At 30.0% G+C, this 241108-nt stretch overlaps 19 protein-coding genes across 31 annotated transcripts; 7 read left to right on the top strand and 12 right to left on the bottom strand.

Annotated features, from left to right (window-relative positions):
• The first annotated feature begins 3661 nt into the window (after positions 1-3661).
• On the top strand, positions 3662-106510 carry LOC116777802 (calcium/calmodulin-dependent protein kinase kinase 1). Of its 4 annotated transcripts, none has more exons than XM_061526261.1 (12): positions 3662-3833; positions 50223-50293; positions 92808-92885; positions 94208-94388; positions 95119-95172; positions 98159-98329; positions 99187-99334; positions 99477-99667; positions 100651-100866; positions 101875-102042; positions 103124-103332; positions 103518-106510. In XM_061526261.1, exons 1-12 carry the CDS (start codon positions 3801-3803, stop codon positions 103681-103683), a joined length of 1686 nt encoding a protein of 561 aa, XP_061382245.1. In that variant the 5' UTR covers positions 3662-3800; the 3' UTR covers positions 103684-106510. The 4 variants fall into 4 exon arrangements, with proteins under 4 accessions (XP_061382245.1, XP_032527414.2, XP_061382246.1 ...); XM_032671523.2 differs by having other exon boundaries at positions 94205-94388; XM_061526262.1 differs by lacking the exons at positions 3662-3833; positions 50223-50293 and adding an exon at positions 61692-61906.
• A 1592-nt stretch (positions 106511-108102) lies between these two features.
• LOC116777642 (myb-like protein AA) lies at positions 108103-111168 on the bottom strand. Of its 2 annotated transcripts, none has more exons than XM_061526579.1 (2): positions 111029-111168; positions 108103-109889 (listed from the first exon to the last, which is right to left on the bottom strand). In XM_061526579.1, exon 2 carries the CDS (start codon positions 109872-109874, stop codon positions 108156-108158), a length of 1719 nt encoding a protein of 572 aa, XP_061382563.1. In that variant the 5' UTR covers positions 109875-109889; positions 111029-111168; the 3' UTR covers positions 108103-108155. The 2 variants fall into 2 exon arrangements, with proteins under 2 accessions (XP_061382563.1, XP_032527195.2); XM_032671304.2 differs by lacking the exon at positions 111029-111168 and adding an exon at positions 110494-110535.
• Positions 111169-113772: 2604 nt separating this feature from the next.
• LOC133319957 (uncharacterized) lies at positions 113773-115549 on the bottom strand. The gene is made up of 2 exons (XM_061526340.1): positions 115484-115549; positions 113773-114907 (listed from the first exon to the last, which is right to left on the bottom strand). The coding sequence occupies exons 1-2, from the start codon at positions 115499-115501 to the stop codon at positions 113990-113992; spliced, it is 936 nt and encodes a 311-aa protein (XP_061382324.1). The 5' UTR covers positions 115502-115549; the 3' UTR covers positions 113773-113989.
• A 1769-nt stretch (positions 115550-117318) lies between these two features.
• LOC116777990 (phenoloxidase subunit 1-like) lies at positions 117319-123798 on the bottom strand. Its single transcript, XM_032671825.2, has 13 exons — positions 123314-123798; positions 122848-123040; positions 122528-122630; positions 122088-122208; positions 121259-121464; positions 120881-121009; positions 120630-120753; positions 120315-120479; positions 119797-119925; positions 119325-119503; positions 118784-118929; positions 118212-118447; positions 117319-118031 (listed from the first exon to the last, which is right to left on the bottom strand). Exons 1-13 carry the CDS (start codon positions 123422-123424, stop codon positions 117822-117824), a joined length of 2052 nt encoding a protein of 683 aa, XP_032527716.2. The 5' UTR covers positions 123425-123798; the 3' UTR covers positions 117319-117821.
• Positions 123799-126782: 2984 nt separating this feature from the next.
• LOC116777880 (dynein light chain 2, cytoplasmic) lies at positions 126783-128598 on the bottom strand. The gene is made up of 3 exons (XM_032671654.2): positions 128440-128598; positions 127442-127565; positions 126783-127129 (listed from the first exon to the last, which is right to left on the bottom strand). Exons 2-3 carry the CDS (start codon positions 127547-127549, stop codon positions 126968-126970), a joined length of 270 nt encoding a protein of 89 aa, XP_032527545.1. The 5' UTR covers positions 127550-127565; positions 128440-128598; the 3' UTR covers positions 126783-126967.
• A 295-nt stretch (positions 128599-128893) lies between these two features.
• LOC116777192 (serine/arginine-rich splicing factor 1B) lies at positions 128894-133988 on the top strand. Its single transcript, XM_032670594.2, has 5 exons — positions 128894-129223; positions 130412-130625; positions 130714-130928; positions 131350-131492; positions 132880-133988. The coding sequence occupies exons 1-4, from the start codon at positions 129045-129047 to the stop codon at positions 131489-131491; spliced, it is 750 nt and encodes a 249-aa protein (XP_032526485.1). The 5' UTR covers positions 128894-129044; the 3' UTR covers position 131492; positions 132880-133988.
• On the bottom strand, positions 133984-137722 carry LOC116777191 (2-methoxy-6-polyprenyl-1,4-benzoquinol methylase, mitochondrial). Its single transcript, XM_032670593.2, has 7 exons — positions 137458-137722; positions 137201-137350; positions 136638-136764; positions 134785-134920; positions 134440-134528; positions 134233-134344; positions 133984-134152 (listed from the first exon to the last, which is right to left on the bottom strand). Exons 1-7 carry the CDS (start codon positions 137624-137626, stop codon positions 134051-134053), a joined length of 885 nt encoding a protein of 294 aa, XP_032526484.2. The 5' UTR covers positions 137627-137722; the 3' UTR covers positions 133984-134050.
• Positions 137723-138003: 281 nt separating this feature from the next.
• LOC116777193 (protein GUCD1) lies at positions 138004-140160 on the top strand. Of its 2 annotated transcripts, XM_061526627.1 has the most exons (5): positions 138004-138066; positions 138168-138366; positions 138845-138929; positions 139037-139224; positions 139587-140160. In XM_061526627.1, exons 2-5 carry the CDS (start codon positions 138173-138175, stop codon positions 139786-139788), a joined length of 669 nt encoding a protein of 222 aa, XP_061382611.1. In that variant the 5' UTR covers positions 138004-138066; positions 138168-138172; the 3' UTR covers positions 139789-140160. The 2 variants fall into 2 exon arrangements, with proteins under 2 accessions (XP_061382611.1, XP_032526486.2); XM_032670595.2 differs by having other exon boundaries at positions 138024-138366; positions 139587-140159.
• Positions 140161-141319: 1159 nt separating this feature from the next.
• Positions 141320-145696, top strand: LOC116778091 (poxin-like). 5 transcript variants are annotated; one of them, XM_061526265.1, is made up of 5 exons: positions 141320-141429; positions 143678-143827; positions 144098-144211; positions 144406-144597; positions 145267-145696. In XM_061526265.1, the coding sequence occupies exons 2-5, from the start codon at positions 143684-143686 to the stop codon at positions 145540-145542; spliced, it is 726 nt and encodes a 241-aa protein (XP_061382249.1). In that variant the 5' UTR covers positions 141320-141429; positions 143678-143683; the 3' UTR covers positions 145543-145696. The 5 variants fall into 5 exon arrangements, with proteins under 5 accessions (XP_061382249.1, XP_032527853.1, XP_032527852.1 ...); XM_032671962.2 differs by lacking the exon at positions 141320-141429 and adding an exon at positions 141462-141540; XM_032671961.2 differs by lacking the exon at positions 141320-141429 and adding an exon at positions 142241-142333.
• LOC116777832 (peroxisome assembly protein 12) lies at positions 145690-152790 on the bottom strand. Of its 2 annotated transcripts, none has more exons than XM_032671578.2 (7): positions 152574-152790; positions 152333-152441; positions 151855-152057; positions 151428-151657; positions 150841-150991; positions 148920-148999; positions 145690-148101 (listed from the first exon to the last, which is right to left on the bottom strand). In XM_032671578.2, the coding sequence occupies exons 1-7, from the start codon at positions 152691-152693 to the stop codon at positions 147987-147989; spliced, it is 1008 nt and encodes a 335-aa protein (XP_032527469.2). In that variant the 5' UTR covers positions 152694-152790; the 3' UTR covers positions 145690-147986. The 2 variants fall into 2 exon arrangements, with proteins under 2 accessions (XP_032527469.2, XP_061382247.1); XM_061526263.1 differs by having other exon boundaries at positions 150841-150988.
• An 845-nt stretch (positions 152791-153635) lies between these two features.
• On the bottom strand, positions 153636-174129 carry LOC116777401 (uncharacterized). The gene is made up of 11 exons (XM_032670930.2): positions 173832-174129; positions 168510-168572; positions 166606-166772; positions 166356-166476; positions 166156-166277; positions 165547-165782; positions 158174-158306; positions 157055-157210; positions 156075-156246; positions 155390-155476; positions 153636-155010 (listed from the first exon to the last, which is right to left on the bottom strand). The coding sequence occupies exons 1-11, from the start codon at positions 174003-174005 to the stop codon at positions 154918-154920; spliced, it is 1524 nt and encodes a 507-aa protein (XP_032526821.2). The 5' UTR covers positions 174006-174129; the 3' UTR covers positions 153636-154917.
• A 2187-nt stretch (positions 174130-176316) lies between these two features.
• LOC116777848 (nose resistant to fluoxetine protein 6-like) lies at positions 176317-183350 on the bottom strand. Its single transcript, XM_032671597.2, has 12 exons — positions 183265-183350; positions 180771-180907; positions 179897-180203; positions 179665-179776; positions 179459-179546; positions 179214-179389; positions 178784-178966; positions 178010-178189; positions 177697-177847; positions 177172-177349; positions 176817-176959; positions 176317-176577 (listed from the first exon to the last, which is right to left on the bottom strand). Exons 1-12 carry the CDS (start codon positions 183326-183328, stop codon positions 176470-176472), a joined length of 1827 nt encoding a protein of 608 aa, XP_032527488.1. The 5' UTR covers positions 183329-183350; the 3' UTR covers positions 176317-176469.
• Positions 183351-186993: 3643 nt separating this feature from the next.
• On the top strand, positions 186994-188348 carry LOC133319973 (uncharacterized). The gene is made up of 2 exons (XM_061526425.1): positions 186994-187677; positions 188236-188348. Exons 1-2 carry the CDS (start codon positions 187317-187319, stop codon positions 188283-188285), a joined length of 411 nt encoding a protein of 136 aa, XP_061382409.1. The 5' UTR covers positions 186994-187316; the 3' UTR covers positions 188286-188348.
• A 1459-nt stretch (positions 188349-189807) lies between these two features.
• On the bottom strand, positions 189808-201254 carry LOC116777849 (O-acyltransferase like protein-like). Its single transcript, XM_032671599.2, has 12 exons — positions 201120-201254; positions 195496-195635; positions 194722-195016; positions 193684-193795; positions 192460-192547; positions 192173-192339; positions 191778-191963; positions 191515-191694; positions 191114-191264; positions 190792-190969; positions 190466-190608; positions 189808-190324 (listed from the first exon to the last, which is right to left on the bottom strand). Exons 1-12 carry the CDS (start codon positions 201178-201180, stop codon positions 190217-190219), a joined length of 1809 nt encoding a protein of 602 aa, XP_032527490.1. The 5' UTR covers positions 201181-201254; the 3' UTR covers positions 189808-190216.
• Positions 201255-214611: 13357 nt separating this feature from the next.
• LOC116777944 (nose resistant to fluoxetine protein 6-like) lies at positions 214612-223115 on the top strand. Its single transcript, XM_032671760.2, has 12 exons — positions 214612-214886; positions 215831-215967; positions 216708-216814; positions 216908-217113; positions 218510-218703; positions 218789-218952; positions 219239-219424; positions 219557-219733; positions 219915-220059; positions 221778-221961; positions 222212-222351; positions 222667-223115. The coding sequence occupies exons 1-12, from the start codon at positions 214673-214675 to the stop codon at positions 222862-222864; spliced, it is 2052 nt and encodes a 683-aa protein (XP_032527651.2). The 5' UTR covers positions 214612-214672; the 3' UTR covers positions 222865-223115.
• LOC116777945 (small nuclear ribonucleoprotein Sm D3) lies at positions 223110-224426 on the bottom strand. Of its 2 annotated transcripts, none has more exons than XM_032671762.2 (2): positions 223946-224426; positions 223110-223493 (listed from the first exon to the last, which is right to left on the bottom strand). In XM_032671762.2, exons 1-2 carry the CDS (start codon positions 224253-224255, stop codon positions 223414-223416), a joined length of 390 nt encoding a protein of 129 aa, XP_032527653.1. In that variant the 5' UTR covers positions 224256-224426; the 3' UTR covers positions 223110-223413. The 2 variants fall into 2 exon arrangements, with proteins under 2 accessions (XP_032527653.1, XP_032527652.1); XM_032671761.2 differs by having other exon boundaries at positions 223110-223496; positions 223946-224422.
• Positions 224427-225372: 946 nt separating this feature from the next.
• LOC116777796 (zinc finger protein 668-like) lies at positions 225373-228713 on the top strand. Its single transcript, XM_032671516.2, has 6 exons — positions 225373-225641; positions 225717-226064; positions 226589-226753; positions 227035-227300; positions 227597-227695; positions 228419-228713. Exons 1-6 carry the CDS (start codon positions 225486-225488, stop codon positions 228600-228602), a joined length of 1218 nt encoding a protein of 405 aa, XP_032527407.1. The 5' UTR covers positions 225373-225485; the 3' UTR covers positions 228603-228713.
• A 45-nt stretch (positions 228714-228758) lies between these two features.
• Positions 228759-231521, bottom strand: LOC116778011 (alpha-ketoglutarate-dependent dioxygenase alkB homolog 7, mitochondrial). 2 transcript variants are annotated; one of them, XM_032671852.2, is made up of 5 exons: positions 231312-231521; positions 230319-230512; positions 229675-229845; positions 229217-229341; positions 228759-229128 (listed from the first exon to the last, which is right to left on the bottom strand). In XM_032671852.2, exons 1-5 carry the CDS (start codon positions 231424-231426, stop codon positions 228993-228995), a joined length of 741 nt encoding a protein of 246 aa, XP_032527743.1. In that variant the 5' UTR covers positions 231427-231521; the 3' UTR covers positions 228759-228992. The 2 variants fall into 2 exon arrangements, with proteins under 2 accessions (XP_032527743.1, XP_061382345.1); XM_061526361.1 differs by having other exon boundaries at positions 230319-230506.
• A 2021-nt stretch (positions 231522-233542) lies between these two features.
• Positions 233543-235757, bottom strand: LOC133319995 (piggyBac transposable element-derived protein 2-like). Its single transcript, XM_061526479.1, has 2 exons — positions 235572-235757; positions 233543-235231 (listed from the first exon to the last, which is right to left on the bottom strand). Exons 1-2 carry the CDS (start codon positions 235605-235607, stop codon positions 233561-233563), a joined length of 1707 nt encoding a protein of 568 aa, XP_061382463.1. The 5' UTR covers positions 235608-235757; the 3' UTR covers positions 233543-233560.
• Positions 235758-241108: the final 5351 nt, after the last annotated feature.

Genomic DNA, 241108 nt, shown 5'->3' with positions numbered 1-241108 from the left:
TTCTAAAAAGCAGAAGATTCATCGTGCCCCTTAGCTGAGGAATGGGGGCTCATGCAACTAGTCCGTTGAGTGAAACCCTTTCGCCAATAGCAACTGTTACTAAGAGCGTTGTGGGCGCTGATGATCCATTATTAGACGTCCACCAGCTACTGCTTGATATTCAGACAGTTGCATCATATTGTCTCTTTGCTCCCATCGTTGACTCCTGCGGATGTGGAGTGCGAGAGGATCACTATCCCGTTCTGAGAGATTTCTGTTAAGTTTTGTAGTGGTCCTCCAAAAATTTAAAATTAAATGCTTGAGGCGATAACACAGGTATTTTTCATAATCCTAATAAAAGTAATCATATTTAACTTCGTCACTTTTTTATAATGTTTTAATTTGCAAGGTTGTTTGCTTACAATTAAATCTTTCGTCTATTTTTTTAACCATTTATAGGACTTTTTTACATGTTAAATGTCTTGCTTGAGTTTCCTTTTCTTTTTGTCATATCTCTTTAATATTTGTTAATAAAAAAACAATATTCACTGGCAAATTGAGTATTCACAAATTCGGCTGTATCAAACCAAGGAGACCTGTTCCCGTTAATTTGAACATTGGAATTCTTTATGTGCGAATAACCAGTAATTCTTAATTACGAATGGTGTTCATTCAGAAATATAAATAATTGTTTTTTGTTTATAAACGCTGTAAGTGTTACTATTTTCAACACTTGATATATAACTGGGTGTTTTAGTATTTCACAAAATATTTCTGGGTTCAATGGTTTATTTTCGGTATAGTTAAGGATATTGACATCTTCAGTGGGTTATTAATAAAAAATATTCTTTATAACTGTCACATACATATTTTGATATAAATAATAATATAAGTTTAGCCGTAATGTAAACTTGGTAAGCCTTGCTGGTGTCAGAGTTACCAACATAGATTCCTGTTACTGCTGTAGGAGCAGGACTAGGTTTTAGGTCCGAAAGAGTTTATGTGGATGTTATAACAAACATATTTTTGTGCAAATACACATTGCAGATATAATTTAAGTCTTACGAAATATTTGAAATTTATATCTTAACAAGGTCCACAAAAGGATTACGATGGTGTGTATCTATCTATAAGGAAAAAACCCAAAGGCATCATTTTCTTACAATATATTACACAAAAATTATGGGTTTTTACAAATCTTTTAGCAACAATACAGTAACTTATCTTATCCAATTTAATTTAAAGAATAACATGTACACTTCATCGGAATTTTAATTTCCCTTTAAACATAATATCATTATAATGAATCTCTTAGATTGATATCAGGGATTTATTAAGCAAAGGCAGAATGCGTGACGGGCCATGTGCCCGTCCCGGTTGGCTAAAAAAGTCACAGGGTCAAACATGCAACCTTACAGACTTGAACTTAGGTATTGATTGTGTGTTTTTTTGAGAGTTTAAAGCCAACCTCCATTAAAAAAGGTCTTTACGTGTCTGTCTGAACGAGATGTACATGAATATTGTATATACTGATATCCTTTATTGAATAGACAAATTACACATTATAAATCAGCCTTGTGAAGCCGTTGCTCTTTGCAAGGACTGATGTCCTTGACACTTTAAGGTAGTATAATGTACACCGCAAATACTGTCTATAACGAACTTGTTTTTTATAGACTAATTACAATTGTCTATTGAACGATTTATACATAACTTCATTTATCATTACCACTTATAATAACAGTAAAATAGTAGTAGGAGTTACAGTAAACTTTAAACAGTTTTGAGTACTTTATGTTCAAATAAACGCCGAAAACTGTAAACTTGGTGAACAAAGATAATTTGGAGTAAAATATGTTTTGTAAACAGTAAGGATACTCCTTCAGTCCGCCTAATTTTACACCATCTTTTCTTGGCTCCAGTATCGGAATGCAGACCTTTATTTATTCATATTTATCAAAGTAAAAATAATGTAAGGAATATTCTACAACATCTGATATCAAGAGTTTTATTCAAAAAATACACATATCCGTGTAACCTACACACAAATGGTGACAAGCGTCGTTTAAACTTTCGGTGTCCTCACGCTATACGCTTATACGTTATTGATAATTTATATTTACAAAAATTAAAAAACGTCGCTTTTCTATATCAGTAATAAATAAATAAATCATTTTACTTAATTTTGAACTTAATCTCAATATTCATCATTCATGTTGTTTTTAAAGTTACAGACACGTAGGTTTCATATAAAATAAAATTATAAGCACAAAAAAATTAATCATAATGAATTAATAATGATTATCTCTATTTATTATTCCTGAATTTTAAAATAAGGTTCATGTAAAAAAATAAATATATTTTACTATTCTTAAGCACTATATCAGACAATCTGACTCACAAATGGCCATGACCGCTTGGGCATTGCTCTCTTAACATTGTTTTATTCCCAATAACTAAAAGTTACAATCTTCAAAGTCAATTTTTTATAAGTATGGGGAACATTAATTTCTAGAAAACCAATTCTGAACGTTAGGTTAGGTCTCTGAAATTCTCCATTGGTCTTTTTATTTTGATATACGGTTTGCGATAAAAAAAAAATCTGAAATTTTGGTAAAATGTCATGAAGGAGGGAGTCGAAAATAAAACATATTTTTAACAGATATCCGAAATAACTTAAATATTATACTAAACTGTCTAGAATTTTTTTGAAGTGTGTTTTGGTCTTCGTAAATAGAAAATAATACACAAATCGCTGTTTTGTTAGCGATTGATTCTTTTCTTTTTTTATTACAGTATGTTATTTTTATACTGAGGAACGGCGACTAGTAGTTTTTACAATATCTATTGTTGTATGCATTAGGATAAATTGTTTGCAATTAGTAATTTCGAATAAAACTATGATCTCAATTTTACTAAAGTTATTAAGTAATCTAATGACAAAAATTTTTTGCATTTTCATTGACAAAGAAAACAGATCAATATTAAATAACTAAGCTGAGACAGAGCTTTTATCGTCGTATAGATTAAAGCCTTCCTAAAATTTTTATCAACTAAAACTTAAACTTTTCATTTCAGTTAATTTATTAAAAAAGAAAATATTTTATATAACTGTTACTTAATAACTAAAAAAAAATTAATCATATTTTTTTCATAATCGCTTAAACTTTTAAGATATACAAAGATTTTTATTGAATTATATTTCTTTAATTTGTTAAATAAAAGAAATGGAATAATAAAATAAAGGTTTTAACCTCTATGAATGACGATATTTTTACTGCAAAGCCTGAAGTTTTAAAAATGCTTCATACGACTAAGACTTATAATGATATTTCATTTACAAGGCCAGAGTAAGTTTAGTAGTAAAACCCAACTTACTGTAGATCGTGGTGCATTGTATGTCAGCATAATTTTTAAACTGATGACAGCTGGCGGTCTAGACATCACGAGATTATTTGAATCGTTGGTTAACAGTAACACTCTTTAAATATTTCGTGCACGGTTAATATTTTGCTAATATAGATTTAAAGCTTTTGGTTCGATCAAATATATAAAAATCTATAAAGTCGTTATTGTCAAACGTGTCTGGGATAACAGATTAATTTATCAATATGGTTATAAATTTGAAAACACATAACCTGGAACTTAACGTGATCACCATAGCAACGTGGCGGCGCGCGCATCCAGTCTGTTCCACACTCCAGGACGGACAAGTCGTGTTTTGAATCCGATATAAACAATTATCGTAAACATATCGAACTCCTAACTGAACACTGCTGTGATATGATCCGTCGCTCATCGCTGAGTATCTGGTGTGTGGAATGGCAGAGAACGTTAAGTGTGGAAGCGGCAGGGTAAGTCTCTAAGCCATTAAGTTCCATCTTAAGTGTTTGAGATTTACGTAAATGCCTGTAATGTTTGTAAATGTTGGATTATTTTCAGCTTCATAACATCTGTAATAGATTCTAAAAATAAATGCACACGAAATACGCATTCATTAACATCTTTGGCAAGTTCTCTAAAGTTTTAAACACTTTCGAAACTATTATTTTTACACAGTTATACAAAATTAATATATTAATAGAAAAACACATTTGTTCATTTTCTTTTGTATAACTATAACAGATTTTCTATAGTATTTAATATTTAAAAAGTCTAAATAATACCGACGAGTATGCAAAACTTTGTTGTTTAATTATTTAATTTTATTTTTACTTTAAATTTATTAAAAGAAAATATATTTATCAGATACACATGCTTTATATAGACTATGATTCACTTATATTATAAAAAAACATGTCTAAAAGATCAGTGAGACTGAGACTAAATTTGAAAATTTTTAAAAGATTCTCTTAATTTAAATAAGTACTAGAACCCCACCTAGCGTAAAGACAGCAGATTTAGTAATTGTTTCATATTTTCAATAATTTTCTTGGTGATTTCATTGAAAACTTCGAAAAGGTGGGGTGGGAAATATTTAATATAATAAAAATCTCTTTAATATCATAAAATTAGAAACGAAGTTGAAACTGGATTCTCTTCTGACGAAGAAGTCATCTTAAACGACATTAAAAACAGAATATACGTACTTATTATACGTTTTTAGGGAAAATCATAGAATTATGTAAAAAAAATAAACTCGGTTTTATTGTACAAGAACATTTTGTATAGTACAAATTCATTCAATCCTCGAACGTTAACGTGAGCTCAATGAAAATAATGTTTTTTTTTTCAGAGAAAAAATGAAGCCATTTATTTCAGATAGCAATAAATTTACTCATCCATCCGATTTTTTCTATAGTTAAATATAATAAAGTTCATTGATTATCCAAATTCTAAAATTCTGTTGGCCTACGCCGATTCTATGTTCGACTTCATATTTTCTATCAAAAGTAAAACGTTTAGAGGTAAACATGAAATTGTAATATAAATTCAAATTTAATTGATAGTACAAATTAAAAAATAGGACCCAAGATACAAAAAACCCAAAATAAAGTGGTCTCTCCTTCCAGATACGAGGAGAACAAAATACCTATTTGGCTCGAAAACTACAAGAACCTTATATTCTTGGGGATGAATATTTTTCTCAAGAGAAAATGTAAAAATAGCAATAATTAATTTATAGAAATGTCAAATTAAACTTCCTTCCATTCAGACAAGCAATTTCACGTGATATAAAGTAATTACCGTCGCCCATAGACATTTGAAACACAAAGGGTGTAGTAAATGTCCTGCTGGTCTTGTTGTATAATTAATAAAAATACCCTGCCACACTTCTCGAGAAAATATGTTTAGAATCATCTCTGAAAAATCTTCTCATAAGTGAACTTCTTTTTTGCATATCCGTTGTTCGGAATTCGCAACTCATGTATTTAAGATATCGAAGAAATTTTTACTGCGATAATTGTGAAGATAAAAATTTCTTTGGAGACTTAGATTGAAAGACTAATTTACACTTTGATAGATAAATACTATGGTACTATGATACCTACTTATTACTGAATAAATTTAAATAACCCAATCTTCCGGTTTAAATAATTTGATGTTGGGTTAGATTGTATTCTCTCATCAAATGATTTGTATTTAAATATAAAAGGTAACAAAAATTATCCAGCGCCCTAGATGCCCCGATTAAAATTTTATCACCTTCACTTTACATGAATACATAATATACAAATTATTAAATTTAATTTCATGGACGTCATGGCGTGTTACATTATTTTAAATTCGCATGTCACTTTAGTGTAAACTGACGGTTGGCAGCTGTTTATAATTTTCTTATTATTATATAAATTTTGGTGCAGATGCAATATTTACAAGTAAAACATAGAAATATTTTACGCAAAATAATCATATTTAGACCGTCATTCACTTTTACATAACAAAACATGCTATGACATTAATAAAGACATATTTTTAGTAAAAAGTAAGAAAGTAAACAATATAATAAAATAGAGTACGAAACCATTATAAGAAAAACATAGCAGGTTTGATTGGTCTCGAGATATTGGTTATGGCTTCGTTAGTTGTACAATTTGCAGACAGCCTATATATTTTACGTCAGCAAAATTTTATTCAAATCTGTCCTTCTCTCAATATAAATACTTTTAGATAGTTATCTGTCAATATAAATAAAATAGTTTTTAATCAATAGATATTAAGTACAAACTTCGTTTTACAACTCTATATACTACTATAACGAGACGATTCTTCTGTCCTTCAAAAATAACAACCATTGATATAATCTCAGCAGCTGATGTTTCGAAGTAATTCTTGTTTCAATAATTGGTGTAGTTAAAATACAAACCTTGAGTATGCCGTAATATGCAGACAATATTTTGTGCACCAAAAATATATATTATAGTTAACTTTATTGTTAGTGTATACAAGCGTTAAAGAACCATATACATCCGCCATTAACATGTTTTATCGCCTCAACGGCAATTTGATAACGGGCTATGTTGTGTGGGATCGAAACCTTATCAATCAATCAATCGCTGACAAAGTATTGATAAGGATTGATTATCGTATGCCTATATATATAATATATGGGTAGGTTTTTAAATTACTGTCTAATTATTCTTATATTACATATACTCATAGCAAATTTGTTTAAGTTTAGAAATGTAGAAAAAATAATTGTGTGTAATAGTATCGTGTCTACGAGATTGTTTTTAGCTCAAAAATATCAGTTTAGTATCAATTGATATATTACCTTATAGTAATATATCAATAATTCTTTTAAATTAGACAATTAAATTCTGGAATTTATTAATTTTATTGTATTAAAACAAAGAGAAAAAAGGACATATGGTGATGTATAATGTGATTTATCTGTTGGATTTTCGATTGTATAGATTTTCTTTGTGTAAGCATATTTTGTCATGAACGCTCCTTTGTTATGCAGAATCTTTCAACGTTGATTGTAAAATTTATTTTAAAATGTTTTAATCCAATAATCATTTTTTTTTACTTACCCTGTTTTTTTTAAAGCTTAATTTACTTCGGATGCGTATGCTTTGCGTATACTATTACTGTAGTAATGTGTATATTTTTTTTACCAATTAATAAGATAATTCTTATAATAATAATTTACTAGCTCAGAATGCATACAAAACAGAAAAAAATAAAAAAAGAGCTCAAAAGGAAACAAACCAAGACATTACAAGAATTTAAAATTTTAAGATGATATGCACAGCTGACATATGAAACATATATATATATTGTACATGCATACACATATTTGTACGTATATAAAAATAAGTAACGACATGGAATATAAATTGAAAACATTTAATGATATATTCATAATGAAGAAGCAGAAGGGGGAAAGTTACGACAAATAAAACTAAGGAGAAACGAAATGGGATTGAAGTTGGTTTTTAAAATGGGAATCGATTAATCCCGACGGATAGAAAAGGGGAGTGTAAAGGTGACAGAGAGTTTAAGCATTCTTGCGAAAGTGAATTTGCAACCACATGAACTTTTGGCGTAAAAGACACACATAGCCATATTTGCGTAAGGCAAATATAAAACTTTTATAGACATTTTGCATACGTTCAAGTTTAGTCAGCCGCTCTTCCGTAAATTCTAGAAAGCATGAGTCAGCGTAATGAAGTATAAACAAGAATTTGCAAGCACAATTTTAGTGGTTGTTGGTTAAAAATGGTGAAGTCTTTGAGAGAAATAGGCTAAGACAATTTTTTTCCCATATGTTATCAATATGCGGACTCCAAGATGGATAAAAGTGAGAATAATGGCTAGTTTTTTGAACCGGCTCATGTATTGAACTTGAACTTCGTCAATCTCTAAAAGTGGTAATTTGAAGCGATCGATAGTCAATCTAAGGTTTTCGTTCACACATTCTGCAAGTCCATGTAGCAACAGAAGTTCACAAGTACTTTTCATTTTACAGTCATCGCTCAGTTTACTAAGAAGTGTCACTTATTTTTGCAATTGCAATTTCTAGTGGGGGGATTAATTATTTTGGAGGTTTTGTTCAAACTCCAAAATATTTAATCCCCCCACTAATCTAAGTATTAAATTTTTTGGGATTTCATTTATAGATTTCTACATTGATTACATATTATTATTAAAACGTCTAATCAGCTGTATAACTGAACGTGAATGCTTCCAGGATGACTTATGCTGGTGGATGAAATGCTAGAAACAAGAATTCTTGTCATTCGTAATTAATATTTAACTAAAAGATTTAAAATAAATTTTGAATAATGTATCACTTCTTTCACTTACCCGCAGAAAATACCCACGGTCGTTCAATGAATCAATCAAAACATTCAAACAATTAGTTCAAGTAGTATTTGGTTAAGCACGAGGAAATATGAGTAGGGGATTAGACACAAAATAAGACTATGATTATTGATAATATAATTATATATAAGTAAGTATTTGGTTGATTTGGACAAAGAAAATGTTTTAAGAACATTCCACTCAGATTAAGCGACGAGAAGCGATAAAAGCATGTATCATCTTATCCCAGCCCTTTTAAGGACTTCAAAAAGGATCGGAATCGTTGGCGCGGCTGAATATTATCCCTTTCTAAAGAATTTCATTATAATTACCATTTTTATAAGAAAGAAATCGCTTAGCTCTAAAATGATGTCCAATCAAAAATATTTTCTTTTTTAACTTGCGGATAATGAGATACTAAAAATAAGTAATGAAAAACAAAATTGCAATTTGTAACGGAAAAATACACCGTCGAAAGGTATTGATGAAACTTAACATATGAAAACGTCGATTTTCGTTTTTCCAAATCAAATTGGAACAAAAACATTTTTATCCTTCTAAAATAAAAAGTCACTTCTTTAAGCACAAATTGTTTGTAAAAGGATTTGTCTTTCCTAACTTTATTTAGCAGGAATGTTTTGGTTATATTTTTTCTTTATTCCTGACGCATTTTTATTATTTTTTATTTCATGTGTTGCTTATTAAAGAATAACTTAAGAATTGCTTTATAATCATAAATAATGTTAACCTTAATTGTTCGTTAGCTAAAACAAGAAAAAAAAAACAGTCAATCATATCACTCAACGTATATATTCAAAAACCAATCTATATTTTTAGAAAATGAAAATAATAGAAGATTTATCATATTTTATTTCAATTAAGCTTAAGAGAATTCAAAGAGTTTTGTCACCGTGTCATAAAATTATTTATAAGTTAATGCCTTTAAAATTATGAAATATTTAGGGTCACAGTCTGTGGGCCAGTGTGGCATTTCCTTGCTTACTCTACATAACTGATTTTTCTTGTGTACTCAATAAATATTTTCAAACACGTGCAAGAAAATAATTTGTTATTCTTTAAGTAATAGAGTTGATCTAATAAACACTATGTCTATAGAGCCGGGTTAATTGTCTCGTACTTAATTCAATTGAAACTAAAAACTCAATTCTGGGGACACATTGGCAAACAGGAATACTTTATAGTAATCACCAACAACAAAATAATGAGCGAAAATATAAATAAAAATGCTTTGCCAAACACAACGATAGATTAAAACGGTAAAAGAATTTTTTATGTCGATTCAAGGTCTTATATCGAGCAAGGCACTTCAGAAAAACGGAATTAAATTATTATGAAGTATGACGTATAAGAATTGTCACAATTAAATTACAGCCACTGGAGTCGTGTCGAAAATGCTTGCACCCATTTCTGTTTTGGTGTAATAAGTAAGCGTCACCAAATATGAAGTCAAAAATGGAACACCGTTGACAACTTGTTACGATCGTGTATATTTTTAATAAGATGAATTTAGTATTTTATATAATTTTGTTCAAAATTTAATTCAGTCTGTGATATAACCTTGCTAAACGGTTACAATCCATAGCTATGGTATAAACCAATTATACTGGGAGTCGCTTTTTTTATAACGTAACCGGGAAAGCGCTAACGATTGGACGTAAAGTGATTAATGAAAATAAAATATGTTGGTAGGTCAACTGTGCAATGGCCTTAAATTACCAAAAAAGTTTTTAATATTTTTAATATTTTTAAAATATACTTTTTATATTGACAGTTCGTATGGCATGACTTTTTATAAATCATTAGATATCGCCAAACAATAGATACTAATTATAGAATGTGGATAAAAATAGAATATAGATGGCACTAAATTTAGTTAGTGGCAATAAATTGGGTATTTTATAAAACGATTCAATTAAAATATGAAAATGCTTTTTTTAGAAAAAAAAATATTATGTGAGTAAAAATATTAATAGATTTTTATTCTGAGTTTAGATAGAGATCGTCCGAAAGACACTGGCAAAATTCTCTGAAGTAACATGGTCACTGAATTTTTAAATTTCACAACATCATCTATATTACTATTTTAGTCGTGTTTAAATCTGTGTAATATTTGTCTTTACATGTAAAATATTATATAGTTGTGAGAAAAACATTCCGTGATATAGATTTCTACTATAATAATAACAAATTATATATAAATGTCATATTTTAATCGACAAAGCAAATATTTTGTTTATTGTTTTCGCTTATAGTTAGATTCGCCTGTGTGTAGATTCATTTTTAACGTCCCTCATAACCTAATTGTCGTGGGATCGATAGGCGAGTCTTAATTATTTGCTGACGATATGACTACAATTATTTTGCTAATTTTTAATATCTTTTACTTAACTTTTTCAGATAATCATATTTTCTCGTTCAAATTAAATCCAGACTTAATGATAACAGAACTTTGGATAAATTGTAGACTAAAAGAATATTTTCTTCCTTAGCTGAAGAATTTTAAAAGAGATCATTTAAACTTAAAATTTTGCAAATCAGATATAAAGCTAAATCTCTTTAATAAAATTTTCTTAGTTGTATGAAATCTTAAGTAATTTTATTACATTGGTACAAGTTTGAAGACTGAACAGTAAAAAGAAATGAATTATTTATTTAACGGTTGTTCAATCTTATGCTAATTGGACAATATTTATATTATAATATTATTATGTTTAAAATTATATGGAATATGGAAAAGAACATTTTTTTAACGTGAAATATTCATGTCAAACATAAATACTGAAGAGTGTCATCCCAAGAGCAAGTATTATATAAAATTCTAGAAAATCGAAACGGCATACAAAAATTAAACTTATTTACAAATTTTTACTTTAATATAATGATGAATTTGCAAAGCTTATTTACTGTATGAAATTATTTGACCTAACAGTATTTGGCTGGGGCTTTGTGCGTTTGAGTTTACTTCATAGTTCACTGCATAACGTGTGGTAATAGTAGAGATCCTCTTCCATTCCAATTCAAACTAATAAGATATATTGAGGGTAATTAATGCAGTTTCAATCTAACTCGAAAGCTCTAGCGGTGTTTGTCAAAGCAAAGGTAATATTGCCGTGTACACAAGGACCGGTAAAATAATCTGGCTAAGTATTTTACACTATCACTAGTGTGACTAAATTACCTCTTAGTAAAGGTGCGGGGTATTGTATTACTAACCAGTTAAGTGGTTTATTGCCATTTTCTACTGTAAATATTTCCTTAACGAAAATATAATTTATTACAGCTTCTACCTCAAACATATGTTTTCGTATCCACGACAAAGATGTCCTATTTATCGTCTGTCCGTGATCACGGTTGCTGCAAACCAACCGAAATGTCGGGAGTATGTAGAGTAAAATAATAAAAAACGCTTACATCCGTGAATATTAATGTCATATAAAAATGGCAGTATTAACAGAAGTGTTTAAATATACAATTTTATAAAACTAATAAAAAATGAAGAAAGAATTTTTTTTTAAAACACATCAAAGCCTTGATAAAAAAAATTTAATGGATTGGAAATAAGTTTTGACTTCAACAACAGGCCACTGAATATAAATTGTTAAACTCTGTCAATGTTTACATTTCTTTTGCAACAATAAATTACAAGCTATCGAATTAGTTTCCGCAATAAGAAAATTGACTTTATAGTACGTTCTTCATCTATGAATTTTATTTTTTATGAAAAATTTTTTCAAATGGATACCGAATATAAAATTATGGTTTTGGTGTGTTTTCAGTACTTATGTTAAATTACACAGTTTTAATTTAATTTATATGGCTTATAAAGCTTCTTTGTATTTTGCATTTCAGTAAATTCGACTATCCACTGATTTTGAATGTATAATTTTAAAATCTCTATTTCATATACATTGTTTAAGACAGGACCTTAGATATATTTTCCTCTAAATCTTCCATTTTGTTTACACTAGAGACAAACAATTACAAGATCTTTTTTTGGGTAACTGGCTACGTTATGTGTGGAAATCGGCAAAAAAAATGAATTTGTTAAAGAACTACCGACCTGGTATTCATTATTCACCATGTCCAGGAGCTATTTATTTTGCAAATGGTCCTAACACTATTATTTGAAGAAGAAATGTAACATTTCAGACGTGTTGATTGAGTTGGAACGGTTGCAACTTCTAATTTTATTAATATAACTTATAAAAAAATTATCTACATCTTTATATTAACTGCAATCAAATATTGGAATACACACCGTATTTTAAATATTTATCTTGTGTCAAGCTAGAAAAAGAGGTATTGGAATACTTCGAAGAGTTGATAGTTTGTTTTTGTTGTTTTTAAAATTTTAATCTGTTTAAACAAAACAGTAATTTTTCAGAAATTGTAATGTTGCGATAAAAACTCTCTAATCATTTCTTCATATATGTAATTCATATTTTAATTTGTTAGGTCTAACGCTCTAGATGGTTGCCTTAGTGGGAAAGCTTACCAAAACAAAGTTCCTAGTTATTGTAAGGTGCCTTTTATCATAGAAGGCAGATCCTCTCATTGAAGAAGTAGCAGATACACACTACTTCTTAGAGAAAACGCACAATCCGGCAGAAGTAAGATGGCGTCCTCTCAACCAACACCGTCTCAGACAAAGTATGTAGTCACCTAGATCTAAAACAAGTTGGTGACTGTTCTTAAAAGAGGTCGAAATGCTAAGAACACATCGCTTGAGGTAAATTCATGAAGGGGGCGGCTCTAAAGAAGTCAACGAATACTTTTACACCCCGATAATCTAAAATCAGCTCCCTATGTACCGCTACAGTGCATGTTGAACTGTAGCCAGACGTGGCAGCAACCGTGGTCCTGAAAACAGCGGGGCGGACTGTCAATTTGGAGTCAATCGGCATTAGGTACCAGGGAAATGTGGACGCGCAGATTAGCCGCTGGAGATAGACCAGTGGAGCTGTGGAAGACCTTAGCAATGAACGGAGTTCTTGTCCCACCAAGATCGCAATTATTAGGGGAGCTGAAATAACAACTCAGCCACAGCAACTAAGTGATTCTTAGCCATAGCCAAATTGGGCAATTGCACCGCAAAGATATACGTAAAAATTGGATCTGGCGGCATGCTTTTTTTTATGTGAAAGGTGGCAAGCAGAGGGCGTAGTTGGTGGGCACAACATCTCTATTGCGGATGCTTTGCCGACCTTGGTTCTATAGGAAGAGGGATGAGTGGGGATAAGGAAATGACAGGAAAGGGTGGAAATGGGAAAGGGCAACCTGCTCTTTCACACATCGGACAAAACGCAGCCATTTAAGACTACTTCACGACGATCTTCTGTGGAAGGATGATACTTCCTCGGTTGAGCCAGCCTATATTCGATCTGTAGTTACTTGACCACAGCTAGGCTCTACCACCTATGAAATCCTATGTTAATGGTGTTTTGACAATTAACATAGTCAGGTGCCGCCTGACAAGAGATAAGGCTGTCTTAGGTACGGACGATTCCTTATTCGTCAAAGCTAGACCAAGATGAAAACCCAGTTCCTGTTTTACTGTACACGATTGAATTGGATCCTGGACAGAACGAACTTCGGAACTCATTTCTCCCTTCTCACTCTTTCAAAGAACAGATGGATGGGGTATTAGCCCGCTAACTAGCTGAGCCCAAGCCTACGTGGGAGGTTAGGGTAAACTCTGCTACCTGACAGAGGCCACTGCTATGAGGGTGCTGCAAGTCACCCTCATAGCAACTTTGTGTATTTATGGGTCGAACACCAGAGATATTCCTATTCCTTTTTTACGACGATAAGATAACCTCTGACTTTTATTAGGTATTTTTCCAACACGGTCGGCTAATCCCACAAATGAATGGAAACGAAGGGATCTTCAATAGACAGAGGGGTAGGTATAAAGCATTTTATCCAGGCATTTAAAATTTAGAAAGGGTGGCATAATTATACTAAGTCATAACTAGATTCCAACGAAAAGTTACATTAGAATATTTTTTTTGTGACAGTTTCCATCTTATTCAGTTTTAAGTTAAAATATATATTTTAATGTGTGAATACGAATGTACAGTACGTAAAAGATTAATATCACTCGTCGGTGACAAAGATATTAATTAGAAAGAAATTACGTTGCTAGAATTCAATTAATTACTTGAAATGGAATTATGCAATTCTAGTAAGGTGTCCTACAAAATACTATTATTAAAACGTGGACTCCGATGTTGTTTTGCACGTCGATTCCTACAATGGTTGAAACAGAACCGTAGTTATTGGTTTGTAGTTGTTAGTATTTGTACATCTTATTACTTAAGAAAGTCAAAACCACATTCTCTGCTATAATTTACAGATAATATTACCTTATTTTAAAGTTTATTCAGTATTAGTATTCATTATTCTATGAAGAACTTAAAAAAGTATGTATATTTACTTCGTTATTTAAATGCACGTACGTATATTTTATTTCTTAACTAGTATTGTTTTTTAGTTTCTTTTGACGTCTTCAAAAATTTTAAAACACAACGTCAGAATAATTAGTTTGACAAGTCATCCCAACTTTATTCATTCCTATTATAGTTTTCAAATTAGATATAAGTTTTGATTTTATTATAAAAATTAATGTATAATACAAATAATAAGTGACTTTATAATATATGTAAATAAAAACATAATGTTCACAATGCTTTAAAATTTTTGCTTAAATTATATAAGTCTCAAGCTCACCCGTAAAGTTTAGGCTTAACTGCTACTAAAATAATGAACAGGGTTCCAAAGTAATAAATAATGAGAATCCTAATTAAATAAACTTGGTATTAAGTTTTTTTAAACGTTATAGTTTATGATGAATATTAAAAAGTATTGTTTCTCACCATTTAAAAAACTTCGTAGTAAAATTCTAACCTGATAAACTATTTTAACACGCTTTATTTACTAGTCGACGAGACGGTTTATAAAGGTCGCGCTAAGCCGTTTAGTTTTGTATTGTTTCATAAGCTAAAAGAGCACTTTAAGCGAATAGGGTGTTCAAACGTACTTTTTTTAATAGTTTCTAAAAATGTTTCCGGGAAATTCGAGTTAAACAATTTTTTCTAGTTGTTTTCGCAATTGACAACACAATATGTCGACAATTTAGCAGAATGGCTAGTATTTTACTTTCAATATTTTATATCATGAATGATACTGAGGACAACGAAAATATTTGTTTGCAAAATCATTTATTAGAATATTCTGACTTCGTATGTTTATTTGGGACGAGTACAATTTCAGAGATAGCGGTTGGGTTCAGTAAAAGTTTTGTAATATGACGATAATAAAATGTAGTTTTGGCCACCACACTTTACTATTCCATTATCTTCTTGCTATCTTGGAAACATCACAAAAAATTACATTTGAATTCAACATAAATAGTGTAAGCTAACATTTTGTTACAAACTTGTCAATCAAAGTAAATCATTGTAAATTTATATCATAGAAAAAGCTGTTTTTAAGATTTCTATTGCAGATTAGTTATTTTCATAAAAATTAGCATTGCCGTCAAAATAATTAAACTTCTTATTTATAATACTCTAAATTCTTAGGCTTAGGAGATAATCCGATATAAGAAAAGCTTACTAATATAATCATAAGGCAGAGCGAGATCAAGTCGAATATAAGAAGATAATCCTCAATACTATTAACTTGTTTTTGTTGACATAATATGGGAGCATCGTGAAAAAACTAGATAGATCATACAATATAAGCAATCTGCTTCATGCTATTCAATTTTATGTGAATGATGCAAAATGTAACGATTGTTTGAAACAAATCCTTTGAGAAAATCCTTTGACATGTAATCTTAAAGTCAAGTTTATTTCAGCTTAAGCAAAATACTTTTCATATATTCAGAGAATTCTCATTCTCGGCGAAACAATAGTTTCCTTGGAAAAATAGGAGAGGAAATAAAAGTAATATTCCTTACAGTAACTAAAATGAGAGAATAATAAATAACCAACAAATAAACTCAGAAAGTTGTTAGACGTGTTGATAACGCTAGTGAATTTCGAGTCGTGAGTCTTAATTAGCTTAAATAAAACTGGTAATGCTATCCCATTTACGGAATGGCAACGGGAGGGCTTTACCGTAACCACAGAAATTCTATTACCCTTTTAATTACTTTTACAAACCAACAATTCCACTGACCCACTAATATTAAAATAGTAAAAGTGAGCAATTAACATCATGATTATGTAATATATATAATATTATTATTGAAGAGAATTGAAATAATTTGTTAAAATTAAACTTTTATTCAACGTTCTGATTAACATCACCAGAAACAAATAAATAAAATATAAATATAATGGAATAAATATAAATATTTAGGCCGTATTTACCAGTCAGTGGCTCCAGGATAACGACAATTTTTTAGACGTCTGTTATAGTAAAAATTACATAATTAAAACTTGAAGCCTCCATTTACAACTAGATGATTACTCTGATGTTAAAATAACGATAACCCTCCATATCTTTTGTGGTATGAAAATTCTTATGGTTCACCAGCCAGGCGTTCGTCCTGCGGAGTCAGCAACGTGAAACGTTATATGATAATTTATCGATACAACGGTGTTGCCCAGGCGAAAAATTTAAGTAACCACTTAAGATAGCGTTGTATTAATATAAAAAGTAGATTTAGCTCGTGGTAATATGCTGAAATATTATACCACTATACCTAGTGCTAAAACTTAAATATAAATTTAAAAAAAAATGTAAAAGAGGTTTACTCTATTTAATTTTCAAAAAATATAACAAGTTATTTTATAATTTCTGTATTTACATTAATATTATTGTTTGTATTTTTTTTGTTTAAATTAGTGTTACGTCCCTGCACGGTCTCTACAAATTAAACGAGACGTCGGAGATAATGTGAAATAATAAAATAGCTAAAGTAAATCAACAAAGTTACAATAGTTTTACATAAATAAAATTTTACGTCTAAAAGTTTTTATACTTAAATTAGGAGGAGCTAAAGTTATAAGAATTTTGGGAGTTTTATTTGTAACTCTCTTTTTAGAAAAGAACTGTCGTAATGCAAATTCAAATACAATAACTAGATTAGTTTGAGCTACGATGCCGAAGACAGACGACCTACCCAGTCACTCACACATCCACACACGGACAGACTTCAATGTTAAATTTATTTTAACATCCTTAGTTTTGCTGGAAAGGGGAGGAAAAGTAGTAACGAATTATACATGATACAAATCTATAAACTATCCTTTTAAATGATGATTTTATATTATTGAATAGATGATTCTAAAACTCTAACGAACTTTAAACACGATGTATAAAAATGAAACAATATTTTAAGCGGATTTCATGCTAAGAAGATTTAGTAGTCACTTAAGTTAGAAGTATTTTAATATTAATTTATTAAAATACTACCTTATACACAGTATTCTAACAAAAAATGTTCTGAGGCTTGTAAAGTTTAAGCGTTTATTTAAAAAGCACTTATATAACATACTGTGTTTTATATTTGTAAACTTTCGTCATTAATTTAATTTTCTTAAAGGCAGTTTTACAGTTTAATATTATACTGGCGACTAATTTGATTGATGCACCATAATGCGAAGTAACTTTAGCTCTTCTACCTAACTACAAAGTTGTTTGTAAGGTAACTATGACGTTGTTTTCTACTATTATATAATATTTAAGATTGTTGTCGTTAATTAAATAATTTAATAAGCTTGATACGTTACAAATTTCAGTCAACGTAATACGATAAAATAAGTTATAATGTATTATATATAGGACCTTTTAAAATAAGTCGAACGTTTTGTTTAAATTAATGATTATTCAGAATTATCACATTAAATGTGAACCTTATCACTGAAATTTATGATTTTTAAGTGATTTTATATATTAACAGATGGTTATATTTTAAGTTAAAATTTTATAAGGAATATGTCTTGTATTCTAATGGAAAATGTGATGACGATTATACCTTGGTGCTTTAACTCTACAAAACGTTTTTTAGGTTTTTCAAAATTTTGTAACCTAAACGTAATTTAGTTATACAAACTAAACACTCCTTTAAACAATTTCGAGAATTTTTTTTTTCACTTATGATTTTTATGTAATAATGATAACAAATTATAATTATAAGTTATTAGTCTTTTTGATTTACATGCCTTAGGATTTGCAAAACTCAAATTAATACGTAATGATGTCCCCAGATATTGAACATAAAAACGAGATAAGAGAATTCAAGGACATGATATCTGATAAGCGATTACTTATATGTTATGATGCTGTGCTAGATTTACATTTTTAATTTCATCAAATATGACTATAAGGTATAGATTAAGATGGATCAATTTTAGTTGTTTTAATGTACACTTTACCTTTATGCAACTTCTCATATTTATATTCTTTAACACACGCAATACACAAAAAGGTATTCATATTTATACTTGTAACAAGGACATACATAAAAATACATAAAGATTTAAGAAAATTTATACATTACAGGGATTTCGACTTTTTTATTCCTAATCAGTATTTCAACAAACCAATCGTATAAATTAAAATCTAAAAGGTTATAAATAGAAGTGGAAGATATGACATTTTAATTAATTTCCCAGAAATTAGAGGGTTCTATAAATAGAGACGTCATTTAAAGTTTTAATGAGATGACAATATGTTCAAGTTGGGCTCAAAGACAGAAGGTGCCCCAGAATATAAAGACCCATCAAGCTTGGCGTTGGTTCACAGGCGGTCTTGTGAAATTACGGTTTATTTTTTTAAGCTGGGTTGGGATTCATAACATTAAACCCGAACCATTTCAAAATGTTATCAGAGTGCTTATTATGTAAGGAGATTAATTTTATAGAATATGTTTTAATATTAATAACGTATAAAATAACAAACGCTGTCATTAAACAATAAAAAAGACAAATAAAACTTTTGGAATATAACAATTAGTTATTAAGGAGACAAACAAATCCAAAGGATGATTGCAGAATTTTTATGATATTTGTACAGTTATTCAACTTCTTCATCGTAATATTAGTTCGATGACACTATAAATATCCGAATTAATAATTAAATATTTAGCTCAGTCCGTAATTGTAAAACCAGTTTAAGATTATTTTTCAATAATGACTCAAGCACACTTATAAATATAATAAGTCTTGAACTTATATGACAAATAATTGAGGCTGTGTAACTACTCGTTCCTAAGACTTCGTGAACTTGCCGCAAATCGTCTGACTAGTAGTTACAAATTGAAAACAACATGCGTTCAACGAAAGTGATTGAATTGCTGTCTGGAGAAAATGTAATCTTGAGTTCAATTTAGCCTCGAGAAGATCTAAAGGAATTCTTGATTTATAACCTTGTTGTAGTTACTGGTGTACTCGTAAAGGGCTGGCTGAGATGGAAATATTACTTTTTATTCAGATGGAGTTTTCGCACACCTTCCAAGTCGAGTTAATAACTTTCAGCAATATTTTTTTTATAAAAGAGAAATAGTAATTTAAAAATCCTTCTTTGACCATAAAATGAATTAGGAGGATGGTAACAAGTTTGAATATTTATCCGACTATTAATTATAATATGTAGTTGTCTTTATATATGTCATCCTATGGGAAATAATGTTTACTGACGCATGACAATGATCGATTATTGACTAAAGTCAATAAACGCGAATATTCTACAGGTGGCACAAGGTATATACATAAGACATACACACATGATGAAAAAATCTAATGTCTGTATCAGTGTGAAATACCAATGAGTGAGTACCAATTTTATATAATGTTAGAAAGAGATCTTGTTATCTGTAATTTTCATTGAATATTTATAATTAAGTGTGGAGTTTGCTTAAGTTAAGTTTTTTTATGGGGATTTCAAAAAATATTACATAACATAGATCCGGTTATAACACTGCAGTAAAAAAAAAATTAAGATAATATCCAACCACGAAAATGTTGAATGACAAATTACAATATCAATCTGCCACACTGGAAACAAACACGAAAGGCCCTCAGGTGATATTATAGTAACATTTCAAGTTAGGATCCAAAGATCCAAGCAACAAATGATAACTTTAGAACATAAATCACTAATAATAATTTATCATAAATTTACGAAAGTGACTTTACCCCTAAACTAAAACTAGCTCTAATAGGATCATGATTATGAAAAAAACATATTATCAAACATATACCCAATTTTAACAACACCAATATTTTCAAAGACCTTTTTTCGCTGCTTAAAAAAAAATGTCGAATTTTATAATTTTAGACTATACACCAACTGGTATCATCAATTTAACGTTATTCTCTGGAGTATTAAAAACCCTTTTGAAGTTTACAAATAATGTTGCAATTTAAAATACTTATCGAATTTGATAGGTTTATTGGGAAGTACCATGACTTTCAGAAGTCACGTGCATGATTTCATATTTTTTTAGTTAAAAAATATTTTGTCAACACTAAACTATTGTACTAGAATTAAAAAATATTTGATATTTAGTGAGGAACATTGTGAATTGACAGATTATTCAGTGATAAAGCTAAGAATATCCTGTGCCTTCCTCTAGCGTCTAATATAAGCACATTAAATTCAGACTTGCATTATATGCTAAGAGATTGATGTATGAAACAAATTTATTTAAAATATTGTTAGAGAAGTAGAGGAATAAATAAATAACAATGTTATGTGGAGAGATGTATGTTTATCCGTCGTGTTAGTTCAAAAACATACTTTTATCATAGCTTTCATAACATTTGGTAGAATTCAAATAAAATTTAATAAATAAGGCTCTTTAAAGGCTTAGGATATTGACAGATTATTTTGTAATTATTTATTAAATAGTAGGAAAAAATATATTTATTTATTCATATGAAATTAGGATTTTTTTTTTTCGACAATAATAAAATAAATAATGTAAGAAATATAGAATCATGAGAGGAGGTACCGAAATATTAACAGGCAGTTTTGTTAAAATAATTCAATCAAAGGTTTTTTTTTTTAACAATTTTGCATCATTGAACATAACACTTAGAAGTTTTTCGTTGGCTGGTTATCAGCATAAAATTAATACCGAGGCGTATATCAAAACTTTTGTTATTTAATTTCCATTCGTAGAATTAGCATCAGAGCGGTATCCGCACTCAACGAACATAATACCCGGGGGTAAATACCTTTCAGAATGACATCGATGACCTACCTTTATACCCATTTCAGAATACATGCATGTTAAATGCTTATTATATTTTAGCTTGTTCAACAGAAATATATAATTATTTTGAACTTTATTAGTAAATAATGTCTCTGCATAAATAAAATGATCGAAATTAAACTAACCTGAAAGTAAATTAAATTGAAGAGATCAATTTTCAGATTGTACAGAAATAATAAACACTTGTAAGACAAGTTAACTATTTGTAAAGAGTTACTTACGAGTGAGTATATTTGTAAATTTAGTTAAACAAATCAATATATAAGAGAGGATAAAGTATAAAGTGTTGTATATAGTAGCAAGGCAAGAGGCTTTTACCCGAACGGGATCCATGCATTTATTAACTACAAACAAGTAATAATTAGATAAATAAGATTTAAACTAAGTACAAAATAGAAACTAACTTAGTTATTAATTTAGAGTTATTTAATATGTACTATGCATGGAATTAAATTAATTAAAGCTTTAATAATAATATAGTAGCAAAAGTCTGCTTAATTTTGTTAAATATAATATAAAAACACAAATTACAAACTGTAAAACAAATTACAAACACATTAGACAAATGATTAAAATTCCTAGTTTCATACTTCTATCAAGAGAAGTACAATAAAGTGCTAAAGCGAATACTATTATATTGAATTATTTATGAGAAAACAATTAATATTTTTTTTAGTATTAATTTACATACAATTAAAGATCTTATGTTAGATGATATTTCTGAAGATAGAAGGAATGGTTTACCTAGCAAATAAAATAAGGGACGTCTGATAAGGTAAGAGTCCTACAAAATTATGTATATATCGGCGCAAGCAGCTTCAATGACGGATGTAACATGGAAATAGCTGGCATCAATTACTATAACAACTTAATGGTCGTCGTTACTATTGTTAAAAGTAAAACGAAATCAAAGAGAATAGAACTTACTATGTTTGAATTCTGGTATAAATATGACGTCTGGACGCACGACAGGGGACTGCAGAGTTCAGCGAGTGCGGATCATAAAGAATGTGATTATGAAGAACCTTGGAGAAATACAAGAACATTTAGAAGAACTGAAGTTTCATTTTAAAATATCTGGAACGTACTGAAACAAGTGACATTAGTGACGTCAGCGAGGCTGGCGTCCTGTCTTTTCAAATAATGAATTTGTAATAAAATCCGATATATATATATTTAATTTGAAAACGTTAGTGTGACTGCGTGAGTATGAGTATGTAAGTGTGTGTGCATGCGTACGTGAGCGTGTATTTGTTTTTGTCCGTCTCTCATAAAATACCCAAAATAGTTTGTATCTTTTTTATTTCATCGTTGAAATCACAAATGATTTACATTCACACCGCAAGTAGTAAATGCTTTATAACTATACTAACTATAACTAATTTATCTACTAAAAAAATTAATATATTAGTCTCTGTTCACGGGACATTGTCCTGCACGACAGTCTGCGCTATTTATTATCATTACCAGTAATCTGTCGTACGTTGCTTACTTTACACAATTGGAAGTCTCTTGTGTAAAAAAGCAAACAGAAACACACATGTCGTGTTATATGTTAGACAAAAGTATGTAATGATGTTTGAATTGGCTTTTGGAACAAAATCGAAAAACCTTGGTATTGTAACAAGTATAGTTTCGTATGCAGTGCCTTAAGTACCTGAATCCTTTTCTAGAGGTATTACAAACAAGTATTCAACTTACTTGTGAATTTATTCACGTGTTCAAATTTGGTTACGGGTATTTAATTATCATAATCATAAAATTGTATCCGATAATCGTCAGTTAACATATAACAATATGATTTTAAAAATCACTCCTACGAACTTGATTATTTGTTTTGATTTTTTTTTTATTTTGTCAGCTTTTATTTTTAACTATATTTTAGTTCATAAAAGTTTTTTTCTTAACTACACTCTAAATAGCTTGATATTAATACTTAAAAAAAACTGTTTTAAATAATTCAAGACGATGAACTTTACTTGGAACGAACATCGAAGTGATGGAAAGAGAAAATTATAAAATTCTCAAGAACATAATAAAATCAAATGTCAACTAGGAGAATAGCGTTATACATTTTTGGAGACAGTGAAGAGGCATTAGACTTAAAAAAATAATAATATTAAGTCGACTAACGATATCAAATGAGAAGTACTTTAAGAACTTCGGATCTAAAGAAACAAAATTTTTCCTCCCTTCCTTTATATCATCTGCTTTTTTAATGTCAACAAATCATCGGTATTAAAAAGCCTTAATAGAAATGAAGGGACCTTTAAGAGAGACATTACAAAAACAGTCGCAAAATATATTTTAATTAAAATGGATATTCATAATAAAAAGTACCCTTGGTAAGCTTTATTGCTGCTTATTCAATTTGTCTAGCAAAAAAAGGTGATGAATACAAAATTCAAAACCATTAAATGAATCAATAAAACTTCAATTCATATTCCGTGCAACAGAAATTTCTTTATACTTTTATATACTTACTCTCTAATTGATATCTGTCTGGCTTCATCAGATGACTCCTTATAAATTCTCATTGCATTATACCTTCGTAAAGTGAAGGCATAAATAAGAAAAAAATCCTATAGAGCGTTTCATTAATTTGTTACTTAAATATTATAAAATTTCTTTTGAGCGACAGCTACATATATAGTTATGCTTATGAACCTCCCGTTTCCTTTATGATTTTTTTTTTTGTTTAGGAATTGGGAATTAATTAAAAATTCAATATTGACTGTAAAAAATCTTAACGCAGTTGATCTCTTGTTGTTATTTGAAATCAATGTGAAAAAACTTTGTTTTCAAAAGGCGAAGCATTTGTTAAAAACTTTTATTCCTGAGGCTTTCAGAAAAAAAATTGTGCTAATTGGACAAAAAAGTTTATATAAATTCAAAATCGGTTCATAAGGTATATATAATTTACAAATTTCAATATAAAAATTCAATTTAAAATCTTCTATTCTTAGGTTAAATATTCGTATTACTTATATTGTCTGCTTAAAGTGAATTTGGTATACTTATTTGTTACTTATTTCTTTTAATTTATGCATTCCATTTGTTATGCTAATACTAGTGTTCTTTCATAATTCATTACTTAGTTCGTAAGCCAGTACATAGGTACATAATATTCGATAGTTAGTTTGATAATAAGTAGTACCGATTAATATATTTTTTCTATTAATGTTGTTCTTTTGTCATTTCTTTAATTAATATATTTTATAATTATTGTGTGTACTTAGTCATTTGATATTGTAGTAAGCCTAGAAGTTGTTGAAGCATTTAGTTGGCAGCTACTTCAAAATTATAAAATAACTATTTAATATTATTTTCTATTTAGCTAAATGAAAATACGTATTACTTTGTACGAAGTAAATTTATTTTATGCTTTTTAGTTCACTGCTTGAAGTCGTCTTTGTTTTGTTAAAATTTATTTTAGAATTTTCTAGCTTTAGTACTAAATGGTATATTGTGTTAACATTTATTATCGTCTCTTTTTGGTTAGATATTAGGGTATACCCAAGCAATTAACTTTTCAGGCGACCTTGAATGAATGTCTTGAAAGATGAAAGGTCCCTGTCCAGACTCAATGTGGTTACGACACCTATTCACTTAAGAACATTTAGGTACTTACAGGTTACATTAATCACTTTCATGTATATACATAGTTTCAATTATAATTTTATTAAATTATCTTAATCTTTAAAATTGAACCGTATTAGTATGGTAACGATTTATTACTAATATTTCTTTTGCATTTTGTGAAATCTGAATAATGGTATTTTTATACGGATAAATTTCAAAGTTTTCACAACCTTTAAAAATATATATAACATCATAAAAATATAGCAACAGGAGCAGCGAAAGTAATGTCTTTTATCAACGAACACCGCCGAGTCGACCGCGTTGTATGCATTATTTTTTTTTAAATTTATGTTAAACGTGGCAAACAACCAGACGGCCTCCTTGGTGGGCAGTAGCTACCGTCACCCATGGATATCTGCAACATTCTTGTTGCGGATGCGTTTCCAACCTTGGATTTTTAGGAAAAGGGAAGGGTGAGAATAAGGGAATGTCAGGAAAAGGTGGGAATAGAGAAAGAGCAACAGGCTCTCTCACTTATCGGACGAACTGCAGCCATTAAAGGCTACGTCACGCCGATCTTCTGTGAGATGGTGTTACCTCCCCGGTCGATTCAGCCCATGTTGGATCTGTAGTTATAAGATCTACATAATTATCATATGACGTTCACATAGTACGGGTACATTATTTCGGTTTGGGAATTGTTAATACCCTGAATAACATCTATGCCACTTCAAATCCGACTGATATTGCTATCCTGACTTAGGCGTAAGTGTCGGTTATGAGTTTGAGAAATGTAATTATTTTAGAACTTTTGCCGTTACCTGATTCTACATAACTTAACTAAAAAAAATATGTGATGGCGCGCCGATTTTGAATAAGTTTCATGATAAATTATTGCCTTAATTATAATTCATTTTGTCAACATTATTTCAATTTTATCACCAGGGACCTGTACTTATAACACTGAAAAGTGTAATAAGTAATTCAGTTGATTCGTTTCATAAAAATTATGAGCGAGTAGTCCCAAATAGGGAAGTTAGTGTCATTGAGACTGAGGACGACGGTCTTTCTATTGACAGCCGTCAAACGAAGTGCACCAATTGGCTCGTAATCCATTTTCCTGTAATTATTTGAGTGTAGTTTTAAATACAGTTGTAAAGAAATCGAGTAATAAGATATTGGACAATACAAGTATGCTTTTATTTCTGAGTTTCGATCGTTACAACGCCCATGCTGGATATAAACAGCCAAGACCGCCATGAGGCACTCCCTGGCGCTCTATATATGTATATTTTAACAAAATATTCATATCAATAAGGTGGTATGACAATTTGCACATTTATTACATATTGAGAAATCTCAGAATGAAGTTAACTGCCTTGCATCGGTATGAGTGTAAAACCTTTAATAAAACTATTTATTTTAATTCGATAAAAATAAAAACCTTGGGCTATGACTTTGTTGGTCTTAAGTTTAATTAATTTATTTATTATTTATTTTAATTTATTTCTTATTTCACTTATACGAATATAATTTCAAAGATTTTTCTGTTTAAAGCGTGTTTGAAAATTAACGCCACTGATGATAGACGACAGAAAACCGATCAAGTAGTCTGGTGTATAACATAATGACTAAACGTCACTAGGTTTGATAAACACATATAATCTTTGTTACACCGGAAGGTTCTATACCTATATAAAACTGTAAATATGTATAACTGTAAATATATATAAAACTGTAGATAAAGTAGTTAAAAAAGTTAAACATCAAATCATTATTGTAAGCTCATTCCATTAACCATCAGTTAACAAAGTCGCAAAATAGACGACTTAAAATTAAACAATGCTCTAACTTCGCTCATACATTGATTCCTAAAGAAGTGGGTTATTTAAATCAATAATTCTTAGCTTAAGCATCTACTCTAACACATCATGTTCTAGTTTACTTGTTTACCATAAAGTTAAAGTCAGTGTAATGAAATTTCAAGCAATATATCTGCATATATTTTTTATCAAATCTATTAAATACTACTATCCATTGTATCAGGTCCATAATGAAACGTTTACGAATAAAAAAACTTACGTTGAACCGACTATTTAGTACTTTCACGTGCTCAAAGAAACAAATTACGCAATATTTATAATGTTAGGAAAAATCTAAATAAAAAATACTATTTATAACTAGTTCTAAAACAAATAAATGAGTATTTATCAAATTCTTAGCGGGCTTAGTGTTAAGACGGGACTTTAATAGAATAAAAAAAAATAGATCCCGTCAGTACCTACTCTAACGCAGTATGCTTATATAAAAGTTTTTTCCCGTTCCGTTTTAAGTTGCAGAATCTAAAGTTTTTAAAAATAAATTTAAAAATGTAAAATTGTGTATTTCATTGTATATTAAATTTGTTTTCGAGAAGTTAAAGAATGTACTCATATATGAATGAATATTGTTGATCCAACCTAAACTCAGCGTTCCGTACCAACTGACTTTCTTTACGGTATTTGTAACTTTTAATTACTAAAGTTTATGGAAATAAAGTTAGGTAAAGTAATACTTATCCTTTTATTAGTATTTCTTTTTACTTATATTTCCCCCGCGTCTATGCTTTCGCATTTGAAATTTCTTACAAGCTCTTCTATTTTTAAGATTTAGGTCCATAAGTATTGTGGAACTTCATTAAGCGGCCATTATACGAATATTTATAGTTTATTTTTTTATAATATTAATTATAATATACTAAGAATTAGTATTAAGTACTGTTACTACAGTCGGTAATATCAAATGCCTACAACAGAGAAATGACATATTTGATTATTTATTCTAATAATACAAAAATATTACACAGAAAATAAAATTTCTTATAACCTAACTTCTCTCTATGAAAAACGTTTCTATAACACTATACCAGCTATGAGATAAATGAGTATTTATAGGACAAAGAAAATATATTTTTTTTACTTCTAAAATATACTTAACGTAAATATTTTTTTATAACTTGCAATATTTTAACAGTACACAACTTGCAACAAATTTTTCGGCAGCTAGCTTCAAATAACTCTTTTGAAATTTTATACATTAATGACAAAATATAAATAATTTGTTGTTTTCTTTAAAAAAAATAATGGCTGCATCGTTTTTTACCAATAACATGGAACTAATAAAAAACTTGAAAGCATATTTTGCAGAGCAATTTTTCTTCTTTTCAGACTCTTGGACTCAGATATATGAATGGCACTTTGTCGCTTCTGTACAGTCATGTTTTCGAACTTACGCTGTATAAACTTATAATTGCCTGTTTTGTAACTAAACTGTTTCACTAAAAATGTTTGTTTTGTATGTGAATTCTTTAATTTCTTTTCATATGCAAGATATCTAAGATAATTTTTTCGCTTAGTTACAGAGTTAGGAATAGTTACAGATGGGAAAATATAACATTTTCTCAACTGTTTAACAATTTCAAGAAAAATCTGTCAAAATTCACTCTATTGCGAATTTCAATGTAAGGTTATAATCAAGGCAATAGTCAATCATTGATTCAAAGTTATTAAATAGTTGATTAAAAATAATATTCTAGTCGATAATATGATTTTATGTTATTAAGTAATAAAACACTCAAAATACTTATATAAAAAAAAAATGAACACAAAAAAAAAAACATATAAATTGAATTAGCTAAGTTATAAAAGTTTTATAACGTTAAAAAAATTATTAAAAATTAGTTTTTTCTTTTTATTTCTCTTATTTTCAAAACGATTTTTATTTTCATGAAAATAAATATCTCACAAGAAAATACGAGGACAAGATAAAAATGACAAAAGTTACAAACACACATATTCTCCGGCACCGACCCCATAATCCCCTAATCCCGTCAATCATGGGTTTCATCTCCAAGTGTTATTGGTTTACTGTCTGACTCAATATTATATTAAGAAGATAAAAATATAACATTGTGAATTTTTTTCAAAGGTCTCAACGATAAATATTTTTAATGATTCCAACTCATTATATTCGTTTTCAATTTGACAATCCTGAGGATATTTTTTTTTTCCAATACTTCGTTTAACAAGATTTTCAATTAAGTATTTATAATTACTTAAATAAACTAAATTATTATGTGTAACTATAATGTTGTAAATATTAAATAAGATTTCTTAAAAATAATCATACATACCTTATTTCAAGTTTGGGGGATGCTGAAACCGTCTAGCATTTTTCATGTAAAAACCGTTTTAAAATTATTAGCTGTAAACATTTGTCTGCTAAAATAACAAAAACTGTATTAAACAGGCACAAATATCTGCAACACTCTGTAGCTGTTATGGATTTAGCTGTTATATTGTAGTGCACGAGTTTTTTGATTATAACTGTAATTAAGGAACGGATTTAATTTTTACGAACTGATAATGTTATATTAAAGGTAGTTTTTATTGAAAAAGACATATTTACCACACTGATAAATGGGGGGGTCATTGTTCTCTTACTAACATTGTGGCCCAGATGTGAAGAAACAAAGGTGAACAATAAGTCAGTTGAGACAAAGGTCTCGGGGCGCAACTCGACAGTGGTATTGTATAATATAATTTAACTATTTAATATCTGCTTTGTTACCTTTTTAAAGGGCAGAAAAATAGAGTAACTTATTATAATAAAACAGCTGATATTATCTGTTTTTTTAATTTAGGAATCATATTTCATCATCCATGTTAATATTTATATAAGTAAATAGCAACAAACGAATTATTATTATTATTAACACGATATGAACAAAATAATGTATAGGTTGATATTAAGAACAGGAGTTCAACGAGGAATTGAAATTCTAGCCAAACAAAAAAAAAAAACAGATTGCCTTAAAACATTGGATTCCTTAATTTATGGACACTGTAATAAAACAATTAGTACAGTGCTAAGATTTCAAGATTTGATATTATTGCTCAAGTACTATCAAATAACTTAATTAAAGTCTTCGTTGAAGAGAAGGGCTCTTAAATAAAATATTTGCTTAAGTTTTTTCTAAAATAGATGAATTAAATTTGTTCTAATCTAGGGCACAGTTTTACGATGTAAAGAATACGTTCTTTATCAACATGACAATTATTAAGAACTTGTTCCTCCCACCGTTTTTCAAGTTGATACCGTTAAGGTAAAATCACACAAAATAAATAAACATAGGCCCACAGTTTTTCTGAAATATTACCTTCATTACTATGAAGTTCTTAAGAATCCGTCTTGTGGTTTTTGCACTTTGTAAAAGTGCTTTTTTCCTCTTTGTATATGTGTCGTAATATTTATATGAAAATGTCATTTATAAATAGAATAATCTGTAGTATCAGAAACTTGGAAACCGTCTATACAACTTGTCTTGGACTTTACGGCTCTCTTAGCAATAACCTTAATCCCACCCTTTGTACCTATTGTGCACAATAAAGTATTAAAATAAAATATACTTTTACAACCCAAGCTTCTTCTTTGCTTATAAATAAAATAGTAATAATCATATAAAACACCTTACTAAAAAACTTTTTTTATAATAGTTATTATTCATACAAGATTCTTTTTCTTTTAATGTACCTAATTTTTTTTTAATATAAAAACTTTAAGATAGACTAATGTTAAGCTTATAGTGTTTATAGATTTCGATAAATCAGACTGAGTCTCTACAATACACTTTAGAATGTGAAGCAAAAATTTACAGACGATATTTGTAAAGCGAAGTTTCATCACGAAGTGCTTTTACTTCCATTCCTGCCGGTGACACAAATACGATGAATTCGATAAAAAAATATACTTGATGTACTGAATTTTCAGAGGAATCGTTATATATCATGTTCTGAATTACAATCTAGTAGAAAATTTATGTTTAGTTTTATAAGAATGACAATTAATTAATAGGATATATTAGCACACATATGTATTGTTAAATGAGATAAATGTGATTCGTGAAATGGATTCTCTTATTAAAAAAAATATAAATTTAAATTAATTAAATTGAAAAATATTCTCTGTGAACATCTGTTTTGTAAATAAGGTATATTCGATTATTCCAATTAAATGATATTAGTCTTATAAAACGTTGATTAAAAAAACAATACTTCTTAAAAGTAATTATATATTTGAATGCTTAGATTTAATATATCAAAATATTTTAAAAACTATCTTATCATAACTGATACCGTGACTTATTAGTACTAAAACGAAAATTGTATCAAAAATTGTTGACATGAAATGTCGTCTTTATGTTGTTTCGCTTAATATTAATCTGTGACAGAACCATTAAGACCTGGCCTAAAATTATTTACCTTAAAAACTTTTTAATATACATATTATATTAGTCATTTTGTTGAATGTGAAAAATACGACTTTTATAGCATCCAAATAATAGAATACTTCTCTCCAAGAGTGATAACTTATATATAAGATAATTTTGATTGATATTCAGCCAAGTTTCACAAAAAAATTGCATTCGAAAAACCAATTTGTCTGTTTGTGACATTTATGAAAAAACTTTCGTTAATATAGCCTAAAGTATCCAAACCCTGATAACGAAGGTATCCAAATTAATGTTCCAAAGTTTTATTTCGTAATTTTTTCATATTTATTAACTGATTTTATAAAATTATGTACATAAAGAGATTTGTTTTGTCTAATAAATTGTGTCCTTGATTTATTCTATTTATTTCTTTGTTTTCGTTTAGAGTCGTGTTCGAATTATGACAAAATTCTTGTCCCTTTACTACCTGAAATCAAAAATGAATATTTTAAATATGTTATTAGTTCCTAATAAATGATACACTTTCTAATGAATGTAATATTTTATAATTTTTCAAAACTACATCTTTGGATAATACTTTATCTAATATTAAAAAAATATTTTTTCATTTGTAGCCAAAAATTCTTCCTAGTTTAAAATATTTATTACGTATAAAATTCAGTAAAATCATTGATACTTTTTCTATGAAGTTACATTTTGTATAGGTATGCGGATGTAATTCATCATGCTATTCATAACAAAACGAAAACTTCGTTTTAGTCGTTTTCAAGAGGTTTATAACCCACTAGCAAAGATATAGTCACTCATAGAAATATTTGAAAATATCATCGATTAAATTATTACTTTTATTGATTGCAAGGGGAGCATTTTAACATTTTTTCACATCAAAAATGAACCAAAACACTTTTATACTTTTGTAATAACTAATACTAAAATTCAAGCTATCGGGCTTGAAAAACAATGACACATTCAAGGTTATCAGTATAGTTTAGGATAAAAACGACTCCTCTAAACAAGATACTAACTTAAAAGTTAATATTACTTATCTTATTAAGTTTGTAGTTTTTCTTTTTATAGCATTTCCCTCTTTCTCTATAATTTGGTCGCGGCGCGGCGTGGTTTGTAATATTAGATTACTACTTAACTTCCTTCTTACAATATAAATAAAAAAAAATTCTCTCCGACGTAGTTGGCAAGTACGGAAGACAGAAAAAGATATATAAAGGTAGATAAATTATTCCATTATTTTATTTTTTCTTTTAAAAGTGGACTATATGAGATCTGTATTTTAAATTCGATTTCAAAGAATTTATAAGGCAAAAATTGTGTTCTCAGAATATAAAATTTTTAATGGGGCATACGGCAACAATGGAAAGTCTTACGATCTATAATTTTTAGCTATGAACCAGTTTCTATGCAAATTCACATGACGATATTGTTGTTTAAAAAATAAATAAACCCTAGGTTTTACAAGCTGGTTGTTCTATAAGTACACTTTTAAAATATGTGCATAAGTATAATATTAATCTATACAATTGAATTAAATATGATCGTTGTAATTTTTATAAGCAAAACCTTTTCACCATGTTGGTGAAAAGTTTTTAATATTTTATGAAGCTCTTCAAAGACTTCATAGTCAGTGGTCGTCAGGGGCTCAATCCGTTTATCAGCTATCTGCAGCTTCGAGAAGTTACTCTCTGTAATATTCGAAATATCTCAAAGGAGATTAACAAATATGGACCGCGTAACGTACAAAGATACAAACAGAAAATGTACATAAGGTTATTATTATAAATTGTTATTAGCTGAAATGCTGATATATAAATACAGTATCGACACTCATGTAATTTCATGACATTTTATTTGTATGCAATATAATATTTAAATATTTTTGATAGCTGGATACATTTTGGGTGATAAATTGTGACGTAATAATAATAATGCATAATTCATCATCAATACCTTTGATTTATTTCGAAAAATAATTATTGCTTTATGATAATAATGTAACGATGTGGTTATTACCGCGGACGACTATTATTATTTTTTTATAAATAAATATCGGCTTATTTTTTTTTGAGACGGATAATATCATCTACTAATATCCCGAGGCACTTCTTTAATGTCTGAACTTTTGTAAAAAAAATATGCAACAAATATGAAGAAATCATTTTTATTTAGAAGATGAGATATAAAAAGTTTCAATTTTATTTTCTCTTGGCTAAGAGAGTAAATATTTTTAATGTTAATATTTATTAAGGTAATATAATCAGTATTTTAATTATCATATCTGTAATGTATATATATATATGTGGAGTTATAAAATAGCAATTTAAGTTATTCTGCGTACTTTAGTATTTAAGTTTCACTTTGATGTTTACTGTAAGGGTTAGAGTATCTTAAATCATAGGATTAGAGCTTTGAGCATTTTGAGCAAACTGTGTACAGATGTGGGCTGAAATGTGCACGATATTTTGTGAATCGTTAAATAAGAAGAATAGTTAAAAGATAATATTGCGTGGGAATGGATTGTGTATTGATCGTATAATTAAGTCAGTACGAGCGGGGTGAGACCCAGGTAGAAAAATAAGGTAGTTGTACTTAGAGTTAAGTTGATGTAAGGCGGATCATCTCTTAAGACGCCGATGAATATACAAACATCTATATTATAATCATTGACCTGTGACTTCACAAACAAGATATACAACGTCCTATATCTTACAAGTATCAATCCAACGTCTTACCGATACTACTTATACATGGAGTTAAACAGTTAACAGTTACGTATTTTATGAATTGTGACGTCACTGGAATTGCAATTGTAAATTATGAAAACGTTTAGGGTAAGGGTTTATCAATTTAAACGTAATAAACAAGATTCAGTCGTAATAAACATTGCAGGCCTTTGATTTATATTACCCTTAAGTAAACTGTCAAATAATTTTACTTTCCGTAACTATTGCACGCAATTAGTGAGGAGTCTTAGAATACTAAATGCTAAAAACAGCATTAAGAAAATAAATAATATTGCATTGTGGACTCAGCTGTGATGAATTATACCCAAGAAAAAAAATACTTGTGAAGATAAAATGTATCTTATATTAATTAACTTGATCTGATTAATTTGTAATTAACATTTATTTAGATTAGTTAAATATGAGTATTTTAATCCAGCGACATGTTTATATACTACATAGTTTGTGTGACATGTTTATACATTAAACTTTGTTACTGAATTTTAAAAGCAAATATATTTCCATCATTTAGAGGCACTTGTTCTTAATTTGATTTCCATTTATTATAAAACGTTGCGATTTATGTAACCATACGAAATGTTACCATCCGAAAATAGACCGCCTTCTTCTTAGATCACTTGCTCTCAAAAATAAAGACATACTTCACGACACTTACATTATTTTTCTGAGCAGAACTCTTAAAAGTACAAAGCTAAACCGAGTCAATATTGATCTCAAAAATTATAAGGCCACAATATTATTGTTGTTTTGATTTATTTGTTGAAAACTTAAAAAGAATAATGAGAAAAAAAAATTACAAGATTAATAGGAAACGAAAAACCGATATCATAATAATCCCCGTCTTGAAGATTCTTCCTGACTGGGAAGTCCGCGAAGTATTTCCAGATCAAGTTTCCCTTGCAATTAATCATTACATTATATATGCAATAGTCAATAGAATTTATTGAAACCAATAATCACATAAAATTAAAGTTTTCGTATTTAATTGTTCATATTTAAGTTTAGTTTAGTATAGTTGCGACAAACTTGTACTGACGACAAACGACAAAGTTCTATTTACAAACAAGGAAAACAATTTAGCGAAGGTTTATATTAAACAGAATGATCCAGTAACAGTTACATTGTCATTTGTTTGTTTTGTTCTTTTGTTTTATAATTTCTTGACTAGAGCACAACATTTGTTGCCGGATGTTTTATCTTGGTTTTCTTTTCGTCTTCAGCATTTTGTTCCACAATTAGATTAAATGCAATTCTTATAATAAGTTCTCCAACATAAACAACGAAATAAATTGCTTATTTTTTTTCATTTCTATTCTTAGTTTTTTTCATTTGTATTCTTAGTTTTATTTTCATGCGTTACCTAAGTACATTTTTCATTCATGTTAATATTCAGTTTAGAAACAATTAGTAAAACATTGACGTTTAATTTTTTTGTCCATACTGTTGTTAATTTATACTCAAAGTAATAAGAAATGCGACTTATTTCATTCATAGTTACTATCCTGAATACATATTTTTTGTTTGTTAATTAATATTTTAAAATAATTATCTTAAACAAAATAGCTCTAGCACTATATTCTTCCAGAAGTCCGTATATTTGGTGGTGTCATGTGTAATTTAAAAAACCTAAATCTATAAAACTCATTTTAAAAATTAAATACTAATAATAAAATTCTATTGAAATACCTTTATTTTAATATCAAAATCATTTCTAAACTAAAATGCATTTTTTTTTATTAAACTTGACTTGACTAGACAATGAAACAGCAAACAGCATGACTCCTTCAACTGAATAAATTTTCAAATGTCGTTCAAATTCAAAAGTGTTCAAGAGATTTACTCGAAAAATAAAATAGAATTTGGCACCCTTACTGTTAGACGTCACATAAATGTACGATTCATTTTTTCAGTTTTTTATGAAGCATTTCAGATTCAAACCAAAAATTATTTGTAGACTAGTCGATATAACTTTGCAATGCTCATACTCGAGTAACACAAAAAATTATAATTTTCAACTTTCATTTATACTTTTTCAAGTAGCAGCTTTCCAATGAGCAATACATGTTAAATTTTTATTTTGTGGCGCCATATCTATATTAATTTCTCTTAAGTAATTTTGAGAATTTTTTTTGAAGTAAATGAATCTCTCATCTCTGTTGGATAAAGTTTAATATATAGGCAAAGATGGTAGACATTAACATTGCTATCAGTTAAGCGAAACACCACTCTCATTCATCTTTTTAGAGCATTTATATGTATAATCAAAGTGTTTTATCGGTTGATAAAAGAGATAACAAATACGCTGCGTCTGCTGTAAGTGATTAATGATACTAATCGTAAATATTTTGTTGAATTATCAGCTCATTTATTTTATAATACACCTAATGCTTTTACCAATTATTATCTAGCCTCCTTTATGAATATATTTCATTGTTCTGAATAATAAAAATATTAATGTCTGGGAATGGTGTAACAGAAATATTAATATTTATAGAAATGGAAAAATAATCTAAATTAACAAGGTTTGTATTCCAAGTCGCACGAATAAAGTGCTTTGATTTGTTAGACAGCGGTCAACAAAGTTAAAATTAAGGCGTCAGGTTACTTATATAGTTCAATATTTAAAATTGTTTTCAGCCTAAATAATAACCCAACTGCGGTATTTACTGCATAAATGATATAAAATTAGAAATTTTGCAGAAGTCATATCAATGAATACCAACAAAGGTATGTTAAGTATATATATATGTTTGTCTTGATTTATATTGAATATATAAAAACGTACAAATATAAGTCACATAAAAAAGACCAAATGAAATCTAATAATTTAAATTTAAAATAAAACAATAGTACTCGAATTATATCTCACGTTTTTATAATAACTCTAAAGTACTGACGCAGTGATAGATAAAACACAATTTTTACGAATAAAGCTTGAACACATAAAACCGTAATCCTGTGGAGGCACTTTGCTAATACGATTTGCTAATACTATCACTTCTGGTTAAAACATGGTACTATTCTAGATGCCTAATAGCCCGACTAGTGCGAAGATAACTCTATTAATGATAATTGGATATGAATCCATGTCGAGTAAAACGAGTAGAGCGCATTTTTAAACAAATTAGTGTAGATTACTGTTTTTAATTTTAATATTGATACATATTCAGTGATTATTTATCTAGTTTTACGATAATATATATTATAATGTTGATATATCAGTAATAAGCCCATAGTGTATAATCTATGTGCAGATAAAACAAAAAATATAGACCATAGCCGATTATAAGTTATGCGGAAGTAAAAAAATATATATATATTTCTTTAGTAATATCAAAATCATGATTTATCCAAGTTGTATGTAGATACGACATTTGTTTAGGTTGTATTTGCAATAAATCACAAAAAGGCTGTTGCCAATGATGATTTTAATAAACATATGTAAAAAGCAAAAATTAATTATTTGATAGCATTTTTGTAAAAAAACCAAATCATATTACATATTTTACATAACGGGACTCTTCTCTTCTGTATCAATATATCTAGCAAATTTACTAAATAATTTTAGGTTGTGTAAAGAATTTGGAGTAAAAAATGTCTTCTACAGAAGATAACTGTCATATTGATTTTATGTTTCCATATAGTATATATTTTATGCACATCATTCTGATCTATTCAACATTTCTTGTTAATAATAAAACGTATTTGAAAATTAAGAATCAAGAACAACACCTTGAACCTTATTACTCTCAGGCTAAATGTTTTAGCCCAAACATTGTTCAGAAGCTAACAAAGTTTACTCAGGAAGGGGCTCTCGGATAGAATGGATAGACTTTCTTTAATTTATAAATAGAAAAGAAACTGAGGAATATTTTTGTTTCTTATTTCGTTTTAAATTTAAGCTAAGCTTCCATATTTAAATTCTCTGTTCTGAGTTTGTAAGGTGACAACTTAAATTCACAATTTTTTTTGCTGTCTTGAAAAAATTATTAAATATTGTTCACTTCCACCATAATTATACCATAATAATTTATCTTAATTACGAATTCTTTGTCTTGACTTTTATTGGAATTTAATTTACTTCAATTAAACAAAAAGGATTTCTGTGACATTTTGAACCAAATTATATGAGGCACAGAACGAGAACGTCAAAGGACGTTAAACTTTTTTTATTTTTGTAAAAGATTAGTTTTTAATGAACATATAGATAAGTTATGAAATACATTTCTAATAGAAACATTAAGTCATAACTTCAAAAGTTTTAATTTATCATTCTTGTTAAATAAAAAAGTCAAAAGATGTTACATCGTTCATAAAAACCAATTAGTTCCGTCACTAACATGAAATGTAAGTCAAATAACCGCAATTTAATCCGTCCATGTGAAATTAACTCAGCAAAGCCCGAGCGAACTTTTTCAATTACATTCCATCATTTCCAATACGTATTTGCAACGTCGTCTGTGTTGTAGTTGTTATAGGAGTTATTGAAAAACTGATGATCGTTTATTTTCATCTAAACGTAGCAGAAAACTGATATTATTAGAATTTTCCCCTTGCATGTGCAACGAATCACAGATTTGTATTATTTTTACATATACGATTTAAAAAAAAATATTTAGGTTACATACTTAATTATATTACGTAATAATCAGTACATGAAAATTCTCGAAATAAATTCAAATTAAATACAATAATTTTTATTCACTAAATTAAACTAAAGATAAAATTATTTTTATCAAGCCATTACAAGAATACAGAGGAATATTTGACTTAATTTTTAAAATGTGTCAAGCAATTCTCTTTCGTCCCAGTGACATTACCATGACATTGACATCTGTTAGGATTAACAAATATTTACATTATGAATTTAGGTTTTTTACCTACAAGGTAAATACTTCTTCTATTAAATACATATATATATATATATATATTAAAAATTTTATATTTGGAACCTATAAAAACCGAGAAACAGTAGTTATACTGGAAAACATTGTGAGATGTAGAGAGGACGGCCATCCAAATTGAAACATTTCTATTAACGCATCAGTGATTTTAAAAAAAACCTATGTCTACTGAAATTTTAAAGTCCTTTTACGATATCTGATTCTGTAGTAATCTTATATACTGAATAGGGTATTTGGGATTCGTCATGAAAAATCCTATTCAGAAATAAGGCCCATCAAAACTGGCGTACCTTAAGGAAGCGTATTAGGTCCAATTCGGTACATATTATACACGTGTGGTAACCGAGCCTACGAAAACAATGCAATTGCAACCTTTGCTGACGATACTGCCACAATGGTATAGGTGACAATCACAGAAAGTACATAACAAAGTCCTACTATATAAACAGGTATTGATGCCCGTATGGTCTTATGGTATCCAGCTATGGAGCTGTACCAGTAAAGGAAATCGCCAGGTTATACAACGATCCCAAACTAAAGTACTCAGGGATATTAGCAATGCACCCTGGTGTAATCGTAACTGTGATCTACATCGAGACCTGAACTGGGACGTCGTAGATAAAGTCATACATAAATATGCCAAAGTCTATGAAAAGAGACCATCACGGGAATGTCGAGGCAATCCAGTTCCTTGATATCACTAATACGGTAAGAAGACTGAAACTAAATATCTAACTATCAAATAAATGCAGTGGTAAGTTACCCACACTAAGACCACATGAATAAAGTGTCTTCGCCTTAACAAAGACTAAGACGTGTAACTGGACACATTCTTAGAATATATGTTAATGTAGTTTTTAAGTTATTTATCTATTGTTCAATAGGCTAGGCTAGGTATATATATGTATATATTATAAAATATAAATGTAAAAAAAATAATATAAAGACAAGTACTTATCTGAACTGGTGGTAATAATAAGATGTTACCATTACTTGATATGGATTTATTTGTGTACTTAACGTACTTAGAATATAGTGGTTTTGTAAGATAGAATCAATCCCCTTACCTCTATATTAGTCAAACACCGTTAAGCCAGATCAGAAACGATACATAGAGACTCGGTAAGATATTGTTCTTTCCTTGACAGCAAGCATTCTCAGGGAGCTTTATAGTGAACATTAACAGTGTTGCCATGTAATTATTTAAGTTTAAATAAATGCCACATTTATAACCAATTTGATAAAGACTAATAAACTCATTGATGTATTAACAATATCTAGCCCATGAACAACATGAAGAGTTTACTAAATTATCAGAAATAAAAACCAAGATTTCAGATTTTTCCTATGAGAAAAAATAACATATCAAAATACTTTCCTTACTCATATATGAACACTTAAACTACCGAGTATGTGCTTCGTAGTTGAAGTGGTTAAGTGTGACTTTACTTAGAGGTCTTTTAGAAAAAACTGATGTTGCAATTTTGAAAATGTTTTTAACAGTTTCAAAATTTTTTAGAAGAACTTTTAGTGTTTAATATAAAAGCTTCTAGAGGAGATTTTCCTGGTTAAGTATCATATCTATTTGATTAACAATTCAATATTGAAATCTGTTATAATAATTTTAGAAAATCTATTAAATTTGAGTCTATCTTCGTGACTTGATTTTAGTAAAAAAATTGTTTTACTGTGGTTTCACATGGATTTCGTTAATGTCTGTCAACTTAAATATTTTTCTTTTTTAATAAAATTAGTACCATAATTATTATTCACTTCGACTTTTTTAAAATACTCGTCTTTGCCTTAATATAAAGACTTAAAGACATTCCCTCCGGAGTGAACTCTTCTTAAATAGTTTTCTGAAAAGTTTTGTATTCGCAAAGTGTTTATTGACAGGGTAAATAGTATTGAGAAGTTACCAAATAAACTTTTATTAGGAATAAAAGTTGCAAAAACATTAAAAGGTGTTAGAAAATTATTATACTCTGTAGCAACATAAAAGCTTAACATAATACTTGAAAAAAATATGACATAATAACACAAAGAAAAAAAAATCTTCAACCCTTAAATTGATTTAATAAAATAATAGATATATTCTTTCTCAAAACGAATTACCTTTAAATATTTTTTATGCGTAATATTAAAAGGTGCTATTTCATACATAGTCAATTAAAAGGTAACTTTATCAGTTAAAACATCCAATTTGATTAGACTCGAAATGAATTGGTAACAATGTTTGTGAAGTTGGAGTAACAAAAACTTCAAAGCGAAGTCTGAACAATCTCCGGCTGAATTTAATTAATGTAGCGAGTGTGGTCAGAGACGCACGCGGCGTGAAAAAAAGTTGTCTTATTTTCATCTGTTTTAATGAGTTTAGTTTTTATAGTCCCGTTTTGGATTAACTTAATCCTTTAATAACATTAAATACGAGTAGAGACAAATTTCTTTCTTCGCCAATATTTTTTTTTTTAAAAGGGAAATAAAAAACACATTTCATAATTAAAACTTAAAAGGAACGACGGTTTGTTGGAAATTGAAAATTATAAATGCAAATTCAAAAAAGCAGTTGCAGAAATTGTAAATCTTTACGAAACGGAAACCAACGACTTGCTAGATATAGTTAAAAGACTGTATGCTCAGTGTTATTTTCACAATTTAGAACTGCATAAAGTAATATCATAGCCAACGATTAAATACTTTGTTAATAAAATCAAAATTCCTCATTGTCTTCCCCATTATAAATATTTTATGAGTTATATATCCCCATTATAAATATTTTATGAGTTATATATATAATCTGCTATAATATAAACATATCAAGTGAAGTTAAATCTGCAGAGGCAAAACCATAACTATGCTAAGTATTTACATTATTCCAAAATCACTCATCCCTAATTGGGTCTCGCTAGTCGCTAGGGTCACGGCCATTTGAACTGGCTTCGCCAGCGAGCTTCCGTTAAAAAATTTATTTCAATGCTGACATAATTCTTAAATTTGGTTTAATGTTGAAGTAATATAATTAAAAAGAAATAAAACTTTATAATATAAAAAATATTATGTAATATCATTGTTTATTCATCTCTAAGTGTAAATTGTTATAATTTTAGTAATTACCAAATCAAGTCACCACCGGAATTCATCCAACCAAGGCTGAATTGTTTTTGAAACCATTGTTTTGTTGAAACCATTGTTTTTAAATTAATAAATTAAGGAAGTTTTTATTTAGATCCTTCTATTCCGTCCTGTTAGCCTTCGATAACAAATGCATAAAAAGTCAAGAGAGAGAATTTAGTTGAAAATATATTTATGTATGGCCATGATATTGTTCTATAAAATATTTTATTAAACTTTTGTGAACGTTGATATGAATATAGTTTTGTGAAGCAGAAAGTCATCGTCAAGTATTTTATTATAAGTTTATAAGTACAGAATAAACAACAACACGGAACTTGACAAACTTTAATGCTTTTAATCCGTTTTATAAACGGGATCGCGTATTTCCTACAAAACAATGTCCTTTAAAAATTTTCTTTTTAGAAAATGACTTTTCTTCCACTAGACTGGAAAACTAATTATGATATTGATGGATTCAATTCTGGCGAGCTTAACCAGTCTTGTCTATGAAATATGATCATTTATATGCTGTTATTAATATGATAAATCTGACGCTATTGATATAGAATAATAATTCATCCAAGTGCAATTAGAAGAACAACTCAAACATCCATTTTTAATTGATATTTATTATAACTAGCATTTAATGTACTGTTTTGTTTAATGAAGAAAATCTTTTTGTTACATAGAAATAATAATACCCATTAATTTAATATTCTTCGGTAATACAAAGCCAGATATTATTTATTTATATCTTATCACAGACAATCGAGCCTCCAGGTCCCTCGGCACAGTACGAGTTCATGTTTAATTCATGATCCTACGTCGTAGCTCGCAACCCGAGCTCTTTGAGGTTTCTAATATACAAAAATATGTTATTCAGATGTCGTTAACTGTTTAATTGATTTACTTAAGTATTAATATTTTCTATAATGAATCTTATAGGATCATCAATAAATAGTTGTATAGTAATTTTATTATAAGTGTATTTTTAAATATTTGTATTTTTGTTTTTCGTCAATGACTACTATGAGAATTATACTATAAGAAACCTATAAAATAAAATTCTCTAAAAGAGAGGTTTATAAAGAAATTTTACGTTTTAAATTATTAAAACATTATTCCTAAACCTTAATGTCCTAAAAGTAGTCCTCTGTTAACTTTTGAAAAATATTCAATAACAGCGACGGTGTTTATTTAATTACATATTATTATATTAAAAAATCTATTAGTGTTGATGGTTCTATAAATTTTTAAACAAATAAAATAAGATCTGTTTTATTATTTTTATCTAGGGCTCCTATCTCAAAACCCAAAGATCAAACGATTTCGTTATCCCCTAATATTGCTATTAAGATGCGATAGAATTATGTTTTCAAATGATATTGATTTAATTTATAAAGTTTTCGTTTTATTTGATGTTAACATTTAAAATTTTAAATATTAACATCGAATATAACACAGACTTAAGAAAACTAATTTAATAAAAATACTTTCAAGTGCTGCACAAATAAATTATTTTGAAAGGTATGATTTAAAAAAATAATAGAAAGGGACTTCGTTTTAAAATCTGTTTCCAATAAAAACAAACAAAATTATTACCAAAATTGTGAGAAACGTTATCTTAAATGTGCAAAATATGCTTTTGAAAGTGCAAAATTTGAATCAGTTGTCTTATATCACTAATTAATAGTTTTAAGAGTATATTATTACTAATCCTCCTGTAATGTTAATGTAATATAATGTGTAACAAATTGAAATATATATTTTTAATGACCCTTAGAACGATAACTCTCTATTTATTTTATTTTTATGGTGATTTATTACAACGCTAGTACGCTTTCTAAGCCATTGAACTTAATGACATTAAACATTCTTCAGGCTTTAAAGATTAAAACCTTGAATAGTAAATTAAAAATAAGGTGGGATTTCCGCGATTTCTGTGAATATCTAAAATTAAGGAAACCGAAACATTTCATTTTCCAGGTTGTGCAGTATTCAGTGAGGATTTGTTTTTTAATACATTCTAACGAAAAAAAAATCGGTTTTTTACCAAATAACTGACGAAATTCAGAACACACTTAAACCTTATTCTGATAACGTGCAATTAAAGGTAACGTTAGGAAGAATCTTCTGATAAGAGAATACTATATAATAATAATAATGAAATTCTATTATCAGATCTTATATTTTCGACATGGTATGTTCATAGTTAAAGTATTTTCCAATAAAGAAACAAACTCTTTGCCAGGCGCACAATTAATTGATGCATCGGACAATAATTTGTCAACCTCCATTGTAAATCTTTTCTCCGAACTGAAGTCTTAGAGATGGAAGAATTATAATGAAAAAATATTGTTGCTATTTTTAGTTGCCTTAAAAGTCAAATAACACTGATAGTAGGAAAGTCATCTAAGAGGTGAATATTATATCTCCAGTAACATGCCCAACCCGTTTTAACTCGACTGCTTTGTTACCGTTTTTCCTGTGATGTTCGAATAAACAAATACTCTCGCCCACCTAGGTGCAATAATATTAAAAGTCCAAGACACTTTTATAAGAATGAGATGGTAATTACGAAACGTTGCTGCTTTCTATGTATCTTATATCCCTTATAATCGTTCCAACTCTAATACCTACAATTATATTGCAGATGTAGTTGTAGTAGCTAAAAAGTTTTTATTTAAGACTTCTATCTAGGAGACTATTTTGTTTTTCATGCATAACACTAACATTTATTTTATTCTTCGCCATATATATATATATATATATATATATATATTTATATGAAAGGTGGCAAATGAGCAGACGACCTACTTGATGGGCAGTAGTAACCGTCGCCGATGGAGTTGAGGAAAAGGGAGGGGTGGGAATAAGGAAATGGCAGGAAAGGGTGGGAATAAGGAAAGGGTAACCGGCTCTCTCACTCATCGGACGAAACGCAGCCACTAAAGGCTACTTAAAGCCGATCTTCTGTGAGAGGGTGGTACTTTCCCGGTCGAGCTAGCCCATATTCGAGCTGTAGTAACATGACCACAGGCTCTACCACCTCATAAAATAACTATATTCTATGTCTATTAATAACTATAACTTTCTATGTCTATAAATAACTATTTTGTCTGAAAGATATTCCCTTTGATATAGATAATTTTTCGAACGAATGCATACCTCGCTTATCATTGAATAAAATGCTTATATTTAAAAGTCAAACGAGCATATCATTGCTTAGTAAGCGCAACGTATAAAAGAATGAAAACTTGTCTTTATAACACATGTTTAACAAAACTACAATGAGTTATAACTTTCGTCGTGACAAACATTAACAAAAAATGTCGTATAAAATTAAATGAAACAAGTAATCTGAGATCTTAACCGCATTATCGTGGCAAACAACATCGTCTGTAAACTGTTCCCTCGACTATAGTTCTTCATTAACCTTGACCCAACAACTGACTGTAGTGTCTGTTGTGTTCCAAGAAAGTCGTAGCTCATTTTATATTTAGATAAACATTAGCTGATGAATGTTACATATTAAAAGTATTGAAATAAATTGATCGATCAGAAAACCGGTTAAATATATACTACTGAAATTCTAATTCTGTATTGCTTATAAAAGTTTTATAATTGTTGTTGTATTTTACAGTTGTCCCTTTTTATTGTATTCTTTCTTTTCTTACTATTTACCTTAGTAAGAATTTTCTTTAAATATTTATGTTTTTTAATTAGAAAAAAGGGGGATAAGGATGTATGAATCAACTTGGACAATACTTTCTCAGATTTTTCAAAATATACCGAAGAATAATTACTTTATTTTTGTTCATATATCAAAACAGACATAAAAGTTTGTTTAAATTTTTCTTTAATTATAGGTAGCGGTTGGTAGGAAATACATAATTATACTAAGAAACTTTTGCATTCTTTGTACTAGATATAAATTTTCTTCTTCATAAATTTTATGTAATGGGTGTTGTGTGCTTCTCTTTTTATTTTCGAAGTTAATATATTTAATATACCCTTCAACAAATTTTAATTGTGGTTTTATACAGACTCTAAAATGATGTGGTTTAATACAAACCAGCTTACAATTTAATTTATTTTAAAATTTTTCACAGTGTATATTTATAATAAAACAAGTTTATACCTTCCTTTTCACAGACTGATATGCCGAATAAGTTGAACTAAAGCAAATTAACTCCAAAGTTACAATAACGACTATTTTTGATTTCGTGTCAGATAAGATTTATGTATTTTTTTATACATAATATCTCTCCATTTCATTAATTTATTCTTTCATTACTTTCATTTTCTTCTTTTTATTTATCTCCGTATTTAAAGAGCCATTCTAATTACTATAATTATTAAAAACTATTTTTTTAATGGCAATTATAAACGATTTCAATCGGTTCCGTTTTTGATTCGATCAAGTTAAAGTTAAAATATTTATGAAGGTTTTAATTAAACAACATTAACATAAACCGTCAAATGAAATAAAAAATTTAAATATGATTTTCGTGTACCGTGTTCATTTAAATGAAACTATGATTTACGGATATGCTAATTGAGATACGGATATGCTACTATATTGCTTTATGTTTGGCCCGAAACTTCGGTTATTTTACAGGAAAATACAGTGAGCACATTTCGTTTACCCAGAGCAGTACGAAATAAAAATGAAGAAATCGTTGTCAGTAGATGACTAATAACAAGACTAATTGACAGATACTTTCTTTCTCTCTGCCCGTATCCTGCTTACTATAAAATACACAAAAAGTTGGGTTGAATTTACATTAAAATAATAAATAAATATAGTGTGTTTGAAAATCTAGTTTCTTTTAGATTTAAATACAATAATAAAGTAATAAGTACAGGTTTGGAATTTTTTTTATTGATCAGATACTAAGCGACTCTATTCTGATTTCATAGAAATGATTCCTTATTTCAGATCTATATTGTACTTTCAAAGTGGTTCTTCAAGTAAATAATATTCTAAAAGTCTATGATATTAAGTTTCATATCTATAAAGACAATTTTAAAGGCCTTATATATCTCTGATTTCAGAAGCAATAAACCGCTCGGCAATGTACAGATTTTAAACAGCAAATTATAAATTAATAATTATAATTAATCATTATGAATGGTTGATATTTTTTATTTCAAATTATATGTGGATCAGAGATCGATGGAACTTTTTAAACCATCCTTTTATCTATCTTACCTAAATCAAATTCCTCCTTCCTCTTCCACAATATTTTTGAATTTTAACGCCTCATATCGGGTAGATTGTGTTCCCATATAACACTTTATAGTAATAAAAATAGTAAAAACTCTTGTCGGGCTCCTAATGGAAAGGTGATTTTCCGAATAACAGATACCAAAAGAAACTAATAGGCTATTTTATAAAAAATGTAGCATTTTTATTTATATATTTCGTTTCATTTCTGTGTATTTTTGGATTAAATTTTGCACTAGAAGAACTTCAATTCTAATATAAGTCCTGTCCACGAATATGTGTTAAAGGGCCTCACCTACCGCTATTAAATAAACAAAAAAATTTTACGTATAGAAAGAAAGTTATTTCTGAGTCAGTCATCCTGAATAATTGTATGTGGTCAGGGACAAGGTCTCTTGACCTCGCCTCGCCTCTTCCACTTTTAAGGTCAGAGCTATATTTCCGTATTAACCTTTAACTCCAAAGTTGTTTCAAGCTGATTTATTATATTATATATAATTACCATAAAATAAATGTCATTGACTGAGTTCTAATTTCAATACACATATACTAATTTTATAATTATCAGTACAATATTTAAATTTTAAACCTACAGACATATCTTCGCACTATGATCAGCATTAGAAAAGATTACAAAATGGAACAAAAATTTTCTACATTATTGCTATATTTAAAAAACTCTACAAAAGATTACAACCTCAGCCCTTTTAACGAGAGGTCACATCCTACTTTAAATTCTGAATAATTATTTGTTAAAACCACCGGCAACTTTTCCTTTTATGATGCAGATGAATCACTTACCGTAGTTGAAGCGTTAGTTTGTTTGCCTCCTCTGTATAAAAAAATCCTCCGCATAGCTTAGTTCCTAACTGTTGTACAGCGGCTTTAAATATGCTACGTTTGCAAAAAAATATTTATCAGCAACTCCTATAAAAGACAAATACTACAAAATAGGGAAAAGCGTGCTGAGTTATATAAGAAGCCCTATCTACAGTCTAATTAACACAGTCTAATTAAATAGTCTACAGAGCGGTGAGCGCATAAGCTCGTCTTTGGAAGCACATAAAAGTGCATCTTTCCTCAGAATTATTTGAAAAGCATGTGTAAGCTATGTTATAAACACATTAGACGATTACTACTCTTGTTTACTGCAAACAAACAATGAACATCAATTTCAGCGTTTGTATAAGAGTACTGTTAGTGAAAGCAAAATGACCTACATATTATGTTTCTTTTATATTTATTAGCTATATACTCTATAGTGAATTTATTAAAATATTACTAAGAAACTACCTGATACGACCTATCTCATTATATTATAACTAATACGAACGCTCTTAATGTACTCAATCAATTTTAGATTAAATGTTTCTTTTAACACAGATGTTATTTTTTTTTAACAATGGTATGACAATGATTTTTATGCTTAAATATACTGTCGGAATTAAAAAAAAGCTCAGTGGGTCAAATCCGAAAACCAGGATTCAATTAGCCTATTTAAAAATGAATATAGTTGTGGAAAACGAAAAAACATCATCTTTTGCTTTAGTTTGCTTTCTAGACATGATATGATAACGAATTTCTTATTCCGGGTAATGCTTAATATAATTAGAGATTTGGTACATTTGTTAAAAACTAAGAAAATTTAAACTAATATTAAGCTACAAAAATAGTCTGATATTTTATAACCAACTTCAATATATTTTGCTTTCTATAGGAATTGCATGCCACTAGAAAAAAGCGCGAATCCATGGCACTTTAAATGAAATACGTAGCAATTGTATATAATCTTTTATATATGTATAGACATTGCAGAGAATCGGTTCCTCAAGTCTAATTCCTTTCAGAAATGACTACTTTAATATATTACGGAATAGCTCATATCAAACCTTTTCGATGACGTAAAGGAATTATCAAAAGACGATGCATTCGTCAACTTGTATAAAATATTCTTTTGAAAGGAAAACCGTAAATCCATTTTTACTGGTAAAAACTACCTATATTTTAATGAATTTCCTTCGTTTAGTAACACATAACATTACTTTCTTGCATAAACGACGATTTATACTATAAACTTACATACTTTCATCGACTGTGGGTGAGTCTAATTTACAATTATTTAGCTGAAACTCAAGGTTATTTTAGATTTACAAAAATACTAAAATACTAGTAAAAATATATATTTTAATATTACTCCTACGAAAATAATTTGATAAACTTGCATATTTGCTTCTCCTAAAACCCTTTAACCCTTTCCAAAATCTAAACTAAAAGTTTCCAGAAGTTGAAGAAACCTAACTCTTCCATATTTATAAGAATAAAATTTACTAGAATTAAACACACATATAGTCCGTATTGTGAGTGTTCGGAACCGTTTTAACTGTTGGGTTGACGATGGAATAAATATATCTTATGAAATCTAATTATAAAAATTCTAAACCTTGACCTCTTTTTATTACTTTAGTGGTCCTGAATATTGTTTAATCCTATCAAAAACCATGAAACAGATTTTCTTTGTTTGACTCTAAGGAGTTACAATAAAAAAATATTAATAATGCAGCCTTAAACCATCAATGCAGGACCTTGATACTTTTAGACTTTTGGTATTTTTTGTTTTTATTTGAGTTATTTCCTTATAAATTATACATAAGCAAAATTATATCAATAAATTCTGCATAAATTTACATCAAATAACTTTACCGATCTTATATGAGTATAATTTGGCACTGTTGACTATTTTTTTATATTTTTGAGGGGTACAACTCTTCGATAGAAATCATTCATCTTAATTTTTATGAGACCCTTTTACGATTACTCATCAGTTCCTAGTACTTCAATACATTTTGTCTTTTGCTAAGTTATCTAATTTGAATTTCTTTTCTAGGTGGGTGTTCGTGAGGCTATCCTTGGGGGATCAGTTCGGAGAAGACCACCTCGACTTGCGGATATACCAAAGTAAGCTGAACCTCTATGAATCTTTTTGAGTTAATATTTAAGTCAAATCAACTAACCAGTGTCTACTGCGAGCTAGAAATAGCACTTTTTAAATATCAGTCATATATTCATAATATTTCACTTCTTCTTCATCGCAAGAATCTTTGCAGACTCGTCGTGGTCATCACGTATCAGTGATCCGTGAAACATTATGACTTTCATGGGAAGAGATAGTTGCAGTGGTTTCCCCTTACCTTTTGCACCAGCACTATTTTGGGGCTATTTTGACCCCAAGGCTTGCTGTAGCCTGTTCCAGACATTGGTGTCTAAATACTTTTAGAAAGTACATATGATTCGTAAAAGATCACATTGGTATTTGCCAGGTTTCGAACCCGCGCCCTCACGTATGAGAGGCGGGCCTTTTAACCTTCAGGCCACCACGACTATTTCACTAAACTATGATAATATTTTTATTTTAATTAACCTTTCGTATTTTTTTTCTATCCTGTTTCTAAAATCTAAAGCAATGGAATGTTTAGTTAATAACATATAATTCAACACAATACAATATGTCTCTAATATTTCGATAATTATTAAACAAATGTTGGTACGAAACGCTTGACAATAATTACATTCTCTATGTTTCTTCAGCCGAAAATAATTTAATTTATCCTTAAAATACGTAATGTGATTGTTCCTTTGTAATGTCCCAAACTTAAACGACCTTTCATAATCTTTTGAATTTCATTGAATCTTATCATTAAGTTTAATTTCATTAAATCTCAGAATAGAATAGATAGAATTTTTGGTAGCAGCTAAGTGATAATAAAGTAGCAAAAATGGATTAGAGTAAAGTTGCATCTTGGAGTTGTGGTAAATCCTTCTTTACTCTAACAAAATATAATAAATGTTCCATGTTCTTTTCATTAAATAAGGATGTCTTTTTTACTGCTTATTGCGAACTGAAGAGACCAGACAATATTTAGTTACATTTAACAATACAGTTTCATTGTCGTGCTTCGCCACGTGTCCTTTGTCTGGAGTAACTTGTTCTTCGACTTTTGTGTGTTCACAGTTGAGCCATAATGGCTGTTAAATAACAGAAAAAAGGACCAATTACACTTTTAAGGATACTTGAATTTTAATTCAAATCGCATAATTAAATATTTTTTGTACATTGAAATTAAAAACTACTTTTATAGAAAAATACATTTACGATTTAAAAACTTTAAATTTAGAGTCAAAACTATCTCAGGATAGATTTATTTTCGCAATATATGAAAGGCCTGTATTTGATGTGAATTTTCGAATGTCAAAGTGTCAGACTGAATTTTAGCGTGGCTTCATATCAGCCAAAAGGATATTGTTATTTAAGTTATAAATCCAATAATATTTCAAAATTGACTGGCATACCGTCCCGTGCCTTAAACATTAAATAGTTGGTATTTAAAATATGTTTTAAGAATATTCAACTTCTGGAAACTTATAATACTTATTTGTATTTTATTTCTAATCACATAATTTTAATTCTTGTCTATTTGCTTATTATGCATACATAATGACATAGAATTATTATTATTATAGGTCATTTCGTAAAATATCGTTATATTTATATGTTTTTTTTTACAAAATATACTCACCATAACAACTTGTATAATGAGTATACAATTATAAAACATTATACGAATAACACAACTCAATGTCAAATTGTGTTATAAAGAGGACCACGTTGACAGGAAATTGTATTTCATAGTCATTTTCTATAAGAGATGACATTAGCTTATTTTCTGTTAACTAGAACCCTTTGAAAAGTGCTCCTCTATTTTATAGTTATTATTTTAAAACTTCCCTTATAACCGTATAAGATGGTAGCGTAAGCTAATAAAGTGTCGTTACCAGCCACATAAAGAAGCGTCATAATTTCATTTCTCAGCACTCAAAGGCATCTCCTCAAGGCATCGCTTCAAGTGTTACTTTGAACAAGATTTATAAATATTTACATTACAACAATGAATGGTTCTAAAATTTCAATTATATACTTTACGTAAGCAACTAGGTCATAAAATATGGTACTGATGTAAGAGAATAAACGTAATCATTTTAACGCAACTTATCAGAACTGATCGGATTGAAGTGACTTATATTAAATAAAATGTTGTCCTTCCTCTTTACGAAAAGTCTTATGCAAGTTAGTCTGATTATCTGTTAGAAGTCCATTTAAATATCCACAACCGTGAACTACAACAAAATAAATATAATATTTTTCATATTTAAATAAAAATACATTTATACATCTTAAAATTTTGTTTCATAGGAACAGGATAAATAAAACAATTTTTTTTATTAAGATTTGAATAATACTGTATTTAAATAAAATGATAATAATAATACGTATGTAAATTAATAGACATTGTTTTTCCTAAAAGTGGTTTTGCAAGAATTTTATATTGTATTTAATAATTCTAGCACCGAAACGTTAAGATCACGATAGCAATCAACAATATAAGTTTTATTAACATAAAATATAATGACCTATTAAATAAACTTTAACATTGAAAAATGGCAAAATAATAGTAATAATTTTATTATGGTAACGGTTTGTGGTTCAATAATGTAATGTATTCGTTTGTACTTTGCTTGTATACGGAAATTCACTAAGACGGTACTTTGTAGTTTCGAATCTACTTATCGTATACATTAAATTAGCAAGGTACATAACTTTGTTCCTACACTTCAAGAGATTTTCAATATCAACTTAATAAATACAGTACAGCGTTCAAACTAACTTGTGGTTTACATTTTCAAAGGTGAAGGTGAAATAATATATTTTATGTGTTTTATAGTCGCAATATATTTTTTATTTAAGACGAAAACATGTCTAATCTTCTCTTAAAAATAATGAAAGCATTTTTGTTCATAATGAAACAAATAGATTTTCTCGATGGTAAACAACACATTTATTAGTTAAATTGTGTGGGAAGAACTATTTGATAATCAATTAATTTTCATTTTTTTTATTACATATAATTGTTTAGTTCATTGTGAAATAAATTTAATTAATTTATTTTTTAAACAAAAATGTGTCTCCTCGGCTTGCTTTTAAAGATTCTGAAGATGTTATTGAACAGCGCTCAATATACAAAAACGATATTTGTGAAATCCGAAATCCGGAGCGAATGTATTGGTCTTGGCGAATGTATCGTGAAAAGAGTTAAGACACCGTTGGAATAATATATTTCAAATAAATCCCCTTATTTAGCGGAAGCCGAGCAAAATATTTGCATGAAAACGACTCAAATAATAATAGTAAATAAAATATAAACAATATTTAAGTCCACAGCAAGTTTGTAATGCAAAGCAGATGTTACAAACCATAAACAATCATGTTTACAATATACATATTTTTAATTATTATTCAATAGGAAGCGTCCTTAAATACTGTGTTATTTTTATATCATATATAAAGTTCTATATCCAAATGCAAAGAAATAAGATATTAAAAAATATTAATGAAATGCAGCTCTGTGAGTCTGGGACTTGCGAGATTGTCTTTGCATAGCTTAATACTGTATAAACGTTCCGCTAGCTACAGACCCGACCGCTTGAAATTTATCGGATGAAAATTTCAGAGTGAAATAGCAAGTATTTTATTTGTGTCAGTGATATTATTATTATTTTTTTTAAATAAAACAAAGGAACATTTTAGTAAATCCAGTTATATTGTTAGAATAAAAATCGATGTTCCAATCAATAGCAATCCTTTATTATTAGTGAATTAACCTGGACTGTTATAAATATATTATAATATCTTAAATTTTTATGATAATTTGACTTTCGGGAACGGAGTCATTACTGAGGATAGAGTCACAATTTTTATAGTATGTTCCATGCCCATTAAAAAAAAAATTTACGTCATTGTGTCAAACACATTAAAAAATAGTATAAAAAGAATAACATTTAAAAACTGCAGTTGAATTGTAAAACAGTTAGAAATTTAAACGCTCAACAAATATATTTATAAATTCGTCTTACAAGTTTAGTACCCACTTTTAGTCCATTCAAATCAAAATGCTTTTTCCTTTTGAATACTCAATAAATTGCCAACTATTTAATTTTATTAAATATTTATATGTTTAATCTCATCGTGTTTATATTCTTCTGTCAGTATTCTTGTAATAAGTATAAAAAAATATGTATGTAAATTAGTAGTAGGGGTGTAAAAGCTCGCTTTTATATATATGATATTCGGTAAGAAGACAATCTATACCTAGAACTGTGTATTTTGTTATGCAAAACTATTATATGAAAAGAAAATAAGTTAAGTCACTTTTTTATTAGTATATTTACTTTATTTAATTTATTATACGAACAATAATTATTTTAGTGTTAGGCATAATCAAAATTTTATTCAGGGCTTAAGAAAAATAAAAAAACAAATTGCATAATAAAACTCACGTTAAATTTCAAAGCGTTTGAATAGGAGAAACATTTTTTAAGTTTTAAGCTATGCGAAGCACAAACTCGCGGGATCTAAAGCACACAAAGCATTTTATACGTAGAATGTTTGAAAGACACTATAACTTATATAAGTGCATGAATATAAACCTTCCTTACAGGAGTTCAAAATTTTGTTTAAGTACAGGTAACTCGAAGCAGCTATGACAAAGTAGGAACTTGTGGGCTTGTTAAGGATACAATGGAGTACTTTGAATTTAATAAATACTTTATGACTTCCACCCAACACTCGAGACTATTCTCATAGGCTAAGAGTGTCGTATATAAACTTTTAAAATATAGTGTGAAACCATTACTTAGCTTATTTTTAACGGCATAGTCTTTATATATAGTTATAATAAAATAGCGGGCATTCTTTAAAGAAAGGTTAAAAATAATAAATATTACAAATCTCATCTTATTTCAGGATAAGGCTTCTTTATTTAGGGGGTCTGTTATTATTATGAAAACTATCCGCTAGATTCCTTTTCTACAAAACAAACCAGCGTTTAAATAATAATATAAAAATTCAAAAAAATCTGTTGTCCAGAATAACTGAATAACGGATCAATGCACAGTCTAAAACTGATTCTTGTGTGTCTAAGAAATACACCAAAAATGAATATTCTGGAAATCTATCACTCAGGGGGTGAAAAATTTAGAAATGTTTGTATGGTATAACTTTCCTTTGACCAAACTATTTAAAGACAGTTTTAAATTTATATCTGGAAGCAAAGCTACGAGGCAGTAAAGAACACATAATTCAAAAAGTACAGTTTCCGTAAGTAAAGTTCTAGGTTAGATTGTGTAGGTAGCGTGAGTAGACTTGAGTCGATTTTGCATCTTCCAGTGCCAGTGTGAGTGGCTTGCACCCAAATAAGCACACAGAATAGCCCGTTGATTCTAGCATCCGAAGAAAAAACAAAAAACTAATGTTTATATTACGATTTATTTTTTTTGTTAAAATATTCAGGTCACTTTCACCAAATTATAACCCGAACTTGGTGTTCAAAGAAAATTAAAAAAAAAAATCTTATTTTCATGTTTACTTGACCTTTTGATCTCTACTCCTCCATTACAAAGATTTTTATAATTCGAGAGTATTTATAAGAAAAGCTAGTAAATAAAATTTTTGCTTTAATATATATTACATCAATAGGATCTAAAATATTTTTCCATGATATTAACAGAATAATTTACACGCTGATTTCTCCTTAGCACCTCTCCATGACAAAAATATTATAAAAACTTATTAAACAGTAGGAGTCTCTATATATTTTTTGTTTATGTGTATACCTTTACAATAAACATCCGGTATTAATTATTATATGTAATAATGTTTTATTGACAACGGAAAAGATATTATAAATGAATATGTAAATTAAAATCTCACTATCTACTTAGATTTTATTATAATTTTTACTATATACTTTTTTGCCAGTTCTTTTAACGTCCACTTGCATGTATCATATAAAATAACATATTAATATACATCAAAATTAATCGTTATAGTTTACTATTTATTTGAATTTCATATTATATGTTATATCTTGTTTAAACATTGTCTTATCTTTGACCAGTTGTGTTGCAAGGTTATAGTATTTGCAAACATTCTAGCCAAATGTTCGTAGTTATGTGTGAATAAACACAATTATATCAGGTCGTGTAATAAATCACGGTGCTACGTAAATCCTCGGTAAACATTTAATCCACCATAATTTCAATTTCATATATTCCTATCGAGAGCAATATGTTCAATAAAACTATGAACTACATTTCTACATACATATCTAAATGATGATGAATGTGTATGTCATCATTTGGGCCTATTACATTTATATCTGCCTTCCATTGATTTGCAAGGTTGCATAGCGATTATGATGAGGCTTGCAAAACTGATATTATGTGAATGCAACAACAAAACCTTTCATTTTAAACTCTGTTGCCTATTACATGGGGTGACATTTATCTAAAATTAATGTCATAAGCCACCCCACCGTCTTTTATATTCCAATGATTCTAGATACAGTATCATTTAATCAAAACTTATAGTTTAGTTGTAAAATATATTGCTAGTGTTTCCATTAACATCATATTTATTCACTCTATAAATCTAAATGTAAATAGCCGTGTCAAGTGAACGTGAAGTCTTAACTCATTACACGTGAATGTCACTCTATATTTTATTAAGTTCCCGTCGTCTGCCCACGTATGTAAGATTAATGTATATGAAACGGTTGTCTTTATTTGTGTACTGTAAGAAAATTAGTATAGACCACGACTGACCAAGACGAATAGTAGCAAATAATACTATTCAATACTTTATTAGCTGTTTGCTAGTACTTTTCACGTAATGATATGATTTGATGGCTTCTTTGAACAAAGCCTATGGATTTTTCCTACACCATAGTTACATAAAATATGTATGAACCCAACCCAAATCCAATTATGCAATTATTTTGCATAATTAAACAACAATCAGCATCCATATTCAAGTAACGTGGCTGGTAATCTTGCAACTATTTCTAACGATTATTTCTCATACAAAAATATGATTGAGATTATTTTTTCCCATCTATTTCTATTCTCTTTGTTTTGTTGTATAATTTTAAATAAAATCAAAATGTTGCACTTGAAGATAATGCAGTGAAGTTCACTGATAATATATATACGGTGCAACCGTAATTGAATTAATGTCTTTAATTATATAAAGAAATGAACTCAAATCTGAGTGTCGGTTGCAACGATATTTTGTAAGTCTATCCACGACTGTCGTGTCGATAAAGTACTCTAGTTATTTAACTCGCAATGCAACCACATAAACAATTCTACTTCGCACATCTTTATGTTAGACTGTGCTTAAAATTTAACAAAAGGGTAATATTAACATTTTCATCACAAATCCAAAAAATACTCAGTGATTTTATATGAGAAGTATAAATTAGGCTTGAACGGTTAAAATACTCGTATGTTATAAATATCCCATATCAACTGATCTTCACTAGTGACGGAACAAGATAATTGATCGCTCTTATTCGAAATTCGAAAAGCTTTTTCATATGGAAAATTAAGTTTCCACTGAGTCGTTTACACTTCGATTATCCTTGTAATCATTAATTATTGAAAACATTATACATATTAACATTTAATAAACGACTTAATCTGCCAGTAATGAAATTTGAAAGTGTTGGGGAAACAAAGAGCCATAAGTAAAAACTGAAACTTTCTATAAATGTCATATCTCTATACAACCATACTTGATACTCACTTTAAAAATAATCCATAAAATTAAATACCAAAGTGATCAATAAACCATCAAGGCTTTTTTATTACAGCTTTGAGTGCCCATATCAAAACAACTATTTCTATAGAGGACATAAAAATGTACAGTGACCTATTAGAGTCAAATAACTTTTTCATTTATTTGAATGTGTGTGGGTTGTGTAAGTTTATCTTGTTATGCTCAAACAAAATTGTAATTTTTGACGCACTAACTTCCATGTAATATATTTTTAAATATAATAAAATATTCTGACTCTTTACACATTCCTCGCGTCTATATGCCAAAGAAAGTTTCGTTAAAAGCTACATTTATTTCGTATTTCTAAGTTGAGTTTTCTTACAGGTTTCTACAAGAAACTAAATCAATTTCTTTATGAATTTTAACTAACACGTGACAAAGTTTCACGAAAAAACATTATAACCTATAAATTTAGGTATTGTAGGTAATTTAGTTTGGTCTCCAGAGGGTGCGGTGTTGCCAAACATTTTGACGTTTGAAGATAAATATGACCTGAGAAATCGATTTCCACGTCTAAATATGTCAAGAACTTAGTAGGTGAGCTTAGGATCATTATAGTCTGCAAAAACTATGAGCCTTTGATATGCATATTTTTTTTTATTTTTAGAGCCAGTTTGCCAGTTACTTGTTGAATTACAGGACCTGCTTACAAAATAAAGGTTTAATATTTAAAAAGACACTTTTATAATTATAAATCCAATCCAAACTTAGTACTACAAGAAAAACAGTTTAAAATTTAAATTATTATTAGATTATCATATAAAATACATTAATAAATATAAGGTTAAGGATAATGAAACTAACTTACACGTTTCCTTTCTTTAATATTTGCTTATAAATTATGAATATCACATCGTTGAACTTGATAAGTGGTTTGAAACCATTCTTCCGTAAAAATAACCACGGGTGACCTTCATTGACCTTGGCAGCGAGCAATACTTTTTTAGTAGTACATCACTTTTTTAACCTTCTCCGATTAGAAAAGTAACCCAAAAGTAATACCTTGACATAATTTAGGAACTGATCAGCTGGGCTATGAGTATTTCAATTTATCTAATAAATTTTTATATTAAAACGTGTATAATTATTATTTTTGGACTACGATTATATCAAAGGACTGGATTCATAAATGTTACTATTTTTGTATATAATTTAATGGTTCACGTCACTTAGTTACAATTTATTTTATACAACGTCATGATGAAATGCTTTTTGAAATAGTAATTTTAATAATTATTTAATAATATCTTTGTTAAAAAATAACACAAATTACTCCACAAAAACAGAGATAAGTAAAGCAAAATATAATTTATACGGCAGTTTACTTATTCTTTGTTTAATATATTCATATAAATACTAACACCTCTGATAGTATTTCCACCAGTACCTAATATAATGTGAAACACTGTTATTCTGAATAATTGAATTAGTAATGGATAAACATTATCGTTTTGATATAATTAGGCCATTATTATCGTTTGCGGTTAGTACTAATGACTTTATAAGTTTGATTCGAAAATTAAAAATATTGATAATTATTAAAAGTTAAAACAATCAACCTTAGCACATTTATTTAAATATAAATTAAATATATGCATGTACATATATATTTATCTACACTAACACTTGCACTTTCAACCGTTTGTTATAAATAACATAACAAAGGTGTCCCCTACTTGGAAGGATGAGGTTTTATTATAAATAATTTTATATATATGTGAACATATTATATATGTAAATATATATCTAATATAAGGATTGTTAAGTTCTATTTAAACTCCTGATATCTGCATATCACGTAATTAGTTTAACTTAGCAACGTTAGATGTTTTTCATCTTAGATATGATTTTATCAATTCACCTCTACAGTCAGCCGGGCTCAAGTAGAGTATGAAAGAGTGGCTATGGTAGACCATACTAATTTCATACAGTCTTGGAATACAACGATCTCCTTCTGTTTTTATATGTGAAGGTAAACTCGAACGTACTCTAATTTCGGTACGTCATTGAGTCCAAAGCTAAAGCTGCAAGGAAAATTACGAAAAAATTATGGCAGCACTTCATCAAAATTCATCTGTCTATATAACACAGGTATGATTGTGTGAGGAAAAGTTCTGTCACATTTAGGCAAGCGCTGCTAAATTTTACCTTACTTCTTAGGGAACCATCAAAAATGTACAAAAAGTTTTATTGGTGACCACAATTTAACGTCTATTATTTGACAACCAGAGGCTTTTTGAACCGTCATCTTTTCGCCGTAGACCTTCCTCTCTCCCTCGCATCTGAGAGTAGTGATCCGCTTTCTTCTGCCATGAGCACACAAGAATAGAAAAATTAGGTTGCAACTCTGTTCAGTTTTTGCATATCTTTAATGCTAAGCAGTTACAGGGATAGTAAATTCACCACTTTCGGCTTCGTTTCTACCTACCAACAAGTAGAATGACAGTCTGCCACTACCCAGTAGTAATTTAAGAAAAAAAAACACAAATTATCAAATATGAATACGCATTTTGCGTATAATGACTCATATTGATAGAAAACGTGAAAACTGGATTTATGATCTGTTCGTCTAATTAAATTTTTTTTTTGACTTAGTTAATAATTTCATAAATAATTATATTTAAAAAAAGAGGTCATATAATACCACGTGTGTATATGTGTGAATGTGGGTGGGTGTGTGTGCGTGTGGGTGCGTGCGTCTGGATTCACCTATTCTACTTAATTTAAATTATGTTTCGTAAAGGATAGGTAGCTGCATAAGATTTCTAAGTGAAGGCAGATTTATCGAATGTACATATTTTGTTCCTTACAGTTGAACGAACGAACATGGTGCATAAATAAATAAATGATTAAAATTTACGATTCTAAAATCTTATTTAATACATCTCACATAATCCATGTTTCCTCTAAGACCGATTCTTAGTTGTTAAATTAGACATTCAAAATCCAAACATAAAGTATATTTTTTTTTTCATAAACTAGGATTCATAAGTACCAAATGTATGTGTATATATATTAATGAATTCTGAACTTATAATTTTTTTTTTTAATAATAAAGAAATGGTAATAGCTTGGACTAAAAAATCAAAAAGAGAGAAAATAGAATATAAGAAGGGCATAGTTATTTAAAATATGCATTATTTTATTTATTTCATTAATCATATCAATCATACGACCGGTAATACGAGTTATCAACAAGTTTCTTCCAAAAGTTCTCTTACTTGACTTTCATTCACGGGCCCTCTTTGTAAACAGAACTTTATTACATTAACATAAGAGTTACATGTAACTCGGTATGTACGTGGCATAGGCAACTGGTTCGTCATAGACTAAACAATAATAATGTAGAGCATACACTTTTATTTGCATACAAAAGAGGAATTTAAAAAATTCTACATTTTTAATTTTATTGATTTATTGCTGGCTACGAAAATGCTCATAAAACATTTTATTCAGGATAATTTATGTGTAACAATATTTTTCCGTATAAGAATACACAGAGTATCAAACACGAATAAACGATTTAATTTTATACTTAAATTGTATCTTAAACAATATGGCACGTCTGCTCGACATTACGTATTCTATAAGCTCGCACGGGCGGCGCGCGGCAGTCGTTAACACAACGGCATAGTGTCTTGACCATAACTGATATTTAGACATTTATTCTTCTATAAAACAAAAACTTTAACATAAAGCCAATTAAAAAGTTTGATTCTAAAAAAGTTTTCATATCAACGGTGCTGTATATATATATTTAAAAAGATTATGTGACTTAAGTGAGTGATTGTTATGAATAACGTGAATGAACACGCGAAAATGGCGGGAAATAGTGACAAGTAAGTAGTTATTGTAATAATTAAGAAAATTTGAAAACAGACCCTATTTGATTTATTTTATTATAATTTATTAGAAATGTAATCAATAAACCATTGCGCTAAAAAATTGCTCTAATAGGAAAACACTATCAAAATCAATGATATTAAATTGGTTTTTTTCTTTTAAGTATACCTAGTATTTTGTTTTCTACAAAATTTTTTGTAAAATTTATCGGAACAAAAGAATAAAGTTGTAATATCATAGAGTCAAAATTGTGTTAAATGGTGTCTGAGATCTTTATCGTAATCGTAAATGAACAAATTTAAATCTAGAATGAACCCAAGACCTTTGCCATCCTGTTACAGTGTCTCGTCAATTGTGCTAGGATAATAATCTTAAACTTTTCAAAATTCAATACCATATATTAAAATGTATATGTATGTATTCTGAACTATATACAGATATAGATATATACTTAGGAACATAATAATATACTTTACATAAACCATTTTAACAAAAATTACACTGGATTTCGTCAGTCAGCAACAATACAATGGATCGATAAACGATATTTTCTAAAAAAAACTTTTTTAATACTGGATAAATTAAATATGTAATATTACAGAAAACGTCGCTCAATACGTCGAAGACAATATTACAGAACCATTATAATGTAATCAACACCTCGTAATTCTTTGTTATCTCAATATAATATAAATAGTATAAAAACGTGACTTTCGCTATTAATAATTTATAAACTTAGTTATTATCTTCATATTTTTTATATTTTATTTTCAGCGATTTCGCTGACGTGGGCTTTTTTAAGACCTGCGTTAATCCAATTTTTTGTAGAAGTTGATAGTTATTTTATGTTTTAAGCACTCACTTGTAGACTGCAAATCTGGTCATAAATTTTATATTCCGATCGACCACATTATTTCTCTTTCAAACATATTTGTGACAGAATAAACTAAATTAACATCCTCGTCAAGTTAAAAACAGAGCAACGACCGCATTTGTTGCCGTTCTTTTCTGTCTAAACTCATCATTTCGAACAGATGGTAGCCTTATTTTGCTGTACCGTAATAATATTATGTACGGACAATTTATAATTGCTTCTTTGAAACATCTATAAATCCTTCAATCCTTTTTTGATGTTTGATCTAAAACTATTCATGAAATAAACCAACTATGTTTTTTTTAAATTTCGATTTCATTCTCTCCACAAACAAACTTAAGCATTCAAAGTAGTTTTATTAAGAATTAATTAGAGAACTGTAAAATCCAATGTGGTCTTCTTCTAACGGAGTAAAGACAAACTTTCCTAACTCTAAACCAGCTCTATTCACTTAGAACTACTCACCTTGTAATCCATTTGAATGTTACATCATGACAATGTAAGTCTGAACTCTAACATGCTCGGTTAATTAAATGAAAACACATCTAAAATACTCTCTAATCTAACGACGACCGCTTAAATGATAAATGTATTCCTTGTATAGTGTTTTTTTTTCTATATATTATGATAATATTGTTAAATTTTCAAGTTATATCAAACATTAAACAAATTGTGTTCATAATAAGTAACTCGTTTTATTACATCTTAATTTGATATTGTATATATTAAAATTTACATGTTTACTAAATGTGACGTATACAAGTCAATTATGAGAAATATAATTACAAAGTTTTTGTCTATCTGTTTTTTAAACTTAATTGTAGAGAGGCAAGAAGGAGTTTTACATGACTTTCACAGATTGCTAAAGGTTTTGGAAAACACTGAAACTATTTGTAATTTTATTTCAGCAAAAAAAAAGTGAATATATATTTACATATTACAGCTATTATTGTTATATACTGTATATATTTAAAGAAATTTGAATACTATAAACCTTAAACTTCTGATATTGAAAATATATCTTTATTTTTTAAATGTTCTATGCTTGTAAAACAAATATAGATATGTATATTCCAAATTTTTTACAATGTTATTTCAAAAATTTGATGCAAAAAATGTATTTTATTCTAAAATCTGACCTTTGAGTTTAAAACTCTCATCGTAAAAAAATTTAAAACTATTCACTGTCCACGTGAAATTGTAACAAAAATTAAACTGAAACCAACATTCCTTTGTGCAACAAATAAACTACAGTTGTAATGAAACTAATACTACTGTGAGCATCATCAAAGCAGATGTTATTATCCAAATATCCATGACCTCATTATCATTAGCCGTTTATATAATTTTAAATCAGTGAAACAAAAACTATTGTTTTCGTCTGTTTTAGGTCAGCTTAACCGAATTCGGGTTTTCCAGAGGGTGCTTGACCAATTTTGAGCACCCCTAGCCTTATGTTTCATATGTTTTTAACTATGTTATTTAAGTGAAAATATTTTTTCTAAGTTTAAAATGGTATTTTTATTTTTTATAAAAAAAGTCGAATTCATGCCTCTGAATGTTCTCATCATTGTGAATATATTATTATATGCAAATAAAACAATGGTCGTACGAATTCTCACATAGGATCGAGTTTTGGCAAAACCACGTAAAAACATTTGGTTATTGCGAGACGAGAACTAAAATTATTAAATTTAGTCACGTTACTAACATAAGTTTAAAAGTTATACTTGCCACTGTTACACTGCATGTGTCACTGAGACTTGATAAAGTCATATGCTTCTGTGAGAGTTAATGACATTGTCTTTGTATAAAAACAAATGTGGGTATGACTTTTATTTTGCCAAATATTAACCCTGTAAATCTTTATGAAATTTAACATCGTCCGTATCCTATCTTTTATTCAATAAAAACAATCCCGAAGGATATAAAAAAGAAAGTCAACCTCTAATGTTGGACCAAACCAAATGAATTTTTATTTTTTCAGTCTATCCTTGACGTAAAGATGAAAGGTTCACGAATTCTTTTCGGATCTTAATAAACAAAGGCAGTTAAATAACCTGTACTATTTAAATATATACTAATTTTACAATTTCTTTAAATTAATTAGAAAATTAACGCGTCGGATTATACTTGTATGATTATAAGTATCTTTTGTAATTATACTAGTTTAGTTAGACTAAATTTAAAAATAACAACAAACAAGCAACTAGATATTTATATTATGTTTATTAACTGGTCATATTTTCCTAATATAAATCGAATTTTAAGTCATCCAGAAAGTACATATAGTAACAACTTTCTTTATCTATATTATATTTACATGAGTTTTCGTTTCAAACGTATAGACTTTTATAGTATTTTAAGAAAATAAAATATTTACCACACAAACTCAAACTTGTTAGACCCTCTATCACAAAATTATTTAATTTAATCAAATAAATAAACAATCTTATAAATATCTTCGATCTGCTTAGAATTAATATAATGTTTCTGGTAAGTAAATTTTTATTAAAATTTGGTGTTAAAATTTGCACACCGAATGTTTTATTTATTACAACGTTTTAATTATTATGTCAACATGATATATAAAGCGAAAACTGAAATACATTTTCAATAACGGACGTAATGTCCGTAACGTAATCCAAAATTAGTAAATGTATCATTAATTTAATTAAACATGTATTTCATCTGATTCTATATGTAAGTGTACCAGATATAAAGGGAAATAATTGGGATCCTGATTAATTATTAGGATTAAAAAAATTATAAAGCAAATACATATTGACTGATACAAAACATTGAAATAGAGAAAGTAGTTACTACTAAGTAAGAACTTTTCATTTATTAAATAATACTTTTATTAAGGAAAGTAGTCTTAATTTAAAAACAAATGATACGAAAATGAGTCTTCTATTCACAATATTGATGCATTAAATTAATTATTTTGTCTTATATTTAACATAAATGAATGCCGTCACTTCCAACAAACTCCGATAACCCTATGAACTTAAGACACAGATATAGTTGAAAATAAAATATTCTCTGTTCACAAATAACATAAGCAATAACTATCGTAGAGGTTAAATACTTTGATGAATTCTTGAATTTGGTTCTTGCATCACTGAATGTTATTAAAGTTATGTTTAGATTTAGAAAGTACCCAGTTGATAAACAAGCATTGATTAAATGCAAAAATCTTCTTGACAGTCGCGAGATGAACATCAAACATATAAATTAATATAAATGAAAGTAAAAGACTATAGTTTAAAATTAAAATTATTTTAAATAAGATATATCAGAAAAAGGGCTAATTATTTTAATGATTTAGAAAGCAAACAAGCAATAAACAAAATAAGATTGGTTTATAAATATTAAAAAAACAAATTAAAAATAAAACTTTAAATTACATGGAGCAGAAATAAATTAAAATGAAATGATAAGTAGTGGAATAATTTCCTAATAATCAACTGTAATGTTAGATAAATAATTTAAAGTTAAATCAAAAAGAAAAGTTAACAAAAATGTGAGTGTGAATATTAATTTAAAAAATGTGATTACTTACTTTATTTAAAATTATACCTCTTATGATATTTTTTTGCCTTGGATAAATCCCCTGGATTAGGAGCTATTCTGATTAAGCTCCTAATTTTCCTTGTAAGTTACTTCCTTTCGTAAGAATTTGCTGAGATCTGGCCTTATTAAAGAAGAAGTGTCGATGTTTTATACTTAATTACATTTTCATTTTGTTTTTTTTTTATTTAACAATCATAATTTAATTGGAAAATTTCCGCCTTAATTTTTTAATATCCAATAGATTCAATACAACCACAATACTACGCAGTATCATAATTTTATAATAGCACATCTGTTTCAATATTTTGGTATTTAAAATTTTGCAGTTCAATACAAACAAATTCATACATTCAGAGGCAGTAAAATCTATTTTTTATTTTGGGAGAGATAAAATTTATCGGAAAATTTACATAAAATAATGCAGCAAGAAATATAAACGACATATAGACGAGTTTCATTTAGGATCGCTTCATTTAACATAAACTAATTTTACTTTCATTTTGGTTAATTGCTAAATAAGAAAACATTTATCCTATGGCAAGCTTTATAATAATGCAAAGATAGCTACAACACTATTGTAATCTGATAGTACAGAATGTGTACAAAGCTGTTGAGATGCGTTATAACAGTTACTTTTTTGTCTCACTATCGGCCTTTTAGTCGAGCGTTTTTACTGACTGACAAAGATTAATGACTATAGCAGATGATTAAGTGATATTGAAGTAATTATGATATTGCAAATAAATAAATATATAAATATATGTACGTTTTTATTCTTTCCTATACTTATATTTTCGTCAGAAAAGAATATATTTCAGAAACTTATTATTAATATAATATTCAAAAAATATATAAATCTCAAACCATACATAACACTGCTTCATGATGGGTTTTTGTGTTAAGACTTTCAATTTTATGCAAATAATATACCTTTTATTCTAGAGGATATTTATCTAGTCGCAATAGTTCTATACAATACCAAATATGGTAGTGTTACCACAGATAATACAATCGTATAATTATGTTGAACAACAACAATAAATCTACTTACACAGTACAGTCTATTAAAGTGTACTGGGGTATCAGATGTGTCAGACTACCGCAGAAAATGAAGACAGAGTATCATGCTTTTCCTACTTTGTCGAAATGATAAAGGTAATAAAAAATCATTTTATCACGTTCTTTTAAAACCATCGGTACCATTTTGATGTACAACATTGTTTGTGAGATCACACAAAATTCTGACTGACAACAAATTAAAATTTCGAGGCACTACATACTTCCATTAATTAAATGTTTGAAACACGTTCCTTTATTAATTTTTCCAAGTAACATATGTATTCGTAATTTTTTACCAAGCCGCTTCAAAAATGTTAAATTTCATAATATAACCTCTGTGAAATTATCCAAAATCAAACGCACTATTGCGGCTTCTTTCCCCGTAATATTTTTGGATTACATCTAATCCTTGATTGGCTTATTTCAACTTTATTTTATACTCTCTAGACTATATTCTTATTCAATGTCACAAAAATGGTAAAAATAAAACACTGTATATTAATTTTTAATTGATTTTCTTGTCTTGATCGATACGTTTCGGTGTAATTCCTTGATATTTTTTTATTAAACTATAGACAATATTAAATTCTTGGAAATTCGTAAATTGGACGAAATAGAAGACATTTTATATAAGAGTTGAGTCAAGTAATTTAATAATTTTTTTAATAGAAACCAAAATCATTTCATGTTGACATTAATTTTGAAAAATTAACAGATGATTTTTTTTAACTATAGAAATATCCATACAAGCGTCTTTCTTTCTCAGTATCGGTTTAATTTGATTTTTCGATTTTTACTTACTAGAGCTTTACTTCAATTATCACGAAGTATTCCTTGATTTTATATGTATCATAAAGATAACATCAGAAATCGAATTATCAAAACCTTTACAAAAGGTCTAAATACAAATATCAAAAAGATTATTACATCGAACAGACAAAAGAAATGTTATGCGATTAATAAAAAAAATAGTAAATGTTTTAGAGACAACTTAGACTAATATTGCAAACAAAGGCCAATATTTGTTTTATTACTCGCCGATGCAGTATTTATTTATATTGATTAGATACAGCTTATAAAATTCCCAAATTATGTCCATTCTGAACATTTTACTGATATCCTTTTATACGATACAGTCTGTTCATGAATGAAATCTAATGCATCACTATAAAAATACGCTTACATTTCTCTCTAAATCGTTCCGTTCAACGAAAAGCCATAAAGTCTAACCTTGTTTTTATATATAAAACAAAATAGAAATCTGCGTGCAATATTCTGTTGTTCAAACTATTTGATATTCGATTGCTATTACATGCATGAATTGATGTCCTAGTATTTCATGCATTATAATTTTATTAACAAACGTATTTTTTATTGAAAATGCAGCCTTCACTTATACCAAATTGTTTTGAATTTAAATTTATAGGTATTTGAAAAAGAATGAAGTATGGAACGAATTAAATAATAAAAATACGAAAATTTTATTGTTAAACAGTTTCCAGTGCAGGATTATGAATAATTTATATTCACGATTTATAACTTTACACCTTTTGTTTTTTAAAAGCATTACGTTTAATGAATGCTCTTTATTTTTATACATAGCACCTTTTCACACGCCTCTTTCAATCAAATAGGTAATAAATAGTGTCTATTCATTTTATTATTTAAATGATTCTAGAATAATGTGAAAATATATTTACATTCACTGCGAATACTTTAATTTTACAAGCAGTCTGAATATTGAGTGACATTTAAAATAACATTTATATAAAAATTAACATTAAATATTGTATACGGACTTCAAAGCCGACTCTCTTGTAAAATAAATTCACATATCCTTTCATAACGTCTCTTTGAAATTAAAATAATTTTTACGGATATTCCAGTTAAGATTTAAATACGTATATGTTTTTATAAGTAACTCAAATATTTTAAGATACACATTCAACATTTGTCATACACGTTATATAAACAGATGGGAAACGTGTTATGGAAATAACTGATGTCACGTATCGTCATTCCTCACTTAAATAAGTCATGATGCGTCTCAATGTTATCGATGTATCGAAGTAAATTTTATAACATTGTTGCTTTTTCGTATAACATGTTAAATTCAGACGCATTAAACATTTGAAAGATATATAGGTACATTATTCTACATGAGAGATTTTTACCTTTTGCATATATAAAAATACGAATATGTAATGAAGATATAATAGTATTCAAGAATGTATCATACGTAAATGATAATTATTATTTGCTTAATAGTGATATAATCTCACTTACTGAAAATCGTATTCTTTGTGAGAATCGCTCAAAAAAAGGTTCAGTTAAAAAACACAAATAAAAAGGGACCAGAGTAATATAATTTTAGAGATGCTACTTTGTTTTTACTGATCAATCCTGTAGTTAAGGGAACAAAGTCAAAATATTTCTAATAAGTTGAGTTTGTTGGCGATAAATAGTTCGAAGAAAAAAATTTTTTTTTCCATAAATTTATTTATTTCAACTAAGACTATCAAGTCCACAGTTCTTTATAATTTTACATGAAGATCAACCCTCGAGAATATCGTAGACTTAGGACAAACAAAGTCGAATTGAAAATTGTAATTTACCGAAATAATTTTATCTGTTTAAAAGAGTAACGATATGAATAAAGTTTTAAACTTTTATATAATCTTCAAGTCCGCTCAACTCTCGTAGCTTCTAGATTACGAGCGGGAAAGTCACTTGACATAATATAAATGTTAATTACAGTTTGAATAACTTAAAACTAAATAATATAGAAAAACTGAATTCAATTATAAATGTATATTTAGTATAAGTTTCATTGATAACAAAAATATATATGTCTAAGTAAATAAAATCAATGTTAGCTATAACAATAATGTGAAGAAAACTCATTGTGAACCTTAATATATTATTATTCTATTCCATGTATTAGGAATGAATCTTTTAATTGACTTGTACAAAGTTATAGTCGATTATTAGATACAAATAAGACTGCTCATGTCTTAAGTGTTTGATTAAAATACCGCTGTACTACACAGCCAGCTTTAATTTCTAGTATAAACATTACATTAATTTATTTTTTTTCATCTCTTCTGCAATGCGAATTATTTTATCAATAAGTTATGATATTTACTTCAAAATTAGTTGATTTTATTATAATTTTGGCTTAGTGCAGTGCAATGTACAATGAATCAATGAGTATGTAAAAAAAAATTCTACGTTTTCTATTTCAGCAAGGATAGAGATTTTTTTCCTTTTAATTCTCATAATAGACGGATACCCAAAAATCATGATAATGTATTCCAGTACAAGCTTAATTTGAAAAGCATTGTTTTTAAATTATATAAAGGGATTTATTTCATGTGTACATATTCATGTCCATTATTTTCTCAAAAACCTCTGATCTGATTTTGATAGACTTAAAGCTTATACAAAATACTTTAGACTCTAAAAAGGATTTAGGAAAAATATATTAAACTCTTCCATTAACAATTTCCTATTCGATGTTTGGTCAAATAAAAGATTGCTTTCAAATATTAATCCACTCTCATTGCAACAGTAAAATATTTAGTTTATCGCCTTTATTATCTTGAATTTTCTTCTGCGCTGCCACTCCGCTGTATTTCCCTAACCTGTACGCTTATGCAATTTTTTTGTTGACACCTTTAAGCGAAGTGTTGCTGTTTTCCATGCTGGTGCGACGCGAATTGCTGATGCGTTCAATTATTGATGCGTTTATTTTTATTTTTTATATTTATCTCACTGTTTCTTAAGTTTTTGTGAACGTATTATAAACAAAACAGTTATAATGCAAACATATATATTTTTTTGAAATACGTACTCCTCACAAATATATTTATATTATATATGCATACAGAATTTGTGATTGGAATTGGAAAAAATAAAAATTGAATTCGTGTCAACGGAACTATATAAAAAATAAAACTTTTGCAGCTGTACTCCATGTTCTGAATAGATTCATCAGACGGAGACAACTTCATTGAGGCACCTGCGTCTGAAAGTCCTGAATATCTGATACTAGGCTTTTGCTGCTCCCTTTTGATTGGTTATTTCTACGGTAACTTTTATCATACTTATTGATGTAGTGTACTGTGATATCACCCTTTTTTGCGACACTGTGACTAAAGAGGTTTCAATATAGTTTTAAGACAACGTGTTTGGTTTTAAAAACCTTAATACATTGCATTTATTGTTCAACTTTAAAATGTTTTTAATTTTTGTTCACCTTCAACAGATCTACTTTATGTAACTGTGTCTAAGAACTTCAAGGAGTTCTCAATAAATATGCAGATCACGCAACAATCTAACCAAATAAACAGAAATAGCATTCAGTGGACTCGTACCTGCTGGCAAGATATTATCACGAATAACTAACAACAACAATTTAAAATAAAATGACATTTGCCAAAACACTAAATCAAAATAAACAATAGACATTAATTTGAATAAAATTTCATTTTTTTTTTAATAAAACTCGAAGAAAGCATAAAAACTTTAAACTATGACAGCAAGGGGAAATATAAATTACTTTACCTAAACTCTACTGACTATTTATTTTAAAAAAAAATCAAATTCGTTTAGTTTTACTTTCAGACTTTTTTTCTTAAATCATCAAATAGCTGCACTTCAATTTTTCACTTCCTCTTCCACAATTTCATGACACGATGGCGTGTTCTCATAAGTTAAAATTTATCGCGACCAGTTAATAACAGTATTATTCCGTTCTAAAGCCTGGCGGCTACATTATTCCGCCAACGAAAATCACTACTGTGACTCTACAATCTATTAATTAGAATACTTACAAATTCTGTCATATAATCTTGCTGAGCAATCGAATACACTCTCAAAGTTTATTTACCATGGCTAACTTTCCTTATTGCTACTTTTTGGCATCCGACGAAGAAACATTTTGAGTTTCTCATAGATAGCAGATACAGACTTGAGTAGTCCTGCCACGCAATTGTTATCTTTGATCTAGGCTACTACTTTAATTTTAATTTTTGAAAACAATGGTACGAACTTAAATTAGGCTTTTCCCAAATATTAACTATATACGTTACGGGTATATCGAGAGTCAGAAACGTGAAGCGTCGGGTACTCCAATTAGTCAAATTAAGGTTAATAATATATGTAGTTCGTGAATATTCAAACTTCTATGAGAACTGAATTATTGTTGAACGTATTTTTGCTTATGGAACTAAATGTATAATTTAATTTAACCTGGAACGAATCGGCGGATAAGGCGGTCTTGCGAGAATAAAGTTGAATTCTTTGTTTAAATAACTTGTTCCCTATAGAGAAATTACAATATATAGTTTAACAACTACTTTATTGAGTACAAAAGGCAGCGCGGGAAAGTTTTATAATTTAATTCAAATTATCGGTTATATGTCGAACCTTGTGTAGATTGAATACAAATAAACAACATTATTTATTCATTAACATTATTTGTCTCAACTCTTAAGGTTATCAATTCATACTGATATACAAAAATCCTATTAATTTTTTAGCAGTAATCTTTTAAAATTATAACAGCTATTACACAGAGAAGCTATGAGCAAATCTTAGCAAAAAATCAAATTATGAATTTATAATAAATTTGAGGTTCTCATAACTAAGCCATGTTTTGGTAGTAACACACCATTATTCACTTCGTAACTGAATAGTCCAATAAATAAACTAGTTAATTGATCTCCCTCATCACTTTACCCGCTCAGCATCACATACTCCTGTCTCACGATCACATTTGTTTTGATCACGATCACATTTGTTTTGATTACATTTTAATGTAGCATTAAAGCCATAATTTAAAGTTTTCCAAATCAAGATTTCTGACATCTGATTAAATCTACATCCTTTTACAGTGATTAAAAATTATGAATAAAATAAATATTTTACCAGAACTTCCATCACACCAACTATAATACAAAATATAGCAGACCGTGACCCTGTTTTCCCTCGAGAAATTCTCAATGTACGTTGTAAGATAACAACTGTATCCAAGTCTAATTCATAATACCATGTATACTGGAACGAGCATAGGTAATAAGCATGCTAAATCGCAATAACATGCTGACATTACCAACATTTTTTTATATTAATAACTCTATAAAACCATTTAAAAATATTAAGTAGAAAATGAAACTCCTTAATATGAGTTGAATATTTGATGGGTAAGGAATTGAGACTTACTTTCTTTCATTTTTTATTAAGACCTTATTGGATTTTGAAGAAAAAGAGGCAATTTAAGCTTAACATTCAAATTTAATTTCTTTACCCAGTAGGGGTTTCCAAATTTAGTAAATAAAATAATGTAAAGTCAATTTATACAAAATGGTACACAGCCTTGACACAAGCCAAGAATTAAAAATATAATAAAGGCTAATTTCGTTTATTTCATATTCTATAGAATGCTAACATAGCTCTAAAGGACCTACGCCATTGCATAACAAAGGGAGAATAAAATATTTAAGAAATTAAAAACAAACATCAAAGTGTACTTGTACAAAGCAACCGCGTCTGAATATTTTCATGAGAGTAAAGTTTTTATGCTATTGTTGAGTGATCCATAAAGATTTACTATTTTATTCATGAGTGGGCCCATGTGTAAACCACGGACGGCTTTCATACCTATGTACATCTGAGCCGCCTTCAAAATTCATATTTCGTTTCATCAACTAATTACACGATGATTTTTTTTTCGATAACGAGCAGGATAGCTAAATATATATATATGGAAATATTTATGTAATCCAAATTCTTACCCTTCTAAAGTATACCAAAGGGTAAAGTTCTCACTTCTACTGACTTTTGAGCTATGTTTTTGTATGTTACCTGTTTATTTTTATAAACCTGTTTTATTTTTATGAACTTGTGTGGTTCTTTTTAATCGTAGTTTTTATCAAGTAATTAATCATAATGGTGGAAAATTTATAAATTCTATTAAAATCGAATAAAAATATATTATAAAGCTATCATATATTATAGCAAATTAAGTTATTTTAAATTGATTCTAAATCTCAACTGTCTTCAGATAAAAATCGCTATTCTTTTCACACTTATCATATTACTTATAAGTTATATAGGAATGATTATTACATCAATCGTGTAGTGGTAATTATATGGTGTTAATATAATATTTTATCGTCAATAATAATTTGCTTTCTGACCCGTAGATTTAATTATTAATTCTAGTGATGTCTAACACGTAAATAGTGTGTTCCAAGATGTAGATCTGCCAACCAAGCAACCGTTCTACTTTGGTTCTGTGAGTTATTAACTTAAATAGAACTTGTTAATTTTTCTGGCTGACTGAACTGTACGTAATAGTTCAATTAAATTATTTATAAATAACGTATTTAACATTATATGTTATTGAGAAATAATTTTTTGGTATGTTTTTGATTCGATTCAAATATATAAATATTATAATCATTCAAGACAGAACTGGTTGTGGAACTTCTATTGTTTTACATTACAATGTTTAGATAAAATAACCTTTAAAGAAATTTATTTTTTTCAATACAAATCGCTCAAAATTATAACAAACACGTGAATGTAAAGTGAATAACATTTTCCTCTTATTTCGCTCTTCTCCTTTTATAATATACATTTATGCAAAATTAAAAATTGCTTTATTTTAATCCCACTGTCATGTTAACGTCTGGGTTGAGAACGACGTAGGTTTCATTTTGTGTTAAAAACATAATTACTTTTATTATATTAAAATCTCATTCATTATTTTTTTTGTATGTTATGAAAACGAGTTGTTAATATAAAATGGTTATTTACAAGTAATTCTAATTGATGTCGGAAGAGCATTTTACAATACATTTTTTATTTATAATGACATATTGACTATAGAGTTTGAAATATCTTATTAACCAGTCTGAACGTTTTTTAGATAAGGCATCGGATATATACAACATATATGCGTATAAATATAAATATATTAAGATGTCTCAGACTATAAAAGCAATTTTTTACCAATTGAGACACTCGCAACCTCTTATTTTATGCCAAAGATATAATGAATACTACTGACATCTGATAGCAATAAACCGTGCCGACTTCATGTAAAACTTTAAATACAAAAGTTTGTATGGAAACCATAGAGGAACATTTTAAATAATATTTATTTTTAAATAAAACAATGTTACTTAGATTATTGTGTTTTATTTATTATGCATTATACATATTAATTATTTAGGGGACAGTACCTATGAAGTGCTCTTCTCCGCAACGTAAAAAATATTGTTTTTGTTCCTCGTCAAATGTGATTAAGCCATAAAATTCTTGAATCAACTTAACATCTCTTTCAGACGTATCATTATCTCATTTCAGTGACTGCAGCTTTATTTTAGCTTGTTAAATCGATGCAAAAAGAAGGTGGGCAGTAGGACACTCTGACACATTTTGAATCGCATGAAAAAGAATCTCTTGTTCTTTGAAACTAAATCATATATAGAAAAGGTAGACACTTTGTCCACCACAAATGCTGGCAAATTTTCTGTATAGTCGCTTTTCATAGTTTTATCGATCATATCGTATGCCTTCACAGCTTTCAAAAAGCAACAGTCCTGGTAGGGCGATTTTACTGCTAAAGTGTCGCCATAAATAGACAGACGTTTAATAGAGCTGTTCCGTCCTTATTTAATATTTTGAATTGAAAACTAAATAAGTATATTTTTAATGAATAAATAGCTATCGCCATCTTTTTCGTGCTATTTTCGCTTTTTTGCACAAATTTTTTCGATGGAGGACTAGCTTATAGGAATTTTTTTGTCCGTGTTATGGCCGAGTACTTCAATAGCTTCTTTAATAATAGAGACAGAATCGTAGCGCAATGGCATGTGCAATATCCAACCTTTTTCTTTGTATTTGTAACAAACTTTTGTTAACACTACTCAAACATATCCAGAGTTTTCTTTGCAACTTTTTCGCAAAATTTCTTTAACCTTAGCGTAGAGTTTTGTAGTCTTTTCCCAAAAAAATATGTACTCACGAATAGAAAGATTTGCAGTTTCATTGAAACTTAAATAGAATTTGAAAATATTATAACAGAAAACAGCCAGCACTAATCTATTAGAGGGAAGTTAAGAACCTGTTACTTGATGTTTTACATCTCGGACGAAAAATATTTCCTTTTTAGAATCGCGTAAATCCACAGATATGTTGACAGAGTAAACATATTGCGTGCACTAATAAAAACAGAGACGATATTAACAGTCATTTTGCACGCGTCCTATTATATAAGTTCTGATGCACATATGTATGAATGATGTGTGCATTACTCACACTAAATTCGAGGGTATCATTTTAAAAATAAAACCTTAATTTTTCTTGGACATATATATATACATATATGTATATTGTATATAGTATAAATGTGTATGTATCTTTTATAGGAACTGAGAACATTAGCATAAAGATTTATTTATTGTTCATTTTTGTTTTTACGCTGTAAAAATATATATCTAGGGGATTATATTAAAATATTTAGTGCATCAACATAAACCTTAGGAGTGATATAAGAGCTGAGGTAAATTTTACGTAGTGAACATAAATACTAGTATACTAATATTAAATACTCAAAGCAAATAGACGTCTGAAATTAAAAATTCAAATATAATATTTAACAATGAAATAGCACAGACATTACTTCCGTCTCTGCTTACATTTAATTGGAAGGTGGATGTAATTATACAGTTTATGATTCACACAAAAGCAATTATACAAATGCTTACTCATAAGAACAAGTCTTTGTAATTTGATATTAAAACAGACATTTGATTATTACACTTAGTTGTAAGATTTTCCTTATTGTTACCTCTTAACACATGTAAAACAACCCGCAAGATGATCGAACATAAGAAAAAAATTAAATGTATGGTTAGGTATATCCAAAAAAATATATTTCTTATTTATATTTTAAATACTTATTATAGCTATTAATTATAAAAATAAATAATAGAAAAAATTTAAACTTTAATGAATAATTAGAAAAATTTACAATATATTAAATTAATTTCGCTAATGAAGATTGCACATCGACATTTAACATTAAAACTGTCAAGTTAATAGTACCACTTCATGCGCGATCTTACACTCTCACGGTAGTTTGGACAGGGTATTGAAACCTGTGATCTCTATAGATCATGATCCTACTGCTCGAACAAAGGATTTGTGGTTCATCAAATCAAAGGAAACGGTTCACTTAGTGCATTGTATCTTTACACATTAAAGGCCACCTGTAATGACGGAAATGTTACCTATTTCTATATGTAAACGTAACTGCTTTTATTGATCTAAAGGTTTCATACTTGAAACGTGCTTTACAATATGACAATCTATATAGTCCTGATTTGTCCAAACGGAAATCGATTTTTCCAATTTAATATTTTTATGGCCATCTGTTTAACAATTGCTTGCTTATAAATATTAAATACATGTTTTTATATAACATGTAACAATAAATAAATGTATTAATAGTAAATTATGCTCTTTTGTTTACTTAATTTGTTTTTGTGCCATTCTTCAAGGAAATACTTTACTGGACAGTTTATTTGGACCGATAACAAAGTCCCATTATTTAATGATATATGTATGTACTTCTATGAAACAAAACATTCCTCAAGAATTTTTTTCTAAAACAAGACTCTTTAGCATCTGCAGTCATCTTTCAACGGTGCTTACAATATTCAAGAAGTCTACTTATGTATCTATACAACGAGATAAAACACGAACGGGTTGAAAGATAGCCACTGAAGATATCTCAATTGCATCAGAATTAAATTACGTTTTCTTAGAAAGATCCTATTCCTTTATTTTTTCATAAAATAGGTACAGTAGAAAATAAGCGAATAAAAGCTTTAAAATTTAAATGTGATTTAAATGTGGACAGTAGACACATTTAAATAATAACGTGTGCGTGCATCCAAATCCACTCAAAATATTTCTCAATAATACGTCTCTGAAGACGCCTTCAGAAATTATTCTAAAGTTTTGTTTAACTATCATAACTTCTAAAATTCCTTCACGGTTTGTATAAATATTTCGAAACTTCTATACTGAAATTTCGAAGGAAACCTTTTAAATTCCTACACAAGGTATCCCTAAAATGCTGATTTTTAAATAAATATTAATTAAATTAAATTATTCAAACATTGTTTATGCATCTATAAGCACATATTCTTGTAGAATATCTGGGTTACAATTTGGTCGCCTAAAAAAATTCAGCTCATGGTAAATATTTTTTTAATCTTGTCGTATGAAAATATCTCTTCACTTTATATTAATTTTTTAATGTTGATATATTGATATGAATTACTTTTTCAGTATTCATCGTATGTGTATATTAGTAACAAAAAGATCCAAAAACTTATGCATTTGCTTTTCCCCTTAGCTAAAATGAGTTGTCAATGCAGGTGAGTGTTTCACCTATTGCACAACATGGCCCAACAACCACTATTAATATTTTAAAAAAGACATCTTTTCTTGTCAGCTAAACACAAAAGTTAGATTTCCACCTCTGGTGAAATTTTATGCATATTTTACAAAAAAAGCAACTATCGTAAAAAGGGAATACGTTCCACCGTTTTAATAGAATTAATTTGCTTATTTGGCTAACACGAAGAAACATTTTTATATGGACATATAACAACATTGTCATCCAAAGATCGGACAAATATTTGTTATTTCAAGTGCAGATAGCCTCAATATTAACGAGAACTATTGTAAAGAAACACGAGAGTAACAGTTTTGTTAAGCAACCTTCGTAGTGAATCAATTGATTTTGTAACTCGCCAACTTTGGTACAGATACTCACTCAACTGGATAATTCTTTGATAGAAAGCTTAATTGATCTGAATTTTAAGAAACTTATTTTGTAAGTTTAATGGATTTTTTTTAAAGAAAGTAGTCAAAATTGGAATGCATGTATATAAAAATTAACTATCTGTTTTCTTACAAACAAAAAATTTTCGTTTTAAAAATATATTATGGTATGAGTACTACTATGAGTATCTATTTTTTATTATTATATATCATATAAGGGGTTACCTTGTTGTAAATTATTTTCCTATATACATATGTACACTTTATCATTACGTAAACTATAAAAATACATGTAAACACAACTGGATCACGAAGCAATCTACATCTACTGAAAAAATCGATCCTTCATAATGTTCTTAATTATGAAAAAACCCGTTTTTGAAATCAGTATGTGGACCAAAAAATACACATACACTTTTTCAAGTCCATTGTAAGTTTGTTAATTTCAAGTTCAAGGCTATTTTCATATTCACAACAAAGCAAGTTAAAAGCTAGTAATGAAAACGAATGGCTATGCACAATCTCATTTCTGAACCAAATTATACATCGCTTATTCATTGTTCTATCTATTATCTTGTTTTATTTTATGCACTTATGAATTGTTTAATAGATTGAATCAATAAAATTAAGCGTCTTCCCTTTATGAAGTTGCAGCACCTATAGTTCAGTAAAGTTCACTATTATTCTATCAACATAGGACGTATAAGAGGTTTATAAGATATTAAAAATAAGACTTTCATCTAATACTAATAATACTTCAATAACCTATATGATATTCAATGAATAATATTTCGAAATCAGTTCGAAGAAAACGAGATATGATTTTTCAAGATGTGAGCATACTCAAAATACAATATTGTATGATAAGTCGTAGACTAAATGCTATATAAATTCTTATTGTATTACTGTTTTTACATAGTTAAGAAATCATGTAACGAAAATTATATCGAAAAATATAAATTGATTTTAAATGAAACTTTCATTTTAAATGGAAAATAATTTTCAAGCTATTGTTAAATAATTAAATCTACATATCGCCTTAACTTGCGACCTTGAACGAATAAACTTAGTTTTTCTTGACCAGTTTTATTCAATTCTTAACTTTTTTTACTCGTATTAAAACTTGCTTTGGTGAAACATTTTATTCATGACTTTAATTAATGAGCACCCTTCTCCAGTCAAGCTAAAAAAATATTCGGCGTATTTAATTATGGGTACATGGTTAAATCTGCAATAGTCCGGGGGATAAATTCAAAAACAGGGTCTTCGACAAACTCGCTGAGGATATTAAAAAATATCACTGTATTAACAAGTTATACACCAGATTATTCTCATTTTCTGACACTATTGTAACGCCTTCCTCTTGCAATTACTAGTATTGTGCGTGCTATAATTTTTTTTCCGAAATCATGTAACTTAGGATCTTACCAAACATGTTATAAAAAAAATCTAGACAACAAAGTGCGAGCTTACGCGTTTTCAATTGACATCATACAAAAGCCTTAGTAAGCTTTCAAGCTATAGCATATCCCCGAACAGGTGGTCTAGCTTTCTGACTTTCTGAGTGTCTGACTGTGATTGTGAAGACTGTGTCAATGTTAGTCATCGCATAGGTTCCTCGGAGGTCTGTTCACTACTTAACTCTATTTTTGTTGAACATTTAAGTTTTGCTGTCGCCAGGTATTTTTTGTTACGCGGATATGATCACAGCTGTGGTACTCCCCAACTAATACTAATACCTAGCTCTCGTGCCATCGAAATTCAAATAAATTTGGAAAGAGACTAATGTTAGTTCGTGCTAATTTTGTTTGTGTGAATTTGATCAATCAGAAAATGGGCCTCTGCCAATATTGACAAATTTAACACTACCAAAACACAATTGTCTATTTTCAGCTTGATTACATTTACTAGGAAATTAAATCAGCCAAGTTTTAGAAAACTTCTTTCACCCTGATCCCAACTTCTAAAAATGTATAGTCTGTCAGTTATAGGTTATCCTCGGCAAGAAAACTGGGTACCTTTGCAAAATACGTGCAGATTTTTACTCCGCGGCTCCTTTTTTGATTCTAGAAACCACTTGTCCATTATGGCTAAATTCCCGTTTTTAGGTGACAAGATCGACTTGCTTTTTCATGTGCAAAGCAACAAATTGGACAATTTCCATCAAGCAATTAAAGAAACAATGTAAGCACAATATTAAATATAATTTTTTTTTTTCCTTAATCTTAATTTACAAATCATATTTCTCAGTCATCAAATAATTTTCCGCGATCTCAACCCAGGTAAGATTAGTGAGTTTTAAAAACTCCATTACTATTTTACTCAGGAAAAAATTCTCGTAGTTTTAAAGTATCTAAGTACATTTGTAAATAGCAAAATTAAATAAAGAAACAATAGTTATTTTCCTTTGTTTTTCTTTACTATCCATCGAAAGCCAGACAGCTCTAAAACAACAAACATGTCCAGACTAAACATTTAAATTGGAATAATTTATTTTTAAAACCTGGCTCACTTATCTTTTTCTGTCTGTGAAGAAAATTTTATAATTCATAATAATTTTTAACTTTAAACATTCAAAATTTTCTAAGCCGCAATTATAGAAAATCTTATCAGAAATGTTTTGAATACATTGGAAGTTTTATATAGCCGCCTACAAATATATTGTAATTGAAAGTTCACTCAAACTCATGTTCCGGAATCAGCCAATACGGAAAACGGTATGTGTTTTAGAAAGTTTAAAGGTTATTTGTCTCCTCGCCATATTAACTCCTCCAATATATTGTTTGGCACCTCACAGATGTTATCATGACATACATTAAAACGGTTTTACAAAGGTTTTAAGGCCTTTTGGTTCCTACTAAAATTATAAACGCTATTTTACGTCCGGTTTTTACCAAATTACCAGTTTCCATTACACAATTTCCAACATCCCTTGAACATACACGTTTTTGCTTTGATCATACAGGTTTTGACTTTAAAATTCAAGCAAAGGAACTCTCCCCTTTATAAACTTAGGACGTTTATCATTAGTGAATCATTTTATAACAAGCCCGTTAGCCTATCTATTCATTACATCATGCCAAATAAGACCTAAATGGAATATGTGTAAAATTTTATCCATGAGTAACCATTATAAACGATGGAAGATTATTACGCATTGACCAATATTTGAAGTTCCCCGTTACGGCAGTACTTTAATAATTCACAGCCATTAATCTATAAAATCTTTTAATGTTTAAGTCGTGTTTGTAAATTCCTTATCTTGTAAAAACAATCCTGAAACTAGAACATTGAAATTATATCCTGGATTCTACATTTTATTCCTTTTCCTTCTTCCGAGCCATATAAAAACTTGTCAAAAGCAAAAAAAAACATGTAACTAATAACACTTCAGTAACCGATACAATATTATTTTTATTACTGAGAAAATATTAAAACTAGTACGGCTATTTGTAATAATTAAAATCAATTTCAATGTACGTCCTTCAGTTTAAACAATTATGTTTCCAATGAAAATATGTTTCATCTCTAAATTACTGAAATGCGAGGTATTTTATCAATTCAAGAAATAAATTTAATTTAAAGAGTATATTGTATATACTAAAAGCCCAATTTTGTACAAGCATTTTCATTTAGCCGATGAATAGACAATACAAAATTTGTTTTATATTAAATAATAATCATACTAATATTACTATTCAAAACGTATTCATCATGTAGCTAATGCGTTTCAAAATTTATTACAAACAGTTTTATAAGACTTATTTTCACAATGCACAATTGTAGTACTCTACATCTATGTCGTATTTTAGAATAATTCCAATTTCCACTATTTCAAAGATAATTTGCTAAGTTAGATACGATCTCATCTTAAGAAGCGAATCCAACTAACGTCTACTCCCCACGGCCGTTACGTATGTCGCTTATTACAAACAAAATTTAATTTATTTGGGTTAGGTATTCACAGGTGTTATTGAAAAAACGAAATATAAAACTCAAAGACAGAAATGGTATACAAAATGTATCATATGAGTCTACATTTGGGCAGAATAAGAGCAAAACAGATTAGGTTTTTTTATTTTAAATAATAAACGTATTATTTCAATTATTATTTCCACTCTCTATTTTTTTTTTTATAAAATGCATTATTTTAGGCATTTATGTAGCATCATTTAATATTACGCCTGTGCAAGTATTTTTGTTCACAAAACAAAAATCTGTCAACTTTTTTAAAAATGTTAATTTTATTTGGTCGAAGGCAAAAGGTATTTCTTTTGCGAGAATTTATCTCAAAAGGATTTAATATCCTCAAAATTAGAAACTAAATCTAATATTCCTTGTTCTAAACAAAAATTGCAAAATTTTCACAGATCGAGTATTTCAACAATGAAAATATCCAAAAATGTTTTATAATTAATATATTTACATAACACTGACAAACACAAAGCAAACGGGACTGGACCTCATTCTTTAGCTTATTATATTTATTATTCAGTATATTTATTCGAAAATTGTCTGATATATAATATTTAGATATGTATAATAATAAATAAATAAATAATCCGTATCTTAACATACCAATTATTCATAGCTTGCAAGTAAGGTCAAACAAGTTTCAAGGTGAGAATTTGGTAATAAATTTTTCGATTATTTAAATTTCTTATAAGTTATTCCGTTGATATAATATCATTACATTGTTGGTGACACGTGTAATGTGATATTCCGTTTACAACCAAATAATTTTGATACTCGGAATACTAATATTAGTTTGTCATAACAATTTAATATAATTGTAGATACATATATCGATATCGATCATATAGGTGATATTTTCTAGACAACAAAGTAACCTTTAATTAATCACTTTCATGTTTTCTTGTCTAAAATATACCTTCATCATTAAACTATAAGTAAATTTAAAAAGTTTTCAATGACTAACATAATTAAATTTTACTCGTGCAAGAAATATATAACACATGATAAAACCAATATAGTTTTCTTCCTTACTGTTTTGTTAGTCTTGTAATATTCACAGTACCTAATTTTAACTAATCGTATCTGTGGAGACCAACTTTGTTAGTCTCTGGTGACGTCCTAACAGTATACTTGGCAGTATTAACATTATATTAGTAACTTAATAATAGTATTTTGTATAAATTATTCATGATGAGAATATATTTTCAGTTATATTAAAAGGCTCTTTCGCGGTAACTAAATTTACAACGTAAGTTGAACGTCAAAGATTGCCGGACGAAGACATTAAAAATTTAAATGACAAAAGGAAGATAAAAAGTTAAACAATTTCTTCAGAATAGTTTTGAATCCAAAAAAAAAGTTCATTAATTAAGGCATTCGAGATAGAATTATTATCAACGGTATAAAGTTATAGTTATTACATCTACATTAAAACTTCAAATACTGAAAAAGGCTAAAAATTTGAAACTAGTTTTATGGTTCTTAAAATTATTATAACTCCTCGTCATAAAAACTTAATCCATATATTTTCGCTTAGTCGCATGTTATATAATCGAATAGTTAAAAATATAATAATATAAGTACACTTAAAGAAAACAGGATTAATCTTAATGTGGTTTTTAAAATCTTATCTTTAATATAAATAACACACATTTGTTTATTTCAATCATTGTATGATTTTCTTTATGCTGGCGATTATAAGACAACCTGTACGACAATTTCCACCCACTGAATAGTGACGAATAATGTAGAAGTACTTATATAGTTAAGCTTAGTATGAAGAAAAGGAATATTATATTAAACAATTATGCACAAAATTTCGCTTTCCTGCGATGTGTCCCACGCCTTCTCCTTCATGCTCCTCGTGGGCGTATTATTTTCGAATTGTATTTTACGATACAAATTTAAATAAGCTATTTTTGATTAGTTTCTTAAAACTTACACTTACACTCTACAATATCAAAATCTTTAAAAACAGAAAGTAATTATGTATATTAATTAATTATTATTTGTAATAATACAAAAAACACAATCATTTGGAAAATAAATAAATAAAAACACTTATTTATTTTTTCATTATGTCTAGTTTTTATTAATATATATATACACATAACACTATAAACTTAGCTACTAGGCAGAATCCACATTAAATAGTTGGAATAGCTGGAACTCTAGTGTATTATTTTATTTCTTGGTACGGCATTAATATCAATTACCTCTACGTACAACTGTTATGAAATCCTGTAAGCGTAATAATTAATTTGAAACACGATTAAAAACTAACGTTATAATGAAAACCCGCAAAAACTCATACTTTATCAATCAAATTTCGTGCAATCACTAGAAATGAAATTCAATTAGGTACTGTCAATTTGAAAGCTGAAATCAAGTATTTTTTGAGGTTTCACAATTTTCATACTATGAATAGAGATGACCACGTACGCAGACCATGCCTTTTAATTAAAACACTTTTATGCTATTATTATATTATTTGTAGCGTTTTATTAAAATTTCTCAATTAATTTTTCAATGAAAGTTATTTTAAAATAAAATATATTTCTTAACCAGGCAAACATTTTATTTACAAGTTTTTAAAGCTATGTTTTTATTAAGAGAGTTTTACTTCTTACAAACGACAGTTTTAGTTAAATTTTTACCGCTTCCAAGTCTAGTTTTAACATTTCCTTTAATAATAATTTTTCCATTAATAATATTTTAATTATAGAATTTTATTTCTGTTTTATATAAGAAAACATATTTTCTATTATAAAATAATATCGCACCAAATAGAATTTTAACATTGACTCTTAACGTATCTTCTGTAGAGGAATCTGATAGTGTGTAAAATAATGAGTATATTTAGTTATTATAAAACAAATCGCTGCATTACTTTTGATGGAAACCAAACAGGTAAACCGTTTGTACGTATGCCATGTAAAATTTTTCCAAATTTAAGTATACGTATATAAAATCCATTATAATTTTTCTCCTCTGCATTAAGGTTACCTTGAGAGATCGCTATTAGCGATAAGGCCGCCTTTTGCACTTAATGCAAGTGCCTTTTTCTGTGTGCAACTATATTCGTCTTTATTGTTTCAGCTGAGATGTACATTTTATTACATTTAAGAGGTGTAAATAAAAAAATTGTCTTATTTTTATAAATTTAAAAATTTATAAAAACTTAAACATAATATATTCTCAAACCACAATTTAAGTACTCCTACATAACAAGAGACCCATTGTGGTTATTCTCGACTCTATTTTTAAAAATTATATCTTTAAAATTAAAAAAAAAACATTTAAAATTGGTGGTGAAATTTTCAAATTATCCTGTTAAATTGAAAAACATAAATTATTATTTAAAAGGTAATAATTAATATAATCATATATAATTTTCTCAATAAAAAAATAAAATATTATCAATCAATCATCATTAATACATATTATAAAACAAAGTACCTCGCCGCGTCTGTCTGTCTATTCGCGATAAACGGAAAAACTATTACACCAATTATCAAACAGTTATCACCACTCGATAGTGTGATTCTCGAGAAAGGTTTTAGTATTTAGCATAATTTGTTAAGTTGTTGTATTTACTTGTGTGTAAATTAAAGATATTTGTTGAAGATGTCGGGAAAACATAAGCCGTCTGAGAGCTTTTAACGAAAACGCTGCTTTTAACGAAAAGTCTTTTAGATATAACGAAATAGTATATGGTGCAATCGTGTATCTTATATAGGTCTACAGCAAAGTTCGCGGTGGCATATGTCTATACCTTAAGGATAACACACTATATCCATTTTACAACTTTTAAAAATTTGCATTCCTAAAGCGTTTATTGGAAAGCCATTTACATAAATACGGTATTAAGTCTTATCAAAACAAATTACTTCGTTTTTAAGCCTACATCAGTATCTGTAAATTACTTTTTAAATCATTTAAATCGGGCGTACCATTTGTAAGTTATCATAATATAAGTTTAATAATTCTCAAAATTAAATAGGCTATTTTATATTTTTTGTAAAGAGCCCGTGCGAAGCAGGGGCTGGCACCTACTATACTTATAAAATATATTCAACTTTGTATTATTATTAGAAAAAATATAGTGGTATATCAACAATTTTATTAAAATGTTTCATAATATGAAAAACTATGTTGAGTATGAAGGTGTTTCTATGTATGTTAAAATAATTAGGACCAATGCTTCAGTTTATATTACTGTTACCCCATGCCTTATTAAGTGAATGTAATTAATATTTCATTAAGATTCACATTAGTATAATATTGCAGCTTTTAGATTAACGTAGCATTTAATAATATAATTAAATTTTTTTCATAATAGTGAATAGAAGATTTGAAATCATCATTATATTTCGTATGTATGATACTACTAAAATCGGAACTGAATAAACTATTTCAAAATTAAGTTTTAATTTATATTTTATTTAAAACTAGCTGTCCCTCCGACTTCGTTATAAAATGATGTTTTTTAATAAAAACCCGTATAAGTTCCATTAAAATCGTCCATCAGTTTCAGAAATTAACTGGAGCAAACAAATGGACAGAGAAAATTTCACAAAATCCTATATGTCTATCAAATCAACCGCTCCGAAATCCAATCAATCGTTTCACACTTTCCTAAACCTATTGTATGTAATTTTAACATCATGATCTGTAACTACTAGTGCTTTGTATGTTCTTTGTACAATAAATTTGTCCAAAGAGCAGATGAGCCTGGTAAAAATTATTTAAATGTTAAGGATCTGATAAAAATAAGTTATAATCCCTATTAAACATTGCGTTAATCCAAAAAAACTCTACTAAGATGTTAATTAAACTTATTTTTATTTTTAATGATGGAAATTCAAAGACAGCGACTTTTTTAATACCTTGAATGTGGATGCAGTTGTGAGTAAATGAAAATGCCAGTTCCTTGTATGTAGCAACTATTATATATTCATTAATAAATAATATCAGCTTGATATAATATAAATGACTTCATTGTATTATATCAATACAGATTTTGTTTCAGAATCAAAAAATTTATTGGAAACATATAAAATTTGTTGTATTATATGATTTTAACACAATATTCTTTCATATTGAAGCACATTTCACTCTCCGTCATTTCAGACATTGATAATTTCCTTTTTATATTTCTGACTGTTTACATTCATAGCATATTAATCTCGGCGAATGTGTTATAAGTCACACGGTTTATTTATATTTTTTCTCCTTTATATTAATACCATACTTACATAGATACGTTTATGTTTCGATAATTACTATACTTTGACTACAAAATAAAGGTTACAATGGTGGTGAACGGAATGTGTAGCCAATGCTTGTTTTTGAAGAATGTGATTATTTCAATATATATCCATTTATATAGACCTGTGTACATATAGGTTTTTATTAATGTGTTTTTTGGTAGGTTTTACATCGTCCATTAAAATTACCTATTCCATTTACAGGTATAGTACTAAAATTCGGATGTGAATAAATAATTTTTCACTTATAGTAAAGAAAATGTTACACTAATCCAACTAAATCTCGTTACACGAGGATGAAAGCAGGCAGTGTAGCATACGGAAAAGTAATTTCCCTCACGTGGCCAATAAATTAATATTTACTTAGCTCGTGAATCTAGATTTAATTAATGAAATTACAGCCTGTTAATCTTGATATTACTTTTAAATTTGTTGTGTTGAAAAAATGTGTTAAATGAATGAACGTATCAAATCTTTTTTATTCCCCCATATACCTATTTACGTACCCCATAGATATGTCAATATTCATGATGGACATACGAAAAATAGAATGCAAAAATTGTCAAAATATTACTGTATTTGATTTTCCTTTTTCGCAGAACAATTCAGGAATAATAGTGTAATGTCGAACGTCGATTTTTACATTTTGACGGCGTGGAATCTATTATCCTCTTTTGGCATGTTTTTAAAACATATATCAGAATTTTTGTTTTTCTGTTAGATGATATTTATATACACGTGTTACGATATTTGTATGTATAGCAAAAAACATACCATAAAGTTACTTGAAGTAATGACAGATATTTTTTTTATAATGTAATTTTATTAAATAGACAATATATTTTCTCAAAAATTAATCTTACCACTCTTTGTACACAACGTAAAGTTTTTTAGTTCCATTTTATTAACAGATAGTTTTATTCTTTCTACAGTTAACAATAAAAGATTGTTTCCTCTTTAAGTATTTGTTACTTAATATTTCCAACCAAGCTTAAAATGTATAAGGGGGTACTTTCTACTATGTCCAAGATTTACGTTTCAGATAACAAAACGTTAAATAGCTTTAGAGCCAGACTTTGGTTAATGTGAGTCATGTAGAGTTCACCGCCTGTAAACGACATCTAAGTATCAACATCAAATTGTAACAAAACACGAAAACAAATTTGATGAACTTTTGAACTAAAGGATTTTCATGCAAAAAATAACTAGGAATTTTTAGAAGCACACAAAAAACAAATTGAGAACGTTGAATAATAACAACTTTTAAAATAAATATTACTAGACAATATTCAAAAATAAAATCAGGTACTACAGACCTATAATAACAGCCAAATAATAATAAAAAAAACATAATGATTTTATTTTACAAAAACATTTTAGTCTAAAATTATATCTAAAGACAACAACACCTCTCAAACTTTTATCATTCGTTTTTGTTTCGTGTTTAAAACGTAATTAGCAGTTTAAAAAAGAATAATTAAAAAAAAACAATACACACCCACATATCCACTCAAATCTTTCAGAACATTACCTAATTAATTAAATAATGGCGGCTCCGTAGTCTCAAAATACAAAGGAGCGCATAAGAGGGTGCTTTGAACACGCTTACATGCTTAGATACATTAGCGTATCAGTTTTTGTTGCCCTTACAAGATATAGCTTTTTTACTGTTACTTGTACTGTTATTTTTATTCTATTGTTAAATATTTTTATGTCACAAAACTAATACCATTCATCTGTATACAACATTATCAAATTAAAATATTGAAAACAGATGATTAAACATCTTAATTACACAAAATAATCAGAAAAAAAAACAAGAAAATAAGGTTTTTAAAAATAAATTATTTTCAAATATTCATCCCTTTTATAGCTTTATTTAGAAACAACAATTTCCGCTATAACTTAATTAGTGTTTAGAATGCATTGTTTACAGTTACTTAATTAACTACGAGAATAAACAACATCAAGTCTTCAATGAATGATCTGATAATGGGCTGGTTGAAAATGTCGGGCAGCTGTTATGAAAGGAAATAAGTAAAATATATGTATGAGAGAATAGTCGAAGCACGTAGTGAATAGATACGGAAACCGTAATAATATAACACAAAGTATATCGGAATGAAATACATTTTGAAGAATGTTATACAAACGAATGACGAATCCACGTGGAAGATATTACAGTTTATATAGATATGTCACTTATATGATACGAACAGTAGAAATAAAAGCGTCACTTAACAAAGACGTATTATAGACGACATATACTGAATAAACAGAAATACGATCCAAGTGTGAGTTCATTTTTAAAGCTTTTGATAGAATCACAAATAATATACAAATTCATCCATACATATATATAGTTAGTAACGAAAATCAGTTTCCGGTTGAGAAAATAGAAGTTATATAACGTGAGTGATATGGTTATGTAAATGAAAAGGCTGAATTAAATATATTTCCATCCGACAAGAACTTTAAACAGAAGATTTTTTTTTTAAACCGATTTTACTGTTATAAAATCCTTTCGACATTTTCACAATATTTCCCCATTGTTATAGCATTTCACAATTACGATTTTAACAAAAATATTTCATATTTGTATCCTTGTATTTCATTTATACAGGAGGATAAAGCGTTTAAATAAACAAAAATATCTGTGTAAAATAAAATTTAAACATGCTTAAGCACGAGGTTTCATATATTAGTGCCATTGAAATAGGACCAACAGATTAAACAAATTAATCGTAAAATTTCAATAAATTTCAACATCAAACTCCATATTAAAGTAAAAATTCCGATGTAAGATAATATTAAAACAGTGATTTTCCTTCATTATAAAAAATATATTCTATACATTTTCTTTCATTCCTAAGTAGACGTCTTATAAATAGTGATAAGTTACCACAAAGTTTTACTTCTCTAAGTTTGGTGTAGTGGTTTTTTTGAAATGAAAACAATTGTTTTACAAAAGAAAGCTATTATTTATGATAAAAAAACAAAGTTGAAGTGTGTAACAAAAGTTATATAAAGGTTATATCTATTTCAAGCCACGTTTATTTTTATACGGTTACAACAGTTAGACACAAAGAAAAAACGATAAGCGCTCAAAATCATCATAAAATAATACAAAAAAAATATAAAAATAGCATATTATATGTTACTTTATTATGATCATTAAGTATTAGATATGAAAGACAAAATTTTTCTTAATTCTATTTATGTATGACAATTACCTTAATATCTCTTCTGAAAGTCAGATTAACGTCCTGGTATTGAATAAATTGCTGTGTTCAGGGAACATTTTATTTTTTACTTGAAATTCTAAGTTTTTCTTTAATGCTCATTATGTATTAGGTTAAAAATATAAAATAGAATTTTGCTTTTCACCTCGGGTCTAATTAAAATAATATTAGAAATGATTAATTTGTATAAATTTAAGGAGCTTATTGAAGGAAAAAAAGATATGAATACTTAGAAGTTATAACTGTAAGCTTTTAAAACGTGACTGAAATATATTTTCGTTTACGACGAAATACTCGAGTTTGAAATTGTTTGTTACTTTTTAGTCCGTTTTATGGGTTTAGGTCCGAGATTTAAATTTGTAATATACATATTTTAAGTCTTTTGACTTTGTTGATAATGAAACTCATTTCCTAATGTGACCGTTATTACCTAATACTGTTTTATTGTATAAAAAACACTGTATTTTATAAAACACAAACACTAAATTGTAACAACTAACCATTTTTTTTTAATTTTATATAAATATTGTTGATATAAAACCGCGTTGCCTTATCATAAATATATTTTACTGGATCAATACATTTTAAAGTTGAAACAAATAAATATGCCAAAACTAGGAATTTACTACAAGTTTTAAAATCCAATGTCTGTTAGTGTCGGGTTTCTAGAAAGTAACTCGAGTCCCTCCTGAGACGAATAGGATATATTTATAGTATTTGAACTAACTATAACCTATTAAATAATGCATGAGAATCAATTTTAAGAAATCGTAGAAAGCTTCTATGTGGTTCACAATCAAGTACTTTGAGTGTATACATTAAAAGAAATTATAACATGAAAAAAAATATTACTAAACAATCCCTAATGAAAATTTGAAGTCAATACTAACATATACAATTCAAATGAGATAATTGTCGTCTACCCCCATGACTGAAAGTTTTTTAAACATTACTTGTGAGTATAATCATTAATTTTCTTTAACTTGAGGTAATGAATAGGTTAAAATTTAAGTTATCTATTTCTTTGTTGCAGACATTCCGCTGTCGACGTAGTGGGAGAAGCGAATAAGGGTCGTGACGTCACAAAATGGCAGCAAACTGACGACGACAGGTGACATAATGAGTTGTCTTACATTTTCGCGTTTATAGCTAATTAGATTTTGTGTGCAAAGGATAATTATTTTACAAATTCAATTTTGTTTTTTAATGCAACACCAATAAGTCAGTTAAAGTATGGGCATAAAAATAATATTTGAATACAATGTTCTAGTTATAGTGTTGTTGGATATTGGTGGTTATTTAGTGGATAGTGTTTCGATGACAAAAAACGTACCTATTTAAAAAAAATCATATAAATTTGATATATACATAGAAGTCAAAACGACAGAGAGTCACGAAAAACGTAAAAAAATTCAAATAATTAAATTTCGGTACTCTGTTTTTGGTTAGATTTTCTAGATTCGAAGTTCACGTTTGAAAAGTCAAAAGTTATTAGTTGTAAACGAGAAAAATAAACAAACATTTATTGCAAAACAATTTTTAAAAATACTATCTAGATTTTTAACTTTCACTTTAATGATCTTTAGTTAAAGCTTGTTAACCTATCTCGTCGAGGAATTAACAAGGATGCGTCTCGATTTGTCTAGCCACATTGTGGTTCTCTTGCCACAATGTAGCTCTCGAGTTTACATATCAATTAAGTTCTCGCAATTCCTTCGTGGTTAAGCGTGGGTGTTACTCGAGTCGTTAAATTGCTTGTCTTATTTCCGATAATTTACTCGTACGAAATTTTAAAGAATCTACTATCAAAGATATAAATATATTGCCTGAATTATATTACCATTTGAAATTAATCTTAAGAAGTGATTATTAGAAATTGTCGAGATAGACAGAGAAATAGAATAAAATAGAAATAAAAATTAAACGTGTGAATTATATAAACCAACCATTTAAATGTTATAACTGAATAAAATTATTTATTATATTCGTATTTGAACACTCGTATTTTAAACGTCCATAAAATATAATTCGAATTTAGTAAATGAAAGGAATTTTTTAAAAATATTTTCCTTTGAATAAGCTTTAAATTTTCTAAACTTTCTTCAACATCTTTTTTTCGATAGACAAACGTGGATTTCAAGAATCGTAAATATTTGTATAGTATTTTACAAAAAAATAAAACTGTTATCTTCGTATATATAAAATAATTAATACAATGTATTTTTCAAACTATCATACGTTTGTATAGTGTCCTTTAATGCCATTCAATTTATAATTACCTACAATCACAAGAAATCAATCAAGGAACACAATTACATACAATCGTAGGGAACTCATCTAAAACTACTGGATTAAATTAATATTTTGTTTATATGAAGTTACTAATCAAATACCATAAAATAATTTTTTTGTTAACATGTAAATTATCAGCAGACCACAAGTCTATACGGACCGGTCCTCATTGCTGCGTTCCCACGCTGCCAAGTCCACTGAATGCACACAGGGTTCTCCCCGGACAAGGAGGGTCCCACGCGAGTCCAGAAGGGTGTCTCTTGCCCATGTATCCGGTTACGTGCAGCTCAATCAGTACAGACTTCTGGAGCCTATAGGACAGGTAATAACTAACTCAGGTATTTGCCTAAATATTTACTATAACACAAGTCAATTAGCACATCAGAATAATTTAAAAGGCTACATGTAGGGAATAGTAAGCAAAAAAATTGTTTCAATATAAATAAACCTTGTACTACAATTCACGATAAAATCAAACATATTTAATTCTCTATACAATCTCAAAGAAACTCCTCTTGTTATAGTTGGAGCATACTTGATTGTTGCATTTTGAGACTCCATTATTCTATGCACACTTCAAAGCTAGAAAACAATCGTCTGCCGTCAAACTGTTACTATTTAAATTTGAACAAACAAACTATTATATATAAAAGTCTAAAATCTATAATAAAAAATGGTCTTTTCTTCTTAAACTGTTGTACCATAATTTATATAAATCTTATCTTGTACTAAATTTGCATATTTTTAGAACCTTATCGTATGAACTGTAGTAAATTAATGAATAGGTTAAGTCGTAATTTCTTATAATGCGAATGCGAATATAGTAAAAATTCGATACATCAATATATTATATATATTTTAGATTGGTATATATATGCGTATTAATTTGAGCGGTAACACTGTTTATGATTATAACGCTAAGCCATATTATTAGAAAATCTCTTAAACAATTTAAAGTTAGACCAGCTTGGTTTCGCAACAGACATGGTTTAGTTCATAGTCCAATTTTGGGACTATAAATAGATTGTTACTCCAGCTCGTTGTTTTTTCAGGGTTCGTACGGCATCGTCAAGTTAGCTTACAGCGAAGAAGACGACAGACATTACGTGAGTATGCATTTCTAAAAACATATTGCCACTTAAAAAGAACTAAACTAAACTTGTATCACATTTCAATGCCACATATGCAGGGAACGGTAAACGAATCGAGATAAAAAATGATGCGGTCTGTTGTTATTCACATAATAATTAATATGAGCATTGACAAAATTGAAGGCAATATAAGTTTTGATTTTTAATCAACTTTCACATTATACTTGATACGGTTTCAACTCAAGAACGGCTGTACTGATTTAATATAAATTTATGTGAAGTTAGTTTAGAATCAGGACACGGACAAGGAAACTTTTCGTTGGGTTCGACTAAACAAGAAAAAACAATGAACTTAATAACATTCAAAATCTGCTTATTTACTGCCCCTTAGGCGATTCTTCTACACATTTCTAATTCAGAAGTTGCTGCTGACGAAGTCGCGAACACAAACTAGTTTCAAATATGTATCTTAATTTTTAGAAATAGCTTTGCAATAAATAAAAAATAAATGCAAATAATTACATGAAAAAAAAATTGTTTAATATATATATATATATATATATATATATATATGTATGTATGTGTAGAACTGTGTACATATACACAGTTCTAGTGGCTTTGATATAAAGGGACTAGAAGCTACAGTTTGCCAACAACAGAAAGGCATGTTGCAACATGTTAACACAACAACGAACTGAACAAGCAAAATGTGTTATTATTTACAAAACGTACTGTACTAGATAGCAAGGGCGAATTCATTTATATGTTAATAAAAAAATAAAATAATGTTATTAATAAGTAAACTTTTAAATTTAAAAGGCAAAAAGATATTATTTTCCGGAGTTCCAAATAAGCTACATAAATTTGAGCGAATAATTTTTTTTAATTTCTTGACTTTGGTGTTAAAGATAAGTCTGTACTTGCAAAAAATCTTATTTCAGGATATATCATTGAATGTTATCAGAGCCTTTTAAATTATCATTCTGCAATCAAAGAGACAAAGTATGATTATATCTTGTATTATATGTATATTTTAACACTTCTACGCATAGAAGAGAAGAAAAGTATTATAGCAAAATAAATATATAAGCTGACGACGGCTTCTTCTGTAATAGAATAAAATAGTAAGGTAAAATTTTTATAAACGGAGAGCATGAATCCTAAAGAATTTAGTTTAAAACGTCACAAAGGGAACTAGAATATAATACGATCAGGGAACACGAGCGAGAATAGTGACTCTCTCATGTTCTCTGATATAGCTAGTGGGCTATTCAGCTAGAAAAAGGGGTCATTGAATATGACACTGTTATTGGGTTGTCCGTTATTATATTTTTCTGGTAAATTAAATTAAATAATGTGTTATAAAAAGTAAAGACTTGAATATTGTAGAACAGCAAAATGTTTTTATAATTTGTAAAAAAATTGAAGATATCACGAAAGTTTTATTCCAGAAAGTTCGTAAAAAGTTTAATTAAACATTGTCTGCTGTTGGATATCTAATGGCTATCCAGAAGTAAGTTAATAATAGGCAGTGAATAATTTATATCTAAATTAGAGACAAATACAATTTTCTTTGTCGTTTCAACTTATTGCAGTTAAAAATTCATACAAGTAACAAGCAAGTCTTTAATCTGAATTTCTTCGTGTCAAACTTTTCTTGTGTCAGTTTATAGTTATATAGTCAGTTGACTACTGTAAAGATATATATTTTTTTAATTTATAGTTCTTTAAAGTTCTCTTTAATTCATCGACACTTATACTGTTTAGTTTCTTAAAAAAATATATATTAATTTTATGATCTTCAAAACTTTCGTTTAAGCCATGTTGACGGAAAGAAGCAAATTGCTAAAGCAATTAAGACGCAACATCCCAAGTTTATGTTTCGAACCCTACTCGTGTTGCAGAAATCTTTTATTATTTTATTTGTACATTATTTTCGTGAATTTATTATATAACAAAATACAAAACTTTTAAAACCAGGTTTTAATTATACAAGATTCCGGTTCAGCCGTTACATGTCATAATAACACAACTGACGTCTCCGTTAATTTATACAACATTTAATTGAAAAATAATTATAGCTACTCGGAGTATTAATAATACGGACAGTTAAAATTCATTGAGGTCGACTGAATATACCAGAAATGAAAGTGAATCTACATATTGCATTCAACGAGTTCGGCCCTCGTCTTCGTAATAGCCGGTATAACCATTAATACTGGTGATTTTTTTTAAATTAATAAATAGATTGAAATTGAACGTTTCTTTAATGGAGCTGGTTGCATTGTATAAGTGCAAAGCGCATTCAAATCGATTAAGCCATTTGTGATTCAATAGATAAAAATGCCGACAAGACATTTAATTCATGATATTAGACAAATTTTCCTAAGTCATGTTTAAAAACTAAAAAAAATTTCGTATCCATTGCATAAAAGGCAATACATCATACAGATGTATTGGCTTTTATCTTACTGCATGCCTTCTACAGTATACGAATAAATGTGAAGCAAAGTTCAAGAGTACTAAATAAACAAAACATTTCTATAAACTTTATTTGATTCATTCAACCTTTTACCTAATCTCTGAATTTTTAATAATTACCTGAATAATGAAAGCTGCTCTAATATGTAAAGTGATATTTGATTAAAAGGGATATTTATGCAAATTTCTGACTTCGGAATGATAAATAGCGACTAGTCAAATTTTAGTTAGTTTATGATTTATATTTTTCGCTGAAGTGATATTTACCGACTCGACTTGAATTTCATTTCAATATTATATTCATTTCCAATAAATTTTGTATAAATATTAGTGGTTATATAGCACAGTAATATGAAATTACATAAAGGCCTTACCGAAATATGAACACAACTACCATTACTTTTAGATATAAATATATATATATATATATATATTGAAAATTTTATAGAATAAAATGTTTTTATTTTAAAAAATGTTAAGGATTAAATTACTTTAGATTAATTTGCATACAACTTTATAGGCTATGAAAATCCTGAGCAAAAGAAAGCTGATGCGTCGCGCCGGTCTGTTTGGACGCACGCCTCCCCGTCGCCCTGGACCAGGACCACCTCCGGATCCTCTACAGAGGATTTACAGGGAAATAGCCGTTCTCAAGAAGCTGGATCATCCGAATGTCGTGAAACTGGTTGAGGTGAACTTCTTAACCTCCGAGTGTAAATCACACAATAGATTCAGATATATTTCAATACTATGGCAATATAATTTATGAGTAATAAGACGATTGGTTAGAGAAAAGCTAAGCAGAAAGATAAATACAAGATATAGAGAATAGCACCGGAGTTTTATGAAATTGATACATTATTATTTCTCTATCACAAGTATGAACTATTCTACAATCTTCACTATTTATATACCTTTAACTTATAAAAATAAAAGTAACTTTAAAAACTATAAGTAAGTAAGTAGTGATTAAATTATTATTAACAGGAATTCAGTCCAAAATACGAGTATTTGCTTGGCGTTCGTTTTGTTTATCCAGCTTAAAGTCTCATTGAATTATTCTATTGATATTAGGGATGTTAATAACATTTTAATCAATCAATCGGAAAGGTGCAATACCTCGTCGTTAGCTCTTAATTAATAACTTTGAACTTTGTACTACTAATTGATACATCGCATGACGTATGCCATTTATCAACGGACGCCATTGGGTTCCTTTTCAAGAATGATTTACGAATATGTGAGCTATCCAGTGGGAAAACTAATTGCCATGCGAGAGACAGAGACTATTTGTATTTTCTGTTATGTGATATGTATCTGTTTGATCCATTGCATGTGGATTATGTATATAGTTTCCAACATAAAGTGAAAAGGAAAAGTGTAAATTTTGTTATACTCACAATCATTTAGACTTTACCAACTGATTAAAATTTTAATTCATGCTAAAATAATAAATAAAAATCTTAATACAAATAGATAGGTATTGATAAAATAGATTTTTTTCATAATATAAAAAGATATGTCTATATCGAAGAAAAATTGTTTTAGGTGTTAGATGATCCAGCAGAAGACCAGTTATACCTGGTTTTCCAACTGCTAGAAGGAGGTCCCGTCATAGACATACCTACAGACAATCCACACAGCGAAGAACTTGCGAGGAAGTATTTTAGAGATATCGTGCTTGGAGTAGAGTACCGTAAGTATATTTCTTTACTTCATAATTATTATAAGATTAACTTTTAAATAATACGTTTTAAAATTATCAGTCAATGTTTTTTCATAATACAATGCTATGCATTTCCAGCGCATTTTAATTAAACCCATGAAATTGCCCCCAGTGCACTTCCAGCGGATCGCTCATCGCGATCTGAAGCCAGCGAACCTTCTGCTTGGTGACGGTCGAGTGCAAGTTGCGGACCTGGGCGCCTGCGGAGAATTGGAGGGCGCAGGCCGATTGTCCGGAGCTGTAGGCACTCCGGCCTTCCGAGCACCCGAAACCACTGACGGCGCTGACAAATATGTTGGAGAGGTAGTATATGATCTGAACCAATATATTAAGAATAATGAAAATCAAAACAAGTAACTTGTTACTTATTATCGTATTGCTGACGACATAAACGAATACATTCAGTCGACAGAGATATCAAGTAACATTGTTTGATGAGACATTCACGGAGCTTTTATCGCCCATAAAATTATATGTATAAACAAGAAATAGTGGTAAATATAAACTAACAAATTCTAGGTTTGAAAAAATCTATTTAATAAAATGTTTTATACATTACATTTTTATATAAAATCACTTGCAACAACAAACCGCAACAAGAGCGATTAAATTCATACTTTAAATGATATAAATGACGTATACACAACCATAAATCCTGGGCTAAATTGCATATATATACGATCACTATCTGTAACCCAATTACCTAAATCGTCAATAAATATTGAAATTAATAAACATTCGTATAATGAAATTGGACATACGATTAAATTGCATAAAAATATCGCCTTAAATAACAACAGAGATAAACTTTAGAGAGAAAGTATGCAATACATTTTATGCTTGAAGTGATTACTATAACAGAGTATTAGTTCAAACCAAATATTGAATCTGTTATTTTTGAAAAAAAAAACACTTTGTTTAAAAGGTTGAAATATAAATTGGCTGAACAATGATTTTTGAAGTAAGACTTTTTTACGCACGCTTGGCTCGGGGAGTTATCTAAAGAATGCGAGACACGTGTTACAAGAAGTGTGTTATGTATTTTATATGACAGAAGGGGCTGGAGAGAGAAGCTAGTACATATTTTCTTTCTCTTTGTCTGTCAAATTCACATACTATTGAAAAAACATAAAAATATTAATTCATCAATGAAATATCATTATATATTTTTAATACACATAAAGATGGAGCAGAAAAAGTTTATTTCCGGTCGAGTGGTCTGAAGCAGATTCGTATTTCATTTTTTACATACTGACATATTTCCTTATTGTGTTACTTATATCTAGGCAGCAGATATTTGGTCTCTGGGAGTGACTTTGTATGCGATGGTGACTGGTCGGGTCCCATGGGTGGCGGCTACATCCAGCGAGCTCCAGCGAGGAGTTCTCATCGAGCCTTTGACTTTTCCCGCCAGGCCGCAACTATCTCAGCCACTGAAAAGATTGCTCACCAAAATGCTGGAAAAGAACCCCGCAACAAGGTTGACTATGAAAGAAATAAAGGTTAGTTAAAATATAAATTTATCAAGATATCTTTATAAAACCTTTACACATTTCAGCTACTATGATACCTCGAACCAGAAAGATGCTTACCATAGATAAATTTATATTATTCAGAGACTCTCTTTTACAATGTTCTAGTTTTTAATATTAACTTAAGCGGTATCTAAAGTCAGAAATGTTTAAACTCTAAACTTGTATACAGTTAGCTAGATACCTTATTAGATTTATCTATTATATCAGTAAATAGGTAATATTCTAAATATTTTTAAATGCATTTATTTAGCGATTACGTTTATAATAGTCTATTTAGCCCAAGTTTCTGTGTGCGAATATTTGTGAATGAAAAACTATTAACTTGGACTAGATATACAGAACTTCAGTTTGTAACGGTGTACTCAAAGTTTAATATCCAGAGTAGTTAGTTACCAGAGTCAACAAAACGGATAGACCGCGGACACTTCCAGTATTTACAGAGCTTTGAAGGTTGCGGTGTTTGTTTAAATTGCTAATAGAAACGCACAGAATGTTTTAACTCTGCAAAAATTGTTTCTAGCAATGTTTTAGGAAGATTACACAAAATAAGAACAACTGGTATTCATAACAGTGGTTTTGTACAATATTTGTGTATAATGAGATCTAAGGTTTTCGCGAGTTTTATTCATTTAAACATTTGTGTATTTTCAAATAAAACAGATTCAAATTATTTTATGTTTTGTTGTTTATTTTGTCATTATTTGGGTTAACATTAAAAATTAAAAAAAATTCTCAATTCATAGTTGGATTACTGTTAAACTTGAAGAAAGTAAGCACATCTGATATTTTATTCTGTAACATAACTGAAAAAAAAATTAGCGTTTGATAATCTATATCCCTAATGTATGTATTTCGAAACTGTGAAAGAACTGTGTCAATAATAAATATGTGATTTCCTTTTGAAGAACATAATTTGTCAAGTTTTCAAATATTTAGACCTATTTGCATACGTCATATTATTCAAATATTCTCTAGGAACACGAGTGGGTAACAGCTGGTGGAAAGGAGCCTCTGCCCTCGGAGGAGGAGAATTGCCGTTTGGTAGAAGTAACGGATGAAGACGTGGCACGTGTTGTCACCTCCATCCCCAACTTATCAACCCTCATACTCATAAAGACCATGCTAAAGAAGCACAGCTTCCAGGTCAGTTGCCTTCTGAACTAATAATTGTAGGCTCCCGTTTTACTTCGACTTCGGTATACCGAGTTTGGTAATACCCCAATTGGGGTATACCCCAATAGTCTTATATAATTCATTGATTTTGTTTTATACAGATTTCATAGAAAAAAAGGAACATATTTGTAATCTTAGTTTAATTTGATGCCTAAGTAGAATTATCAATCAATTTGAAAGAGCCCTTGATCGAAACAGTTAACTGAGTTAATTTGATTAAAATAATTACAGTAATAAAATATTTGTTTAAAATACAGCAAAGATTTAATATTTTTTTTTAATAATTATCGAGTATAATAGTATAAGTAACAAGTTAGTTATAATCCACAAAACTTTGTTTTTATCACCCACGATATACATGTAAATGTGAAACATTTGGGTAGGGATATATACATGTCAATTTAGAATTAGCAATTTATTTTAAGAAGTAGTGTCCTCAACTATAAAGGTACATAAAATTTACTTTCGTCACATTCGATTCATTACCTCATAACAGAGTTATAACCGGACAATGTCAAAGGTGTTTTTTTTTTATTTTATAAATAAAAATAATGATTTAATGTTTACAAAACAAAGAATCCAAATATTTGAATATCAGCAGTAAATATCTTTTGTCTCATAAAAAGGTAATGATAAATTAAATTTGTAAATGAAATGTTTAAATAAGTACAATAAGCTGTCGTTATTTATCCCATATATATGATCAAGTAAAGCATTTAGACATATCTACCCTGTCCTTACCAGTCATAGTTAAAATTAAATCAACTTAATACGTAATATAATATCTATTTAGTTGAATTTTATTAGCACTTTTTAACAATATTTATAACTTAATTCTGTAAGAGACAAAATTCTTAGTTACAAGTACTAATCGGTAGCTCTTAAAACCAAAACCCAGATATGGGATTGACATTCGAAGTAGTGAACAAAATTCCCCTTAGAGTCGTACCTAAATAGCCCCATATTTAACAGTTGTAAGTCAACTTATTTAATTATAAATAAGTTTATCCATTACTAATCGTACTTTTTTACAAATGAATAAAATTTTCAGAACCCATTCTTACGAAGTCGTGAAGGCAGCACTCGCCGTGAGTCGAGTGACGCGGGGGAGCCCCAAAAACGAGATGACTGTGGCGCTGCGAGGGACCCAGCAACTGAAGGATCCCCATTGGGCGCTGATGTGGGTTACGGCCGGGGCAGGAAAGGCTTCGCCCGTGCCGGTAGATCTTTGTCAGCTCCAGGAAACTACCTTACCGATAAGTATGTACATTTTTGATCCTGAAGTGATCTCAATTAAGAGTAAAATTTTATTGAGCTCATTATAGGTACTTACAAATTATCATCATGGGCTTTTTGGTTTTTATTTGGCCAATATACCTAATTTTATGTTCAATCATCAAAAGATGTGTAATTTTTATATTAATTAAATGTAATTGTTTGTATAGACAACCATCATTTGACGTGGCCCTCGAAGCAGTTGAAGAGTTTAAAGAGCAAACTGCGACATCACCGAACAAACCAGCTCCAGAGGTTAAATCAGAGAGCAAAGAAAATAAAGTGATTGGAAGTGAAAGTGCAAGCACAAATCAAAAGCAAACTAAAGCAAGATGAGAATCGCTTGAGCACCTCGGCCGGCTCCCAGAAACGTCGGACGACCAGACGGAAGGCCAGTCTACACGGTCGGACATCAGTCTGCCAAGCAAATTGGACAAGAGTCGGTTTACTTGAGATATTATAGGTCGACATGTATGAAATCCCTTTTTGACATATTTGAATATAAGTAATATCTTGCTAAAACCTTTAAAAAATATATTTTTAAAATAATATCAATTTCAATTCTGCTTCAATTTTCAGCTTTATTTTTATAAATATAATACTTGAAATGAATAGTTAATAGAGATGTGACTTAATGTGAAAGTCCAATTAGAAGATTGGTATAGAATTTGATACAGGCATTTATAAAGAAGTGATTTCTTAAATTTTAATCGTCCTCGTCGGTTGGACTGTGGTTAGTGATTTACTTTTAACGTAGAAGAGATGGCCGCACAGTTTTTAGAAAATATGTACCCACTTTACACTGTCTAAAATATTTATAAATTATTCAAACAAATATTAACTGTTATTATATAATATATGCATATTCTATTGTCACTTTTGCTGTAATATATTGTCTCTGTCGCAAATTTTTCATTAAAATTTTAGAAATAATTTTAATTGAATTAAACTTAAATCTTTAAATGTCATTAAATAGATTAATTATATTTAATAACACACTATTCAAATGAAAATTTTTAATGTAACAAAAAAAAATCATAAAAATATTATTGAAATTTTTTTCGAGTATCTTAGATTTAATATCTTAAAAAAATATTATTATATAACGTTAGTGTATCTAGATCTTAATATTTTTATAACTTCTCTCTTATAAAATGCACTTTGACTTTTTACCTAAATTCCTTTAATTATTATTAATACACATAAGATTAGATAGGTATATAAATATATTTATGTAATTTGAAAAATCTTTTATGATATTTAACATTAGGATAATATATGTCATTATTTTATATAAACATAAAATTAAAAGGCTCAAAGCACAGTTTTATCTTGATATTACGTAAATATTATACTTCAAATTTTTTTATGCTATATTTAGTTGTAAGATGGTAGATAGAGTTTTTATTAATTCCCTTTTGGAAAACAGCACATGTCCCAATGTTGTTCCTGATTTTGTAACATCGAATGATATACTGCCCTATTTCATAACAAAAAAATATCGAAACGATCTAAAAAATATCGGAAAAAGAAAGAAACCTTTTCAACTTTAACAGCTTACAATTGATATTATTATTTCAATTTGAGAATTTTTAAATGATATTAATTTTAAAGGTCAAGTTATTTATTTGGGATTTCCTGTTCTATAAGCAAACCACGTATCTGAGTCGTCACCCATGGGGTAGGTAAGAGATAAAGTTGGCGTGGACGGGCGTGAGGGAGTGACACTTTCTCATACTAACACAATGAACACTTCCGGCCGCTTTATAGATGAGATTGCTCATACAAGATGAGTCGGAATATCTTTGCACACAACCTTGACTAAAAAAAAAAATAACAATGTTGTACAATAATTTGAAAAGAATTTATTAATAAAACAATTTAGTTCTTATTATTCGATCAATGATGTCTGTTATCATATTACTAAATATAAATACTTATTAACTCACATGAATAGGGCAGTTTTTTTTATATTAAAAAGTATAATATTATATATTTGTAAACAATTAAGATAAGGTTTTTAGATTCTCTTAAGTGTAATCTTGCTGTAATCTCGCGAAATGTAAATAAAGTTTAAAATGTTCATATTTCTTAAGCTTACAAACGCAATCTAGTTCATTCGACAAGGAAGGAAAATTAATAATTTATTTTCCACAGAAATTTATGGTCTGAGTACAAATGAACAGAGCAATTTTTATTTCTCGCTTTAGTATTTTAATGTTACAATATACATATAAGCACCGAACGTAGTTACTTAATATATATTAATGTTTTGAAAATGTGAATGGTCATATTAAGTAATTTCAACAAAAATATTCTCTTATTTAATACAATTCAGATAAGGCAGTTATTATGTAGTGATAATACCAAATCTGTAACACTGCTTAATCTTGGACTCGTGACAACGAAAAAATTAAGAATATAATCATGAGTCACATTTTTATAGATATTTGAAAAACTGACACTATTTCGGAACTAATAGCAGGTTCAGAAGAAGCCTAATAGAGGGCAACTGTATCCTTAATACTGTTTTACAAGAATTAATAAAAAAAAATTTTAATACCTTAATATCAAAATTAAATGTTAACTTAATATTATCTTGTATAATAGAAAGGTATTATGAACCTTGACCAATTTATCTGTAATTTAATGTAATTATATGATCCCTGTTCATTTTGTAACCTTTTCCTGCCAGCTTCCCTTGAGCTTAGGCTATAACAGGGTCTGTGTGGACTTTTCGTCATTAGATTTAGGATGTAGTAATTTTTGCGTCTGTCTTTGCAAGCGAATGGTCCAAATATATATTTGCCTTTACAAGTTGTGATAGGTGGTTAATGTAATGCTCTATTCTATATGGATCATGTAGTTTTAAATCATATGTATTTTGAAATTTGGATGCTTGTGCAGCCTGTGCTATCAGTTATCTATATTCTGTGAAGGTCAACCCTGTAGCGTTCTGTAGAAATACTCTTCCGTCCGGCTGAAGTATATTAAAAAAATAGCACAAATCTAATTGAGATACTTAATTGATTTTCGCATATGTTATTTGTCGAATGTATAACTGAAAGTAGAGCCTTCGCAGAATTAAGTATAACCTGAATTTTATTGTGAATTTAGTTAATTTAAAATTTTTAAATCAAAGTCAATAAATTTTAATCAGTAATATTCGTTTTTTTCCCTATCCCCAAATAACCAGGATTCTAACCCAGCGGGGTTGAGTACGTATAGAGTACATATTTTCGATGAAAAAAGAAATGGTCCGCCGATATCACGACATCAGTAAAAAAATTACTTAGATTGTTCGACAGGAAGAACATTATGAAACTATTTATGTTAGAAGTGAAAAAATATAATAGATGAATAAAATAGAAAAAAATCAAACCATCAACAAAATCTGATAAGGGTGTATCCGTCTTCACCTTTTATCCTTATCTGATTCCATAGAGCTTGTGATGGCCACGATAAAAAAATAATTTAGAGATAACGATAAAATAATAATTTCTTAATTAAACAGAAAAATTTTCTTTAAAAGATTCTTTTCATAATTTATACTATTTAAATTGCAAAAATGTGATATCACGTAAAAATCGGTGCAAAGAAATGAGTTTTGATAATGTGCCCGATTAATTGATAATAATAGACCTGGGAAAAATTCTATGTCTAGTTATTGGGAGAAGATACGGATTAGTTTGTCAATATGATACAGCAAAAATTATAGCTTAATTTACTAATTACTTATATATATATATATATATATATATATATATATATATATATATATAACTTTCAACTAGATAGTGCTCGACTGTAATTCCACCTGTTGGTAGTGAACGTACTTTCTCAGTAACAGTCTATCAATCTAGCCTTTGAGACCCCCCAATTAGAATTAAAAGGAAGCTCAGACAAAATCTTACTGTTCTAGTCTTTTGCTGTACGCTTAAAAAACGAGGAAGTGTAACACGTCAGGAATGCAAAAATCTACAGCGAAAAGATGAAAGGCCCGCCGTGCGTCTCGATTTCCGGTCATAAAAATGGGGAGTAGTAATTAAACCGTGAAATATCGTATATAGTTTAAAATATGAATTTATACTCGACTATCCAGAAAAATAAATGTGATACAGCAATTTATCTTTTACATTAATTAAGATGTTCTGACTTGTTATAGGAGGTTTATTTGTCTTCAAATATCTCTGTCTTGTCAAACATCTTGTCTTGCCCTCACAACTCATATACTGCAAAAGGTGACTATCATGAGGGTGAGGACTAAGCCAAGTTTTGATATACGAAATCTTGTCATGAAATTATCTTGTCTTGATGTCGTAATAAATTTAAGAGATATTTTAAAGGCCCACTAAATTAATATTTAAATGTTATTACGTATATAGGTTACATATTTCATTTGATGTAATATTTCTTGTTTATAATACAATGTACCAAAAAAATGTTCAACAGCAATCTCGAAATCAAAATTGACATGATGTGACATCCAATCAGAATTTAAAATCTGGCTTGACGGAAAAGTTTTCATTACGTTTATGGGCCTGGCAGTTTGATTAATTGCCTTAATAATTAAAGACTACAATTTTGATATAGACGTTGAATTACGGAATACGTTTTACGTAGCGCGTTTAACGTTTTTACAGAATATTTGAAGATGTGCAATAATATTGAGACTTTAGACAGAAGATGGAAAGAAAATGACTTGTGTTGAAAGTAAGAATACTTAATAAAGGAAAAAATAAAAATGATTACTGATGCAATATTCACTTTTTTAATTAGTTACTATTTCAACGCTACAAAAAACATAGTTAATTTTTCTTGTGTTTTTTTTCTTTTTTTGTAACTTCAGCCTTTTCTTTAAATACTATCAAAGGTACGTTACCATCTGACACTAAATTGGCAGGCGTTAAAGTTACTATATTATTTTGTCCGTTATTCTGATTATTTAATGGGACCAAGTTGTATTGGCTTGCAGTAGAAGGATTCTGAGAATTAAGTGGAATATAAGAAATTGGACCAGGATTTGTACGACTGTTGGATGTTCCTTGAATTTCTGATTGAGAACTTACTGGCACGTACGTTACTTGGTTACTACCCAATGGTCCATTTTGCTGAGCGACTTGAATAATTTGCGGAGTGTTTCCTGACAGATACGATACTTGAGCATCTTCAGGGTTGTTTTGAAGTGGCATTTGCATAACAGTCTGTGCATTTACGGGCACATAATTAACTTGCTCTTGTGCCGTATTTTGTGCTGACTTTTGAACCACTCCTTGGTTAATTGGTACATAATTGACTTGATTGTTATTTTGTAGATTATTCTGAGGTTGCAATTGAAAAGCTACATATTGAATTTGTCCATTTGTTTGTGCTGGCGTATTTGGACTATTTGTTGATCCATAATTGACTTGACCATTAGTAGGTAAATAATTACCTTGATTAATGGGCACTAGATTAAAACGTTTGTTTTCACCGGTTGTTTGATCAATTGGAGTCTGGACGTTGCTAACGGGAATCAAAACATTTTGCCCATTCATTGAAACCATATAATATTGTTGTGCATTATTAGGAGGCTGATATGACACTTGTTGAGTAGGATACGAATACGAAGGATTATTGGTTACATATGTTGGGTTATTGCTATTGACACCATTGTTGCCATTGCTGGGAATGGTGACAAGGGTGTAAGCAGGATTTTTAGGAATAGTATTACCATTTGGTAAATTTACGTTAGATTGATATTGAGGCTGATGATTTTGTATGTTTACGTTGTTTGTTGGATAATTCTGAACATTTTCTGAGGGCTGACTTTGAATCGAATTAGTTCCAGTATTAGACAGAAAAGGAGGTTGATTTGATGTTGACCCACTCGGACCTAAAACAGCATATATAATTTGTGGCCCTGAACTTGCATATTTATTTGGATCTTGTGGACTTACATAAAAGTTTGACTCTTTAGCAATTTTGTCCCTTGCTTGTTTCACTTTGTCAGGGAAGATTATAGCGTCCTTATCTCTATGTTTTTTGATGGATTCATCATCTGATTCTTTCTTTAGAGACTCCTTTGCTTTACCTGTTGAACTATCTGATTTTTGATCACCTTCTTTGGCTTCTGGTTCACCAACTTCCTTTATTGGCCTATTTTCATAATCCTTGTTTTGATCCCTATTTTCATTTTTAAAATCAGGTACATCCTGTGTTGATTTATCAAAGTTATAAACTGGATCACGAGCAACACCGTCTTCCCTTTCTAATGATGGAGATTCATTTGGAAGGGAATCATCAAAACCGTATCGGCCTTGGTTTAATCCAACCATTGAGTTGCCGTAATCTCCTATTCCTGGACCCCCGAAGCTTCCAAACCCTAATATACCAGGATGATTCATCGGCTTGATTTGTAAAATTCCTTGGCTAGATGTGGGATTAAACATATCAGCCAAGATTTGTTGGAAATCTTTCATGTCTGGGGGACCGCGGTGATGGTGGCGGTTCATGAAGACGTTGGCACTCACTGTGCCCAAGATCATGCACAACGTAGCAATCTGTAATATAACGTACTTATATAAATAGGTCTAAACACAAGTTAGTATAAAAATCATAAAATATTATCGTTACACACAGACTTAGGACTAAATTCACTATAAAAAGATTAAAAAATCAAAGAAGGGCTTAAAGAAGAAACATTTTAAACGTGAAAATGAACTCTTGAAATTTTAGAAATACCGTACATATTCTCCTTTTCTTAAACTTGAATTGACGGACTCACAAATAAATTTTAATTACAACAAAAACAGGCCTGTAATCCATTTTGGGATTTTGAACAGCATGTTTTTAAGTTTCAATTGAAAATAGTGCAAATAGACTGTTTGAAGAAAAAAAAATCGATGGGACGTTTTAAATTTATAAAAAATAAATGCTTGACAAAAATTATAAACTTTCTGAACTACAAAAAGTAACTCAAAATAATATAAATTAAAAAATAAACAATTTTCTTGTTAATACAATAACATAATAAGGGATGAGCCAACAGTATAAATCTAACAATTTGTTTGGAATTGTTTGTAGCTACTCTGTATACTCTTAGAAAAAAAAACTATAAATATAATAGTTATACAAGTAATATAAGTCACGAATAAAAAATCTTACCTGTGCTCGCAAGGCCATGATGATATGCTTAGTGATAAAAAATTACAGCACTCTATTATTATAAAGAAATTGGACAGTGACAAACAGGGACATCATTATTAAATAATTCTGTTGTACTTATAACCTTATCTAAAAAGTGTTAAAGCTTATAATGCTATAATGATTCCACTAGCCATTATGAGCAATTAACAAACGTACTGAACATTGGAAAAACCACACGCAACGGAATTTAACGATCTATTTTAATTGATATTTAATTATAATGTAATTAATTTTGGTAGTTCATTTTGAAGAAGTAAAAAAAAATTAGAAACTAACGATAAATCATAACTTAAAATTATGCTGCTTCCAAATATAACATCATCAAAATCTATAAAAGTATGCAAATTACATAAAAACCTTTAACATTTCTCGTTGCTAAGTAGCTAAACCATCATCTATAATAAATAATATAATCATAGATATAAGTTAACGTTAATTCACCTAAGTAAATATTCTAAAAGTAGTACAGGCAAATTAAAAAAAAAACTGTTACCGGCACGAAGCTGGCCGCAGCTCGAAGGATCAGGCGACAATATATCCATTAAATAGCCCAGTAAGACGGTGTAAGCGTATAGAGTGACACCGAGTTCCTGGAAAAGATCGCTCTCGTGCCTCAAATGACGAAAAGGCGAAGTGCGTGTGTACCACCGAGTTGTAGTGGGTATTCCGATTACCCGGGCTGGTTTATTCCACATAACCAACTTCGTATTTCCCTTAACAGAAGAGGATGTATAATACCTTTCTCAGCATAAAATGACATGATGCTCAGCTGTTATGTACTAGTTGAGTTACAGTGGTATGCAGCTATCATATATATCGGATTTTATTACAACTTCATTATTTTAAAGAGAGGACGCCAGCCTCGCTGACGTCACTAATGTCACTTGTTTCAGTACGTTCCAGATATTTTAAAATGAAACTTCAATGCTTCTAAATGTTCTTATATTTCTCGAAGGTTCTTCATAATCACATTCTTTATGATCCGCACTCGCTGAACTCTGCAGTCCGCTGTCGTGCGTCCAGACGTCATATTTTTACCAGAATTCAAACATAGTTCTATTCTCTTTGATTTCGTTTTACTTTTAACAATAGTAACGAAAACCAATAAGTTGTTATAATAATTGATGACAGCCTTGAGTTATTTTCATGTTGCATCCGTCATTGAAGCTGCTTGCGCCGATATATATGTTGTCCGATATCTGTCAATCACTAGAAGCACTTTTCTAATTCCATTTTGTTATTTATAACTTTTTAGAGTTCTCTTGTAATATTACATGCTCGTATCTAAATGAAACCACTTCCATGTTGTGACTTCTGATCAAGTTGCTGTCCTAATACAAAAAAGAATTGACACTTTATATTAGTAAGTGTGTTTAAAACTAAGGACTTATATTTTGGTAGAAAGTTATATACATTTGCATAGTTAGTGCTGAAGATGAGCTCGTAATAAAAATTTTAAACAACTCTTTAGATATTGGTGTTTAGTATTTGTTTAGATTAGTTTAGGTTTGGTATTGTTCTAATATATCACCAATGTGTAAAACGTTAAAAAAACTTTTATTATTTATTTATCAATGAAATTGAGCAAAAACCGTAGAGTTCTTACTTTTCAAAATACTAAAGTCAATAGGCAATATATTTTTCAAAATACTGAACTCGATAAGCCTTGCAAACTTCGTTTAGGAAGCAGTTCATCCTTCCTCAGCAGGGTCTAAGTTAATAAATTCAAAAATATAGATATTTATAAAGAAATAGATATTCCTTCTGGTACAATTACCTTCTAGATTTAGTTACCAACATACATGGATGATAAAAAAAAACCCTCAGCAGATCTATAACGGTATAAACGTATAGGACTTTAATGAGTTCTTCATATAGAAATAACTGGTGTAAATGAAATAACTATAGAATTTCACTTTACTTGATAACAAATATATTAAGAAACTATTAGGATTAATAATTTTCGAAAGAACTAGATTTCAAACAAATAATTAAATGCTTTTAAAAATAAACATTTTCTATTAAACAAAAAGTGTACAGTTATTTCAATTTTAAAGTTTTATTTCCTATCCTTTGAATCACTTCGAAATAAGGTCCATAGATAGATTAGATATCAGACAAGCACTGCTACGGAAACATAATACATGAGAAGATTAAAATGCTTCCGAAATAATCTGAAGAACTATTCGCCAGTTAAAAGAATATTAATGATTTATGTATCTACCTTTTAACACACCTTGCTACATGAAAATATTATCATGTGTAAAAAAGGTTTTTGAAAGATTCAATTTCAACATATCTATTAGAATGTACAACTAAAACAAGGAAACGACGAAGTGGAGGTTTGAACATATATGGACAAATCTTTGTTCAATAGAGCAGATATGTTCTAGACTCTTTGCTTCTTAAATTTAGTTTAGTAGATCATGAAAATTAAAATGAATTTAACAGAACTATTATTGTTGCTATCAACTATTCTGAACCGTCCATATTTACCATATATGCTTACTTAACTCTTATTAAGAAACTTTTAATTTATATTTTCAAAAGGATAAAGAGGCCATCAAACACGGAGTCATCATCATCAATCATCATCATCAATACTATATTACAAAACAAAGTCCCTCGCCGCGTCTGACTGTCTGTCTGTTCGCGATAAACGGAAAAACTACTGCACCGATTATCAAATTGTTTCTACACACAATTTTTGCTCAACGATGATTCTCGAGGTAGGTTTTAGTATATAATTTGTTTAGTTTTTGTATTAACTTGTTTGTACATTAACGCTATTTGTTGAAGACTTCGGGAAAACATGAGCCGTCTGACAGCTTTTAACGAAAATGCTGCCTAAAGTCTTTAAGATATAACAAAATAATATATGGTGGTATTTTGTATCTTATAGGTGTACAGAAAAGCCCGCGGTGGCATATGTCCATACCTTAAGGATAACATACTATATCTATTTTACAACTTTGAAAAATGGCATTCCTAAAGCGTTTATTGGATAGGTGTTTGCTTATATTCGGTATTAAGTCTTATCAAAATTAATTACTTCATTTCAAGCCTACATCAGTATCTGTAAATTACTTTATAAATCATTTAAATCGGGCGAACCATGTGAAAGTTACCACAATATAAGTTTAATAATTCTCAAAATGAAATAGACTATTTTATATTTTTTGTAAAGAGTCCGTACGAAGCCGGGGCTGGTACCTAGTTTTATAATAATTCGGAAAATAATTATAATAATTTTTTTTATTTATTTCAATTTAAACAGTGCTTTGGTACGTTTCATTTTCAAATATCTCTTTTTGATACTTTTAACAAGAGTAATACCAATTAAAAGCATAATTTAATGAAAATATTAAAAGGCGAAGCAGTATTAGAACAGGATTGATGTCCTGTACTTATTTTTGGTATCTAAGTTTTTCTTCTTGCATTAACTATTCCATCTCTAATTTCTGTAAGGGTTTCCAATTATTTCCAACCGCTCAGGAGTTATAGGGGCCACGTAACTGTAGGCGTTAACGGTCCGCTTGTCAAATCCTAGTCCATGCCTGCCGATCAATCTATATTGGTAATTTCGTCTGCCATAGAGACGTCTACTTGCTGGGTCTCTGGCAAAATAACCAATCTCATCTGGTCCTCTCAATTTCCTTTTATAGTCATCGTCTCCGTAATTGTTGTTGTCATAACCGTAATCATTGTTGCCATATCCGTAATTAATATTTCCATATCCATAATTATTATTGCCATATCCATTATTTTTATTGCTGTTTCCATAGTTATTATGGCCATATTCATTACTTCTAATGCCGTATCCATAATTATTATTGCCATATCCATAATTATTATTGCCATATCCATAATTATTATTGCCATATCCATAATTATAACCACCGTACCCGTAGTCACTTACACCGTATCCATTTTTGTTGATGCCATATCCGATATTATCCTGACCATATCCATAATCGTCTCCATAATTCTTGTTATTACCAGACCTGTAGTTACTATTTCCATATTCATTATTGTTTCCATAATCATAATTATTATTGCCATTTCCATAATTATTTCCATATTCGTAATTATTTCTACCGTTATTGTAGCCATACCCATAGTTATTACCATAATTTTGGGATAGCAAACCTGAACTTCTGTACCTTTCCCTTGATTTATATCCTTTGTTTTCTCCAATGCCATAGTTGCCCTTTTGCTCTGATCCGTAAATCGGATTTGAAGCAGATTCCGCTGGAATTATTTTCTTTGCATCCTTAACATCTTTTACACCCTTAACACTCTTAACATCCTTTACACCCTTAACGACCTTAGAGTCCTTTGCGTCTATGCTGAGAAACAATGAGACCAGTATCTGCAAAAAAAAATATTTTTAGTTTGTTAAAAGGAGCATTACAATAATATTTAAACAGAAAAAAAGAAATTATAGTTTCTGTTTTTTTACACAAAATTTTACTGGTTGTAACATTTCATCAATTTCATATTATTATATTTATTTTCAGTTCACATAAGAAAATCCTTATAAACAAGAGCTTTTCTATAATAATCATAACCGCAACATTTCGTAAATAAACTGTATATCTTAATCCGCAGTGTAATCTTGACACACAAACTTTTTTTAGACATACAAATGTGTTGATGTATCCAGCCACAGTATTGTCAAGTTTTATGTACCTAAGAAGTACTTATATTAAAGCTTTAATATTTTCTATGCAGAATACTTGAATATCGGCTGATTATGAATATAAATATCGAGAACAGTCGCTTCCAATCAAATTAAAACGAGTTTGAAAGACATTATATCACAAAAAATATAATCTTTGGCATTGCTTACACATTAAAATCTGAGTATTAACTCATAAACAATCCCTTTGTCGCTATGAAAATGTATAAAAATTACATATGTAATATAATTCAATATTATACATACCAAATAATGAACCTTCATTTTAAAGTAGTATGTATGAAGACCACACTAAATCTGCTCAACTCAGGTCGGGTTCACTATAAATAAGCATCTTTTGGTAATCATTTTTACGTGTCGATAATTAGTTGTGATTTTCCAATTTAAATATCGTATTAATGTAATTATTTACTAGTCTTTGTTCTGATAATGACTTAATGCGGGCACGTTTGTTTGAATCTATAGAAAACATGTCCGTCAGGCCTTCATATACAATTTTTATACGGATTAAAGTGTGAATATTTCTTAATAGAAAGACTTATTAATTTCAAAGATAGGAAATACTTAAATGAAAATTAAATAATACTTCAAGGATACGTGACTTCGAAGTTGTTAAATATGCCAATGATATAATGGAACATCAAATAATCATAATCACTGTAATTTATTAAATTTAACACAGACATGATAAGCGAATAGCTAATTTTATTATAATAACAGTATAATGTGTAATGGATGTAGAATATTAAATATACATACATTGCAAATTGTTTGACAGGCAAAACGCGCATAATATTAAATATCGAATTAAATTCAACCAAATCAATCAATTCATAAGGTCAATCATAATAATAACCAAATAAATTTATTCCAGTGAGCTTTAGAACTTTTGTATCTCACTAAATGCTACATCTCAGCCAGAAGATTTCCACCCCTACGAAAAGTTTTGTTTTTGAGATGATGCAAAATGTATACGTTTACCTCCATATCTGTTTAATAATTATTCACTTTTTAGTATTTGAAAAGGATAGATCCACGCTGATTCAAATTTCGTCAGCGAGAGTATCGAATAACGTGTGGAAAAAATATATATTTACAATTAAACGAAAGGAGATAAACATTTTGCTGCATAACAAAATGGTACAGCAGCCGGCTACAAGTTTGTTACTGTATTTCAAGTCAATATACAGTAGAAGAAAAATAATTTTCAAATATATATATATATATATATATATATATATATATATATATATATATATATATATAGGTATGTGTAAGTATTTTGAACGAATTTTTTGAAAATAAGAGAAAAAACGATCTTCAGGTACTTTCATATTGGTATGTAAATACGAAGAGAAATAAATAAATAAGAGGAAAATGTTATAAGCTACTTGTGAAAATCTGATTTATTAGTTTAACTCGACTTAGGAATAACTATAATTAGTTTCAATCCGGTGTCCATTTTCAAGTCAAGTCATAAATGTTTACTGCAAAAATTTAGTAATAGTGATTCTAGATAACCCAAATTATGTAGTGATCATAGGACTAAATCTTTCAGGGAGGCCTGCCAGCAACAGCGATCCGATCCATTCATCGTTTATTTCGAATCCGGTTCTCTTTAACCTATGAGCCGTTTCCACGAGCTGATTAACGTAGATAGTCATACTATAGCAAATCCCCATACGTATCGATATTAGGCTTCTAAGGAGTGTAATCTTGCGCGTATAACCCGAGTCATCAAACAAAGATTTCAGTTTGAGTCATAAAGCTTGCATTGTGGCTTCGGTCTTGATGTGGACAAATAACGATAGATCGATGGTCATGTTCATCTTTGCTTTTGCCTTCTTGTTTTCTGAATCCGACAACTCTGTCGTGCCGGTTACGTCTATGCCTTCAAGGATCATATAGTTTGCACTGCAAATGCCCATTAATCATAATTGTCACACCCTTTGAGTTTAGGAACATTTACTGCATAGTTTGATACAGACATTTTTAGTACTAATACTGTTAAAACACACCGATAGTCTATAATTTTGGGTCTGGGCTCATAACCTGTTAGGATTTATTAAAAAAACATAAGAAGTTTCGCAACAGACTGAACTTTTATTTTTTACTATTATAAAGAAACCACAGATAAAAACAAAACACATTATGTTGACACAAACATTCTCATAGATGGCGCCAATATATATTTTGTCACTTATATTCTATTACATTTTAACAGATATTTTATGGACCAAATGATTAATCGGGCATTATTCATAATCTCCGGGCAATATGAATAATATCCAATAAGAGCGAGCAATGTGGTTATAATCAATCAATTTATCACATTGCCCGGGCATTATTCATATTGTCTGGTCATAATGAATACTGCCCGCATTAATCATTTGGCCCATAACCGATGCACTACTTTATTTGTTCTCGCAGGTCATTGTATTTTCTGATTAAAGGATTATTATCAACTGTCAATGCATGATCTTAATTCATTTCCTGGTTGAGATGAATCGTGGGACCATATGGGATGCATTCAAATTGTATTGAAGGTACCAGTATATATATTTTCTAATGTAACACGTGTTCCTTATCGCGCGGAACGGACCCTAACGTTGTCACTGAAAAGGATGGTACAGGGTTTGGTGGCCATATTAGGAGTAAGGAAATCCTGAAGCAAGCTGGCAGGGGAAGGACGATCGAAGGGAAAGCCCATGGCACGGCGGTCTGGGTACTTGCGGTCACGGATACCACAATACGAAGCTGCATCATTACATTTACCCACTAGGTCTTGAGCTACCTGAAAATTATGAACGGTACATTAGACTTATCATCATCAAAAGTTTCACGTGAGTGTCGTTATAATTTATAAACAGCCTGGATAACAATACCATTCATTTACAGCGGAATCCGGAAATGTAAAACTCAGATTCAGTTTTAATTTCAAGTTAGAATAAACTGACTATCGAATTATACTCACTCCGTCGTTATTCCAGTTGGAGATCATACAGAATAGTACAACTGGGTACCCCCTTGTGGTTCCTTTCGGCAGTAGCAAGTGGTGCGGCCAGCCGCAGCCGCAGAAGTCGAACTCGGCCGCCTCTTCAGAACCAGGATCGCCTGGCCGAGAACCCTGAGAGCGGAAAGTACGCTCGTATGGGATGGTAACAGATGACTGAGTGCTCGAGCGACGGATGGTTGACGAACCAGATGGCACTGCAAATGGAAAACATGAAATGGAATATAACACCGTAAAGTGACAGGAAATATGATAACTCAATCAAGTGAAACATTCAGTGTTACATGGAGACACAATTATAGCATTATAGTAGATTATTAATGAATCTGAGATCGAGGTAATAATACTGCAAGAGAAACATCATCATCAATAGGATATTTAAACGTATTGCTTTAAATTCTTTGTAATAAGGTAAGAAAATAGGGTCCTGTTGTAATAAAACTGTCTTAGACATTTCAATTATTGTTACCAATATCATATGAAGAAATTGTCAACATTTTACGTGACTATTATGTCCAAGCAGCGATACTGACTGGCGTGTGTGAATTTGTCTAACTCCATCATCAGCTTCCGCTGTTCGTCGAAGGTCAGGGGAGTTCCATTTTCATCGACGACAGGCGCCATGAACAAACGCACCGTACCCATTACGCCCGCCCCACTTGTGTTATTAACCTCGATGCTGCGAAAAAAGCGGCATTAGCTTTCCGAAAAAATTTAAAATATAACTAAAAGTATCCAAAATATATACTCTATTTGGGATTTTTTGAATAATTTCTTTAGTTATACAAAATTTTGGAATTTAATTAGGTACATGTTTGTAATTTGCTGTGTCATAATCACGATCATTGGAAATGTTTACTAATTTCTTCGACGCTTATTTGTCTTCTATACTTAGAATTCATATCTTAAATATTTAGATTTACTGTAAGTTATATAACATGATCATTACGTGTACTCAAAACGAGAGAGGTAATAATTAAGTGGTAGTATCTAGAAATATTTATACAGAAACATGTTAGGATCCCTTGGGACATATATTATTTAATAATAGAACATATAATATAATTAACTCACATATAATTAAACTCGTCATGTTGTAGATGTGTGAAAGTTGCGAGAACCGAGCCACGTGGTGTAAAATCTAAACCTCGCCCTAGCTCCATTGTGCTCTGTTCCCATTGCGTTAATAGTCGGTCCGGTCCCGCGCCCGACGAAGTACTAACGGATAGCACTTGGATACCGGGAAAATCAAGCTGATAGCAAGGGATAAAAAATAAAACCATTATAAATAACAAACTTATCAGAATTTGTCCTATTAAGTATTACATGCTATGGACATAAAAGCCAACAAGTTCCTACCATCATTTGACGACGAAGGGGAAGGATATCTATCTTCATCTTCTATGGCTGCTAACACAAGAATTTCATGTGTCCATAAAAGCGTAAAGCACCTACACGACTATGTTAAGACAAATATAACCAGCATATGCATGCGGGCATGACTAATACCAAACATTAAGTGTTATGGTGGTATAAATATTGTTACCCTGTCATTGGGATATGGTGCTAGCTTGTTCTTGTAGAGCTGGAAGATGTCATCGATGTACGCGTGCCAGCGATAGAATACAGGATCACGCATAGCTGTTGCTGAGTCGCCCATCACTCCAAATTGTTCCTACCAATAATATATACTTAATGGACTAATTCTAATACGATATCCTAACATAATGAGCCACTGATTTGACACATATAGTACTAGTGAATAGTCATAAGTAGTTTTTGGCTATCAGTAGTTCTGAGCTTTAAACTCTTTGCCAAAGAATTTAAATTATGAAATTCGCTTATAATAGTGTTTAATATCCTCAGAACTCTGCTTAACCTACTGTACTAGAAAAAAATATAAGATGGAATAAGCATCTCATTCATATATTAGAATATCTCTAACAAACCCCAAATTGTGACAATCACTACACCCACTTGATAAAAGTTACCATGATTTTATTCATATTTTAATACACATTTTTACTATGCAATTCACACTTTATGGTCAACATAATTTCTTACCAGATTCCTATGGTCTGGATCATGGGAATAACTGATGAACACGTGTCCCATATTGTGAAAGTCCCCATAAAACGCTCGGTTGCGACTGATAATGGATGACTCCATCAGGTTACCAAGAACGTCAATCCCAGTGTCCTCGTCCAAAGTCATTTTACGACCGTTTGGCTGAAAATTATTGGTTTATTTCTCATATTATACGCTATAAAAAATATATTTTTTAATAATATAATTAAGCTAAACCATATTCATTACGAGACAATTTTATTTTTTACTTAACACGTTCATAAATGTGAGTTTAGAAATCGAAATATTCACTAGTAAAACGGCCATATCCTCAATGGCTTGTAGAAACCTATCCCTCCACGTCTCTAACTGGGACACATCCGCTGCGATCAAGTCCACTGGACGGTCAAGGTCACGAATTTTTGAACCAGCGAAACTGGAATGAAAATCAAACTACTATTAGAACATATGATTAATTCAACTTATTATTTGTGCGACCTGTAACGTTTTATAATTTTATTAAGGACATTAATTATAGTTATGAAAAATACTAAGCTTCTTACCGCGGCGGCCACGCTCTACTAGCGACCTGCGAATCCAGTTTGGGGAAGTATCCTTCAGTGATGGGCTCACGAAAGTCACTGTAGCGTTTTGGGCGAGATAGATCATTGCACATGCGCTCCACGCTATACCTGATGAAAAATATCGGTTTACCAAATAATAAAAAAGTTATTTTATATAAGTTAACACCCTCCCTTCGCTGAGATTAAAAAAGCGGCTCATGATCTGGAATCCACATACGAGTATCATAGTGACATATCACTATTAATTTTGAAAAAAAAATCCATGTTTCATATGAAAAAGGATTATTATATTTTTATCATATCAAGGAGGATCCATCGATATATCGCATACAGTACCATCGCCTAATAGACAGGTACCTTGCAACAATCTGCTGATGCATATAGTAGAACAGCTCCCCCCTGCGGTCCTTGTTGACAATGCTTCTGTCTGCTGCATCAAAAGGGTAAACAAGATGCCAGTGCCAGTGGTGTAGGTTCAGGCCGATATCCTCTCGGAAGTACGCCACTCGCTGTTCCGGCTCAAACTCAGCTGCGGTGTAGTTCTGTGGGATCACTACCGGCAGCTGGGACGTAAAACGGATGATTAATATAGGCAATATGTTTAATCGGAGTCATTTATTTTTAATTGTTTGTTTTCTTTCAATTTTCTTATTTTGTAAATAAACGAGTATTCATTCATTCAACAATATTGTGCTTTGATTTACTGACGCTCTAGTTAATTTATAAATTTGTAACACTATGATTTTACACCGTCAAGCTAACAATTAGGTACCTATAATTTTTACGTTTCTCACTTATGAAAGTACCTCGATATTTTTTGTACAACTAATTATACATTTAAAACTTATAAACTGGGAATATATAGATTAAACACGTCTAGGTAGACGTGTTTAATCTATATAATGAATGAGGTCATTCAAACGAGTTTTATCCCCATTTACTATTCCAATCGAGATTGAGTATGAATTGAAATAAATTAGATATTAAATAAATTTTGAATAAAATAACCGAGAAACAAAAATAGATACTAAAGTAGATAGATACATGTTGGAATGCATATACTCTCTTTTAGGCTTTGCATCAATCCGATACTTATATATATCTACGAGTATTTTATATTTGGAGTATATGGTACTGTAAGAATATAGCAATATCGAAGGAAGTATAGAATTTTAATTATACTTACTCTGTTTCCAGGCTGCACAACGGTGCTGACCTCACGGGCTTTTCTGAAGACACGCGGGTCCATGAACTTATCGGGGAAGGTCTCCGCGAAGGTTGGTATGTTCAGGCCCTTGGTATCATCCCTAAAAGAATGAACACGTCCTCTTTGAAAGAATGAATGATATATTTAGTACATGGAATTGTTATGAGTTAGACTGAATTGAATTAAATATATATCTAATTTACTAATACTCTCATAAAGTATGGTTAATTAAGAAATATGACGAAGAGAAATTAATTTAAGACATAACTGCTATTTTGTAAGTTAAATATTCCTGTTAATGGAATTATTTTGTAATCGGACAGTTATCATTCAAAAAGCCGCTTCATTAGGTTTTTATGAATACAATTATATATACATAGTTTATTTCTTACATATTCAATATATCGATACCAACAAACCTGTGCAATATGGCGACTGAGAGGCAGTAGTTGAACATGTAAGGATTTATTCTCATTTGACAGTACGAGCATATGGACATGAGGTCTTCAACGTTACGCATACCTAAAAAAATCAAAAAATACATTGTTATTATCCAAAAAAATACATTGTGATTATACTATATACAAAAATTGCAGTCAACAACTAACTGTGATATTACATAAACATTTGAAAATAAAGAAAATTAGTAAAAGTACGTGTATTATAAGTATTTAGCTGAGTGCGAAAACTATGTTATAAATCTGTAACGAATCTATAAATATGTCATCGTATCACTAACTCATAAAAATATCAATGAGTTTGCCAGCCATCTGCCTATGCTTAGGAACGAAGAGTGAGAACTGGTCGTTGTAAGGCAGTTCCATGGGCAAGGAGAGGTTGGGCAGTGCTATGTTTCTTACTGGAATACGTCGATTGGACTCTGAACCAAAGCGATTGGCCAAAGCCGCACTCGCAGACTTGTATTTATCGGGCTGAAACCAAATTAATATATTCATTATATACTGAACATTAAATTTCTTTTTGCTACTTTTTAAAACTCTAGGTAATATTAAAAAAAATAAGATGTTGTAATCTCTATATTATAAAACCTAACTAACGTCTATACTTAAAGTAGATCTTTTATATTGATAGCGTGTTATAAGAATAAATAAACATAAATCGAAAGAAAATTATTAAGATTGAAGTAATGTATCGTTAAAGTTATATTAATTAATTAATAGAAGGAATATAAAAAATAATCTTACGTAGTAGTTAGCAGGCAAATCGAAGGTAGCCTTTTCTTCGCCTTTCTGCATAAAGCAGGGCTCGGTGGGGCGGTCAAAGAAGAGCAGAAGGTTTTCTTTGGCGTTCGACATGGTGGTTCTATTACGGAAATCGTCTATTAAGCTGTTATTATAAAAATAGGTAGTTGTTTATCACTGAATATTATAACATTTGTAAAGTAAACCTTTGTCTTAGAACAGGTTAACAAGACTTGATAATAATTCATTAATGTTAGTAAGCTGAGAATTTGAAGGAAACGTCAAACCTCAAACCAGATATCAAATTAACTATTTACATTTTTATAAACAAAACTAGTAAAATTTCAATAGGAAACAACACTTTGTTTTTTTCTTACGAATGTAAATAATTTTATAATTTTACAGACGAGAAGCTTTGAAAAATAAAAGTTCTTATTTATAGCACCATAGTTATAACAAAATTTCCAGATAGCCGTAATTAATACGGCTGACTGTAACGTTACCAATACAACACCAAATATATAACAGGCCAAAAGTTTTGCACTCGAATTCGTGTGCAAGCTGCGGTTTACATATCATGATAAAATTTGGAAACCACTGACATAGTTAAACGTTATGCTATCTTATTATTGAACTAGAATACCTATAATTAATAACACTCTTAGTAAAAACGTAATAAAATTAACAACTATATAAATGACTTCGAGGATTACCACATTTGAGTGAAACTAAGTTTTTCGAATACTACGCGTTTTTTATTATTTTATTAAAACATAATCCTGACGTTTCGGTTCCTTTCTAGAAACCGTGATCACAGGCAGACGAGATGAGAGTGATTTGATAAAAAAGCGCAGTATCCAAAAAACTTAGTTTAATTAAAAAGAGTAGGTATACGAGGAAATCTTAGATATCAACAGTGGAATAACAATTGATACCTCTTCTATATACGATTATAAAATTTATTAAATCCATCCGTTTGTTTAAAATGTCATTATTCCTTATTCGTAAAAACATGGTAAGATTATTTCATATGATTTTTTTTTTCCAATTAGAATATATGACTTTTGCTTAATAAGATATTCATTTAACAAAAAAGAATCTGGTTGAGTGCCGATTTCTTAGAAAATTCACTGTAAATCCCTGCGTTAGAGTGCCTGTATTCTCGCACTCACCTTTCCTAAATAAAATTATTTATTTCTTTTCAGATTCGGACACGCTTTACGTGATTGTGTTGAATAAGAGATCAATAAAACAGGAAGAGGCTAAAGCCAAAAAAAATCACTTAGATTTTATTAACGGAGTAAAACAAAAAAGATTCCTAGTTCGACTATACATTTTTAGTGTTATCTTATACATTTTTAATTCATGATCTTTTATAAAATTGGCATCTTTTTAACATCCAGACGGAGGAAGGAAAGAAAATTAACAAATAATTTGACTACCCTATTGTGACGGAGTAAGCTAAAAATATTGATTCTTTATTTATACGATTTTATTTCCCCCTTGATTTTATAATACAACTTATTGATTAAAAAATATAACCTAACTTCACTATGCTTGTTTGCCAAAGTAACTATCGTGCTACTTATCACTAAAGTGCAGACAGATGATTTAATTTAATAAATATTAATTATACCAAAGATAGAACGTAAAGAATTAAATGACGCCATTGTTTTCGAAAAAAATTTAAATGTCGTACCTATAAGATCAATCGGAATTCGGAACCAATGCCTTAGTTTCTACATTTTCTGCATTAGCAAGTGCACGTTATTTGTCACATATTTTCTTCTCATTTTATACAATAAAAACTTTAATAATAACATCTGCTTGTTTCACCAAAATATCAACAAATAAGTATTGAAAAATTATTTGGATATTTAAGACGTTACTACAAATAGTGAAAAGGTGCCTTACAGCAGGTACGATTTATGATTTATATTAAATAAGTAACGCTATTACCTAAGAATTACTATCTAGTAATCAAATTAGGTTCATAAACAAACAGTTGAAAAAACAAAACCATTTGCCAAAACTAAATCAATAAGGCCCCTTTCACCTCACTTCATTATATCTCATGAATATAAATTGTTGCTAAAGGATGTAAAACCTTTGTAACAGTTTGTTGGTGTCGTGACTGCTGGCAGTTTGGATATGAATCGATGCGCAATGTTGATTGATCGTCCTTGAAGGGAGGTCAGATGCTAATCGAACAACGGCTCTAAGATTCAAGGATCTAAACCAAAACGTTGGACTTCATAAAGACCTTGAAATAAACTTGAGTAATGTAAAAGTTATCCAAAAGTCACAAATAAATTTCTTGAACAAATAACATTAAATAGTCAGTGTAAATCTATTGAATGAACAATGGAGAAAACTTGCCCGTAATTATTGAATAATTTATAAAATATATATAAAATTTAATATAAAATTTTATGTAGTCGCAATTATAGTCATGAATTATTAAAGAAAAAACATTAGCCAGCCATATAATGAACAAATAATAGAAAATAAAACTGTTTCTTAACATTATGGAAGTTTTAGGAATTGCATCAATTATATCTAAACAACAGTCTAACCCTAGATACACTCTAACCTTATCTGACAGATTTTATTTAGTTCTAGAAACTTCATCTACTTGCAAAATCCTTTGTCCACTGTTGTTTGTAAGTATATACCTATACATTAATTTTATTCTAATCTAAGGAGGTTATTTTATATTCTAGCCCTTTTTACAAATATTGATTTTGAGGTAAAACAATTGGCTATTTTAATCTCACAATTTGGATGTGAAGAGTTAATTTAATAATTTTGCTAAATAAATGTATACATTACTATCAATTTTGTATCCATAGCAACTGAATATATCTATCCCAAGCTGCCTAGACACACCAACCTAAGCCATTTTATTTAGTCCTACCCTGAATTTTGCCTTTTATAACATTCTCATTTATATTATATTAAAATATATTTGTGTAATTTGTAATTTTGTGAATAAGGCTTTTTTTTAATTCTAAGTAGCCCTTGCTTGTGCAACTCATGGGATAATAAAATAGCTGCCATGTCTAGTTTTTAATTTCATATTTACTATAACCAATAAGTTTATTGTTAAGTAATGTAAAAATTTTAAATCGGCACATACGAGTAATTATAGAAGAATGACCTATTAATTCCACTTGCATGATGTATAAATAACATCTAATATTTTTAATTATTGATAGTCCATACTGGAATGTAGGCTCACCTTAGGTTTTTTAAAAATAAAAAGAAAACATTTGGGTTTAATTTTTATTTTACACATTTAAGACAGAAGATTACATTTAATGTGCAGCTGCAAGTGCAACTAAAAAATAAATGTATAAAGTATAACAAATTTTAACCATACACATACAAATCTCTTTATATAGCCCACATAAAATATAATTGGAAACCATTAAAGTTCTCAACTATGACAGTCCCAAATAAAACAAAACCACAGTTTGTAAGAAAGTTTAATAATTATAGAAGTATGGAAAATATCTCCAGTAATGTATCAACAAAGAAAAACAATAAATTTAGATAAGTACTAACATATCATACTATGCTAGGTATAAGTCTAGGAATTAACTAAAATTTTTCAATATAAATACACTAAAAGTGATGTTAGCCAGCCTTAGACCATTAGCCGCTCTTGAACAGCAAAATGGCCACCTGGCCCAGGTAGAAGTAGATGAAGTGGCGCGTCTCGTGCGTCACATACGACCCGAAGTTTCGCCCCACAATGCAGTGCCATGTCGGGTTGTACTTCTTATCAAACTCCTTCTTGATGAATGCTGCTATATCCTGCAATCAAAAACCATAATTCCATGTCAACTGTACAAAATATTCAATTAATTTTTTTGACCAAGCATGTTCTAAGAAAAAAATAATTAATTCTTTACTTACCAAATGGTCACACTTGTAGGTACTTAAGAATTAAAAGGTTGATTGATACAATATTGGAGTTCCTGCATCTACTTATGAAAAATTACTTACATAGCTAAGAAGCTATTACAAATTGTGTCTCTTATGATTATTATAATATCGATAATATGTCCAGAAACTACATTTAATTTTGAACTGTCTTTTAGTAATATTGCAAGGAATAATAATTACCTTCTCAATATTGAATTTTTCAAGAGCCTGCGTTGCACAGTCAACAGCATCCTGTTGCATTTCTTCGCTCATGTCAGCATTCTTGATCACCGCCTTGCGGTCACACATCTTGTCAGTTTGGTAGCTATGAAAGAAAATATGTTATTGAAATGGCCCCTTTTAAATTTCCTGCCTCCCTACAAAATGTTCAACAAAAAACGAGAAACTAGAGAATGTTTTCTTTTAGCCTATTCAAACCTACGTCCTAAAACAATATAGGCTAAGTACGCAAAAGACGACAACACTCTGAAATGATTTTTAAGTCAAAGAATTTGGATTCACATTTCCGCTCATGACTTTTTTTAGCACCACATACTCGACTCGCGCCAAATAAGTCGGATTTAAGTACTAGACACTTCCGACAACCCTTACAGAGAGGTTATCATAACCACGACCAGTTAATTGATTTTCCACATTCGTAAACCGAACCATTGATTGTTTATGTTCAATAACAGGAGCTATAAATAACTTAAAAGGTCAGGCGTGAATCCATCCCCGCGCGCACTTTTACAAATTATCTTACCCACCCCGAACACAAAGCAGAAATGAATTCTAATTGTTAATATATTAGTCTTTATAAATAATTCTGATTTTACCTTGATTTACACAATTTTTGTACAGATTTCCTAGTGGTTATCTTTACTGAAGCAAATGCTTTAATACCCGTCATGAAATAAAATAAAACGACGGCTAAAAAGGCTCTACAAAAAGGACAATAAAATCCAAAAAAAAAATTACTTCCACCATTACATGGATTATCACCATAGAAACATGGAAATTTAATCAATAACTAACTTTACTAAACATTTTCGCTAATGTTATAAAAAAATTGTTAAACGACCAAAGGTTTTCACATATTTTTTAAAGTAAAACAATTATTAAAGAACTAAATAATATTTAGAATCCGCAGAATATTAAAAACTCTTCATATTTCACGAAATAATTTAAATTTTACTTACATTAACGTCGGACTATGAACAATTTCTCACGTAATGATTTTGATACCGGAGATTCTTTGCCTACTTTCTAGAGGATTCTTTCAAAGGCTTCTTTCAGTGAAAATTGCTTCGTGTCGCGCTAGGGGGCGTTCTAAATTTGAATATGTTCTAAGATCAAAAAAAAATATAAATATATTTTTAAACGAATATAACTGGTCAAAGAATATATAAAATACAATATAATTTAGATTTTTTTTTGTTACTAATAAACAGAAAAAGTAAAAGCAACAATCATGTGTTGACGAATTTGTTCATTACAATAAAAAAAAAAAAAATTATCATTTATAATTTAACTACAAAAATGAATTATTGTCTATAAAATTTGTAATAAATAGTAAATAAATAAAAATACCCAATCATAAAACTTTTTTTTAAGACACATATCCGAACGGAGAACGCTCGTCTCGCCCACATTTTACTACGTGCCCGAGTCGCCATTTTGATTTGTCAGATGTGTAATTTTCAGTAAACGCTGACGGCCCACTTTTAAAATATTCAAATAAATTCTGTTAAAGTGTTATTACCTACTATAACTTTAATTTCATTCTTTTTAAAATCTCCCAAATATGTCCGGAGGTAGCGGCGGTAGCAGGAATGAATGTAGAATATACGTTGGTAATCTGCCTCCTGATATTAGGACAAAGGACATCCAAGACCTTTTTTACAAATTTGGTAAAGTCACGTTCGTTGATTTGAAGAACAGAAAAGGACCACCGTTTGCATTCGTCGAATTTGAAGATCCTCGGTGGGTATCATTATACATTAATTGCTAATTATTTTACTCAACCGAACTGAAAATGACATCAATTTTATAATTATTACTTTGAAAATTTGTACATTGTTTTATGTTGAATACAAAATTAATAAGTCTCTAAATTTTTATTTGTTCGCATGAAATATTCATATTTAAAGGTAAAATTGGCTGTTTCATAGTATCAAATATATATTATTAAATGCTTCACGACCATAATGACCTAAATCTTAAATACATATTGCTTTGGCGGTTTGGGTTCATAGTTTTTTAATTTTATATTTATGATGCTAAAATTATATAAGATGCTCAACTTTTACTTCCATAATATATGATTATTTCAACTTATGCTTTCTTTATAGTTAAAAAATAATAATAATTAGTCTCTTAGATTTGACCTCATTTAAATGACTCAAGCAATTAGTTAATGGAAATCAAATTATATCAATATTACTTTTCCTTCGCTTTCATTATATATTTTTTGAGTCATCCCAAATTGTTATCAAACAAATTGATAAATTACTTTGAATTTTTGGAGAAAAGATCTGAATTTGATTATTGAAATGCTATTTTTCTTATTTTTATATAATTTTTTTTAATGACAGTATATTCTCCTTACATATAAAACAATATGAATACTTTACAATTGTATTTTACTTTTAAATTTATAAATACTTTCAAATGTTTTCATGTTATATTGATGTTGCTGGATATTTGCCAAAACTTCCAACTTGTGGCTTCTCTCTAAACATATCCTCTAATCTTTTAGTGTTATTTTCTGTGGCAATAAATGTTATCATTTTTAATAAAACTTGATTGTGTTATCAGCCAGTTGTTTAATGATAATAGTTTGATATGTAATGAGTACGGGGGAATAACTGGCATGTTTTAATCAACATTATAATTATTATATTTGTTGACATATCACACATTGATGATTTTTATTTATATATATTTAGGGTATAAAACCCTAGCTGAAAGAAAATAAACAAAAATTTTCTTACGAGACAATGTTATAAGGAAATTACCAAAGTATTAAAAATTGATGAATTTTCTGCTTATGCAACCCAACTAACAAAGGGAGCGCGTAGCGTAGTCTAGAAACGGAAGTTAGTAAGTATGTTAAAAATGGATATGTGACAGGGGTTTTTAAGTGTTTCTTATATGCTGTTTTTTTTTCAGTGATGCAGATGATGCAGTTCGAGCCCGCGATGGCTATGACTACGATGGATATAGGCTACGTGTAGAGTTCCCTCGTGGAGGCGGCGGTGGTGCGCGCGGAGGACGCTCGCAGCCTGATCGCTTTGGGCCGCGTCCAGCAGCACGAGGCCCGCCCGCACGTCGCTCCGAGTATAGAGTGCTCGTCACAGGACTGCCGCCATCGGGCTCCTGGCAGGTGCGATGACACTCAATTGAATACAGGCTATTCTTAAAGACCATATTTTTAAATGGTACTAATATTTTATCTCGTGTCATATTCCTAGGATCTGAAGGACCATATGCGCGAAGCGGGAGACGTGTGCTTCGCGGACACTTTCAAGGATGGCACTGGTGTGGTGGAATTCCTACGACACGAGGACATGAAGTACGCCGTCAAGAAGCTGGACGACTCGCGCTTTAGAAGCCACGAGGGAGAGGTGTCTTACATCCGGGTTAAGGAAGACTATGGCAGCGGCGGCGGCGGCGGGCTCAGGGACAGGTGGGCGATGGTTGCTTATTCGCTGGGTGCGTAAGGCATGGTGGGGGACACAAAAGTGATGTCAGCGCTCGCTGCGGACAATACAGAACTACAGGTGGCTCTTTATTATCTATGACCATAACAATAACACGTGTGTCAGTTTAATTAAATAAATAAAATAAAATAGGTCATCAAAGTTGTTGTGTAGTCGATTGCAAAAATACTAGTAGGAATAGTAATTGTAAATTTTATTTATAGTAAATTCAATAACTATTTGACATCCAATACATGTTTATTTTCTCAAAAGAGCCACCGTAAGTTGTATCGTTAGATGGCGTTGGAGTCACGCACCCAGCGAATAGCTAACACAAAGCTAGTTTGCCCTTATATTATAAATACAGAGAAGATAAAATTATCATTATATATAATTTTTTTCCTACAGATCTCCTGAGTATCAGGCCGGGTCACCTTCGTACACCCGTCGGGGCTCCCCATCATACTCTCCGGTGCGTCGCTCGTACTCGCGCTCACGTTCCCGCTCTCGTTCCCGCTCGCCTGTAACCACCCGCCCACGAAACTACTGAGGTATGAAGAAATGTGCACACTTATATACACACATACACACACATGAACATTACTAAACATGAATGAACAACTCAGCATCAAATGCACAAAGCACACTCATTGAATTTGTATTGTATTGAATTTCAAATTTTAAGATATTTAATGAAATATTATATATAATAGACACGAAACTATTCACTGCCAAAATTATTTAATTGCAAGCTTAATTTACCACACTCTGATAATTTAATTTACTTTGCGAATTGAAATTATAGATAATATTTTATGGAGAGCAAATTAAAAATTATCTATATTTTGTTTATTTAATCAACTTCCTTTAAGTTTTTTATTGTAAAAATAAATTAGATGATTCATGATTGAAATAATATGCTCAGCAACTGATAAATGTGTATTTTGTAAGGTGTTAATTCTTTAAATTCACAATCACTTTGAAAGATTTAAAGGAACAAATTTGTTGTTAAAAGACTGTCGGACATTTTAATACTTTACTTGTTAAATATGTGATATTAATGTTACATTTAATATTAACTATGGAGCAATTGTAAGCAATTTAATTGAATTTACATCTGAAAGTTTATGATTTACATTTGCATTTATTAGTTTTGGAAGAAAATTCAATTGTGCATAATAAATAGATTGTGATAAATACGAAAATTATACTCAGCGTCTTTAAATAACACAACACAATCATTTACATGTTTAAAATGATATTAAAAAACAATATATATTTTAAGGCCCAAATATCAATTAAATATATTTCACATCAATATGACAGTGATCATAATTATCCTTAACAACAGGTCCTTTTCACAGTTTCCTTGGATTTTTTATTTACATGTTGGAACTTGTTTATTTTATAAGCTGGATATTGGACACTCGGATTACACTCAATAATTTGGATAATTCAGGATTGGACAGGATTTAGGAAAATAAACAATAAGTTACTTGAGTCAGATTGCATGGAAAGGAATACAAAGGATTAAGATTCATATTTGGACACAGGAGGGACACAAAATTTACACAGTTTATTTGTTTTTATTTTCTGTTACAAAGTTAGTTCAACTGTCTTAGTGGTTTAATAGTGTTGAATAATAGTTCAAAAAATACTAATGGAGTGCTTTAATAACATGTGTTTTGCACTAGTGAAGTTCCTCAAGTAGAAACTAAAATGGAATATAGATGCTAATTAATAATTTTGGATGTTCATAACAGACGAAAAATTTAAATTAACAAATTTATATTAACGAAGACATTAAAATATAAACTATTGAGTGATGACAGTGAGGACATATATATTGAGATGTAGACCAGAGGAAGTCCAAATTAGAGCGGGTGTGGTCGGTGTTGTCCGTGTGTTTGTGTGTCACTGAACTAATGTTTTCTGCAGAACGCGGCGGCGGTGGCGGCGGCGACCCGTCGTCCCTTTGACAACAATACACAACCCTTTATATGCCTTTATGACGCGAAGATGGCAGACATGCGTGTACTATTGTCAAATGTGTCGCTTGTATACCACAACCTAACGGAGTGTATTATGATCAGTTCGCTCCCCGTACTTCGGCGATGTGAGAGTTTTGTGTGATGATGGGAATTATCGCGTCCTAGTTCTTAAGTTAGTTAAGGTGGTGTTTTTAATTAAATGTTAGTTATTCTTTTTTCTACATTGTAATGTAACGATGACCTGTAGTATGTTATGTTTATGTAAATATTTATTGGCTGATTGTCTCCGCATGTATGTCTTAGAGATCGCAGCTAAGGAATATAAATATGTTCTACTGCTTTATACATGTACAATTGTCTAGTAATAATATTTTTTATTGACATGAACATAATGTATTGAGTTATTATCTGTAACAAATATAACTTTACACTACATATCGTTTATGAGCCTCTTAGATATAGATAAGTTAATGTTCAAATCACAACCGGAGTAAAGTTGAAATGTTCATAATATTATAATAATTTAGTGAGTCTAGATTCTTAGACAGATGTCAGTCGATCGTCGTTAGCACGGGGGGTGGCCGTTGTATATACATACGAGTGTTGATAGTTATAATTAAAAGTATTTTCTTTTGTTTCATCCTCTGTGGATTGGACTCGATGGATGCTTGGCTGGAGGTGTTAGAGGATAGGATAGGACGGACGTAGCTAGAGGGCTGCGGGGACCGGACCGGATGGACGGACTTGGGACCGGACCCGGACCGGATATTGTCGGATCTCTGGGTATGATTTTGATTTTTTGCAATAACATGCACTCCCAACTACGAGCTAACCGATTACGGCCCTCGAGCTTTGCCTCGTTATATACAGTGTGGCTGAGTGTGTGTGAGATGCATGTGTGTGTGTGTGTGCGTGCCACGACTGTATCGATATGGATTGTATAAGATTTCGAAACGTCAACCCGATGTAGTGTATATGAATGTAATTTAGGTACTGGATTTGCATTCCAAAGACCAACACAGTTTGATGGACTTAATAAATTACATATGGATAATTTGATGTTGTTTTATTTAAATAATACTTACACAACTCTAAACTAAAACAAAATCCTATAACATCTAGATTTTGAACCCCGAGTGTATAGCAACAACACCGAAGCTGATGTTTTCATATGTCACTTGTCTGAAACCGGCATTCTCTATCATCGTTTTGAATTTTTCCTGAAAAGAAATATTGGTATCAATTACTGAACATTTAGATATGGATACAAAAAAAAAACAATAAAAAAGTATGCATAAACCTGATCAGGGAACTGTCGGATGCTCTCTACAAGATACTGGTAGGGTTGCCACTGTCCAGCAACTATTTGGCCCATGACTGGGATAACTTGGAAAGAATATTGGTCGTACATCCTGTAAATTATGGTTTTCCATATCAGTATTACATAATTTCAATGTAGTAAATATAATACATCAAAAGTTAATATCATAAAAGGTTTAATACTCGCCACTGTAGGGGTCCATTCGTTAGATGACTGAATTCCAAACACAGAAATCGACCTCCCGGTCGAAGCACGCGGTACGCCTCCTCAAGGACCTTTGCATTATTAAATCAATTAGAAAAGCAACGCACGAATGATTTAATAATCATGAAGATATTTTAATTCAACAGATTTGATTTTAAGATTTTATCTGAACGAAATTATACATATAAGTTGACATACAAATTAGATGAAGTTAATGTTATAAAAATAATGGTCAAGTGTATAGTTTACTTAGTCCATAAACTAAAGATGCAGTTTTATTGAGAACAGAATCTTAGTAATTTATCTCCAAATAGAGAAAATGTATACCTTTTCAATATGTGTACAGTTTCTTATACCAAAAGCGATAGTGTAGGCATTGTAACTATCGTCGGGTAAGGGAAGTTCTTCAGCATCAGCACACACCCAATCTATGTCAACCATACTGTCCTTCGTGTAACCCTGCCTGAAATATCTCATTTATAAATTACATATTTAATACAAATATTCCAAATAAAACTACTGCCTTCTGAAAGAATCGTGAAAATTTCAATAAAATAATTACACAAATGATACATTAGAAATATGAATGCTCCATATTTTTTTATAAAAATTTTAGATTATCTTTTACGACTTTTTTAAAATGAGATCTCTTAATTCTTACAAATACATGCACAATCTATTTTGCCAATGTCAAAATAGATCGGGTCGACATATGTGTCTTCAGTGGGTTGCAATCTATTTATTTAAAAGAGCACATAGAAAATTGGTTTTATTGTAAAAAATAATGGTCCTAATGGTAAATGGCATTATGAAAAAGTGATTTTGTAGAGTCAAAGCGATGATGAAAATATATATTTTTATATTTGGAATTCAGACTATAAATATTATAGTCTAAATATTTAATTGTAAATAGACATTCATGACCCCCTGCTATCTTGGTTCCGATCGTACTTATCTGATCGAGTACAGAGAGTTACACTCGGTGGTTACAAATCTCACGAGTTTATTGCGACCTCTGGTGTTCCACAGGGATCACACCTAGGCCCAACATTATTTATCATCTTTATCAATGACATTGCACACTGTATCAAGAACAGCAAATGTTCTATCTTTGCTGACGATTTAAAGATTCACCGCTCTATAACATCCATGAATGATTGCAAATTGCTCCAAGACGATCTAAACTCCATACAAAAATGGTGTGATTTGAATGGAATGGAACTAAATGTCGATAAGTGCCAGTTTATTAGGTTTACGCGAAACAAAAACATAATAAGACATCACTATAGCTTACAGGGCAAACCACTCGGGGAAGTTTCGTTTGTTCGTGATTTAGGTGTTATGATCGACGCCAAACTTAAATTTAACACTCACATAAATCATATTGCCACGAAGGCCTGGAAAAACTTCGGTTTTGTCAGACGTAACTGCAATGATTTTAAGAGACCGGCAACTATCATAACTTTGTACAATTCGTTTATACGTAGCGCTTTGGAATATGCGGTTGTAGTATGGAATCCGCATTATAAGATTTACATTGAAAGGTTGGAACGCATACAACACAAATTTACAAAATTACTAGCTAGTAGAAGTAACAGTTGCCCTTATAAGGCCGACTATGAATCACGTTTAAAATATTTTGGACTGAGCACTCTAGAAAAACGCCGCGAAATTGCCTCTCTAATTACTCTCTATAAATTATTGAATAACCACTTGGATGCAACAGACCTACTACAAGATATTAACATAGCAGTGCCACGTACTGCACCTAGAAAACCTCTAAAAAAAATTTTCTCCTCTCGAACTTCCAAAACAAATATAGGTAAATACTCTCCACTCAACCACCTCATAAACTTATATAATAAAGTCAACAGCGATGGCATTGACATTTTTCACAACTCACTACCTCTTTTTCGCAAAAAATTAACGCTGGGAGCTTTATTGTGATTGTGGTATCTTTAACTTTGACACCAAATGATACATATCTGGTTAAAATTCATTGATTTTTGCTTAATATGATAACATTTATAAATTGAAATTTGCAAAATAGTCTATGTTTCTATGGTCAATGCCGATTAAAAGTGAAAAATGCAAGCTTATTTTTGTATACACTAATAAACTGAAATTTTTTATCATTGTGTTGTCTGCAGTGATAAGCTATATTAAATATTATCAAGTACCTCTCGGCCCTTAGCTTCCCGACATCCAGCATAGACTGGTTTATGTCACTCACTGTGACACTACTGCGAACATCATTTGGACCCGCTCGATTCTTTAAATAGTTAATATATCTGAATGCTATGTCACCTGAAATATGAAGTTTATTAATAAAATTAATAATGCACCGATTCACATGTCTTGAATGAATTATATTCACACAGAAATTTACAGTAAATACCTGATAGTGCAATATCTAACATCAAAAGTACAGACCTCTTTTTAAAAGTTAGGAATTAAATCTTATATAAAACCCACACCAAATAACAGTTAATTTATATGATAATAGACACAGAAACATATCTTCCACATCCTAACTTGACTTACCTACCTTAAAATTCATCAAACTAAACATTACATGGAAATCTCTTACATATAAAAAACTTTGTCTAAACTATAAAAAAGAAATTATTGATAAAAGTAAATTCATTTTCAACCTTTCTTTTAACCCTTATTTTACTTTTAATATATTTTAATATCTTTTGTTTAATAGGAAGAAAAACTAAAATAATTTTATGTGTCTTACCTGTTCCTCCAGCCATGTCTAATAACTTAGTGCCCGGAGTCGGAGCCAACATCATCATAAACATGTCCTTCCAAAGTCGGTGGACACCAAAGGACATTACATCATTCATAAGATCATATTTGTCTGCTACTGTTTCAAACACCTTATGCACTGAAACAATGTTATAAAAAATTTAAAGTACTCATACAATTAAGATTATTTTAACAATAACAAAATAGTACAACTTAAAAGTTGACTATTTTACGATAAGATAATACCTTTCTTGGTTTTTTCATCTTCATCTACTGTTTCGAAACCAAAATGGGTTTTCTTCTTTTCACGTTCAGTTTGAGTATCTGTTTGGGAGCTGTAATACTTCACTTTACAAAGGCCGTTTCTTGTTTTTGAAGTAGAGATTAAACGGAACAAAGATCTTCTTAGTGCCATCTTCCAATACTACTTCTTAGTCAGGTTGTACTTAATGTTAATAATAAATTTCAACTTTCGTGCAGACGAATCTTTACTAATGACATACCGATATGACATTTGACATTTTCAGACTTTTTTCTATGCTGTGGCTTCATTCACATTGGGAATGTGGAATATTTTGCCAATGTCAACAAGATTAAAATTATATTTTCTATAAAGTGAAATAAAATTTTATTGTATAGCATAAAAAACTAAAAGGAAAAATGTTTGATTTATTAAAAATCCTCGTCAAAGTATTTCTACTTAAATGAAGATAAAACATTGAAAAAGTAATGTTTATCCACGAGGCAATCATGGTGATAACCATGCGATTGATATTACTATTGACAAATTATGATAATGATAAGAACTGATATTTAGCGTTAAGTATAAGAAAAGTCAATTTATATTTAGAAGTGGTATGTGAGCATAAAGTTATGAGAACAAATATGATATAACGTGTTGTTGAAAACATACTGCATTTTAAGTTTAAAATTATGCTTTTAACATTTTCATGTAGAAAAGATGGTAAAGTTCGTAAAATGCAACATTCCCCATATCAAACAAAGATTCGACTGGGATTGCGGCATAGCCTGCGTTTTGATGTTGTTGTCAGAAAAGCAGAGAAATTATTTTAGTAAACATTTTCTGGAAATATGTCAACAAGAGGGATTTGGTACTAATACTTGGACAATTGATATATCGTATTTATTGAAACGGTAAGAAGTATTCAATCTAAATTAGACTACAATACATTTTGGTGGTCTACCTTCTAAAGTCCCCCTGTCTACCGGTAACTATTCTCACCAACCCAGGGAAACTTTTGGTTATAAGTTATAATCCTCTATAGTGTCGTATGGCCATATCCTATTCTTAGTTGGAGTCGTGTTAGCATCTTGCACAACATCTTGATGGTTGGCTTGCATTGCATTGTCCAACTCTTGGTCCTGGCTATGTGTATTTTTACTTAGTTGCAAGTTTATCCGGGTCGGACACTGATAACCCCTTAAATAAATAAGAAAAATAAATAAGAAAAATTAATTAAATTTAAATAATTTAAATTTTAAACGTCGTTGCTTGTATGTTAAAGCTAAGTGTAGGTAATGAAATTGTATTAGAACGTCTTTAAGAAAGGTAAATTATACAGCTTCATTGTTTTTTTTTTGAACCACACAAATCTCAACCAACTGACTTTAGGTTTGAAGTCAATCATCGCTTATATACTACCAGACGTGCTCCTAATTGTAAAGCTGGTAGCAGTGGAAAGAAGCTTACTGTCAATGTAAGTCATTAGTTGTATAAACATAAACAGTACTTTTATAACACGATAAACAAATGCAAAAATAAATTACTCATTACCAAATATCACTAACATCTTCAAAACAACAGGATGCGGATCGCATCAAAAATAGATTTGCCAAGGCAGTCGCTAATAACATTATCATCATTGACGGCGCTCTCTCTACAAAGGCATTGATAGAACACGTAGCTACTACTGGACCAGCTCTGGTGCTTATAGACGAAGCCTTATTGTCCTGTGACTTGTGTAAACATAACAAGCTGTCTTCAGAAATTAGGTAGGTAATTTTTCCTTTGCTACTCTGTCTATTCAATAGATGAACCTTCATTAAATAAAATAATTTTAAAGAAGATCCCTTAAAAATCTAACAAGGTACTTTAACCCAAACGACTGAAATAAAACTTCTCTTTCTTCAACTTAACGTATGAGGTAAAGATAGAAAGGAAACTTGTATCATTAACTCTCTCTTTCGACCCTACAATAATGTATGAAAGTAACTCTCTATCGTTCACTTTACCCGATCATATGATTCGTAAGGCCCACGAGTGTGAAAAGAGGTTTGAACTATTATTACTTTTATGCACCCATGAAAGTTAACGAAGATATGAAGTCTTTAGCCAGTAATTGATTTCCTTATAGGCGTGTCTTCGGTGGCCGATATCGCGGGCACTACGTGTTGGTGGTGGAGGTGGTGGGTTTTCGTCGGGGAGACTACAAGTTGCTGTATCGTGATCCAGCTCGATCGGCATCTGTCTGCGCCACAACACCGCGAAGATTGAATGCTGCTAGATTGGTACCCTATACAGATTGCGATGTTATCCTTATTGATAATAAGTATTAATACCTGTTGTGATAATTAAAGTATATACATAATTTCAAATTGTTTAAATGTAAGTTATTGTACCATTTAATAAAATACCCAATTTCCATTACTTTCTAAGAGTAAACTGGTTCGCTATAGATGGTATAATATTAATTGCTTGGAATACATATACGAGTATACTTAAACTGCAGTAAGGAACTGTATGCACATCACTGATAATTTTTATGAATTAATTTTATCACAGAAAATATAATAAAAGCAGATTTATGCAGTCTTATCACTACTCAAATAAGTAAGAAAAAGATATTTACATATTTTGGTGTGAAATCACTCGTACACCTGACATATATTTCTAAAAGGAAACTTCGATACACTTTACCGTTGGACTAACAAATGTTTATCTTACAGTTAATTTATTTACCAAAATAATATTTTAGACTATAATGAAAAATAAAATCGCATTGACTAACAACTGCACAAATTCCAAAGTCATGACAAATTGTTAAAAGGAACACACAATACACATCAAGTTGGTAAGAAGTGATAACCATAATTTTAACAGTGTTAATAAAAAATTATAAATATTATAGTGTTTATTCTTTCCCCTGTGGTTAGCATGAATCTGTTTTACTTGTTTGTGGGATGAAAGGCACAAAATTATTTATTACAAAATTATTACAAAATTATAAACAAAATAGACAAAATTGGCATAATCCAAGTTCTTTTTCTTATAGCAGCGTTCTTATAAATTATATACCTATAATGTGCAGGATGAGTGACACATAATAATGAATGCTTCCTTTTGTTTAAATATCAAGATGATTTATGGGTCATTTCCTGTGATTCCAAATTCAAATAGTCTATATTCTCTAATGTTTTAGCGTAATTTAGATGTAAATGTAATAAATATCATTTTGCTTGAATTGCAGTTATATCTTGTTAATGTTTCTATGTTTTGTAAAGATTTATGTTGCTTTATAGTCTAATATAATACTCATGCTCCTTTGTTTTTGTGAAATATATGACTTAACGCATATGAGAAATACCAGAATTGAAGGAGAGAACGTACAATTCTTCAATGTAGCCAATGACCGTCACTGATGGCCGTCACTGATGGACGACAAATATATGGCATCAAAAATCTTCATCGAAAACATGCATTCAAAATTTATTAACTTATTAGAAATAAGTAAATAATAAACAAAATAAAAAAAAATGTAAAGAAAAAGCAATATAATTAATTTATTGGAAATAAGTCTAATAATCAGGGGTTAACGCATTCACTAAACCCTGCTGCGGAAGTCCATGGGCGCCTGTAACTATTTACATCAGATAGGCCGTCTGTTCGTTTGCCCCCTTTAGCGTCAATATATATATATATATATATCAAATTTTTATAAAAATAAGATTTCTTTAATTTTTCCAGAAGAAAAATAATTTTATAATATATACACTATGTATGACTTCTTTTACTTCACGTTGAATATTTGTTGTCTATGGTTGGGAAGTTCCCGTTTTGTTAAACAAATCGTGTTTTTTTGCGATATATGCTGTAATTACCAAATAATAAGGTAAAAGTTATTTCGCATGTCTTTTAGTACCAAAAGGAGAATTGAATCATAGTTAATTGATGTAGATAAGGTCATTAAGTGTTGAATTGTAAGTGAAAAGGTATTCTATCTAATTTTAAGTATCGTATTACGCACACATTGTGTCTACGTTTATTTGTAAATATTGAAAGATTGGAGATCCTTCAAGTAAAAATATCAAGTATGCCTAAAATACTATTATTAACGTTATATTCTCTATAACAACGCCCTCATTGGTTTCTATAAAGCTAGGACAAGGTTACTTACATTTCTTGTTTGTACATATAATATTTAGAATATTTATTATAAGTCTTAAAGTCTTTCTTGAGACTATTGTTAGCCTGCCATAACTAGTAAGCTAAAGTAATAGTATACTGTGATATATTCTTTGACCAAGCTGTGTTAAAAAATTATGAGCAAGTTTATATGACTGTTACAGTGTATTACAATCAATTGACCTCCTGCATACCAGAGATACTTTTGTCAAGATTATTTGTGCAATTTTAGTATATATCGTATTAATTAAGAAATCGCACTATAATAAGTGTTAGCTATATATATTTATATTTCTAACATCCAAAAAGGACATATGTTTTAGGGTATTTTTCTTTAAAATTTTACCAAAATATCGTTTAAAAAGGTAGCTATGTAGATATTAATTAAGTTTTTTTTAATGCAATGCTTTTTTTTACTTTTTCTCTTATTGATTCTGAAATGAAACTGTTTCGTAAACTTTCGGCTTTAAAAATAGGATTTATTAATATCACAACAACCTACGTATTACTCTAACTTTAAAGGGAGTAATAGTTATTACATTAAAATTAGTTTAAATACATTTTTAACCAGAGAAAGTTTATAGAATGTATGCATTGATAAAATTAACAGATAAGCGTTATCAAAGACAAAAGACGTACGAAATCTTCAAGCTTATATGCTAGCAATATTCCGTCAGGTGTGGAGTAATCTATACGTTGGTAATTATTTTCATATAGATAAAGTGTAAATATTTTAATGATTTAAAATTGGATTTTTTATAAAGTAGTTACTTATTCTTGTTACAAGATTTGCTACGGTATGTATGATTCGTTTTCCATGAAAATAAATAAAATTTTGGTGTCGTTTTATAATATCAAATAAACTGTTTTGTCTAAAATGTGTGATACAAATACCAAAATAATTATTTTTCTTATTTTTGTCTGCCTGTGACTTTGTTCCGGTAATCTTTGCAACGGCTCGACTTTTTAGACGAAACTTTAAGTGGCAGATAGATGGTGCAATAGAAACTTTTAAAATATTACCCTCATTTAAATAATAACTTCCACGTCGACGAGGGCGCTGGTATAATGTTGTGGATGATTTCTTATATATATATATAATAAAGTTTAGAGGTTATATCTAGGAGTACTATTCTTAAGTAGTATATATATTTAATTTTAAGGGCGTTTTATTGGTATTATTTGTTAGTTTACTCAAAAGCAACACCGTAGTTAATATAAATGATTTATAAGTTAAGGGCACATATTATTCAAATCAGTACTAATTCATTATTCTTAACTCTCTTTCGTAAATTTTATCTCACTATCGCTCAAAACGTCAATTATATTCTGATTTTGATGTAGATATGCACGCTGAAATAATTTGTTATCTAATTTAAAATGTCGTCAGTTTCTTGTTCAGTGAGGGCATAAAAAGTTAATAGAAAAGGTTTTTACTAACTAAAAGTTATGTACTTCATAATAATTGTAAAATCTGTACAGCTATTTATGTAAGTTATACTTTAATACATAAATAATTTTATCTCAAAAATTATCAATTTTTCTTTTTACCTTATCATGAATAATTGTGAGTACATATTGATTTTTTCTTAAAAACATTAAATGGAAACGGAAGGATTGTGACAAGACCTAAGACCAATGACAAGAATTGCAACCTTTTTGTCTATTTATTGAAATAAGAATTTTGTGATATGCATTTTGTCTGGAATGTTTATAACAATTTGTGTCTACTTTAATAAGTCGTAATCTGGTTATCACATTAATTTCAAGTAACTAACCGAATGCTGAATTTTGAGATCGTAGTATTTGTTTTAAGTCCAGCTAAAGGTGCATTATACGAAACGTAGACACTTATAATAACTGAATAAATTGCAGCTGTCTTCTGTTTTACGAGTATTACATTTTATGGTTCATATCATTTTATAGTACCATTAGAACAAATTTAAAATGCACAACATCTTCTTCGACGCTTCTAGTCTGGTATAATTCTTTTAAACAGATCGAAAGAAGTAATAACTATAGTAACAAATATATTGTAAACAGCACACCATGATGAAAAGCACAGCATTGAATGAAAAGTACTACGGACTAGTGGAGAACGTAACTATTCCAGCGAGTCTACACGAATACAATGGTAAACCATATTCAAAGGTGGGAAATGCAATGCCTATACACTGTGCTACGCAGGAGGAAGTAAGTCATAATACATTTTCGTGCAAAAAGACTTCTACTGATAATGAATTCATTATTGTTATTAATGAGCTCGTTGTTATCATCTTTAAGTATTTATAATATTCTTTAAAAATATATTTTGGAACAGATAACGAGAATGCTTGATTAGCAAAACATCTCCTATGGAAGGAATTAATTGACTCTTTATTTTTATATAGTTAAATTGATTTTTGTTGTGCAAGTTATACGTTAAGTAATGGTTACTAATCAGAGTTTGGTGGGTGTGTTTAGAAAGAGTTGTTATCCAGGACGACGCACCATTACTGCGACCTGTTCACAGACAAGCTGTTCGCGCCACTGGAAGAACTTGTATTTGTCAGACTTGACGAGAACAAGGCCGAAAAGGTATTTATAGGACATTTTATTCTAAATTCTAATAATTCTTGGCTAAATTTTGCAACGAAATAAGAGACCAATAGGATACTTCCATATTTTAAATAACCACACATGAAAAAGAAATAGTAAAATTTGTTAAGTTAAGGAAGGAATAATTCTTTATACTACATGTACATATACAATACATTAGTTTTGTCTACCAGGTGTTTCTGAACCGTCATAAGCGTTTGTTTCTGACATCAAGTGACGGCGTGGTGGCCAGCTGGCGGTGTGCCCCGACCTTGGAGTCTCTGAACAAGTTTATGGCTGGCACTCCGTTGGTGGGACGTGACGGTCGGGTAGTGTCACTGTTGACGGCAAAACATGGGAACCACTATGCTGTCTCTCACTTAGAGGTGACTTAGTCCTTGTATTGTTATGGTAGTTTATCGGAACTATTTATTTATTTTAAAAATTGAAAGAGGAACTCGGCTACTGAGTTATAGAATAATATTTTTATAAATCTACTCCTTCTTCTTAGTTACTATTCTTTCAAATAATTCATACCAAGAGACTGACGAAGCATTTGTGTTGTCCTAACTCCAAATATATTAAGATCTTTAAAATTTAAATCTATGCCGAATAATCTTTAATAGTGTATTATAAACAGAGTTCTTCATCTGTTGTTTTATTAGAGTCAGATATAACCAAAGCGGTAACGATGAAAACTAGTTGGATAATTCTGTATGTATGAAAGACATTGTGTTATGTTACTTGAAGTAAGGAAATTGATGTTTCTTGGACGCTAAACCTTGTCGGAGTTGTTCTGTGGCATTCGATCGATTTTATTTGAATTCCAGGTTTAAGTATATTGAATTTAATTGGTACTGCAGCGTGAGGTAAAAATTCCGTCGGCAGTGCCACAGTACGCGGTTACCATATTAGTACATCATAGTACACTGGTACAAATAATATGCCGATCAGTAAATAGTTGTAATATATATATATATATATATATATATATATATATATATATTCAAGATCTCGTATATGTATATCAAAATAAAGTGATTCATAAAATGCAGGGCGATGGCGGCTACTTTGAAACATCCAAGCCGTGGGAGATAAAGGACATGGAAGATGGCCGACTTTATTACGGGAACAAGTCCTTTAACAGTCGCGATGAGCTGAGAGCTTACATTCAGAACCTGCCTCCTCTAGAAGTGGACTCGTCCGCTCCGCCGCAACCTATACTATTGAGAGGAAAAAATCCCAGGATCATTTTAGTTGCGGAGAACGGAAGACAAATATCACATCAATATATCTCCTCCAACTTGATCACCGACGTTGAATATTTGTAGGCTAGGGGATAAAAAGTTATGCCTTATGAAATAATGAGTATTTTGTTTTATATCACCAATAATAATCATTATTACATAGAACTGTGTATATCACGTTTATAATTGTTAATTGATATCTAATGACATATAATTATAATAAAAAAAATCTCCGTTTTATTATTGTTATTTATTAAAGTTCCATTATAAATTACATCGACATCAGAATTAACCACAATATTATAAAATATTTTCTATCCTTCACCTTATAACTTATATAACACATATATTTAGCACCTTTGGTTTATTTCAGCAATATATTATTAAAGTAACAAATACCTAATTCCCTCAGAACAATAAATAAATAAATGGAGATATTTAAAACATTCACATAAGTTTTATTATTAAATCAAAAAAGGTTGTCATTGGTTTAATATTTTTATATATTGGGAACCAACGTGGAGACTTTGACAGATGACAATCAAATTTAAAAATAGAACTAATTTAAGAACATTTTTTTAAATTAAGATAAAAACAATCTCCAACCTGATTAAACTAAATTGGATCCCTAGTCATATTTATACGTATTTCGTATTCTTGTACAAATACTAAATTTATTTGATACAATAATTAATAATAATTGGTACTTTTTATATACATACATAAATGCATTGCTTTACCATTTGTTACTTGTTACATCACAAATTTAAAAGGTTATCTAGGCTATATAACTAAAGATAAGGCCATAGCTTATAATTTTACCTAATAACATACAAGTGATGCCATCGTATTATGGACGGCATCTGAAGAGGCAAGAAGGTAGTATTCACAATAACGGTTTGAATAAACAAACCTTATGGTCCCGAGATATTATTTTAAAAATGCTTTTAAATCACAAATTATAGAATAGAGCGCTTGGAGCAGGCATATAATATCAGTCTGTTTTTAGAAGTGTCACTTAATACAATTACAGTAATTTTTAGTTAGTTGTAGCCCACCACACTGTTAATTCCTGGTCACTAAAAATCTGAACGATGATTTACCGTTTCTAAAAATCGGTTTCCTCATTTCTGAGATCAACATGAAATCGGGCACCTTTTTTGGATTCACTATAACACGCTCAGGGATAGCAAAAAAAAAAATCAAAGTATACACAAAGATATTTAACGTAAACAAGTTTTATATATTTGAAACTTTCACTTAAAAGAGTAATAAGCACATAAAAAGACCGTTTACACGCTCAGAACTTACTGCTGTTTTAAACGCTAATTACAATAATATGGGCCACGCATATGTCACCTAGCACCAAACTGATTTATCCGGTCTTATCTAATCAGGCTAAGAACAAGGTCAACCATTAAGATGGGCTTTATGGTGTACAATTAACTAGACTTATACTAATCCTTTAAAAATTCCAGATACATTTGGATTAGTCTTTACTCTTTATGTAATAAAAACGGTGATACTAGCAAGTAAGATGCAAACAAACTTGTTTAGTCGTCAACTCTTGTAATTCTAAGGACAATAACAAAACCACCACGTGACCATCGGAATAATTCTTTGTATTGGGAATTAAAATTGTCCTTAAGAATTCCAAAAAAACTAAACGATTTAGATAGAGTAAAGTAGATGATAGTCAAGTAAAAATAAAAGAGATATAAGCCATTTGGTAAGGAATGAAGCATCGGTTGGACGAGGGACCACTTTCAGGAGTTTGGGCGAGAAAAACTACGAACTTGACAGTCTATAATAGAGATTGTAGGCCGTCTTTGGGTTTTTTAAAGCTAGCGAAGGCTGGGCAGCATATATGTAATAGAACGGAATTAGTTTTTAAACTTATTGATTATTTTGTAGAAGCTACTAGAACTTCCATTTTCAGATACAGAAACTCATTTATATGGATGTAAAGAGAAAAATTGATACCAAATTGAGAAATTTTTTTTGCAGTTGTTGAAACCCATACGGTTTTTTATTGGCATGACTATTCTTATCATCCTAAGACCAGTGGGGTATTCCATCTTTTAAGCATGATAAAAATGAAAGTGGTATACATTATGTGTTGGTATGACGTTAAATTTTATTCTTTTGTTCCTGGAAGTACAATCCAGCTAAATAACAGGAAACATCAGGAATTGCTTTAAAACATAATGACAAGAGCCAGCTCTTTTTAATATGAAAGCTAAGGTATTTAACACCAAGGCGTGATGAGAACTGGCAAAAACTTTTTGGACAAAAAATCTTTTTAAAATTAAAAATTCTAAATCAGGTTTGTGGCGAAAAGCGATATTTTGGGCGTATTTTATGATTAAAATAGTAACGATTACATTTTCATGACACAATAACTGTTCTAAAAGAATCACGACTCACATGGATTGCTTCGTTGTTTTTGTCTCTACATCACCTAGCACATGTCATAATAAAATCGCTATGTTAATTATTATTGTTAATTGAAAGGTTTTATTTTGATGTCACAGGTCCAGGTACAGCCTGACCAATGAGCGCTCGCTGGCCGGAAGCCTCGTTACGGGACACGAGCCCGAGCGACGTAAATGACGGGAGATACACGTGTAGCAGAACACGTAACTGGAGCAAAGAAATGTATATTATGTCAACACTAATAATTACTTTAATTAAAAATTTAACAGAATATATGTATTGGACAATTCATCGCGAGCAGGAATCGAACCTGAAACCTCTGGAATATTACGAACATTCCACTCGCTTAACCAGTTACGCTAACTTTTTATTACTCGTGTCTGGGAATTATGCATTCCATATAAGTTTACAATCTGTTAGGAGTATACATTGCAAAGAAAATTAAAAAAAAACTATTAATAAATAATAAAAACCTAGTAACCAAAATTAAATTAATGTACTTGTCTTTTTGATAGAATAGTACCTACCTCGTAGAAGTCTTAGAATAAAATTTAGATGTAAATGTAAAAAGCAGAGAAAATATGATGAACTAGTGATAGTTATGATGTTAAACCTGTCATTATTTTATAATAATAATAGGCGTTTTTAATAGTGCGTATATTGAATACCAATGAAAGCAATATAACCGAATTATAATAGGATTTTTTATTTCTTATTTTATTAAGACCTGAAACCAAAACTGTACATATACGGCGACAACTGTCAGTAAAATTTCGCCTATTATCTGTGTAAGTAACGAATCTATATATTTTGATTTTTACCCTACAACATAATATGTTGGTATATATTTTATTTGTATTTTGAAGATGGTATACAAACTTTTAAACAGAATGTATCAAGTAGTTATTAATAAAATTAACATATTACTAAGTTAGGGGACATTATATTCAAATACAGATTATGTTAGCTTGGCTTAATATAGAACATTGTATAGAAAGATTATTTTCTAACATGTAAATACTGACCCTGACACTGGCAACACGGTGGGCACCCTCCACGATTGAAGACATATAGGGCATGCGTTCAACCATCGGTACTCGTCTCTCTGAAAAAAAAACGGATATCACTATAATACATACATAATTAAAATTTACATAAAATATGATAATGCTGGCAAACATCCACGTGCTTTTTACACTACTTTAACGTCACAATGCAATGTAATAAAAGTTATCACTAAATAAATATTTATGTACATTATGTAATTGAATAAAAATAACTTTTTTATGACAAAATGTGAATTCAAAGCCTCGTATCTCCGATTTGATTTATAATTATATTTAATATGTTCCCAAATTTTATACGCGGTTTCTTATATAGTATAGTTTAATTTAATTTTATTATATCCTTATTTTGTTTTTAATCATATTTACATAATAAAAACGAGAAATCATTTAGCAGGACTTTTAGCTTGAAAACACGATGCTACGGCGGTTTTATTTTTCATAGTTGAAAGCATTTATATAGAAGTTCAAAGAGATTTAGCCTTTATATCAAAACGGGAGACTTGAATTTAAAAGTAAATTGTTTGAACATTTTATGATTCTATTCAAATTCGAAAAAAGAACGTGTAACAGAAAAATTGTAATAAGAATTTTTTTTAAAAATCATTAAAATTTTGTAAAAACGACATTCTAAAGTATTTTGCACCTATAGATATGAAAAGTTTTCTAATGTAGATCTTGTGATTTCAAAACTAATAGGCGATGAATTAAATATTCTCCTCAAAAAGAAAATAATTTCTTCTGCCTACGACCCATGTGCGGATAATTTTTGCTCTTAGAGGTCTCTTCAAAACCTAACCTTATAATCCATACTGTGACCCCTAAGATATCAAAGAATGGGTTTATTTTCAGTCTGAATGTCAATGTCATAAAATATCAATCAGTTGTTATTATTAGCAGACAATTCCACGAAAAAGAAGTTTGGAAAATCGCATGTGTATCATATAATGACCAGGTATACCTTTTTAGGAAAATGTTAAAAACGTTCGTCAAAATCTGGATAAACGTCTCTCTAGAGATTCACAAATCAATGAAATTAAATGTCATGTCTATACACTCTGTTAGCATTTGCAGAATTTTCAGCATCTATAGAAAAGTATGTTTTGCACAGTGTACTTTTGTACTAGGATGTATATGTGTTTTTGCGTCCAAGAGCTACGTAATAACCTGGACCGCCTTTAAAATTTTTCGTGTGATTTATCTTCAGGTTGCAAATTTTGATCACATATCTTATTTTCGGCGTCTATCCTAGTCAATCCCTATTTGTCATCGCCAGAATGTGAATTAACCAAGCTGTTTGATGTCCTCACAAACTTACAGCCTTTTTATTCAGTACAATGACACCTTCATTATTTTTCTAGGGACTATCGTAAGCGTGTTGGGTGAAATCTCAGTGTCAGTGTGAAAGTAATATTATTCATATGATATATAAATACATATTTAATTCAGCCTTTAAATTTCTTTTTTAGATTAACAGTTTTTTGTCCGACCTCTTTTAAAGAGATGTTCGTTTTGTATATGTTGTCAATAAATAAATATATATAAACTATTACAAACATACAATTCAACTGAATTTTGTCAGTTTACTGATTTGGTCATGAAATTAATTTCCAAAGAACTTTGAAACACTTATTATATGTATTCAAAAATATTTTTGTAGTTTGAATGAAAGATCTTCACCTGGATTTATCTTATATGTCAAAATCAGCTGATGTAACTAAAGGATGGCCTTATTAAGACAATATTCAAATATCTATATACATAGTTTTTGATTAATTAGTGAACAAACAAATAGACATAATAACATAAACTCTCTTTGAAAATGTCTAATAATTGGGGTATTTTGATTGTGTGTATGTGTGTGTGTATGGGTGTGGCTTACCCGTGCTTGAGGTGGTGGTGGTGGAGGTAGCGCGGAACATGCTGCGGGGGCACGAGACTCCCACCACCTAAGCAGTTGTACCACGAACGCACCACGTTCCATAAGAAGTCGACATGCTGAGACACACATTCGAAAGGATAACACCGCACTGCTGTGGAAGGAAGACATATTGATACAGACACCAATTTGTAAACAAAAATCCACTTGCCCTTGCCTCTGCATACATTTTAAGAGCAATAGCAATTTCTATATAGTGAATAAGTACAAAAACATTTATTCAAGGTTAATAAGTAATAACAAAATATTATTAATTCTATGTTCTAATTATTGTTCTAATTTACTAAGATAATTAATGCATTAGGAATTAAAAAAAAATTATTATAGCATATTAAAATAAGAACAACTTTTTAAATTTATTAGTCATCATTCTTTTATATTTTATATATTGTATATAATACCAAATTATCATATCAATCACAAAAATGAGATTTCTAATAACCAAATAATATCTGCGATTAGTATAAAATCAAACTATAGCAAAAGCAATTAAACAATTCTTAACTAAAATTCAACAGCATTACACTCACCTAAATTGTCCCATCAATAAATTTCTGAACAAATCCCCCCAAGAATTATCATCTGGTTCCTCTGGGGGTGCATCTTTTAATGTTAACCCCAAAAGTTGCAGTGACAATGTAGGAGACGGGCTCTTGCCAGTCAAGTATTGGGCCAATACCACCAATTTGCTGACCTCACTCACAAAATTTGATATTGTGTATAGTCTGATGGCTGCTTTACAGGCTTGATCTCCTTTACTCTATAAATGAGTATTTTTTTTTTACTATTAATAAATAAACTATAATTAAAATTATTTTCATTGAAATTATGGAATTTGCTGAATACACTATTTTTGTAACTGTCAGATGAAAATATCAATATGAAAATAATAAAGCATGCATGTGTATATTTATATACTTCAATGGAACAAAATTTTCAAATAATAAACACAATTACCTTACCAAGGCGTCCTTCGTCCAGTTCTTCTCTCCATCCCTCCAATATTTTATCAATCTTATCCTGCATATAAGGCAGTCCCACTAGGAATAGTAATGAGGCTTGCTCAAGCTTATGCGGTAAACGGGGGCCTGAATTGAACTCATGATTTGGACTTATTGGTGACCTCACCAAGCCATAGAAGCTCTCAGAAAAAGAAGCAGCTGTAATAAACATGTTGAAACTTTATAAATAACATACCCAGTATTGCATTTAAAGATTAAAACATTGTTGAAATTGGTAATGTACTTAGTTGCTCATCTGGTTTTTTTTTAAGTACACATTGAAGAAAAATAAAACCAGAATAAATTAAAAGGTTTATATGTATATTAGAACTTTTATTTTTCTTTATATTTTGGTCTAGAATATTAATTAAATATAAACATATATATTTGAAAACAAGTTGGTATTGTGCATGTTATAAGTAGTGATACTGTACCATAATGTTTGAGATAATGGTATTGAACTATGCAGTCCAACAGTAGGTACAACTCATCATACCATCGCTCACTCCAACTAAGCTTATCAGGATATACTGCTGCTAAATACTGCAATTTGATCATATATACTTTTAATTTACATTTAAAACACACAGCCATAATGTTTATTAAAATTTGAATTCCTATAAACAAAGGGATGTTAACATATTTTTGAAATTTAGAGCAATTGGGAAATCTTACTTCAACAAGTTTTCGTAGCGCGGGCTTTACTGTAGATCCGAGGGCTTCCTGCGCAGTCACCTGAAAGACCGACGGCGTCCCCTGTAACGTGCGGGTCAAATGAGCAGCGTAAACTGCCATAGTTACACTGTATTTTTATTTGATTTGTTATATACGTCTTTAATTTTCAATAACTTATTTTCCTTAAAAAGAACACTACTTCTTATATCATCTGATAATGACAATTGTCAATGTAAAAATGAAGTTGACAGTTGACTTTTCTATGACATTCCAAATGGATGAATGTTTATTAACCGTAAAATTCATTTACTTCAAAATTATATATTTTCTAGACTGATGTTTAAATTCGATCGTCAACGTCATCAATGAGAAATCTATTTAGAGAGTGAAAAAATATATAACTTACCGGTTTTCATAGAATTAGGGAGTGACGAAATGAGTCTTATCGATTTCATTAAATTATATTAAAAATGAACATGTATCGTAATAAATTATTAAAAGATATCGTTTTTCTTTTCGTAAATAAATTTATGTTCCAACAAAATATTTTAGGCCTACTAAAATTATAAAAGCTTAAATTTGTTGGGATGTTCCTGCTCTAGCACTTAAACGCATTATATAACGGATTTGGATAAAATTCTTCAGTAAAGTGGCTTCGCATTCGAATAATACAAGCTATTATTAAACCCATTTCAGAATAATTCAAGGCATAGTAGTTGTATTGTGTATGAAATCACTTAACGCAAACTATCTGCCGGTTAGTTACCATAACAATTTTTTTTTATGAACGGATCTTGATTGTTTTTGGAAAATAGTGGTTTCTCGGAATCTCAAAGTATGACTTAACGAGGAACAGGAGAATCAAAAAAATAGTTCATATTTGTTTTTTGTCCTCCAAAAATGTTCCATACATTTTCTTAGTATTTTGTCTTCCAATAGAAAACTGCCTTCGCGACCTCCTTTTTTATTTCAATTTGTACCACAAATCTATACAATAACTTATATTAATTATATCAAACTGAAAAGATTAAGATTTTTATGTAAAAGTGTCAATAAAATCAATTGTTTATTTGAAGTCGTTTATTATCTTATATCTATATTTTACATTATATTACAAGTGTAAAACACTTCAATATCATTATTAAAAGCATTTAGAATATAGTGAAGGCAACCATTTTCTTCTATTCTAAAGTCTCTCAAAGCATTGATCATTTGGCAGCCAATATAAAAAATAAATTATTTTGAGATTGCAAGTACGTATGTGTGTTTTAAGTATTTCATGGCGCCAAATGGATTTTTTCTTATATTTTCTTAATACAAATAAGCTCGCAATATATATTGTGCAAAGCAAAAGCAAAATATAATATATTTAAATTGGTCCTAAATATTATGTTCATTTTTTTATATAAACAATAACAAATGCTAGCAACAACTGTATAAATACTGTCAATAAAATATTGTCTTTTTTGACTTATTAATTGTTTTGAAAAGAAATGGAACTTCTCATAAAATAGTAGATGTGAAAAGGCCTTATTAAGATTTATATGACTAAAATTATTTGTAATGAATGACTCAAATTCAGTTTTCGTGAATATTCAAATATTTGAGCAAAATAAATAGTGTTAGTTGAACAAATCTTTGATACAATAATATTTCATGATTTTAATTTTTAAACTTAATTTCCTTAACTACATTTAAGTTACACAAGTGTTGAGGAAATTTTAAGTATTTTTTTTTTATATGTGATTAAATATAAAACCATAAATAGAATTATGGCGATATGAAAACTTAATATTGATATAACATTTTCAGACAATTAATCTAACATGCATATATAAAATGGTTTCTAAGTATCACCAACTCGGATGTGCTCGTATAGGATTACAAAATATCACAGCTGTTTGTATGAAAAAAACAATACTACACCAAAAAAAAAAAAGATGTGACATAGAATATTTCAACTATCAATACTTTTACTGTAATATTTGTATAATAGTTGTCAACCATATATCTAGATTCTAGACTCTAGACCACCTGTAAATAAAACATAACTGTAAGTTGATAAAAGTATTATCTAAATATTTTAAATAATAGATTGAGTTCTAGAATAAAATTTACAAGAATTCTCATTAATATAAAACAATGTAAGTAAGTTTACAGCAAAGCATTTTATGTATTAATTTTTACATCGGTTGGTGTTTCAAAATAGCTCATCACTACATCAATAGGGACATTTATTTGAGTGTTGCAATTGAAAAAACGAGCTCAATTCCTTTGGTATTTAGATTCTCCGTCCGCTGAATGTTGGTGTGAAATAAAGTGCTATCTGCTATGGTACTGTTGACTATGTGGCAGCATTGTTGTATTGTGGCCGGCCTGCCAGCTCTAGTAGGTAGCGATCGGGATGTTCTATCCAGTCCGCAGCTGATATCTTGACCTGGAACACAAATGTGCACTCAAAATATTACATAAGGAATTTTCAAAGCTGTGCCATACATATTTATAATTCTATCACTTTATTGGAATAAAAAAAATAATACTTCTGCCTTGAATACAATACAATAAAGATATTTGTTAATTCTTTAGATCTTCAAAGTGTATAAATAGTCTTAATATATGACAAGTCAAAAAAGCAATTATATAATTCATCAAAAACATTGTTTTGAGGTCATAGGGTTGAGGTTTTTGACTAGATTAAATTTAAGATTAATTATCACTATTACTCATTATTATTTAATATTTATATCTTTTAATTGAACCACCCATAAGTTTTATTATTGATAAATTAGGATATATTTTCTGTATATAGCTGATACCTGTCGTTGTCTCTCAGCCTCCCGGACCTGCCACTTTTTGACCTCAAGTTGAGCTTCCCTCAGGGCCTGCTCACCACAACCCCACACCTTTATACACACAACTATTATCAATAACACAATAAATACAAAATGCATATATTTTAATCGGTCCAAATTTTGGTACTATATTTAGACATATATATCATAATCATAGGGATGCGAGGAAGATGCCGTTACTAAATATTGACATAGATGATAAATAAATGAGTGTGCAATGTGGTATCAATGTTTCTATTCAAATTTAAATGTTGGTAAAAAGTCGAATCGACGTTCCGGTGACTTTTACATGAGATATATATCACAGCATCTCAGGATGCAGTTTTATAGATGTTCACCTCACTATAAGTTTTTACTAAATCAGTTAAATTAATCATTTTTGGGTCAGTAAGTAAGTACACTATAAGACAATTGTTAAATGTCACAATTAATAAATTAAATATCATCATCATATATTTGAAAGCAGTTGATTAAAAAAATTCAAGAAATATCAACTATTCGACGATTAGATAATTAATAATTTTGAAATCTTCTTTATCGATATTAATTTAATGTCACTACGTCATATCCTTGATTCTCAATGTTACCATAAAAACAACTCTGACAGTTAAATCAAATTGAAAAGTAATCTTAGATAATTCTATCTCACCTCAACAGCGCAGAGAGTGTACGGCACTCCTTTGAACGTGAATGAATCGAAACCTTCGTTTACAGACAGCAGCGGGCGACGTGGGTCCGAGCCAGAGCGGAGACCTCGTGGGTACCCGCGAATATGAGAATTAAGGTACAACAGCTTCGGACCGCACTCCACCAAAGACAACCTGAAGATGGATGCATAGATATGTAATAGTATACTTGTGTACGTTCATCAAAAAGAGAAATTAATAGATAGAGATGGAGCAATATGATAATAGATAAAAATTCAAGGTCGCTTATCAGTTAATACCTACACTACGGGAAAGAAGGGCGTATGAGAGAAGTTTGAGGTGTTTATTATATTTTTAGCAACGCACTGGTAAAGGTTGTAAGCCCACAAAAGAATATATTAGTGCTCAGCGACACCGGCGTTATGTTTGAATAGAACAAAATGGGAATAAAACCGTTATTGACTAAACACTGTAAGTCATTGTTTAGTATTTAGGAAAGTTATCTTCTCTCATTAGCTTGGCTATACTTCCTTAAGCCAGCCACACACGTTACAGTATCCTTGCGGAGGTACTGACTTGAACAAGTATGCTATAACGTGTATTGGAAGACAGCTGCGCAAATTTCCTACATGCACAAGTTCTTGAAAAAGTTCAAAATTTCAAATTCCAACTTGTGCAATATTGCGTTTGTCTGAGTTTACATGAACGTGTATAGTAGCAGTTTGCATTTTGCGCTAGTTTCAGTATTGTTTTAGCCAAACTTTGACTACAAAAAAAACACAGTCCATATAATTCGGTGTCTTCTGAATTTTCAGTTTTTTGTCGTTAAAATAAAGCCAACTACTGTCTTTGCGTCATCCATAGCATAAGCCGTTTGTGGTCAACTTCGAAATACGTGAATTTGTGTAAGTCTGGACTCTCTCAAGTATACCGTAACGTGTGGCCGACATTGGACAGAGTTAAGTGATTTGAGTGGGCTCACGTGGGATATAGTTGCACAAGGGCTCCCTGTGGTCCACCCCAGTACTGGTGTGTGTCACGCCATTCCTGAGGAGCACACACCACTACAGTGACCCTCTCCGATTCCGAAGATTCCTCACCTGCACACTTGCCCTCTATAACTACTAGTGTTGGACCCCTGAAATGAAAATGAGATGACGTCAAAGCTAAAGTCCATTGAATAATATATTATAGTATAAATTTGTTAAGCTGACATTTAGTTATTTTTTTTTAAATTTTGTATTCATTTAGTTCATTCATTGAAGGGGCAACCGGAATATTAAAAACAAATACATACTTGCGACGCTTTAAGATGGCCGCAGCGTTAATCAAAACAAAATATTCCATTAACCATTTGTAAAAAAATTAATTAAATACATTTAATGCTTTTTCTTTTGCAAGCTGTAATGCTACCTTTTTTAATTTATATTGTTTTCCAAAGTAAATATAAATTTTGTTTAAATTATAAGGATTACTAATTATTTACTACCTAGAAGAAGAAATTGTAAATTTAAATGTTAACCGAACTAACGTCTAAATTTTATTTATCTTACATTTATATCTATTATCCTAAAAGATCCCAAAAAAAATTATGGCTATTAGGTGACAGATTAAGCAAACTACGCTTGACTTTGAAGAAAAATTATAGTCAGCGTGGCAAAAAAAGTAATGATTCGTTAAGTTTAGTTTTCAAAATCCGGTGTATTTTTATATGGTACTACTTGTCAAATTTGTGTAGAATGCGAACATGTTTGAAATATTTAGTAAGTAAAGATGTCTTAAAGATCATCTACATCCTTCTACATTCTAAAATATTGAAGAAAGTAAGTATTAGGAAACGGAAAATTGTATCAAGGGTTAGCGGTTCAAATTGTTATTTACAGTCGAAACAAATATCCTTATTGCTTATTAAAGGTTACAGGAAAAACCTAAATATTAGATACATAGAAGTATTTTTTATATTAATTATCAATTCAATGATATTTTAAAAGCTTTAATTTTAGAAGTAAGCTCAGTAAATTAAAATTAAATAATGGTCACAAAGGTTGTCTTAATGAAAAGTGTTTAATGTATGAAGTTATTTTTACATTGAGCAACACACCGGTATGCTAGCGTGTGGTGAAGGAACCTGTTGGCACCCAGTCCGTGCTCGTTGGAGGCGTACAACGGCACCCAGTGTGAGGGCAGCGCGCACACCAGACGAGCCATCCACGCAGTCGAAGCAGTTGTACCACCTGACCGTTAATATCATATAGTGAATTGCTACTGAGAACTGTATCTGCGTTTGTCTATTGGTAACTCATTAGTGGTCTCAAGTGTTAATAAATGTGGAGTAATATTTTTGTTGTTGTAAGTGTATAAATTTTCGATGTGAATTATGAAAAAACTTTGTTACTATTACTATATGTTACAGTAATGATTGATTATTTTAGAAAAAAAAATTAATTCCTTCTGATGGACAGTGTGCGTTTGTAAACGATTATTCCAAGAGAAGCGAGTCAATACTGTTATCTTAATAATTTATAAGTCCAGAATCAAGATAGAGAAGACAATAATTAGACTGACAGTGTCTTAACTATCTCTTAGACTAAACTTGACAGCTTCTTTTCACTAAGAAGTATTCGTGTTTACGCTAAGGATTGCAGTTCATCTTTTTTGTAATATCTTGAAGTTCAAGCCTCAGAAGACATTTTCTCATGAGAAGATAGCAATATATGGCGTAGAAGACTATTTATCATTCCCCTGATGAGTTATACCTTACAATAATCCCCATTATGTCTTATACTTTATCTAATCCCTAAATTATTACTGTTTAAATTACGTCCGCTTAGTTTTGCTTTTGTTTAAATCCTTTGCTTCTTTATATATCAAATTTAATTACTCATTACATTAATATTTTAATATTTTCTACAAAAGTAAATTTTTCTTTCACTGAATTTAGGCCTAAAATAATTTTTCATTGTTTTAAAATTATAAGGAAAAACACATCTGATAATAGCATTGAATAATACACAAATAACACAATAGTAATGCTCATATTTTAAGGTTGCATATTATGCAATATCAAAGATTCGCGACAATAGGAAAACTCCTCTGTAGACAAGGCACAAAAACCTAATGTCATGTCTCTTGTATCAAAGGCAAAGATTCGGTTTACGATTACAGGCTCTTTCCCGAGGACGCCAGGTCCAAACTAACAGGTATTGAATTACTTAAGAAATTACTTTATATCTGACATGTGAAGAGCTCGGTATGGTGTCTATTGAGCGTATTTTAACTGGTAATATTCACTCTAACGTGACCAAAGCTACGATTTTTGGATAGACAGTTGTTACAAATTGTACAAATGACTCAACACGGTAAAGCGAGAGCATTGTGGAGTCGTATAGAAAATAAAAAATCAAAAGAACTTGAAATCTTAATAACAAACTTTCGTAAAAACCACTTTTAGATGAAGCCTACACTAGGCCGTTGTATTGGGGCCGTTGAGTTTAAAATCACTGGAGGTTACTAACCAGGACATCAAAATATAAATAAAAATACTAAAATATAGGTTACGTTACAGCAAATGTCTTCTGAATGTTTTGTCCTATTTTGATTAAAATTTATAGGTCTAGGAAAAACATTTTTAGGTATTAGAGCAAATTAATCATAACTAGAATGGACTTTTCATATGAAATAATGCATATCAGATAATGAGGTTTACCAAATCTGACATACTAGACGAAAGGTATCCCAGGATACTTTAGACAGTCGTTAACCTGTTTTAAATTATCTACACCAAATATGACAGAAAATAATGTTATCGTTCATGGTTAGTTACTTTTATGAGTTGTTATTTGGAGAGCAGGTTAAGAAAACCTATTTGGGAAGTGACTGTCCATATAGACCTAATGCGTACCAATAATAGCTTCAGATGTCAAGTGTTAAAGTTAAATTGTATAGAATATAGATCGTTCTGTTTATTGAGAAATAATGTCATAGTTTTTCTATAATGCGTAATACGTAAATTATATTGCGATTAGTGTAAAAAAAATGAGGATAGTTAATTTAAAAGTAGCTCTAAAATTACGATATCAAGATATAAGAGAATTCGAACGAAGCAAATTTTAATTAAATTTTATAGTACTTTTTATAACAATATTATACGAATTATAATAATATTGTCTGTTAAAGTGATTTGTTTGTAAAAATAAAGTACTGTGGGCTTTTACGTTGTAAGTTTAGATTCATCCCCTTACATTCAATAACCAAGCACTGAAGTTCCAAAATAATTCTGGTATTTTTTAAAAAGTAATCATATTGATAACACTAATATACTTATAGGTTCAGAAATTTAAATTGTTGGTGAAAACAATGAATTGATTATTCAAGTGTAAGCACAAATTTTATTTTTTTTCATAGTTACGTGTCATTCTGGTAATAAGCGTTTTGTATTTTAAGATACACCTAAGTTAAGTGAGTAAACAAATAGAGAAATTGACATATGATGCTAATCTTTATCGAGCCCTCTTGCCGAGCAGAACCGAAGATATTTATTTGATAAAATATTAATTGAAACAGAATCTCGTGAAAAATATAGTTTCGTGATTTTAATTAAATTTGAATATTATTCTAGTCTTGTACGAATTAATTTATTGGCTTCCCTACTTGTTAGAGATGAGAAAAATAACATTACTAGATATCTTTAAACCTTCCTGAAATATATTTTTTAGATTTCAATAGTAATTACATGTAATAGTAATGCAATAGTAATTAATTGTAATGCGTACAGCAGGTAACGTAACAATTAATTAAACTATATTGATTGTACCAAAAAAGGGTGATAATTGATATTCGTGTATATTATTTTTTGCGTGTTAAACATTCATTTCTCTATAGTTTTGTGAAAGTTAATAATGTTTTCATTATATTTTACTTATGATCATTTTTTATACATAAGAGAAGCAAAATAACTTTTAGATTGATATTAAAAACACCACTATATATTCAGCTCTGACGTACGTATACTTTAAATGAAGTTTTAATTAATTTCGCATACAAGCAAGACAACATTCAACAAAGTTTAGGCGTAATAAATAAAATGCAGCAATAGCTCATGGACAGTATAACTTCTACAAATTGCAATATATCAGTACATCCGTCAGATAGCCTTCAGAGGAATGCAAGACATACAATTATTTGCAAAAACAACAAATAAAAGTAGTACTAATAAACAAAAACAAAATAAATAACACTGCGCTTATTTTGCCTACATAATTATATAATTTTAATACCGTTATATCTGTTGTAACAAATACTTTCTGACACTATAATGAAACAAAAATCAATGGGACGAGATTAGTGCGCGTGACAGGTCGCTAAGACAATTTGTTTTAAGTAATCGCGAAATTGTAAAACTAATAACCACATTAACAATATTTTTCGTATTTATACGATACTTTATCAATATAACTCAATATGATAATAGTGAATAGGACGCGTAGCTTATTTCTTATAACATAAATAGTAAAATAAATACAAAATACAACTGTATTTTCTACTATAAATTTAAATATTGCCATGGCGTTGCAGATTATCTAGCATAGAATATCAAACATAATAAGTACAAATATAATAAATTAATTTCTGTCAAACAAAACGCTTTACGAATAATCACTATCTGTAATACATACAATTTTTTGGTTTAAATAAGTCCCATAACTTTGACTAAATGAATGGAATATAGGATATTTGAGATGAGATCGGATGAGAACATCCCAGAATAAGAATATGATACCTCCACTTCGCCAGAGCTGTTGGCTGAGCATAGGGCAATGAGAATTCGTATCAGAAGTATTACACATAGAACTTTGTTGAAATATTAAAAACAGTATTTAATTTAAGTCTTTTTATTGTTTACATAATATAAATAAAACAAACAAGAGAAACAAACTTTTTTTTATATTTTACTTCTGTATATCATTCTCTCTGATTGTCAGAGTTAATCTTTAAAACGTGTTAATAGCTTTGAGTGCAGCTTTAAGCATTTATGATCTTGTAGTAAAACATGGAGACTACATTTTATATAAGAAATAATGTCAATCATTTCGCCAACGTTTCTTATTAAAATATGAAATCGCTTTATGGGATTTTAACAAATGATTAGGTTCAATGCATATAAAATATTCTTATTCAATTTAAAATTTATATCGCGAAAAATATGTATACACTACTTAATAGTTGTACTTCGCATAAAAGCCCATAAATAAAAAAATCAAGTTATTGAAATTGAGAGATGACGATGATCAAGTTATTTGTAATATTACTACAGTATGGTATAACCAATGACCTGTATTGTATAAAATAGATAACAATGTGAACCAGCCCTAATAATTGTAAATTTTTTTCTTAACTTAAAATTCAGCTTTCATCAAATACATTTCTAATAAGCAAAACGCACAGGCACACTCAGTACAATTCATATCAATTATTTTATTTGCATAAATAAATTCTTTGTTGATTAACTAGATTAAGATAGTTTGAAACATTAGTTTCAAAGAAATGATATGGTATCTGAGCAGAAGCGCCGTATACATTGTGTCATTTGACTTCATACAAAAACCAGAGGTAACTGCACGTAATTCATGGATAAATATTAGCTTATGTCGTATTGTGATGTCTAAGCTAAATGATAACAGAACTTCCACAAATACATTGTGTAGTTTTTGCTTAAAAGAACAACAAACATCAAAAAATCCATTCGCACCTCCATATGTTATTTAAAAGCACTATTGCCAAGGATACCCAAACAAAATAAACACGATCCCAAGTCACAGTTCGCGAAGGCACAGATCGAAAAAATATTTTGTAAAAAAAAAGTATACAAAAATCGCTCACCAACTTCCATATGGCTGTTGCGTTATAAATAGAAACTTCCATGACATAGATTGTCATTATTCGGTTTCATTTTTATTAGTGAAATATTATTTAAACAAACTATAAAATCTCGCAGTTCGCATGAAAACATATAGAGAATACATTAATATAAATTGCTCCAGCAAAAATCGGAAGTCTTTAAAAACACATGAGAATTCGCTTTTGGTTTAGACGTAAAATAATGTATTTTTTTTTTTACATTATACAATTTTAGGAAAAGATCTCGTGGGAAAAAGTCTCGTAAAATTCGCATGAGCGATGCAGTTGCCTATAAAATAACTGAACACAACGAACACTTGTTCTAGTAAATTAATAAAAATTGTGTAAACAAATGCAAAAAAGAATAACACTTAATCCGCTCTATAGTTTTACCTCATCTTTAGTTTCATCACAATCGGTTCAGCAGTTTAGACAATACGTGTCTTCATATATGTAACACCAATTTTCAATATTACTGCTGTCATTAATATAGACATATTATTGTTAGAATATTAGTAAATAGTAATGTCTATAGAACTTACTTATTATTTTATTATATATGAATAACTTCAGTCACGAAATCGCATTTAGATTTAAAAAAAATTAATTTATATGTATTCCAATAGAATTAATCATCATAATACATGGTGTTCCATTGTCAGGTTTACGCTATCAAAGAATTCACTCAGTAGTTTCGGAGGTTACGTCACGCACAAACAGAAGCGAATACCTTAAAATTATTTGTGTAGATAGACATCAATATTACAATTCGCAAAAATCACTCTTAATATAAATATTAACAACAAAAAAAAAAATACAATTTTCATGAAATAAAATCTATGTCTGCATGTCGAATTAATAGCCTTCAACGCTGTTTATTTAGTATATAAAATTCAACTGGTCTGAAGATTCACTACAACATTATAAGAAAAATGTGAAAAATGAGCAACTATAGGCAAGAGCACGATTTATTTTATCAGAACTTGTCCTAGAAAAAAATTTTTATTATGAAAAATGGATAAAATGCGAACTCAATCTCTTAGAGAATTAAAAGAAGTTTACTGCATAATTGAGAAAATTAATTATGAAAGACAGACAGAACATGATTTATATTAAAAAAAAAATCTAAATTAAAAGTTAAATTGCATCAAAATTAAATAAAGAAAAGCTTGATCGCTTGGAGCATAATTTATAATATTTGTTTCATAAATAAAAATGTAAAGAAATGTGAAAACTCATCGCTCGAAGCATAATTCATAAAAATATATAAACACGTAAACGCTCACCGCTTGAAGCACAATAATTAATAATAATAAAAGTTGTCTTATGAATAAAAAGATAATGAAATGTGAACACTCATCGCTAGGAGCAACATTTATATATTAATAAATAAATAGTTTAAGTATAGCAAAATAAAAAAAAATCTGATCAGTAATCACCTAGAACATAGTTAAATAAATATTGCAACTAAGTATGTTAATACAATTATTAGTACGAAATTCTTCATTTTTATTTACAAAAATAACGATCGCATCGGCGCATAGTGTCTGGTGTCTTTTAATAATAATTTTTTGTACTAATAAAAAGTCTAACTAAGGCGAAGTTATTAGGGCTATAATCGATACATTTTTGAACTTAAAATTTTGTTAAAGTAATTAAATTTAAATATTATTTCTATATGATTGAAGTATATGGATTGAACTGAGATATATAGTGGTGTGACTTATTGATAATATAATTCATTGTAATGACATAACTATTTCACATATTACCGAAGATAAGAAAGGTATGTCCTTGTAGTGCTTTCGTTTGTTTTTTTTTTTGTGCCATTATTATTTCGTGACAGGAATGTTGTTATGTGTATGTTATATATAATTATTGTTGTATATGCAACGATCTGTGTGATTTTTTTTTCTTTTTTTTTATATTCTTCCCTTCATTCCATTTCATCTCAGTAAAGGAGTCCAGCGTTATATTTTCTTGGCAAAGTGTTGTGTGCACTGATTTTGTTAAAATATTTTACTAATCCTTATGCATTGTTGTTTTTATTACGATCGTATGCTTTTTGTTTTCCTACCATGTTACAAGTAAAAAATAAGCTTTTATTAACATATGCTATTTTCTTTCCTTAAATATGAAGGACGATGCGATAGAACATTTTCTCCTCAACAAATTGGAGAATAATAAAATATAATACTTATTAGACAAACGTTTCGGTTCCTTCCTAACCACAGAAAATATTGATTGTTAATTAATTACAACTACAAAGAAATTAAGTCCAAAGTATTAGCGAGACAAGGGCTTGCAGACACTTAGATTTCATCGCTACCCTTTTATCATAGGAAAATAGTTCTTTTTTGTTCTGCAGTACGTTTATAAGTGTAACCAGGAAGTTAACGAAATTTTTCTATACAGTGCGTAATAACCATGAGAACATATGCCATTTTTTTTACAGAAAAAACCCAGTTGTATGATTTGGTGGTTGGGTCAGAGTGTGTTATGAGTGTTTATGTCATTTATGAGTGCATATGTAACTGTGTATATGCATTCATGCCGGTGTATTTGCCTGCGGTATACCTGGGTGAGGCGGGGGTTTGGCTGGTCTGGAGTAGAGTGGGGGTGCCGTTGCTGCCAGCAGCCAAGCGGCTGAAACCGGCAGGAGTCCACTGCCACCGGAACCAGCACCCGAGCCGCCCGCCCAGGAACCGCGTTCCAGAACCGGAGTGCCGAGCTCCAGCGAGCCGCTGCTGCTACTGCTGTTGCTGAGGGACTCAATGTCGCGGTGACGAGTCGCTAGGATGTGCACACAGTACCTATAAAAAAAGAAAGATAATACTTTAATTTAGTACCTTTGTTGATACCTTCCTCACAACCGGATGAAGCGATACGCTTCCACCCTTCTCGTGAGTATATCATAATGTCCATATCCCATACCACTCATAATTTAGAAGTCTTGCTTTGCAGCAGGAGATATTAGGTTACTACTGAAATAGTGCATTCATCATCCTCAGGTATATTTCTACCTACCATTAAGTATGATTAAGTGCTATCAGGACAGTTTAAAAAAAAAAAGTTTATGCAACATGTTTTAACAAAAAACATTAATTATAGATTCATTTTGAAGCTTAATACGAATGATATCCTTATCTTCCGTTTAAATAAATACGGGATGAGATCGATTCTCACCTGTGTATGGGGAATATAAGTCGATGACAGTGCTCCTCTAGCCAGCGTACCACGAATCCGACGCTATGGGAATCTTTATTGTTGAAACAACCCCTGATGACTGCTGAAAGCGTCTTATTTATCTGGAAGCAATCGAATTAATTGTGACACGAGATGCAAATATTGTATAATATATAAACATATATAAAACATTATCTCACCATTGGACATGCTTGTGGACCTTCGGGATAGTGGTCCATCGATAATTTGTAGCTGATGTAGAGAAGAGCGCGAAGATCGTTAGGAGTTACATTGCCTTCTTCGGGTTCGGAGCTGAACATTCTGTTTGGACGTAAATATCTTGTGAATACTACAATTCACTTTGACGTTACTATCTAACGTAGGTAAAGTTTTAAAAATTAACATATTTTCATCGGATTTGGAATCAAGAGAGAGAGGAGCTACTCTTACCTTATATACGTTTCAATGATGGCGTTGTCATCTAGCATGGCCAGTATCTTTTCGCACTGTTGTCTGAACGCAGACAGGGGAATGTGATTGTTCTTACACTTAGCTGTCCTGTGAACATAGTTGTAAAACTGACGCGCCAGTTCTGGATACATCGGAAATAGATATTTCTGAAACATTAAAACAGTTCTTATTAATAAAACATAAAAAAAAATACAGAAATTATAAATATTATTATATGCACTTTTAATTGTTCTTAAGTTGTAAGGTCTCAACAATCAATTAAACGATCGAGAGTAGGTGCGTGATTGCCACAAATTATACGCGACGATATTTACCATTGTGTGTTACCGAATACATACGTGCTATGTGATTGTGTGTTATGTATATTTATATCGTTTCTCATTCACGTTTGAATTAATAATATTTTAAAAAGCGACACTCGTTTTTTTTATTAAAGAATCAGTTTTTTTTTATTTCGGTAAAGAAAACGTTTTGCAAATACATATTTTTGTAAACTTCACAACAGTCTTTCGTTATTTTTTATTAAGATGTAACTATTTTGTGCAATTAAGTCGGGTGTGGTAGAGACTGGAATATTGTTAGACAAAACAATATTTACTAACAAATTATATGAGGTGGCAACCGGAGGTTCCAGGGAAACCTTCTCATATGTGTATATTATAATAAGAATTACATATTAAAACTTATAACCTATTCCTAATACTATATGATCGCCCCGATGTTAGGATAGCAATCCCATTCCATTGCTTGTGTGGTATCAGGGACCTTTTGGTTCACATGGCTTTGTGTTCGTTCCGCGGAGTCAGCAAAAAGTCCCTCGTAATACGATATTCTATCCGTACAACGACGTTGCCCCGGCGATGCTCATTTATTTTTTAATATGTTGCGCGTACGTAACAAACAAAGGATTTACTAACAAACTAAAAAAACAAATTACATCTAGTCAAGTTCTATGCACCGCGAAGGGCTTTTTAAAAATAGATTTTATTTAAATATAATGGTTCTTTTATTAGAGAACCAATTACTTAGACTGCCGCCTACAGATTGAGCTTAAAACTAATACAATATTAAAATGTTAACATTAATGCAACCCGAGAGGTTCTTCTCATTACCACAATGCTTGCTTATTCTAATTATTAGAAAGACGGCCACTGATGAAGGTATCGGGTATAATACTTTAGAATATTCGCCTGGGAACGACTCTAGGTGCCGAGTCAGCGGTAAGCGATGATGACTCCCTCGTTTGGACGGACGTAACTATCTAAACTTTAAAGTAAAAAAAAAATTTTTAATCCCAAACATGTTTCCTTTACACCGATATTAGTTGACTGCCTACACTTATTCTAAGTTCGCAAGATCACACTGAAAAGTTAATTGTTTTTTATTCAGAAATTTTCGTACATTTAGCGTAAGTTATTGAACGATAAACGGGAAACTCTTCATATGTAGTGTGATCATAGAGACTAAGCATAGAGATTTAATTCGTTCTTTAAACTCCATACCACAGCGAATTTTTCTTAAAATGTATATTATATATTCTATACATATCTATAAAATTTTACTACATGCATATGGACATAAACCAAAATAACATTTTTTACAATTTATGTCTGTCCGTTTGTTCCGGCTAATCTCTAAAATGGCTGGACTGATTTTAAAGGGATTTTTATTGGCAGGTAGCTGATGTAATAAGGAGTTAGTTAGGCTACTGTTTTATTCCGAACCCAAAATTAAGAGGGAAGCGCGGCGCATAAAAGATTATTCATTGTTTTTTTTTAATTTTTATGGAGTTCCGAGTAACAGTTGGTAGTTAACAAAATTAGATAATTATATAGTATTTAACAAAATTAAAGTAAATATATCGCAATTTTATAATAACTTACGGTAAAAGATTTTTCCGTAACCCCATTGACTCCATCTTCCTTCTGTGATCGGTGCGCAAGGAGCTGAAGATAAAAGAAAATTATTAAAAAAAAACATCCACATATTGCTTTCATTGAAGTTACTCATTAGGAGAATTCAGAATAAGTTTAAAAATTTATATTTTTTATAGTTAAGCTAAAGTATAATTCACAACTGGCCAGTGTTCATAAAACGAGACATTAAAGACGCATAATTTAATAGCATTAATTAGATAAATAATTATGTTTGGTAAAATGTACGAAGTTATACATTTCACGGACTTAAAGTGATGTTTTCGTGATTTAACATAAAGGAAAACGTGTTAATATCAGTTTTATAATTGTTTATTAATAATTAATTGCCATATTACGTGATAATTAATTAGCAATTATCACGCAATTTCTTTCCCCGGATAAGTTCTCGACTGCCACACCGCATTTTATTATTAAAGGTATTATTTACGATACAAGGACGACTTAATTAGACGTCGTAAATTACAATCATCGGTATTACTAGATATAAAGTACTTCATAAATGAAGACAATAAATATCAATGATACAGATTGCATAAGTTGCACACTTCTGTTTGTTTCCGTACTGACTATTTTCTGTACTAACATCACTTCGTTGTTGTTTGATGTTTTTTGTCAACTATGAATTTGTTTATTCAGAGATAAAGAACCTTTGAAATAAATTAAACTTATCCTAGGATATGATCCACTTATTTGTTTACATTATGTATTTTTATTTTTATTGACCGGACCTTTCGGATACTTACCGGAAACCGTTTTCAAGCCTCAAGGCTAGACGAGTTAAAGTGTCGGTCACTTATGTGGTCTTTTTGTTTGTTATCTACCGCCAGCGACATAAAAATGTTCTTGAGTATTCTTCTAATGCAAATGTGTACACAAGAAAATCTTAGAAGCTTTTTGTTTTTTTATATAAGAAACTGAATTGCTGTAGAGCCAGTAAAAAAGTTATGTATTGTATTAAGAAATCCATTTAAAGAAAAATGCCTGTTGTTAAGGGCGTAACTTGAAAACGGTTCACTAAATTCGACTAATTTATTTTTTGTATGTTCCTTAAGGCCCGCGGGAGGTTTATATGCTAATAAATATTAAAAATTAAAATGAGAAAAATCTAGAAAACTAAAAACTTAAATTGCCTGGACGAGTCTGTCAACACAACACTTTTTATTAAAAAAAATAATAATTGTCAAAAGGTTTAGGTAAATTATAAACGTCGATGTAAACAAAAGAAAGTGTGCTTTTTATGGAATTAACATTTTTGTTGATTAGATTACACTGTTGGAAGATAATTTAAAAATTTAAAAAAATGTACTCGAATAAATTATATAATTTTAATATAGCATGTATAAACTTTATTACTATATTAAATTTCGGACACAATTAAGTCTGTCCGTGCAACTTACACAAAATAAAAAAAAAAATTGTAGTTTTAATAAATTATTATACATTTTTCTATTTATTTATTTTTTGTTTTTTCAAAAAAACTTCCTCATTCAGATATACATATTAATGAATATACAAATATACATTTTATATACAACACCGCGTGTAACAAAGACACCCGACCAGATTATCTAAAACAAATGCAATTGCCCAAAGCAATTCGTGTTTTATGTTTAACGAAAACAAAAGAATTGAAGCTTGTAGCTACGATAAAACGATGTTGTAAATCATATTTGCTTTATATTATTGCAAACTTGACCGATTAGTAAAGTGACGGGATAATTATTATCAAATGAAAAATAATCATGATCGATATTTAAGATAAAAACTGTAAGATGACCGTGAAATATATTTTAAAATTAATTATTTTTTGAACACGCAACTTCCACATGTATTTAGGTTATTTGTTAATTTGATATATATACTTACATTATTTATCGAACAATCTCATAGTGAATGTAACAAAATATGCAATGGTATGCCATCTTTTATAAATGATAGACGGAATTTAGTGAATGAAAATAGTATGAAAAAATCACCAATTTTATTCAGTGACTATTGGATTTTAACTAAAATTATAAAAACATATGCTTCATTTTAAATTTAAATTAATAACAAATCATTGCCACTAGCATCAAGTAGTAGAAGTATATACGTAATGAGTACAGAAACCCATTTAGTTATATAGTTGTTGAAAAAAAAAACAAATAGTTCTTGTTTATCTTGGACTCTCTTCTGAAAATATCGGCATCGTTTAATGTTGACGAATATTTATAGTTTAATAAATGGAAAACGTAATATTTTACTTCCGTATTTTAAGATATTTTTTTTACCTATTGATTGATAGAACAGGACTCGGCTTATTTTTGACAGTTGCAATAACATACTTTTAAGATTTATTTATTTCAACAAAACTAATACAATCTAGTATTATTAGTATATAATATATACATATAAAATTTGGCTCCGTGTAAACTATAGACCTTTTCTACTTTGTTTACAGCGACAATTTTTAAGATGTCAGTGTAAGTTTCGAAAGTAATTATGTGAATCAAAGGAGAAAAGGCTATTGTGTAGAGAAAATGAGAATATATGAGACAAATCTGATATATCTATCATTGTTTTTTTTTCTTAATTAATTCTTTCATTTTGTTTATTTCTTAATTAAATTTTAAATACATTTATGACAATCAAATATAATTCATATTCGTCCTTTATTTTGATTATCTTTATAGCCGTACATTATCGTCAAAGCAAATTATTTGCACTTGATTTATGAGTCTCATATATTTTTTTTTCATTAAACTAGCCTTCAAAACCAGACAGTGTTCGATCATAAAATCACCTAAAGTAAGTCACCAGAGTTTTTTAATTCCACTAATACTAGACGGGTGCAAATATAATAGATATATCATATAAAAAAAAATATTTTTTGTATAATCAAAGCCTATTAAGCCTACAAAAAGAAAACAGTCGAAAGTTTCAAAATCTCTCAATGTTTGTAACAAAACAATTTAATGGAAGTCAACAACTATCTTATTTTTAGTAAACGTTTATAATTGTATCTCTCACCTTGTAATCAATTCTCAGATGCTTCTTGACTTTCCGTCTTTCTTTTATACCGACGATAGTAAAGCGTAAATATTTTACTATAACAAATCTATCCATACTCAATGTACAACGCACGTTTGCTATACGATGCCACAGCACGTTTGCTATGTGATTCACGACCAGTGATTTATCATCATGTTTTTGGATAAGATTGTCACCGACTATTTACGAGATAAGAGTTGTTATATAATGTGCAGTGAATACTTTGTAAATGGTTTTAAATTATGTGATTTCCATTTATGATATTAACTGCTTAATTGGTAAAGCAATAAAATAAATAAAGTTGTTTTGTGGAATTTTTAATAAATATTTCAATAGTCATATAATAGCTTAATGTCATTTTAAGGTATAATTTTGTTTTTATAGTCAAATGGCACAACAACACCCATCATTCAGTTTAAGATGATAGATGTTCTGGCTATTTTTGAGTTTGTTTTAACTTACACACATAATACAATTACTGCATCAGTTATTATTTTATTTAAAAAGAGGTCCTTATTATTTCATAATTTAAGAGATTTTAATTTTATTGTTTTATAAAAAAAAAAAAACACATTTATACAATTAGGTAAAATATTATCTCTGGTTTCCAAAAAGATTTAAATGGAATTAAAAGATACCCTTAAAAGGTATTTATTCAATTATAAATAAATCATATGTCAAATATTTAAACCGGATATAATTCAAAAACTGTTGCCAGAAACTTCATACGTAAAGATGTAGTAAATGTACTAAGTGCTGAAACAATTTATTATGCCAATCGACCAACAATGACATCTATATGCTATGTCATGTGACTCCACACTATAAACAACTGTTACTTTTTACGACTGACAATTTTTGTTTATTTTGATAGTCATTGTCAAAAAATTATATAAAGTTCGGTAAACAAGAACGGCATACTAAAATGCATTATAATCTATGTTTACATTGGTACAGCATGAGGTAAAATTTAATGAATAAAATGAATGCCAATTACTATAGACCGACAGTCAATAAATGCTCTTGGTGGTTTACCATTTATTTGTTAGATACAATGATTTTGTCTTGCATTTTTGGAATTATTGTCAAGATTGAGATAAATATCTTAGTAAACATTAGAGTATTGTGCAGCATCTTTGTTACCAAATGTCAAGTGATATGTTTATTTATGTTTATATGTACATAAGTATATTTTAAAGTCTCAAACTAGATAAAAATATTGATGAATAAACAACCAAAGTTCAGAAAATCTTAATAGGTATACATGGTATTAACCATGTAAAAAATAAGATAAGTTCAATATTATCCATAATTGATATTCAGCAAATTTCATTGCTCCCTATAACATTTGTAGTTCTAAATTGAACCTACTAACATATCAAAATCCATATGGTCATAGGATTAAAAACTTGGTATGTCCGAATTCATTAGCAAACCACTGTTCATCAACATTCACTTCCTCATGTAATGTTAATTTAGAAAAAATATAGAAATAGATTTGTTGATTAACGAAAATATTAAAAACTGTATTGTTTTTAATAAATAAATAATATGTATGGCATATATACAAAACAATACTTTTTTGTTTATAGTGTGCTATAAATTTTTTTTGGCTTGTCACAATAATTACAATATATTTTTAAATTCACTATGGAGGTCATAACAAAGTTAACAGATGTGGTAAGCTAAATGGCAATGATATAGCAAAACATAACCTTCCTCAAAACATATATGGCCTAACAGACATGAATAATAATTAATGTGGATATAAAATAATCAATAGTTTTCCTTAAACATTCCCAAGAAAGTAGTAAATATGGAGTCTCAAGCATGGAAACATACACACTTAAATGGTTATAAAGCAGTATCAGTAAGTGCTAACTGCAGACAAATTTGAATCTGAATTCATAAATACTGGAAAAGTGAGTCACTCCTCCAATTATCAATGTAGTGAATTTACTGTTTTTATTTACTGATTCAAAGACTAGTTCTTAGAATTGTTATAAAAATTATTATTTCAGTTTCTTTATACTAAAACTTTTTTGAAAAACTTAGCTCCTAAAATTTTCTTAAATCAAATATTTATATTTCTTATCACTTACGTTAACGACATTTGTAATCAATTTTCAAGGCCAAGCAAAGCAAATAGTATGGCGGAGCAAATTTTACGGACGACTTCTTTATTGCAGGTCCGGAATAACTTAGTTTACACAAAATATGCGAAATATACTACCTCACCTTGCCAAGTTTTTCAACGGGCACTAAAGACGTTGTCTGTTGCTCAGACTTTTCTGGCTGATCTTGCACTTCTCCGTTGGACCCCGATCTCATGCTTCGGGTTGAGCCTCTAGGAGTGCTCATGCCACTGCCGTCTTTTATATCACTCTTTCCATGTGAATTATTGTTTCCCATCGTATCTTATCGAGTCTACACAGCACAGCTGTTTAAAGACTTTACGTGGATTCTAAATAAAAAACAGCTCCTACTCGTACAATGATACAATCAGCATGCAGTCACAGATAAAATGTAATTTTTAGTTTAGCGTACACTGTCACTGTCAATTTGTGAATGTTGACAGGAAGTGACAGGAAGTTTCCTATATAATCCTGAAGTCTGAAAACTCAAAATTTCAATTCCACTTATTTATCTTACTATTTTTGACGCCTTAATATTTAATAAGAATTAATATCATGATATCAAATATATTTTTTTGTACATAATATCGTAATTTAATTCAGGTTAACTTTTTTTTGCAGTGCATAAATATTTTGACAATATTTATTTTACTAATAAATTATATGTGAAAAAATATATTTATTTTAATATTATAGTTATGAAAATAATTATCTGGTACAAACATTTTTCTTTGTATTAACTTATCAATTGAGTATTAATTAGAAGATTAAATGATAAAAGGCCTAATAACAAAAAGAAATATATCATTTGTATTTCCACTTGTTGCAGTGAATTTAATTATATCTAACCTTGGTTTGAAATTATCAATTAAAGTATGTTTGGTATTATAACATTGATATATTTTAGAACTGCATGTCTGTCTTCACAAAAATTCAATAAAATGCTGCAACATATTTCAAAAGCAAACAATATATATATGTGAAAGAAAGAACTTGAGAGCAAGGATTTCCTACGTAATTAGTAATAATAATTACATTCGGTTCTTTAATTTTTGTTAAAGTACACAATTTTACATAACCTCACTTCAGTTAGACAATATTGAATATAGCTCACTAATGCCATCAATATTATAAAATATAAAATAAAATGTATTCTTGAGAAAAGTGCAACTGTTGACTGTCATTGGAACTTCTGCATAATTTTGGTTCCAGAGTTTTTTTCATTCATGACATTGGCGAAATATGTGTCAAAGTGACAAATAAGACAACCAAAACATTGATTCTCATCCAAATATTCCTCATAAACCTTGGTTTTTCCTTTATAAAAAAGCTGACCGCTCAGTAAAATTGACAATATGTCGTTTAAGGATTGGCCATGCTAGTACTCCAGTTGCCTAAATTAGAATAATAGATCAATTATCGTGTGAATGTGGCTTGCATGAGGATTCAATTCCTCATATATTATTTTCTTGTCCAAAAATAACTTATCTCTTATACGATGTTCTTCCTAATAATGTCCCCCTACCAATTAACTCTGGGTATTATTAAAGTTTGATTTATAGTCCTTTTGTCTGGTTTGTATGTAAATTATTAAGTCTAACAACTTAAAACTTTAATAGTTCCCTTTAAAAATCAACTCAGTTCCTCACATTATTATTTACGTATTTTTTTGTTATTCTAGGTGCTAGTAAAAATATAACTAGTCTTATAAAAATGCCTTTTTACCATTCAAACAATGTCTTCATGTTGTCTGTGTACAGTATTTAAAATTACAATTTGTTCAAGAAATAAAAATGTCGACATTTGCTTATTATTCCACAATTTCAGCGTGAATTAAGCCATAGTATAAAGAAAAAACATTGAATCAATTTTGTACTACATCTACCAAAAATTCTAAATATTTTTAATGTTTCATTATAACTCTGGTTACTTTCTGAGAAAGATTTAACTCATTTAAATGATTTATTAATTCACAACTATTTTGATTCACAAACCCCTAGTACATATGTATTTTGAAGCAACAGATATAACAGAAACATTTGCAATAAAATGTTACTTATGATGTTCTTTAAACTTCTGTACTACTCAAATTCTGTACAATCAATCTCATTAAAATCTTATCAATACAAATAATAATTAACAATTGAACAAATAGTAATTTCGAAACCATAGAATTGATTTAAATTATCATTAACAATAATATTTTTTCGTTTTTTATTCTGGCAATGATGTAATAGTTTATGATTTTGTAATAATGTTACACAAAACAATCAATTTTAAATATTGTACATGTTATACATTATGCTGATGAATACAGTATTATTATACTGTATTCAGTCGACCAGATGCTATTGCTCTTAAAACTACTCATTTGTTTATTTTTTAACACATACTTTCTTGTGCTTTGAATTTTTGATAATTTAATTATTTTGATTATTTATTTCCCATTTTGAAAATGACATCCTAATAGGATATCATTGTTGTCATTATAATTATTTGTATTTTTACTTGTAAATGTGTTGTGGTAGAATTTATTTAAGTTCCTAGTTTGTTGGACTGGTTGGAATAACACAAGGATATTTTTTTCAATTTGTTTACTATATGTTTACAAATACTTAATTAAAATATCACAGTTTGTTATAAAAACTAATAACATATCAATGTTTAATATTGTAGTAATTTGTATTGTATAAATTGATATCAAAAATCTAATTGATGTAGTTGTGGTATATTAATAAATTTCATAAAAATACAGCCTGCAAGAATTTTTGCATTGGAAGTTCAACCATGAGATGTAGAGGCAATGAGAAACAATATGTGAGGAATAACGAACCCAGCCAGTGACAACCCTGAAAATATAATTGGTTAAAGCATAAAATGTTAAATAAAACTTTGCCGTATCACTTTTCTCAGTGGTAAATAAATAATTATAGCAATGATACATCATCCAGTAGAAAAAGAAATTATCAATAGTAAGATTCATAGATTAATGATACAATATTACAAGGAAATAAGAGATATTTAAGTGATTTTTTCACAAATTAATAATTGAAATGGGTGGCAAAACAAAAAAATATTTGGTACTAACAATCTCTAGTATAGAAGCCTGTGATAGGGTGGTGCGTAGTGCGATTAGCGCCAGACTTAGATCCCAGTGTGTCAGAAGTACACACAGTGACATGCGGGACAGAGGATGCCAACCACGCCATGAAAGAAACTGCCACCATATTTCTGATAAACACATTACACTGTTAGTCTTTATTTATATCATTAAGAACTTTTTAATAATCTTTTTATCATTATAATTGTTGCCTGACTATAAAAAAAATATCATAATAGCATTTTACTATTTATAATTATAAAATGTATTCTTAGGAATATTGTATAACTAGTGTAGAATAGTGTAGCTTATGCAATGCCAACATAGTCTTGTTTAAACTCACTATCTATTTTGAAGAAAAAACCAATGCTAGCCACAGTAACTAGTATTGTGAACACTGGTCGATCAAGGGCTGTGTACAGGGAAACCATAACTGGTGATGTAGCATCCTTGAGAAAGTGGCCGCTTAGGATCCATGCCAGCATGGAAGGAACCGACAGACGATAGAGAATGTGCAGAGTCTGATACAAGGTAACGAAGACATTAGGTATTAATATTTTTTGAGAAGCTAAATTGAAAAATTATTTTAAATTACTGTCAATTGATGGTATGTAAACAGTAGCCTTTAAAGGAACAAGTTCTGGATAGAATCTTTAAAACTTTTGCTCATGATGTGAAACTATTTTTATTATTAACCTTTAAGACTCGTAGTACATCCTAAAGTCTATGAAAGCCATGTATGTGAAAGAACTTTAAAATGTGATAAAAAACTTCTCATTCCAAATAAATTGTAAAAAGTAGACAAAAGTAGTGCTTAATTTTTTTTTATAAATATAAGCCATTACAATTACAAGGTTTATCTACTCACAGTGCTGTTACGGGCGTCGAACCCATTCTCCTTTAGAAGGTGATAGAGGAAAGCCAGCAACAGACCCAGCAGTGCTGCCGGTGCTGACGAGCTCGGTGCAGCGTAGTGCCGCCAGAAAGAAATGACCCCGCTATATTGAATGCGGATGTATCTAAAAGGGATAAAAATATAACAGTAAAATTAAATTAGGAGCTATACAATTTTTATGAAGTTCCTAAATAATGGATGGTTGTTCTTTTTATAAATATATGTGGAGAAGAGTGTTACTTTGAGGATAATCTGTATACATAGTGATTGAATTTCGAATACTCACTCAGGATGAGCTATGTAAACGAGTGTCTTGAGATCCAAGTAATAAGCCGCTAAAAAGTTGCCAATAACAGATATAACGAAGAGTCCTCCCAAAACAGTGATAGCTGTTCGCGGCCTCCGTGCCAGAAATAGTAGTAACAGTGATGATATTACATAGAGCTGCATATCTACTGCCAAGAACCTAAAATATGTACATATATATATATATATATATATATATATAAGATTTCTCCAAATAGGTATTGGGTTTAACTAATAAAACCTCAAGTGTGTCGTATTGAACAAACATGACCTTTGTTGGTGCAAAAAGTTGTTTATTTCTTTTAGTTATTATGAACACCTTATTTAAGGAACAAAATAGACAGATTAAAAGCATTCATTCAAATAATGTAAAATATCCTAATTTTCTTTTTAATTCAATAAAAATAATGAAACACAAGAAACAGACTGATATAAAGTTACATTGTTTTATTTTTTTGTGGAAAACAAAAATCTTTTGCGTAACTGCATATTCCAGAGAAAAATTGTTTATCAACAATGTAGACATAGAAGTTATCATCATATTAAATCGCATCGCATCGCATCATATTAAATTTATTGTTACGAATTATATTCAGAACTTTCTTTTTGAGATAAAATAAATTAAAAATACTAAAGCCAATATAGGTTCTGTGTTTTATTGGTTCACCTTAAATTACAGAATGATTATTTAAAAACTTCAAACTCATTTAAGGATCAAAATTAAAAGGACTAATATTACACTAAAACAGCTCACCAGCTTTGTATGAGGCATGAGTCATCAAACCGCAAAAAGTTATTAATGTACAGTGCATTAGTCCAGCCAGAGCGTCGACACTTCTCTCCCTCGTTTTCTGCTAACCACCACAGCGGACCGTTGCCGAAATGGAAACGCCATGTAGCTGTTATACCCAACACTACTAGATAGATTGGACTGATTCTGTGGAGTTTTTTGTTAACAGGGTCCTTATGATATTGACAGAAACCTAGATGGTTCACCACTGGTGAGTGTTATCAAACTCGTAGTCATGTAGTTGTAAGTTTAGATATGTTCAATAAAAATCTTTCAAAGACGAAAAGTTCTTGATGGAGTTTAAAGAATATGCGGTTTTAGGGGCTTCAAGTACAGATTGTTTGACAAACAGAAACACTTACTTTTATTATTTAATTTATTTTTTGTTTTTTACCTGATTATCCGATGAAGAATTATCTTGCACCAGAAACTAAAACTTAGTTTCTTTTCCTTCTCACGTTCTAGTAAGAGCAACAAGTTGTAAGCCAGTAGGAATGTTGAAAAGAGAATGAATGTTTGTACAGCCGCCGTGCCGTTGTTGAATATCGCCGATAGTGGATGGAGATTGGCCTAAGAAAAGATCTTTTGATCTCCTACTCTGAATTCTTTACATAATTGCATATTTTTAAACATACCTACCTTTTCAAAAAACGAAGGATTATAAAGATATGTCATATGATAAGCCATTATAGAATGCGCTAACACAACTGCCATTAGAGTCAACACCCTGAAAAAAAGAAATTTGTATAAACATTATGTAGAAAACATTGCTAAAGAAATTGTAATATTATAACATGGAATATATAAAACATATAGTGATGCGAAATTTAAAAAGCTGAACTAACTTCATTCCATGTATAGGGTTTAGTGCAGAGAGTCTCTGGTCTTCCTTCTGGTAAGTGGCTGTCAGCTTGTTCCAGTTTGCAAATAATGAGAATGTCATTAGATAACGGTTAGCTAAAAGAAAAAAACCTTTTATACAATATCTTATAATACATAGGTAAGGGGATGGGATAATAAATTAAGATGTACTTGTTAAACATAACGACAATTTGTAAAGAAAATTAAAAACCTTACGTTTGCTGTTCGAGTCTCGGAAGAAGTCATAGGCTGTGCCAATGATATTTGCTAATAATATTAGCGTAAGAACAGAAGCAATTATAATATCCAAAGTATGTATAGGTTTCGATATCTCCTCGGATTTACAGTACTCCAGGTGAATAAGGTCAGCCCCAAGGTCATATTTGAGTTTTGTTATATTATTAACACAATCTTTGAAGATTTGCGGATGAGACTCGCCGAGAATATGTGCACACGTGCTTTTGAGACAATAACCTCGGTGGATAACCGTGTGGTTGAATCGATGTTTCTCAGCTGATATTTCCTTTATAAAATCCATCATTTAGAAATAAAATTAAAATTAGTATAAAATTTTATTAAATGTAATGTAATGTAAAAGAAGTACTTAATATTTTCTTCACACATGTCCGTTCTTTTTGTTTACCTTGCATATATAATTTTCGTCATTTCGATATTCTAAATTAATTTTTAAATGTACTCTAGAATCAATACGTCAAAAATGTTTATGGAATTCAAGAGTATGGTAACGATTGGTTCATTAACAGAAAAATTATTTGGTAACTAACAAAAAAAAAATTGCAGGTAAATAGGCAATCTATTGTTTTTATATTCTTAAGAATAATTATATAATTTAGCGTAGTTTTTCAATGTATATAAATTACGTTTTAAATTTTTGTTTTAGTTTATTTTATGGTACATTATATAATAGGCCAATAAGGCTCTTAATATCTGATAACTGATATTCTGATAACTGAATCTCATGAATATATTATGTAAAATTATTATGGATTTACTATAAACAGTTTAAGAAGAAACTTATTAAGGTAGGTAATAGAGAAACTTTTACTGTGAATCACTATATTTTTCAAACCTGGAGCAAGCGAATCAGCTGATTGGATCGAGAGGAATGTAGGTGGAAGGAACCGAGGCAGAAGGTCCCATGTTGAGACAAGCACTGCTCGTAGTTGTCCAATTCGAACAGCTGCGGCAATTTATAATACTGCTCCTCTGAAATTATTAAGTTGTTATACGACTTTCTATGTCTATAATAATGTTCTATCAATAACGGAATGAATTTATGTGATCTACGCCCTGTCAATCCTGTTTTAGATTTTTTTATGTTAATAAGAGCATGTGGTGTTAAATCCATTAGATAATTTTTATCCTGGTTGCAGTAACAGTTGCAATACCTCCTGTGATAAAATGTTTTTTAAACTACTATTTTTAAATAAGTATCGATATATTATAAAACGGAATTTGTGTATGTACATGAATTAGTTGATTTTTGGAAATAAGTTTAAAATGACTGTATACATTTTCTACAATCGGTACAGTTTAGTTTAAAAATTTCTCGAAATCATGGAATTTTATATATTTCTATAAAATTTGCGTTCAAGGTGGAAAAATATTTCTAAATGCTTATCGACGTTAAAAACCAGATAACTAACTACCTATGACGAATCACGTAATAAAGGGAGTTAAAATTGTAAAACATAATACGTCGTCTTGTCATGTAAATGTAATTAGAATAATAAATATCAGTTTTAATCTCTTGTAATTCTTTTAATGCATTTCAGCATTTATTGAAATCATTTAATAGTAAAGTGTTTATTCGCAGAAAATCCTTGGATTTAGTACAGGCTGATTTTCCCGAGAAAAACTTGTTACTAGTAAGTAGTAAGAATGAGCTTGTTACTTAATTGCAGCAGAACTGGTTCAGATATAGTTTATAATTTATAAGCAAAGAGTATTTATTTACTAATAACGTAGTTTTTTTTATTAAATAACCATTAAAATTTTGCAATGCCAGTATGGTGTGAAGTATTTTTATTATACCTAATCATTTACCTCTTTGGATAAATTAAAGATATTTTGGTTAGATACGTTTATAACTCTATTTTGTATATTACTTATTATAAACTATATTTAGCTTATTTCTGGTATTATAATACATTTTGACATAATATTTTTCATTATTTTTGGTTTGATGTTTTGTTTTTCAGACAAAAGCTTGATCCTTTGATGATTTATTCTAAGCCCCTAAGGCTAGGTGCTGTGTCTGTTTCCATTTCACTGTACGACATTAGCCATTTACATCCTTATATTTCGTTACAAGTTTAATATTGTTTAATTTAAATATTTATTAATAATTGTATGAGAGTTAGTTACACTTGTCCGTAAGTTTCCATAGAATTGGTATTTCCCATTGGTAAGTAGGAGTTAGTGATGAAATTTTTCGTGTCTTTATGTAATGTAAACAATATCCCATTAATATCTTAGATTCTTTGTGCAAGTTTCTTTTGTCTATTTTCATATCTTTTTCATTTAATTTGTATATCTTAATCGTAGATTTAATGAATAAATCTTAGTATATTAAGACCTACTACGCGTGGGCTTAGAACAAACTGCATCGTCAATTTCAATGCTCTTCATTAACTAATTGTTAATAGGTTTAAATAATTATTTAAATATTGAAGTTATATTAAGATTTATTGTATCAAATACGCAATAAGTACTGCTTGGAATGTCGATTCTTCTAAGAAGACAACCGCAACCATTCTTTCAAGAATAAATAACATTTTTTCTGATTCTGCGAATATGTAAAGTGTGGTCTTCGAGTTTTGCAACTTGAGGAAATTACAGATGTATTGAATAATGGAACAAAGATTACATCCGTGACGTCAGACGGTTATTATGTGTACTGTAATCTCATTGTTCATTAATTAATTAATTAATTAATTATCTTCTACTACAACTACTAGTTATGTTTTAGATAATTTTTTCAAAATCTACCAAATGTGTAGTATTATGGATTTAAAATTATGTTATTAATTTTGTAACACTACTGTTTTAGTTAACACTGTGTTACAGTGGACAATTTTTTCAGAAATGATTAATTTACATTTTGAGTTTAAAAAATAAAAAGAATTCGTTTGATTTAATTACGCAGTACTTAAAATAATAAACATATAATATAAATAAAAAGATATTATGTTGTTTTTGTTTTCATGTCATTACATTCTAAGTATTTTATCTCAAATGTGCATTTTTTCCTAATTTAGATAGCCTTCTTTATATATTCACAACTGTGCTATGAGCACTTTGTATTTAAATATTGTCTTTGTATAAAATAACCAAGACATTTTTTCATGTTATATATATTAACCAATGCATTGTTCTTAGATCACGACGTATTATTCTAAAAATTTAGGAAGATACCTAGAATTTATGCATAAATTTAAATTCTATATTTAAAATAGACTATATTTAAAAAATTTAAACTAAAATGTTAGCAAAAAAAAAAAAAAAATCTTAAATGAAATCGGAAATTATAAAGGATTCCTTTGACAGGTCTAATACTTTACCGGTGAGTTCAAGAGCAACCGCCCCCACGGCCATCACTAAACATAGCACTATCATCACTATCATTCGCTAGAACACTAACGCGGCTGCGCCTGAGTTCCTTTTTATAAACTATTCAGTTGACCTTCAACGCCTTAGACAGCAACCACCCTTGCCAATCAAACCACAATAAACACTCTAGATTTGATTTCTCACAAATGATTACATATTATTTCATAAATCTTTGTCGCAAATAATAATTATTACTCGTTGTATAAGTTTAAATAACAGATCATGACAATTTTTTTGCTTTCCAGCACAAATTACTTCGTATTAAACACTGATAAATCAAATGACACACCGTAACGAGAAAAATGTTTACTAAATTATTAATAAATATTAGGTCAAGTTGTATGATCAAAAACACATGTGTATTTGTAATTTTCTTAATTTAAATATTAAGAAAGCGAACGAATATTTCAATGACAGTAGTAACATGCTTTGTAATTTTATTATATCGCCTGTTACAAGTTCAGTGACTTCTCGTTTTACAGTGTCGTCAGCGTACTAATTTTTATGTAATCATAATTAATGTTTTTAACGAGCGAATTAATATTTTTTATTTAATTTTTTTTATTAATTCTTGGTCTTGGTCTCATGTATTTATGTAGGATTCAGTATGTGGAGATTTATAAGTCATTTTTTAATTTGTAATTAATAGCTAATATCAAACGTGGAACTTTTACTGTTTGTTTAAAAATGTAAATCATCATTTTAGACACGTAAAACTTATATTAAAATGATAAATGTTTTTAAACCATTCATATTTTTTCCCATTCTTTTTTTTTCATTTAAGCCGCCAGTTTCAGCTTTTGCGACAAAGAACTTTATAAGTACTGTATCTTCCATTTAAAATTACTTATTTATTCATGTGGTTATGTTATGGCTAGCCTATTAATAATTGATACTTACAATTATCGTAGTATATATATATATATATATATATATATATATATATATATATATACTACGATAATACTTATATACTTCTTATAAATAAAATCTATTTTTTTTGCAAATCTAGTTAGAAAAGATTTTTTATTTTTCATTTATTAAGTTATAAATTAGTCTTTATAAACATAATTATAGCAGTACATATCGAAATTAATTTTTATTACATCTTAAATCCTTAAACTCTTGGTTATACCATTAGTCGAGGTCGGTGATTAACTACTCTGATTACGTAAAGAAACTATTAACTAACCATTAATTACCATATAAGTCCAACTTATAACATTGAAAACTAAAAAAAGTGGTTTTTCCAAATAGTTACGACCTTGAATGGAACGACCTTTAGCCTAATAATCAATATTTAGATTGATTGCGAAACCTAAAAATAGTAAGCTTATTTTGTGCTTCTGAATACCATCAGAGTATCGGAATAAAGTAAAGTGAAATAAATAGATTTTATTACACATAAACCTACTTTGAATTAAACTCATAAATATTCATGGAAACTGCAGCGGTAATAAATTTTCCACATTAGAATAGTAAAAGTTTTCCAAGATTTTAGGGAAGTTATAAAAAAAATAGGTTTTAATACTGTTTTTTAGTTTTTTTTTAAATAACAGGTATGTTGATTATCAACCACTTTATACGCTCAATGATCTGCACTTTATAAACTAATTGATAAAATTACCGGTTACTTCAATTTCTTATTTTCGTTATAGATATGTTTTATCTGGACATAATTATTACATTGACCACAACATACGTAGATGTCTCTACAAATTATTATATGTAGTAGGACATTATGACAAATTTACTGTAATATACCTACATTAAATATATAATAATTTATTATTATTTGTATATAATATCTTCATCGGCGCAAGAGTCTTTGCAGACTCGTCGTGGTCATCACGGATACGTGATAAGTGAACCGTATACATAATGACTTCCATGGGAAGATAGTTGCAGTGGTTTCCCCTTGCCTTCTGTACCAGCACTTTTTTGGGGCTACTAAGACTCCCAGGCTTTCTGTAGCCTGGTATATATCCTATAATATCATTTAAATTAATTTTTAACCGTTTATGTTTTGTGCCTTATTGGTCTTCTCATCTACTCTTAAATATAATTGCATTGAAATTTTCCAAGCAGTAAACACGTTATGTTGTATTGTATCAAGCAGAAAAATTTCTTAGAATTGCACAATGTAATTTATTTTATTATCAAAAATTTTATACAATATTATAGCACCATTATTATATACGCAATTTCGATAAATAATTGTGGGACTTACAACGTTTAACACATTTATTTTTACGGTCTGTCGAACTCTGTAATTAAAAATATGTATATTTAACAATACGGTTAGGTGTAAATAAGTTGTATTTTTTATGTTGCTGTTTTATTAATGAAGAGCAATTAGCTGTCGGGTTATGTCTCGTAATTACCTTGAATTTCTACTTTGTAATAAATATCATATTATGTGATCTTAAGTAGAACATATACGGATATGGGAATTGTTTTATACTCAGTAACTAGTAAAAAAATTACCCAAAAAATACATACATTAATTATCATCAGAGCACAATTTTCATATATTGTGCACAGTACGTTTATGTTACAATTCTATAGTTCAAAAAGACTATAGAAATAGTTGTGTCATATGATATTAATATTAGTATTTGTTTTAATAATATTGTATTACTTTTTAAGTAAATTCACTAATGCAATCTGAACCGATGAAAGAAAAGTTACGCTTTAAAAATGAAATGCTTTTTATAAACTAGCTGTTTGGTAGGGTTGCTATGCTTTGATGTAAACAACAAAATACAGCATATATTTTATTGAAGTTATATGTTTTATTGAAGAGGATATCCGGTTTTAAATCACGTGAACACGAAACATACAATTGACCGTGTGAAAAGCAATCCACGCCCGAATCTAGACCACACGACTTAAAGATTGAAAGCTTTCTTGCTTGTGACTGGGAACGCCCATCAAATTGAGAACTGGAATATTTTAAATTAAATGGTGTATTGGTCGGTATCATGGGAATTCGAGGAATGACGACATCTTCATCTTTAATAGGCCCCTTTAAAATCGTTGCTTTCACTATGTTGTTCATTAATTTTTTAACTGCAAGTCGTGTCACGTGTGCCCTTGCAGAGTTTTGTGTAGTTAGTGGCGTACTTAGTTATGAAAGTATCGTGAAAAATCGAGAAAAACAATCCTTGAAGTGTTTTGTATACCGTATCAAAATTTCAGCTGAATCGGTGCAGAACATTTTGAGTTTTTGAAGCACACACAAACCAACTAAGCATTTATATATATATATATATATATATATATATATATATATATATATATATATATATATATATATATATATATAATATTATTTATTATAACTAATACTTGAAAATTTGATACAATGAATAAGATAGACTGAAAGTATATTAAAAGAAACGAAATAAAATAATAGTACAGCTTAAAATACCTAAACTAGAAACTATGTCTATTTTTACTATATTGCGTTTTATTATGCCAGTTAGGAAGTCTTTTTATTTTTCATATGCCCTTATGATTCAATAGACAAGACTTCCTTATTTATATTTTTTATAATTAATGATTTTCAATAGGAATTTCAATAAGCAATAATGAAAACCAGTATCTTTAGCATAAGTGGCATCGTCATGATACAAGTTTTGACAGTTTTTCAATCATAAATCTTCTTAAATTACAGCGTCAATGTAGTTTATTGAATTAAGAATGGAGACGCTTCGTAGGTTGTGTTGCAAACTTGGACTATGCAAGTAGATTAGAAAATTTAAGATGCTGGTTAATAAAACAGCGCTAATAATAAAATATTTAAATATTAATTTATTGCTTATAATGTATATTCGTACATTCTTGGCTGGTAATTTCTGTACCTTTTTTTTTTTGATGACGCAGGGAAACTCTTTTTACGAGCCGTCTAACCGGCCTTGGTGGGGCCGGAGAGGATGTGTGAGACTCGACCTGGGCAGGTCCCTACTCACTAAAACCACTGCGAAAGCCATCGGCCGCTATGTTGGTGCACCCCGGATCTGTCAGCGACAGGGCACATCAGCGACTGGCCGGTCCTGGCAAAGACCGGACTTACTCCCTCGGAACAAAGTGGGCGATCCCGGCAATTAGGATCGCCCCAAGGACGCTGAGCTTTCACAGGAGCCGGGTTACCAGCCCGACCCCAGCCCGGAGTGCAGGGGCGCTATTGGAGGCGTTGATAGCGCCTCCGACGCACCCCCGTCCGTCGTCTGCGGAGGGAGGGTGCATCGACCGCATCCTTCCGATCCCGCTCAGATGCCTCCTTCGTGGACATGACCGTCTCATAGAAGGAGGACACCGCCAGCCAGGGCCTGTCACTCTCGAGCATCTTCTCCACGATGGTAATTTCTGTACCTAATTTTAACACAATTTTTAGAAAATCACAATGATCATAATTTATTTTTATAATAAATTTAAAGAGACATGTTTTATGTTTTATATTATTAAAATTCACATTCAATCGATTAATTAAACACTATATCATCACACTCGTACCGAATGAAAAGTGTCTTTCAATATTCACTGATTTGGATAGAAAACATTTTCTTTTTTATTGTAAAACGTATTGGTCGTTCCATTTTATCATACAATTCTAGCCAACTAAACACATCGTTAAGTTTGTATCATTGCAAAATAATATGACTACTAAGATACTTTAGAATTAACCGTATAATTATATTAACAGGCATAGGTCAGAGGCTATTGATATCTTGTATTTTTTATTACTAACCAATCATAATCGTCTCTCATAAAGGAACATGAACGTGAATAAACATGAGATAATCTATAATAAAAAAAATAAACTCGAAGTCTGTTTGTAATTTAAAATAATAGATTTTCTGTATCGCATATGTAAGTGTATAGGATATCTTCATCTAAACGGATTTTTTCTCACACAGAGAGCAGTCAGGAGTTCCGAGGTCCGAGTTCCGCGTTCAGCGTTTATTAATAAATACAACAACAAGTCTATAACAACAACGCACACTGAGGGCAGTCTGGCCGCGGCAGTCAAAGCAGAACGAAGAAATTTTTGAGACTATGTGTTTGTTACAATATAAAACAAAATATTAACAAAAATAAATGCTGTTAAGATATTCATTGTGTGTTGAAATATATATTTATTATAAATGCGTATATTTTTTTAATTAGTAACGTAAATAGAAGGAACATTCCATATTACTTCCGAGCCTCGTCATATTTACTTTTCATCTGATGTATGCATCTTTCACATCTAGCCCAGATCACAAATATTTGTAATAACAATAACAAATAATTGTATTATTAGAGCTACAAGTTCATTCTATCAAGCTCGACTTAAAATGTCACATATTAAAACCCTTTACAATTGCTGTTATTATAATAATTGCTTAAGGTTACTCATACATGGTTTATACTATTTAAATATATACTATTGAATATTATGTGTACTCAGTAATAATCGTGCCACCAAGACGAAAGGAGTTACAGTTTTGTAAAGCTGTTTATGACTTATATAGTCTTGATTTATACCTAAAATGTCCATGATATATGATATGATAGCTATTAACGGAATACAACTATAATATATTATTATTATTGATAATTTTTTTTTAAGGAATAATATATTATGTAGAGCACAGTTAAATTTTAATTTAAATTTACCACTTTGAAAATTAGCACTTTTTGATGAAAGCCAAATCTTTTATCATCTTTCATTTCAGTGGATTTTGTAAGGAATGCATTAAATTGTGTATGAAATTATCAAATTGTTTTAAAATAATAGAAGAACATTTTGAGAACTGAGTGGTAATGACCAAGAAGATTTTTAGAATGCATTCTAGAACGCAAATTAATAGTGAATGAAGTGATATGAATCATGATGTAGGAAAATAATCATAACTGGACATTTCATTTAAATATTTTCGTTTCTATTTATAATACAAACACTCTACCTTTAAATAATATTAAATGCATATTCTTATTTTTTTGCAATGATATCCGCGACATAAATTAATAATATGGTATTAAACTTGGATGGAAAAATGTTAAATAATTTTTCAAGTATGCTTTTAACTTGCTAATTGTGACTTTTCCTCTACATAATTAATTTTATGTAGTAGTGAAGAAAAAAGGAAAAAGATATGTGGATGAAGTAACCAAGAGAAGCTTTTAGAATGGTTTTGTGAACGAAAAACGAATTGCTCTCCTGTATTTTTTGTACTTACAAAGCAATGATATGGTATTCGTTTAAGTACATCTGCCTGCCTTTCTGTACTTATGTAATGTTATTTAGAAATTCATTACCACAAAACTTTGTAACTAATAAAAAACAAGGCTGGAAGTAAAATTTTTTCATCACAAATTAGTAGGAATCTGAATTTGAAAGCCGACCGACCTGGTTACAGGAATGCTTATTTGCCAAAAATCTGTCGTTTAAATTCAAGTAGCCTTTAGTTTTATATCAATGATGGCTTAAAAATAAAAACACATCATATTATAAATATCTTTATTCTCTTATAATTATAAAATTACACATTATAACGTTCTTTTACAATAAAAAGAAATGTCATAACATTTACCCCGTCCTCTGTCATTTTAAATAAAATCTTTTTATGCCGCCATATCAGTTAATTAATTATCACATCAATGTTCCTGTTTTAAAAAGCTTTGCCATACATTAATATACTGTTACTACCTTCAGAGCATACAGATATTAAACAAAATTTGCAAATTAATATCAATCAATAAAACAAATTTAACGCTTTCCATCTAGTTGCTCATAAATATTGGCAACCAAATATTACGAGAACTCAGTGTTTTTTTTTTGTCTAGGAGATTCTTCGCAGCTTATCAACTATAACTCCTAATCAGTCCACAAGTGAATTATCACAGCGTAAGATATTAGGAAAGCAGCGAATTGAACGTTCGCTGCAGGGGCGCTTCCACCAGAAGAGTAAGTGGAAGCGCAGCGCAGTACGTCCACAATATGGTCGATAACAGGTCCGCGGCCTGGGAAACGTTCGTTAGAACTTAATTATTACAAAATTAGGTGTGCTGCAACACTGATATCGTTTGCAACTAAATATAAAGCTTATGTTATTGTTTATTGCTCTTCAGTTAAAAAGTGTAAAAAAAAAAATTTATACATACAATGGTAAAAACTGATGCTTCCAAGAGCGTTCGTTTTGAAGCGACGAGTCTCATGTTTATGACCCAATGGAGCATCAACACCGACAGCGACATACGTCCTAACGCTGTCCAGCCTCGCCAACCAGTTACTCGACGGAAAATATCTAATGAAAAAATAAACTATAGTAGGACCTCCAATATACTATATAGGTCTGTTTCTTTTTATAAAATATTGTGAGGGCAAAACGTAAATATCAATCCGATATTCAACAATAGGTGAGTATTTAATATAGCATTCTTTTTAAACTAAGAATAAGCACCGAGAATTTTAATTACAAATTCCTTACTATCTACATTGTTGGCAATGCCCAGAATACATATGGCAGCAAGAAAGGCGACTGTGGGTCGTTCAGCGGCAAGGAAAGAGGAAACTGCTCCGCGAGATGTGTGACGCAACATCACGTTTCCAGCCAACAAACACAACACGATAAGAGGAATGGATAAGTGGTAGAGCGTCGTGAACCACTAAAGATCAATGGGAAAAGAATTATAATTAGAGTCGTCAATCAAGACAGTAAGGAAAAAAAGATAAAAAAGAATACTGGATATGTAAAACTAACAGATTGGTGTAAAAGATATTATTGACGCTAAATAATAAAAGTTACATACTCTCTGCTTGGCTATCTTGTATCCGTGTTCCTGCATATCGAAGTGTACACAAGCTGTGATGAGACCTATGAAACAGGATGGCAAGCTTCCCCAGGGAGAGATATAGTATTGACTAAACGATGGGATTCCGTGGAAGGTGGTGCGCACGTTCCTTATAAATAATATTTTTTATTAATAACCCATATATTTCAATCCAAGAAGCATTACAAAAAAAATATGTTTATGAAACTTCTGCAGGCTGTTGTGGAGTTGACGGTAATGGTTTTCAATTACAAATTTTTTGTTAACTTTTCATTGACAAGGTATTGTTTTTTTATTATTTCTTTAAAGTAAAAATCAACAGGCATAAAAACAGATTACATGCAGAGACATCGTAGCTTTTAAATAAAAAGTTCACTTACTCCGGTAACATGATGTATAGAAGCGATTTCCAGTCATTTATATATGCAAGTCCTGCATTTAAGAGGCAAGACAGAATAAATAAGCAGGTCAATATCTGTATTCGATTCTTCTTTTTCTGTATCATATACAGCATAAGTGCTGATGCCACAAAATACACTTGCATATCAACTGCTAAAAACCTGAATTATTAAAATTTATTAGAATTGAAAGGTTTAAAAAAATTAGAAGACTTTTGAATGCAAACCAAAATATAAAGCCTTACCATGTTTGGAGTAAGCAATGTTCGTCTTTGTATATAAAATTATGAAGGAAGAAAAAATGAGTCCAGAACTTCTTGCGGCAGATTTGGCTTTCTGCGCCGATGGTGGCGGCCCACTGCGGTCCAGAACCCGACTCTTGCCACCATGTTGCAGCGAACCCTACTACTAACATATGGATTGGAGTTATCCTGCAAAGAGAACATCCTTCTAGATCAATATCAATATAAAGGTTAAATATGATAAAAACATATATAAAAAAATATTAGTAATTGAAAAGCTTGGAAAAATGCAACCATCCTTTTCAATCAAGAAGAATCTAAAATAATAACAAAGAAAAAAGAAAGGATCTTCATAAACGAGGTGTATGTGGGTTACCTTAATTTATTTTAAAACTTACCTAGCTATTCGATGCATGATACAGGCGGGCAGCTGGGATAACCCTAGTTGCTTGTTTTTGGAGTATATTAAAAGGCTATACCCGAAAAGAAAGTTTGATAACACGATAAATATCTGAGTTATCGACGAACCGTTCTTGATTAACATTGTGATGGGGTAAGTCAGCACCTAGACGTTGAGAAATTTTATAAAGTTAGTTCCATAGGAAATGTTTAAATGATTTTATGATCGAAATTCAAAAGGTATTTTTTTTGGAAATTATTAATTATAGTTTGATTATAATATTACCTTCTCAAAAAACTCAGGATTATATAGGTAGACCTTATGTTGTATTTCAGAAGCGTGGGTCATCATCACAAGTATTAGCAGAAGAACTCTGGAGGAAAAATTTATCTAGTTGAAATAAATTATATTTTGAACAATTTAGTTTTGGATTTTGTTTTTTTTTTGATAAATTCTATTCATTTAAGTTTATCTATTCCATTAAAATGTTAGATACAATATTTGCCTTTATATTCATATATCATAGGATTATGTGAATTAAGTAACTTTTATCCTGTTGCGTTGTCTCGTGTTGTTGCTGTATCATAAATTTTAAAACTATGAATAATTAATCAATTTTATTACCACACAGACTACATATTTATTATGACTGTAACATAATTCTAATCGCCATACGTTGTAAAGAATTAAATAATTTAATAATCTTACATACTCTTCTCAAGTATCAATTTTCACTGAATGTATAACTAGTGAAATTAGCAATTAGATATGTATGGTGCAAATAAAAGAAAACCAGAATCGAATTCTTCGTGTTAACATCCGAATTGTATTGATGGAAAGCAATAACTCCCAAAATGTTGCTCATATGTATAACTTCTCCTGTATATATATTTTTTAAGTCATTTTCTATTTAAAGTTTTTTTTTTTTTGTTAATGCAAAAAATAAATTCAATAACTTCGTCTTGTTCATTATAAACCAGCCGTATAAGTCTCAAAAAAGATATGATTAGGACAATGGGTCCTGATGATTAATATGTTTCTTATTCTGCTTTCATAAATGTAACTACTAACTTGTTTATATAACTACCAAAAACTATAACTTATTTATATAGCTACCTTCACTCCAGCGGTAAAATTAATTGTAAATACTTAAATATAATAGGTATTACTTCACTTAGACACTTTATTTAAGATTTATTAAGATTAATTCTTTTTATTTCCCTGATAAGTTACTAATGATATGAATGGATATAATACTGATTTATTCAGTTAGGCCGCATATTTCAATACAACCAAGATATACTGATAACTGGTAACAACATTAATTGATAAATTTTATCATAATTCATAAAGTTTTTCATTGATCTAAAAAACGGTAAAACCCAGGACACGGTATTTTTAATATTTATAATAATTAAGCGTTAGTGTCCAGCCATATTTATATAATTGAGGATGATTTGACTACTTGGTGGACGCGGTTGACTCTTTAGTAACAAAAACTCTCTGTACCTGACACCCTGTATGGGTGCTAAAGCTGTCAATCGAGGGTCTCCATCATCATGAGTGCTTGTGAGACGTTGCCAATTCACTCGTAATGACCATGACATCAGTAACTTGCTCTCTGAAATTATTACAACTTGTCATTAGGTATGCCAATTGGTCGATAAAGAAGCATGAAAATTTAGAAAAAATATAAAAGAAGTCCTTTGTTAAAGGTAATAGATGATAAATGATATGTAGTTTTAACTGAAGATATTAACAATAATTAAAACTGGTACAATATTGTTACGAACACGGAAAATAAACATAACTAACAATTCTCAGTTGCGAGATATTAGTAACACAAGCACGCGAGTGAATAAATACAATTTACTTGCATTACTCAGATATAAAGCTCGCCACTTTTAAATGAGTACTATAATGTATACGAAATAAAAATCTTTTTAAGTGACAGGTATATGTTGGGTCGGTAGCGATGTCGCAAACATGAGGTGGTATTGCTAGTCTTCCTCGTTAAAACTCAATGGTCCAATAAATATTACTAGTGATATATATAAAGCCAAGTTATACATAGCCTGTTCCTCCAAGCTAATAATTCAAGATAATGTCTTATATATGCATTGTCTTGACATTGCAATTACATAAAGCGAATCCCCATTAAAATTATACTTTATGATAGCAACTTATTTAAATAAACAAATTGTTACAAATAATCTTGATTTCTACTTGACATTATATTAGCCAGTACAACTATAAGACATAGGAAATAGAGCCAGTTGTTGGTCTTATTAAAAGCAACATTCCATTTCGATGTGTATTAAATTAGAGACTTGTCGTAATTCAAAGCATATCACTGAACAAAGAAAACTTGGTAGTTAATAAATTAAGGCGTTAGGTGTGATTTAAAGAGTAAGACTGAAAACTCATTATTCTTTATATAAATAATCTTAGATTTGCCTTATCTCAACAAGCTAAATTTTAACGACCGTACACTTAAACTAAAAAATAAGTTAACGGTATTTAAATAAATTAAAAAAAGATTCTAACTTGCTTCTCCTCCTTTTAACAAATCGTACAGCGTGCCCATCAAGTTCAAGAATAAAATAATCCCAATCACAAGCAGAAACGCAAACTGTGGAATATCCATTTTGAAATCTACTTCTTTTTTTGTTTCACATGAATAAGTTTGTAAGGCTGCAGTGAAGCCAGGAGGCAGGACGTGTTGCTGTATGCAGCGCTCAAACCGAAGCGTGATGTTAGCTTCCGATGGGCAACGCGAAGATACACAATACCCGCGATGTAGCAGAGTGCGGTCGAAGTTTTGTGGACTGGAGGAGAATTCCTGAAATAAGAATATAAATGTTAGGGGCACGAAGAAACTTGTAATAGATGCCATTTAATTTCTGGGGTTACTCTTTTGTACAAATTTTATGTCTTAGAGAAAGGATAAAACTGAAAGCCTTCAGTTATTTCATAGAAGATTATCGAATATGTATTTCATTGATGTGTAATTACTAAATCCAGTAGTTTCATACTAAACAAAGACATTATATTTAATACGAAGTCTCAGATTAACCATTTCAACAACTTGAAGAATTTTCTAGGACTTTAGGTTGGTGGATGTGGTTGATGAAATATATTACGTCAAGTAGCTCAAAGTGTAGATTTGAATTTCGTTCTTGTATAATCTAACAAGCTTTTATTTCATATTAGATTCATACAAATAATGTTTTTTATATATAACAATTTTATATGATTGATTGTTAAAGTTGGTTTATAATTATTTTTTTTATAATATATAGTCGAACTTAGATTCAATACCTTAATGAATTCATATTTTGGGTTTTCCTGGTCTGCACTCACGCGGAAGCTGCCAAGGCAGTACTGTCCACCGCGCTGCGCCAGGCATCGCTCGTAATTATCCAAGTGAAACAGACGTGGTAGCCGTAGTTGCTCTACATCTGAATATGAAAAAGTCTTTTATTTTGTGAAGAAAAAAGCATTTGCGAGAACTCGCTATTTAATTTATTTTAGTCATAAATAGGCTTTAGTAGGTTTTTAATTGAAGTCCGCTTCTTCATTCAACTGTAGGCATTAATATATATATATATATAAATTTATCGTACCGTGTCAAATTATAATGTATAATTTTAGTTATTCCCCTTTAAGTGAAAAGTATTTCTTAATAAGAAATAATCTTCAATCCCAAATTTGGAGCAAAGTTTAAGATTGTCCTTCATCTAATTAGCAATTTCCCGAATAACAAGTTATAGACATGACTAAAGCAAGTTTCCTTTAAAGACGAATATGAAGTGATTTATTCTAATAATTGCTATTATAATTACCAAGATGTAAACAACAAATCCCTGTCCGCTAAATAGCTCCCCTTTTTATTTATTTTGTGTTCCTTTAAGTTTCTTATATTACGTTACGTACGGGCAACATATTAAAAAATAAATGAACATCGCCGGAGCAACATCGTTGTATGGATAAAATATCATATAAGGAGTGACATTTCTGACTCCGCGGAACCAACACAAAGCCCTGTGAACCAGAAGATTCCTGATACCACACGAGCAATGGATCAATGTTATCCCAACATCGGGGCAATCATGTAGTCTTAGTGAGATCTAAGATTTTCGCGAGTATTCATTTAAATGAAACTAGTATTATTCGGATTTACTACTATTGTATTGTAGTAAATCCGAATAATACTAGTTTCATTTACATGTAGTCTTAGGTATAGGATATTAGTTTTAATATGTAATTTTTATGATAATATACATAAGTAAGTTTCGTAGTTTCCCTGGAACCTCTGGTTGCCACCCTATATAATTAGCATAATGATTTGTTTATTTTACAATTGAGCAAAGATTTTGTTTATATCAATCAAGTCCTTCTGTATTCAAACATGACAAAAACCCGATCGAAATGATTCAACCAGATGTCTTTTCTGTGAATAATTTATAACAAAAAGTATGCTCGAGGATTCCATCATGTGATTTTAAACTTTATAATATATTATATGTATAATACTAAAAGTGACCATAGTCAAGTACGTTTAAGATTAATGAATTTTAGCTTATAATATCTTTGGTTATTCTTGCGCCCTCTTCGAAGTATAAACAAGTTTACAAGAATAAGCAGCGTAAAATAGAAAATATTACATATATAAATAATATAGCATATTAGATAATGGCTTATAAGTATATAGACAACAGCACATTCTCCAGAAATGGGCGAAAATGTCCGGTTCACCGTTTGAGAAGCTGTTTCTATGTGATACGTGTTACGTGCTAATAATGCCAGGAATACTCTGTGACGTTAAATATAATAAAATAAAGATTAACATAACACTATCCTACGTTTCTCATTCAATTTCTGAGTTTGTTTTATATAAATTATTATAACATATACACAAACAAAAACTCTTACATGATTTTAACATTTAAATTTATTACTTCTAATCTATTTTAAGAAACATATGAGAAGTATGTTTTAAATAGTATACATCCTTAAAAGGTTAATTGCTATGTAAATGGAAAAATATATAGCAGCAACTTGAGGTAGAGGATTTACAAGATTTTCCTGATTTAAACTTAACTCATTCATCATTTTATTATAAAATTGCCTGGAATGGATTTTTATTTATTACATTTTGCATGCATTTTTAATTAGATTTTTATATAGAGGTTGGTTATTTTAAAGTATATTCTTTATTACCATCTATTTACTATGTGTGTTATTAATAAAATTTTCTATAGAAATATCGTTACACCCTAAACAAAATATTCTAGTCTCGTTCTTATTTTATCATCACGGAATTGGAACATTTTATTTAATTTCTTATTAATTTGTAGATATTATGTAGCTTGACTATCAAGGCATATTAATTATGTGTCCTTATTATTGTTTAATTTGATGTAAGATTAAAACTAATAGTAATAAAATTAAGTTTGCAACAAACAGTTTAAATTTTAAAAATTTTGAGTATCCTTACAATAATCTGTTGAACTATAAAAATAATTATGTTCATTAACATGAAACATATCCGTATGAACCGCGAACATAGTACATTAATTAGTTTGAATTAACTGTTTTAACTATAGAATTCTTGAATAAATTATAGATGGAACGTAACTTATCACTGTGCTATTTTATTAGTAATTTGCTATAAAAATATATAGTTACAAAAAAAAAAAAACGAGATTTCCTTATACTTTTATTTTATAGATATTATTCATGATCAACAAAATATCACTTGACAAAAGATATTAAAGTGGTCTTAATTTGTTAATTCAAAGTATCCTGTTATCCTTTGGGAAAAATGAACATCGAAAAAAAAAAGTATTACCGAATTTTTCGTTAAAATATAAATAATCTCATAAATATTTATAAACAGAGCTGCATTTAAAAGCTTGTATGGGATTAAATATGTGATAATATTGCGACTGTACTATTATACGTTGGCTGTTAGCGATAAAAGGAAACTGATTCTCATTATGCAATAAATGTGTACTTACAGGGGAATGTTATTTTGTGTTTACATACATTTTTTATGATTGTTATTAAACTGTTTTATAACAATACAGGCGAGATGATTAACAACAATAGAGATGCCTAGGTCCGTACATTGAGTAAATTATAAAGGTAATAGAATTCATTGTTATGAAATAATGAATTACAACAAATAATTGTTACGTTCAGTAACAGGATACTATTTATTATTGGTTGTTCTATGTAATTTTGAATGTTACTGTTTCAGAACTATTTACAGCCATTGGATTAATAATGGAATTAAACAAAGGAGTTTTGTTAATAAATCAATTGTGTATGTACCTTTTAAAATCACTTACGGCAGTTATTGTAAATTATAAATAATTTTTAAGTCTATGGTTAACTTTTGTGGTTTCGGCAGTCAGCTGAAGTTTAATTAATATTTATTTAAATGAAACTCGCGAAAGTCTTAGATCTCATTTAATTAATATTTTTCCTACATTTCTCTTAGATTGTCGGACCTGTGTTTTGCTATTAAAGTTATAAATGAAGCAGATTCTGGGTGTGTGTGTTTATAGCTCTTTCACTCAATCTTTTCTTTCATACAACTTACATATATCATATTTTATCAGAACATAATAGTTCAGAGTTATCTGGTATATCGTTAGTATTTATAATACTACATGCGCCCACGAACGATGTTTTGTCACAATGGAACAGATTTATAACAAACATATATATTATGAGGTTAATTTAAATTAAGTTAATTCCCATGTCTTTTTGCGAAAGAACGTAATGTATTATCTTTGTACAAAGATGAATTATTATAAAATATAGGGACGATATAATTATTCAGGAAAATTTAAATATGTTTATTAAAGAAATCAATAATAAAAGTACGAACCCGGACACGTATCTTAAATGGATATGATATTTCGTGGTTAACTTGAAGCGATCTTTGATAGTTAATAGACAATGTTGTACAAATTCACAGGCATTAAGTTTATAAGATCCTAATAATAATCATTACCAAGTTATTCTACTAAGAAAAAGTCCCAGAAACGTAAAAAAATGTATGTCGTTGTTTATAAATTTTATAATTTATTCACAAGCGCGCAAATAAAATGTAACATGACATTAGTTATATTACATAATAATGATTAAGGTTGCTATAAATTAGACCGTAGGCGAAAGTAATTGTTAGCGTCTATCTATTATAAACAAAAAAGGACAATAATCTTGAACTACTAATTTGTTTGCAGTATTTCAAGGTTTTAACCATATTTTAAATTATTTCTATTGCCTTAAGAAATACCTTATATGATATGATCTTGAAGTTTCCATAAACAAAAAACAAAATAAAACTTTGACTACTTTTCCCCAAACAAAAAAAAAAGATGATAATTTACACAACTGCTTACTTTATTTTTAAATTCGCTTTTTATGAGTTATCAATGTATTATGTTTGAATTATTCATTTACGTTGTTCACATAGGTCATTTTTTTATAACCGTTTGTTTGTCGATGTTTATTTTAAAAGAGCGCATTAAAGCGTTTTTGCATACATTTTGAAACTTATTCATTTTCATACTGTAGGTACTCCGTTTCTGATACTGTTACTTCGTGTACTGTACTGTTTTTGAATTACAATAAGAACATCATATTATTGCGGTCTAAACTCACCATTTATTTATTTTTTAATTCTTAATGCACCTTGTGATATTTACGAAATGAAGATGAATTTGATTAAAAAATATATATTATACAACCTACATGCTGTAGTACTAGGCAGACTTATCTAAGAAGCTTTTGACAACATTATTTTATCAGAGGATTCAATTAAAATAATAGGTAATAGTCATTATTACCGTACGATATAAACGCTTAGCATCAATAAAGCAGAATTATTAAGCAAAAGACTGAATATCTTACTAGTTAAGTTATTATGTTTAAACATGAACTCACTTATAAAACATGTATCATATGAATAGTGAAAAAAGAAGTTAATGAATAATTTTACATTATAATTAATTATTAATAATATAGAGGAATTCAGTTTGGGAGTCTATTGAAAAAGAGGAATGCCAGTTCTAATAATTTTAAAAATAACATAATTAAAAAGATCGTACAAGCTTCATAATAATTTAAATAAAATATAAATTGGAAATCATTCAAATATGTTACAAAACACAAGAAAAAACTTTATTTCTAATGTACAAAATCAACCTTTTACTATCTCTAAAAGAAAAATGTATTCGATAGGAAAGTTCATATTTTTATCGATAGGCTTGAACGTTATTAAAATTCTGAATAACGGTAAACTTTATTTCGCAGCGGACTAAAGTTATAAATTGATATATTTTAAAATTCGCAACACAAGCGTGTTTAGCTTAATCAAAGTTAGTTTTGATAGTTAAATTCTATTTAATTGTCATATATATGACAGTTAAAATATGTATATTTAGGGACAGTATGTTATATTAATTGTATTTATTGTGAACAGCAAAATAAATGTTAGTCGTTTTAAACGAAAAACAAAAGCTTTCTATATATTTAACCAGTATCCGATATAACAATTGTTAGTTTGATTGTGAATAACAAAATTATGTAAAAAATGCAAATAAAACTTGTATAAATTAAATAAAAATATTATCACCGTCATTGGTCTTGGTTCTTTTTAACAACCTAATATAGAACATATATTTGAAATTTTTTACTTATGATAAACAACGACACTCTTCTTAAAGTAGGTAGAAACTCTTCAGGAATTGTCCAGCTCAATAATTCAAAAGATGTATCACATCACATATTAATGGGATAAATCAATAATTAAGATTGTAATTCTTGTATACAGTCGGAATCTGTTTCAATGTGGTGAAAACTGGATCATTCCTGACGTTATCCAGCTTCTTTGTGATATTTTTTTTAAATTAAAAGCTTATATTTACCAGTGAAGTCTCTGTCGGTAGCCGCGACTACTCCAAGTACTAGCATCAGCACCGGCACCATGGTCCCACACAGTCACAACCGCCTCTGGCGACTGCACACACTTAAATAAAACGCTATTGGCATTCAGAATTACAGAACGACTATTAGTAGAGATTTTTATTATTCCATTTTTTTATACGTAGATATTTTAGTATAGGCCTAAAATTTTATCAATCTATTTTTAACAGCATTTTTCCAACACACTTTAGATCATAAGCATAGGAATGGATTCTTTTCCTCAATATTATAGTTTTATTATAGAATATTGTATAACGTTGTAGGATATAATAATATGTATTTTTATATATGTATGGTATATAAATATAAATTTTCCAATTAATATTATACAAGTAGTAACTTATATAATAATAATATTAATTTTACTTTAGGACAAACGATTAAGGTACTGACTAAAAGCAGCTAGTTTTTTACAGAACTTATCAGCAAACAGCCGATGTTCAAATTATTACGAGACTTCGTATTTATGACACAACAATTATTTTCTTGAACCATCGCTTTAATAATTTTAAGCATTTGTTTGTTCTCAGAACGGACCTCACACTATCTAAGGAAATGCCAGTGGGTAAGTTGAAAATGTAATCAATATACTTATAAAAAAAATGAAAGCAATAGCAACAGTTTTTAAAAACTTTAAAGTTGTGCCCTCCATAATTTATATGCAAATTATTATCTAATGCTAAACTGATATAGAGAATCAGGTTTAAAGAGCAAAAACCAATTCCTTTTGATAGTGTTTTGGTTCATTATCTGGGGATATTCACCTTAATATATAATGAAAAGGTTTTTCAGAGATCAATCCCGAACTAAGTAATCTGTCATTATTTCTTAATAGAAGCAATCAGTCAAGTTATCGTCATTGAAAACAATTTTGTTGAGTACACATTGTCTTTACTCGAGATGTTTTTCTCACAGCTATTTGCTGGTATATTAATAATAATTAGCGTTCTTTCATATAATTATATGAATACCAGTTTTTTGTAGGCATATTATTTCTAATAGGCTTAATTATTCCATAAACAAGAAGGATTATTCCAGAAAAAAAGAAGGATTTTTTTCATTTTATGAAACTAAAACAATTGTAATAATCTTAGCGTTAGATTAATGATATGAAAATATAAGTTTGTTATGAATAAAGTGAAAAGTTATAAATATCTTAGAACAAAAAAAAAGAACTAGCGATTCCATTTGTCTTAATAATATAGTTCTAAAACAATTCACGAGTAGGAAGTCGGTTGCCCTGTCGCTATAATGTCAAGGTTTAAATATTAATGTAAAGAAATACTAAAAGATATAAGATTATCCTTAAATAGATATTAATAGCAATAACTCTTCTTAGCCGTTAAGCTTAAATTGGACTGTCTTTCTCTTTCTTCTCTCCTCTCTCTCTTCTCTTTCTAATTGAACTCAAATTTGAGATTTTTTGTTTCGTTTATGGACTTAATGCAATAAAAATAAGATGTACAAGTAAATATCCAATCGTTTCATTGATCTATTCTATATTTGAGGAATTATTGAAATAAAATAAATATGTTGCGAAAATAACGGACTTTGATGTAATAAAATACAAAATTATCAATTAATCGAACGATAATAGTATTTTTTAAAAAATCTTGTTATTTGTAGTGAAATATTTTCACTTGATATATTTCAATATAATAAATTCTTTTAGATCTAATGATACAGGTATGCCAAAGTTTTGAGCATAAAATACTCCTGGTGGCCTAAAAGTTAAAGGCCCGCCGCTCATGCACGAGGGTGCAGATTCGAAACCTGGCGAGTGCCAATGTGACTTTTTCCGAGTTATATGCACACTCTAACAGTATTTAGACATCACTGACAGACGGTGAAGGTAAACATTGTGAAGAAACCTGGACTTATAATTTCAAAATATAAGGTTGAAATCCATCTTGAACACGCGTGGTGATTAATGCTCTAACATTTTCTATATAAAAAAAGGCAGCACTCAGCAGTGGGAACCAATAGGCTGATGATGGTGATTATATAAAAAATCTGAAAATTAATGTAATGTAATTCATGTAATGCCAAAGTAACTTTGCCTTTCTATATAAAAAACGTTTACAGTGTTGTAAAAACCATATAAAAATATTTAAAACGGTTAAGACATTAGGAAATGAAAAGCTTAAACTTAAAGCTGTTCTTATAAATATTTAGTTCGTTAAAGCTCATATTTTATTTTAATTGATTTCAATATATTCCATTCTACTGCTTCTTTCGATTTTACTGCTTACTTGACCTTCCATCAAAAACAATCGCCAAAAGTTTTAAACAAACTTACTAAACTAGACTTTTAATTGGTTTCTTAAATATTCTATATTTTTACGAGTTCGCAAATTTATACTAAGAAACAGAATTGAAGTGTCTGTTTGAAAAATTTTGTCTGTCTATCTGTTTGTTCTGGCTATACTCTGAAAAGCCGAAACCGAGTAACTGACTCTACTTTTTAACAGACTTCAGAACTAAAGAAGTTATCTATTGGACTGAATGTATTTTAACCTCCTTAGATTAAAGGTTTATTTTAAAATATTTTTTAATTAAAGGGTAATTATGCTAAGGAAATTCAATAATTACCAAGTCACTATCAGATAAAAGGATCTGCGAGCAACCCCATTCTGACGATAACGCGTATATTGAGGCGCTTATTTAATATGCATGCGAAGCGGCAGGCAACAACTAGTCATAATATTATGTTTTTCATTAAATAACTTGTAGAACTCCATTTTATCCGGTTTATTAAACCGTGTGAAATGAATAAATGTATTAATGTGTTTGTATATATTTATGAGAATACGTTAATGAAAAAATTAGTTCTAGAACCTATTATAAAAAAATAATCATGTCATAGTATATAAAGCTTATAGAATGATTGAGACACGACATTATGTGTACTGCATTAATTAATTTATTATAATTATGTTATTTAACAACACATCGCATGAATGAAGGTGGCAATACTCATAAATTATAATATCAAATATTATGTATTATATCTTAAATAATCTAGATTTATAAGTATTTTTTATTTTTAATAATATCGTATATATCATTCTTAGAACTTGATTTGAAAGCAGCCTTAGTAGGTTTTTTTTTAATTTGGTTAGGTAGAGAGAGGAGCCTGGACAATGGAAGTGAGCGTTTAACGCGCTTTGGATAGGGGCCCCTTAAACCTACACCTGATCCTGAAAATGCTGCAGAGAGAGGAGCTTCAACAGTGCCTGGGACTTGCGACCTAGTCGCCCTGTTGCGTTGCGCCCTGGATGCCGGCAGAATGCGCTTAGGTGGCGGCATCCAGAGAGGTACTCCAGAAAATTAAGAAATCATGGGCGGTAGATGATAACTAGCAGGATCAACTGACAGACACTCATATTTCGTCTGCCCGTGATCACGGTTGCTGAAAAGTAACCAAATCGTCGGGAGTATGTAGTCTTTTACAAAAATAAATCACACGTAGTTTATGCGAAAAATATTAGATTCATTTAAATGAATAAAACTCGCGAAAATCTTAGATCTCACTATCTTAATGAGATCATTAGTAAGTTCGTGATACTTGTTGACCTTGATGGCATGGTCTTTGGGGATGTTGGTTTCCCAAGGAATAGTGAGCTCTATTATCACAACACGCTGAAAATTCACGAGTATAAAAATATGTCTCGTCTGGACGCCGACGCACAAAAATTCTCTGGGATTTAATATTGTTTCTCATAAGTATCCAAAATTATAGTCGGATCCGAAGCTTCTTTAAGGATAGAGTAAGACTTGACGTTTGATTTTATAATCCTGGTTTATAGATTATGGACAGACGACTTAATCAAGGACGAGGTTTCAAGGTGGATGCAGGCCGTTTCCGACCGAAGCGCTTGAAAATCGATGAGGGAGGCCTATGTCCAGCATTGGACCTCATATGGCTAAAATGGTGGTGGTGGTGCCTTCTCTCACAAAACCTACTAATCGCTCGTTTGTGGTTATTTCCCTTTGCGCTCTGACTATCGAAAGTCTGGTTAGCCTAACGTATGATTTCCAGAACCCTATCGTGATAACGCGAATATTGATCGCTATCCAGGAGTAACCTACATCCCACCAGCAAATGTTTAGCAGTTCCAACTGCCATCCCGTAGATGTAGAAAGTTTTTTTGGTACCTTTACCCCTCTTGGAAACTTTTAGGTGTTTATAGAGATCCGATGGCCTTTCTAAATTCATCCCAAAATTCTTGCGATATTTGAATAACGCTAACGAATCAGCTGACAGCGCGAGCCCGAGCCCCAACTTCCACACCTTTATGACGCATGCGTCTAACTTTGACAAAAGGGTTTTATTAAAATCATAGACGAGGAAAGGCCAATTTAAAAGTGATGTAAGATAATTATCGTAGATCCAAGCTTTTTAGCATTACTTAACGGTTGGTTATCGACCTTGTTAAGATCGTTCAAAAAGCTAACTACAATTCCTTCTAAGGATGGAGTACCACCTGTGTTATCTATCTTACGACCGAGAAATTTAAAAGGAGCATTTTCCGTAAACGTACAAACGCATTGACCGCCTAACGATAATCCCGGATGGCGGATCGTATGAGGTATATTTTGTATTTCGCCTACCGAGACACAGACAGTGATATTTATTTGGTTTTGTCCTCAATCCATCGGTCCATTCACAGATTTTATCTATTTTACCGAATAGCACTTGACAGTGTTTGGGGTTACGTGTCAGTATTGCGAGATCGTCAGTGAAGGCTAAGTTGGATTCTGTGTATTTATTATTGAACTTGAACCGATACCCCCCATATTTTTCATTGCTTATTTTTTTATCTAGTAAAATATTAATTTCAATATTAAATATTATACAGTGAGAAAGATTAATTAAAGAAAACGGGGAACTCCTTACTAATCATGTAATATGTATGGTTCATTAATATGTACACTTTATATGCAGACACACACAATCTATTGAATATATTTAAATGTAAAAAAATATATATTTATTTATTTAAATTGAACGAATTTATTTTAAGAGTTTTAATTTTAGATAATGTTATGTATATTTTTTTTAAATTAAACAAATAAATATATTTTCTTAATAAATTATTTGATAGTCAGATGATTACTTAAGAATACAATACATTTACACAATGACTCACCATGAAAAATATTGGTTATACATATATGTTAAGGTGATCTATTTAGATTTATTTGTTATTTAGTTTAAAAAAAAAAATCACATTCACTTTTAACATTTGTAACTGAACTATTAACTGTCGTAATTAGTTAGTCATATAAAATTTTTTGCACATTATAAAGTCGTTCCGCTCGACATATATCATATAAAAACCAATAGCAATCACATAATATTATGCCATAATCAGTATAAAATAGCCGCCAATTAAATGTCAATTTCCATTCTATAAATCCTTCGGTGACATATCAATAGCTAAGCGAGCTGGTAATAACAAGACTTGTTGTTTACTGTCGGCTTCTAATTATTTTACAAAATTAATGATTTGATGATTTATGATATTTGAACTAAATGTAAAATTACATGACGTATAAATATATATAAATTTGTGGACTTTGAATAAGTACTTGAAGGATGTCAAATAAAGTCTACAATTTGTTACAAAGTAAATTTTAACAGCTTCGTTAGACATCTTCGGCAAGTAACAAATTATTTATACAGTAACAATGTTATCCCTTTTAAGCAATAATAAAGGAAAGTATTTTTATGATTTGCTCGATATTTTCATAATAACACAACCTTCGATTAAATAAAACACTGTACAAATGAAGAGTGATATTTGAATGAACTTTTAAGTTAAGGAAGCTTGTGCCCCAGCTAATGGAGTCAATGTGACGTACAGACCGCAACCCCGACCTTATAACTGTCGTAAAGTTCAAGAAATTATAACCTTTATAATGTTATGCTTATTATTTCTTTGTACTTTTATTGTGTGAAATCAGGCGAACTTTACTATATCAACATAAGGTCGTTGATAATTGTAGAGCGAAACGTATCTCTCTGTAGAGTATTAAGATAAAAATGAACAATGAATGAGAGAATAACAAATGCTTTCAACGGCTTGGCTTGATTTCTGTTAGGTTACAAAGTTTCTGAAGCCAGTATTGACATTATATTACATACAAAATCATCTTATTAAAATATTTATATTTTTCAGTTTCCAATCAATGTCCAGTTAGTTATTATGAACTTCTATAACTGTGACAGAATTATATGACATACAACTTAAAATATACATTTGCACGTAGGAAGGCAGTGACTTGTCAGTTATTCCATCAACTTGCTGTCAATTTGTTTGTGTGTAGTTCAAGGCTTATAGTACTTAATATTAGAAACGTTATGTATGTATGTATGTATGTATAATATTAGAAACGTTATGTATGTAACAAACACAAATTTCTCAATGTATTTATTAACTTTAATCTAAAAAACTGAACACGAAATTTATTTTATCATTATCGATTTAGAAAGATTAACTAGGGTAATTTGCTATAAGAGAAAATAATATATGGACTTTAAAAAATAAACCTACTTCGGCAAACAACATGTAAACATCGAGTATTGTTTTTAGGAAAGAAAAGAAAATTGCTGACCCAAGATGACATTTTGGTACCGACATGGCATAACAATTTGCTCGGAATAAATAATAATAGTAAAACCAGATCCACGTTAGGAAGATAAGAAACGAGGAAGCTATAAAATGGTATAAATAGGGCAAGTCACTTTTATTGCGTAATACAAGTTATGACGTCATTACTAAGAATGCCATTTGCATAATTAATTATTAAAGCTGACAAAATTATCTCAAATATATATTAAGGAAAAAAAAATGAAGATAACATATAAATATTAAAAAAATAAAACTCGAACACAGAAACCATGTAAAGCAAAATTTATATTCAAGCGGCGTATGATATAATTATTGAATAAATATATCATTCTATAACTTATATTGTATAGAATATTACTACAGAATAATTTTCCTGCTATTCCATGAGAGAACAGCTTTATAGTTAATACAGTACGATATCTGGTTTGAAATATTTATAATTAAATTTTAAATTTACTTATAACTTACAGAAGGGTGTTTATTTTTCATAAGTCTCAATGGTTTATATGAAGCCCGAACCATGACTGTGTCCATTTAACCACTCTTAAAATTTCAACGGTTGTTTCTTTGAATAACTTAATTATTTTCTGTTATGATTTCACTCCGAAATTTTTCTAGGAACAAGAAGAGTTGTTAGTTTGCATTTTTTATAGATTAAGTAATTTTGATTTTAATCTATTTAAATTGATATAGTTAAGGTCGTATTTGCAATATAATATATATGCCTAATTTTTTAACATAGCAAAACAAGAAATCTTCATTGCGCGATAATTGCTTTAAGAGTAATGTTAGGAACTTAAATATAATTTTAAAACACATAAAGACTAAAGAAAGAAAAAGGTACCATTAATTGGAAAGTAAAACTGTCAGTCAATAGTTATTACTTCCTGAAAGTAAATAAAAGCACTTTAGTAGATGGGTATGTACCGTTAAGAGGTTTGATGGTACAGACTACTTTACGTATTACATTAATCTCGAAAACGATAATTAATTATAAATATTGATATGCAAAACTATACTTTCCATATCGTCCTCTACAACAAAAAAAGGCTTATACCTGTGATAAAAACTGCAACAGTACCAAGTTATTTTGTCAAATTATTTGTATAATTACTGTTATATTTATTTGAGAGTCTGTAATAGAAAAATATCTACATAATTTTCCACGACAATTTTAATAAAATATTTGTTTACGAAATAACTGGTGGGTTGTTTTTTTAATTATATATTTCGTAAGCTTAAACAAGTAATTAATGACATAAAAATTTTCCAAACACATTTTTCTTTCTTGAATATATTATAGTGGCAAAAACAAACTATGTAATTTAAATTACAACTTTGTTTCTAATAAAAATTTTCCATGGTGGCACTAAAAATATGGTAATCGAAATAAATAGATTGTACAAAAAGGGAAGCCAGGAGCATTCTTAGCTCTACACTAACTATTCCGATGAAATAATCGTTTCATTTCGAGAGGGGAGGCGAAAAATCTATTTACCAGTCGATGTAAACGGCGAAAACAGCGCGAATACGGACTTGAAAGGTCCTAAACGCGTCAAAAATTACAAGAGACGAGCTTGGTATATCCATCATCTAAAAACACATAATGCTGTTGAAGCACGACAATCGCCCGTAAGTTCTTCAACTTTCATTTCGGATATAGTTGAGCCTCATGTATCCCATGGCGAACTATTGACTGGAAACTACCAGGAGTCCATTGACATCGGGACACGTCTTAGGATTCTAAATATAAAATAATCGACTTGGGAAGTTTACGACAATAATTAAGCGGTCCTGTTAGAGCATCCTTTTGTCGTTAGTGTTGGAAAGGTAACTAATTCTATTATTCTGCTCAATACTACGGTCATTGTCTAAACTCATTTTATATTTAAAAAAAAAAAGAACTCATATTCTTCTATTACACTTTTCAGATTTTTTATGTAATGTAGACGAAAGTAAACAATCTATATTGGACCTAAGCTTTGGAGGTTAAGACGTTAAGGGAATTTATCCATTTCAGGGTTACCTCTACTTAGGACGTCGTTTGCGGAGGACAATGAGAGTGAAACCTAGAATATTATTGAATATTTTATGAATTGTATTTCTGTGTGTTATCCGATGTGATAGATAGTTTAATTATTTCACCTAGCTAGAGAGCGAATAAGACTCAGGGCTGCACTGCTTTTATCGAGATACCCAAATCTCTACCCTCTATTACACTACTTACTTACGGCATTGGCCGTTTTTTGAAGACTAGCGTCGATAAGATAAGATGTTCTAAGAACGCGAAGAGGGTTAAAAATATTTGATTCATTGGAAACAGAATATCACTCGTAAAAATTGGGACAAATATGTCGAAAAGAGCGGAACTCTGAGAGACTCTAGCCCTTAGCTAGGCAACTAGAGCGACGAGTGAGGTAAGATGTCATTGCCCTTTACTCTATAGGAGAAAGAAAAATTTATTATTAGGCCCATACAAAAATCTTACTCACAATTTGGATGCGAAAAGCGGTTTTTATAGAAACGTTTTCAATCTTTAGCAGTGTCCTAATTTCGGATAGAGGTTCCCGGCCTTCCGTACTTGACACCTTCGTCTCTCTTCCAAACTTGCTCTATGCTGACTATTTTCCCTGGGATAAAATTTGTGATGTGGGAAATAGCTATCTTTTTACTACATACTATATTTACCAAGTGTAATTTTTGAGAAATTTTGTGTCACATCGGATTCAGGAGAGAAGTGATTTTGACTTTGAAATTGGAGAAGTCTGTAAGTCGCTATAGTTTGTGAATAAAAAAAATATATCCAAGAACATTCGATCCAAAAAAGAATAAAGTAGTAGTTTTAACCATGCACTTATGTGGGTATTGAATATTAAGTATGTGTTATATTTCATCTAAGTGTGTATCCATAAAAGTTATCTGCGAATTTTATTACTTTAAAATTATAGTTATTGATTAATTATTATAGTATTTCTTATATGTATAAATTTATATGTTTTGTATATACATATATGCCACTATTTTTTATTTAATACTTTTTTTAAAATAACAAAATATAGTACATTTAACTTAAGACTCACTCAAGTATGCGGCCTTCTTTTTAAAATCGTTAGATCTATAAATAGAACACAATTTTAAAATGTACAGCTAAATATTAAATATAGAATACGAAACGAATAAATAAGATTTTGCGATGACAACATTTGCATTTGAACTTTTTTCCAGTTAATTTACAGTAAATCAATTTCCAGTAAAAAATATTTAAAAAATTAGAGCTCCTTGACTACTCTTATAATATATTGTCCTTCAACTGAGGCGCAAAAGGCAACACTAAAATAAAGACAGAAGTCCAGTAAGTCCAGCCAAGATTTACACGAGATTATAATCATTATGAATAATTACACTATTGGACGTATGTAATTATTAAATAATGCTCCTGTCCTTAGTTTTATTTCTAATCTGGTACATAATTAGTTAGTTTTCAAATAATATCTATTATTGATTATTAAAAACAATTTTTTTAGTTTTATCGTCTATCGTTGACTTTTTTAACATAATGTAAATTACTATTTTTCCATTTTTTATATAACATCGAAGTAAATTTGTCATTGTTTTATGAATAAATTAATAAACTAGTTGTGATTTTAGTGCAAAATAGTAAAAGCAATGGAAATAGGACTGGTTTGAGAAGCGGCCAGCACGCCGGCGACGCGCGGTTGCGTTAACACTAAACTAGCCTAACCACCGTGTAACCGAACGGGTCACGCCACCAGCGGAGAAGCTTAGGAAATATATTGAATTCTATTTCTTTCTTTTGTTCACATATCCCCTTTTTGTTGTCTTTGAACTATAAGTTTTTTAACCTGTATATCAGGAGCCGCATATGTTTTAATTATAACAAACTTATTAATTTGGATTACGAATAAATACCAACAGATCTTTCAGCAATCCTACCTTCATTAACAGTACTTAAACAAACTGTCAATCACTTATTTCTATGTGTTTGCCAAACTTTCTTTAATATGACTTCGTGAATGTCATTCATTAACTGGGTTTACACGACTACTTCATTCATTGTTTGAAATTCAAAATAGATTAGAGTTTCTTAGTCGTACACGATAGATAAATTAAACTTCAATTCCTTTCCTCGTCTATGATTTTAATAAAATCCTTTTGTTAAAATTACATGGAGGCGTCATAAAGATGTTGAAGGTGTGACTCGGGCTGGCGCTAAATGCTTATTCATCAGCTTTTTTCAGGGATCGGAAATGTTTTGGGATGAGTCTAAAAAGGCCATCGGAGCTCTTTAAACACCTAAGAGTTTCCAAGAGATATATCCCGGGGTAATTCTATGATGAAGTCGTTACATTGCTCCCAAAAGACAAAGATGCCCCAGTCACGACTTCAATTCCATAAGCAGTTTATAATAGGAGCACAAATTAACAGTGAAGGGGTAGGATCAAGTAAGAAAGCCCAAGATACGAATATATTGAAGTCTTTTATTCGGCGAGACGAGATATATAAATATAAGATTTATGCAATTAGTTTAGAGATGCAGAAAGAGTAGTTAGACATAGGAGATTTTTGCATCCCATTAGCACTAAAACGGTACACCTTAATTCATGATTGATCGCCAATATTGCTGAAATTTTATTTCAATGCGTTACAAATGACTCTCCCTGATCAGAGTAATTTTGTAAGATGGGGTAAAGGTATTGAAAAAACTTGCTATATCTGTGGGAAGGCAGTTGGAACTGCTAAGCATTTGCTGGTGGAATGTAAGGTACTCCTGGATAGCAGTCAATACTCGCGTCGTCACGATAGGGTTCTGGAAAACATGCGTGAAGCGGTTAGTCTTTCGGTAGCCAGAGCGCAAAGGGAAATAACCATAAACGAGCGATCAATAGGTTTTGTGAGAGAAGGTAGGGCTACAAAATCAAACGTCAAGCCTTACTCTCTCCTTAAAGCGGCTTCGAATTGGACTATAATGTTGGATACGTATGAGAAACAATACAAAATCCCAGAGGATATTTGTGTGTCGGGCTCAAGACTAGATATATTTATATATTCGCGAATTTTAAAGCGCGTTGTGATAATAGAGCTTACGATTCTTTAGGAAATCAACATCCCCAAAGACCATACCATCAAGGTCAATAAATATTACGAGCTCACAAACGAACTCACTCGAAAGAGGTTCGTCGTGGATTTGTACGTGGTACGTGGAAGTGGGAGCGAGAGCTATAACGGCAAAATCTCTTTACTACCTACTAAAAGACTTGGGCCAGTCCAGAACTAATATCAATTCATTCTTGAAACGTACTTCGAAGGCAGCCCCAGTAGGTTCTTTTCAAATTTGGTTAGGTAGAGAGAGGAATTTGGACGTTGGAGGTTAGCGTTTAACGCGCGTTAGATATCAGCCCCTTTAACCTACACCTCAGGCACTGTTGGAGCTCCTCGCTCTGCAACCCACACGGTGAGTCCGTGGAATGCTAAAAGGTTTCGTCTCATGGAAAGCAGTACTTAAACGCAATTACATAACAATAAATCTTCGTGTTAACCCAATTACTAAAAAGTAGTAAAATCAAAACAAAAACTTTTATTTCGTACAAATAATATGTTTATTATTATAATACTTTTTGGTGAAAATACATGAAGCTTTGTAAATATAGTCAGTTTGTTTTTATTTCAGCATTTTATTTCCTAAAATCACTAAATTCTTAGATTAGACATTGGCCTATAGTTTAGTGGAGTTTCATTGCCTACAATATGAAGTTATATAATTCCGTGAGTTTTGTAGCTCAACGGCAGGTAGAAAGGGAGATAAATTGTGTTAATGAGGTCTATGCGAGCCCTTCTCATTACGTCATGTTTGTTTTAATAGATTATATTACAATATCAGTCAAATTAACATTTCACATCTCCGTCCCTCGAATCCGGAAACGATTTATTAACAATGCTATGTAGCAGCAATGAAATGAAATAATAAATATTATTTGGGATAACAAATTCTTGACTACTTTAATATGGATTCATAGAAATATACTTTGATAATTATTCAAATTGATAATGAATATTTAAGTATGTATACGTATATCTTGAAGCCAATGTTATAATTTTGCAGATTATCGTAGACTTCAGATATACTTATAGTATAATTGAAATTCAGGGTAACTTTACTAAAAACCTTTAAATCGGTAACCACTGCTGGAGTGAACTTATTAAGACTATTCATATAAATGTTGGAACGTTTTTAGGTGTTTGAAATTCTTGTCTAAATACATATTATGTTCAGTTTTCTTAACGATTTCATGAATACCAGAATATGTTAACATTCAAGAACGATAAAATTGAAAATATTTGTATTTAGTTTAGCGATTAATATCTATAGTGAGTTTGTTTCTCGAAGTATATTTAAAACTAACAGTAAGTAGATTTTTTTATTATGTACTGAATCATAAAACTATATGTAAAGGAAAGAACATCAGCAAAAATATCTCCCAAGAACTTTATTATGAAACCTAACTACAATATATTTTAGGTACCCAAAAATCTGGATTACGTTACTCTGATTATAATCAGAAATTCTGATTCCTAATTATTGATTTTAGCAATGATCGGTAACTAGTGCTGTGAGATTTGTCACATAGCGTTTATGTAACTTCTTAAAACCCATTATTAGAAGTATTTCAATTCATTTTGTGTAGGTTAGGAAATTGTGATAGTTTATTTTATAATTATAGTAATTTGAAGAGAGAATTAAATTTTCCTACACAGAGACTGCTTCCACAAGTAACCACACCACGAAAAAGTAAGAAGTCAGTCAGTTATGCAAGCTCCGGCAGTGTGCATTAACTGCGATGTCGGTGCGCTCGTTCTACTTCGTACTCGCGTGCGCCGCCTGCGCCCACTGTGACGACCAAAACACAGAAGATATAATACTAAATAAAGACATAAAACCGGCGAGTCTTTACGCAGCAAATAGCACGATAAATACTGATGGTGAAGAAAATACTCTAGCTACAAAAAAAGAAGCTGTGGGGACAAATGGAGATATTATATACGATCTCAGTGGTAGGTTTTATTTATATTTATTATTAAGCTTAAAATACAATCTATTACAAAATGCAAGTGGTGAAATCAATTATATATAGATATATATGTATTAATTAAATGAATATAAAATAATAAATTGATTAAATCAACATTTTTCATTCTATTTCTGTTTTAGACTAAAATATAGATTTTCTTCACATATTTATATCATTTCGCTTTTTAAGACCGAATTCTAAACAACGTATATTTTAACGAAACCAGAAAGTAAAAGTATTAGAAGTACCTATTGTTAGTTTAAAAAAAAATGCTGTTTCTTGACAATTTAATTTCTAAAATGTTTCTAGCTAAAACAACACTGTCTCAATTAATATTTGAAATAAAACTAATTTATTTTATTGAAATTAACTAGAAAAGGGAACAAATATTTTTCTACTAATAAGAAATCACTTTTTATTGTATGTATATAAATGTTATATACATACGTATGTGGTGAAGTACTTGTATTTAAAGTGTTAATTATAGTTAACTATTATAATTTAAAAAAAAAAGACATTTCCCATTCAGCTTTTACTAAAGCTACATTCTACTTTTGATTGCAATAATATAATCCAAAAATGTTTGTCTGCATATCACTAACTCCATAACTATCTTTGGACTCGTGATTTATATATACAAATATTTCACCAGGGACCAGGGAACAAAATTTTGTTATTCAATAACAATTTATTTATATGATGAGTATATGTATGTATGAGTATAAAAGTATTTTTAGTTAATATCTATTTTTAACTAAAACATAAATGTCTCTTATAAACTTTAATTTATATTAGAAAATTATTATGCATATAAAATTACCGTAAGTTAACTTGTAACGGTAATAAAATTTGTTGTTGTTCTACTGATGTGAATTTAATGGAACTAAAAATAGTGAAAAATATACTTGCATATTTGTTGTTATCCAGATGAAGAATACTACGCCATGCCGCGTCTTTTTGACCTTGAGGAGTTCCCAGGATGTCTTGCAACACGCGGAGTTTACTGCCTCGGCAGCTTTGAGCTCACCGCCACCACCGATCATCCTCTATTTCGGACCATGAAGGTAAAAAAGGAATCAAGGACAAATGACCTATGGAAATATTGAATGAGTCTAGGGACGCAATGACTATAACATGTTAAAGCAATCTATATACATTTAGTTTGATTAGGTATAAATTGCATATTAGCTATGCATGATATTTTCATCATCTTCACTATAACAGAATGCTGTAGGTCTTAATAAATTTAATCTCTCCCAGTGACGCTATGTAAGCAATAAACATTATATATATATCTGTAAATATCGCGGCAATGTGTGATATTTAATATATGTTTCCTTTATTTAAATATTAAATAGACACTTTTACAGCGAATCTAACAGGAAATGTTTATGGTTTTTGTGATTGCGATTTCCCTTTAGTTATTGCAAAACTGTATTGCAGTCTTATGTGTTTTTTTCTGAAAGATACACAAAAATGCAAATGATTTGTAATGCTTTATTTCAAGGTTAACTAAATAACTAAAAATCTATTCTTTTTTGTTACTGGCAGAATCTTTATATTAAACGTGATCAAGCTAAAACAAAAATATGTTAATAGATAGAAAGGCAGTGTGAAAATAGTTTCATCAGCAAAGTTCCGCTCCGATTGTAAGGGTCGCGATGCATGCGTTGGAATGCATTATTATCGATTGTTGCGATTGCGAAGAATTATTTCATTTAGGAACTTATGTTAACATTATAATGTAATATGCCTTTATAAAATTCCACATTTCAAGAGTCACTAGAAAGGAATACGTTTACAGCAATACTCAGCTAATTGGGTGGACAACTTTAACCATACTCGCCTTCACCGCGGTGTTTGTCTGCCGCGATCATGTCAACAACATCAGACTTCTTCCTTGGAGATGTGGTAACTATTTTTCATGTATAGGAGTAATAAATAGCACAACATTGATTACAAGTGTTAGAATATAGCTTACTATTTTTATTTCGTTGGCTCCAGGTTCGAGACTTGTATAAATGCAAGCACCACATCTTCCTACAACCTATCGGCTAGGTTGTATAAATTGGAGTACTGCACTAGAGGAACTGAATATACACCTCTAAGTGGGAATGAACAGGCGTTCGCTGCTGTGTTAGCGGCTCTCTTAGCCTTTGCGATCATCAGTACTGTACTTGACCTAACACTCTCAGCTCATGTCAAGAAAGGTAAGACTCTAATAAAGCACAAAAAAAATTGTTCAGAGAAATCACTAATTTTATAGGATCAATTTGTAGCGTTGAATAATAAATCAAAATTTTTATGAATCAGTGATTACGTTTCTACACATTGTTTTTAAATTTGAATCCTTAGGAAAAATAAAAACTAATATTAAATGAGTAGCTTTAGTTGAATATCTATAGTATTAACAAAATTGTTACGCGAGCGGCAGAGAGCACAGCGATTGCGCAAACCATTCTTTTCCCACTGACCGTGACGAGAGAAAAGTCAGAGAAAAACGTGTACTTCACGAGAAAATATATAATATAGGAAGTAAGATTACCATGGATACATTTCCATTGCAATACATTTACATTGCGTTGTTAATTATTATCGAATTATAAACATTAAAAACTGTAAAATAGTGTTTCTAAAAAAAGAGTGACAATACCGTAATTAAAAAAGTTTAGGTTTTTGAAATGACGGAAACTTTGATAAAAATTACATATCAGATGTCAATTCTCTACAAGATCTAGTAATAATTTTTATTTGCTTTCCGTTCATTTATCCTTAAAAATATTTTGAATACTATTGAGAAAATCAATAATGTCAAATGTGCCTTTTAAAGTACAACAATTACATTAAATTTAATTTATTATACCAGATTTTTATACAATCTATTTGCAAAAAGCGTTTAAAAATATTATGGTCTAAGAGCCCGTGAACCCCAGACCTACGTTATTTTATAAAAGCTGAAAGTTTGTCAGTGGATGCTCCCAACACAGGTAAGAACGATAGACAATTATGGGGTTTGGGTTATAGTGGCTTTGGCGGGTAAAAGGAACTAAAGGTGTCTAAAATAAGGATCTAAATACATCAAATAATGAAGTCCAATTATTTAGCCCCTTGCCAGACAAAATTAATGTTCATGAAATTATAATTTTACTTATTTTATAGTATATAAGCTGATTTTTATATATAAAACTTGGGTAATAAGTAGATGATGTGTGTTCTTACCTGTGTAAGGAGCAACCACTGACAAACTTTCAGCTTTTATAAAATAACGTAGATCTGGGGTTCACGGGCTCTTACTCAAATATATTTCTTTCAAATTGCTGAAACCCACTGACGATTGCCAGATATCGAAAAAAAATGAGAAAATTACACATTTTCATTTAAAGTCTTCTAGCTTAGCAAGAATTGAAAAAACACATGCAAAATCCAAATTTTTTAAAATTCAACCTATAAAAGGCTTTTAATTTTTACTCCATTTTCATATAAAACGCGAACATTCGAAAGACAACCCAAACTACTTATTTTTTTCCATTAGCTAACTAGGCAGGATTAAACCTATTATAACAGTCTAATAATATTTATATGGTCAAATGTTAACCATGATGACAGGTTGTGGTTGGGCTTTGTCGTGGTCATTGCGTCAATCGTGGCAATCCCTAGTAACACCTGCCCCAGCGACCAGGGAACTGGACCTTCGCTCCTTTGACGGTCTAAGGGTCTTCTGTATGCTATGCGTCATCATTGAACACGTTTGTTGGCTCGGCACTATTTCTTACATTGAAAATACGAGGATATTTGAACAGGTTAGTGTACTCGTAAACCTCTGTATAACTTGTTGATGCTATTTTATGACGTTTTTAATTTTTGTGTATGTTAAAATGGATATAGTTGCGTCATGAGGGTGATGTGATCCTGATGACAAACAGCACACTGGTAGTGCAGATATTCTTCTTGATGGCTAGCTTCCTTCTCGCCCACAAAATATTGGAGCAAAAGAACCACCTACCACCATTCAGCACATTTTTCGATACTATGATTAACAGGATAATTAGGTTTGTACAAATCTCAAGTAATTCAAATAAAACTGCGATTAGGTTAAGTTAATTCAAAATTCATCAATTTATTACCAGTAAAAAAAATTAAAAGAACATATGCATTATAGTTATACTATTAGAAAATGTATTGGCCTGATTTTTAATTATACCACAACATTTCTTTGTGATATTTACAAATTGAATACATAGTGATAAACTATAGTAAAATATAAATTATAGTAAACATTTCAAAATCTATAAATTCATAAAATTAATTAGTTTTAATCTTGGGCATATGATCCAGGGTGAGTCCCAGCTATTTCATGGTTTTATGGTTCGCATCGTCGTGGTGGTGGCGTCTGGGACAGGGCCCAATGTGGACGCCACTTGTCACCGCTGAAGCTGACATCTGTCGCAGGAAATGGTGGACTCACCTTCTATACCTCAACAACGTTCTCATCAGGGATGATAAGTGCCTTATACAGACCTGGTTAGTAGGATGAATAAATTCTTTCATTTTCTCTAGACTCAGTTTGTGAGAATAGTACTTAGATACATGTTTTAGATTTCTATGTAATGAAAGGGAATACAAAATTTTCAACAAAAACTTAATGGATACCAGGTATCTGGCAGCCGACATGCAGTTGTATGCTCTGTCACTGGCATTGACACTACTATTACGAGGTCGACGTTGTGCTGTTCGATTGCTGATTGTACTTTTCGGTGTCGTCTCTGCAACGTTGACGGTACTAGCATATATGTGGAAACTCGTGCCCACCTTCGTCCTACATAATCCAGAGTAAGCACAAAAATTAAAACATATTACCAGTGAATGTAGCTAACGCATGATGATAGGAGATGATCTTGGATTACTTAATACTGATTCGTTATTTTTACAAGACCCATTGTTGAATATACAACTCGTCAACTACGTATATTGTATGAAACAATGTAATAAATTCTTTACTTTGTGCTACTAGGTCTGTTCGTCTGCAGTACAGCGGAGAAGCATCTTTCAACTGGTTGTATCAGTCTCCTTTGGGTAATGCGCCAGGAGCGCTAGCCGGCCTGCTGTTGGCACATGCTCAACGCCGACTGCCACGCTCCGGCCTACTCGAACACCAGGTATCAACGATTTGATCGACCTACTGACACGTGCTTGTATTGCTGGGGTCACTGAACTTTCTTTCTCAAGCCGAATTAGCCCTTTCCAATGAACTATTCAAATAACGTGTACCGAATGGAAACTCACAATTATCATGTAACTATTAATATAGATCTTTGTAATAACAAAGTTAATATGGAAATATAAAACCTGCAGCATTGTTATTATATAAATTATTTTACTTTCTTTTAAGTTGAAATTGCGTGAAGTCTTTATTTGCCCTTTGTAGTTGTTCAACTACAGTGGTTGAGTAAAAAGCGGCATTTATATGTAGGTTAATTCTCCGAAACAAAGTTTCTTTCATGTAACTTATTCCATATAATACATTTTGTGCCGTTTAGATCTGTAGGGATGTAGGTCCAGCTTGTACCAGTCTCTAGGTACTTTCACTCGGGCTATATTGCGTCACGCGGATGGCTGCTTGTAACGACTATTAAAGTTGCTTATGTATTGGGCAACACATTTAAGAGCTAGATTTTCTTAATAGGTACATTACAAAATAACTTTTCGTTTATATTGTTGTATACTCAACTTAAAATATTTTTACTTTTCAATATTCAACATTACATATTCTGTTTAAATTATTTAAGTAATGGTAATTTTCTTTAATGTAATCTGTACACAGTCGCCACAAGGAAGTGCCACCATCGTAACCAGCAGTTAGATTTTCCGTAAATTTTACCTTTCACGGTACATTACTCGCTTATTATATTACACGAGTTTAAGGCCTAGTGTACAATAAATAACTATATAGCTCCTTTAAGACGAGTTTTCACTGTCATACTTAACACAGACTGTTACCATATTTTACATAAATCTTGGAACATATGTAAATTGTGGTGTCAACCTAGGTATATGAAAGAAAACTTTAAAACTATCTGTTAAATAAATTAATTAGTTGTAGTTTTCACTCATATCCTCGCTTATTACTGTAATCACTAGAAATTGAATGAAAATTAGAAAAAAAAAGTATTTATAAAATATTAATAAAATATAGGCATGCTAACTTTTTAATTATCTTTTGGCTATGACGGTTTTGTAAATCAGCCTATAGGATTTTTGATGAAAACTACATAAGTTAATCTGAAAAGTGCAATTAGTGCAAGTCTTTTTGTTTCCAATCCACAAATAGTAATAGTTGATAACTTTTTGTTAATGATAATATTTAATATTTTGTTTTAAACATCACTATGTTTTATAACAAATTACATAAAAATTATTTGATTATATATTTAATAATGAAATTATCTTGTTAGGATATTACTTGATTTGCGGGTAATACGACCAAGGAAATCTAACTGCGCTCAATTAGGGCTGATTGGTTAGCTATTGTGAAAGGAAACGTGGCGATGGGATTAATTTACCTATTATTTATATTTGCGTAATATTAAGATAAGATTGTGTCTTTGTGTATATACCTACTATATACATATATTTATATATCTATATTGTATACTGTTTAGTCTTAAATATATGCCATCATCTGCCATCATCTACGAAACTAAAAGTATTGAATAATAAACAAAGATAGGATATTGGCTGACCTATTATTAATAACATTCTTATTACTTCTGTAATATTTTTTTTCTTTACGGTACACATCTATGAAAAAGATGTTTCTAGCTGGGATTCCATGGTTTCTCTGTTTAGAGGCTAAACAAAATTATGTTTCCGTCAGTTATTTAGATGGGTGTCGGTGGCGGGGGCACCGGCTGCTCTGTGCTGGGCGGCGCTTTCTCCAATGGCTTTAGGAGCTGGTCCGCCTAATAGACTCGTAGCGGCGTTGCTGGCAGCTTTGGAGCGACCAATCTTTCTACTCTGCGTCACTTTAGCACTCCTCGGAGCCATACACGGAATCAAGTGTAAGGATATTTTTCCAACCCTGACACCATCCTGTAAATACATAATGATAGAAAACATTAGCACGTATACTTATTATTAATAGTAGGCAAGAATTTCGCATGCATTTATATGACTGTACCCTACGTTTTCTGAATCTTGTCACTGTTAAAAATTAATTAGTACCTACATTTTAATCATAAGTATTGTCGCTGCTCTGTTATTTATCTTACAAAATACTATACCAACACTCTTAGCTTCTCCTTATTCTAGCTCCATGGCGAACGTGGCTGTCTCACTCCTCGGCTGCGTTAGCTCGTCTGTCTTTCGGAGCGCTGCTACTACACATGCCGCTTAACAAAGCTCTGTTGGGCTCACGGCTCACGCCCACACAACTCGACAGACAGTATGCGGTACGGTCTATTTAATAAGGACTTATTCTCAACAGGATTCTTCTTAATTACAAAAAGTTATAGCATATCTTTAGTTGCTACATAAATCTAACGAAGGTGAAATAATTTAGTACATTAATTTTTGAATCATTTGATATGAGTAGTGGTTATCATTTTAATAAATTGTACAAAGAAAGACAAACACAAATTCGTATTCCAACCTTCACTAGGGTCTCAGGTCGACAAATATTAATTTCGTTTTATCCTATATTTGTGTACAGAATAAGCGCAAAACCTAATGTATGACGATTAAAATATTTTTTTATAACTAATTAGATATATGGGTGGTTTGGTGTGGCGGTGGTGTCTTATGCAGCTGCATTACCTCTAGCTCTGCTGGTAGAGCTGCCAGTGCAACGACTCTACAAAGAATTGACCCTCATATTCCGGAAGAAGCCACCGAGTACACACAATAACAAAATACCATCCTTAGATAAGACAGAGTTTTGTTCTACAGAACATTGCAGTAAATAAGTGGTAGTGGTAAGATCTATAACAATATTTAAGCAAAAATGAAAGCTAAAATGTTATTGAGGAATAATATAGCTAAGCTTGTAATATTGCAATAGATTTATTATTGTAATACCCTAATATTGAATAGATTTGGAAATATATTTCATTGTCCATCAATGTATTTATTATTAAGATTAATCTAGACTATTTGCATTTGCAAAAATGCTGTGTGGTGAGGACAAGGTTGGCGGAAATAAAAAAATAAATACTTATATTAATTTTTATTGAAAACTCACTCACACCTCTTACATTATCTTAGAAACTGACCTGTATACTCTAATAATTCCTATATTATAAGGAAACAGTAATTTATGTATAATTAAAATTTGAAAGTTTGTTATTTAACTTATGTAAAGAAGTACTTAGAAGGCAACTTTCAATTTTGTCATTGGTACAAACTTACAACAACAAAACATTTTCACTATTTATTATACATAGCTAATAAATATACCATGTTCTTTTATAAATGTAGCTTCTAAAACTGCAGTAGGGGCAGTGTGATTACATATTCTACCGCCTCGATGGTCCAGAGCCACCCTGCCATCCTCCACGATGTCCTCCACCTCGACCGCTAGCACGACCTCTACCCGCTGCTAGAATGAAAATATACTATTATAAAAACAACATCATCCAAATACTTGATGTAAGAGACATAACCTACTAAAAGTCAGCTTTTGTTTTTTTTTACCAAAGTATTACAGCAAGTAACCTATCAATATAGGTAACCAATAAGTTTGAAGCATACATTATAATATAGCAAAAGAAAAGGGACCATAAGAGTTGTTGTGATTTTAAAGTTTATAAAAATTTGTACAATAATGTTTATAATTAATCAGTTAAATAAAGTTCTTTTGAACTTTAGTCACATTTCGAGCTGATAAGGGCTGATGTTTAATGTGTAAACAATCAATTTGAGGTGGAAAGGATAATTAACCGACTAAAATGCAACCAAATCGAAAACTTTCAACTTAACGGGAAGTAAAATTGTTACTAAACAAGTCAAGAAGAAAAGATCTACCAACAGAAACTATTACTCAGGTACCTTGAGCTCGTAGTATAGCACTTTTACCGCGACCAGCGGTTGGTTTGTTTCCTTGTCGTTTAAACATCGGCGCGTTTTTTAACATATCCGGTAATATAAGAAAACGTATCTTAGAACCTCTTATATATACATTTTCTAGCTGTGCCACTCGCCCATCTCTGTATGTAACCGTTACCAAAGTCATTTGACAATTCATATTATCTTCAGCTTCTATTAGCTTCCCTCTGTAAACTTCGCCGGTATTTGTTTCGCAAGTCACTACATGGCCTTCCGCTTCGTGAAGTACTTTAATAGGAACACCAATAGACATATTTAATGTTGAAATATCACAGTAACAAATAAAATATTAATTAATATCCGCAAATTTTCAGATGGCAAAGGATAAGATTTTAAGTTCTGAACCGACGCCAAAGTTTAGCACAAACTACAAACAAATAATGGCGGGTAGATGTCAGTCAGCAAAGTGTCAAAGACATTATACAATTACGATATGTCAAAACGAAGTGATCTTAAGCTAAGGTTGTTTTGCTTATGTAATATCTGGTTATATAATAATATAGGCTGTTTGTATTCCTGGCACAGCAGTACTTATAAAGAGTAACTCTATTTTTTTATTATACCTGATAATTTTTAAGAACAAAAAAGATAAGATTTTTGTAATACATAACTATTATCATTAACATAAAATAACAATTAAACTGGATTGATTTTATTTAAAAAACATTGTACTTATGTATAATATATTTCGTTGTTTGACACCACTTAATAGTTAATACCTATCCAGTTAGCTATAGTAAAATAATTATTTACAAATGTATGGTAAATTTGTTAAGTTACCTACATTTACACAATATTTTAATTAGGATTCTCCTATATTTTAATGTACAATACAGTTTTTAAGTTATAAAATAGTCATTATGACTTATTGAAGCTTCATTCTTTCTTTTCCCTTGTAGCTTCTAATGACTTTTTGTTTCGAGAAATATACTTGTCTGTCTTAACAAAATATCATATAAATAAAACATTGGGTTTAATAATTTCAAAACCATCATCAACCGACAACCGTAGTTCAATCTAAAACCGAGTGCTTAGCAACACAACTAACTGTTAACATCTTTCAAATCAAAAAAATTCAAGAACTCAAAAAAACATATATATGTGTATGTAAAATAAGTGTAAGCCTTAAGGTAACTTAACTTTATTTTTGTAGAAGTCACAATGTCTATGGATAATTCAGTGTAATCTTTAGTTGTTTTCTTTTGTATTTTTTTTTATTTGGGAAAAAATGTCTGCGTAGTTATTTATAAATGAAATTTAAAAATTAAAATCACTAAAAGTGTCACTGACGACAGGAATGCGTGTTTATAAACAGCTTTTAATATAGTCTGTGAGTGCTTAATCGCCATAGCTAAATAAATGAGCTGTAAAATGTCATTTTGAATTGCAAAGGCGTCAGCGGATAGGTGTTTTGAGAGCGTTATAAGAAATATGCTACATAAGTTAATTTTAAACTTAGTTTAATAACTTTGTTTAATATAAAATGAATACAGCGGTATTGAAAGTGGAAGCAGAAGCGGAAACATGTTCGGTGTGCGGTGGTGGCGGAGATCTATTCACGCCAGAAGAACACGATGCCGGCGCTCCGCCAATGCAAGTGTCTTTACGAACGATGCTATTGCAAATTAATAATTATAAGGTATGATTTAAAGTTGTCTATATTAAAAAAAACTTTCTAAAACTTTTTAATTAAAGTAGATTTTCTGCTCTTTAGGTTGTTCCCGAAGGGAGGCTTTGTATTAGTTGCATACGTCGCGCCATTGAAGCGTATGAGTTTAGTTCTGCCTTAGGATCCAGAACAGCTCCTCCATTAAGTGAGAAAATCCGTACTTTGAGGAGAAGACTACATGATTTAACGCAGAAGGTAGATGTTTTCATCGTGGTCGGTGGACCGGGTGTGAACTCTGGAGGTGCATATAGTGAGGACGATATTATAATGGTAGAACGAGACGCCTTAGCTGCAGCTGCTGCTGCTGATGCTGATGATGAGGATCTTGAAAAAGCTAGAAATGCCTGTGGGGACTCGGTGTACCAATGCTCTATATGTCCCATGTCGTTCCAGGTAATTAATGTTCTTTAAATTGCATTATCTTAACCTTTTATAGGTATAAAAGTACTATAATGCTTTGAAGGAATAATTAATTTGTAATGGAATGTGTAGCTGTGGATAGATAATAATAAATAAAAGGTACCGTTGTACTATTGTGCAGGTGAAATTATAATTCTGTACCATAGATTTATTAACTCAAAGGGCTTGCATTTCATTCATGTCTTAGTTTTATTTTTAAGCTTATTTATTCTTCTATGTCAGGTTTCATTATGTAATCATGAAACAAAATACCAACTCCCAAGTGATGTTCACATTCCCCTATTTAGACATAAAATGACACTTAAAATTTTCCCTTCTTCATGTCTTTCTATATAATTGGATCCTTTTAAGCAGAAAAGAATTAATAAATTAAGATTATACTTGGAACAAATATGAGGTAATGAGGTTTGTATACAAAATAAAAAAGAACTATCCAAAAATGAGATCAATTTTTAAAGTTTGTTGAAAATAACTTATTTCATTTTATGGTTGATTAGCATGCAGCTGAGTATCGATCGCATGTAGCAAGTCACCCAGGCGGTGCTCGACACTCGTGCTGGACTTGTGGCGCACAGTTTGCACAAAAAGAGGCACTTCGAGACCATGCAGCTGAACATTCTACTCCTGGACTCATCTGCCAACTCTGTCGGAACAGATTCCAGGTATACCTCCATATAATCATCCATATACAACATCTGTTAAGGCTACCATATTTTAAGCATACATGTAATCAAGAATATAATTTAGAACTAAGCTGTAGTCTAGCCATGGTCAGATTATAATAATGTACCTAATACTGTTTATGTTGTGGTTCAAGAGTTGATATAAGTGTATTGTTTATATAAAAGACAATTGAAACATAAATGATAATCAAGGTTATGTTGGCAAATAATATTAATTAGTATTTATGTTTGATTCAGTCTAATGTTTTCTGTAACAATAGAATGCCTCCGAGTTGCGTCGTCACGAGTCGGATGAGTCGTGCCCGTCTCGCTGTCCGATCCCAGGGTGTGGTGTGCGGTGTATGTCGCGCAGCTCGCTATCATCACACGCCTCGGCATCCCACTCGAGGGACCCGCCCTTGCTCTGCTCGCAATGTTTCGTGCAATGCTCCACTCGAGCTCAGATGGCGGCCCATGCTCTGTCTCACCGCTGTGCCGAGCGGTTCGTCTGCGGTTATGATGCTTGCATATTGCGCTTCGCAAATAGGTAGGCTCTTCAAATAATTCAGGCTATTCATTGGTTGAAACATTTTACCATTTACTGTCTTTCAAAAACACTAACGTTTCCAGTTATCTTCTCTTCGAATTTAATATATGTATATAAATCCACTGAGTCAAAAATATAAACCTTTCTCAATGATTAATTTCCATGAAATTTAAAAAAAATGGGACGATAGTTCTTCAGTAAAGGCATCTCAAATATAAGTTGTTGTCGATAGGCTTATGTACTTTCTTAAGTATTATATTTAAATCGTGCTCAATTAGTTATGTTAATATTCCCAGAGGTGACTTGTTGTCTCACATCCGCAAGCAGCATGCGGGTTCCGTGCCTGACCCAACCTCGGAACAACCACCATCCACCACTTGTCACTGTGGACGCATGTAAGTATATGCATAAAACTATTAAACTGCTTATAAATCTTATTTGTCATGCTTTCATGTCCTCATTGTAGATGTAATTTAAGCCTTTATTTTATTGTCTGTTCCAAATACATTTATAAATTGGCATTAGCTATGTTTAATGTCTTGTGAAATATACTGCCTCTTTAGTCATTTAATTGATTGATTGCATTATTACATATGCTTACATACTTAGGGACCACCCTAATTTTTATTGTGTGACGGTTAATGTTCTCCATGTCCCTCGCCTACAAATCCACTTTCTGCCAAAAATGTTGGGTTGTCCAGAAAACATTTTTATGGTATTCCTTATCGAGCCATAATATGACAAACAGTTCTTATATTGCTTATTTTATATGGAGATTTAGCTTTTCATTTGTTTCATTTGTTTTGTTATTAATTTAAAATATTTCCATGTATTATATTTTATAACATAACTTATTGTTCTTATAAAGTATATTGCTGAATATAATTTTAAATATCTTTTACTAATACACAGTATGAATTGTATTATTATTTAAAATATTTTTCTACTCAAATCTGCTCTAGTAAGTTCATATCTCTCAAATTAATGGTTTGTTAACAGTATTCTCAAAGAGATACGTTCATCTATTGTGATATCCATTGAGGACAAAATTCATGAATTAAAAAATTTGAGAATCCGAAATTAAGAGAAGGAAAATGTTATAATGTTTGCTTTTTCAGTTTCGGGTCAGTGGCGGCTCTAAAGCGTCATGCTCGTGTTCATCGCCGCGAAACGCAGCAGGAGGAACCAGAATGGACCATCACAATGGAGACTGGGGAGGGGGCGGAGGAAGGGGAGGGAGCGCTCGACGGAGACGTGGAGTACCTCGAGCTGGAGGCGCTCGACGAATATGACGAAAATTAGCACTCCCTATACACGAGGGATTATGGACTTCATATTTAGAGGAAATGACTGCAGAATATTACACATACATATGAAGATCTATTTTTAAATAAATAAATTTGTTAAACTATACGATATTTTTAATTAATAGAATGTTAGATTAAAGAAAACAACATATTTTGGTCAACATTTATAAAAATTTATTATCTGTACAAACTGTATGAGTATATTTATAAACTATCTTAATTAAAAAAACAATACCTAAATTTTGTCTATAATACTGACACTAAAATTATATATAGCTAAATAACGATATCATTTTAATAGCTCAATTAAGTTCAAAGTAAAAATTGTTTGTAAATGAAATGAGGGGAAAATAGATTAAAAACTCAACAATAACTAATACTTTCACTACCCAGATGTAGACTTATCGGGTTGTTCTCTGCATATCACGGCGACTCGCCGTCCGCGGATGACACGTTTCCCGCGAAAGAAACTGTGCTCACCACCCAAAACCGCATGAGAGAATTCGTAGCGAGCCACACCGCTAGCAATTAAACACAGATACGTCATAGTAGCCCTGAATTTTAATTTATTTTGTTACATAACTTAAGTTCGTTGGCTGTATTCTTTACCTCATGATGTAGAGAGCTCGTCGTTCCAGCAGCGCGTCCAACTGAATATGCGGTTTCTTTTCGTGTGTAAGACGCATCACGGCGCTTGACAGCAGACATAACCCAGCAATAGTGTTACCGCAAAACTGTAGCATAATATTGTATTTGAAATAAAACTAATATTTAACTTTGCAGCAACCGTCTGCTCATGATCACGGTTGCTGCAAACGTCGGCAGTGTGTAGTTAAAATAATTAAAACCGCACAGTAAATCCGAAAATATTAGTTTATTTCAATGAATATTTGCGAAAGTCTTAGATCTCAATATTGTAATTGTTACGAACGAACATTGTCAAACTAAATATCAATAATCTCAAGGCTTTTCTGTCTTAAGATATAAAAAAAGTATTTGATTGATTGCCATTGTAAATACAGTACAGTACAGTAAATACATTGTAAATACAATCACTCGGTACACACTCTGACAGCGTCAATGTGGGGTTTAATATGCCCGGCAGCGGCCAAATCAAGGACATGCACTTGCGGCAGCAGTGATGCTCCAGCGGGGAACAAACGCCGCACTCGGGACAACACCTCTGAACACAGGGGGCTCCAAGAATCTCGCTCCGTTTCACGGTAGCCTTCTATAGCCTATGTATAAATAATTACAGAATCTATCAATGTACAAAATTACAGCCTCGTTATGACAAAATACATATTGTTAGCCTTATATTGACATTATAATTACCCACACAAATTTAAATGTTATCACTGAATCGTAACTTTTTATTTAAGTCTGAATCTCTTGTTCACAACTTCCAAGTCAAGGATGTGTACTTACCTGTAACCTCTAAACAAAAACAGAACTTGATTGCACTGGATTGTCTGCATGTTACAGATATGGGCTCTTCTAAATCATTAAACAGTTACGTGTAGTAGCTGTTCAGATGTTTGTTGTTGCATGTATGAGAACACCCAAAAAAAGTTCCAAATTTCCTTTTTATTCTAATGTAATGGTTAGTTGTGGCGATAGGATATTTAGCTGCGCTTACTAAGACAATACGTGCCACAAAATGGACCTTGTGTTTGTTTATCAGTGTGTATACAATAAAACCTGGACATACATTGTCCCAGTGGTCATATTCATAGCGCATTCTTTTAAGCTTGGGTTCAACGTCGGCCAGCAGTGCCGCCTCTTCCGTTTCATTCACGAAGTCCGGTATTACCCGCATGTGCCGCGACACGTCCGCACGGAGATCCACTTCCTCATCTGGATTCCAGGATGGGAGGAACTCAATATAGTTAGGGTCACCTGAGGCTGCAGAGGTTTATTATATTAACAGTTAAGTATTTGATAAGATAATACAAAAAGTATTTCAAAATCCATTGATTTATTTTGTTAGAGCATTTACTTCAGATATAGCTGTTTTTATCAGTTTTTTAGTAGTCATGACCAGGAAGTTACATAAATTTTAAACCAGAAACAGGTCAATGCAATTGAAATTTAAATAATTTAGTTGTCCTCAATAAAGCTCCAGTAATATTATTGCATTATATTCCGATCAATTTTATCTTAAATTAAGTAATTATGTAAAAGTTTTGTTATAGGTGCTTTTAAATATGTCAATATACATTTAAAGGACCTTTAAACTGATTAATTAATGAGACGAGTACAAATGAAAGTTTGTGGTTGTTGCTGTTTGAGCCATATCAAGATTGATTTTAGGTTGTATTAGCAGTCCTTGCTTTGAGTCTCAAACCATTTATAATTATCACATTTTGATTCTTGGCAGTTTCACAGTAATTCTAACAACACGAGTTAATGCATATTGTTTTCAAGGGGTAATTTTACTGATAAATAATAGTGACAGACTTTTAAAACATGAAAAAGTTATAAAAACCTTATTGTCTATACAAACTAAGTTTTTATAAGGTTTATCTTTGAAAGTGACAAAGTTTTCTAAATAGCTTGAAATAGTAGGTACATAGGAACAAAGTGATAAGATGAGATTGGTCTTGTGATAATTTACTTGAAAGTAATACATTTTTTTCGACGTTTATGCCAGTTATTTCAAATATAAAAGTATCTTTATATCTATTTTGCCTTAATTACAAACCTTCAACTTTTTCTTTCAAAAGTTTCTCTGAACCGCATTCAGTGGTAATTTTTTTAGGAAGCTGTTGGAATAGCAACCTTAATGTGCTATTTCGAAGTAAACTTAAGGTTAACATTCTTATAATTTGATATTATTTATGGCATTCAGTTTCCTTCAAATATATGTAATATAATCTATAACTGATGTTTAAAATTTTGACAGCTTTGTGTCTATCAGCTGATATTTTATGAGCAGCTAAATTATTTATATGGCCACACATATATTTTGTATCTAAATAAAAATATTGTCTTTAATAATATTATCAATATATGAAAAAAATTATATTGTTTTAATTCTTGTTTAAAATGCAAAAATAATAAACTTTTTTACATTGACAGTCGTTCTTTACTTAATTTCGACCTTGTCCATTTGCTTCAAATGTTGTGAAAATATTTGTCAATGAAAAATTATTAAAGTTCGAAAAACCTATTTTAATTATAGGTGTTTTTTCTCTAAAAATATATTTTTTTCATTCATATATTTATTATTTATGGCCAATAAATACAAAAAATATACAATTTCAAATTGAAAGCATTTAATACTTAGACAACAAAAAGTACTAACGTTAGTGTTTTTTGGCTTAAGCCCAAACTCTTATATGATTGGTCTTATATGTCATATTGCAAAACTATTGTATGAAGCGTCATTGTTGTACACAAACCGAATTTGGAGTTATAGGAGATTGTTTTTATACTTCAAAAGATTATTCATAATTTTTTTTCTCATAAGCCTCAGTGAGATAAATAAAATTTAAATAAAAATTTGTAATGCTCGTCATTTGTAATACCACATTGAAATTATTCTGCTATTTTACTGTAAAACAATGTACCTTATTTATGTTAATGTACTTTTGTGCCTTCTTCAGTACGTATTCAAACATTATACTTTGGAAATGTGACTTGGTGAAGCGGTATTTATAGTATTTTGGTAAGATTTTATTAAGGAGCTATACTTTAGATATAGTACGAGTGTTTTTCATATGAAGTTAGCTAACTTTTATAAAATTTTTATATACTCGTATATTCTTATAATTATACAGTTTATTCAAAAAGGTAACAATGTGTGTTCCTAAAGTCTGTTCCTGGTTATTATATATTGTTTTGTAATAAATCTAAAACATGCTCAAAGCGAACTTGGTTTATATGAAAATTTCTAAATATAATTTTCAATATCATAATTTCTACTGGTCTATTATTATAACTAGATAAAATTTACAGAAATACTACAATTGAAATTGCGTATATCTGCCTGTATTGTTCTTTAACTACACACCATGACGTCTTGACGAACGAATAACAATAGCGAATGTTGTTGAAAGAACTGTCCCTTAATTTGATTTTTCAATTAGAGTAGGTGATATATTCTAAAAATAAAAAGGTAAATATAAACAAAATAAAACAAATAATTTACATAAAAACGATCATTTATATTTTATCATAATGCATTTTAGTCTGTATATCCGAGCAATTATGGCTCAAATATGATTTATAAGATATTGTGTTTTCAGGTCGTTAGTTTCGCTATTAATGTAATTGTCACGGACTTGGTTTTTTTAGAGCAAATAATATTAAATATTGGGAGTTTGTTATTAATCACTATTTTAGATTAAGAGAGGAAAGGTAACTTCAAAAAGATATATAGTTTTAAGTACATGTCCTAATCACTCCTTCAGAGATTGCTTGCCAAATCAGTTTATAAAATCCTTTAAAAAAATAGATTTATTCGAGATGTTTTATTTTACAATTTACTAATGAATGATACTTGAGTTCAGCGGTTTGTTATATTTACAAGACTCGCAACGAAGTTCTCAACAAAATCTGAGAAGAATCCATTTTCGTTACAACGATATTTGAATCGTATATGTATAATTTTTGGGTCCGTTTACCGATGCTTACATAATTAAGAGATAAGCTTCTTGTTTAACCCTTTACTTGGCAAGAACTAAAAATATGAAAAAAAAGGAAATTATTGATAAATTTTGTTTAATTTATGAATGGACAACTTGAGAAAAATAAAAATAAAAATCTAGGTATCCTAGGTTTCGAGAAAACTTAAGTACATCACAATGTACACTGCCAATTTTACAGAAATATTATAAATAAATTGTTTGTACATTTTGGTGTACACTACCAAGGACATAATGAATTACATTATTCAGGTTATTATAAATTTATTTCAAAAAAAGGAGGAAATATTTAAATTATTCTTTATTATTTTAGGTGAAAATTACGAAAGCAATTACGTTTTATTTTTCCCACAACAAAACACAAATGTACGTTACATTTTATACAGTAGACAGATGTTCTTCCACACTTACAATATTTGCAACGCATTGTTTCATTACCTGCTTCTGGAAGATGACCTGTGTTATCAAATCTGACGCTATCAGTTGGTCGGACTGAGACTGGTTTATGGATTTTCAGATTCTCGCCTGTATCGTCTGTAACGTTTTGGTTTGTTCCTATTCTATTAGACTTAGACAACCCATCAAACAATTCAAATCTGAAATCTTTCAATGAAGTCTTCTTCCCATCTCTTCTATGTAGGAGCCAAGCGTTATTTATACACATATCAACAAGTTGTGAAAATATTCCCAAGTACCAACGGTGACTTTTGAAGGGAGTTCTATATAACGATATCAACATATCTGCTAAATCGACCCCTCCCATATGTTTGTTGTAATGTTTGACCACTTGAGGACATTCTACATCTACTTTCTTTTTCTCATCCTTATCGTATCGTTTGATTGTTTCTAAGGGGTACGAGTCTATGTAGGTGCTAATAAGTGTAACCACTTTATTGTCGTTCCACTTTACGACTGCCAACTTATTCTTATTGCAAACCACCTGGGCGCTAGAACCGCGTTTCTTCTTTTTTAATTGTTTGTCAGTTGGCAATAACTCTTGACAGCCTCTGAGACGATTAGTCCTTATTGTTCCTAGACTAAGGATCCCGTATTCTTCCCGCAGAATATATGTTAGTTCAGGCGACATAAAAAAGTTATCAGCATACACAATGGCCGGCTTTTTCTTTATAGTTTGACACAATGCAAGCACTACCATACCTCCTAAACCAATTGTAGCTTCTTTCTCTGAAAAAGTCAGTCCACGAAAGGTATCGTCGCCACCATACAGAATAAAATCGTAGATGATACCCGAAACACCCGCACGGACAAAATTCTTAAACCCCCATTTCTTAGGTTTCATTTTTATGTACTGCTTTCGTTTACCTGCTTTACGACCTTTATAAGGTATCATCATCTCGTCAATGGAATATTTTCCTTCTTCTTCAATTTTCAGAAAATTTTTGCGTATTTTCTCCATTAGGGGGCGAATCTTGAAATAACGGTCTGAATCTTGCAAAGTATTATCAACAAAATGAATATATCGACGTATTTGTTGATACTTTTTGAGAGGCATAAGATCAGCAATGAGAGGGTATCTTGTTTTTCTTGCCCAATAGTCAGTATAAGCTGGCATCTGTACTATACCCATCATGATTTGAATGGCCAGGAAGCTTTTAATCTCATCTTCTGTCAGCTGAATAGATCGACCTAGTTGTTCAACTGCATATAAATTTGTATTATAAACAATGTCAGTAATTAAGTCAGGAGAAAAAAAGAAATAAAAATAATCCAGTACTGTCTCTATTTGTGTTTGATGGAGATTGTATAAGTTTTCTTCAAGAGATACATTGTGACGAAATACTGCTTTTAACCATTGATAATTTAGTGATGATGCTATTGAAGGTGGATCAGAGGTATCTGGTGAAGGCGGTATATAAGCATTTGCTTCCTCATCAGATGTGGAACTATCGTCAGAGCATGCGTTTTGAGCGGGTACCAAAGCCAAGATCTTATGGGCGCGAGTTAGTTGTAAGTTCTGCAGGCGGAAAAAGAAAAAAAAAAGTTCAAAGCAGACAGTTTTTATGAGAAGGTAAAAAAATAAATAAACAAAAACTGCCGATTCGTTGAAAAACAAAAACTGTGTAAACTTAGCAATGTACAGCGTGGTTACCATAGTTCATTTTTAGTATTTTAGTGTGTTATTGGCAACGTGCAGTGCAGTGTACATACATTTGTTTCAACCAAAATCGGCCATAAAAATTGACACAGTAACGCATAAAACCACTTTTTGAGTAATACATAGTTTTTAGATCAAATAACACACCATTTTTTATTAGTTTTTGAGCTAAAAAGTAATTTATAACGCAAAAACTTACCCGGGTCCCGCCAACACTTTGTTGTTTCGAAGCCATTTTGAATTTGACATGTGTTGTTCAGTGTTGCAACAACGAAAATATTTTTCTACTAATTCTAAATTATTTAGTAATATTTTTAATAAAAACAAAACAAAAAAGTATTATTATTTAACCAGTAAATTTTTTTTGAAATGTATGTACAGTCTAATGTACCTTACCAAGTTAAGGGTTAATGATTTACACTTTACATTTACAAGATAGCAGGCTGTACAATGCAAGCGGCTGTTTATAAAAATGTCCATTAGTGTTTTGAAATTAATATAATAGGAATCGATAATGTATCTATACAATTTCACAATGGGCATACAACATGGCACTTGTTTTACACTGAGTTGACTTGAAATGTTGTCTTATTTGATTAAAACCTTTTTTTCGTTATAAAATACTTTTCTTATTTCCTGTTTGCCACGGGAACAATATGAATTTTTGTGATAAATTTGTTATAATGACGTAGAAATTTATGACTACGAGCTTACATAAAAAATCAGTTCAGCACTTTAATTCGCGAAAGAGTAACAGACATCCATCAACCATACTCACCAGAATTCGTACTTATAATATTCCTAGGTGTTCTTTTATAATTTTGTACATTCGTCATATTAACATGAACTGAGAGAATGGAAATAATAAAATAAAACGAATGGAAATATAAGAAAATTGTATTGAAGGATGGTTTTTTTGATACAATATACATTTAATGCAAAATAATATTATTCTAGCTTTTTCGAGATTACTGCCAATATTTCAACTGGTTTTATAATTGATTCGCCCTGACAGCTGCGCACGCGTCTCAGTTATAATCGCCTTGATAAGGTCACGCAGAGATGCACTTAAAATATTAAACAGCTAGTCGCAAGGACGTGCTTAGTGGATGTGTTGATAGTTACAAGTGTATGGGTGTTTCAATAGAGTTAGATTACAAAATATTTCGCATCGAATGTTTTTCTATTGCATAATATTTTTTTTGTATGTGTTAGATTTGTTGTTTTTAAGTTCTACAGTAGATATTTGTATTTCTCGCAATTCATCTTATTCTACAAATAGTAAATAAAAACGTTATGAAGATGTAGCAATAAAAGCAGAGTTATGTTTACCCTCTACTAGTCTGTGCAGGTCTTTATAAACTGGAGTTTACTAATACGTGTGAAGAATGTTTTTTATAAACGGATCGATGGATTGGAGAAGGGAGACTCACTCAGTCTCGTTCAAGTTTCTAAAGTTATTTGTCCCACTCCTATTCTCTACTGCATTCGAAGCCCCAGAATTTAAGTTTGGTTGTCACGTCAGCTTATCATGTCATTGGGACGGATTGCGAGAGAGGTTTCATGCGTTCATCCGATCAAAAGAGATGTGCTTTGTAATACATGTTATTTGTTTTGCAATAATGTTGTTGTGGACATTACTCTAAAGGTGGTGTAATATTTCATTTACACAATGCGAAACAGTTCTGAAAAGATTAAATTTTGAACCTGGAGTAAAAAATATTTCAAATAAAATAACAAAAAAAAAAAAAAATTATATAAGTATGAACAGAATTAAATGAGTTCGCTTAGTGGATCTTCTAGTCAACGCAACCTCCACGTTGGTCACTGTATAAAAATTGATTACAATACAACTTTATTATTCAAAGTTACACATATTAATAATACACATACGGAAATTATATTAAGGCTCGTTACGGTTGTCAAATTAACAATAGAAGTCACTGATGTGATTGGTGGCTGCGCAAGAATTGTTCTAACTATAGTGCAAAGCATATCAAATATGATCTACTGATAGATAGTATTAGTATTTTAATGAGTTTTATTACAGTACGTCATCGTGGTCGCTTACAATATACACAATTGCATGATTGTCAATGTGATTTTTTTGGGTGTTGATAACATTGTATACGACAGAGGTCTGGGAACGGACGTGAGGTCATCGTGATGCGAATGTTACGTATTATTATATAATGACGTTCAGAGATTATAATATTATATAGACTATTATATAATAATGACATATATTATTCTATTTTTAATACAATATTCATTGATTTATTCAATGAAAGTTGTTAATAATTTATTTAAAAAATATGCAAATTATCATGTCATAATGCAACTATTATACATTAGATATTAATCCACGATATTTCACAATTATAGATATTTGTTATGTTATTTTGTCAATTCTTGATATCACGATGAATAAGTTGATGTACCTTAATATTAAGGAGAGATATCCTTAAGTATTAACGTACAAAAAGCCTGTACAGAAATAACAATAGAAACTTATAATTTGAAGGTCTTTTCGTAGGAGAGAGAACATGTTGTAGAAAGCAAATAATAAATTATTTCATACAATACATCTATTGATTAAAAGTGCGTTATGGAACCAACAAAACAAATATTTTATCTTGGCCCCGTTAAAAGAGACAAAATCGATTCAGAGGTCTTCGTTAAGAGACATAAACTCTTTATAAATGATTTTGTAGCTTGTGGAAATTTGAAGCCTTTTTTTTCATAAACTGACAAACTGTTATGGAGAACCAATTTAACTTTTCCGTTGGAAAATTGTTGTTACTATTCATATATGCAGCTCTTAGTGAATATTCAAAGTGCAGTTAAGTTAACAAATGCGCAAAGGTAGTTATTGAAGCTTTTTAGTTTTATCTGAAATATGCCAAGTGCCATTGCTCCTTGCGAAATTTCGTTACGAAATATTGTGACACTTTAATATATTTTTAAATATAAAAAATTATAATATGGTAAACTGCTTATTGTGTTTTTGTGTAATTACTCGGATATCTTGCTTGGCCTCTCTTTTTATAAAAAAAATATTGTCAGGTCTTTAGGACTAATTTTAATAATATCGTATTTTATGAAACTATTCAAAATAATAAAAAGTAAATGTAACGTTATTCTTTTGCTTATTTCTCCTTTTTTTAAACTACCAAGTCTCTGTTGATGTAGCTCTTGCACGAGGGATGCTATCAGCGTGGTTATAGGTTAAATAGGTATTGAGCGTGCATGGTGCAATTGCGCTTTTTACGCATTTAACATTATTACCCGCAATCAGTATAAATAAAGAGGGAAATTAAGTGCTTAATGCCGTTTAAGTTAACAATAGTAAGTAATAGCATAATAATGCAAAATAAGATGACAATCATTGACAATATGAATGCTCTAATCAAACGGTAATTTCGACAGAGCGCGATCATATAACAACCTAAGATATTTTACAAATTTCGTAATAATTTCAAATAAACGGCACATACATCTAATATTTGCAATACTAAAGTGCAGGTTTATATTGGAGGTATTTGAACAGGAACATAATTATGCTTCTAAACTCCAACCTCTAGTTTATACTCACATTTGTTTAAGATAAGTTTACAACTGAACAAAACAAAATGGCTGTACACTCACGCTACTACTATTTTAAGAAATTCCTCTTAACTGAAATAAGGAACTTGTGCTTTTGTTATTTTAAATTTATAATAAATAAACAGAATAGTTTATAATGAATGTATGAAGAAGAATATAATATAATATTTGTATAGTTTAAATTGTGCTTTTTGGTTTGAAATATAGACTTGGATAATTAATTTAATATCCTTGTAAAACCCTTGTAAAATTTTATAATATTTTACTCTATTTTTAGAGGTTACCAAGTCTCTATGCCTCTTTTAACCTTTAATAAGATTAGTGAAACCTTGAATAATAAATAAATTAGACAATAAGTTAAGAGGAAAGTGAATTAAGGAAGGAAGAGTTTTAGCCTTCAGACCAATGTGACTGCTTCTTTTTATAGCTCTTGAAGATAATATTAATTTTAAGAAACTTTTAACTTATATATTTAGATTTGTATGAAAACAATACTTACTTAAAAAATACGAATAATTGAATAGGAATGTCAAAAATCTTTAAATTTGTAGGAAGCTTAGAAAAAAAAGAAATATTCATATTTGATATGTATAACTTCAGTTTGGTAGAACGTTGTCATATTTTATAACGTATAGAGGCTGTGACAGGTGACTCTTTCACAAAAGATTAAAAAAAAGCTCTTGGCATACGATTTATATAAAAACAATGGTAACTTTTCTTAAATTTCGTGTCGAGACAAAGTTATGATACAATTAAATGATAAAATCAAACACATCCTCACATATAGAGAGCACGACTGACAGATAATATTCAGGTCAGGAGCATAAAGCCAATTGGACGTCTATTACAACTTATTAACCATTGCGATATGTTAGCAGTTAGTGTGAAGTGAACGTCACAAATAGATCAATAGTCACTCTTATAAATTTTATTTTAGTTGTTTACCAGAACATGTCGCAATAAGCATATATACATCCTTCAATAAACTTATAATCAAAACAAAGGATAAATACATTTGAAATTACGTAAACTGTTGATGTAGCCGAGGTCCCAATACGATTTTAATGGAAATGACACGTATACTCTAATAACACCTGAATGCTGTGTTTTGACAAATGTCGTGATGTAATCAACAGTCAAGTTAGAAGTTCGATGAAGAACAATGCGTGAAAGCGAAACATTCAGAAAAAACTGACAATATCACTGTCACTGGGTTAGAGAACTGACGCTATATATACAATGGACCGGCATATGGTGCATGTATTATGATTAGAAAAAAAAGCCACTTTTCGATGACATTGAAAGAAATCGATGTAGAATTTTCTATTCATTATAAACGCTATTATAAAGGCGTATCACTGATATACGTATAACTAATTTAAAGATTGTAATTTCTTATGCTGATCGCTCGGGCTAATGATTTATTAACAAACAAAAACATAAATTATATGAACCTGACATTTACGAATTCTACGCTCGGTTACTAGTAAATTAAGTAAACAAAACAATAAGAGTATTTATTATACAGGCTGTAGTTATGTCGTCAAGGATGCGACCGCGTGACATTACAGGCAGATAGCTGTGGCGCAAGCATAGTTACTCAGTTATTGTCTATAGATGATCATAAAAATAAATACGAGTATTTTAATGGACGACGACCTTGGGAGATGTTGTTTATACTTTTTAATTACTTAAGGAAATGTTGAATATTATAGTGTACGAGATGATAGTATGAGCCATATTCATCTTAACTTTATCATTATTAAACGGGTATGTGTAAAAACTGAACATCCGTCACCACGAACGTGTAGTTATAAACAATTATGTTAACGTTTTTGAACATTTATTTTTATTCATAAAAAATATTCGTTTCGATATTTGTATGAACTAAAATTATCGCCATATTACTAAATTAAATAATAAAAAAAAATAGTTGAAAGAGAAACAGAAAATGTCACATAACAACATATTATCTTGTCTGAGTAGATTTATGCCGGTTTCGACGTAAGCCTTCTAGATAAAAACACAACAAAAGCTTATTGTTCAAGTTTTTTATTTAAATGTCTCGTCTGTCTGTGAGGTTTGATCCTTTAAAGTAAACATTCTTTTTCGATCGACCTCGACTAACCC

Source organism: Danaus plexippus, chromosome Z (genome assembly GCF_018135715.1).
Source record: "Danaus plexippus chromosome Z, MEX_DaPlex, whole genome shotgun sequence".
NCBI classification, from domain to species: domain Eukaryota; kingdom Metazoa; phylum Arthropoda; class Insecta; order Lepidoptera; family Nymphalidae; genus Danaus; species Danaus plexippus.
This window is presented reverse-complemented; position numbering and strand designations above follow the sequence as displayed.

Bases quoted from the DNA above. Each gene is read 5' to 3' on its own strand.
- LOC116777802 (XM_032671523.2), top strand. From the start codon at position 3,801: ATGGCAGAGAACGTTAAGTGTGGAAGCGGCAGG. The intron at 3,834-50,222 runs GTAAGTCTCTAA...TTTCTTTTCTAG, and splicing joins TTAAGTGTGGAAGCGGCAGG to GTGGGTGTTCGTGAGGCTAT. The intron at 99,668-100,650 runs GTAGTATATGAT...ACTTATATCTAG, and splicing joins CTGACAAATATGTTGGAGAG to GCAGCAGATATTTGGTCTCT.
- LOC116777990 (XM_032671825.2), bottom strand. From the start codon at position 123,424: ATGTCGAACGCCAAAGAAAACCTTCTGCTCTTCTTTGACCGCCCCACC. The intron at 122,631-122,847 runs GTTAGTGATACG...TGATTTTTTTAG, and splicing joins ACTCATTGATATTTTTATGA to GTATGCGTAACGTTGAAGAC. The intron at 120,480-120,629 runs GTGAATATTTCG...AATAATTTTCAG, and splicing joins AGGATATGGCCGTTTTACTA to CCAAACGGTCGTAAAATGAC.
- LOC116777880 (XM_032671654.2), bottom strand. From the start codon at position 127,549: ATGTGTGACCGCAAGGCGGTGATCAAGAATGCTGACATGAGCGAAGAA. The intron at 127,130-127,441 runs GTAATTATTATT...TTTTGATTGCAG, and splicing joins AAAAATTCAATATTGAGAAG to GATATAGCAGCATTCATCAA.
- LOC116777192 (XM_032670594.2), top strand. From the start codon at position 129,045: ATGTCCGGAGGTAGCGGCGGTAGCAGGAATGAATGTAGAATATACGTT. The intron at 130,626-130,713 runs GTGCGATGACAC...TCATATTCCTAG, and splicing joins CGCCATCGGGCTCCTGGCAG to GATCTGAAGGACCATATGCG. The intron at 130,929-131,349 runs GTGGGCGATGGT...TTTTTCCTACAG, and splicing joins GGCGGCGGGCTCAGGGACAG to ATCTCCTGAGTATCAGGCCG.
- LOC116777191 (XM_032670593.2), bottom strand. From the start codon at position 137,626: ATGGCACTAAGAAGATCTTTGTTCCGTTTAATCTCTACTTCAAAAACA. The intron at 136,765-137,200 runs GTAAGACACATA...TTCATATTTCAG, and splicing joins AGACATGGCTGGAGGAACAG to GTGACATAGCATTCAGATAT. The intron at 134,921-136,637 runs GTACTTGATAAT...GAGATATTTCAG, and splicing joins GGGAAGCTAAGGGCCGAGAG to GCAGGGTTACACGAAGGACA.
- LOC116777193 (XM_061526627.1), top strand. From the start codon at position 138,173: ATGGTAAAGTTCGTAAAATGCAACATTCCCCATATCAAACAAAGATTC. The intron at 138,367-138,844 runs GTAAGAAGTATT...AACTGACTTTAG, and splicing joins ATATCGTATTTATTGAAACG to GTTTGAAGTCAATCATCGCT. The intron at 138,930-139,036 runs GTAAGTCATTAG...TCAAAACAACAG, and splicing joins GAAAGAAGCTTACTGTCAAT to GATGCGGATCGCATCAAAAA.
- LOC116778091 (XM_061526265.1), top strand. From the start codon at position 143,684: ATGATGAAAAGCACAGCATTGAATGAAAAGTACTACGGACTAGTGGAG. The intron at 144,212-144,405 runs GTATTTATAGGA...TTTGTCTACCAG, and splicing joins ACGAGAACAAGGCCGAAAAG to GTGTTTCTGAACCGTCATAA. The intron at 144,598-145,266 runs GTGACTTAGTCC...CATAAAATGCAG, and splicing joins ATGCTGTCTCTCACTTAGAG to GGCGATGGCGGCTACTTTGA.
- LOC116777832 (XM_032671578.2), bottom strand. From the start codon at position 152,693: ATGGCAGTTTACGCTGCTCATTTGACCCGCACGTTACAGGGGACGCCG. The intron at 150,992-151,427 runs GTGAGTGTAATG...TTCCTTCCACAG, and splicing joins TTATTGATGGGACAATTTAG to CAGTGCGGTGTTATCCTTTC. The intron at 148,102-148,919 runs GTCAGTATTTAC...TCTTTGCTCCAG, and splicing joins ACCGTGTTGCCAGTGTCAGG to TTACGTGTTCTGCTACACGT.
- LOC116777401 (XM_032670930.2), bottom strand. From the start codon at position 174,005: ATGGGAAACAATAATTCACATGGAAAGAGTGATATAAAAGACGGCAGT. The intron at 155,477-156,074 runs GTGAGATAGAAT...GTGTGTATAAAG, and splicing joins ACACTCTCTGCGCTGTTGAG to GTGTGGGGTTGTGGTGAGCA. The intron at 155,011-155,389 runs GTATCAGCTATA...TTTGTGTTCCAG, and splicing joins AGGCTGAGAGACAACGACAG to GTCAAGATATCAGCTGCGGA.
- LOC116777848 (XM_032671597.2), bottom strand. From the start codon at position 183,328: ATGATAGTGATGATAGTGCTATGTTTAGTGATGGCCGTGGGGGCGGTT. The intron at 179,777-179,896 runs GTAAGGTTTTTA...TTTTTCTTTTAG, and splicing joins CCGAGACTCGAACAGCAAAC to CTAACCGTTATCTAATGACA. The intron at 177,848-178,009 runs GTGAGTATTCGA...TATCCCTTTTAG, and splicing joins GTTTACATAGCTCATCCTGA to ATACATCCGCATTCAATATA.
- LOC133319973 (XM_061526425.1), top strand. From the start codon at position 187,317: ATGTTGGTGCACCCCGGATCTGTCAGCGACAGGGCACATCAGCGACTG. The intron at 187,678-188,235 runs GTAATTTCTGTA...TTTCTCACACAG, and splicing joins CGAGCATCTTCTCCACGATG to AGAGCAGTCAGGAGTTCCGA.
- LOC116777849 (XM_032671599.2), bottom strand. From the start codon at position 201,180: ATGGTGCCGGTGCTGATGCTAGTACTTGGAGTAGTCGCGGCTACCGAC. The intron at 193,796-194,721 runs GTTAGAATCTTT...TAATAATTTCAG, and splicing joins GTTAAAAGGAGGAGAAGCAA to AGAGCAAGTTACTGATGTCA. The intron at 190,970-191,113 runs GTATGTAACTTT...ATTGATCTTTAG, and splicing joins ACAAGATAGCCAAGCAGAGA to TGGTTCACGACGCTCTACCA.
- LOC116777944 (XM_032671760.2), top strand. From the start codon at position 214,673: ATGTCGGTGCGCTCGTTCTACTTCGTACTCGCGTGCGCCGCCTGCGCC. The intron at 217,114-218,509 runs GTAAGACTCTAA...CCATGATGACAG, and splicing joins CTCAGCTCATGTCAAGAAAG to GTTGTGGTTGGGCTTTGTCG. The intron at 221,962-222,211 runs GTAAGGATATTT...TCCTTATTCTAG, and splicing joins AGCCATACACGGAATCAAGT to CTCCATGGCGAACGTGGCTG.
- LOC116777945 (XM_032671761.2), bottom strand. From the start codon at position 224,255: ATGTCTATTGGTGTTCCTATTAAAGTACTTCACGAAGCGGAAGGCCAT. The intron at 223,497-223,945 runs GTACCTGAGTAA...TTTTCATTCTAG, and splicing joins TGCTATACTACGAGCTCAAG to CAGCGGGTAGAGGTCGTGCT.
- LOC116777796 (XM_032671516.2), top strand. From the start codon at position 225,486: ATGAATACAGCGGTATTGAAAGTGGAAGCAGAAGCGGAAACATGTTCG. The intron at 225,642-225,716 runs GTATGATTTAAA...TCTGCTCTTTAG, and splicing joins TGCAAATTAATAATTATAAG to GTTGTTCCCGAAGGGAGGCT. The intron at 227,301-227,596 runs GTAGGCTCTTCA...TAATATTCCCAG, and splicing joins ATATTGCGCTTCGCAAATAG to AGGTGACTTGTTGTCTCACA.
- LOC116778011 (XM_032671852.2), bottom strand. From the start codon at position 231,426: ATGTTAACCTTAAGTTTACTTCGAAATAGCACATTAAGGTTGCTATTC. The intron at 230,513-231,311 runs GTTTGTAATTAA...AAACCTCTGCAG, and splicing joins TTTGAAAGAAAAAGTTGAAG to CCTCAGGTGACCCTAACTAT. The intron at 229,846-230,318 runs GTATGTCCAGGT...ATTTATACATAG, and splicing joins AATATGACCACTGGGACAAT to GCTATAGAAGGCTACCGTGA.
- LOC133319995 (XM_061526479.1), bottom strand. From the start codon at position 235,607: ATGGCTTCGAAACAACAAAGTGTTGGCGGGACCCGG. The intron at 235,232-235,571 runs GTAAGTTTTTGC...TTCCGCCTGCAG, and splicing joins AAAGTGTTGGCGGGACCCGG to AACTTACAACTAACTCGCGC.